At 42.1% G+C, this 243,793-nt stretch overlaps 3 protein-coding genes across 5 annotated transcripts; all 3 read right to left on the bottom strand.

The window, feature by feature from the left end:
• Positions 1-1,722: 1,722 nt before the first annotated feature.
• Positions 1,723-15,615, bottom strand: LOC143751782 (uncharacterized). 2 transcript variants are annotated; one of them, XM_077244497.1, is made up of 5 exons: positions 15,248-15,615; positions 14,929-14,999; positions 14,580-14,739; positions 8,184-8,313; positions 1,723-3,367 (listed from the first exon to the last, which is right to left on the bottom strand). In XM_077244497.1, the coding sequence occupies exons 2-5, from the start codon at positions 14,946-14,948 to the stop codon at positions 3,165-3,167; spliced, it is 513 nt and encodes a 170-aa protein (XP_077100612.1). In that variant the 5' UTR covers positions 14,949-14,999; positions 15,248-15,615; the 3' UTR covers positions 1,723-3,164. The 2 variants fall into 2 exon arrangements, with proteins under 2 accessions (XP_077100612.1, XP_077100613.1); XM_077244498.1 differs by having other exon boundaries at positions 15,370-15,550.
• Positions 15,616-16,207: 592 nt separating this feature from the next.
• Positions 16,208-19,198, bottom strand: timm21 (translocase of inner mitochondrial membrane 21). Its single transcript, XM_077244496.1, has 6 exons — positions 18,623-19,198; positions 18,270-18,332; positions 17,116-17,213; positions 16,946-17,019; positions 16,768-16,873; positions 16,208-16,664 (listed from the first exon to the last, which is right to left on the bottom strand). The coding sequence occupies exons 1-6, from the start codon at positions 18,888-18,890 to the stop codon at positions 16,560-16,562; spliced, it is 714 nt and encodes a 237-aa protein (XP_077100611.1). The 5' UTR covers positions 18,891-19,198; the 3' UTR covers positions 16,208-16,559.
• Positions 19,199-20,561: 1,363 nt separating this feature from the next.
• On the bottom strand, positions 20,562-157,042 carry neto1l (neuropilin (NRP) and tolloid (TLL)-like 1, like). 2 transcript variants are annotated; one of them, XM_077244516.1, is made up of 12 exons: positions 156,261-157,042; positions 155,272-155,325; positions 155,051-155,185; positions 153,867-154,115; positions 63,265-63,306; positions 63,038-63,165; positions 42,558-42,786; positions 30,078-30,191; positions 28,151-28,727; positions 25,413-25,487; positions 22,523-22,554; positions 20,562-21,871 (listed from the first exon to the last, which is right to left on the bottom strand). In XM_077244516.1, the coding sequence occupies exons 1-10, from the start codon at positions 156,286-156,288 to the stop codon at positions 25,427-25,429; spliced, it is 1,617 nt and encodes a 538-aa protein (XP_077100631.1). In that variant the 5' UTR covers positions 156,289-157,042; the 3' UTR covers positions 20,562-21,871; positions 22,523-22,554; positions 25,413-25,426. The 2 variants fall into 2 exon arrangements, with proteins under 2 accessions (XP_077100631.1, XP_077100632.1); XM_077244517.1 differs by lacking the exon at positions 22,523-22,554 and having other exon boundaries at positions 156,261-156,873.
• Between the last annotated feature and the right edge of the window lie 86,751 nt (positions 157,043-243,793).

Raw genomic sequence — 243,793 nt, 5'->3', positions numbered from 1 at the left:
TTCTCAAATAAAATTATGAACATGCTCATTAGGCGTTCTCTCAGAGCAGCTCTGGAAATGTTCATGTATTCATATCCTCAAATTGTTTGTGAGACGCTGAAAACACCATGAACGTCACGAGTACTTGAGTATGTAGTGGACAAAGCGGCGCAGCTCAGCAGAACAAATAGGTTAGGCCTATATATTTACATGCAGTATTTTTGTGCTTAAATATTCACAGACCATGTCGCGATTGGATTTATTGCACAGTTCTACTTTCCATGTATTCATCCATCCATCATTTTGCCTGTTTTACGTGACATCTGCATTAAGTGAATTCCATTTTCATGACTGGATTCCGGGATTCCCTCTGCATCATGTAAGTCATCGGCCTTAAATTATAATCGGGACATACCTTTATCTGCAGGAGGGAAGGTGTCCTATGTATCCTCCTTTTGCAGCCACTTTGCGTCCACATTTTTTGCAAATTGGATATCTACCCTCGAGGGAAACCACGCTTTTTTCTTACAAAGTATTTTCATACTGGCCATAATTCGCTTCATAAGAATTCGAGGGTGCTCCACTGTCAGCTTCAGCTGGGTCTGCGTCACCTTTCTTGCGCGTTTGTTCTCCCGCCCTTCAATCAATGCAGTAGCCTAGTTTCCGGAGTGTGTGATTTTTTTTTTCTCTCCCTTGTATTATTATTTTTTACTCAGTAACGGATATGATTTCAAATGTAGCGAAGTACAATACTTCAAACAAAACGTACTTAAGTAAAAGTAAAAGTACAGATTTTAAAAACTACTTAAAAAAGTAGAAGTACACAAAAAAACTACTCAATTACGTAACGCGAGTAAATGTAATTCGTTACTTTCCACCTCTGCAAACCTGGAAGACCTTCTGAACGTATACAAGCAGGTGCTTTGTTTTTTTTAGAAAGTAAGTAATAGTAGCCTAGGGAGAATAAATTAACTATTAAAAGTTTACGGCCATTGTAAGAATAACATGTAATTATTAAAGTAACTGTAGTCTGATTACAAGTATTTTAAAAAGTAATATAAAATAATTTACAAGTAGGCTACTTCATTTTTAGGTACTGAATCAACCCATTTGACATAAAGGTCAAAGCAATAATTGTCTGGACAGGCCAAATCTACAGCTAACATGTCAAAAAGGTTTAACAAACATTACTTACCTTTTTTTCCTTTCTTTCTTTTTTATTATTTTTTTTTACATACATTGCATTTCCAACATCCTCATTAAGTGTTTGATTCCATGTGATGTGGTGAGAGATCTTTTGTAGTACAAATAGTTCAAAACATTATGCAAAGCAAAGCTGCATTCTTCAGTTATAAGTTCAAGTTGTAGAAAATGCCAGGAGCCGCCCACCTCACTGATTTAACTGAGATTCGATCGTCCCTCACAAAAGAGTAGGAAGCAAGGAACAGAGGGCACTGGCTCTGCAGGGTTACGAATATGGAAATATGGAATACAGAACCAGCTGTTAAAAATAAAAATCTGAATGGCAAGTTATCATAAAGATGCAGAGAACTTCTGTGAGCGAACAGACGAGACTAAAGAATAGTGCACTACTGCCCCCTTGTGGTGTCAGAATGTAGTGGCCAAAGTAAGTTTGTACAGAATTTCTGAAGCTAACGGAGTAATGCCACATATCACTGATGTCACTGATCAAAAACTATGAAACTTGTCCATTGAATTTGTTTTGAGAAATGTTTTCAAACATGACATTTCAGCGATATTTATTTTTTTGAAAGAGATTCAAAGGGTTTTTCCATAAATACAAAAATAGCATATACAGTACTTCAGTTTAAATGAGATAATACATGTTGCAGGATTAGCATTTTAAAATCAAATTATGATTAAATGAAATTACATAGTGAAGGACCGGGCGTTCATGGGAGAAGGGGGACAGAACTATACACACATTCTAAAAGCACACTTAAATCACATCCTTTCATGAGGACTTTTTTTTTTAAATACAAAAAAAAAAAATTATTGAACCCATTATGTGAACCTGATATATTGACAATTGCACAGAGATGACTTCATGCGCTCACCAAAGCACATAAACATTTCCACAAGGAAGTTCTCTTTGAATTCATTGCACAGTTTACATATGCCTTACACTCACACACACATGGAAGGTCTATTTCGGTTAGCAGAAATTGTTAATAAGGGCACCGTGATCTAAAATGCATCAGTGTGTTACATTTAACCTGATAAGCGATACAACACAGAGTAGGACTTCGCACATTTACACGAGTCATAACCATTAGCTACTTTATCCACACCGGCTCTGGTTGATTCAGGAATATTGGACACTTACTAACAGACGGAATTAAGGCAATTACAAAACATTAAAAGTGCTTCAGAGGGCAAATGTTTCTTGTGTTTTTTTCTAAATTGTCATCACATATGAACTGAGGCTAGACCTCTATAATTTAAAGAGATAGACAGAATGAACATTTTTGACTGAACTTTTCTTCTGTGGAACATAAAAGACATTTGTGGACATTTTGAAGAATGTTAATAGTTTCGGTTACCATTGACCTAGAGTCATACAGGTTTGGAATGACATGATGGTGAGCAAATGACAGAATAATATTTTTTTGCGTGAACTACACCTTTAACCTATCCCTTTGGGACTTTAAAAAGAAAGAAAGAAAGAAATGTGTCAACGACATTGTCTAAGCAGAATGTGCTTGGCATCAACCAACCCAATAGCCTATTTACAGTTCCTCAAGCACGCAGCCACACGTGATCACGGCGTTAGTCTTCAACACTGCTGCAAATAAATGACGGTGAAAGTAATCATTTAAAAAATATTGAAATGGCCTTGTTTGCCGTACGGTTGTGCGCTGTGATTTTGCTGGAGGAAATGAGCATAAGGCATGGGTGAACTGAAAGCACCGGTACACCAGCGTGGGCAGAGCAGTGCTCGACTCTGCCAGAAGATGGCATCGGGCCAGTCTCATTCTTTGTACCTCCTATTGTGTGCCTGATACAAATTCTCTCATGTCAGAAGAGAACGAGCAAGATCCACTGCCATTGTGAAATCTTTGTATTGTTTGCTTAAAAGGAAAATAAGTCCAGATGGAAAAACGAGACTTAGAGGGGCTAAAGCGGTTGCTAAGCCCTTGTTGCATTTCTATATTGAGAGAAGTCTAACTTGACATTCCCTCAGGTTGTGATTGGCTGTGGCTGTCTACTTGCTGATTGGCCGCAGAGGTGATGCTGGGCGTGTAAGGGGGTGGAGCATCGCTAATTGCACTGGAATCGCTGGCGTCCGGGATGGCGATGCTCAGGGATGCATCAGTATCGTCGTTTTGAGCGTACTCGCTGTACGGTGGAGGCTTCAGGTCATTTGCTGCACAAAACAAAGACGAGAGAGCACAATGATCATGCAAAAGGTTTAAAATGGCAAAGAAAACAAAGAAAAAACATCAATGATAACAAAAATGTTTTCTCATTGTAAAACAAATCCTGTTATATTTACAGTACAAAAATGGCAGCTGTGGTTGCCAGATATTCACTGTAAAAAATATTATGAGAATGATTCTGGTATTACAGACTCGGTGCCTGTATATTTTAAGTTTATAAACTGGAATATTTCATTAAGTGCTGTAATGTTAATATATACCAATGTACTTGAAGTACCAACATCTGCATATTAGCTTAAAATGTACTGATAACCAGCGTAATAATACAGGTGGTAAAATAGAAAGCCACATGATGAATCAATAAAACATGGGCAATATTTGTACATTAGACATTGCACAGGGTCAGACACAAACGCAAAACCATCAGCAGAGCAAAACGACACTAAATTAATCTAATAAACATGTATTAAATAACAGAACATTTAACACAAAAACACCCTACTGTACATTACTGATAACAAAAAAGAAAAGAAACAAAACTATTGAAATAAATCATATGTGATGTGTCATGTAAGAACTTTTGGGAATGCCATTTTACTGTTTTTCAACCATAAATTATGTGGCAATTATATGGCAAATAACAATTTGTTTCAGCATTTTACAGTAAAATGACAATGTGATAAAGTGTAAATAATAAACTTAACTTTTATTGATCACTAAAAATACAAGTACATTATAAAAAAAATAATAACAGTATTAAGACTACAATTACACTAGTGACTCTCAGCAACTTTCTGCACAACTAAACCTTCCAATGACTCCATGTAATATGCACGCAAAATCATTCTTAAAAAAAAGTTTCATGCTGCAGGCCACTGCAAACCATCAATGCCCTATTTGGTCTTTTAATAGCAAACAAAAGCAAATGTTGCCAAATATTTCCATGGAACAGTTGGCACAAACTACACACACAGCACTTGGAAAAAAGGGGGGGTTTCCATCACCACTTCACTCAAATATCAAGAAACGGTGGAAATGCTGAATGATGTGTCATTGAAGTTTGACAAAAACCACATCCTGCCCTGAAGATATCATTTTTCACTCTTCTGGGTCAAAGGAAACGCGGTATACGTGGTATACGCATGTGTTGCATCTTCAACCTCATGTTTTGTTCATGGGAGTCTTCTAGATACCAGCAGATCTACTTGCTGAAATTCAATGTTTATAAACTCATTAGATATTGTTAGATAATGAGATGGAAATGGAATGATACAGAAGACTGGAGCTGTGAGCCAGAATGATTGCCAGAAGATTTCCTTCCCTGCTGCTGAATGAACAATTGGTCTCAGCACAGAAACTAAACTTGAGTAAACCCTACGCACAAAGCTTTGATTGCCAAATTCATTTTAACCTTTTCCATGTCTTAATGTCAATATCTGGCAGCTGGTGTTCATAAATGTCCTTCTCAGCGACAGCGTGTCAGTTACAAAACCTGCCAATTAAGAAGTATTGGTCTAATTTGGATGGCTGATGTCTGCAGGCCCACTCTCCAACTGTTGCTCCCTCTTGTCATAAAATTTTCCCTGTTAACCATTTACAAAGCATAAAGCAGAGTGGGTGAAAGCACAAGACTTTCCCTGGAGAGATGTAATGTGACTGAAATGCTGTTTCTCATATTAGGGTGAAGAGATGTCAAGTATTTAGCGTTTGTCTAACCCTTGAGGCTTGACAGTCTCCTCAGTCCTCACCATACCATATATGTATTCTCGCTGATTTTCTTGTAAACATATCGACCATTACTGTATTAAGCTTTTCATGCACAGATGTTTTTAGGGATGAACTTATACTGTGACACACAAGAGGCCATCAGTGCAAGAGCTCATAGTTCAACAAACATTTAATCATTTACATTCCAGCTGCACTGCCAGTGATCGCTTGGAAAAGCACTTTCAGAGATGATTTTAAGTGCAGCAGTGTCTACATGAAGGCTGCAACAATAGCGGGATTTGGCGTATACACAGAGAGCCAGAAATAAGGCGAAATCCATCCTCCAAACTCAAATGTGCAACTAGAAAATAATTAGCAGACAAGTCGACATTATTTATGGTTACCTTTTTTGTAACACTCCATTGACCAAAAAAAACCCCATGACTGTATAACAGATTCAAATGGTTTAATGAATGGTTTCATTTAAGTTCCCTTATTACGCTTTTTCGAATATTACCTTTCATGCAGTGTGTATAATATAGCTTTTGTGAATGTAAAATGTCTGCAAAGTGAACAACAAGAGAAAAAAATTATTCTAAACTGCCGAAACAAGTCGTCAACAATTCATCATCTTCTCAACATGTCGACAACAAACCAAACACTTTCTTAAATATACAGTTTGTGGAGTATCTGAGATATATATATATATATATACATACATATACTCTGGGCTCCAGACTAACTTTTCCACTGGTGCTACCAGCTTTCTCAGTTGGTCGCACCAGCATATGATTTGGTTGCATCTTTTTTTTTTTTGCTACATGCCATGGGATTAATCAGTGCATGCTGATGAATATTGGTCCTAATCTGCATACACTAGTTTTGCACTTATGTAAAAAGACTGACAGTGACACAAGACCTCATGTTAGCAAAATGTTTTAATCTTTTAACTATCAAATCAAAAAACTCTCAAGAAACATATATGTTCTTTTCATTTTTATATGCCTTAATTCCTGAATCCTAATTGCGCGTTTCACTATCAGCAGAGGTGGGTAGAGCATCCTAAAACTGTACTCAAGTAAAAGTACAAGTAGCATACTTATAGAAATATTTACTCAAAGTAAAAGTAATAATCTTAATAATTACTTGAGTAAGAGTAATAAATATCCAATTAAAAAACTACTCAAGTAGTTAGTTACTAGTTACTTCTGATCATATAGGCCTAAATTAAAAAATCTAAATAATATCACGTGTTATATAATATATATATATATATATATATATATATATATATATATATATATATATATATATATATATATATATTCATAATTAGGCTACATAGGCTACATCTTTCCAACAAAAATTATTTCTGCCATCTGTAGCCCGAAAACCATTGCCTGTCCTTTGGTTTGTATATTAGTAACTTATACAAGTACATTTGGATTATTAGACAATGTTGAAATAAAGTGACTCTGCAGAGTTTTGCATTCAAATGCATGTAAAGGGAAACATTGACACAGAGAAGAACGAGTTAGGCTAAAACTCTTCGTGCTCATGACCGCTACTGAACATCTGAACACAAACAATGATCAAATGCACATCGACGGATCTTCTTCTGTCTGTTCTCCAAAATGTAATCAAATGTATATTTCTGCAAGGATGTTTAAAACTGTTTAACTGTTTAAGGCATTTTTCAAGTCGAGTTCGCACACTACTGCGCAATACACACACATTACCGCGGGATGGCGGGTGTTCATTTAATAAACTGTGGACAATGGTAGCTTATTTAACGTAGCCTATAAATTAACGTAGGCTATATTTCCAAAAACGGATAATGTCATACTTTGTAGTAGTGCTATCGTGGCGTAATAATCTGTTTGGTTGTAAAATGTATTACCTGAATGAAATTAAATCAAATGTTTCGTCCTGTGGAATCATTCATTCACAGACAGCTTACGAAGATGTTCAACTAATAAAGATCTGCATCGCTGGCAAAAATATGATGCATTTGCAGATTTGCTTTCACTAGACTGTAGGTCTACGGCCACTTCATCCAACGCTCTTGATGTTCTTAAATCTTCCTGTCACGACTCCGAGTCGAGTGTGAATTGAAAGCGCTTCAGAGGATTCAGTGCGTGAGGAAACTGAACAGATCATTCAAACTGATTCGCGAACCGATTTAGACAGATCGGCCAACTTGTTTGATGAAGTCTTTGAACAGAATCAACACAGAAAAGAGTGATTCATTTGTGAATTGAGCATCACTCATGCCCATAAAAAAATTACAGCGCGTTTGGAATAAACAACGGATTTAACAATATGTATTGCATTAAAAATAAAGTAAAGAGAGGAACGTCGCCCAACGTAACGAAGTAAAAGTACAGTTTTTTCATTAGAAATGTACTCAAGTTAAAGTAAAAGTAACAACATTTAAATCTACTCTTAAAAGTACAATTTCTTAACAAAAAAAAAAAAAATACTCAAGTAAACATAACCATTTACCATCAGTATGCAATGCGCGTGAAATGTACGTTCGTTAATAAATAAACTGCAAGTGTCTTGCGGAAGAACACTGTAGCCGGAGCTACTTCTCTCCGTTAATATCTATGGCGAGTCACGCAGGAACTGGGCAACTCCGCAGCCGAGCCGACCCCGGGATAAAATAGTCAGAATATAAACACTTATTATAGGCGTACCGTAGTGATTCAGGATAAGTCAAAAACTTGTAAAAATGAATTTGTGATGTACTCGTTCATTTACGATGGTCGCAGTCTGGAACCCTGTATACACACACATACACTCCACAAACTGTATATTTAAGAAATAAATAATCCAGTTAAATCAAATTCTAATTGATAATTACAAAATAAATTTAACAAATAACAACAAAACTTAAATTGCTTCATTTGATACAGTTTCTGGAATTGTGATTTCAGTCCCTAAAACTGTTGCATGTACTCAAGTGTGTCTCAGAGAAATTCATAAAGGGGGGGGGGAATCTCTTAATTTCTTACATTTTCTTAATAATCTTGCAATAAATGATTTCTGTCCAAGTACAGACTGGGGTGTACTCGTACAGTGAGTCAGTCTTACCTCCAGACACGGCCTCATATGGAGGAGGCATGTCCAGTTGAGACACTGAGGATGAAGGTGGAAGAGAGGCGGAGGGTTCACCGACCGAGCCGTCGTCCTGAACTCCGTACCAACTGGGCCAGATTGATGTCTGTGGAGCAGAGCAGCAGTGCGGGTTAAACACCCACAATCAGATGGGAATCAGACATATAACACACAAAGAAGCATCTTAAAGATGACTTTAAATACATGTGGCAGTGAAACAAGATCCAGTCGATGCTTGGTGTTAAATGGTGGAATTCTGTTAAATGGTGGAATTCTTGCTGTTAAATGGTGGAACAAGCTATGTATGTGCTTATAACCTACAAGACCTTGTGGTCTCAGTTTGGCTGATGAACACAATGATATCCTAGTTTCAGTAAGGATATGAGACACTTCTTTTTTTTACGTCATATGCAGCTTCATTGTTCACAAAACAATTTCTTAAAGAAAAGGTCATCTTTTAGGTAGGATCTTAATGGTCTGGTATTTCCCTTTTTGATTACAGTATTGCTCATTGAAGCGGTTTGTTCAGTATTAAATAAGTTACCATTTAACCATTATGTGATACATGGCGTAACAAATGACCTCATAAGGGCAAACTGCATTTAGAAACTACTGTAAGAAGAACAAAAACAACTACATGTGAATGTGTAAGCAGGCTAAAAGGTGATCATATATCTGAACGGTTTGTTGTCAAATAAGGGCATTTCCTGTGTGGAGAGTTACAGGCAGCTTGGGTTCCTAAAAATAGACCTATATATTGTTCTCTCCAAATCTGAAGAAAGAGAAAACAACTTCTGTTAGATTAAAGAGAAAACAACTGCTGTGAAATTCTAAGATAATCTAGAACCTTTTTTTATAGGCATATATCCTAGAAAAATTCAGCTTGCAATGGTATGATGGGCAAATAAATGTCCATTTTTATCCAAAATATCCAGTCAAATATTAAAATAGCAACCTTATTTGAATGGCAAAGCTCTTGAAACGGTCTTCAATACTTGTGCAAATTGCTTCCAGATGCTTTTCTGAACATAAGACGCTTTCATTTAGAAGCGAAGGGCTTTTTCTGAATTTAAAATGCAGCGTTACAGCTTTAATAAAGTTTAGAGCTACAGAGATCACATTCTACACATCTGACTCTTTTAAAGAAATCTAATTTATAATAGAGGCACAGAAACCAAAACTTGACTGTACGAGTGAATCCGCTTTAGTCAAACTGCCAAAAAAAAAACCACAATAACATTCCTATCAAGTTTTGTCAGCACTGTCACGGCCCTTAGCTCTGGGTCCTGTTCTTGTTCCATGAAGTCTGCTTCTTCTGGCTTTTTCACAGGCACTGGTTAGTTTTGACAAGTGCTGTGCACCAACAAGGGAAACTATTCTTCTGAACAGAAGAGCTCACACAAGACCTGACACTCCTGCCCTCGGTTTGGTTTAACAGATCCACGTTGCAGCTTTGAGTTTAGAGAGTGAAACGTTTTGCAGAGCACCAAGGTCAAAAATTGTGTTGTGAAACAGTAAAAGTGGAAGTTCACCAAATACTTCCCTGCAGATAAATGACGGACAGAACATGCGTCACACTGAAAATGTGCACCACATTTGAATCCGCACTCCAATTCAGTCCGAAAAACAAGCAAACTGAAACCTTTGAGCAGATTCAAATATCCTGTGTTCAGATATATTTAAGATTCCCCTATAGTCTAACATGCCTTTTAGGATCTGTTTGGGTGATCCGATTACAAGTGTACAAATACATGTGTCTAAAGGGTCCAAATTACTCAACCCACATCAAAAAATGTATGACACCTTAACATTCATAGTGTAAAAGCTAATCTGTCCTGATGTATCCCGGACAACAGAGAAGGGCAGCCTATTCTTCTGTCTATCTCCACTATAACAGGGGTGTTTAAACTTTGCTGCTTGTTGTGGCAACATAGAAAATTTGGAAACATGCATATATATATTTATATATGCATGTTGAAAAAAAATAAAAAAAAATAAAATAAAAAAATAAAAACCTAATAAAAAAATTAGTGTGCATTTTTTTTAGATTAATTTCTACATTGAAGAAGAGCAAATATCTAGCAAGTAAAAACTTTTTTGCACCGAGGAAAAAATTCAGGTATGAAGTGTTTAAATATATTCAGTAAAATTACTTAATTTAACAAAAAAATTCTAATAATAATAAAATTATACAAAAAACTAATTTAAAATAAGAAATTAATAATTATTTAAAAAACATTTTGGGTTTCGGTTTTCGGCCAAGTGCATTCAGAATTTTTGGTTTCGGCCCATAAATTTCATTTGGTGCATCCCTAATTCATTTTAATATGCTGATTTGGTGTTTTTGATCACTTTTGATCAATTTAATGCATCTATTTCTAATAAATTAATTAATTTCTTTAAAAACAATTATTATATATATATTAAAGCTGCACGATTCTAGATAAAATGAGAAGCAACATTTTTTGTCTAAAATAGAGATTGCGATTCTCCCACGATTCCGAATAGACAACTAAAAAAAAAAAAGTAATTTACTAGATGTTTTGACAAAATGTTAATTGCTGCAGTCTATTTAAAAATATTTAATTAAATATGAATTAAATAAATACTTTTTAAAAGTTAGTTTGAGTGAATGATTCAATGACATGCTCATGCGCTTATTTCACACAGCCGTTACTTTGAAATCGAAAGCGAGGCTCCGGTGGGAAGAACCGCGGAAGTAAAGATAAACAACAATGCCTTGGACTACCAACCTGAAGCTGCTGCTGCAATTTACTATTTACTATTGGATGTTAATATCCAACATAGTATATGTAGATATAGTTCGTTCCTGCTTATTTTTTTACTTTCTTGAAAAAAAAAAATTATGAATGAATTTCACTGTATATAGTCTAAAGTATGAAAGAAATGCATGTACATGTTTAGAATAACTAATTTCTACATTAAACACAACAATACGCCATTGCATTCGCGACTCTCCTATGATTAAAGGCGACACTTCCGGTTTTCTTCCCACCGGAGCCTCGCTTTCGATTTCAAAATAACTGTAATTTTTTTTACATTTGTCGCCACCTACTGGAGTAATGATGTAATTGATACAATCTTTATTTGAAGTGTCAAGTTACTTTCAAAGTGTGATTTACTCTATTTTGATTGCTACCATAGACATCAAAGTAGGGCTGACACTAACTATTATTTTGGTAATTGAGTAATCGGACGATTATTTCGACAATTAATTGAGTAATCTGATAATTTTTTGTGGTACTAAAAATAGACCTAAGCAAAGACCTACACCTTTAAAATGACTAAAAATACATATATAATAACAATGAGGAAATAATATTTGGTTCAAATAAAGCATCAAAAGCAAGTTATCATATGGTTTTATAAAATAACACTGTTAAAATACATAATGTAAACAATCATCTTAAGTGCATTATGTATTATAACAAATGGTTGTAGAGGGCGCCAACGGCATGGTGTTGTTACACTTGTTAGCAGATTAAATCTTTGTTTAATATTGGCCAAATTATATTTAATTCAAATGTTTTCTTTATCTTTAATATTTGGCCACTTCTTTATGATATCAATGCTACAGCCACTATAATTTCTTGAACAAGAATATGTGGACATAAAACATCCAAACTCAAAGTGAGGGTTTAAACTTTTATTTTGAAATCGCGATGAACAGTTCGCATATTTAGAAACAAATTGCTGTATTCTCCTGTATTTGCGTAGGTTTATAAATAATTTACCTTACAAATCTGATGAAATGGCGCACATTGCATTCCCAGATGAATGTTATAAGCAAACCAAACTCAAATCATACGCAGAGATGGAGTTTGAGACGATAACAGTTCATGTGGAGCTGAATTTACAGTGAAGGAAGCCGCTCTGAGACACACTTGACACACAGCCTACACAATTGTAAATAATTAAAGTGCGTATATATTAAACCCGTAGGGCATACATTTATTCAATTGAATCGCAGTATTTGTGAATTCACAATAGCAATATGCTATAGTATGGTTTTAATTCATCATGCAGCCTACGGTTCATGGATTCTCGTCTGTGGCATGCGCCACTTCCAGTATTTTGCTAGTTACGTGACACAGGTAAATTGCAATCGGGGATATTTTAAAATCGAGAACTCTAATTTAACCGAGGAATCATGGCAGCCCTACATCAGTGTTTATATCCAAACTATAAACTTTTATTCCAGCACTTCTGTGATAATTTGAACTATTGTAAAACAGAAATAATGATACTGTGTGTTTAAAAAGAAGCTGTTTCACATTAACACCTATAGCCTACATGACAACTGCTCTCCCTGGGTCAATGGCAATGCACATTTGAATGTTCGGTGTGATTGAACTTGTGAAAGGTTTAACAGACAGGCAAATCACTGACATTTAGAAATAAGATCGAGTTGATGTTTGAATCGAGATCTTTAAACGATTAATCATGCTGCCTTAATATTTAAATACGGCTGTAGCGATACACTAATCTCACGATACGATACACGATATTCAGCTAACGATACGATATAATTCGATACACTTACATCATTTTCTGAAAGATTTAAAGGGGACAGAGTGATTTTGGTGACATCTTGTGAGTGTTCCATTTACTTGGATTAAATTATTTGAACTGAAAACTAAAAACTTGATTTACACAATATATGTCTCTGACTGGACAAGTTTAAGTTATTCATTCAAGAGCTGTGAGTGATTTTCTCTGCTTTTTGTTGTTTGATTCACATTAATGTCTCAATCGTCAGCAGGTTTATTAGACGCTGCCCCTTTAAGACCGAGTGCAGATCTAATAGGTGACATAATTTTCTCCTAACGATTTAAGTCCATTTAAGACATAAACTGTTTAAGTGAATAAACTGTGTTTCAGTGAATCTCAGAGCTGGTCATTTTTATATTATTATGTATATTTGATAGTTTAGATGCGCACATGAAGCCCAAAGTTAAGTAGCCTATACTTTTCTTGTCTCGTTGCAGTCCATTTCGGAGCGCGCGTAGCCTTGTGAACAACTCTTGCGCAGATGTTTGTGCTTTTAATAGCTCTTTTAATGATTAAACGCGTCCGCAATTTAGCAACAGTAGAGACTGCATTTTACAACAATCAACGATCGTGCTGATTCTGACGGTACGTTTGGGTTTTAGGAAGAAATTACAGCGCATCGCTGTGAAGGAAAGGAATTTGCTCTAGACATAATGCAGTTAGTTTGGTTTCATCTCAAATATCTTCTTTTTATAATCTCTGAAAGCCGAAATCTAAAATAAAATTAGAATATTATCACAGATCTAAAGTGTAACCACGTTTGAATGTTTAGTTCTGTCCTCATTGTCAGTCATTAAGCAGGGCTGTGGTGTTGTGCGCGCTGTGGCTCCGCGTGAGAGATCTCTCTCTTCTGGACTGCGAATAGCAAAATAGCATCACAGACAAATGGTTTAATATTATTAAAAATAGAACTGGCTGGCGAGATAAACATGTTCAAGATTACGTCTTTATATCAATAATAAATAGTAGCCTACGTGTATTTTCTATTTTCTCCAGTAGGCTACCGACAGCAGAACCGAAAACGACCGAGCTTTAAAGCGAATAGGGGTAAACACGGGGGATTTGAATGGGACTTATGTATCGATACTCGCGGCTTAAAAAAATCGATACTTTCTTGGGAAACAAAATATCAATTTATATCGCAGAATCGATAAAATTGCTCAGCCTTATATTTCAATATAGTAATGGAGGTTTTTTCCCTTCAATTCTGATCAAAAGGTGTGGCAGGAGAAGCATTTGATATGCATGTTAATATCAGGTGTAAACAGCAATATGTCACTTTAACATTCAACAGAAAAATTTTCCATCCTGACACGAGTACTTACCAATATTTGATGACAGATTAACGGTTACAAATGAAAAAGTAAAAAAAGGGAAAATAAGACAAGCTAATATTGATTTTGGTGTAATCTACTGTATGTGTAGACTGACTGAACAGTGATGGATTTAAATACATTTTAGTGCTTAATTCCTCTTCCCCTACAAGCGCTTAATCAAAGGGGAAAAGATTTGTCTGCATATCAGTCTCTCTGTAATTTACCTAGTCAAATCTCCTGTGAAATGCCATTTAAGGTCAACAGAAGTTACCATAATATATTGCATTTGAGTCTGTCTTATTGTTTTGCTGAATTTACACTGAATCGAGGAGACCCACACAGTTCTACAACAGGAAGCTAAACTTTGTCATACTCCCAAAAAGCGATTATATCAGCAGCGGCTGACGCACAGCCAACTCGGCCACACCTTTAATAAAAAAGAGGTTCTGAATGAACTGAAGTTTGAAGTTATAGTTTTACTCACATTTTGTCTCTCACAGACCTGGTGCAGGTACGCACGACCTCCCACAATGACGATCTGAGCGTTTCGGGGATTGCTGAGGTACGCAGCGAGCTGTCTTTGCCTTGAGCGATACCAGCAGATGTAGAAGAAGATCTTAATCATAATAAATATTATGACGACTCTAAAACAAGATAAAGAACCAGTTTAAAGTCTCAAAGACATATGCATAATAACTGATAATAACTGTTATTATTACAACACGTAAATAAACCAGAAATAAAATAGAAAATAACATCAAAGATGATGCAATGTTAAAACAAAAAACAGACAATACAACTGTAATCATAGAAACAGTCTTCCTAAAACTTACATGTACCAGTACAGCTCCATGCTTTTCACCAGTTGGTATCAATTACCATAATCAGCTTCCAAGCTGTCAAACTGAAATAAGAACCAATAAGAGTTATTGGCAGAGTCTGCATAGGAAAATGTCATTTCGACATTCCCATCTCATATTTAAAGCAGCTCAGATTCTTAAGGCTTAACGTTAGTTCGCCTATATAACAGTTACATAAACAAACAAATATTACAGAGCACGCGCACCTCTTAAGTGCATTCATTGGGATTAATTACATCCCATTTTAGTTATATGACTTTATTACAACTTTTCATCAAGAAAATTAGCTCACCTTGTAAACGCGTTATAATTAGCGTTATAATCCAGTTTTAGACAGCTAGCGAAGCATCTGCTCCTCATAGGCACAAGAGGAAGTCTCTTTGCTAACGGGCTAATAAAGTTAAATAAATTTACCTTAATAAACACAAACACGGTCACCTAGGTGTATTTTTTTCAAACAGCTCGGGTTCACTAGCAGGCTGTAGGCCGAGTGTGGCGGCTCCTCTCTCTCTGTGTGTGTTCGTAAATGCTAATACTTCAGACACTCAAGGGCTTCCGAGAAATGTTGAGCGCTGTGTTTTTTCCATGAGCAAACGAAGGGGGTTTTGTAGTTCTTTGTGTTGTCTCGCAAGGCGTCAGTACTTCCGTGGATTCAAGGCAGAAGAACGTCAAATTAAAAGTCCCTTAGTTTATTTTACGTTTTTATTATTGTAATTTAATAATTTAAATGTAAATTATTATAATAATAATATTATATTATAATAAATATATATTATATTATTTATCTATAGTATTAAATGTTTTTCTTCAGCTCTGTTTTGTACCGGAAGGTTATATGAACTGTTAAAAAAGGTAGTGTAGGCTTACTAAAGCGCCATCTACCGGAAACAATAAGTTACTGAATGACGTTCATGAATGCAAGACTTCAGATCAATAAGGCATTTTCTCACTGGTCCATCAGAGATCTACTGCAATATAAAAACTGGGCATAATACTGCATGTCAAAAAATTGGACATAAAAAAACAAACACATTTGTGTTTGCATATCACATAAGCATAATTAAGGGATCATTTTGTTTTATATATTTGTTAGTTACATATTTTTGTTTTGTATTTCTTCCTCTGTTCTATAAAACAATGACAATAAAGAACCTTAATACATTCCACAAAATTAAAAAGAAATCTGAATAGAGAAACAGGAAAGATTAATTAATATTTTAAATGCTTCAGGCAAAGGAAGAATAACAGACCATTTGCAATGAACATATCAAATTGCTTTATTAACCTGTTTTCAAGTTACATTAATTAAAAACTGTTTTTCTATGTTAATCGTTTAGCTTTATTTCAAACCACATATTATATAAAACAATCATGCATATCCTTGTACAAAATACATTATGTTTCAGTACAAGCACTGTCCTCTCCTAATAACTAGATCTTCCACTAGTCTAAATTATCTTGTGATGATCAACACAACAAAATTCAAGCATGACAAATCCAAGCTTGATTAATCCAAGTAGCGATGTAAATTCAGGTTCTTCAGTTTCCATTCAGAGCTTTTAAACAGATGTCAACCATTGGAATTCCTAATATGCGTTTAACACTTAAAACTCATTGAATCTGTTGTCTTCAATGACGACTGTCCTCCTGGGATACGTCTCAATCTCTACAAAAATATACCGGAATTCATACTTTCCGGTCTCAGGATTCTGTCAGACAGAAGAAGCAGTTTGTTAGATACAGTATTTGTCAACACTATTTTTGCACGAAACTAAAACAATTGTTTGTTGTTTTCATTGAGATGTATTGTACCTCCTTTGATTCTGAATGAACAGTTCCCCGTAATCCTGGTTCAGATCCCTGAACGTAAAATTTCAGCCGCATGTACTTGATTCCATCCTTCATGTACTCTACATGGCTAAAGAAAAAACTTGAAAGCATATGTGAGGTGTAACAAAAGTTATTTATTTATTTATATTAAACATGTTACCTGACTTGTTGCCTTCTGCCACGCCGACTGGTCTCCCCAAAGCCTTTGATAGGCTCTCCAAAAGCTCCGATTACCTTCACATACAGCAAATACCCAATTTACTCATGCGTTTAACATAGTTGGTTTGTTTATCTTCGTAGCTCATAACAAATTAATCACCATTTGCTGACCTCTGGGTGAGTTCTGCACTTCTCAAAAGCTTTTCCATAAATTTTGCTTGGACTTGAAGAGGAAAACAGCTCTTGAAAGACCACATACAGCAGTCCACCTAATAAGGATGACAATCAGATCATTTACTATACTGCTGAACATATAAACATGCATGGAAATGTCAGAGCAGGGGATCTTTAATTGATCTTTGATAACAATGGCATCATCAACTACATGTTTAAGAGAGCCGGATCATGGGCACACGTCTTTGGATAAGTGTTTATTGTTAACTAAAAATTAAGAAAAAAGGTTTTGGTAATAATAAAGCTAAAATAAAATATAAATATTCAATTAAAAACTTACATTTACAAAACGTAAAACGATATATATATATATATATATATACACACACTGTACACACACTTCTGAAAAAAAAATGCCAAGCCCAAATTGGCTCAACACTCCACTTTTAATTGTCTTCACCACAAATTATTGGTCAGGAAAAATGCCAAATTTAAGCAAATGCACTACTTAAAAAGCCATTATTGTCTCAGTAAAACATCAAAGACAGAATTAAATTGGATAATGATGCTCCAGAGCAGTGTCTTTGAAAATCTGGTGAGAAATATAAGAATAAATGCATCTCTACCCTAGTAGAGCATAGAGGAAGAGGAGTCATTATGTCTGTAGCCTTTTTTAGCTGCTCGTATTGGTGAGCTACTTTACTGTGAAATGTAATTTAATGCTTTGGTGTACATGAGTATATTGCAGAATGGCTTCCCACAAATAAAAAGTTGTTATCTAAAGATAAAATGATCAGATATTATTTCCTGCACAAATTGCTATTCCCTCAGGCTCATGTTTTGGCCTAGTCAGAGTCCAGATTTGAACCCTATAATGAATATTTGGTCTCACATTGAGTGGAACAACATTGACTCTTTTTCCTGTAGAAAAAAAAAAAAAACCTGTCTGCAAGTTAACGGGAAGGCTTTTCTGTTCTAACTACAGATTTTGTACAATTCTTACTAATTTCCTGACCAATAATATAAATATTTTGCCATTTTTGGCTCGGTACATTATTTTTGGCCAGGAGTGAGTGTGTGTGTGTGTGTGTGTGTGTGGTACTATGATTGTGGACCATCAAATTGGGTTAGTATCAAATCAAACATGTCACCTGTTACACCGAGTCCAATGAGCACCACAATCAAATAAGTGAAATCTTTGCCGGCTTGTTTAACTGTCGAGGAAAGACACGTAGAATTAGACATGCGCTTACTAACTAACAATAATAAATCATGACACTAAATTCCTTTAAAAAATCATCATGGTTACATAGTTTCACTTCCTGCCAAAATATTACTTTAGTAGACTTATAGCTGCGATCTCTTTAAAAACTAACTTTGTTTTGAGAATCTTTGCTTTAGCCTACTTTTTCTAGTGACTGGTTGGCAATAGCAATTCCTAACAATTACTATAGTATTTTGACGGAAAGGATGGTTATACGGTAATTCTCTGTAATGCACGTACCTTTCTGTCCAGCTGACGGGGTTGGAGGTGTGTATGGACTTCTGGAAACTGACACCTTTTCAGTGTCCTTCTGTCCATCGTTTCTACTACAAAAACGAACTCCTGTATGAAGCGAGCGAGTGTGGTAAAATGTCCAGTTTAACCCAAAGCCTAGATTCGTTTGTGTCTTTAAAGCTAATATCTGTTGTGGTAGTCTAGCATGCACACGTTTTAATATGTGCTGCACACAGTTTGTCGTCCTTCCGATTCTGAAGAAAGAATACATCATGATTCCTTATAGTATAAATGACCGGTCTAAGCAGTTAATCTAAAAGATACACCGTGCATCACTTTAACATGTTTTAATGATGACTTTCGCACGTCTCCTGATCGTTTATTGAAGTAGAATTATAGTCAAGCATTTTAGTCCTTGGCTTCACGCTTTCTGTCTTCATTTTCAAAATAAAAGTACCAATTCACGTGAAGAGGCGTCTCAGAATTTCATCACTGGACACGTTCACGCCATGTCGTAATTATTAGTAGTCCCAAGGCTTGTTCGACTTGAACCGGCGCTGCACAGACCGATCGGTTGATGACATCAAAGTACCGCGAGAGCTATTCAAAAGCATAAGGAGCCGTCTGCTCTCTAATCGCTCTCGCGGTACTTTGATGTCATCAACCGATCGGTCTGTGCAGCGCCGGTTCAAGTCGAACAAGCCTCCAGACTCTAGAGATGACAACATGACGTTATATTCGGAGCTGTTCACGTGGTGAACAAATAAGAACTATCTTACAAGCGGTACGAGCTCTTTTTACAAGTTGAAATCACGTAATTGCGGTAGGCTAAATACGACATGGCGTGAACCTACCTTTTACCTTAGTAGTAAAACAACGGTAAAACAAACAAACACGAAACGTTTAAAACATTTTTTTAAACATTGCATTTAAAAATTCTAGAAACCACACATACAATTACAATAATGTTACAAAAAAAAAAAAATCAGAAACTTTATAGATAAACCTCGATTCAATTAAAGCAAGTGATAGTAGTTCACCCAAAAATGAAAATTATTTCATCATTCACCCTCAAGTTGTTCTACAATATGAATTTCTTTATTCTGTTGAACATAAAGGATATTCTGTTGAACATAAAGGATATATTTTGAAGAATATTGGTAACCAGACCGTTTCTGGTCCCATTGACTTCCACAGCTTGAAAAAATACCATTTAAGTCAACTGGCACCAGAAACTGTAACATTATTCAAAACATCAAAACAGAAGAAATAAATGAATACAGGTTTGGAACAACTTGAGGCTGAGTAAAGGATGACACAAAGTTCATTTTTAGGTGAACTATCCCTTTAAGGGTGATTGGGACAGTTTTTGAATTTCGACCTTGTGCAAGGTTTGCCATAAATTAAAAACATGAGCCCAACACACAATACATTTCTGTAATACTGAAGATGTTGCCTATCCATTTGAACAGTACACACGTTTATATTATAATGAAAGGATGCGTGACATTTTATGTAAACTGAGCCAAAACCCCCTTTTTTGGTAACATTTGGATGATTGGGACAGGCTGCACATATAACTGATTTAGGCTAGTGTAAGCATATTTATTACACAAGTTTGTTCATACTTTGATATAATTTAATATAAAGAAAGATTTCCTTTTTCTGTTTATCATTACTTAGAGTCCATGTTTATTTCTGTTCAACTTAATTTCTCAATGTTTATAAATTCCCATGTAGGCTTATTGAGGTAAGAAGGCTTGAAGTCCTTTGAAAAGTGTGATCAAGTAAAAAAAATAAAATAAAAAAAAAGACCTTATTATGAAAACAAACAAAAGCTTATGTCATTTTCAGGGTCAACTTCCTGTATGATGTATGCCCCGCCCACCAACATGATGTCACACTAATGAGGGCATCCAATTTTGATTATGTGGTCTCACAGCTAGGCTCATCAAAAAAGTTTTTATTTTCACTCAGAGAAAATAAACTGAATAGATAAACTGTCCCATTTGACCTTATGTCCCAAAACCCCTAAAATCACCATTTGTTAGTATCAGAAACGTCAATATTTCATATCTTTTTTAAAATACAAAAACAAGTCTAGACCAAGGTTTATTCAGGTTTTACAATAGGCCTATAATCTGAACATTTGAAAGTTTCTAAAGTATATTGGAAATCCTGAAATACAACTATGGCAACATTATAAAGTTTGGGAAACATTATTTGTCTTAATGGCAAAACTTTAATAATGATGGACATTTCATTTATTTTGGGGGTAAATTAAAGTGAATAAATTAAATAGTTTATTCATGTTCATATTTGTTTTCTTATTTGTAATCAATGTATATGTCACAACTATTTTACCAGAGTTAACACATGCCTCAAACCTCTTTTATAAAAATCTTTTATAAAATCAACTATAAACAGTTGATTCAGTCATAATAAATTCAGTCATTCATAATAAAGTTCCAATGTTTGTCCAAAAGATCACTTTTGTTTCACTTTATTTAAAACAATCTGTCCAGCATCAATCAAACATACTAAATGCGTCGTGTCAAATTAATAGGTTTCTGTTTCTCAAATCGTAAGTAGAAGGGAAATATTCTGACATTTCTTATCAGTAAGCAACTTGATACCAATTTTTTGAAAATCTTGCTCGGCACACTTAGTATATTTTACTGTATGCATAGACATGACCATAACTGACCTTAATGTTGAACATTAAGAGAACAAGTCTTGTGTTTAAACATCTGAGATTCTAGTCAGATACATCTAACTAGGTAATAGTCACAGTAAAATCACTCCGGACCTGGAGGATTACAAACTACCTGTTTATTAGTTGGTTCAAGTATCTTAATATGGTTTGGCAATATTTTAAAGGTCTTGATCTATGCTTTCTGAAAAGTAAAAAGGTTATGCACCTATACTCAGGACATTACAGTTTGTATTGAAAAATAATCTGAACATTACACTCATCAAATCAGAGGAAACAAAAACATGTCGGATTCATATTCCACTGAATGTAAAATGTACATCAGTTTGTAGATTCTGTTTCAGTCTAGTGTCTGAAAAATTGTTTTTAGTCCCCAAGAGCTTCACAGTATCAGCTTTAGAACACAAGTCGGTGCTAAAATATTCTCCAACATATTCTAAAAAATGACAAAAAAGCAAACTTGTCACTATGTTGCACCCCTTCAAGTTCTTAGAGGCTGCTTCCACAAGTCAGTAAAGAGAAGTAGGATATGATGTAATAGCCTGTAAAGAAATTAACATACTATTAAACTTCAGATCATTAACATTCATGTTTAATAGAATATGTACACCACCGTAGATTGGGGTCGGTAATATTTTTCAGTATTTTTGAAAAAAGTATCTCATGCGCACCAAGGCTGCATTTATTTGATCAAAAATACAATAAAAACAGTAATTACAATTTAAAAGAACACTTTTCAATACTATTTTTTCCTGTGATGGCAGGCTGTATTTTCAGCATCATTACTCCAGTGTTCAGTGTCACATGATCATTCTAATATGTTGATGTGGTGCTCAAAAACAGTTGAAACAGTTGCTTAATATTTTTTGTTGATTTTTTGATTGAAAGAAAGCGCAACCCGCGTTTATTTGAAATAGGAATATTTTGTAACATAAATGTCTTTACTGTCACTTTTGATCAATTCAATGCATCCCAAGTATATAAAATTGTCACAGAAAATCCATCAACTGAAATATGACTTTGTCATGTTGCATTTAAAGTGCATTATAGTGAGGCTGCAAGCCTATTGAATTGTACACAATGTAAAAACACTTTTTATGCCACACATAAAATGCCATTTAAAACAAATAAACACAAAACACGAAAGTATACTGTAACATCAAAACTTATAGAAGTAAAAAGTTGAAACAAACCTTTGTGCCTTCCACTTCAGATGACATATTGTCTACATATAAGAAAGTGGAAATTCATCCATAATGTAAATTCATTCATTCCTCAATAGCATTTTCCTTTATATAGTTTAAATTCTAAAACAAAAATGTAATGACAATGAACAGACAGACGGAAACACTGACAATTCATTTTAAGTAGTGTGATGACTAAAAATCTAGCTTGAAAAATCAGGGACATTTACCACACTGTATTTGTGTGTTTGTGTGTGTGTGTGTGTGTGTGTGTGTGTGTGTGTGTGTGTGTGTGTGTGTGTGTGTGTGTGTGTGTGTGTGTGTGTGTGTGAAAGAGAGAGAGAAAGAAAGAGAAAGAGAATGAGATGATTTGAGGTATTGCATTTGGGGTTTTAATGCTCTTTTCATCTCACATCTGATATTCACTGCAGGTTAATGGATCACATAAACAAAAGTATGAAAAATAAACTTAAAAGATTTATAATTACTAATGTCATTATTTATAATAATTTTATTGTTTATCAAGTTTATTGTTCTTTGAAAGAGCTTGTATTGATAATTCGGCTTCTACAAAAGTTTGAACACAGTTAACATACAAAGTTTGTGTGCTACTAAAATGTAGCAAATGCTAACTTACTGTCATCCTTCATTTGCCCTATAAACATCAGCAACTGAAAGTGTTTACAGTATTTAAAAATGATTTACGTAAATGAAAGATCCCATATTGAATCATACTGTAGATCTTATAAATCTGATGATTTTAGCATGCAGTTAGTAAGTATAACAGTAAACTACGGGGGAGGGGAAGGGTATAGTGTCATTCCATTTGCTTTAATATAATATATTTTGTAATTAAACCTATCAACAATAAATTAGTCGTGGGTTTGATGCTGTACCTAAATGCACAGTCACTCACTTAAAAATGATAAAGGAAATAATCATGCAAATCTTAACATTAAAGTGTCTCTGAAGATTCAGACAATTATGTGGATAGAAAGTGTTTGCTAAAAGTCAATACCCAATGTCTTAAAAGCATTTTAACAAATATAAAGCCGTTTGGTGGCAAAACATGACAATAAAATGCATGCACTACAACAGTCCTGAAAGCACTGATTCACATTTATTTATGTAAATGAACAAACTTTTATGTAATGTTCTGCAATCCTAAATAAGTAACCTTAAAAAAACGGTTATGCGACTAAATTAGGAGCACATGTTAAAGCGATTTCAACACAGTCACTTCCTTTGTTACTGAATCCATGTCCTCCTTTACTTCTGCAGGTTGTTTTGATAAATTTGTCTTTAAAATGTCCATGTTATTATCATGCTGGTGTATATCTCCGGTCCACATTTTCATATTTCATTGAAGCCCGTTCGTACTGATCCAGGATTGCACTATTTTCAAGAAGTCTACACGATGGAGACAATGCATGATGGAAGATGAGAAAAACACAGCATTGCACATTACACAGTACGACACACACAAAATAATTTGCAAAGCACAAACAGCAAAATCACTATTAATATGAAGAAATTTTGCTTTTTGTTGATCATCAAGACTGTCAAAAACTTCATGTATTTAACACATTTAAGTATATCACATTATAAGTAAAATGCATTTATTGGTAAAAGAATGTTTTGAAAGTGTACACAAATGTGTGTTTCTTTAATTTAAAGCTATCATAAATTAAAGACATTTTTTAAATGGATTTCTCCAATTACCCTCATGGTTGTTTCAAACTTCATTTCTTCTGTGTAATACAAAAAGGTGAGTTTTTTTTTTTACTTAAAAAAAATGTATTGGAATAAAGCTGGTTTATTGTTTCCTGATATTTCCCAAAGAAGTGTAATTTTGAGTCTGATTTGATTATAGAACTGCTTGCAAATAGATTCATCCTTTATTTTTTATTTTTTTATCAACCGCTTGCTTACACCAACTAACAGAAATAAATGTTTCAGTACTAAAATTAAATAACTTGAATAATTAAAGCTATATAGAAATATTTAAAAATAATAATAAAAAATAACAAAACCATAACAAAATTATTAATGAACTAAAATTAAAATTAAAACTAAACAATGTAAAATAAAAGCTAATTCAAAATAATATACTATAATAGGTAAAACTTTAAGTCTAATTTGTTAACATTAGTTAATGCAGTAACTAAGAATGAGCAATTTATTTGTACAGCATTAATGTTAGTTAAAAAAATCATGCACAGTTCACAGTGCATTTACCACATGTTTCCCATGTGCAAAGTATGTTTCACATGTGTTTTTGCACGTGCAAAATTCATGTTGTTATTAGTTCATGTTACATAGTATATAAATAATATATAAATTATACTAAATTAATACTGGTAAATTATACATTATTTGCAATTATACATTATATACATTTTTTAAAACTCACCTTTGTGTGTTTCACTATAAAAAAGTAAGTGTGTGTAAATAATGACATGGTTTTTGTTTGTTTTTAATTTCATTTAAAGTTATTTTTTCCTATTTTTGTTCACAAACTGCAATTTCCTTTCAGTGGGGTTGAATAATGGCAAAAAGTGTATGCAAGACAAGCATGGGCGACCCTCAACAAAGTGATGTGCTTCAGCTGACCCATACTTTTTGACACATTGTCAGGAGTACTTGAATTTGCCAAAACAAATAAAAGAAAGAAAACATGACAAGCAACATATAAAAGGACCTCACCAATAAGCAAGATGGTCATATGTCCTATGATGACCATCTTAATGGCAATGATGAAGGGTTTTGACAAAACACAAAAAAATAGTACAAGACCCCCCCCCCCACACACGCAAAAAAAAAAACAGACACTGACTCACAGACACTGACTAGACAAACATTTAAATACATAAAATTGAGTGTGTTTAAAGAGTCTTACCTTCAGATTGTCTGTTACACCCTAGTTGTGTTGTACTCAGATTCATGTTTGTTTAGAGACCCAATGAGGCAGAACCTGGAATATCATTGCTTGATTGTTTAATATCATGGTATTTTTTGCATAAGGAATTATAATGCACATTTCATTTGTTTGGGGTATAGTTCTTAAAACTGTTTCATAAGCCCTGCCATTTTCACTTAGTCAAGAATACACACTGCTGTTTGGGGTCGTAAATATTTTTTTTGGACTGTTTTTGAAAGAAGTCTCTTATGCTCACCAAGGCTGCATTTATTTGATCAAAAATATAGTAAAAACATTATTATTTTGAAATATTATTACAACTTATAATAGTCGTTTTTTCTATTTTAATATATTTTAAAATGCAATTTATTCCTGTGATGGCAAAACTGAATTTTCAGCAACCATAACTCCAGTCTTCAGTGTCACATGCATGCCAGCAGAGTATATATAGGTGCCTAGAAAAAACTTTATCAGCCTAATTTTTCAAAAAGTATGGCAACATGATGCAGTGTCTCATTCCCCTTCTCAGGGAACCATGGTTACAATCGTAACCTGAGACATTCCCTTCCAAAGTGGAACTCTACACATGCACAATGGAGTTCACACTATAGGAACGAAATACCCACTATACCATACTGCCCAAATGCCTGCTCACTGTGCAATTAAATCCTCAGCGAACTAAGCCTTAGCCAAAGATTGCCATTTAGCGCACCTAGTGACCCAACTTACAGCCTGAGGCAATATCCACAGCTCAATATCACCCATATTATATGATCTATGCCGGGGTAGAACTGACTAGGTAGATCACAGCCTCACTGTGTCTGCAACCAAAGAGGAGGGGGAGACTAAAGAACTGCCATCTGGACCCTCAGCCATAGTTCCAGAGGGACCACCTCCTCCCAGAAAAAAATGATTAAGGAGCCTATCCATTCCAAAGGACCAGTAGAGGCCTCAGGAGAGAACACTATTCTCTTAGCTTCCTGCTCTACCCCAGAAACATGGCAATGTTCCTCAGGGAGATTTCTAGTGAAAGAGCATCGGGATGGAGCATCACATCCAGCTCCACCCCCTTACTCTCTATCACCGATCATTACAGATGCGTGACTGCCCAACCTCTTACAGCAATTTACAGTAGCGTCTGGAATACTGTCTGTATTCCAGAGCGGCTCTCTCGCACTGTATGACGTGACAGACAACTAGTTGTCCAGTCTGGTTCCATTCATACAGCGCAGGTTTTCCAGAAATCCTGAAAATTAACTCTGTGTGAACGTAACCATATTAAGGACTCAAATACAGGACAGACAACCGTATTCTTTTGCTGTGTGAACGCAGCACTAGAGAACTAGTTGACTGAAAGTCGTCCGAATATTACCTCTCCAGTGAAGCCAGTGAGAGAGTGGAGCGCATTCCTACAGTTCCATCAAACGACAGAGAGCGGGCTGCAAGCTGCGACAGAGTCTTTCCCAAAACTCCTTGCGAACCGAAAACATGCCAACATAGTCCCCTGCTATGTCCCCACTTATAACCTCCAGGTATAGACTGAAGGGGCATTAAATGAAGGAGTGAGATGCAGAAGTGGAATTCTCCTTACTGCCCTTCCATATATGGGAATGGCTTTGATGGCAAGGCTGGAGCCTTCCATGAGGACGGCGCATCGGGGACAAGATGATTTTGTGCAGGACAAGGACAAGCAACTCCTCAACCTGGGGCATCCCAGCAATCTTTGTTCGTGGAGCCCCTTAACGTTGGCATAATTGTTCATTACGAGCCAAAAACAGCTTCCCCCAAGATCTCGCTACCTCAGTGTGGAGATTGGGGAGGAAATGAAGGCTTACTGGAGCGGGATGCTTATGACCCACAAGGAATCGCTCATCCAGCCTTCTTGGGGCAGATTTCTTTCTCTCCACAGATCAATCTAATTTGAACTTGGCCGTGGAGCATGTCATTATGTCGACCAGCTCCTCGTGTATGGGGATGTGGGCGGAGACAGACTCACTTAAAACATCCACCTCAACTCCCATTACATCTAGTTCCTCAGATCTAAATCAGGCCAATATCATGCTCTCCACCAGATCGGAAGAAGGCGCCGGGTGGGCTTCCGGATCTGGCCTGAGAGCTAAAGAGCTAGGAGACAAAGAAGCTGATGACATTCTTTCTAGGCGCCCTTATAACGTAACCCTGTAATGTCACCTGGCTAAGCTATCCAATCTAAATTGTTGTGTAACACACATGCTTCAGACACCGGCTCACATAGCATCAACTCCATGACACAGATCTTAGAGTTCCACTGCGAAAGGGAAGTTTGTTAAAACAGAAACCCTTTTGATAATTTCACATATATTCTCCCTGAAAACGAACCTAAAAAAGGCTGTTTATTTCTCAGTTCCATCTTAATGTAGCATGTCTTTAGCTGAACATTAACATTTAGAAGTGTCAACCTTTCCCTTACTGCAGGCATTTACTTAATGCATAATGCATCTTATGCATTTCTACTGCTTTCACAAACTCAGCTCTGACTGTGATGCTGTCTCAGTGACAAAAAAGAGAATATCAAATTTAAAAAAAAAGAAGAAAAAGAAAAAGATAAGATAGCTTAAACAAACAAACAATGAAAAGCTGATTAGAGGAGCTAAAGAGGAATTAAAATGAAAGTGGGAGTAAGTCCTTCCAAAAGCATTATGATGAATTTGTATCATCAAAAATCAATGGATACTGACCGCTGCACTGCTTTCTCGTGTCTGGACAGCCTGTGGCTAGTGGTGGGCACTTCCTCCAGGTCATCATCTAGGTCACAGGCATCTGCGGCATCTTGTGAGTAGGTGTGTCTCATTACCAGAATGTTTCTGCGGTTGGTTTGGGGAGGAAGCGGCCGCATGGGTTGTGGTGGGAGGTCCGTCAGGATGGCCGCCGCTGCCTCACGGGCGCTTAGGTTGGTGCGGCTGCCCTTGTTGCTGGACAAATGCGTGGAACCGCAGTGATGTTCGTGGACACAGCGCGAGGAGGCGCTCCGCAGGTTGTGGTAGCTCTCAAAGTCCTCGGCCAGCTCGGCCAGGTCCGCGGATGTGGCCGCCGCGCTGCGGAGAGTGCACAGTTCATAATGGGGTGGCTCCTGGAACACCTCTTGGAACATGGTGGGGTCAAAGTCTTCCCGCCTCAGGATGTACTTTTTCCGTGGCTGCTTGATTTGAACGATCACCGATATGACAAGTAGGATCAGTACGATGCAGCACGTCACGCCAATGATGGTGCCGTTGGTGTTATTGAGGTTGTCCAGGATGTTGGCTTTCCTCTTTTCTGCAAAACACAACAAGAAGCATAATAAATAATTACTGCAGGCATGCAATGTCACCGGGGGTTACCTTCTGCTGAAACAGTTGTATCGAAGAGATTACAAACAGCACACAGAAGTAGTAAATCATTCTAATGGGAAAGCGTTGACATTTATGAAGCACAGTGAGCATATAACATCTGCGCTGGCTTTGGTTCAGAGGAGAGAAGCATTTGCATTCAGATGTGCAGACAAACCACAAACTAAGGCATTATGATATATTTATAATGTCATTGTACCAAAACACTTTTTGTACAATTTTGATATTAATTATTTTTTAATATTTATTGTAGCATTTTTTGTTTACTTTCTATACTTTTTGATTTTACTATTCATCTTGGTCTGGGGAAAATAATAAGCATTGTATTATAAAGTTGATTTAAATGATATGATATTTAATAAATAACATGTTCTTTCCATTAAATTTCCAATTTTTTTTTAAAAAGTTACAATTTTGTAATATTTTATTTTGTATTATTTTGAATTTTTCTTTTTATTACTGTTTAAAACTAATGCTAAATACAATAATTGTGATTAATATGTTGATTTACAATTGAACTTTAGACAGCAAACCGAAACAAGTCTACTTTGGTAAATGTCTTTAGTAAATGTTAAACAAATGTAATTAATAACAATGTTCAATTAATAATAAGATAACAAGGAGAACCCTAAAAAATACACTTTGTGAAGTCTTTAAAAAAAAAAACTTCGGTGGACCCCCAATATGAATATTATTCAACTAACTTGAGAATGTATTACATCAAATAAATACTAAATTTAATTGGTAATAACTGATAATTTGTGTTTGATGTCAAAGATGTTTTAGGCAAAATGTCAAAGTTTTAGGCCTTTTTTAAAACAATTTCTCCATCTGCCCCTAGTATTGTGGAAAACAAGCTGAGCTAAAACAATCCTCTATGGAGGATCCCAGCAGCATTATCAGTCAATTTAGCTTGGAAAGCTTATGTGAAATATAAGCACGTTATAGCTGAACTGCACTTATTCAAATCCAGCCAGAGTCACAGTCATTCACATATACAAATGAATTTCTAGTGGCCTGCTCATTTTCCCCAGAAGCAGCATTACAGTGCAAAATCAATCAATGAATCTGAGTGCCGAATTTTAAAGGCTTTATAACAAGGTCTTTTTTTAACAGTTGTGGATTTGTGAAGATATATTTGACTAGCAATAAAACGGGGACAAATTTTAAGACAATTCTTCTCCTCAAGTATTGATCATCATTTAGAGAAAAATGAGGGCGAGATATGCACTCACAAACCAAGATTTGAGAGGATATTAAAAAAAGTACAATTTACCTTTGCAGTGGTTCTCGTCCCAAGGGTAGACGCAGTTCTGGACTCCGTTGCACACCAGCGTGTTGTTGATACACATGTTACTGTGGCAAAAGAAAGTATCTGCCTCACAGGGAGCTGATGAGAGGGAAAAATGGATAATGCTAATGTCATTTTACACTTCATTTCTTCATTTATAAGACGCTGTCTATAATCTTATCCCCTGAACACAATTAATCTCACAAATCACACTGGATGTCTATCTGACTGTGTCTGTGTATCAATACAGTTCAAATTTAGAAACCCATTACTCAAACCAGCCAAATCAAATTCTGTTGCCTTCTGCTATGCATGAATTTTAATACAGCTCTTCAAATATGCATGGAAACAAGTCCATGTCTGTAGAAGCTCCACAGATATTTTGTAATATTTCTATTAATATTATTCTGGTTTTACCTCAAGAAAGAGTCGATATATGCATATACAGCGAATAAAATTCTATTTAAATTAGGCAGACTATAAAAATTTATTCAATAATTTCACAAGTTTCTACTTGCCAAGATGTGGTGATGATAACTGAAGCAGACACAAACTGCAAGTACTTTAATATTCCCAAAAGCACTAATATCATTCAAGATCAAAGACGATTAATCCAATATTTGTGTGAAAAATCTATTAGGGAGAGTGTTCAAGCAGTCTCCATTTGAGCTGAAAAGAATAATGAATGTCTCAGCTGAAATTATAAAATGATAAATGAGAAAGTACGCATGAAGACAACCTCTCATAACATTTACAACATCACTATTTGAAGGCTCAGTTAAAGCCAAGGTGACTTGCAGAAGAGGCGGGGCTTCAGTCTCAATCACCTTGCGTGCAACACGCCCACCAATGTGTGGCCAGTTCCCACATACCTCACTTGACATTTTGCAGTCTGCAGAGGACATAGATCACCTAGTTCGTGAAAAACCTAAAATAGCAGTTTCAAGGTTGACTGAATGTACCTTGAGGATTTATTAATGACAGTACTCGAGCTGTTCCCAGGTGAGAAATAACAGCGTAAATTAGGATGACTCATCATTCCAGAAGTGCCATCCTCACAGACTCTCGCCTTCGCGTTTTGATACAGTTCCACTTCCACCACAAGATGGCGCTCCTAAATAAGGCACTGAAAGAGACTGGACTTCCTTTTTCGGTTGGGACCCCATTGACTTCCATAGTATAGGAAAAAAACACTATGGAAGTCAATGGGGTCCCATCCACTGTTTGGTAACCGATATTCTTCCAAATATCTTATTTTGTGTTAAGCAGAAAGAAATTAATACAGGTTTGAAACAACTTGAGGGTGAGTAAATGATGACAGAATTTTCATTTTTGGGTGAACTATCCCTTTAAAAGGTGCTTCAACCTCCATAGAAATTATTTTCCAGAGACCTTACAATAAAAGTGAGAACGATTTTATTGAACGATATAAATATATATATATATATATATATATATATATATATATATATATATATATATATATATATATATATATATTGAAGTTCTAAATAAAACAAAGATTATTGAAGTATGTTTTAGAAGAAAAATACTTTTTCCGTATTGCAACTTCAATATGCCATGTTCAGTTCAATGTTACTTGTCGTTTCTTAATTACTTGTGAAATTTTCTACCAATTTCTGAGTGAATCCAACATAATTTATCATTCATCCAGTGTGTTATCAGATTGAAAGGTTCTCAAAAATGTTGAATTAGTCATACATGCAGGAATCTGGTAGTAAAAGAAGTTGAAACCGTCACTCATCTAAAAACATACTTTGCTTCTTTAGTAGAGCAAACACATTATTTAAAGGTATGCTGGGCAAGACTCTTTTCAGTGGATGGTGGATTCCCCCGTTCAGCTGCTGAGGCTAGCAAACCAGAGGGAGAAAGCGAGTGCATAAGTAAGTGCCTGGACAAGTTATGCAGGGGTGTTACCCGGGCAACCGCACGTCCTGTGTTCATTCACTGGATAGGGCTGCACAAAAGACACTGGGCTCCTACACAAATCCACCAATCGCCATTCACCAAGACTGACGCAGATGCACAGCTGCATCTTTCTATCTCAGAAAGAGCACTATGTGTTTTCTGCAGCCTCAAGGGCCTCAGAACCAAAACCACAGACTCATTCCCTAAACCATTCTCCTCCCGCATGCTTCAGGATATCCGCCTCTCTCTTTAAACGCACACTAATGTCCATTAAAGCCCCGCAATCAATCAAGAAGTGTAAGCTGTGTGCGGCTATGCTGCTGTCTGGTACTCTGCACAAAATTGCTCATTTACTATTTTCAGCGCCAGGGGTTTTTCAACCTGTTGATGCCAAGGAAGGACCCGCAAATATTACGATCCCCTTGCAACTTTGCTAAAATATAAAGAAGGCTATATATTTTTCATGTATTAAAAAGGAACTTTTATATTGTGTGACAAAGAAATATTGTGATAGTTAAAAGAAAACATTACAATATATATATATTTGAATGCATGTAAAGATATTTATTGTATTTTATTAAAATAAACATTTTAATAAAATCTAAAAAGTTATTGTTCTTACTGTTAAAAAATAAAGGCTGTAAATAGAATAAAATTATCATATATATATATATATATATATATATATATATATATATATATATATATATATATATATATATACACACACACAAACTTTTATGTTTTTATGATTAATCAATTTGACAGCACTAATTATTCACGCACGCACGCACGCACGGAAGCACGCACGCACGCACGCACACACACAATATATATATATTTATATATAATATATATATATAAAATTTACTACAATATTTGTGGATGGCCAGAACCCCATGCAGCCCAATATGTATACCAATATGTATAATTTTGGCTTGTTTTGGGCTTTACATTCCTCTATGCATTGAATTACAGTGTCACTGAATGCACATCAGTTGACCTCTAAATCGTAGTACATTTTGAGTACAAAAAAACTGAACTATGGTAATAGCAGTACAAAATGAAATACACCAACTACAAAATGAAAAGCAGTATGTATTTTTAGTGCTGGGAAAGTTACACAAATTTCATAATTTTATTCTTTTTAGCATTTGTTTATATACGTATATATTATACTATATCATATATACAATTATACTGCTAAAGAATATATACACTGCTTTTTCTATGCACAATGAGGATGGTTGCATCATTTCCCTTTAATCTTTTACGCATCAGCATCGTCGCTGTGTGCTTAGGCTGGGGTCGTTTTTAGGGACCACTGGGACAAGACAAATGGCGATGGGGCGTCACAGGAACGGTGTTGAGACCATTACAAAGGAAGCCGTTTGATGCCGGCAGTGTGCACTAATGATGAGTGTGCTACCAGCTAAACATTAAACTCACATTTTATCACCCTATATTCACTTTCTCTCTCTCAGCACTTCATCTCATAGCCAGATACTCAATCTTTATCGCTCCTCTTCTGTCCCTCCTTTCCCACAATGCTTCATCTTCTTTTAGAGTACCCATCCTTCAAGTTCCTCCTTTTCTCTCTCTCTCTCCTCCCCCATTACACTTTATAGTTTCTGATGCTGCTAGCGCTGCCACCCAGAGAGATGTGACTAACTGCTCAGGACCACCGATTCACAGACGCACGAGTGGCGGGGGCAGAACCCATGTTTCCTATAAAACGCTCTGTCCCAGCAGGAACAGCTTATCCCTTAAATGAATAATCCTGTTATTCTGTGCATCTGTGGTCTCCCCTGTAGCCGGTGGTTTTATAAAGGCTACTTAGCAGAGGGAACAAGGGAAGTGATCGTTATATTCAGCATGGGAAGGTATCAGGTATGCAACCGATTTTATAGGGCTACAGTGTAATGTAATGTAGTATTCAAATAACAAATAGTTTATGTGCCTCATTTCGAAAGAGAATGTATTACACCTTGTGTCCTTGCTTCATTAGAAAATACTGTCTGTGTGAGTTAAAGGGATAGATACAAACTCTGTCATCATTTACTTACCATCATGTAATTCCAAAACCTGTATGAATTTCTGTCTTCTGTGGAACATAAAACAAGATAATTTGAGAAGTGTTCTTTGTGCTTACAATAGAAGTCAATGGTAACCAAAATGGTTTGGTTTCCAACATTCTTCAAAATATCTTCTTTTGTGTTCTGCTGCAGAAAGACAGTCTTACAGGTTCGGAATAACATGATGGCGAGTAAATGATGAGAGAATTTTTATTTTTAGGTGAACTATCCCTTTCAACTACAATTTTTGTTGATGAACAACATGGCTGTGGGGGTCCACCATCTTCTAACCAGCAAAAAGTATACCAGCACCAGTATAAACACCAGTATAAACCAGTTTGCTGGTATGTTCAGCAAGTTATGAGAGATTTATTGTGTGTTTGTGGCTCAAATCTCTGGCAGGACATGACCAGCTAAATAAATGACCTGTGTTTCTTTAATGGACACATGGATGAGCTGTTTTCATTTCGTTTTCAAGTCCTGCTCGGTTTAGCGTTCTGTCAGGTATGAATGTGCTGGTAAAAATGAGAGTGGGAGAGCATTTTTGCTTTGTTAGTGTTAGATGTCAGTGCTTGTCAAATTTTGTACAAACATGTACACAAGGGTGTAAAACTCATCCTGTGAGGCGAGATGGGTTTCATGAAAATTGTCAAGAAATGTCAAGGTCTTATTTCAACCCAAAACCAAAGGGAATATACAGTATATATATACACAGAATATTAGGGGTTGAACGACTTCAGATTCGACGTCGACTTGTCACTGATGATGTCATTAATGAACAAATAAGCTTAAACCTCGAGCTGGGACTCGAACACTAGTCGCCTTGTGCACAACTATAGCATATGACACAGCGCTGCCCACAAGGCTATTGCTCCTAAAGAACAGCTTATTTTTATTAGTTATTTTGTCTTTGGGTGGTTGTGTAATGATGTGGCTAAAGCAGATGCTGAAGCAGGATCCAAGTGGAGGGGTTTTTAATTAAATACACTCAAACTTCACAAATGCTGAAAAAGACTCGGGCACAGGACAATCAGCGGACAACATTACCACATCAAGAACTCACCAAGACTGAACTAGACACAGGGCTTAAATACAAAGGCAAACAAGACAACAAGGGGGCGTGGTTAATCAGAGACACCTGGGGAGACTAGACATAACCTATACAAAGACTTATATCACAACATTTTGTATTTCTCACAGATTTCTGCTCAACAGATTTTCCTTTCACGATAATATAAAACTCTCCTCATATTAGTTATTATATTACATATAAGTTACAGTTACAGAAAAATAAAATAAAGCATATTTCGTTACCTTTTGGAGCTTGGAAGAGTTCAGTTTGAGAAGATGATTCATACCATCATCACTGTCCTCGTCAGAGCTCATTTCCCAGTACATTCAGCATCTGGTTCATATTTGCCATCTCAAAAGTATTCTCAAAACTATAATTTTCAACATCTCCAAAATCAGTATTTTGATCACTGACAGCTTCTTCACCAGATCCACCATCAAGTGACAGTAACACTTATATTTGATTGCGTTCAGTACTTGCTCTGCAGTAAATCGCTGAACCATTTCAAGTTTTGCTGAATATACTTCCTATTCTTTTATTTTTTATGCCTGCAGTAACTGAGTGAAACGTCACTTCATCATTGTGTATCAGACATTGCCATCTTGTGGAATAAAGGTGAACTGCACTTATTCAGTCATCAAAGATTCAATTATTGTTGTGCAGAAAAAATGTACTTACACTGCTACACACATCGGGTCGTTAGCGACCCTATTCGTTTTTTTGTTTGTTTTTTTTTACAAAAAAAATGAAAGGGAAAACAGGCATTCTTTTAAAATTGAATTTTTTTGTGTTATATTGTTTATAATGAATTGATTGAGGAATACTAATGTTGCGAGACATCAGAAACAGAGAGATCCATGTGCAGTTCTGTAGTGATTTTATTAATAGTGCAAAGCAGATAGAGTTAGGGAACAGCAGGCCAGAATATTGTGTATCATAGAACAGGCAATGGTCGGTGCTGGCAGCGAGCAGGCGAGGACCGGGGGTACAGGCAAAGGGTCGAGACAGGCAGCGGGCAGATCGGTATCAGAAATCCAGGCAAGGTCTAAGTGGGCTGGCGGCAAACTGGAGGAGTCAAAGAACAGAAACAGGGTCAAACCGGAGAGACAGATTATAGGAGATGAGCGCTCAGAAATGATCACAAAGGTAAAGCAAAACTTCGTGAGGAACGAAGTGAGAAAGAGGGCTATAAAGCCCAGAAGATGGGGAACAGCTGGGGACGGTGATTAGCGTAAGACCAGCTGAGGGAGATGAATGTAATGAACGGGATTAATATTCAGATGAGGGTGTCCTCTGGTGACTAGAGAGGGAACTTCCAGAGTTTGGGATTGTGACAGAGCCCCCTCCCTGCGAACGACTCCTGGCGTGAGAGGTTTGGTGCCGTCGAGGTCGTCCACGTGGACGAGGAGTGGGTTTGTTTGGATATGTACGATGGAAGTCGTTGGCGAGACTGGGGTCCAGGATGTCCCTGGCGTTGACCCAGGAACGCTCCTCCGGACCATACCCCTCCCAATCAACCAGATATTGAAGGGTACTGCCCTGGCGGTGGGAGTCTAGTAGTTCGTGACCTCGGAAGACCTCCTCCCCCTCCACGAGGATGGATTGTGGACCAGGCTCCTGTGGTTCCTCCTCCTCGGGACCCTCGGCTGGTTTGAGTAAAGACATATGGAAGGTGGAGGCAATCCGGTAGTGTCTGGGCAGGGCGAGACGAAAAGAAACAGGTGTAATTTGGTGAGTGATTTTAAAGGGCCCCACATACCTGGGACTGAGTTTCTTGCAGGGATGTTTCAGTCTGAGGTCTCGGGTCGATAACCAGACCCACTGACCAGGTTGATAAACAGGACCGGGGCGACGGTGGCGGTCTGCTTGTTTCTTCTGGCGGCGAATGGCCTGTTGGAGGTGTACGTGTGCCTGGTTCCAGGTCTCTTCGCTACATTGTAGCCAATCGTTAACAGCCGGGACATTGGTAGGTTCACCGGACCATGGGAACAAGGGTGGTTGGAAACCCAGGACACACTGGAAAGGAGTCAGCCCAGTCGAATGCTTCTGGAGGGAATTTTGAGCGTACTCGGCCCATAACAAGTAGCGGCTCCAGTCTTCTGGATGTTCGTGACAGTATGTGCAGAGGAACCGGGTGACTTCTTGATTAAGACGATCGGCCTGCCCATTCGACTGGGGGTGGTAACCCGACGTGAGACTGACGTTGACTTGCAATGTCTGAAAGAAAGCCCCCCATACTCGGGAGGTGAAGTGGGGGCCCCCGTCAGAAACGATGTCCTCTGGAAGGCCGTAGAACCGGAACACCAGATTACATAGGAATTCAGCGGTCTGTAGAGCGGTGGGTAATTTGGCCAGGGGTATAAGGCGGCAGGCCTTAGAAAATCGATCTACAACCGTGAGAATGGTGGTATGGCCATCCGAGAGAGGGAGATCGGTGAGGAAATCAATTGCGATATGGGACCATGGCCGCTGAGGAATAGGAAGAGGTTGTAGCAGTCCAGCTGGTGGTTGTCGTGATGACTTCTGGGTGTTACAGACCCGGCAAAGCCGAATGAACTTGACTGTATCCTGGTTTAGTGATGGCCACCAGAAGCGATTCTGCAGCAGCTGGATGGTGGCCGTGATTCCCGGATGACCTGAGCTGGGGTGAGAGTGGACCTGTTCCAGAACCTGGTTCCGTAGCGTTTCCGGCACAAAGAGTTTGTTAGGTGGGCAAGCTGAGGGGATTTCGGATTGGAAGTTAGTTTGCTCAATCTCCGTCTCGATGTCCCACCGGACGGGAGCGATGATGAGGTCAGGAGATAGAATGGATCTAGGATCTTCCGGTGTAGAGTCATGGTCATGTTGTCTGGAAAGGGCATCTGCCTTGACATTCCGGGATCCTGGACGATAGGTGACCGAAAAGTTGAATCGGTTGAAGAATAATGACCACCGTGCCTGTCTGGGGTTAAGTCTCTTGGCGGTGCGCAAGTACTCGAGGTTCTTGTGGTCTGTTAGAACAGTAAAAGGGTGCCGAGCTCCCTCCAGCCAATGCCGCCACTCTACGAAGGCTGCCTTCATAGCGAGAAGTTCCCTGTCTCCCACATCATAGTTTCTCTCCGCGGCATTGAGTTTTCGACAGTAAAAAGCACAAGGGCGAGACTTTGGAGGGGTTCCCTGTCGTTGGGAGAGAATGGCACCGACCCCAGTATTGGAGGCGTCGACCTCGACCATAAAGGGAACTTCGGGGTCCGGATGGGAGAGGATGGGTGCAGAGATGAAACGCTGCTTAAGGAGGTTAAAAGCCTGAGTTGCGGGTTCATTTCAAGTTAGACGGTGTGCCCCTTTTTTAACCAAGGATGTGAGGGGAGCTGCCACGGAGCTGAAATTCCTTATGAAGCGACGATAGAAGTTGGCGAACCCAAGAAAGCGTTGGAGCTCCTTAAGGGTGTTGGGCTGTGGCCATTCCAGGACTGCTCGAACTTTACCATCATCCATGGCGACTCCATCAGAACTGATCACATATCCCAGGAAGGTTGTTGGCGTCTGGTGAAACTCGCACTTCTCCATCTTGGCGTACAACTGGTGCTGGATTAGCCGCTGAAGAACCGCTCGAACATGTCTCACGTGATCCTCTAGGGTGTCAGAGTAAACAAGGATATCGTCAATGTAGACTATTACCGTTCTGTGAAGCATATCTCGGAACACGTCGTTAATGAAGGATTGAAAGATGGATGGGCTGTTTGCTAGGCCGAACGGCATAACCAGGTACTCATAGTGCCCGGTGTTGGTGGAGAAGGCGGTCTTCCACTCGTCCCCCACTCTGATACGGATGAGGTTATACGCGCAGCGTAAGTCAAGCTTGGTGAAGAACCTTGCTGTACGTAGTAGCTCAAGAGCAGCTGGTACCAACGGTAAGGGGTAACGGAACTTGACAGTGATGTCGTTAAGAGCTCGATAATCGATACACGGCCGAAGACCCCCATCTTTCTTCTTTACAAAAAAGAATCCGGCGGATGCTGGAGAGGTGGAAGGTCGGATGAAACCTTTAGCTAGCTCTTCTTCGATATATTTTTCCATGGAGTCGGACTCAGGCTGTGAAAGAGGGAATATTCGGCCCTTGGGGATCGCATAACCAGGTAACAGGTCAATGGCGCAGTCGCTAGCCCGATGAGGAGGGAGTGTGGAAGCTTTGGTTTTACTGAAGGCCTCCAATAGGTCGTGATACTCACGGGGTAGGTCCTCTAGACTGATCCTCTCGGGGCATGCCGACCTAGTAGACTCGGTGCGTGCTGACAGTGCTCGTACAGATAAGGGAGAGACACGGTTGAGACACTTGGTGTGGCAGGTCTCACTCCAGCGTACGATCTGATTGGACCTCCAACTGTTGTGGGGATCATGTTTGCGGAGCCACGGAAGTCCTAAAATGACAGGGACATGAGAACCGTTGAGAACATAAAATTGAATCACCTCGCGATGAAGGATTCCTGTCTGGAGGAGGAGCTCCTGAGTGATGTGGGTCACTTTCCCTGTACCCAGCGGTCGTCTGTCGATGGTTTCGACTTTGAGAGGGGAAACACACTGGATTAAAGATATGTTGTTAGATTGAACAAAGTCCCTGGAGATAAAGTTTCCGGCCGCTCCGGAGTCAACCAAAGCATTAGTGGAGATTTCATGGTCGTGGATTGTGATTACAATGGATACTGACAAGCAAGACTCAGGAATGGATGCATCAGAAAATGAACTCACCGACCTCAGGGCTGTAGTGCGGGGACGTGAAGGACAGGTGATGCGGAGGTGACCAGCCTCGCCGCAATACATACATAACCGCTGTGTCAAGCGCCTCTCGCGTTCCTCAGGTGAAAGGTGATAGGCACCGAGTTGCATAGGTTCGGTGTCATCATGTGGAGCGGGAGTGCTGGGGCGAGGAGAGTTCATGTTACGGGGTTGAGATTTAGCGCGTCGAGTACGTAGGAGGTTATCAATTTGAATGGTAAGGTTAATAAATTCATCCAAGTTCCTCCCCTCATCTCGGCAGGCTAGTTCAGACTGGAGTTCGTAATTTAGACCCCTACGGAAGATCACTTTCAATGTGTCATTCACCCACGTGGTCTGCGCGGATTAATATTCAGGTGAGGGTGTCCTCTGGTGACTAGAGAGGGAACTTCCAGAGTTTGGGATTGTGACAACTAAGAAGGTTGATCATTTAAAAAATGAATGAGGAAGTTCTGGGTCACTTCAGACCTGAGGTATGCATTTAAGGGTTAACAGTTGGAAAAAGAGTGTAAAAGTGGACTTCAAAGATTTCTTATCCTGTTGCGCCTTCTATAAAAGTCGACTAGTCTGTGCAAACTATAGAATGTTCTATTGCCTTTTTGTATGTATACAATTTGACGATTTTTATTGTACAATGAATTTAGCTGGGAAATTCTGTTACACTGCATAAAATACAAAACATACTATTTAACAGTTTGGGGTCAGTAATTTTTTTTATTTTTTTTTATTAATTTTATTTAGAAAGGATGCATTAATCGGCTCAATAGTGACAGTAAAGACATTTATTAAGTTACAAAAGATTTAAAATAAATTATTTTCTGGTAACACTTTACAATAAGGTTAATTAGTTAACATTAGTTTACTATCTTAGTTAACATGAACTAAGAATGTAAAATACTTATACAGCATTTATTAATCTTAATTAATCTTAATTTGTTTTTGTTAACATTAGTTAATGCACTGTGAACTAACATCTACAAACAAAGTACAGCGGTAGTTTTTATTTACGAACTTTAACAAAGATTAACTAATACAGAAACAAATGTTTAGCTCACTGTTAGTTCTTTTTTAAATATTAACCTGCACAACTGTTATCAACGCTGACAGTAATAAGAAACATTTCTTAAGCACCAAATCAGCATACACTATAAAATCTAACATTGTTCTTACTAACCATTTTTTAGTTAACTTTACTTAATCTCCAATAATGTGTTGAAATTACTTAATATGTTTTAGTAATCTGTACTGTTTTCATGCTATGCCTTCATTACTCAGAAAACCCTAGTAAACAGTACTTGACTGGTTTGAGTACCATTTTGCCAAAGCAAAAAAAAAAAAAAAAAAAAAAAAAAAAAAAAACCAGCCGGGGCAAAAGGTTTTTGATGCGGGGCAATTCTTAATAGACTTTTCACTCATTTCTTCCACTTCTGCAGTCATCGTTCTTCTTACTTACATACACTCATTTTACAGTCTTTATAAATGTTATTGTCAATACAACTAAACATTTTAGGAGAACGTCACATAAGTTGACATCATAAATTCATGTTGATTTCTTAAAATTTCTCACCATTATTGTGATTAGTGTTCCCTTTGGTTGGGCACTTGGAACTTAATTTATATTATTGTGATTCTCTTCCAATTGATGCAGTGATGCAACATGAAATCACAGTTATTTGATTTCAAAGGAAGTGAAGTAACAAATATTATATAGATTTATACTTAAATTATTTCCATTTTCTTAATGAATGCATTTATGATGTATAGCATGACTATATTTCATGTTTAATAATGATCTTTTAACATTTTATTGCTAACACTTATGGCATAAACTTTTAATTGGGTTGATATAATTCCTCTATATTTGTGACAATATCTTGCAATTTTGCTTGAGTCACACACAGGGTTCAACATTCAGCATGCAAACCACAACAATGGTAACAAGTTTAAATTTTTTTTTTTTTTAATTTTTGTAATAAACCATTACAATTTTATTTGCTGTCTCTTGTCAGTATAACCCCAATGGTACCCCAATTACCCCAATGGTAAAATAAAGCCAAAGATGGTAAAACAAAGCAATTAATTTATTTATGCCTCTATGCACTCTGGGAGTACACTTCCTCAGATCACAGATAGAATTAAGTTGACAAAACTTAAATAGATTAAGTAAGAAGAACTTTTTATTAATTTAAGTAAATTAAATTAATTAAGAACTAATTAAGTAAACTGAACAAATTAGTTTTTACGGTCATGTTTTAAGGATCATGTGAAGAGTAATGATGATGTAAATTCAGATTTGCCATCACAGGAATAAAATACATTTTAAAATATAATAAAATAGAAAACAGTTGTTTTCAATTGTAATAATATTTAACAATATTACTGTTTTACCGTAGTTTTGTGTAAAAGACTTTCAAAAACATATATTTTTTTCCAGACTCCAAACTTTTGAACAGCAGTGACATTTCTGATTGTTTCTTGTCATTTTGATGTTAAATATGACCCATACATTTCTTCATGAGATTCATTCAGTGTAGGCCTAAATAATAAATACAGTAAACACACACAAGGGTTGGAACGGAGAGCTATAAGTGCAGTGAATGTGTGTGTGTGTGTGTGTGTGTGTGTAAGGCTTACGCTCTTGGAAGGTAGTGAAGAGTATACGGAAGTGGCTCTTTCGGCTGCCCTCGTCGGCCCACATGCGAACCACTCCCAACGCGGTCACCAGCATGACGTCGTTGGCAACCGTGCTGCAAAACTTATTCCTCAAGTCTTCCACCGAGCTGCTGCCGTCGTACACCGCCACGAAATTACGTTTACACTCATTGGAGTTCTGCATCTCGTAGTCTAGGAAACGCAAGTAGATCTAAGAGAGAGGGGAACATAGCAAAAACACAGACTCTTACACCCATTGGAAATCTATTACTTCTAACACACTGGGATTTCCAGACAGGAAATGGACACTTTTGTCGAAATAATCTTTTTATTTTGGCAGTTTCAACACACCCATCTCAGATGTCATATCAATAACATCTAGATCCCCTGTGTTTGCTTTAACAACAGATCTCTGTGGGCAGAAAAGCCTCAGATTGATGATAATTGAGATAGATCAGCAACAAGAACACAGAGGTTACGTTTGAAATTCAACTTGAACAAAAAATTGAGAGGTTTCAAAAAGTTGCAATGATGAGCTCGAAGAACAGCAATAACCTGCACATCTACTCATGCCAGCTCCTGTGGGCTCTCTAAAAACCAGGGAGGTGTTAGAGCAAACCATCTGTTCCCTTTCAGTCGATAACGTCGGACGTAGTCGACGCGACTGAAATGGGATCACGCTAGGGAGCCTATCGTCTTCGAGTATTATTGAACGAGCCAATACACATTGGCGTGCGAGATTTGCATCTCACACTCCGCCCCGCAGCGCGGGTATAAATACGGAAGTGGATGCACGCACCATTTGCCTTTCGCTTCGGAGCCGAGCTTCATGTCTGGATCTGAAGAGTGTTGTTGTACAACGAGCGAGTGTGTCGGCGCTTCTTTGGGAAGTCTCTCCTGGTGTCGGTGGTTACAGCGCGAGTGCAGCGGTGATCGCGAGCTTCAAGCTCTCAACTGCTGTTTTCACAGCAACCAAATTTCTGTTTGTGTTTGTTTGTCTGACGGTCGGTTGAGGGCGAGAAAGTGAGTGCTTCACTGGCACAGGGTGCACCATTCCTGTGTCAGTGTTGCCGCGGTCATTCCCCTGTGTGCTCCGGCACTGGTGAGAGGTTTTCACTTCCTAAAAGAGCAACACGGGTGCGTTTGCGTCTTTTTCAAGATGTCATTCCGCCCGTGCGTTTCTGGGTGCGGTCGTTCCCTGTCTCTCTCTGATGGTCACAATTGTTGTATCACGTGTTTGGGCTTACAGCACGCTGAGGCAGCTTTTGTGGACAGCTCATGTTTTCACTGTGGGAACATGACTGTCGCAGTGTTGAGGGCGAGACTCGCCTTCGTCCGCGGAGAGCGAGTCCCCATTACCATGCCCCACCCCCGGGTGCTGCATGGGATGGGTGACCGGAGGGTAGTGTTGGATGTCCCGCCCGGTAACCATTCCCTGTGGGCTCCTCACCCCTCCCTTCCACTGCTACCATTGGAGCCTCCGGTGTTATCTGCTGGTCCATCTGTAATGGGTGGGCCAGCGGTTCCACTCGGGGCTCCCCTGGGGGACAGGATGTCGATGGCAGCATCGGAGGGTGAGCTGATGTCTGGAGATGACGACTCGGCTGCGTTGTCTCCCTCCGGGAGTTCAATGTTGCCCGAGCCGGATCCAGAATTATCAGCTATGCTGAAACGGGCCGCCGAGGCTGTCGGGCTCGAGTGGAACCCTCCACCGTGTCCTGTTCAGTCTCGGTTGGATGATTGGTATCTCGGGGCGGGCCGTGCTGGTTCTCAGCCCGCCGCCCCAGTGCCCTTCTTTCCCGAAGTGCATGAAGAGCTTACTTGGTCGTGGACGGCACCTTTTACTGCTGAAAACGACTTGAGTAGTTCTTCCTCCCTCACTACCCTTGTCGGAGGAGCGGTGAAGGGTTATGAGGCTGTCCCTCCAGTGGAGCGGTCTGTTGCGACTCTTTTATGTCCAACGGCCGCTGCATCCTGGGTGGGGGATCCTTGTTTCCCCTCGCGGGCCTGTGAGTTCGCGTCAGGATTGGCGGTCAGAGCTTACAGAGCTTGCGGGCAAGCCGCTTCCTCTTTGCATGCCTTGGCGTTGTTGCAGGTCTACCAGGCCAAAGCACTCATGGACATGCACGAGGGTAGTTTGGACCGGGCGCTCGTGAGTGAGCTCCGCACCGCCACTGACCTCGCCCTCCGGGGTACGGGTGTCGCGGCGTGTGCGGTCGGTCTAGCGATGTCCACTTTGGTGGTCCAGGAACGCCATCGTTGGCTCAGCCTGGTTGAGATGGCGGATGCGGACAAGGTTCGGTTCCTGGACTCCCCAATTTCCCAGGTTGGGTTGTTCGGCGACGTGGCGGAGAGCTGCGCCCAACAGTTCTCTGCCACCCAGGTTCGGACGGAGGCTCCCCGACACACCCTATCCCGGCGGCCCGCTGTTGCCTCCACCCTGCCGCCGGAGATAGTCCCTCCGCCCGTTCGTCGCCGAGGGCGCCCCCCTGCCGCTGCCTCCGGTTCCGCGGGGTCTCCGCAACAGCCTTCACCCAGGCCCCAGCGTAGAACCAGCAGCAGGCAGGCCGCCCGGTCTGTCTCAGTCACCGCCCAGCCAGGGGGCGAGTGTCAGAAACGTTCCTGAGACAGGCCACCCAGGGATGGGGGGACTAGCTCTTCAGATGGTTACCGTTCCACCATTGGTTCTCCGGAGTCCAGTGGTACCCCAATTGTCAGAAGAGCGAATTTCTCCGTCCCTGGGGCCCAAGAGGGCGAGGCTGGCGGCTTGCGACCCTGTGGAACAGCCTTGCTCCCCCCAGCCCCCTCTTGTTCGCCAGCCCGCAACACGAGGCGGTCGAGGACCCGGTCATCCGCCTTCTCTTCCGTCCTCTGTTGCCCCGTGGAGACAGGTAAGTGCAGCACGGCTCACTCAGACCCCGCTTCGGGCCGCCCACGGGCCTTCCGAGCCGGGTCCCTGCCCTCCACCGCGCTGCCCCACCCCGGGTATGCCTGTGTTACCCTTGGTCCCCCTGGTTCGGTTCGTCGAGGCCTGGAAAGTGCTCTCCAACCCGTCCGGCTGGCTCCTCCGTACCATCAGGCTCGGCTACACGATTCAGTTCCGCCGGAGTCCGCCCAGGTACAGTGGCATTCGCCACACTTCAGTGTCGAGCGAATCTGCTCCTGTCATGCGCGCGGAGATCGCGGTCCTGCTGGCGAAGGACGCGATAGAGCCGGTGTCGGTAGCCGATATGAAGGCCGGCTTTTACAGCCCGTACTTCATTATACCCAAGAAAGGGGGTGGGTTACGACCAATCCTGGACCTGCGAGTCCTGAATCGGGCCCTTCACAAGCTCCCGTTCAGAATGCTGACGCAGAAACGCATCTTCCAATGTGTCCGTCCCCAGGATTGGTTTGCAGCGATCGACCTGAAGGACGCGTACTTTCATGTCTCCATCCTGCCGCGACACAGGCCATTCCTGCGTTTCGCGTTCGAGGGTCAGGCGTATCAGTACAAAGTCTTACCCTTCGGGCTGGCCCTGTCACCCCGTGTCTTTACGAAAGTTACGGAGGCAGCCCTCGCTCCCATGAGAGAGCAGGGCGTTCGCGTTCTCAACTATCTCGACGACTGGCTGATACTAGCGCAGTCTCGGGAGCTGTTATGCGAACACAGGGATTTGCTGCTCCAGCACATCAGCCAGCTGGGTCTTCAGGTCAACTGGGAGAAGAGCAAACTCGCCCCTGTGCAGAGGATCTCTTTTCTCGGTTTGGAGCTGGACTCGGTCCAACACACGGCGCGCCTCACAGAGGATCGCGCCCGGTCGGTGCTGAACTGCCTGAATTTTATCAAGAGCAGAACAGTGGTTTTTCTGAAACAGTTTCAGAGGCTCCTGGGGCATATGGCAGCCGCAGCCGCAGTTACGCCGCTCGGCCTGCTTCATATGAGACCACTCCAGCACTGGCTTCGCGACCGAGTCCCGAGGTGGGCGTGGCGGAGAGGCACGCTCCCTGTGAGAATCACCGCGGCCTGCCTCCAAACCTTCAGCCCGTGGTCGGACCTTTCGTTTCTCCGGGCCGGTGTGTCCCTAGAACAAGTGTCCAGGCATGCTGTGGTCTTCACAGACGCCTCCAACACTGGCTGGGGGGCCACGTACAACGGGCATGCAGTAGCTGGCACCTGGACGGGGTCCCACCTGCATTGGCACATCAACTGCCTCGAGTTGTTAGCAGTACTCCTTGCTTTGAGACGCCTCAGGACGACGCTGCTCGGCAGGCACGTACTGGTCCGGACGGACAGCACTGCGGCCGTTGCGTACATCAACCACCAAGGTGGTCTACGTTCCCGCCGCATGTCACAACTCGCCCGCCACCTCCTCCTATGGGGTCAGAAGCATCTGAGGTCGCTTCGTGCCGTTCACATCCCTGGCCTGCTCAATCGTGCCGCCGACGAGCTCTCACGACAGATTGTGGCCTCGGGAGAATGGCGGCTCCATCCCCAGGCGGTCCAGCTAATATGGGACCACTTCGGGGCCGCACAGATAGATCTGTTTGCCTCTCCGGACTCGTCCCATTGCCAGTTGTTTTATTCCCTCGAAACGGATGCACTGGCTCACAGCTGGCCCCGGGGCCTCCGCAAGTATGCGTTTCCCCCAGTGAGCCTTATTGCACAACTACTGTGCAAAGTCAGGGAGGAAGAGGAGCAGGTTTTGCTAGTTGCCCCATATTGGCCCAACCGAACCTGGTTCCCCGAACTTTTTCCCCTCTCGACAGCTCCTCCCTGGCCTATTCCTCTGAGAGAGGACCTACTCTCTCAGGGACGGGGCACCATATGGCACCCGCGTCCAGACTATTGGAGACTCCATGTGTGGTCCCTGGACGGGACGCGGAGGTTTTAGGTAGTCTACCACAGGCAGTCGTAGATACCATCACGTCAGCGAGAGCCCCCTCTACGAGGCTTGCTTACTCCCTGAAGTGGAAACTGTTCGTTGAGTGGTGTGCTTCTCAAGGAGAAGACCCCCGAAGGTGTTCGGTCATTTCCGTGCTTTCTTTCCTGCAAGAGGCTTTGGAGCGTCGGCTGTCCCCCTCCACCCTCAAAGTGTATGTCGCCGCTATTGCCGCACATCACGATGCAGTAGACGGGAAATCCCTGGGGAAGCATGACTTGATCGTCAGGTTCCTGAGGGGAGCGAGGAGGTTGAATCCGCCTCGCCCCCCCTCTATACCCTCTTGGGACTTATCTCTGGTGCTAACCGCACTGCAGAGACCGCCCTTCGAGCCTTTGCAGGTAGCAGAGTTAAAAATTCTGTCCCAAAAGACAGTTCTCCTACTTGCTTTGGCCTCCATCAAGAGGGTAGGGGACCTGCACGCATTTTCGGTCAGCGAATCGTGCCTGGAATTCGGGCCGGCTAACTCTCACGTTATCCTGAGACCCCGGCCTGGATATGTGCCCAAGGTTCCTACCACCCCCTTTCGGGACCAGGTGGTGAACCTGCAAGCGCTGCCCCCGGAGGAGGCAGACCCAGCCCTGGCTTTTCTCTGCCCCGTTCGCGCCCTGCGCTTGTACGTGGACAGAACGCAAAGCTTTAGGACCTCAGAGCAGCTCTTCGTCTGTTATGGAGGACAGCGGAAGGGGTAGAGCTGCGGGCTGGGCGACACCTAATACGTTTGCTAGATTCTATAGCCTACGTGTCGAGCCGGTTGCTTCCCGTGTGCTCTCTTCTCATAGAAGCCAGTAACACCGTGAGCCCCGGTTCAGTGTCGGCTTGCTGCGCCATTCCCCTCTTACGGACCGGATACGTGCGCCATTTCGCTCCGGTGGAATTCCCTTGTCCGGAACCTGTTGAGCTCCTCCGTACCCCCCCCAACGTCGGACGTGGCGGAACGTCGGGTGTTAGGCCTACCACTCGTATGCAGTGTGGAACCTGTGTTAGGCTGGGTCCATATGTTGCGGTCCCTACGGCGACCCCATATGTGTATTCTTCCACGATACGGCTCCCCAAGGTGAGCCCGTGTCTTTCCCTTGGCAGAGTCCTGCCGTCACTGTAAATTGGTGTGTCTCCCCCCTCTCTAGGCTGGAGCCACCCCAGTGACATTCCATATGTTATACTGCCCGGCTCTCCGCCCAGTTCATATGTGTATTTCCCCCCCCCTTTCGGGTTGGTTGGGCTCCGCAGCGTCCCTTCCTTCCAATGTTGGGCACGCTTTCCCAGTGTTACCAAGTCTGGCTGAGTGGGTCTTGTGGAACAGCAGCGACTTCCTGGCCTAAGCCCTGTCCTTTTCCGCAAGAACGTCGGGAGGATCAGAAGGCTTTTGTCTAGGCACTGGAAGGTGGCAGCGTTAGTGGCGTGTTCAATGGTTGATCCCATTTCAGTCGCGTCGACTACGTCCGACGTTATCGACTGAAAGGGAACGTCCTGGTTGCGTATGCAACCCACCGTTCCCTGAAGGAGGGAACGGAGGACGTAGTCCCCTTGCCACTACCGCTGGACCACCGCTGACTCCGAGTTACGCTCGGCTCCTCAGCGAAAAGCAAATGGTGCGTGCATCCACTTCCGTATTTATACCCGCGCTGCGGGGCGGAGTGTGAGATGCAAATCTCGCACGCCAATGTGTATTGGCTCGTTCAATAATACTCGAAGACGATAGGCTCCCTAGCGTGATCCCATTTCAGTCGCGTCGACTACGTCCTCCGTTCCCTCCTTCAGGGAACGGTGGGTTGCATACGCAACCAGGACGTTCTCCTCTCACCCAATCTAACCCTAATCAAGCTTACTTCACACCTCTCCTCAACCAGACTCCCATTTATTTTTAAATATATATATAAAAAAAAAAAATCATCATTTACTCACCCTCATGTCTTTCCAAACCCGCATGACTTTCTTTCTTCAGTGGAACATAAAAGGTGAGTTTTTGAAGAATATCCAAAATAGTTTCATAAAAGTGTTTCATATGATTTGTGTCATTTTCCGATGTTATTACTACTAAGTCAGCATGAAATAGAAAATGATCATATCTGTTTTCTAAATGCATATTATTGATCTAATTGTGAATGATTTACCCATGCATATGTTTAACATTTACAAATGTTGTAATTTTTAATCAAAATATCATCCAATCATTTAGTCCACTTAAACCCCGCCCCTTTCTTACAATTGACTGCAAGCTCACATTCAGATGCCTTCATCCAACAACAACCAATGTTGCTGCCTTCAAATTTTAAGTACAATCAACTTGGATGTTCAAGTTATTTCAACTTGAATTACATTAAAGTGACTTAATAAATTGAGTTGAATCTTGTATAACATTGTATGCAAAATTGCATAATTATTTTGATGAGTTAAAGCAATGTAAAAACATATGTTGTCATAACTTATTGATTATATCATTTTTTACAGTGTGGATAGAAACCCAATTTTTTTTCTTTTTTAATAATCTGTTTCACTTGGATGTGTGTTAAAGAAAAGATCAGTCACTACTTCCATTACATCCTGACATTAAGGTATACAATACCTTTGTGTGACCACAGTTCATGATAGTACCCAAGAATCCATCAAGTTGTTGACATTTTGTTGACATTTTTTGTTGACGTAGATCTTGTCAATGAATCAGTTGACTGTTCACAAAACCAGCCTGAATGAATCATTCACAAATCAATTGGATTCTGTTCTCAACTCACTGATTTGGTCACAATGGTTAACAGGTCACTGAAGGAAAAGTCTATCAGTGAAAAATTAAAAATTAAAAATTAAATTTCCAGCTCTCAGGGCTGACCTAATGTCTTCAGAAGATCCAAACGGCTAACATTTAAAATGCTTTTATGATGGTTTTGCATCCTTTTTGTAGCATTAAATCTCTCATTTCCATTCATTGTAATTGCATCAGAAAAAAGAGCACAACATTCTTGAAAATCTCTCTTTGTGTTCCACAGAAAGTCAGTCAAACAGTTTTGGAACAACATGAAGGAGAGTAAATGAGAGAGTTTTAATTTTAGGTATACAGCTCTATTCCAAATACACTGCTAAAATAACCCTCACCATGATAAGTAACATTAGTCTATTTGACATTTGACCGAATCAAACCTTCCAAATATTAGTACAGAATGTTCTCCTTTCAGCAGGTGGAGTTTACAGAATAAAGCGAGGTGATTTTACATTTAATGGGTACTTGGTGTTCCATTACGATAAGTAAATGAAGCACCCCAGTTCAAGCACAGGGTAAAGGTGTACTCATGTGTAACTCAACAGCTCAGTAAATCTTCTCAGTGTTATAGCTTTTAATTCAACACATTTTCCACTTTTATAGGGGGACTATATATCGACGTGTCATGCCAGTGACATTGGTTGGTTTGTCCTTGCCACCCACAATATGCTCACACCAAATATAAGTAATGAACTAGTGACACCGTAGTCTTTCTGGAATGCTGCAAGTGTAAAATCTCTCATCATCACTTATAGCCATACTGTACATAAACCCCACTCACTCACATCTGGACAAATGAAACATAAAGAATGAGGGTTTCCAATATCCTCAGAGAATCACATGAAGACGATAAGAGACTCACTACCATATGTGCCAGCTTGTTAGCACATTTTAGTCACAATTCACTAGGATGAATATCAGCAATGTGTGAGACAGTAATTAGACTGAACTGATTTCAGAAAGTTGCCCAGATCAGTAAATGAAGCATTAGGGAACCTGACTGGTTATTAAAATAGACTCTCCTAATAATCTAACAACCTTAGGGCAGCTGCAAGCAAAATCCAGAAACTGATGCTGAAAGTGCATCCACTGACTACTGAATAGCCAATCACTAACAGTGCCTTATAAACCCTAAGGTAGAGGAATGTATAATGTGATAAAAAGCAAATATTTAATCAAACGATCTGGGCGGTCCTTAGATCAGTCACAGTATTCTCATAATTGCACCTTAATTAGTGGTGCTTGCTTTTAATTTTAATATTTTCAACCCCAAAAGTTTGACACAAAACTTATCCGACATCTGTGCTACTAACTAAATAATATGTGTACTTGTGCTGAACGAGGAAAAGTGTGCTTTTAAGTGATCAGACATATGGTTTCTTTATGACAAAAAAGCAAACAAAATGATAAATTTATGACCAATATATATATATATATATTTATATATATATATAAACACACACACAGTCAAACCAAAATTTATTCAGACACCAGATATAATTTTTGATATTTTTTTACTAGTGGGAGCAAGACAATAGTTCCCTTTCATTCAGTCACTCCGAGTGACGAAATGGGAGTTTCGCTAGAGAGCCCTATCACCTTCGAGTATTAGAAAACGAGCCAATGGTATGAAAATACCATGGGTCTGTGGAATTTGCATCGCGAACTCCACCCCACCACGTGGGTATAAAAGGAGCCGAAGTGTGAATGTGCTTCTCCTTCACCTCCTTCAAGCATCGTGCGCTCTTCAGTCGGTGTTGGTGTAATGCCGCATTTCAGTGGATTCACGATCCTGATGCTGGTCTGTGCAGTGGCTTGCACGCGGCTCGTGTTTCTCCCCTGGGCGCTTCAGCACTGCTGAAAGAGTTTTTCCTTTTCTAAAAGAGCTGCACAGTCACGTCTTTTTAAAGATGTTTCGCCCGTGTGTTTCTGGATGTGGGCATATGGCCCATCTGCCTGATGGTCACGAGCATGGAGGAGTCAGGTTCTCATTGCGGGAACATGGCCTTCGCAGTGTTACGGTTGAGACCCAATGCCCCCAGTGGAGGTAGAGTCCCCTCTGCCACACCCCAATCTATCTCCTCTCTATCTCCTCCTCGAGAGGGGATACTTTAGCTGGTGGCCAGGGCAATCTGAAGGTTACGGTGTGGACAATCAACGAGTTTTCCTCGGGCCACACACCCCTGCACATCGCAAGCCATGGAGCTTACAGGTGAAGCTGGCTCTTCTCGGGGACCCAGTGTTTCATTCGGGGCTCTGGCGGATGATGCTACGTCGCTCACAGCATCACAAGGTGGGCTCGATTCTTCTGGAGAAGAGGATTCGGCTGTGTTGCCTCCCTCGGGAGTGTGTTGCTTTTATTCTCCTTCCCCGATGCTGGCCTTTCAGTCAGCGGCACCCTAAAACTGTTAAAGAAAGAACTGACTCCTCTTCCTCCGAGCCCCAAGAGGCCGTGGATGGCAGTGGGCGATGCTATGCCTCGCCACTCTCATACCCCTCTGTCACCAGACCCCTGTCAGAGCAGGCCGCCGAGGAATGCTCGTCCTTCCCTGGCCTCCTCTGTCAGGATGCAGAAATTGACCATGCCCCCACACCGGGACGCTACGCCTCCCATGCCTGGGCCGGTCATTCAGCATCGCTGCCCCATCGTGGGTAAGCCGCTAGTTCCAATGACCCCGCTGGTTCAGTTTTTGGGAGCCTGGCTAGAGCTTCCCAATCTGTCCCGCTGGCTCGCGTGAGCGATCATGCTCGGCTATGTGAACCAGTTCGCATGGTCTCTATACCATGGTGGGTGGCAATCCCCCTGTCATGCGTGCGGAGGCAAGTATGCGTTTCCCCCAGTAAGCCTTCTTGCACAGGTCCTGTGCAAGATCAGGGAGCACGAGGAGCAGGTCCTCTTGGTTGCGCCTCATTGGCCCACCCGGACTTGGTTCTCCAAACTAGTGCTCCTCGCGACAGCCCCTCCCTGGCAAATTGCTCTGAGGAAGGACCTCCTTTCTCAGAGATGGGGCAATTGCAATTCCAATCTCTGGAACCTGCACGTGTGGGTCCTGGAAGGGACACGGAAGGTTTGAGTACCCTACATCCTCAGGTGGTCGCTACCATCACTTCAGCTAGAGCCTTGTCCATGAGACAAGCCTATGCTCTGAAGTAGAACCTCTTCATCACCTGGTGTTCTTCTCGCCAAGAAGATCCCAGAAAATGCCCTATCAGGTCTGTGCTCTCCTTCCTCCAAGAAGGGTTGGAACGAAGGCTGTCTCCTTCCACCCTGGAGGTTCATGTGGCTGCGATCTCTGCGCACCATGACCTTGTGGAGTCTAAGATGGTAGGACAGCATGATCTGGTCATCAAGTTCCTTAGGGGAGCCAGGAGGTTAAATCCTCTCCGCCCCTCTCATATGCCCTCTTGGGACCTCGCAGTGGTTTTATCTGCACTGCAGATAAAGCGCATTGCGCGTTGCTAACAGACATCTGTAGAGCTGCAGGCTGGGCGACATCTAACACTTTCGGGAGATTCTACAATGTCCGTGTAGAGCCAGTGTCCTCTTGTGTACTTGCTTCCAGTAGCCAGTAAGTAGGACCTGCTCAGTGTCATCGGTTGCAGTGCCATTCCACTCCACGGACTGGATACATGCGCTATTTCACACAGATGAGTTTTTCTTAGACCCTGAGTTTCTCCTGCACTGTTGATGCCGTCACCAGAGTACATGCCCGGTTGGTCAGCCCTCGTGATTGGCTAGGTGCCTCCATGTGCATTGTTCCCTAGTTGGGCAACCCCCACATGTGTATTTCCACGGTAAGTCTCCTCCGAGCACGTGTCTTCCCCTCGGCAAATTCCACAGACCCATTGTATTTTCATACCACTGGCTCGTTTTCTAATACTCAGTCACTGACGTAGCGTCTCCATTCCCTCCTCAGGGAACGAGGGTTACATACGGAACCGAGACGTTCATTTATGTAAGTGAGGATAGCAAAATAAAATAAACTGTGACATATTATACCCAAAAATTATTTGTTAAAAATTATTATTATAAGATTTAGGACAAAAAATTATTCAGACTTTGACCTGACCATGTTTTGCTTAAGTGTTTTTTCTTTAATTGCTAATGCAACCTTTTTACACCACATACTGAACAAAATTAAGCATTGCTTGGTAATTGGTTGACCTAAATTGATATTATCTAATTGTGTACTTAAATTTAACAGCTGACAGCTATTCGATCTAATTCATTTGTGAGACAGTCTAAGCGTACATTTACACGACAACGATATGGAGAAGATTTTCCTTTGAGTTTTCCACGTACAGACGACCCCATTGTTAAAATGATCCCCATTCACACGGATCCACTAAAATGACTAAAAACGCTGTATTCTGCTGCCAGGCCATTAGATGCCGATGAAACACAATAGACTGAACACGTAATACACATGTGCATGACGTCATCGTCTTCAGAGATTTGCGTTCCCCTTCGAGGGAACTCGCACTGCGTCGTCGTCGTGACGACACTATGGGGAACGCCCTTAGCGTAAGGCATCTGAAGTATGAATGAAATCTGTCCAATCCTGATTGGTGCTGCGTCATGACGTAGTAGATGATGGCACAACCGGAAGATACAAAGGGATGCCGGCACACACACACATTAGCTTTTTGCTCTTCAGCAAGCGCTCTGTGTCAAACTGTCTGTCCTATTTGGTGTTGTTTGTCCCATAAGAATTGTCCTAAATAAGCTGCATTGCAAAATAGAATCTATAGTGGCTCGGATCTCGCGTTTGCTGAGGCAGCGCGTTGATAACGGGTCTACTCTGCAATAAAGATTCTGTGACTAGGATCTCGCGTTGTCGAGGCAGCGCGTAGATTAGAGGTCTGCATTACAATACAGAATCTAGTGGCTCGGATCTCGCGCTTGCCGAGGCAGCACGTAGATTACGGGTCTGCTTTGCAATAAAGATTCTGTGTGTGTGCGAGGCACGAACAGTCAGCTCCTGAGGGTGCTGGCTGTGTTCATTGAGAAACATCTCGACGCGCACAGCCGTGCGTTTTCGGGTGTTTCAGCCTCGCGCTCGCTGATTTTCTTCTCGAGAGATGAAAACCAAATATATTGTGAACGACTCGAATCTCGCGTTTGCCGAGGCAGCGCGTAGAGTACGGGTCTGCAATGAAAGGGACACACGCGATCTGTGAAATAATACTGTTTGGGTGCGAGGCATTCACAGTCAGCTCCTGAGGGTGCTGGCAGCTGTTCATTGAGAAATATCTCGACGCGTATATCCGTGCGCTGTCGGATATTTCAGCCTCGCACCTGTTGACTTTCTTCTTGAGGGATGAAAGCCAAATATATAGAGATTAGAGACCGTATAACACAAACAGTATTGTCTGGTATTATGGCTGCATTTAATTTTAAGAAATTAAAATGATAGAATATTATCTGATAATATTATAAATGAATATTATATTAAGTTAGATATTTTAATTCAGCCTACCATTCAGACCGTATTTCACTTATACAGTGTTTATGACTGCATTTAATTCTGAGGAATTAAAATGATGAGCAGCGAACGCACGCTGCTCTGTCTGCCGCCCCAAGGGCTTGCGGCCAGGCAGTGCTCGTGTTTGCCCATCGGGAACGGTTTTCGATTATTCCCTGCCGGTCCTCCGCTTCAGGGTTTCGAGAGCGAAAACGAAAGAGACTCCCCTCAGGGAAGCCCTCAGGAAGTCGATGTCTGTATCCCGCCGTTAAGTGCGCTTTGGGACACATCGGTTTCCAGCGAACGCACGCTGCTCTGTCTGCCCCACAGGCTTGCGGCCAGGCAGCAATCGCGTCTGCCCATCGAGAATCGTTTTCGGTCGAACCCTGCCGGAGATCCGCTTCAGGGGGTCGAGAACGAATCCCGATTGATACCCGAAGCCAGGCTCGAGCAGCCGGACCGCTGAGAGCTGTCCCCCCCGGGGCAGAGCGATCGAGGTCGCTTCCCCCCCGGAGCTCTCGGGAAATCAGTGCTGTGTTCCCGCCGGCCAGTGTGCTTCGGGCCACGCTGATTTCCCGCATACGCACGCCGCTCCAGCCGCCTCTAGTAAGACCTGCGGCTGGGCAGCGAACGCGTCCGCCCACCCAAAATCGTTGTCGACCGCTCCCTGCCGGCCAGTCGCTTCAGGGGGTCGGGAACGAGTCTTGGGTAACACCCGAGGCCAGCCTCGAGAGGCTGGTTCCCTTAGTAGATTATCTCACCGCATGGTCATGCCTTCCGAATATATCTGCGTGGGCCCTGCGTACTGTAGAGCTGGGTTACAGGCTGCAGTTTAGCTCCCCTCCCCCAAAGTTCAACGGGGTGGTCTGGACTGTGGTCGGCCCAGAGCAGGTTCGGGTATGGAACAGGAAGTTCAATCCCTGTTGGTCAAGGAGGCCATAGAATGTGTTCCTCTGCCAGACAGGGAGTCCGGGTTCTACATCCGGTACTTCATAGTTCCCAAGAAGGATGGGGGGTTGTGTCCAATAATAGACACAATAATAGACCCTTTCGGGGGCGAAGCGTTCCAATATCGGGTTCTTCCGTTCGGCCTAGCTCTCTCCCCTCGCACTTTTACAAAATGCATGGATGCAGCTCTAGCACCCCTGAGGCTTGAGGGCGTCAGGGTGCTCAATTACATTGACGACTGACACACCAGATCATTCTGTGGTCCCAGAGGAAACTGTCGTCTCTCAGAGCGATGTATGTCCCCGGGATCCAAAATCAGGGAGCAGACGTCCTGTCGAGGCAGGGGCTGAGGCCCGGGGAGTGGCGACTCCACCCCTAGGTGGTGGAGGCCATGTGCGTGAGATTCGGCCCAGTGGAAGTGGATCTGTTCGCGTCTCAAGAGACGTCCCACTGTCCACTGTGGTTCTCTCTCAGGTATCCAGCTCCGCTGGGGCTGGACGCTATGACACAGACATGGCTGAGGCTGTGTCTGTACGCATTTCCCCCGATCGCTCTGCTCCCGGGAGTCTTGGAGCGGGTCCGCCGGGAAGGGATCAGCCTACTTTTAGTAGCACCCCGCTGGCCGACCCGGATATGGTTCTCTGACATTGTAGCACTGCTAGACGGCCTCCCGTGGCAGGTCCCTCTGAGGAGGGATCTGCTGTCTCAGGCAGGGGGCACAATATTTCACCCCCGGCCAGAGCTGTGGAACCTCTGGGTCTGGCCCCTGAGGGCGATCGGTACCTAGAGGCTGGCCTGTCAGCACATGTTGTCGAGACCCTACTCAGCTCCAGGGCTCCTTCCACCAGGAGACTGTACAGCCTAAAGTGGAATGTGTTTTCCACTTGGTGTAGAGAGCATGAGGTGGACCCAGTTAACTGCCCAGTGGCTTCAGTGCTGGAGTTCCTCCAAGATTGTTTCTCCGCCGGTCTTACCCCGTCCACACTTAAGGTGTATGTGGCTGCCATCGCGGCTTTCCACTCGCCTATAGGTGCTGGGCCTTTGGGAAAGCACCATATGGTTGTACGTTTCCTCCGTGGGGCTTGGAGGATGAGGCCTGCGGCTCACTCCGGAGTCCCAACTTGGGACCTGGTGGTGGTTCTTGAAGGGTTGGCTGAGGCCCCCTTTGAACCACTGGAGTCGGCTGAGGCAAAGAACCTGACCTTCAAGGTGGCCTTTCTCCTTGCCATCACCTCTCTGAGGAGAGTGGGGGATCTCCAGGCCTTGGCTATAACGCCAACTTGCCTGGAGTTTGCCCCTGGCGGTGTTAAGGCCATCTTACATCCTAGGCCGGGCTATGTGCCCAAGGTGCCGTCTAGTGCGGCACGGTCAGTGGTTCTTCAGGCCTTCCATCCTCCACCTCATGGGACGGCGGAAGAGGGGAGACTTCACCTGCTCTGCCCAGTCAGAGCCCTAAGAGTTTATTTGGAGAAGTCTTCTCAGTGGAGGAAGTCAGACCAGTTGTTGGTGTGCTTTGGTTCACCCAAGAAAGGGCTGCCTGCATCTAAACAGACAATAAGTAATTATATTGTCCAGGCTATAGCCACGGCTTATCAGGTGCGGATTTTGCCTTCACATATGGCCGTTAGGGCGCATTCCACCAGGAGCATGGCCTCCTCGGTGGCCCTCCTTTCTGGCATCTCACTTTAGGAGATCTGCGAGGCGGCCGGGTGGGCCACCCCGCACACCTTCATACGTTTTTACAGTCTGCAACTCCCCTTGACGCCAGGCGCCAGAGTGCTCGCATCCTAAGTGTGCATGGTCTCCCAGCTTCACACCAGGGCGGGCGTGATTACGGTGTGGCATAGTGGGTATTACGTTCCCCATAGTGTCGTCACAACGAAGACGCAGTGCGAGTTCCCTCGAAGGGGAACGTCTCGGGTTACGACTGTAACCCTTGTTCCCCGAGAAGGGAACGAGACACTGCGTCTCGTCGCCACACCTATCACGGGCAGAGCGCTTGCTTCATCGCAAAGGAGCTAATGTGTGTGTGTGCCGGCGTCCCTTTGTATCTTCCGGTTGTGCCGTCATCTACTACGTCATGACGCAGCACCAATCAGGATTGGACAGATTTTATTCATACTTCAGATGCGTTACGCTAAGGGCGTTCCCCATAGTGTCGTCACGACGACGACGCAGTGTCTCGTTCCCTTCTCGGGGAACAAGGGTTACAGTCGTAACCCGAGACGTTTTTAAAGTTTACATGGAGACCATTTTCAAAAACTTGTACTTTGAAACCCGTTTTTTTAAATTTTGCGTTTTCAGGCACACAAAACGCCATTGTAAATGGCGGTTTTCGTCATGTAAACAAATGACCAAAACGCATAAAAAGTTGTATGTTTTTAGTTGAAAATGGTGTCGTGTAAACAGCCCCTAACGGCCAAAACTATATGGCCAAAACCAGTGAAATATCAACTGGTTTGATAACTGAGTTCTTGTCATATTTTATTACCATTTTCTAAACTATAGTGAATAAACTGTGACAATATGAGAAATATTGAAGGAGTTTGAATACATTGTGGTTTGATTGTATATATATACAAATATATATATATATATATATATTTTTTTTTAAATCATAATTTCTATACTATATATACTGGGAATGGTGTCTGGCCAGCTTCAACATTGTATTGTGACTATTGCATGAGAACACAACTCACATTTCTTGAGAAAACGCAAAGCTGTAGCCTTTGAAAAGTAAATCCATACAAATTATCTGTGATTCAGTAAAAAAAGACTATATGAATTAAAACGTCCTGCACTCCCTCCATCTGAAACAAGCTCCCTCCAGACTCAGAAGCAGGCTTGAATGCTTGAGTACAGTCTAATTACCTAGTAGAATAATTGTATCTCAATAACTCAGCTTTATTCTCCTACCGCTCCTCTGTAAAAAAATTAGCCAGGGCTGCCTGACATCGAGACACCAAACTCTAGCCAGTTGGGGACTGCCTTCTCTTCAGGGCATGTGGATGTGTTTGAGGTGCTGTTCACATCCCCCTCTATGCTGACTTATTAGTTTGCATCTGCTGACGTTCCCACCGGAGTGGAGAGGCCAATCAGAGGACCGGCTGCAGCCCAGAAATGCATTTGTGGATGAATTGCTGCGAACACATGATGATGTAAGTAATACACCCCACTCCCTTTTCTTTTCCTATCAGTCAGTAAATTAAATAAGAAACCAAAAGATGAGATGTACAGTACATGTTTGGGAGGTTTTACAGTTGTGGACTTAATTGAATAAGATATATAAAAAGCCTGCGAGAGATGTGGGGAGGACGGGCATTTGAGGAACAGTATCTGGTGTCTTGAGGAAGACACAACGCTTTCCCTGCCATCTGTGCTCCAAACAATCATTCCTGAGAGATTTCAGAGCCAGACAAACATGACACTGATTCAGAGTTGCTACAGAAAATGATTCCAATGAAATGGACAATATTACACTTGAATGGAGATGACGTGAATTTCTATGCACATTACGAGAAACGTTAGGAACAGGAGGACAAAAGTCATTTTAAGGCAAGTTCGTTCTTAGGTAAAAGGCATACAATAAGAAGTTTTGCTGAAATATTATAAGCATTTGAAAAATGCAGACCCCTTGACTGCGTGTCAAGGTCAATTAGTCTCTAAAAATATCAGATCATTTGAACTTTGTATGACAGGGTAAGGTTAGGTAAGGTTGTGAAATGTCATGTGAAATGTCAATGTCAATAACTTTCATGAATTAATCATCAATACAATACATTAAAAATACATTTTACCTTAAAATATTTGCAAAAATACATAAAGTATTTATATATTATACAAACATACACTACCATTTAACATTTCGGGGTTGGTAAGATTTTTAATGTTTTGAAAAGACACCTTCTACACACACACACACACACACACACACCAAAACTGCATTTATTTGATCACATTGTTTTTATTTAAAATAACTGTTTACTATTTTATTATATTATAAAATCTCATTAATTCCTTTGATTAAAATGGGAAAGCTGTATTTTCAGCATCATTACTCCAGTCTTCAGTGTCACATGTTCCTTCAGAAATCAGTCTAATATGCTTATTTGCTGCTCAAGAAACATTTCTCATTATTATCATCAATGTAGAAAACAGTTTTGCTGCTTAAAATTTTTCAGAATTTTTTCCCCCATGAATTTTTGATGAGTACAAAAAAAATTAAAATACATAATTTAAAAAAACTAACATTATAAATGTTTTTACAGTCATCTTTGATAAATTGAATACATACCTGCTTCTGTCAATAAAAATATTGATTTCATAAACAAACAAACAAACACAAACAAACAAACAAACTTACTGAAACCAAACTCTTTGAAAGATAGTGTACATACAACTATTTTATTCAAATTCATATCTAGATTCGGACTCAAATAAAAAAGGTGACTTTTTTAACTAAAAGGGGGTAATTCTATTCCATTCCTTGAGCGTCATGATTACTTCCAATCATTTTTCTGTGAGTGGTCCATATCCTCTCCTGTATACTACCTCTGCTCACAGTCTGCTGAATAAATACTGGTTTATCAACACTCTCTGAAGTAACTGGAGGAAAAAAATCTTCATAATAAGCATTGTGTACAGATTCAAACAAATGCAATCATGAGTCATAGCGCTGAAATTGTTAGTCTCCCATGAGCAGTGCTGGTGGATGATAAAAATGCTTGAATATCTGTGTGAAACGGACAAGGGCATATGCTTTTGATTTGTGCCTCTGGAAGGACATCAGATCAACAGAAATCAATTTCTGAAACAATAAATCATATTAAACACAAATATTATCACCGAGTCATGGCAAAATACACATTTTTGCTCTCCAGTCAACACTGTATATCTAAAGATATACAGGAAATGGAGACAATTTATTGTGTTTAGTCATATCACATGCTACTGATCGGTTCCACAGGTAACTTGACCACTTTTTCAAACCCATCTGTTCCAGCTGAAGTGTGTTTAGTTTTATTGATGATAAAATACTTTCTCCTTTTCCAGAGTAATATGCAGGGCATATACATGCTGTACATTTTTAAAATAAATATATTTAAATAATAAATTAATATTTTTATTCAGCAAGGACATGTTAAATTGATCAAAGGTGACAAAAATATTAAGCAGAACACACCACACAACTGCTTATAATAATAAGAACACTGATAATAATTCAAAATGCTTATTGCGCAGTAAATTAAAATGATTTCTGAAGGATCATGTGACACTGAAGACTAGAGTAATGGCTGTTGAAAAATATAAATATTAAAAAATGTAGAAAACAGTTATTTTAAATTTTAATAATATTCACAGTATTGCTACTTTTACTGTATTTTTGATCACATAAATGCAGCATTGGTGAGCATAAGAGACCTCTAAACCCCAAACTTTTGACTGGTTAACTGGGACAACGGTCAATTGTGCAGTTTGGAATATTATAAAAGAATATGAGACTGCAAAATTATCAGAATTCATTAATAATAAATTATCCTAATGAGGATGCATTTAATTTTTTTTTCATGTGGATCAGAAAACAACACAATAAAAGGCGAAAAAAGAGCAGTCCATTCTTTTTCACTATTACTGTAACATTAAAATGGAAAAAGACAGGCTAAACTAAAGCATTAATGAGTATTTTGATTTTGACTTAAAAATAATGGTTCCAAAATGGTTTTCACAGTCATGCCATTCAGTGAACAGTTCTACAAATAAATAACCATCTTTTTTATTGTGAAGAACATTTTAAAAATCTAAAGACCCCTTTTCCATTATAAAGAACGTTTTGTGCATTCTATAAGGTTCATAAGGTTCTATGGATGCCACTAAAGACATTGTATTTTTAAGAGCATAGTCAGACAAGGGCAGCTGTAAACTGCTCCACTGGCAACAGTGCCCCAATTATACAACCAAATCTGATCCTAAATAAACTGGACTACCTGACGTTTTCCACAAGAACACTTTTCCTTTGATTCTCATCTGCCATAAAAAACAAAACACCGACAGCCCTGCGAGTGCTCATTCTGCTGTATGTCATACGCCTAAGAACTACCACATTTTTATCCTCAACAGAATTCCACCTAACCGCATACAAATCCCCCCCGAGATGTTTTCACAATGGCCGCGCATAATACAAACGACTGCAAAACAGGAATCCAAATGCTGAAGTGCTAGGCGGTTACTGCACAGCTTGAGGCAGATACAAGCTGTCATATGTCAGAAATGTGGCAGGCTAGGTAACATAACGACAACAGGGAAACAACTGGAGAGTTATTAGACGAGAGCAGGGGAAGTTGGGACAGGGTCTGACTACGGGGGACTGACCTTGGAACGAGGAGGGGCACGGATGTACCACTTGCAGTCCACTGCCTCTGTCTGCAAGGCTTTGCCATCTTTGGTGATCTGCTGCGATTCAATGATGCCTTCAGGTCCTCCCATCTCAAACTCACAAACTGTAGTGGAGGAGACATAAGAAGACAGATTACGGAAAATGAAAAGCCATTAGATATATTCATATGTAGGGTGCTTATAAATGAATGAATAATACCCACAGGGAAGAGGTTTGGGGACTCCTACGTCTTTAAAGTCAGGATCTGAAAAAAAAGAAGCAAGAAAATATGATATAAAATATAATTCAGATGACTAATAACCATAAATATTGTGCTGTGTTATATCAACTGAACCATTTAATGTACAATAAATGTGTACGTTGAAATTGATCAACAAGATATGTGAACTGTTTAATAGTTTTTGAAATCTCACAGTTGACGTTTCAAAAATTATGCAAAGTTGCAGTTAGAAAAGGAAGGCAAGTGGAATGAACAGGAAGCATTCAATAAACAGAGATTAGACCTCTCATTTAGCAATATCTTATATCCAATATCCAGTATATTTTCACTGCTCTAAAGAGGCTTGTGAAAAAAAACTAGACATGTTTGGCAAGCTGTCTGTAATGGAGGGGCTTTGAAACCACCTATAGAGAAAACGGTGCGGGCAAGTGTTTGTTTGTTTGTAATCACGATTATTGGTTCTACCAAAGCTAATGAACATGCTACTTCTATGAAACTCCTTTTTATCAGTATTCAATATCCATGTAATACATTTAACAACTTCTTTTTTCATTTTATGGTGGTCCACAAACTAACAGGTTCATTATCGACGCCAACTGAGCTGGAGTGTGAAGTCTTGCAATGTGCTGCAGGAAACAGTCCTAAAACCCATAAACCAACATTCAGTCAGTGGGTTTCTTTTTCTTTTTCAATTGGCATTTATATGCTTTTGAAAACTTAATGTCCCCAACACTTGGGTGAGAGTGTGTCTGAATATGTGTCTGGGTTCCCATGTGATCAATAATGGTCTCGAGACCAAGACCGGTCTCGAATACAACAACACTAACTCACACTCTTGCAAACTATTCTAACTCAAACTTTCCAATTTGTAGATTTTAAATAAAGATTGAAAGAGTTGTTGGAACCTTAATCATGGTGATGTTTAAGACATGCATCTGTGGTATGGTTTGAGCATCGCCTAACTTATAGCTTTTGCATGTGGTGACTGTATCCACTTCAAAATTCATTTTATTTGTGAATATGATCTTGATTAACAAAACGTGAAAGAATCTTAACTGGAAAATCCTATTGAGTTTTTCTCAATAGAAATGAAAGCTTTAGCGTAAGTTCTGCCAGGAAGACTCAATCGTCACGTCACCGATTATTACTTTCTCATTATCCAATCGCCATCTAAATACTTGTAGTACATAAGATCGAAACGTACACATGTCTGACACCTTCATTCACCTCCATCCTCCCCACCACCACCACCAAGATGGTTCCTTCCCCTCCATTCCCCCCACCACCACCAGGATGTACCTATTATCCCTGCACCGTTTAAAAAAAAAACCTTCAGTCTAAACACATAATAATGGAAAGCCATAATTTAAATTGTATTGATCCAACCTGTTGTTCTTAAATAGCCTTAAGTTAAACGTTAAAGAACAATTTAGACTTTAACCTGCTGTGGATGATCATTATGTAACCGTACATTCAGTGAAATCTCCTCAGTTCCCAGTGGACTCAATTCTTCTCTTAGTTGAAATTCTTTGTTTTCAAATGCACTTTAATTTAAAAAAGTACATAGCCTATTCAAGTCTCCAGAGAACCACATTTATTGCAAATATCACTCTCAGTCTAACAATAGTGGTTAAGAGAAGAATGTCTAATGTGCAAGACTTTATACTATATTCAACAATATAGTCTCATATAGCCAAAAAAAAAAAAAAAAAAAAAGTGGTCTTCACTGCAACTTATGCTGATCAAGAACCGCCCACTTAAACCATCCAATTGACATGTAAAACAACCAATCACTGTTAGTTTTGTTTTTAAGTGCATTTAAGGGTAGAATTTCTTTTCATAGGGTGTCAATAATCAATAATAGGCTGGAGCTAAATAAAAATAATTAAAACGTGACAAAGTAACCTTCATGCACATTGTAGAAACAATGTAAAGACAAAGGGAAATGTTTAGATTCCAAAGTAAAAAGTACTGATTATTTTACTGACATAACTCTGAAAGCAATGCAAAATATACTAGGCCTGGTAATACAGCTTTTCTGGTTAGATCTGATTTAATTTAGATTCAGATTCCAGTCTTATTCAAACTGTTTCAGACTCATACAAACCGATAACTCAAAAAAAATGTATTCACTAAAAAGATTGCATTTTTTGTGCAATAAGAATCAGATGTTCTGTGGGTTGCTTTTTATCAAAATGAATAGCTACAATCTCATGCTTCAATACAGCCCTACTCTTTATCCTAACATAAAGGAGCATAGTCTATCAGAAGCGGCATTTTGCTATGCAGAACTAATAGGTGGGCAGTTTAATTACTCTCACCCCTCTGTGATTAGATCGACTTATATTTAGTATGGGTGATATTTCGCTCTGTGATCCCACCGTTCACTCTGATATTCATACATGGACAGAGACGATGGCATTTACAGAAGCGAATCTCATTGAAGATAACTTCTCTTATAAAAGACACATATGTACACATATACACATACAAACGCACAGAAAAGTCTGCTCCCATTAAGAGAGGATTGGATTGTACCTCAGTTATCTTTATATGAGAGACTGATTGATTTGTGGATTGATCTGGTGAAAAATCCTGATTTATTTCTCTCATTCTCATTTCACCCTCCTGTGAGCATTTATGTGGGTCACTGTGTGTGATCGCAGAGGACACCCATCACTATTATGACATATTCACTTCTATTTTGGAACACGGACATGTGGTTCCTGGCAATATGAGACTGTAGGATATGCAGCAAGACATTTAAGCTACACTTTCGTTTTTTATTACAAGTCCACTTATAATGTGAGTCAAGGTTTCTTAAAGCAAAAACAGTTCTTTACTTGCATTACCACCTTGACCTCTGTTGTGATTGGCTAATCTTTGCGTGCCAGAGTTGCCCACATTGTCTTTATTCATTTGGGGTCAATGGGGTCAAGGTAGTTAGCGTGCAAATTTATCGTGAAGGTTCTTTGCAACCCATCTTTTTTTAACATTTCACACTTTACACATGCTGCTCAACATCGACACTGAGGATTCAGATCAGGCCTTGAGGAGAAAAGAAATGATAAGAAAGATTACATTACAAAAATAGGGTATTGGAAGAAAGAGCGAGTGTGTGTGAGAGAGAATCGCCATATCAAAAGAGATTCATTGGCAGAAATAAGATAAATTGGCAGATTAATGAACAGAACAGTGTGGAAACGAACTGGGTTCTGCCACTTACATTCAAAACTTGACTTCTTGCTCTCAATCAGTGTACAGTATATACTGTACATATTCACACAGTAGAATATTGCTTTATGGTGCAAAATACACTGCCTTAAAGGGATATTTTTTTGATTGCAGTGTGACCCTAATATTGCTTCTTTATACAGTACTTATTCAAAATAAAATTAACAATTTGAAGCCACTGTTGGTTAATTTAGATTTGATGGATGAACTCTGGCCTTCTTTGTAGTCGCTTATTAAATAGCATTTCTGTAATTAAGATAAGACTTTCTGTTATCTCATTTTATGATCATAGAGTATACCTTAGTCACTGTGACTATGGTTACAGGTGTTATTTACATCTTTAGCAAAAACTGAAAAAGAGATTGTCTACTCATTCATATAAACAGTATTCAATCCACTCCTGTAAACAATGTTAATTTTTGCACAGGTTTTTAGTCATTGTTTAGTTTGTCTTCCTATATCCACATTTTGTCATGTCATATTCATTCCATTTAATTTTACTCTAAAATGGCATATTTAAATTAATATTTAGCATATCAACATTTAACAAAAACTAAATGTGTTTTACACATGAGTGAATCAAATCTAGAGATTTGAAAGTCATCTTTTTGCTCAAGTGTTGATGGACTCTGTGTTTTAATCATCGTTCTGAATCCGATCTGGATGTAATCTTCGACAAAATTATTTTTTTCTCAAAATGTGTTTTTTTTTAATGAAACGTACCCACATTCAAGTGTTTATAAAAAAGAACACATTAAGCTAGAAAAAAAAATATTTGTCTAAAAGCAGAGGCTCTGTTCTTTCTTTTGATATATTGCATGTTTAGATATTCATAAAAAAATAAATAAAAAAAAAGGGGGCCATGAAATTGTTTTGAAAATGGTCAAAAATGCTGGCGGTGACTGGCAACGTTTAAAAAAACAAACAAAAACTGCTGGAGTTAGATTATTATTATTTTTTAAATGCAAGCGAAGGTCTCGAGGCTAGAATTAGGTATATACTTGATAAAGTTGCCTTTAACTACTACAGTATGTACTTTGAGTTTATTTAAGTTAATCATTTGATACAATACACTTACTGTGTAGATATATGTTTTTACATTATATTGTTTAAAAACCTGCATGTAATTACAGCTGTAATTAAAATCTATAATTACATCCATAATTACACTATTGACCCATTCCCTTTCCCGTAATCCACACGTAAACCTAATCACAACACCAAACCTGTCCACCGTATCCCATCTCAATAGCAGCAAAAGTGTTCTGCAATACATGAACACAATAAGAACATTGTACTAACAATTAAAAAAAAACATTTTTTAAGTACATAGAAGGTAAAGACACCTAATAACCACATATTTATTCTCCAGTAGTGATTATATTTTTTCATTAGACTTAATGGATTTGTTTCCCGTTTTGATTGACATTTGAAGAAATCTTATTTTTGTCAAATTATGTATTACCTGCAACATATAAAAAGCTATAGTGTGCGCTCCCACAAGCCTTAGACCATTCAAAATAAACAAGTTGGACTTATGCTACAGTAGAAGGCCAGTGTCTTCAAACTTAAACTAGCCACTCTTTCTAAGCATTCCTAGACAAATCCTCTGAAACACTTTACCTGCAACAGCGATCAGTTAGAACAACACTGCGGAAATACACCATATCCTTGTTTTGTTGTAGAAACGGACTGTTACTATCCTGCTCACAGTTTAATCAAAGGTAGCTGCCACCCTTTATTTCGGTTTCCACAGAAGATGTGGATCCTTTCTTTTAGCGAGGGAGGAAAAGAAAGGCTGCTTGAGTGTAGGGGTGTTATCTGATTGTACTTGTCTGTCATCCTCCTTATTCTTTATCTGATAATCTCGTGAAAGACACTGTTTACCCACCCACAGCGTAAGCGGCATGAGCCGAAGGGAAAGATGCTCTTCCCTGTGGATAGGCTGATGTAAAGTTGAAAACACCCTTCTGTCCGTTCAATTCCCTTTGCCAGAGATCTGACGCCTATGTGAGGGTAAACCAGGGTCAATGGACTGTCAATCAACATGAGAGAGAATGTGGCTGCTTCCAAACAGCCAAGATTTATAAACACTGTAGTAGATCAGTTAGAATATTACCACTTCAAGAATCAATAAGGCATAAGCAATAAAGTAAATGCGTGTGCGTGTGTGTGTGTGTGTGTGTGTGTGTGTGTGTGTGTGTGTGTGTGTGTGTGGGTAGGACCATCGCAGAAGCAACAACTTCTGTATTTGTGGGGGTAGATATGGATGGAAAATTCAGAGTGGCAGGAAGTTAATGAAACAATGACCTTCAGGTCAAGAAAGCTGGTTGCTGGACTGATTTATGATTTGGATGTGGCATCACTTAACACACAAGGTCCTGCAGACCCCATGGGATCAGTAGTCAGCCATAGTCACGTGTAATATGCAGGATCCCTCTAAAGGTTATCTAAAGGCATCTATCATCAAGAAGAGTGAAGGAAAAGACACTCATATCTCTAAATGTGAGATAGGAGACATGAAATTACAATCAATATGTAAAAAGGATATAGGCTTTCTTTTGTGTGGTAATTCAACGTTACCACTTCAACATCTGCATAGCAGGTAAGAGGTGCCTGATTGTTTTGTTATCTCAGATACAGCCTTTAAAAAATGAAAAGACTTGGGTAACAAAAACATAAAACAAAAACATCGCCATTTATAGATTTATTATTAAATATTAATTCACAGCAAATCAATTGTCTCAAACTAACTATAATAAAATATATTGAATGGCTATGAAATGAAAAAACAACAAAAAAACAGGATTTTTTTTTTTTTTTACTTTCAGGTTGGCATCTATACACGTGTGTATGTATGTGTGTGTGTGTGTGTGTGTGTGTGTGTGTGTGTGTGTGTTGTTCAGGTATTCCGCTCACGCCCCTGCCCCTTTTGTCTCAAAATGTATTGTGCCCTTTTCTGATAATTGTAAATAACAATTATTATTATTATAAATATTATAATAAATGAAACACACACACACCCTTGCCACTAACAATAATAATACAAAAAAATATTATATTTAAAAAAAAAATGGCGAAGAAGTGGTAGGCAGAGTTTCCTTTGCAGCGCCTCATACGCATTTAACGGTTCTGGTACGCACTACGGAGCAGTACGCGCGAGTCTCTTCAAACGAGCAGCAGGTAACGTTTAAGCTAATACGGAAAATTACATTTATCCTACCATCACCATGCTACTCTAAAAGTTGCTGCAGGATGTGAGTTATTCTTAACTACAATAAAAGTATAAATCGATTTCAGACGCATTCTGAGTGACAATGTCATTCGTTTTTATCCAAGGAATAAAAGTGCAAGGGGAAATAGGCTACGTCTAACAGTTAGTTTAATTAAATCTTAAGTCCATGTCCAACTCTAAATTGTGAGGAACTTATATCTTTGATTTCATAGTAATGCTTTACAATAAGGTTCATTTGTTCATTACTCATGTATGAACTAACATGAACTAACCATGAGCAACACATTTGTTACTGTAGGCTATATCTTAGTTAATACTACAACTGTTAATTGTTTATTCATGTTATGTCAAAGTCAGTACATTAACTAATGATAACAAATACTTTTGATTTTAATGTTTTAGTAAATCCTGAATGCTGTAGAAGTGCAGTTCATTAGCTAATGTTAACTAATGAAACCTTATTGTAAAGTGTTACTGATTCATGATAGCTAACACTGTCTTTCATACATATAATACATACATTAAATTTAGAACATCAACAAAACAAAAAAATAATTTTCCATAATTACCTTCTTGATTCTCACTGTTTTGTATGGTAAAGTAATTAATATTTAGTAATATTATCATAATTACCCTATTTTCATTTGATGTGTTATGTATTCTAATAATTGTATCAACATATTTTCTTAGCATGCCACGGAAAGAAAGAATAAAAACAAAAAAAATCAAGAAGTAATCATTTTTTATATTTAGTGCCCTTTTTGGTCCCTCCGCCCCTGCCCCTGAGGAGGTCTGTGCACGCCACTGTTCCAAGCTGGCAACATGACAATTGGGGTGTATTTCCCGTACAATGACGTAGCTCGCTGCTTAACTATTACGATGCATCATTTGAAAAAATCAACTGTTTCCCGAAGCAGTATTGTCATAAAACTATGATTCTAACCACAGGTCAAGGGCTGTCATTCCAACCACACAAGTTTCGTTGGAACTATTTGTTTCAGGAAACACCAACTCATTGAACTACGCTGAAAACGATGGACCTTGCAACCATAGTTGACTAACAATGCTTTTGGGAAACGCACCCCAGAATGTTAAGACTGGTCGGCAAGATTTTTTTATATATATTTTTTTATATTTAAGTCTCTTATGTTCACCAAGGCTGCATTTATTTGATCAACAATACAGGAAAATTAGTCATAATGTTACAAATTATGTTGTTACAAATATGTTTGCTATAAATTATATATATTAAAATGTAATTTATTCCTGTCATTCTGTGCTCAAAAAACATTTCTTATTATTATCAATTTTGAAAACAGTTGTGCTGCTACATATATTTGTGGAAAACAAAAGTATTTGTTTAAAAACAAAATGTTTTCAGGATTCTTTCGTGAATAGAAAGTTCAATATAAAACATGTATTTGAAATAAAAATATTTTGTAACATTACAAATGTCTGTACTGATGAATTTGATTCATTCTGGCTGAATAAGTGTATTGATGTCTGAATATAGAGTACTAATTTCTTTATATACACCGAGCACAGTGCAGTATATGACTCCAAACACATTTCACTGTGCAGAGGCTAAACAAAAATGTGCCTCTACACTTGTCATTGTAATGACAGTTAGCAGACTCAATCTGCCCTACACTGTGTCACTCAACAAGTGGCAGATACATTGAACTGATTCACCATTACCTGTAATTAAGATTCCTATATAAATACACTGTGAATCATATTTAGGTATATGCCATATTTTTAAGGTATATGTTGCATCAGATGCTCAATTTCCTCTACAGAGAAGGACACCTAACTAGGTTTATAACTGCATTAATTTATGATCAATGATTTTGGATCATGCTCCGCTTATCAGCGATCTCTGCGATATAAATATTTTTGGAAATAAACAAAACATCACAGGTTACGACTGTAACCCTGGTTCCATGAGAAAGGGAATGAGACACTGCATCTAGTATTGACGATATTGGGAAAGGCATCTTCATGACCTGTGTCTTAGGCATATCTAAAAAGCCAATTAACACTGGTAGACGCCAATCCATGAGTTACACGTCATAAAATCTTTTTTCTGAAGAAGACACTCAGGCAGGCCCAAGGTATGGCAATGAGATGCAGTGTCTTGTTCCTCTTCTCAGGGAACCAGGGTTACACTCGTAACCTGAGATGTTCCCTTTCAAAGTGGAACTTCAACACTGTGTCTGGTATTGACACTATGGGGAACCAATACCCACTACGCTGATCATCCCTATAAAAGCACCCCACCAAAGGGGAGCTCAAGACCCAACAACAGTTGGGGAGGAAATGGAGGCGAGCAAGAGCAGGACATAATGCAGTTTGCCCAATAACTCTCATCACCCAGGCTCTAAACCCCAAGGAAGCCGAGGGGAGCATTGGCCCTACTTAAAGACCCCAATGTAATTGGGGGATAGCAGCTCACACCCTGCACTCTACCTAAGGCCCACTAGTGCTTTGTCATTTTTTAGCACTAGAGCATAATATGCAACAGATGTGAACTTTCTGTACTTATTAGTATTGTCAAAAAGGGCTACAGTAGAGCACCCATCCAAAGGGGAGCATATTGTCCTTCAAAACCCAACAGTAGTTGGGGAGGGAGGTAAACGAAGTAAAGAGAATCTATACTGCAATACATATATCCGCTCAACCCTAAGGGGGTAACTGTGGCGAGCAGGACGGGGCTGAGGGCCGCGAGAGAGCGTGATCCATAGCGCGACGCACCGGTCTTGTATCTCTCACGGAGGAGTGGAAGCATAAAAGGAGGAGCGACGACAGTGGAGATCGAGAGAGGCCAGGCCTTGACTTGTGTTTGTTTTGTTAAATGAGACAGCAGTCGTCCGTGAGGGGCTGCTGTCTTTTACTTTTATATTGTAGTTGTTTTATTTTGATATTAAAATTTGTTGAATGTTCACCGGTTCCCCGCCTCTTTCTTCCCGTAACTTCTAACCTCGTTACACTGGTGCCGAAACCTGAGAAGTAGGAGGAACGCGCTGTCAAATAGCCCTCGCCGCTGTGGGGAATCCGCGGTGTCATCGAGCATGGTGAGCAGGTTCCATCGGCATGGACGGTCGAGGCGGTGCGCTGCAGTGAGTTGCCGGGGGGACGGACGAGCTCCCTTGAGAGCCTATGCGCTCTGTGGAAGCGCTAGATTCGTATCTTTCCAGCAAGAATCAAGCAATTACAGCGCCTCTTAGTGTGAATGCATCGCTATGAGTGCCTTCAACGCCCTCGTGAATTGAACGTGCTCCATGCAAACACTAGATTATTATCCTTCTAGAGAGAATCAAGCAATAACAGAGCCTCTTACTGCGAATTTATAGCCATGAGTGCCTTCAACTCCCTCGGGAGCCAAACATGCTCCATGCAAACTCTAGATTTTTCTCCCTCAGGAGAGGAGCAGAGTTCTTACCACAAAAATGTAATGAGCTCATCCAGCTCCCACGAGAGACGAATGCTCCAACATACACTTATCTTACATGCACTTACAAACAAGCGACTCTTGAAGATAAAAAGTTGATGCTGTGTAACTCAGGTGCTTTACTCACGGGTGCTCCGTATGTGACATCATGGACTGCCGTCTACCATTAATTATAGGTTTTTGTTTACATGTGCCTCAGACACCGGTCACGCTGATGAGATTCCAAATGCCTGTGTGTGTGTGTGTGTGTGTGTGTGTGTGTGTGTTTGTGTGTGTGTGTGTGTCCATAGCCACAATACCAGATGCAGTTTCGAAGTTCCGCTACAAAAGGGAACTATCCAACATCAGAGCTAAAAAGATATAGTTATCAGTGTTCAGGTGCTTTAGAAGGATTTATGATACCAAATGCATCAGATAATGGAATGATAGGAATGGCTGAAATGAAAAACAAGTAGGCTACTTGAATTTACTTTATAAAACATAAAAGCAGAGGAAAAATATCCCAAAATGCTACACTTGAACTTCTACCCATGAGCACACACACTCACACACATTGTTCTGATTTACTAGGGAATTCTCACACCCAACATAAATCCTGCAGATTTTTTTTTCACAGTTATAAAGCACTGTGCGAGGACAATATGGAAGCTGTAAATCCTCCAACACTGAAACCATGACCTCTGTAAACAACGTCCTCAGTATCCTAAGCAGGCATAATCTGGCTAAGAGGAAGCACTATTATATAGCATTTCTCACCATGTCTGTCATCAATGGGAGTGTGTGTGTGTGTGTGTGCGTGTATATACTGTGTGTGTATACATACTTCCAGATTCCCCCAGAATACTTCCAGATTCCCCCAGTGCTTGTGTGTAGCCTCGGTTTGTAAACCCTGGCTTAGACTATAATCTTTTGAAGATTACAGTATTTACCAATAACAACCTAGAGGAGATTTATATTTCTTCAGCCTTGAAAATTGTGCCTGCCAAGATATCCGTAAACTGTGTGAGGAAGTCTCTTAAGAAAACACATGTGTAATGCTCAGACAACATAATGTCAAGACATGTGCATTGCTAACTTGTGTTTGACTTCAATTCCTTCGAAAAAATAATTCTAGAGTGCATCAGCGCAGCATCCTGCTGTCTTTAAAGAAACAGCCGTTGGATAATTGGCAGACATTCAAACACCATCTCATACCCAAAATGACACGTGAAAGAGTTTATTGATTGCTTTTAATTTCAGTGTTGCTTGATGGCAAATGCTGCAACCTGCCACATAAATGCAAGCATGCACACATAAACACTTGCGTCTCTCTTTCTCTCTCACAAATGCACACACACACACACACACACACACACACACACACACACACACACACACACACACACACACACACACACACACACACACACACACACATTTGGAGTAGCATGCTGGCATATTATGCGCTTTCTTCCTGCAGTGTGTAGCATGTATACTGGGCATAGTATGGACATTTTCAGCATAGAATGCCCTGGCAATCTACAACAATTGCCAAAATATGCATTGTACAACAGAGTACAATGCATGCAAGAACACATTCCGCAATGAAATTGCCTTTCATTTCCATTTCCCAGTGTGGGGAGCAGGACGAGGCCGAGGGCCGTGAGAGAATGGTGCGAGGCCGGTGGCGTGATTAATGATAAGCGACACCGGCACGACGCACCGGTTTTATGATTATTAAACTTTGAGAACGTTCGCCGGTTCCCGTCTCCTCCTTCCCATAACAACTAACTTTTCTACACCCAGTTTTAACATCATTTTTTGATCCATTATTTGATCGGACTGCCAAAAGTAAATACTTTTTTTTTCAATTACTTTAAAGGTACAAAATACAATGATTTTTCACCAGCAGGGGTCGCTAACCTCTTACAATAACAAAGGCGTATACTGATGACGTATATTCCACATTAAGCTGAATTATGGATCTTGTCGTCAAGCTGATGGATCTTTTATGGATAAGTGAATACATTAATGTTTTAACACGACTGTGGTATGAAGCAGGGCGCGATTGCTAGACGTATAAGTTACCAGCACCACACACAACGCGAGTCCCGCGGATATAAAAGAATAAGGACATTTCTTCTACCGAACTACACACATGTCCTGAATTAATACTCACAGAGGTCAGTTTATTAGACGAATTAAACTTGAGGTAACGCAGCGCTGTTTCACTTGTTCTAACAGTTACACTATCACACTAAACAGCATTTGAGTGTGTTGAATGTTTTAAGTTAGGTTGTGTGTTGGCTGTATAAGACAAAGTACATTAAGCTAGATCAACATTAGAATAACATACAGATCATATTCTAACATTTCTTCATGTTGAACTAAATAACATTGATTATCATTGATAACATTTGTTTTATGTACATTTGCTCACCTGTCTAAAAGTACATGCAACACTCGCGTCTCTGTCAAGTCGAAGGAGCTCTCGGCATCTCGAAAGATGTTGATCTTCGTTTTAGTCCTCTTTTTGTCTCAAAGTCTGCTTGCCATGGTCCAAAATGTTTGAACAAAACAACAACAGCGTGAGCGTCCTGCTAGGCATAACGGGCCAGTTGTCAACGTCTGTCGCCATGGTTACTATAGCAGTACGAGGTCAAACCTGGCGGAAACCGAGGGTAACACGGATATGACATCATTGACTGGCGACTCCTCACCCCTGCTCACACGTCCTGTTTTCTTGGTTAAAATCGCAATTTTCTCACGATTTACAAATTGTTTGAAACGTTTGGGATATTGTAAGTAATCAACTAAACAAAATATATAACATTGGCCTAGTGGTTTTTGGATATTTTACTGCAAATTTCCTACATATTGTACCTTTAAGTTAAAATAAAATAAAAAGTAATAATGTATATAACATTTAATTAAGATGATGGTATGATAACTCATGTACAATGATCATGAGGTCATGTGACAACAAAGGAATAGTTGCCTAATGTTACATTTACTATTTTTAAAGAACATGTGTTGTATTCCATTCCAAACATAGACAAAAATGTACATAATTTAATGCATACTGCAATGTTTATTTTGTATTTTGATTACTATATTCCATTATTTATGCCTATAAACAAAATATGCTATATGCAGTACACTACCATTCAAATGTTTTTTTAAATTATTACTCCTACACTGCAAGAAGGCATTACATTTCATAATATTTCTATTTCAAATAAATGCTCTTCTTATCAACTTTCTATTAATCATAGAATCCTGAAAATAGTGTATCATTGTACATAAGAAATGTTTTTTAACAGTATATTAGTAATCAGTATATTAGAAGGTTTTCTGAAGGATCATGTGACACTGCCTCTGAAATTCATATTTACCATCACAGTAATAAATTACATTTTAAAATATATATATATTTAAAAATAGTTATTTTAAATTGTAATAATATTTGACATTAATACTGTTTTAACAAAAAAACTAGCCTTGATGAGCATAAGATACTTTTTTCAAAAACATTACAAATCTTACCAACTCCAAACTTTAAACGATAATGTGTATAAATAGTATGCAATAATAAACATTCCATTTAGTAGCAAATGGGTAATTTTACATTTTTAATTACATTTTATCCTATAAACGTGATCAAGGAGCAGTTTGATCAAATAATGAGGAGATGTCAAAGGTCAGGTTGTGTTCACATTCTACCTTGTGTACTGTCTTAATACTGCAGATTTTAGCTTTACATATAGCAAAATTTGCATACTGTGCAAAGTATTATTAATGCATGCAGAAAAAAGGTTAGTATGATTTAGTATCATACAGTATATGAAGCACATTGGGAAAAATAATCAACTTTGCTAGAGAGAGAGAAAGAGAGAGATAGAGAGAGAAAGTGTATTGGTGCAAAACAGTTCTAAACAGTCATTAGTGACGATATTTACTTCAGGGTTCATCATAATGTAAAAGCTGTGCCAAAAAGCTGTGCTAAAATCCAAGCTCTACCAGACTGTGTCTTTGGCAAAGAGTTGCAGTTTGGATTGTGTGATATATTTCCTACTCGTCTTCTACCAAAGTCAATCATGCTTTCAACTAGAGTAAGATCACATGTTTAAACTAAAGGGGACCTATATGCGCTTTTTCAAAGTCTTGATTTTGTTTTTGGGGTCTACAAGGTTCTACTATAGGTCTACTTTATGTCTAATGGTTCAAAACACATTACTTTTCACATATTTTACATCATTGCAGCACTTCTCTTCCCAGTATTTCGGTAAAGCTCTGTTTAGTTCCGTTCTCTATGAAGCCCCTCCTTCTGAGAAGCATGCTCTGATTGGTCCGCTCGACAAGTGTGTTGTGATTGGTCAACCACTTCTAGCGTGACTCAGAAATGTCATACCCCTTACCATAACCTCCAGTTTCAACACACTAACACAACTCAAACAGCATGCTCAAACAGCAACATTACTCTAAATAAAGAGTAATGTAAAAAAGTAGTTGTGTCCAATCGATTAATCGCAATTAATCACATCTAACATAAATGTTTTTGTTTACATAATATATATGTGTGTGTGTATATATATATATATATATATATATATATATATAGTATATTTATATATATTATGTGTGTGTGTGTCTGTGTATATTTACATATACATACATATACATTTATACAGTATGTATAAATATACGTGTGTGTATATACAGAATCATACAGACATACATGTATATAAAAATATATAAATATAATAATATATACACACATATATATTATGTAAACAAAAACTTTTTATTTTAGATGCGTTAAAACGAATTGACAGCGCTAAAAGAAAATCATAATAGGACACCTTTAAGACAGCAACATCCAAATCCACATAGGTACTAAATTACACCAAAACCGCATTGCTACATTTACAAGAACCATAACAAGTGTCTTTCACTGCATTAAAACCGCATGCAGCAGAAGCTGGAACGTTCTCGGCTCATTTTATTCCACATCTCACTGGGGCTCAGCTTTATTGCTTTCGACAGTGACTCCTCATCAGAAGAGAAAAGGTGTCCTCCCTGTCATTGATCAAGCTGTTAATTTAGCAGGAAAGTGCTGGAAGGGCCACAGTTTGGCATTCCTATTTCCTGGAGTATAGCGGAGGACACATATTGTGTCTTATACCGATCGATGCCGTCCACCTTTCACACTGCTCGGAGTGAAACTCTGACGAGGCAGTTGTATACATGCTGACATTTAGTTTAAATAAATGCTTTCCAATAGCTGCTATAACCACTGCTCACATTGTATTCTATTCATGTAATAAATCAGCATGATACAGTAGAGCTCTTTCATTCTAGTAATGGTAGAGGTCTGGGACAGAGCCGAATCTCAAATTTGATTTCGAAAAGAGGTAATTAGAGCATCAGATTGTAATTTTTTTAGACTTTGTACTCCACAGAGGATTTTCATTTTCACTGATTCGCTCACTTCAAATATGGCAACATGCTGCTGATGCATTCATCTAGATATTTGCATTCTATTGATACAGAGCTCATCTGACTTCAACAACAAACAAATGAACACACTTCAAATACAGAACAGAGAGGCTTAACACCTCTAATCCTTAAAAAAGAATCCCAAATCCTTTGTTTGAAAAGTGGAAACCAACTATAAAGATTCAGCTTCACAGGAGGTGCTGATGTCTTTTAGTAAGAGTTTGTTGATATTAAAGTACCAGAATCCCTTACCACCGTAACTTCTGTGCTAATGTCCGACTCTCTTTTGCAGATTGATGTTTGGAATTTAAAACGGACTTGATTAATTGAGTGTTTGTGCAAGAGGTTTTAATCTGCTCTGGAAGACTGCCGCGGCTTGGCTCTGGTAAACAGAAGGCTTTCTCTCAGGGTGTGTGTTTGTCTTCAGAGAGGACACCGCATGACCGTCAACTAGTCCAATGGAAAGAATGAGCGTCACGGGCGGGTGACGTCATGACCAGGAAGGGATAAAGGCTCACCCGGTGAAACGCGGCATTAGCTTCTGTGTCTCAGCAAGCGATCTGTGTCATTTTGTCTCTGTCTATTTACTGTTGTCTGTTGCGGAAAAGGATGGAAACTAAACAAGTGTACAAACAGTGTGTTTCTCCCTGCCCGCGTTATTTAACGGGTGGGGACACACACGAGCTTTGTGTCGTTTGTTTGGGAGTGGAGCATGCGGTCTCAGCCTTCGAGGGGGCTGAGTGCCAGCATTGTGAGATGTTACCGCTTCGCATGCTCCGCTCTCGCCTGTCACTCTTTGATAAAGTGAGTGGGCAGGCTCGCGATCCACAGGGATCAGGACCCGCGTCTGCTGAGGCGGCGCGGAGAATGCATTCCTGGGGATCGCAAAAGGATCTTTCGGAGGGGTTGGAGACGGGTCCGAGGGCTCTTTCTCCTTCCTTACCCGAGAGATCCAGTGCTCTCTCCCCGGTGTCGGAAGCACGCTCTGCGGTTTCTTTCGCCCGGGGAGAGAGCCCTCCACTACTTTGTTGCTCTTCCTCCGAGGAGGTTGATGTGATGAGTGTGGAGAGTGTAAGCACACACATGGGGGAAAGGGATTCACAATTTATTTCCCCAGCATATGATGAGCTGGTGGATGTTATGTCGCGGGCTGTAGAGAAGTTAAATATTGAATGGCCATCTGAGAATAAGGGCGCTCGTCCTAAAAGCAAATTAGATGAGCGCTTTTTATCTTCAACCACATTATCTCCACCACGAGGGCTTCCATTTTTTCCCGATTTACACAATGAGATTTCTAAATCGTGGAATAAACCATACTCATCACGTCTTTTCAGCCCTCATGTTAACACTTATTCGAGAATAAGAGGGCTGAAAGAGTATGGTTATGAGGCGATGCCCCAGGCGGAAGAGAATTTAGCCAGTTATCTTTCCCCTGGTCCCGCATCGTCTCTGAAAGCCTCGGCTTTGCCCACTAGACCGCTTAAAGCCACTTCGGTGTTAGTGGGCAAAGCTTATACGGCAGCAGGTCAAGCTGGAGCATGTCTGCATACTATGGCAGTGCTCCAGGCTTATCAAGCTGACCTGCTGGGGGATCTGGATAGTAGTGAGGGAGTCAGTCATGACGAGATTCGTGAACTTCGTCGGGCTACCGATCTTTCTCTCAGGGCTACTAAGGAGACCGCCAGAGCAATTGGGCGGTCTATGGCAGCCTTGGTAGCTACTGAGAGACATTTATGGTTGAATCTGTCTGAAATCAAAGAAAAAGATCGAGCTTTTTTATTAGATGCTCCGCTTGAACCTTCTGGTCTCTTCGGCGACGCAGTCCACGCGGTCGTCGAGAGATTTCAGGAGTCAAAAAAACAAGCGGACGTTTTTAAAAAGTTTATCCCTCGCCGGGTCCAGCCCCCTGGGGCTGCTGGGCGTGAGCAGCCCCAGCCGTCAAGCTCATCATATCGTGTGCATCAGAAAGAGAGTGTTGCATCTCGTGCACCTCCACGTAGAGACTGGAGACAGACGCAACCCTCTCAACCGAAGTCTTCTAAGTCGAAGCCGGATCTGAGGACCGTTCTTCAGGCGAAGAAGACTTCGGTTCAAAAAAAAAAAAGGTCCTGATGTTCACGCATCAGGCCTGTGAGGACAGCCCCGACCGAAGTGGAGCGGTGTACACCTCATTTTACGGTGCCCGTTCCATTTCGGGGTCCTCACGAGACCGTTCTGCCAACCCTGCCACCCTCGGTGCTTCAGGGCGCAGCGGTCTCCAGCGAGTCGCTGATGCTATGCTGCGGCACAGCATCGGTTTCGCGCCCTCTGAGGGGGGCCTTAGAGCGGCCAGTTCAGGTAGTTCCTGCCATTATGTTTCAGGCTCCGGAATTGGCTGTCTCGATAACACCAGAGACCAGCCTCGAGAGGCTGGTTCCCTTAGTAAATTTTCTGGCAGCGTGGAAGCTTCTGCCGAATATTTCTCATTGGGTCCTGCAGATTGTAGAGAAAGGATACAGAATCCAGTTTGGTTCTCGTCCTCCTCGTTACAACGGGGTGCTGCCCACAGTGGTGCATCCCGAGCAGGCTCTGGTAATGGAGCAAGAGGTAAAGGCCCTGTTAGCAAAGGAAGCTATAGAACAGGTGTACTCACCCGACAGAGAGTCGGGTTTTTACAGCCGTTATTTCATTGTTCCAAAAAAGGATGGGGGGTTGCGTCCCATTTTAGATCTTCGTCTGTTGAATCGTTCAGTACAGAAACTCAAGTTCAAGATGCTGACACTCAAACAGATCGCGACTCAAATCAGATCCGAGGACTGGTTTGTCACGATAGATCTGAAGGACGCCTACTTCCATATCTCCATCCTCCCTCAGCACAGGAAGTTCCTAAGGTTTTCTTTCGGGGGCAAAGAATACCAATATCGGGTTCTTCCTTTCGGTCTAGCTTTATCACCCCGCACGTTCACGAAATGCGTGGATGCAGCTCTAGCCCCTCTCAGGCTTCAGGGCATACGTATTCTGAACTACATCGACGACTGGCTGGTTCTGGCGGAATCAGAGCAGTCGGCGGTTCGGCACCGAGGTGTCGTTCTCGCTCATATGCAGATGTTGGGGTTGAGGCTCAACGCCAAGAAGAGTGTTCTTTCTCCAGTACAGAGAACCACTTTCCTTGGTGTGGTATGGGATTCAGTGACGATGCGGGCCACTCTATCGCCCGTTCGTGTAGCTGCTATCCTGACAGCCACCAAAGAGCTAAAGCTAGGCCAGTCACGCACTGTGAAACAGTTCGAGAGACTGTTGGGTCTCTTGGCGGCAGCGTCCAACGTGATTCCTTTTGGCCTGCTGTACATGAGACCTTTACAGTGGTGGCTAAGGACCAGAGGGTTCTCCCCGAGGGGAAACCCACTTCGTATGATCAAGGTCACGCGGCGGTGCCTTCGTGCCTTAATTATATGGAGGAAACATTGGTTCTTAACCCAGGGTCCGGTATTGGGAGCTCTTTGCCATCGTGTTACGATCTCGACAGATGCTTCCCTCACCGGCTGGGGAGCGGTAATGGAAGGCCGCTCGGTTCAGGGTCTGTGGAAAAGTCATCATCTTTCGTGGCACATCAATTGCCTGGAGATGATGGCTGTCTTCAATGCGTTGAGACAGTTTCTCCCAGACCTGAGGGGCCATCATGTGCTTGTACGAACAGACAACACATCAGTGGTCTCTTATCTGAACCGTCAGGGGGGTCTGCGGTCGCGTCCGCTCTGCAAACTGGCGCACCAGATCCTCCTGTGGTCTCTGGGGAAGGTACTCTCCCTGAGGGCAGTGTATATTCCTGGGGACCAGAATGTGGGGGCAGACATCCTGTCGAGGCAGGAGCTGAGGCCAGGGGACTGGAGACTCCACCCCGAGGCGGTGGAGAAAATTTGGGAGTTTTACGGCCAAGCAGAGGTGGATCTGTTTGCATCTCAGCACACGACGCACTGTCCACTTTGGTTCTCCCTTACTCACCCAGCCCCCCTGGGGCTGGATGCTATGGTGCAGACGTGGCCGAGGCTACGTCTGTACGCATTTCCCCCTGTTGCTCTGCTCCCAGGAGTTCTGGAACGAGTCCGCCAGTACGGAATAAGCCTACTGCTTGTAGCACCACGCTGGCCGAGTCGGATCTGGTTTGCGGACCTGATCCATCTCTTAGACGGTCCTCCCTTGGAGATCCCGATCAGGAGAGACCTTCTGTCTCAGGCCGGGGGCACAATATTTCACCCTCGGCCAGAGATTTGGAACCTGTGGGTTTGGCCTCTGAGGGGGCCCAACTCATAGAGAGTGGTCTCTCAGCTGAGGCTGCTGAGACCATCCTAAGCTCCAGAGCTCCAGCTACTAGGAAACTATATGCGCTGAAATGGAAAGTTTTTTCTGTATGGTGTCACCGACATCAGTGGGATCCGGTTAACTGTTCTGTGAACACAGTACTCGAGTTCTTGCAGGAGCGCTTTACGTCAGGTTTATGTCCTTCCACACTTAAGGTTTACGTGGCGGCCATTGCGGCTTACCACGCCCTGGTTGGGGGTACATCGTTGGGTCGAGACCCCCTGATTACACGTTTCCTTCGTGGCACACTGAGGCTGAGGCCTGCAACTCGCACTAGGGTGCCAGCTTGGGATTTGGCATTAGTACTAGAAGGCCTGTCTAGGGCTCCATTCGAGCCCTTAGATTCGGTTTCAGAGAAATTTCTTACCCTTAAGACTATCTTTCTGCTAGCTATTTCGTCCCTTAAGAGAGTTGGAGACCTTCAGGCCCTTTCGGTTTCCCCCACTTGCCTTGAGTTTGCACCAGGGATGGTCAAGGCATTCTTATATCCAAAACAGGGATACGTCCCTAAGGTGCCGACCTTGATTCCGAGGCCTATCGTGCTGCAGGCTTTCTGTCCTCCTCCTTTTACATCTGCGGACCAGGAAAGGCTGAACCTCTTGTGTCCAGTGCGAGCACTGGATACTTATGTTCATCGGACATCTTCTATGAGGAAGTCCGACCAGTTATTTATTTGCTTTGGATCACCTAAGAAGGGTCTTCCTGCTTCTAAACAGACGGTTAGCAAGTGGATAGTCGAGGCTATTTCACTTGCATACGAGTACTCTGACCATCCGTGTCCCTTGGTGGTCAGAGCTCACTCAACGAGGGGTATGGCGGCCTCTAAAGCCTTGTTATTTGGGGTTTCCCTCCAAGACGTTTGTGATGCGGCAGGCTGGTCCTCACCGCTCACATTCGTCAGGTTTTACAGTTTGGACCTGGATGCTGCCCCAGGTTCTCAGGTGCTTAGTGCTTAGTTCCAACAGACTGACACTCAGGTACTTGGAATTCTGGCGTCTTGGGTATTCTCGTTCCCAAAGCGTCAAGTGACGCATCGCGAGTTCCCTCGAAAGGGAACGTCTCAGGTTACTACTGTAACCATAGTTCCCTGAGAAAGGGAACGAGACGATGCGTCACCCTGCCATACTTCCTGCTTCCCTGTGATCGGCTTGCTTCGACTTTTTGAAGCTAATGCCGCGTTTCACCGGGTGAGCCTTTATCCCTTCCTGGTCATGACGTCACCCGCCCGTGACGCTCATTCTTTCCATTGGACTAGTTGACATTGATGCTCAGACGCATGCACGCTGGGGGCGTTCCCAAAGCGTCAAGTGACGCATCGTCTCGTTCCCTTTCTCAGGGAACTATGGTTACAGTAGTAACCTGAGACGATCACCAAAGAGGGACAAGCTCTCACAGCACAGAGATTGTTTTGTCAGATTTATGTGTTATGTATAAAAATCTATACTATCAGCTGAGAATCTGTATTAGGGTGACAGAATTAAATGGCATTTAAACATATAGATTTAAACTAAATATTATCAATACAAATATAAAACACCACAATGTAGATCATAAATAACTAAAACGTAAAAAAAAGTAAAGTAAAAAAAAAGAAAAAAAAGATGAACAGCAGAAATCGATGATTTATCATATAGTTTTTTAGAATATTTATGTGTGTGTGTGTGTGTGTGTGGTCTTGGTAAACCCTAAATTATTTATTATTAAATTAGGGGGACAAATTTCTCCAAAAAGATCCTTGGTCCTAGAGTGATGTTTTTTGAAAATGTAAAAATGTTTTCTGTGATGGGTAAGTTTAGGGGTAGGGTTAGTGTAAGGGGATATAATATACAGTCTGTACAGTATAAAAATCATTATGTCTATGGATAGTCCCCATAAAACATGAAAACGTGTGTGTGTGTGAATATTTTTTTTCTCTTGTTAAAGGCATACATTTAATTTCTTTCTAATGTTATATTATATACATTTTTACATTACAGTTAAGTTATCACACCATGGAAATGGCTCAACAAGATAGGGTAGAAAAATATATATTTTAAAAAACAAGCCATTTGTCTTCTTTTAAGAACATTAGAGATATTCATCTAAAACAAGGAAAAAGGTACTGATTAATGATTATTTACAGTGACCAGCATCACAAGCTGGTGAGCAGCACTGCTGGTGGATTCAGTGGGGAGAAATTACGCTATTCATGGTTATGAATCATTGGGAAAACAGTGAAAAGAGCTCTTTGCCACTCAAACTTCCTTTATTTAAATGCCATGAAGTGGCATTATTGAAATCAGCTTCAGCTTCGGCTCCAACGAATTAGAGAAACCAGCTTTCTGTTGTCTTTCTATAGTGGCCAAAAATGCATCAATTAAGTGCATCATTCCCTCTTCCTCCCTGCCCACTCTCCAACTCTAATTAAAACATTTAATCTTACCAATTTAGCGAGTCAATGCATCAGAATTGAGTTCGCAGAATGTTGTGAGTAAATGTGCAGCTAACAGTTCCAGATAAGATCAATTCATGCAATAAATTACTGAATTGCTATCTTTAATTTGTTCATGGTGTGCTAGACATGCAGATACTTATTTCACTGGATGCATTAACCTATAAAAATAGGTCTGCCTCAATTAAACAAATATCACCATCCCAGAATGATAAAGACACACTCTTGATGTCAACCGCTGGCAATTTTGAAACTATATAAAAGCAGTAAGTTTAAGGCATCTTTTTAGACACTGTCACTGTGGTAAAACACAAACAGTCCAATAATGCTTCACTAACCCTACTGTCAAAATAAATAAAGTGCTTCACTAAAAACTATTTATAGAAGCAGGCTTATGTTTTCAATCTATCTGCTTTAAAACACAATTACACGCTACTCTCACCCATCTCTGAACAGAATTTCAGCTTATGTTTTTCTTTTCAAACTATTTGATGAAGCTCAATAAATGGTGTAATGGACCGTGACCAGGTGGTGTCATGCTGCTCATCATTAAATAATGGAATATCACAGCGCTTTAATAAAACCTCTCATGAACCTCATCATAAATTGTCATTGCAAAATAGTCCTGGATACGAACACAAACACATGCATTAAAAATAAATGTGTTTTTTTACTCACCCTCATTTCATTCCAAACGCATATGACTTTCTATCTTCCGTGCAACACAAAAGAAGACATTTTCCAAGAATGCAGAAAAATGTTGCCCTTTTCTCTGCAATTGCAATGAAGGGACTGAAGATTTTCAGCTCCATAAAGGATGCAAAAGCACCATAAAAATATATATAAAAATGGACTGTATGATTCTTGGTGGCATATTCCAAGTCTTCTGAAGCCATACGATAGCTTTGCAATTGCTAAATGCTAAGTTTTAAAAAAAAAGTTTTGCATCTAATATTTATATTTTAATTTATTTCAGTTTAATTTCATTTCAATTATCAAAACAATCATATTTAAATAGTTTTTTTCATCAAGTTTTTTAAGGAATCTTTATATAGCCTACATTTTTGATGGTTTCTAATTCAAAGCAATCATATGCCTTTAAAGAATGCGCACAAGTTGTACTGTTTTTAATGACTCTTTTGTGTTCTTTTGATGCTTTAATGTTTTGAGGTGTGTGTGTGTGGGGGGGGGGGGGGGGGTGGATCCTAATCCTTGAATCTCACTTAATGCTGAACTTAACAGGCACTGCTAAAAAGTCAATATATCATTCAGACAAAAGAGTATGATCCCTGGGCAGTAACTTACTGAATAGGAACGTGATGAAAAAGATAATTCACTATTTAGAGAGAGAAGAGGAGCTCACAGTTTCTCACAGTTTTTCTAGACAGTGTTGATCAAAAGTTCAATGCACAGGCCTGGTGCAGGTCTTCACTTCTGAAAAGTTTGATTCTGATCAAAAGAGCGGCTTTCACACATTCCCACATGTGGACTGCAGACAGATTTATCAATAAACTTTGACGTCCAGAGCTGGATTCATGGCTCAGCACGGAGGAGCCAGTGCACAGAGCATAAGTCAATCGCAATCTGGGTACACTACGAAAAACTCTGCCCACTGTTTTATTAATTTGATGTATTTTATTTAGGGAAGACGTTTCTGTTTCAAGAAGTTTGGACTCTGATTTGTTTTTTCTGTTTGGTCTGATGGTAAAGCTGCATTAACCTGGACAGTTTGGCATACTTATACCACTTAGTTTTGACTATAATCATTAGATCTGGTCTAACTTACACCTGGCTAGTACTGGGTTGGATCCCCTTTTGCCTTCAGAGCTGCCTTAATTCTTTGTGGCATAGATTCAACAAGGTGCTGTAAGCATTCCTTAGAGATTTTGGTCCATATTGATATGACAGCATCACGCAATTGCTCCAGATTTGTCGGCTGCACATCATTGTCATATTCAAGAAACCGGTTTGAGATGATTTTAGTTTGCTATCCTGCTGGAAGTAGCCAGAAGATTGACACACAGTGGTTAGAAAGGGATGGACATGGTCAGCAACAACAATACTAGGCTGTGGTGTTTAAACGATGCTCACTTGGTACTAAAGTGCCCAAAGTGTGCCAAGAAAATATCCTACACCATTACACTACCAGCACCAACCTGAACCGTTGATACAAGACAGGATGGATCCATGCTTTCATGCTGTTTACGCCAAATTCTGACCCTAGCAACTGAATGTTGCAGCAGAAATCGAGACTCATCAGACTAGGCAATGTTTTACCAATCTTAATTGTCCAATTTTGTTGAGCCTGTGTGAATTGTAGGCTCAGTTTCCTGATCTTAGCTGACAGGAGCGACACCCGGTGTGTTCTGCTGCTGTAGCTCATCTCTGCTTCAAGATTCAACGTGTTGTGAGTTCAGAGATGCTCCTCTGCAGACTTCGGTTGTAATGAGTGGTTATTCGAATTTTAGCTTAAACCAGTCTGGCCATTCTCCTCTGACCTCTGGTATCAACAAGGCATTTTTTTTTTGCACACAGAACTGCCGCTCACTGGATATTTTCTCTTTTTCTAACCATTTTCTGTAAACCCTAGAGATGGTTGTATGTGAAAATCCCAGTAGATCAGCAGTTTCTGAAATACTCAGACCAGTCCGTCTGGCACCAACAACCATGTCACGTTCGAAGTCACTTAAAACACCTTTCTTACCCGTTCTGATGCTCAGTTTGAACTTTAGCAAATTGTCTTGACCATGTCTACATGCCTAATTGCATTGAGTTTCTGCGATGTGATTGGCTGATTAGGCGTTTTAACAAGCAATCGAACAGGAGTACATAATACATGGTGAGTATGTTATATATATTATAACTTTTCTGTGATTTAATAAATATATACATATATATATATATATATATATATATATATATATATATACTATATATATTAAATCACAGAAAAGTTATAGTATATTATAAAAAATTATAATAAAATATAGTAATAACTGACAGCAAGAACACATAAGAACATAAAAACATAAAAATGTTCTCTTTAAAATGTGAATTTCGACATGGTAAAATTTTTGCTGCATGAGAAATGGTTTAGTAGAACAAAATGTAGTCTGAACAGAAGGAAAACACCACATGAAATCACATCCATGTATGTTTTGAAATATGTTTTGAAATTTTTTGTTGCTAACCTGTATATGTAGCCTATAATGGCTGCAGCAGTGGCTGAATTCAATCATTTACGCTCACCTGTGGAATTTACTACGCACTGAACAAGCAAACAGTTTCAGGCATGTGACTGTGTAAATAAAGTAATCCCTCAGATGTTCGTGTTGCTGATGCGCCTTATGAGTTTAGCACTGCTGGGGAGATGACGATGAACACTGTTATGCTGATGCTTCAGCCATCACTATAGCAACCTATGTAGATATTGTACACCGGATATCGACAACACTGCTTAAACAAGCAAATCTGATTACAGCACTTACAAAATGACAGTCGGTAATAAAGTTGTGAAAAATAAATTGGATTTATGTGCAGTGTGAACAAAGCCAAGGAGAGTGAGGTGGTGAAATCAACACGATATCCGTCTTACTCACGTCACATTTCTCAGAGCAATCTCCTCTTATAATCTTATCATTAAAGAAGGGAGAACAATGGCTCATTTTGAGAGCCTGACACATTAGAAGCAGAAGCGAAGGAAATAATTTCAATAGATTTCCTCAGGGAATGCGTAAATAATAGCTGTTAGTGTCATCCTATACACGCTTATGCTCATTTTTTTTGAGTACCATTAAAATTGTGAAACGTGACAAAAAAGATTTACATTTCTGTAGTTTTCAGGACGTTTTATTGTATCTGCAGCTTTACTGCAGAGTGAAATGAGATAATAGTCCAATCAGATATTCAAACGTTTTAATGACTTTTTAAAATTTTTAATTCATTAAATTATAAGTAACGCAAGTTATGTAATTAGATTACTTGTTTTAAGTAACTAGTTGTCACATGAATTCACCAAATGAAGTGAAGTTTTTTTATCGGTTTCACAGCTAATTGTACTTGAAAGGAGGGTTTGTGTTGAGTTGTGTTGCACAATAGCCAGTTAAAAAGCGTTTAAAATCCTGAATCACAACCATTCTGCAAATAACATAAATCCAATACCCCCTTAGGAGATAATTCCATCTTTTAGTGTTATAAAAGACTCCCATTTAAACCCTATAGAGCTTAAGAATCAAGCACAGGATTTTATTAGAAAAGAAAAGACCCCTATAATCTCAAACCGACAAGAGCACTTGAACTTGGAAAGCACAAATATCTTTTAAAGCAAAGAACTTTGCCCTTTTTTAAAATCGTATAGTTGAGAGTGAAATGCAATCAGTGAGGCGAGAGGGGGAGTTGGATTGGGACAAGGGGGAGTCCCAGTGGAGCACCAAAGCCCCCATATGTCAAGATCAGTGCCGTGTGGAAATGAGGAGGTTCCCCTCTGTGTTCAGGTTATTTAGTCCAAAGAAAAGTCATGTTCCAGTTCCATTTCATGTTTCCGGATTGAAGTCATCATTTGGAAAAACCTGGAAGTGGACCTTTAAATTAACCGACTCAAAGCTGCTCTTCCTTTTTCAGACGGAAAGATGTATAAAAGCGATGGAAATGCAGTCTGGCTTGCACAAACATTTGGCACATGTAAAAAAGCAATCAAGCAGCCCTCCACAAAGCCACACAGCTACCATCCAAAGTTCAAACTGTTCCTGAAGCAGATGCTCTTGTAAGAAAAAGACCAAATCAGGAAGCATCAGAGAGTCAAAGACAACAGTAAGCCGTGCGCTGATTCTCTTCCCTGGAGCAGAGGTGCTGCAGCTCTGACTGTATTGTGATAAAGGCCAGGCGGGCATTTGTGCTATGCTCATAATTGATTGGTGGTCTGATTGAATGCAGAGTAAGAGGCTTGAGTGGGCAGTCATCCATTATAGGCGACCTTGGGGAGCAGGGTGTTGCAATCACATCACTTCCTCCCCTGTTCTGTCCCCCTCTCCCTCTCTTCCTTTCCCTTATCATTCACTCACATGTGAGCCAAGTGAGTCTTAAAGTCCTTATAAAATCTAAATTTACCCCCATTTACTTTTTTAGCAAAAAAAAAAATTGTTTGTTGTGATAATATTTAGTCAAAATCTGAAAAGTTACTTCCGGAGAATAATACAGAGATAAAAAAATCATAATTAAGATGGCAGATATGAGGGTGTTCAGATACAACACTCTATTAATGATATATGGTCAAGTGGTAAAGGCTTTGAACTTTGATTAGTTGGGAAATTAATCTTTTACAGATGAAACAGGACTGTAAGTAAAGTCTCTTTGGCTCATGAGTAAAAAGTCATTCGGTGGCTCTTACGCAGAGTACACACTGCACGATTTTAGCCCCAACTTTCACTCGCCGTTTTGTGGAAATCACATACAAATGTCCAAAATCGGAGGCAAATGGTATTCGTTCACATGAGTGACGATCACATAGTGTATGATCAAAGACACAATCTGAGAGAAGGGCCTATTTGTCGCAGATGCCCGTGAAATATTTAGCATGCTAAATATCTGGACATGGAAATATCATGCAGTGTGAAATGTGTTTTGACTGGAAAGAGCTCAAGATACAGGGTAAGGGAACGTTTAGGGGGAGGATTTATTTACCTGCAACAGAACATCGATCAGCAAGCATGGCTTCTGCAAGCCACCATTATCTCCTTCATATTCTTGACGTACAGACAACTTGGATCACAAGCTTCTAACAAGCAGAAATCTGGTCTTGCGCAAAAACTCCTGTCTCACACGTTATTTCCTGTATCACTTCTCATGTGTGTTTGGTGTGAAACATAGTTTGTAGACCAGAAAGAGCTGTTGGCGATTCTTCTTATTGAAATGTTGTGTAATGTGCCCTGTCGCTGATCTGATGTGTAACCACTGTCACATCTGAAATACATGATAAAAATCACATTTTGACCAAAATAAAAAGCAAAATAAACAAAAACACAATCATTTACATTGGCCTTTCTAATTCAAAACTGTTGTTTAAAAAAAATATATAAAACAATTAGGGACAGATTTAATTTTACTTTAATAAACAAAATACCACATGCTCTATTTTCCATAAATTATACAATTTTAATAACTTACATAAATTTAAATATATATAATTTTTTTTTCTTTTTACATTAGAAATTAGAAAAGCCTTGGCTGGCCCATTTCCATCATAACTAAATACAAACTTCTTTTGAAAAAAATAAAAAAATATATAAAAAAATGAGTTTATAAAAGTTTGAATGAAAAAAGAGTAAGGGATAAGGAAATCCAGTTATTATCGCTAAATATATTATACAAAATATTTTAAAAAATATAAAAAAATATAATACATCTTTGTTATCGTCGGTGGTCATTATTATAGAGGAATGACTGACCTCAGAATGTTGCGGCTGACCAAACAGAATTAAGCATTTCCGATAACCAAATTAATCTAAAATATGCTTATCTATATTCTCAGAAAAAAGTTCAAGGCAGAAATGCTCCTAGATTTTCACACATTTAATACTTTTAATATTTGCTTAGGAAGTAAAACATCAGTGTTAATCAAGCACACATTAGGGAAAAGTAATTGAAGAAATAACAGAAAAGTCTAAAACGATTACAATCTTAAATCTATAATCTTATATTTTCTTTAAAATCATCTTGGCATGCATTATAATCTTACATCTATAATCATATATTTTCCTTAAAATCATCTTGGCATGCATATATATATATATATATATATATATATATATATATATATATATATTCAATTATATGATATGTTTATATGCTGTAGAACAGTGCTACACACCTCTTAGCATGCATTTATTGATCCACATGCTAGATTAAGTCCAGCTATATAGAAGACCTTCAAGGCACAGTAAAGTGCGTGATCGCAACCATTCCTTTGGCTGCAACACAAATCCCAAATCACAAAGCCTAAATCCAGATCACAATGGATGTTGGCTGGAGAGATTAAAGTAATCGAGGAAATTCCTTTGCAATTATCTTTGCAGTGCAGCTACATCTTAACACTGATTAAAAAATCAAAACCCATTTTGGTATAAAGAAAATGTATTCAATTTACAGTGCTGGACATAGCAGTCTAGCAGGGTTTTCATTCGTTAACATTTAATAGAACCACTCTCTGAAGAAATCTTATAATTAATGCATGTTTTACAACATAAGATGCTTTATATATTAAAGAAACATGATACTTTCAGCTAATGGCTTAGGGGAATTAATATAACTGTAACTTATGACTTAGTGTCATTGAGTACATATTTGAAAATAACAAAAGTACAATAAAAATGTTTGATCACTTAACATAAATAATTATGTATTCTTGTTTGATTTGTCTGAATACTTTATTCTGATTGGCTGTAAAGTGTGCGTTCAAAACGTGTGATGCACATAGTCAGTTTAATGACCGCTCTATAATAATTTGCTGCCTTCATTGAATCTCCCATACACTCACTCACTCAAACACAAACACACACACACACACGCACGCACGCACGCACAAACACACACACACACACACACACACACACACACACACACACACACACACACACACACACACACACACACACGCACACGCACAAACACTAACACACACACACACAGAGAAATGGGAGATCCCGCTGCGTACACACTTATCAACACTACGCCACGACATTCATTAATAAATTAGCTTCATTATAATTTATTAATAAATCACTTAATTATATTACTCTGCAACGAGGGGGTAACATTGCTGTTTTTGAAGTAATTAAACTCACATATTCAATGTTATTAGAGCGAGACGCTGCACAGACGAAAGAAATTTACATGCACATCTCTCTCTCTCTCTTGATAATTCATTCAAATAAATTCAAATAAATCTTTGTTTCTGATTTAAATCAAGCAGAGTGATAGGGCTGCACGATTAATTGCTGGCAAAGGCTGCAATTATTTTATGCGCAGCTTGTCAGAGCAGTGCGGCTTATCGGTAGTAAACGCTGCTCCATCTGAACACCAGAGGGCGCACTAACGCAGACACACCAAATACGCCCGCTGCAGAAATACAATAACGCACATCATTCCAGGAAATTCCTATGGCTGTAGCTAAATAAACAGAAGATTGAAACGCTTTGTTTGATTAAACATGACTTATAAACACACAACTGCCTTAATCTGTGTAAGAAGCCACCTCATCTCACATAAGGATGCTCAACTGTCGTTATGAAGTGAGTTTGGAGTAAAAGCATGTTATTAAATGTTGTCTTTAGTTAGACAAGAGGCTCATAAATGCTTCTCATGTTTGGAAAGATGTTTGACGCGTGTTGCTTTTTCAAATGCACGTTATAAGCGACTCAAACTCACAGTGCTTTCAGATGGAGCAGCGTTTACAGAGCCGTACATCAATGACAAGCTGCACATAAAAAATTATCGCAGAATTTGCGATTTCATAATCGCGATAGGCCAAAACGGTTTACTGTAAGTGCGATTTCATGTAAATTGCCATTAATCGTGCAGCCCTACAGAGTGCTAGATCTAATGAGCCTTAACTGACGAATATTACTGTAATTTTAACCCTTCCAGTCACATTTTGTACGGCAAACATCAATGACAGCTTTAACTTGTCAGTGTTATCAAGTAACCATGGTACCGTATAAGCGGGATAATACACGTCTAGGTGTGCATCACACAATTTTAATGCAGATCGTGGAGGCACTTTGCGTCGCGGATTATCCCTTACAAATTACATTTCAGCAGACATTATCCAATGTTTAGAAACATTTAATGTATTTAACTAGTTAAATCCAGTGCATAATGACATTGAGTTGACCTCAGCTGTGGAGCGGGCACGGGACATAACCATACGGGTTCGCGATGGGCACATGTATGTGATATAGTCACTCTGCAGGGTTTGTCCTGTCACTACTGCTGCTTCATTACCGAGTGCCAGTAGGGAGGATGCCACAGATCATGGCCTCCCCCTCTGGTTCATTTACATGCCAGCATGCTCTTTTAACTGGAGTCCAATCTGCCTCAGATTGCAGCCAACTAGGGAGCACCTTGTTTATCAGCAGGGGAGCATATGTTCCCCCGTCCCTCATTCCGAGGTGCCACTTGAGAGTGTCTGGGAGGGCGGTATGTGTGTATGTGGTCGTACGATGGTGGTGTGGGTTGGTTGTGTGAAGTGTTGGAGAACTTGCTTTAAAAATGGTAGTTTGCCAAGAGCCGAGCTACTGAACTACAGCCGAGTTACTCTTGTGGGGAAAGTATTTTTATTAGTAATTTGTAGTTTAGAAAAAGAACATGAAGCTGAAGTAACTATATGCACCATTTACAAGTTGGGGTGACACTAAAGATGGAAGTAATGGCTGCTGAAAATTCAGCTTTCCCATCAGAGGAATACATAACTAATTAAAATATACTAAGCATATTAATATCATACATTTTAAACAAATCATTTCACAAAACAGTAAAATCTGATTGATTTACTGAAAGTTATAAAACGTCTTGATTCTCTAAAATGAATCACTTTTAATGCTAAAAAATAGCTTGTTATTGGAAAAAGCAAAATGCTAGCCAACTCTCAAATACTTAAAGGGTTAGTTCACCCAAAAATTTAAATTCTGTCATCATTTACTCACACTTTTCTTGTTCCAAAGCCTGGTTACCTGGACTTTCAATGGAGGGACAGACACCTCTGGTTTAAATAAAAATATCTTGAAGATCAACCAAAGTCTTATAGGTTTGGAACGACATGAGGGCAAGTAAACGATGACAGAATTTTCACTTTTGGGTGAACTAACTCTTTAAGTTGATATAAACTTTTAGTTAGTTAGTATATGTGTGTGTGTGTGTGTGTGTGTGTGTGTGTGTGTGTGTGTGTGTGTGTGTGTGTGTGTGTGTGTGTGTGTGTGTGTGTGTGTGTGGATGGCTGGTGTTAAAATATAAAGATATAAAGATATAACAGAAGTGTCTGCTATAGTGTTTTGTCTATAAGTGCTGAGTTAAAAGTGAATAGTGAGAGTTTGCATGTTGGAGTGTATGGCTCTCTCTGAATGACTAAAGGCGCACATTAATGAATTTACAAACTCTGGCTTATGTTAGTTTAATGCACTCGTGCATTGTCAAACTGATTTACAGTGCTTGAGTGCTGAAAAAAGAAGAGTTGTTCTTCAGTGAATGGATGACACATCACTGAGTCATACACACACTGCATTTCCATCACAACACAAACAACAAGCACCCTGTGACAGAAAAAAAAAGCCATATTTTATATATTCTGAGCAAATCTGATCCATCAATCGTGCTAAATCTGATATGCGCAGTGGGGATACTCTGAAAGCTTTGTGACATTTACAGTGTGAATGAGATCAGCCTTCTCTTAAAACCTCAATATCTGCTTCATAGTTTGCTGCATGTAAATGGAAATTGCAACTCCAAATGTTCAAGTCAAATGTTTTTCTGTTAGACCATCTAGACCTCAAGGGCAGGACAGGTGAATCAGTTCTTTCAATTCTGCCAAAAAACACATGCAAGCCCTGTGTAATTCAAGTAACTAACAAACAGCTGGTGTTACCTGGCAACTTATCCTTTGGAAAAAAAAAACAAGGAGTCAAAAAAAAGAAAGAAAATGATCAGGTGCAAAGAGGATGAGCAGAAAAAAGATTAAAGGCTTGTTGGGGTGCTATCTACTGTAAAATCTCGCCTAGGGCACCAACAGAGCCTGGGTGGGCCCTGGCTAATGTCGATAATTAAAAAAAAAGAGAGCCAAAAATCAGCTGATATATCAGCCATGGCAACTACTAGACAGCAGAAACAGACTGATATTTAAGTCATTCCATAATAATCCTACACTACAGTGAGCAAATCAGTCATTCGCAAGCTAATCATTTAGACCGGTTTTTTGAACTGGATTTACTGATTCATTGCAAAGATCTGACTCAAAAGAAAGAACTGTACAAAATCAGATATTGATTGATTGTCTCTCATGACTTAATTTTAGGTCTGTTCCTCACACAAAGCTATCATGTGACTTCATTTTGGCATCCTTTTTTCAAAGTTTGGAAAAGAGCGACCAGTATAATGCTCAAAATTTCACCTTTTGTGATATACAGTCTTGTATGGAATCTTGTTTATGCCACAGAATAAAAAAAGGTAATTGCAACGTTTAATCTTACAATTCTGAAAGCCTTTTTTTCTTTTCTTAAAATTGCGTGATTATATCACGTGATTATATTCAGACTTTATATTTTGCAATTGCGAGGTTATATCTAGCTGTTTTGGACATTATTTCTCAGAATTGTGAGAAATAAACTTCCAATTGCGAGAAAAAAAAAGTCAGAATTGTGAGATAAAAAGTCACAATTACATTTTTTACATCTTTTATTTCATGGCAGAAACAAGCTTCCATGGGTTTGGAATGACACGAGGATGAGGAAATGACAAAGATTTTAGGTGAAGTGAAGTCTCCCTTTTAATGTTTATACAAAATGCTTAACATTTGTGTGCATTCAATACATTACTGGGACATTTTCTTAAAGCTGCTGACTTTTGTTAATAACCTCAGAGTCCTCGCACACAGCAGGTGTGTGTGTGTGTGTGTGTGTGTGTGTGTGTGTGTGTGTGTGTGTGTGTGTGTGTGTGTGTGTGTGTGTGTGTGTGTGTGTGTGTGTGTGTGTGTGTGTGTGTGTGTGTAGTTTACGCCAACCACGTGCACACACACAGGCAGGTAGAGTTGGATATTATCTTCGAGCCTGTCAGCTCTCCTGGCTTTGAAAAACAGTCTGTTGGAACAATTCCTAGAAAAGTCCCCCAGCTTTTGAAGTTAAGTACTGCTACACCCCATTTTGCAGCAGACAGACATGATGATGCTATTAGTACACATTCTGTAAATACCTGTCAGTTTCCTGTGTGTATCCTGACAGCCAGCTCCGCCTCTTTGAGCCCAGTGTTTATGTTTGTGAGCGCGACACTATTCCCAACACTAAACAAATGGGCTACCTCCACAAACTGCATACATTTTCCACTGGAGGCACCTGACATACAAAACTATTACTATATCATTCACATTACAAAATAATACTGCATAACAATTCACTTAAATTCTAGTCACCGTTAATTTGCTGTAATTACATTGAAGAGAGCATGACATGAGAAATTAAATATGCCTTGATGTTTTTACATATAAGACGTCTTTGTTCTATTAACACATTTTTCAAGTTTCATCTCTTAAAATATCCTCATTATAAACAAAGTATTTATTTAACATTTTGATATTGTGGGATTTCAGCCACTTGGGAACATTTAATTCTCTATTTAACAATATTATTACAACATTGTTTTCCTGTCTCTCTCTGTAAAGCTGTAAAGTTCTGTAAATCTGCTTTCACGGTCCATACTCATATTGAAAATCAAGATCTAGAGAGCTTTTGCCCTCCTGCTCCGCGGGACGTTTCTGTCCTCCCTGAGCTCGCCTTAGGACACCTGCGTTACCATTTGACAGGTGTACCACCCCAGTCAAACTGCCCACCTGGCACTGTTCCTGGGGCAGGTCGCGTGGAGGACCGGGTGACCGGCCCACTCGCACTTGACTCCAGAAGCGAGAGCCCGCCAGGTAAGGGAGGGAACGATAAGAGTAGTGGTATTTCCCCAGCAGTGGGTGTTTTATTCTACACCCATCATGTCTCTTCACAGTGCCACACTAAAGTCATGCTCAACAGCTTCTTCTTTCCCTGCTGATTCTGCCAAGCTCGTTCCCTTGGCTGTGATTTCGCTAGATAGCAGGTAAGGACGGTGGGAATCTTGTTCATCCATTCATGTGCGTCCCTAATAAGATGACAAGGTATTTGGCTACCTTAACAATACAAGTGAACCTCAAGGAACATGTCGTAACCCCTTTAATCCACTGATCTAAAAAATGTGACAGAAGCAGGGATGAGGTTATTAAATTAAACATGTCACAACTTAATTTCAGCCCTTCAGCAGGAATGGCTGCATTATGCCAAAAAATAGCAACTCAATGTGTGATTGATATTGATGTTCAAATGGGGTCTTCACCGCCCTGGCCGCCCGAGGGGTCTTCACCGCCCTGGCCGTCCGAGGGGTCTTCACCGCCCTGGCCGCCCGAGGGGTCGTTTGCTTCGCCCTGGCCGCTGGCTAAACCATCAGCCCCTGTTTCTGTTCCCTTCCATGGACCTGGCCCCCCATCCCTCCCCCTGATCCTCCACTGTTCCACCTCCCTCCTGGACTCTTGTTTTGTTTGTTTTTTGTGGGTCTTGGAGCGTCTGGTAGCCGCTCCGTAGAGGGGGGGTTATGTCACAGTGTCTGGTTTGTGTTCCCTAGGTGTCCACTAGAGGTCTCTTCCCCATACTGTCACCATTCACTCTGGAACTGCATCCCCCACAATCCTTGTCTGTACCAATCACGGTTCATTGCACTCAGCTGTTCCCCGTCATCATTGTTCCCAGCTGTTCCCTGTTATTCATTGTTAGTTCTTTGTTTTGTACCCTGTCTGTGTCAGTGTTTGTCATGGAGTCCTTGTTTGATGTCCGCGCACTTCCATGTTTCCATGCCTGTACTGTTTCGTGTTTTCTGGACTGCCTTTGTTGGATTTTGACCTTTTGCCTGACTTGGATTATGATTACGGATTACCCCAATAAATTGCTATTGGATCTTACATTTCCTGTGTGTGTGTCCGTGACAAGTATAGTAAACAAATGTTGAGTAAAACAAACAAAAACATAATGTTTTGACCCAGCAATAGGTTGCCAAAGTGACTCAAATTGGGTTGTTTTTAACCCAGGATTGTTTTTTTGAGTGTATTAAGCAAGATAAAAAGGAAAGACATTAGATTGCAGTTAGATTAAGTGAATATAGCCTAATAGAAACTAATTAAATGACCTTATTCCGCTGAAATACAGCAAAATTCTCTACTTTAGCCACTTCCAAGGCAGCATGCAGACATAGGCAAGGTGGCTTGCGTGCCTATTGGCTGACCTGCGGAACAGCAGCAGCCTATCAAGAGAGGCCGTGCGTGACGCCATATCCAATGGGGGCGCTTCGCGGCACTACGTCACGTCCCGCCGAACTAGAGTGAGCGCCGTTGAGAACAAGCCTTCTGTGGTACGAGCCTTGAACCTGAAGTCGCTGGCCTCCACCTCGCCGCCTTCAGTCCCCATACCTGCTACACTTTCCGGCGTCTATATCCTTTTACTCTGCTGAGAGTGTGTGTTCGCTGTTGCAACTCACATTCTCCCTCTCTAAAAGAGCTCGAGTCTTTTTCAAGATGCCTAACAATTCCTGTGGCTCGTGCCGAGCCACACTCAGCGACGGGGACCGCCATGTCATCTTCGTTTCCTGCCTGGGTGAGGATCACGCGGCTCTTGCACTCGCTGACGACGGATGCCCTCATTGCGAGCTGATGCCCATGGTGACTCTGAGGACTCGCCTGGCATCTTTCTCAGAGCCTGCACTTCTGCCCGCTGTAGTGCCACGCCGCAAGAAGCACCGTGCTCAGCGCGCTCCCGAGCCTTCTCCTGCCCGCCAAAGCTCGCCGGCATTGCTCGAGTCGCTCACCGACGGACAACAGCCGCCATCCGCCGCTTCCGCCATTGAGGTCGACGAGACAGCCGAGGCCTGCTGCTCTATCCTGGCATCGGACAGTGAGGACTGGGCGAGCTCTGTGGACCTCCCCCCTCTGCCCGTGAGCCTTCAGGGAAAAGGGCTGGCATCGAGTCAGAGCTGATGCGTCTGCTCTCACAGGCCGTCGACAACCTCGGCCTCGAGTGGGAGGCGCCCGCGCAGCCTGCGCACAACTGGCTGGATGGATGCTTCCTGCAAAAGGACCGCGCCCCGTCACAGTCTAGGCCCGCGCCTTTTTTTCCTGAGCTTCACGAAGAAGTCGCAAAGTCCTGGAACGCCCCCTTCTCGGCCAGATTACGTACCTCTGTCTCTGCAGCATTCTCCGTGGTGGACGGTGCTAAAGATAGAGGATACCTTTCTCTTCCTCCAGTGGAAGCAGCTGTAGCAGCCCATCTTTGCCCGCCCTCTGCTGGACGGCGCACTCAGACGGTGCTACCCTCTAAAGCCTGCCGTGCGACTTCCGCCATGCACAGTCGCGCTTACAGTCGCGACGTTGTCGGAGATGACGGACTCGGAGCGCTCTGTGTTCCTCGACTCGCCCATCTCCCCAGCTGGCCTCTTCGGATCTGCCGTCAAGGATTTCGCAGACAGATTCGTCGAGGTTCAGAAGACATAACAGGCAATGAAGCACTTCTTGCCGAAGCGCTCTAGTTCCGCAGCAGGTCGCTCAAAACAGCCGTCTGCTCGGAGCTTCCAGCCGCAGCCTCCGCCCACCAACACACATTCAGTCAGCTCAGGCCAACGGTGTTCCCAGTGAGGTGAGTGTGCCCGCTGTCCCGCGCCCACATTCCCTCACAGACATGTTAAACCCCGCTCGCTCACTCCCCACAAACGGTCATAGAGAAGTCGAGCGCGGCCAGGCTGCCCGCTGTGATCAGCGCGCCCCCCGCCTCGAACACTGCAAACACAGTGTTTACGTTTCAGAACACCGGAGCTCTTCGGTCGCCACTACGTTGCGGCCAGAGCTCAGATCTCATTCTACCTCTAGCTATTCATGCAAATGCGTGGGCAAAGCTTCCCAGGGTGTCAGAATGGGTGCTGAACACTATAAAAAGAGGCTATTCGCTGCAGTTCGCTCGACGTCCCCGCCGTTACATGGCGCGTTTGAAAACAAACTAACTAAAAACGAGGTAGCTCACCTACTTTGAGCCGAAATAGCGAAACTACTGAGCAAAGGGGCCATAGAACCTTTATCTCAGACTCAGAGCGAGAGGTGTATACAGCAAATATTTTCTGGTATCGAAAAAAACGGGGGTCTCAGACCCATTCTAGATCTGCGGCAACTGAGCAGAGTGCTTGTGAAGTGCCAGTTCAGAATGCTTACAACCAGGAAAATGCTCGCGCAAGTTCGCCAGGAGGACTGGTTTATGTCAATAGATCTGAAAGACCCTTAATTCCAAATACAAATAGCGTCACGTCACAGGCGTTTCTTGAGTTTCGCTTTCGGGGGCCAGGCATATCAATACACAGTCCTGCCGTTCGGGCTGTCCCTGGCACACCGTAGATTTACGATGTGCATGGATGCGACTCTCGCACCCCTGAGATTTCGGGGCATGCGAGTTTTGAACTACTTGGACGATTGGCTGATTTTAGCTCGATCACGCTCAGAGCTCATAGAACACAGGACCATATTACTCGAGCATCTCGAGAACCTGGGTCTAACAGTCAATTGGGCGAAAAGTTCGCTGTCTCCCAGTCAGAAAATTTCTTTTCTGGGCACAGTACTGGACTCGCTGTCTTTGACAGCGCGCCTATCGCCGGAGTGCGGACTGAACGATCAGCGTGCCGTGAAATCCTTCCGCTGCAGCACTATAGTCCCGCTCAAAAGGTTTCAGAAAATGCTGGGCCTTATGGCCTCAGCATCTTCGGTACTCCAGCTGGGTCTGCTCCATATGCGCCCACTGCAGTCATGGCTGAAAGCGCGAGTTCCACCTCGGGAATGGGCCTCCGGCCTGTTTCGCCTCGAGGTCGATCTGAAATGTGTCTCAGCTCTGGAACCTTGGAAGGCGATGGACTGGTATCAGTCAGGCGTGAGTCTGGGGACTTCCTCGAGTGTGAAGGCGGTGTCCACGGACGCCTCCACCTCGGGATGGGGAGCGCTGCTCGAGGGCAGACCGTTCTTTGGCCATTGGCCAGAACGGAAAAAGCTTCTGAACATAAACTGTCTGGAAATGATGGCAGTCGACAACGCGCTGAGGCGTTTTTGTCCCAGAATAAAAGGTCACCACGTTCTGGTCCGATTTTCAACTTTCGTTGAAAGCAGCACATGTGCCTGGTCACCTGAATCTGGGATCAGACAGACTGTCCAGAAACAATGTTCCAGCAGGAGAATGGTCGCTGCACCCGCTGACGATCAGACTGCTGTGGGAGACATTCGGCAGAGCACAGGTGGACCTGTTCGCGTCCCAAGAAAATGCTCACTGTCCGAAGTTTTTCTCCAAAAGCAGGGATGTGCTGGGCCACGTCTGGCCCCGCTGCCCTCTCTATGCCTTTCCCCCTGTCTCGCTCCTGCCTCAGGTGTTGGAACGAATCAGGGAAAACGGATGCTCAGTGCTGCTTGTGGCTCCGCTCTGGACGAACCAGGCTTGGTTCCCAGTCCTGATGGAGCTGACCAGCACTGCTCCGTGGCCAATACCGATGAGGAAAGACCTCCTCTCTCAGGCCAAGGGCTCGATCTGGCATCATCGCCCAGAGCTATGGTCCCTGCATGCATGGGCCATCAACGGGTACCCGCTAGCCTCCCGGAGGGAGTGTTAAATACCATCACACAGGCTAGAGCCCCGTCTACTAGACGGCTCTATTCCTAAAAAAATGGTCTGTGTTCTCTGACTGGTGTCAAGCTCAGGGCTTTTCAATCCCTCAACACACCGTTCAGGGCCCAGGTGATTTCCCTGTCCGCCTTTCCGGTTCTTGATAAGGAGGAGGATACGAGTCTCCTATGCCCTGTCAGGGCACTGAGAACTTATGTGTCCCGCTCGTCTGCTTTCAGACAGAGTGAGCAGCTCTTTGTTTTGTTTGGCGGGCGTTCTAAGGGACTAGCCGCGTCAAAACAGAGCCTATCCAGATGGATAGTCGAGGCCTAGCGCTGGCTTACACTTCTAAGGGCCTGCAGTGTCCTTTGGGTGTCAGAGCGCACTCCACGCTCATTACCTTGCAGGATATCTGTACGGCGGCAGGCTGGGCCTCGCCGTCTATATTTATAAGGTTTTATAACCTAGAGGTTCCCGCCTTACAGGCTAAGCTTCTGTCGGTCTAGTAATCAGCTCTGTCTGCCCTGTTTCTCCGGCTCAGAAGGCTGAATTTTGCTTGTGCATCGTTCACTGATCGATAGAACAGCTCCATGGGTGTTGAAAGACCCGTACTGCTACCCAGTTCAGGCTGAACGCTGTTCGCCCTGACTGCGTGGTACACTGTTAACATGATTAGCTCCTGTAGGATGCTATTTATGGGGAATGATGCTTACAGCCTCTCTTCTCCGACTCTCTGTGAGTCTATGGTGATTATGCACTATATGAGCCCCGGGTTACTGCCCTTGGGACTTTGGTGTCGAATCCCAGTAAGCACGGCGTTTTACACTACGCGTTTTACACTACGCAAGTGTCTTGCTCAGGGACACATTGGTGTCTCACAGTGGATTCAAACCCGGGTCTCTCACACCAAAGGCATGTGTCTTATCCACTTCGCCATCACCATCGCCATCGGATATTATGCAGTACGAGAGAAACTCTCATAAGAGAACGTACTTGGTTACTAACGTAACCTCGGTTCGGATATTATGCAGCATATTATGCAGTACGAGAGAAAGTCTCGTAAGGGAACTCGGATATTATGCAGTACGAGAGAAACTCTCGTAAGAGAACGTACTCGGTTACTAACGTAACCTCGGTTCTCTCTAGAGAAGGAACGAGTACTGCGTATCTTGCCGTGCTTACCACATACTCTGGTTCGCCGGGCGGGACTTGACGTAGTGGCGCGAGGCGCCCCCATTGAATATAGTGTCACGCAGGTTCTCTCTCGATAGGCTGCTGCTGTTGCCGCAGGTCAGCCAATAGGCACGCAAGCCGCCTTGCCTATGCCTGCATGCTGCCGCAACGCTATTTTTGGCTTCAATATCTTGTGGAAAAGAGGTTTTCCCCATAGCGTAAGATATTACGCAGTTCTCGTTCCCTCTCTAGAGAGAACCGAGGTTACGTTAGTAACCGAGTACGTTTTACATGCTCTTTCTCAACAATCCCTTATGAAGACAGTCCAAATATGTCTCCACCAGAACTTTATATTCAGAGTGGTACGTTTTACACTGATTGGTCCACATCAATAAACATCAAGTTAAAATCTCATCAGTTGTTCTGGATTTTGCGTTTTATCTACCCTCCATTGGAGCGGCTGATAAGATTAGGTAAAACCATCCGAGCAGCTTCATTTCAGGATTTAACAAGGTGTCCTCTGTGTAAATGATCCCTCAGCTCATTTCAGACACCACTTAACATTCCCTCAATACCAGCATGGCAGTTCCCACCAATTTTACCCCTTTTCCAGTTATCGATTCCGCTACATTTGTTCATGTATCACCTTAGCTTTAACCAGTGTGACCCAGGTACCGGTCTCACATTCTGGGTCTGCCCGACCGGCTGCCTGTGTGATAATTGCTAAGGAGAGTGAGACTGAGAATCCGTGGGTGAAGTGAGACATGTCATGAAGACAGAAAGAAGGGAACGAAATGAGAAGTAGAGAGACAGAGAGGTGATAAACAAGGACATGGACAGATTCAGCTACAACACAAAAAGCCATGCAGAGAGAAAAGATGAGTGGAGAAACACGAAATCTACCGAGGAACGACAAATAGAGGGTGCTGGGATCAATACCAGTGCCTCTAATGAAGAGAGTGACAGGATGAGAGAGAATGAGCTGTATGCTAGCAGCGTGCTACAATGTACGCAATGATATAATTCATATATAATTATATAATATTTAACCATACAGAAAACTGCACTTCAACAAAACAAAACAAACAAACACACTGAATATATATGCAATAAAATAATGTATTACGGTATTTATTTTATGTATATGCCAAAAGCCTATTTTCACCCCTATATGGAGTGTATTTGTGAACTTATTTAGTTAAGTGCAAGCAAAATCAAGCTTTGTAATGTCTAATTTGTTAATTATTCTCCACCACAGGGGTTTGCAATAAAAGAATGAGATGTTTTATAATATATTCATTAAAAGAGTTAAATTAGGTCACTAAATACTAAGCACTGATAAAACAACTGCTAATTAAATGTTTTGTTATAATTTGGTCATAAAAAGAGATTTCTAGATCCAAAATTAAAAGCTTTCCCTCTTTTAATGACATCAATGTTGTCATTTTAAGAAATTTTGAACAATAATTCATCTTCATGCAATAAAGACAAACTAATTAATAATTCTTAATAAGTAATAATTAGTAATTCTGTTGTCCTCAGTTCTATATGCTTGTCACATTGTATTGCACACATTGTTAGTTCTCAACCTTAGATTGTGCACCTTCTTCCTTTGTTGAGATGTAAACACCTCAGTGTCAACACTTAAAAATGTACCTTTGTATTTGCACACATGCACCATACAACCACATGATAAGCTGGCAGCCACTATATAGGCATATAGTCTGTATACAGTATGCGGTTCGAAGTTACAGCTTATCATCATAGCAGCAGTGTGTGTGTGTGTGTGTGTGTGTGTGTACCCGGTATTCCCTTTGTTATGTTATGTCCCCACAAGGATAATAGTACCAGTACATTTGTATTTATTTATTTTTGGTCCCCATGAGGAAAACAGCTTATAAATCATACAAAGTGATGTTCTTTGAAAATATAAAAATGCAGAAAGTTTTCTGTGATGGTAGGGTTTATTGTTAGGGGATTGAATATACAGTTTGTACAGCATAAAAATCATGTCTATGGAATGTCCCCACAAAAGATGAAAACCCAATCTGTGTGTATGTTCTTGTATATTTGTTTTATGAGGACACAAATGTGTATATGACATGGGTATTACAACATAACAGTTTACAATAAAGTTCCATTTACAACAATCATTTATACAATTTAGTTAATTAAAGTTTAATTTTAGTTAATTTGAACATTTAATAATATATTAATAAAATCAAAAGTTGTATGTGTTAATATTATTAAATGGACCTGAGCTAACATAAAAAAATGAACTGTTGTATTTTTATTAACTAATATTAAATAAATAGCCTACTATAATAAATGTATTTCTCATTGTTAGTTAATGTTAGTTCATGCATTCTCTAACATTAACTATTGGCCATTTTTTGTTGTGTTATAATAATAATAATAATAATAATAATAATAAATGTAGATTACAAATGTAAATTATAACACCATAATTTAAATATATAACTTATAAAATATTAATAATGATACAATATATTAATTGAATGTATAATTTCATTATTTTAATAATAATAATATCATAAATACTAATAAATGTGACATAATCATGTATATTATACAACAAATTCATACTTGGATGTATCATTTAATGTAATTTGTAAAATTATTATTATTTATATCATTATGATTATTATATCCTATTGGCTCACTTCTGCCCACTGCATTGCACTGTGCTGGGTGCATCCTGCTTTTTAACTCATTCTGTTTAAGAGTGACGATGCAGACACGTTCTGCATACATCATTAACCTTTCAAGCACAATACTCACCAACTCTAAAGTTGGAGTCCAATTACATCAATTCTGGCTATCCCACGAATATCTGTGATGTGTGCCCGGACCAACTGACAGCACACTGACTGGCCTTTGATGTGCACAATAACTAGCCCAGACCGTTTGAGTATTCAGGGTGACTTTGATATGCTCCATTAGTGTCAGTCTCCACTCATGCTACCTCAAAGGGAAACACGGTATTGTTTGCACACTAAATTAAGCCAGCACTGTTCAGATCAGAGGGACTGTGTCAAGTCATGCTAGTCATACAACACGACCCCCGCCTACTTCTGTGACTCTAACTGGCTTTGGCAAACAGAGGAAAGAGGAGAGAACTATGCTGCCCTGCAAAGGCAAAATACAGTAAATGGAATTGAGGAAAATTTCTGCAAAGACCTGTCTGTCATCGTCTGCACTACACTTCCCAGAATCCCTCGTGTCTCCACACCTGAACTCACTCCCTTAATTACCCAACTGTTCATCGTCTTCATCATCAGTGTCACCTGTTTTCACCTCGGTGTGTTTGATTTGTATCTATATTTAGTTTGGTTCTGTTCAGTCAGTCCTTGTCGGTTCTTGTTAATGTTACAGTGTTTTATGTGCGAGTTAACCTTCTGCCCGTCATCCCGTCTGCCTGTTTGTACCTGTTTGGAAGTATATATTAGTAAAGGTTTGAATTGGAGCCTTTTGACTCTGCCTCTTCTTCAACCCGCACCACAACCGTGACAGAAGAACCGACCGCCCCAAAATGGCCGATGGGGTGAAATTAAGGGGGATTTCACACTGGGCTTGTTTGCTCTGGTCCGAGCCCGGGCGCGATTGTTCCCGGCGCCCCCCGCACAGTTGGTCTGGTTTCAGACTCAACTTGATTTTATCGAACTCTGGTGCGTTTGTGTGCATCTTATGTCATCGCAAACGTGCACGGCGCATGACAGAAAATACTACGCGGTCATAATATTGTGTTATTTATTAATTTGGTGCTATTATGCATAGCTGAGTAAACAACACAGGTTTGCTGTGTGTGTGTGTGTGTGTTTGTGTGTGTCATGCATAAGGTGTCTTTCCGCTGCTTGCAAAAGGAGACAGTGGATTTCCATTAATTTGTTGCGCTGATTGCACGCACTACGCGCGAATACACTGCAGGATCACTCTTGCTCGTATCCAAGGTAAATCATCAACACTATCATCCCTTACATGTGTTTTATTTAACTAAATACATCATAATCGGCTAAAACGCATGCGCAGTATACTTTTGTTCCTGAACAAGTGCGCACCCGGGTCCGTGTTGCTTCAACATACATGCGAACCGCAGCATGGTTTGGGAGCAACCGAACTCCGAACTCCAGGTAGTCTCGTGTTCGGTACCCCAGTGCGCACCCGGGTCCACATGACAGCGTTCACATTAGCGATTTTTCATGTGAACCGTGCCCTGTTCAGAACTAAACTGCCAGTGTGAAAGTACCCTAATTGTCCTGGCTCAGGAGAGTCAAAGCCTTTTGTCTTTCGCCCTGGGCTTTTGCAGCATTGCGGTCACCAGCGACTTAAATGACGAGACCCTGTGCACCTTGTTCCGGATCGGGGCTACGTTCAACCAGCAGATTGACCTCCCAGACACCACCAGACAAGACTGGAGGGCGACCGTCATCTGGTGTCTGGAGAGTGTTGAGCCTCGATCCGCGACACAGCCAGCCCAAGGGGCCCCTCGCGTAACAGCTGTCCAGCCAGAGTCTTCACCGCTGGTTCCGTCCAGCCCAGAGCCGTCACCGCTGGTCCCGTCCAGCCCAGAGCCTTCATTGCTGGTCCCGTCCAGCCCAGAGCCTTCACCGCTGGTCCCGTCCAGCCCAGAGCCTTCACCACTGGTTCCGTCCAGCCCAGACCCCTCACCAATGGTCCCGTCCAGCCCAGAGCCTTCACCGCTCCACGTCATGCCCGCCGAGCCAGTGTTCTTGTTCTCACTGTTCTTGTCTCGTCTGCCCAGCCAGAGACTTTTCACGTCTGATCTGCCCAGCCAGAGACTGTTCACGTCACGTCTGCCCAGCCAGAGACTGTTCACGTCTCGTCTGCCCAGCCAGAGACTGTTCACGTCTCATCTGCCCAGCCAGAGACTGTTCACGTCTCGTTTGCCCAGCCAGAGACTGTTCACGTCACGTCTGCCCAGCCAGAGACTGTTCTCGTCACGTCTGCCCAGTTTGAGACTGAATTCCCTCCCAGCCTCCCTCTCCCACCTCCTCTCATCTGCCACCACTCTGATCTTCCGCCTCTGCCTGTCAGCCAATCAGCTCCTCATCTTATCTCCTTCCGCAAGGTGGAGTCGCAGTGGGTCTGCCAGCCTGCAGCTCCAGTTTGGTTGGTGGATCCCCGGTCTCCACCTCCACCCTCCGTGACCAGAACTCCGCCTCAGCTCGTCTGCACTACACTAACCAGAATCCCTCGTGTCTCCACACCAGAACTCACTCCCTTAATTACCCACCTGTTCATCGTCTTCATCATCTGTGTCACCTGTTTTCACCTCGTTATGTTTGATTTGAATCTGTATCTAGTTTGGTTCTATTCAGTCAGTCCTTGATGGTTCTTGCTAATGTTAAAGTGTTTTATGTGCGAGTTAACCTTCTGCCCGTCAACCCGTCTGCCTGTTTGTACCTGTTTGGAAGTAAAGGTTTGAATTGGAGCCTTTTGACTCTGCCTCTTCTTCAACCCGCACCACAACCGTGACATTCCATTGATAAAAAGGAATGAGTGAGTGAATAGATTAATATTTGTCACAAAACCAAGGGATGACCCAGCAACATATAAAGCACAACTTATTCAGACTTTTGTTCTATCTAAATGAAAAAAAGTATTTATAATCAACCTAAGGAGCAAAAGTTAATGGAAAATGTGATGCATCAATTGAGCTACATTAAAGCTTCTCTGGGAAGGAGCGATAACAACATCCCTTTCAAATCATTTTTAATTTTCTAATATTGGCTTTCTTTCTGAGAGGCACGTGCTACTAAGGAAGCAGTAATCAGTGGGATTCAAATATATACGGAAAGAGATCAAAAAGAGTTTCTCATGCCTGTAATGAAATCATAAAGAAGCTGAAGAATGGCTAATAAGTATAGCTTAGAAACTCACCCAGGCATGTGCCAGGACAATCAATAGACCCCTGTCTTCAAAGATTGAAAATAGGTAATGATTCTGCAGTTGGGTTAAATTTTTGGGTCAAACCGCCTATTCTGAGTTCCTTAAGCAAAACTTCAGTATAAAGCACGTAAATCCTTTGGATTGTCCTTAAATGTCATAAAAATCATAATTACAAGAAATGTTTAGTGGAGGTTATTGCTGCCACAGGGTGGTCAAGCAGTTATTAAAGAGAATTAATGACTATGAATGGCTACATAACATGTAAAGACATGAAAAGCTTGTTTACGCCACAGAATAAAAATTAAAAAAGGTAATTGCGAGTTTTTTTTCTCACAATTTGGACTTTTTTCAGTCTTTTTTCCCCCTTAGAATTGGACTTCATCACAGTTCTGTGAAAAGATCTCATTGATATAATCTCGCAATTGCGTGTTATAAAGTCAGAATTGCAAGTTTATTTCTCGCAATTGCGAGTTTATATCTCACAATTCTGGCTTTATAACACGCAATAGTAACTTTAAATTCATGCAATTCTGAGATGTAAACTCGCAATTGTGAGATAAAAAGTCGCAATAATCTTATAAAATGTTTTATTCTGTGGCGGAAAAAAGCTTCCGTACTTATGCTCTCAATTATGTTCAACAGCAGTGCAAAATATGAAAAGACAATGCAGATAAGCAGAGCGCATGTGGTGAAAGACAAAACTTGTAGTCCATTATAACATCTACAAAGACAGCATCCATGCTTTCAATATGGAACTAGGCAAGGCTAGACAGACTTTCTGCTCGAATATTATAAACAGCAACTTAAACAACACACGCACTCTTTTTGCCACTGTAGAGAGACTGACAAACCCACCAAGCCACATTCCCAGAGAAATTATCTCAGACAGCAAATGCAGTGAGTTTTCTTCCTTCTCTGAGAAAATCAATAATATCAGAAAGGTGATCAACACATCCTTGAATTGCGCTTGGGTCAGACAGATCAGACCACATCCTCAGAAAGTAGTTACTATGTCTGATTTCGAAGAAATTGATGGCAACATTTTGGAAGAAACCACACAGCACCTTAAAACATCAACCTGCGCCCTTGATGCAGTTCCCACATCTTTCTTCAAAAGCGTGTTAAACTGCTTAGAAGCAGATCTCCTAGAAGTGGTAAATGCCTCACTTCTCTCTGGGATTTTTCCAAACTCCTTGAAAACTGCAGTTGTCAAGCCCCTCCTGAAAAAGAGCAATCTGGATAAGCCCATATTAGGCAAATATAGACCGATCTTAAATCTTCATGTCATAGGCAAGATCATTGAAAAAGTTGTCTTCAATCAGCTGAACAAATTCTTAAGCTCGAATGGATACTTTGACAATTTTCAAACTGGTTTCCGACCGCATCACAGCACAGAGACAGCGCTCATAAAGATAGTAAACAATATTCGCTTAAACAGGCAAATTATCAGTGCTGGTACTACTCGACTTCAGTGCCGCATTTGACACAGTCCATCACAACATACGTCTTGAGAGGCTGGAAAACTGGGCCAGGGTTTCTGGGATAGTCCTAAAATGGTCCAGGTCACACTTAGAAGGGAGAGGTTATTATGTGAGTATAGAAGACCATAAGTCTGAATGTACATTCATGACATGCAGAGTACCTCAAGGCTCAATTCTTGCGCCACTCCTATTCAACCTTTATACACTTCCACTGAGCCAAATAATGAAAAAGAACCAAATTGCTTACCACAGCTATGCAGGTTACACACAGCTCTACTTAGCCCTACCGCCTAACGATTACAGCCCCATTTACTCCCTGTGCCAATGCATTGATGAAGTAAACAGTTGGATGTGCCAAAACTTTCTTCAGTTAAACAAAGACAAAACTGAAGTCATTGCGTTTGGAAACAAAGATGAAGTTCTCAAGGTAAACGCATACCTTCACTCTAGGGGTCAAACAACTAAAAATTAAGTCAGGAATCTAGGTGTGACTCTAGAGTCAGATCTTAGTTTCACATGTCATGTCAAATGAATAACTAAATCAGGATACATAAAAATTAGATGCTTTGTTTCCAGTCAAGACTTAAGGAAACTTCTGCATGCTTTCATCACTAGGTCGATTATTGTAATGGACTTCTCACTGGCCTTCCCAAAAAGACCATAAGACAGTTGCAGCTCATATAGAACTCTGCTGCCAAATATTAACATATCACACCAGTCCTCAATCTTTACACTGGCTCCCAGTTACATTTAGGATTGATTTTAAAGTATTATTACTGGTATATAGATCATTCAATGGCCCAGGACCTCAATACATTGCAGATATGCTCCCTGAATATAAACCCAACAGATCACTCAGATCATTAGGATCAAATCAGCTAGAAATACTAAGGGTTCACTCTAAGCATGGCGAGTCCGCTTTTAGCTACTATGCCAGCCGTAGCTGGAGCCAGCTTCCAGAAGAGATCAGATGTGCTCCTACAGTAGTCACATTCAAATCCAAACTCAAAACACATCTGTTTGGCTGTGCATTTACTGAATGAGCACTGTGCCACTGTTCGTCCGAATGTTTGTACTGTATTTTATTTTTTACTCTAAACTGTTTTAATGATTCTTATTTCTTTTGATTATTTTAATTTATTCAGTGTAAAGCACTTTGAATTACCATTGTGTATGAAATGTGCTATATAAATAAACTTTCAGAAATCATTCTAATATGCAGATTCATATTATTATCAACAGTTGTGATGCTTAATATTTTTGTGGAAACCTTGATACATTCATTTGTCTTAACAGTCACTTCTGATCAATTTAATGCATCCTTGTTGAATGGAAGTATTAATTTCCTTAAAAAAATCTTTTAAACAGTAGTGTAGTTAATCCAAAAGATTCACAGACTTTCTTCTGCAACTGTATACTCACAATGCACTGTTGGTCCTACACCATATAAAACAACCCAAACAAGAACCAATAGTGTTTATAAATAAATTCATATGGGCTCATACATGATAATGTTTCCAGAATAAACCCTGCTGCAGTGAGACTGACAGGGAGTTCCAGTTCTTTATGGTTTACAATCTTTAATTTGATCAGCACATCCGTGGGAGACATTCAGATGAATTTAGCATTTATATATTAGCCATTCAGTCGTTGGCTTGAGCGGTTGTTTTTCAGCATATTTAACTCCTTGAGATGACAAAGATGCTTAAGAGAAGAACAAAGCCATCAGTAACAAACAATCTTTATTCTATCATACATTATCTTTTTAAAGCTTCACATAAAATCAGCCTTTAACTGCAATTAACAGATTTTTTTAAAGTAAATAAGCATATAGCACCATCCATCGGAGAGCCAGCCATGTTAGAACACAGTGTTCACTTATATAGAAAGATTGCAAATGTATCATAATTAGTACTAATGGTCACCTAGTGGTTCTATTTTCAGCCACATCATAAATGATAGCCACATAATACCGCTTATATTTCTAATTCAATTAGCCTCCAAGCAGGTGGGCCATTTTACAAAGTAAATGTGTAAAGCTCAGCTTTTTTTTTTAATTACAGGAGAAAAATGAATGAACAAAACAGTAAGCTGAACGCTGAAAGAACAGAGGGATTAAAATATTTTATTTTTAAATAGAGAGGGTCATAGTGTTCGGTGTGATTTCATTTGGATTCATACCATAGATATTTATACTTAAAAGTGCACACATTTTTGCATGTTTGGATAGACACTGAAATGCATAATATTAGCCTATTGACAGCATTAACATGGAACAACTTTTACGCATTAACAACTTTAGAGATGTTCAAAACAGATTGGACAAAACTTTCTGAACTAAAGTCTCTAAATAATCTGATATTTTTAAGTCAGTACTTTTTAGTGAGTCAAAAGTATACAGCACAATTTTTGAACAAATGACTCATATCTGTGTAGTGAATGCAAACCACAAATGCCACTAGTGGAATCTGATTCCTCATAGAATGATTCTGAGTCAGTTCTTTACTTTTTGGAGAATCAAGAATCTGAATCTGAGACTTAAATTAGTGTAGTTACTAACATGGTTGTTCATATATGATGATGTGTACCTAAAATATACATGCATTTTATCAATAGTATTTTATACTAATACTAATAAATGATAAATTTCTTACCCTGAATTACTATGTTAAGCCCTTTATAAGTGTTTTTTTATTTTAGACTGAGCAGGATGCTTTTCATGTGAAATTGTGTACTCACGACACTCCGTGCGTATCTCATCATATCCGTAAATAGAGAAAAGTTGCTCTGGCTACTTTGACGCATGTGGGAGTGGGGCCTGAAAATGCAAGCTTTTGAAATCAGGTTTCAAAGTGAAAGTGAAAATGCAAATTTGTGAAAACGGTGACGTCATGTAAGACATAGGGCCCTATCTTGCACCCGGCGCAAATGACTTTGTACACTGACGTATGTATCATTCCTATTTTGCACCCGCGCAAAGCGGACTTTTCCCTCCACAGACACACGTCGGTGCGCGTACATTCAGATGCTATTTTAAGCGCGCATGCTTGGCCATAATACAGAGTGTGAACAACGCGCATACACTGTAGATGATTCTCTCATCTACACAGATGCATTTAACTTTTTGCAAATGATACATTATTATAAGGAAAAATATTAAAACACAAGGGAAATCATTGTTGAGTCCATGACGATGGGGAAAATAGGCATAAAGCTTACACATTTACCCAAATTATTATATGCATGTTTAACCGAAGCTAATTTGGGTGGGTCTGTCCCATCCCCAATGTCACTTCTCTTTCTTTTACGGCCCTGACGAGAACATCGATCTCCTCGGCTGTGAACCGATTCTGAAGCGCGCCTGGTAAATGAGCCGTTATAATAGTATTGCACCATTGAAAAGCGCACCTCGTTCATCATGCTCTTAAAGGGAATGTGATATAAAGCTTTTATTGGTTTGTTTCCGATTACGCCCAAACCACACCTATGAATAATGAAGCTACTTCAGACCAACCTCTTTTAGATTTGCGCCAGGCGCAAGGGGCATTTATCCCGCCGGGAAAATAGCAACAGCGCCGGGATCCGCCCACAAAGTTACTTGCGTTTTGCGCTTTGACACTTGCGTTTCAGATCGTTAAAATAGGGCCCATAATCTTTTGTAAGAATATTTATTATGTATTTATTTTTGAAACAATCTAATCATTTGCCAATGGAATTTCCATTTTTTCTAAATAATTTCCCCTTAAATATACTAAAAGAATCATTGATTGAATACTCAATGAACCTCAAAGAATCTATAGACATCTCAAGTCTAAGCAATCTTGGTATTACTAAATTGAACTATTAGAAATGATTTTTATTATTATTATTGAAATAAATCTGAAAAAAAATCAAATAAATAAACTAATAAATTAGATGAGAAACTCAATAGAAAATATGAAATGTGGCCTTGGCAACTGCAGTAACTGAAATTAAACAAGTTTAAGTACCAAAATGACAAAAACTAAAAAGTAAAGCTCAGTAGAAATATTAAAAAAGCACATAACAAAATTGAAAACTGAAAGTATAAAAATAGAAGCTAGTTCAAAATATTAATGAATACTACAATAGTAAATAAATAATGCAAAAATATCTAGTATAGTTTACTATACACTATACAATACAAACTAATACAAGCTTCTTTACTATATACAAGCTAAGGGTATGTTTTAGAAGTCGTCCATATGTTGACATCGGTGTACGTGTGCTAAAGCCACACTTCACATATGTATGCCTATGAATAATAATGAAATCACATTATAGAATTACTCATTGTGGGTTGAAGAGCTCAATCCAATCACATTCTCCCCTTCAGTGTGTAATCAATCAAAGGGGCGTGGGCTCAAGAAAGATTGATGCACAAAGCAATCAACATCCGCCGAGAGAGCAAACGACATCGCTTATACGCCGTAATGATGTCAGCTGGGAAATCTATGCTGGTAGTAAAGGATCTTTTACCTGCACAAAACCGAGAAGACTTCATTACCATTAAATTAGCCATTCTGCTTTGTATATCAATACATTTATGGTTCATGACGCACAAATCAGCTTCTCCAAATGCTACAAAAATACAATGGCATAAAGAGCCCACATGCTCATGCAAACTCCAAAAAAACATGCCTCATAATAATACATATCGAACCAGCAGTCATTTTATGCATGCTGGGAGGTTCAGTTGGAACAGCAGGTCTATTCCTCAGTTCAGTTGTACGCTAGAGGCTGTGTATCTAAGGGCTAGCTGCGGGTTTACCAAGCCTGAACTTAAATCCACTGCACAGTCCTCTCTCTCTTTCTCAGTTGACAGGGTAGGAGCTTGCTCAGTGTTTCTGGCTGTACCCCCAGTCAAACTGTTCATGTGAACAATTCAATCCTGCTCCCTAGAGCAAGTCCACAACCAGATTGATGTTGACTGAATTTTGAAACAGCCTTACATGTCTTGTAAAATAAGAATCTGAAGAAAGCCCCCAATGTGTTACCTTGTTTTCTAAAGTATACAAACTACCATCAGTGTGATACCTACAAGAAACTAAAGGATCTGTTTTCAATATATATACAGGTCCTTCTCAAAAAATTAGCATATTGTGATAAAGTTACACCAACTGAAATATTTCAGGTCTTTTATTGTTTTAATACTGATGATTTTGGCATACAGCTCATGAAAACCCAAAAATCCTATCTCAAAAAATTAGCATATCATGAAAAGGATCTCTAAACGACCTATTAACCTAATCATCTGAATCAACAAATTAACTCTAAACACCTGCAAAAGATTCCTGAGGCTTTTAAAAACTCCCAGCCTGTTTCATTACTCAAAACCGCAATCATGGGTAAGACTGCCGACCTGACTGCTGTCCAGAAGGCCATCATTGACACCCTCAAGCAAGAGGGTAAGACTAGGGCTGGGTACCGAGTTCGGTTCTTTTTAGGTACTGACCGAATTGCCTCGATACTACCGAGTATCGAAACATGTCTTGTTTTTCGGTACCAAGTTTCGGTACCTAAGTGGTTAATCTCGTCAACGTTAGTGAAACAATAAACATGCAGCATGATTGGCAGTGGCGGAAAAAAACTAGTTTACGCGGCTGCCCAGAGACGAGCCTCGTCGCATGTGAGGCTGTAGTGTGTGTTTGTGTGTGTGTGTGTGTATAAGCGTCCCAACCCAGATAGATAGAAAATATGTGGAAATGATCAAAAGTGTACTTATGTACCCGACTCGATGCCATAAGCACACGATGCAATATTTTCGACAAGATAGATGCTGTCAAGACCAGCAACACAGGTAAATCTGATAAGGCACTTAGCGCACAGAATACACTTGAGAGTAGAACGTTTATCCGCCTTCGACTACAAGAACTGGAGCGCGTCAAATAACCAAAACTCAGCGTATAGGATACTTGCCTCACAGCCATGAGAAATAGTTATATATATGTTCAAAATATATCTACTTTTAAACGAAATAATTAGAAATAAATATTTGATTACCTAATCCATATAGGTGCGCGCGTTCACTACTGCAGGGATGACGAGTCAGCATCGCAAATTCGCAATAATCATCTTTGCAGCCAACACGTTTAGTAAACACTTGTTCATTTATAAACAATTAAAATATCTCCTTGCTATCGTTTCCCGACACATCCATAATCATTAGGCTACTTTTGCCAGTGCTTTGCGGCAAGCTTCATGTGTGCTGAGCGCGAGGCATATATCCCGCACCCCAGTAGCCTATATTTAATTCAATTCACATTTATTTGTATAGCATTTTTCACAATACATATCGTTTCAAAGGAGCTTTAAAGAAAATGCATGTGTCTAAATTACAATTTAGAGTGATCTGTTATCAGGGGTGACAGTTTGTAATGCATTTCAATTAATTTTCATTCCGTTTCATTGTTAAATAATGCATTAAGTTAAGGCAGAAACAATGAGCTCATTGAAGTAAAGAATACATGTTGTTAAATGATTAGGAAAAATGGAAAACTTTAGCATTGGTGCTTTTTTACAGACTCAAAATATGTGTAAAAAAGTCAACAAACTGAAAAAATTAAAGTTTTTTTTTTTAGGTAATGTTTTGTATTGTATTGATAAAATTGGTATCGAAAAAAGTATGGTTCAGGAACCGGTATCGAAGTCAAGGTATCGGTATCGGTATCGAAAATTTTGTTACGATACCCAGCCCTAGGTAAGACACAGAAAGAAATTTCGAACAAATAGGCTGTTCCCAGAGTGCTGTATCAATGCACCTCAGTGGGAAGTCTGTGGGAAGGAAAAAGTGTGGCAAAAAACGCTGCACAACGAGAAGAGGTGACCGGACCCTGAGGAAGATTGTGGAGAAGGACCGATTCCAGACCTTGGGGGACCTGCAGAAGCAGTGGACTGAGTCTGGAGTAGAAACATCCAGAGCCACCGTGCACAGGCGTGTGCAGGAAATGGGCTACAGGTGCCGCATTCCCCAGGTCAAGCCACTTTTGAACCAGAAAGAGCGGCAGAAGCGCCTGACCTGGGCTACAGAGAAGCAGCACTGGACTGTTGCTCAGTGGTCCAAAGTACTTTTTTTTGGATGAAAGCAAATTTTGCATGTCATTCGGAAATTAAGGTGCCAGAGTCTGGAGGAAGACTGGGGAGAAGGAAATGCCAAAATGCCTGAAGTCCAGTGTCAAGTACCCACAGTCAGTGATGGTCTGTGGTGCCATGTCAGCTGCTGGTGTTGGTCCACTGTGTTTTATCAAGGGCAGGGTCAATGCAGCTAGCTATCAGGAGATTTTGGAGCACTTCATGCTTCCATCTGCTGAAAAGCTTTATGGAGATGAAGATTTCATTTTTCAGCACGACCTGGCACCTGCTTACAGTGCCAAAACCACTGGTAAATGGTTTACTGACCATGGTATTACTGTGCTCAATTGGCCTGCCAACTCTCCTGACCTGAGCCCCATAGAGAATCTGTGGGATATTGTGAAGAGAAAGTTGAGAGAGGCAAGACCCAACACTCTGGATGAGCTTAAGGCCGCTATAGAAGCATCCCGGGCCTCCATAACACCTCAGCAGTGCCACAGGCTGATTGCCTCCATGCCACGCCGCATTGAAGCAGTCATTTCTGCAAAAGGATTCCCGACCAAGTATTGAGTGCACAACTGAACATAATTATTTGAAGGTTGACTTTTTCTGTATTAAAAACACTTCTTTTATTGGTCGGATGAAATATGCTAATTTTTTGAGATTTTTGGGTTTTCATGAGCTGTATGCCAAAATCATCAGTATTAAAACAATAAAAGACCTGAAATATTTCAGTTGGTGTGCAATGCATCTAAAATATATGAAAGTTTAATTTTATCATTACATTTTGGAAAATAATGAACTTTATCACAATATGCTAATTTTTTTAGAAGGACCTGTATACAGCATGAAACTGACCCTATTTACTCTCTTAATGCACGTTCCTGGTCTTATTGTGAATGATTCATCAGAATTAATTGTTTTACAAAATTATTGTTTGGGTTTCAAAAGTACTGAATTGCTCTACCTTTTGAAACAAATATTCTTTTTGGCTGATGTCACTTGTGTGGGCTGTTAGCCAAATAGCTACTTTGACATTGTTTTAACAAACTCATTTACTTTTACATTGTTTTAGCAAACTCATTGGCTATGTTCACATGTACACCTTTTGTTTAAATCGGAATGAATTCCTTCCAATTGATGAATCTGAATGTAGTGTTTACACGAATGCTACATAAAGTGATCGGGTTGATGTGCGCGGTTATGTCACAAGCTTCTAATCAGAATAGATTTTTTGACATGTAGAGGTGGGGATCAAGAGGGCAAATGCTAAGTATGCACAGAAAATACAGGGTAACCACCAATGACCCCCAAAGCATGTGGAAAGGCATCAAGAGCATCACAAGATGCTGTTTGCCCTCAGGAACCATCTATTCCCGATGCCCTGAATACATTTATGCCCGCTTTGAGACATCCAATCCCTCTCCCTTCTCCAGACTCACACTCCATCCAGGTGAGCTGCCTTTCAGTGTGTCTGCTGAGGAGGTTAGGAGAACATTGCTGAGAATTAACACACGCAAAGCAGCTGGACCGGATAATATCCCGGGGAGGGCTCTGAAAGACTGTGAACTGGCTGGGGTGCTGACTGACATCTTTAATACCTCACTCTCCCAGGCTGTGGTGCCAGTGTCTCAAGACATCCACTATCATCCTTGTTCCCAAAAGCTCGGCAGTGACATGCATGAATGACTACCGTCCAGTGGCTCTCACTCCGATAATTCTGAAATGCTTTGAAAGGCTGGTTATGGCCCGCATGAAGGACACCATTGACATTAATGTGGACCCCCATCAGTATGCTTACAGGGAGAACCGGTCTGCATCGGATGCAGTTTCATCGATCATCCACTCTGCTCTCACTCATCTGGAGAGCAGGGACTCTTATGCCAGGCTGCTCTTTCTGGACTTCAGTTCGGCCTTTAATACAATTGTTTCGCTAAACTGCTGCTACTTGGATTGAAACCATCACTTTGTAACTGGGTCCTAGTCTTTTTAACGAAAAAGCCACAGACTATGGACTACAGTCCATGGCATTTCATTTCGTCTATCATCCTTAACACTGGCTCCCCACAGGGATGTGTCCTGAGCCCCCTGCTGTATACGCTATTAACATATGACTGCTCGGCTAAATATCCGGGCAGTCATATTGTGAAGTTTGCTGATGAAACGGCTGTGATGGGATTCATATCCCACAATGATGAGTCCTTTTACAGACATGAGGTGGAAGAACTTGAGGACTGGTGCAGAGCAAATAACCTCTGCAGTAATGTGGTGAAGATGTAGGAAATGGTCGTGGACTTCAGGAGGAGAGGTTACACCCCCTCTCCCCTCTTCAATGGAGGAGCAGTTGTGGAAATTGTCTCCAGTTTCAAGTATCTTGGGATACACATTTCCAATGATTTAGCATGGGATATCAACACAGCCAGCATTATAAAAAAGGCCCAACAACTCCTTTATTTTCTTAGGAGGTTGAAGCAGGCTGGTCTCAGCACTCCGGTTCTGTTAGCTTTTTACCGGAGTGTGGTGGAGAGTACACTACCCTTTTCCATCACTGCTTGGTAGGGAAACTGTTCTGATGCAGATAAGAAGAAATTGCAGAGGGTAGTTAAATCTGCCCAAAAAATAACTTCTAGCAGCCTCCCCTCTGTTGAGGACATTTACACCAGCAGGTGCAGAAGCAGAGCATCCTGTAATATGAAGGATCCCACCGAACTCTTCGATCCCCTCCCCTCAGGCAGGAGGCTAAGAAGCGTTAAAAGACTCAAATGCAGCTTCTTTCCAGAGGCTGTGAGACTCATGAATTCCCTGCCTTAGTGACTGATCTCTTTTTATTATTCATACCTCTTACTCATTGTGCCTTGTCATAATGTTGCTCTGGTTTATATGTGAATTTGAGGCACTGCTTTTAAAAACTTGCTGCTTAGCTATTTATTATATAGGTTTTTATTTCACAGATAAGTTATTTTTAAATGTAGGCTGTTAAACTATTTTTTTTAACTTATTTTTTGTATGTATATATATTATTATTTATCTATTATTATTATTATTACGCTGCTAGTCCTGAGTACCGTGCCGTGCTGCTTATATTTATCAAACAGCAAAAACGCCACTTCCTGCGCCCAAAATAAAGTGTCTGTGTGTATGAGGTGGGAGCTGATGGGACATAGTGCTGCTCCACTTCACAGACAATTGTGGTAGGACAATTTTAGAATAACACGATTAATTTATGACATTTATTTAACCACAACCGCAGCTCGTTCTGGGCATCATACGTAATTACGCCATTTCTACGTCATTGCACATGCGCAGTCCTTTCCAGCTTTGGTTTTCAATCCGATCAAGTGTTTACATGTCCTCTTGTTCGGATTAGAAAAGGAATAGACCATCCCTTTCAATCCAAATTTTATACAGATCGAGCTCAATTGGCTTGATTAAGGTGTTTACATGAAGGCTTTTCAGTCCGATTGAGTCAATCCAATTACCAATGGATTATTTGGTTGCATGTAAAAGTAGCCATTCAGTCTGGCTATAATTATAATGATTTAAAGCTGAATGAGAATCAAATATGCTATTATTTACAATGTTACAAAAATACATACTGAAGGATCATGTGACACTGAAGACTGGAGTAATGACTTCTGAAAATTGCAACCTATGCTCATTTTAAAAAAGTACCTGTGCATACAACTCTGCAAAATTATGTAACGTATCATCCTGCACATTTCATAACACTTTCAAACCGAAATTTGAAAACCGAAAATGCAGTGAATGCCACTGAAAGAGTTCAGTTTTATCTGAAACAGAATGAAGTGAATCTGGCAACAATTTATTACGTTAGTTGATATCGCAGCAGTTCTGAATTAAAATGTCCGATGAGAGGCTAAACATACCCAAATGTGGAATAAAAACAAATTTTCTGAAGCAACCATGCTATTTTAGCTAGCTTCTAATGATGTTTTATTAACAAAGTTCGGGAGGAGCACGGTCAGATAATTAAACCTAATTAAACACACGTGGAGCACATTCAGATAATCAAACCTAATTAGACACGAGTGGTGCTTAATCAACGAGGTAAGCGCTGTGTATATATACAGCAAACTTACCTCCGTTCATTGACAGTTTAACAGCATCCCTCCACCACCCCATCTCCTCACTTATAGTCCTAATACTCTTACAACAACGGGGGGAGTACTCTGGGTTCGGGCAAAATTCCGAGCTCGGAGCCCTCCCCCCGGACAGCACGCCAAATACGCATAATCTTTACTCTGTTTAATTGATGTAAGTGTGAACTCGTGAAAAAGTCTTTCAGCTCTTTTATCGTGACTCGTATGTCACAGCACATGTGTCATGTACCCAAGCGCTCCAAATCACAAGCTACCGAGCAAGTTTACTATGTCAGAAGGCCACATATATGGAGCTTGTTATGTGATGTAGACATAAAAATGGATACGTTTGGAAATTAAGCACTATGGTAAAAGTTTTCCCTTTCAAGGTGAACTTGAGTTGCGTCGAGATGTCGCAATGGGAACCCTCTGCGTGACTGCGTCATGAAGCACTTGTAAAATCAGTCCAATGGTGTATAGGCTGGTGACGTCATGGCAGGAAGCTATAAAGTGCACCCACACCAAACATTGTCAGCTTCTGTGTCTTCAGCAAGCGCTCTGTGTGAATCTGCCTCTGTCCATTTATTGTTGTTTGTCCACAAGCATATTATATATCTAGACAGGAATATAATGGCGAGCAAACAGCATTTTGGATTGTGTGTTCCTACCTGCCCTCGCTTCATTACGAGTGGGGATACACACAATATATGTTTTGTTTTTTGGGAGTAGAGCATGCTCGGTCAGCTCTAGTAGAATGGGGCTGACAGGGTTCATTCATAAATTCCCGACATGTTACATATGCACAGTCGAGATTTTTCAGGAACCCATCAATTCTGGATAAAATAAACCAATGGATTGCATTTCTTTTCTCATCGAAACATTTACTAGAATTTTTGACAACGTGGAAGCTACTGCCAAATATTTCTCGTTGGGTCCTGCAGACCATAGAAAAAGGTTATCATCAGGTCTCGCCCACCCAGGTTTATGGGGGTCCTATCCACCATGGTGGGCCCCGAGCAGGTTCTGGTAATGGAAGAAGTGAAAACCCTGTTGGAAAAAGGGGCCATAGAACATGTACCTCCCTCCAGCAGGAACACCGGGTTTTACAGTCGATATTTCATTGTTCCAAAGAAGGATGGGGGGTTGCATCCCATTTTGGATCTGAGAGTTCTGAACGAGTCAGTCATTCAGCTAAAATCATTCAATTAAAATGTTAACACTGAGACAAATCGTGCCACAGATCAGATCCAAGGACTGGTTTGTCACGATAGTTCTCAAGGACAAATACTTCCACATTTCCATCCTTCCATTTCACAGGAAGTTCCTGAGGTTTGCTTTCGGAGGCAAAGCATATCAATATCGAGTTCTTCCGTTCGGCCTAGCACTATCACCCCGCACTTTCACGATCAGTCGCATCAGTTGAGGGTTCGGCATAAAGATGTTCTCGCCCACAGGACAGAGTCAGGGTTACGGCTAAACGCCAAAAAGAGTGTGCTTTCTCCACTTCAAAGGACCACTTTTTTAGGCGTGGTTTGGGACTCAATGTCGATGCAGGTATACCTCTCACCTGCACGCAGGGAACTTCGGTTACAGTCGTAACCAAGGCGTTATGAGACCATAACATGGCAAATATTAATTAATTTGGTTTATTAATATTAGTGTTTATTAGGGGTGGAACGGTACATGTATTCGTATTGAACCGAATCGGTGTGGGCGTCACGGTTCGGTGCACGAATTTACACGTAGAATACACGGTATAAAAATAAATAAAACTGTAAATAGCGATAAAATTCGGTCAATTCGCGTTTGGTCTGAACGCAGCATAATGAACAGACTGCGATGTCAATATTGCAATGCTGAGCTGTGTGTGTACTCCTGCGAGAGAGGGAGAGGCGCGGGCGCGATCGAACTGTGTGTGTGTGTGCGTGTGTGTGTGTGTGTGTGAGAGAGAGAGAGAGGCGCGGGCGCGATCGAACTGTGTGTGTGTGTGTGTGTGTGTGTGTGTGTGTGTGAGAGAGAGAGAGAGAGAGAGAGAGAGAGAGAGAGAGAGAGAGAGAGAGAGAGAGGCGCAGGCGCGATAGAACAGTGGAAACAAAAATATACTCCGTAAACATATAATTCAAACTGCAAAGTGTTTACATATATTTTTGTACACTCGCAATAAAACACAACATTGTGCTTTTGTCACACTCTCTTGTCAAACTGTAACCTACAACTGTCAGCCAACCAAAACCGCACGCACGGACACACACAAACACACACACACACACACACACACACACACACACACACACACACACACACACACACACACACACACACACACACACACACACACACACACACACACACACAGTTTTAATTTTTAATTACACATTCTACATTTATTAAAAAAAGAAAATCAAATGTGGTTTTTAATGGTAGCCTAGTATTATTTTATACGGAAATCAATTATTTATAATTCAGATGAGAATAAAGTTAGGGTTAATTAAAATTAAGAAAAACAAATATATTGATCTGAAATATGGCAAATTAATTTAAAATTCATTCAAACATACCAATCATATCGCAAGGTCTTTGTCTTTTTATTAATTTAATTAATAAACTAATTAAATTATAAAAAACTATTGTCAGTGCACTACAAATAAGCTGGTTCTATGCCTTTATTAATAAAACTTATTTAAAAAATACAAGGCTTACATTTTTGTTTTGCTTTTCACTCCATTGTACCAAAATCGCACCGAACCGTGATGTCTGAACCGAGGTATGAACCGAACGTGACTTCTGTGTACCGTTCCACCCCTAGTGTTTATTAATGTGTTTATTATTATTGTCTTTTAATCTGCTTTTATGTGGAAAGGAATAAAAATTGTTGCTGTTTTACAGCTGGAAACTGCATTGATTTGAGTTTTGCAAAAAATGTAAGTATAGATGTACATTATTTTTAATGAGCCTGTGTTGGAAAATTCAGCTGTCATCACAGTAAGGGCACACTGGCCCATTTTAAAGTCAGAGTTGAAAACAGATAGTTGTCCTTTTACAAATGGTGCAGGCTCTCATGCCATGCCCCATGAATATTCAGAGGGAAAAGGGCCTTAGGGAAGCATACTAGCACGGAACTGTTATCAGACACTTCTCTCCTCTACAGAGCCCCCCCCCCCCCCCCCCCCCCCACACACACACACACCCATCTCCCCATTTTTCTCTCCGAACAGCTCTGCATTTTCAGAGACTGGATATAATAAAAGAGGAGAGGAGGATTTTCATTCGACTGGTCTGATTAATTGAGCTTGGCAAACAGAAAATAAAAAGTCAGTGGAGCCATATTGTTCAGTGGCTTGTTTAGTGTTTGTGTGCCAGAGACGATGAGCTCACATGATCTGCAGCCACGATGTTCCGCTCTAGGAAGTTAATATTCCCACTGGGAAAGCTTTGTATAATAGACTTTCTGGACTTGCACGCTTAACCGTCAGCGGCCAAGGAGAAATCGGTAAATGGCCGCATAACTAACAATTTGTGCTTGCGTAAACAAATGGTGCTAGCCTTAATCAAATACACAAACTTCCACACAAAATGGTGAAAATGTCACAATCTGAAACCCCTCCAAGAACAAAGGGTGCTGTAAGATCAATTAATAAAGTAAGCAGCAGTAGAAAGTGCTGCAGTGGATTCAATACTTGTTGGCGCACCTTGCGTAGCACATAGAGTATCAAAATATGTCAACCTTTAGCTAGAAGCCTTAGAGCCCGGTAAAATGCTAAAAGCTGACTGTTCCTCATAGCTGAAGGGGAGAGCAGGTCGCGTGGGATAATATTTAGCGGGGCCCTGACCTCACCGAGCCGAGTGCCATCATGCCTATGAATGAGATGCGGACGAGTCCAGACATTCATGGGGAATTTGGCCTTATGAATGCTGAAAAGAGAGCTTTGATAAAAAAAACAACGAATGGCATATTCAACCCTTTGACACTGCGCTATAAAAATCTGACAGAAAGCGCTAAACTGCCTTAAACAAAAATCTGATATTTTGATCTTGAAGCTCGATGGAGATATCTAACACATTTCTATAGCTGGATGAAGATATATATTAGTGTATACAGTTGGAGGACCAATAACACTGCTTTTTGTCCTAACTATTAATACATAAAAAACATTAAAAATGCAATTTAAGAGACTTAGATATTTGTTAATGTTTTTGAAAGAAATATATTCCTCTTACAAAGGCTACATTTTTTTTAATCAAAAATACAGTAAAAACTGTAGTATTGTTAAATATTATTACAATTTAAAATAAAGTTTCTATTTTAATACTGTATATATTTTAAAATGTAATTTATTCATGTGATGGTTAAGCTGATTTTTTAGCAGCCATTACTCAAGTCACATGCTCCTTTAGAAATCATTCTAATATACTGATTTGGTGCCCAAGAAACATTTCTCAAAATGTTTTGCTGCTAAATATTTTTGAGGAAACTGTGATATTTCAGGGGTTTATGATGCATAGAAATTTAAAAAGAACAACATTTATTTGAAGTAGAAATATTGTTTCCTGAGAAACGCCCCAAAATCAATCAATAAATTATTTTGCCTATCACTTGGCCATTTTGCAATCAAGTATCCATGGTATCAAGTATCTGTCAAGTAAGTTTCAAACAAAAAAACAATTGAAACCAATTACCAACCAATTTACCGTTCCAGGGAGTTTAATTGACAGGCGATCTGACCAATCATAATCCGCCATCAGCCATTTTTGTCCGACAAAGCAGTCTGGAGAGATAGTAGATTAACGTTGGAGGATTTGAACTTGAAAAACGATGTGTAATGATGTCTTTCCACAGTTGAAACAACATTGCCTATGATGTTCATTCATGTTTATTTGATGCTATAAATTAACTAGAAGGAAGAGATGATCGGTTCACGAGCAGCTTTAACTGAGGGGCTAAAGCGATCTGTCATGAGAAATTAGAGCCACAAAATAGTATTCATTGTTTAAATTTCCTTTATAAATGGCCAAATTTGAAAGTTGAGATTTGTTTCATATCAAAAGTAACCTGCTCTGTCCTGTCTTTCAGCACGTTGTCAGTGTCCTCTTTGCTCGCGATGTATTTTTCACTGTGTGAGAACATGATGTGGCGTGAGAGTGGCATGGTTTGTCGGACATAGCAACAATAACTAAAGGGGGGGGGGGGGGGTCTTTGCGAACGGTCAATTGAAAGCTCTTTGAACTTGTTTTCACCATGCACTGACAAAGCCATGATGGCAGAATAAGAATTATATGCAGCAATTTTAGAGATTTTGATCGAACTACGTACAGGGCCAGAGGCAACACTGTAAATCTCACATAAATCCTTCACCTTGTAACATGTTAGAGCATTCCTACAGCATGTTCTGGGATATCCCATTAACCTCCTGTACTCACGGCCCCGCAGTATGAGTTCCTCTTTACGGTTAAATGGGTGTAAGGATTAGCGAGGGAATAATAATGAAGCACACTGTAGGCAAGCCATTATGAATGGACGGGAAAAGAGATGAATGTTGTATGTGGTTAAATTGAGCATGGGCTTTCCAGCTGTTGGGCCTGACACCAAAAAAAGACAGAACAAGAGAAGGAGAGACAGTATAAGGAGCAAACAGCTGAATAAAAAGAGAGGAAAGAAAAATTTACTCATCATTTCTGCAGCTTTGGATTTGGCAAAATCCTTGCTAAGTAACAGTACACTGAAAAAACTAAACATTCTGTCAGGACGTGTGTGTGTGTTTGTCTGCGTGTATGTGTGTGTGTGTGTGTGTGCAGCAAATTAGCTCAAAATGGAAATATGTATAATTAATTAGTATAACTTGTTAATGTTATACTATGATTATAAATATAAGTATAACTTGTTATAATTATTTACAAATATTTGGATCAGTTATTAACGGAATTAATATTACAATCAATGAACCTGTTCATCCAGTGAACACTCAGTATTAATCGTCTATCAACTGTCAGAAAATATACTGAAGGAGCATCTGTCACGTTTCAATGTGTTTGAGTTCTGTTTTGTGATCTAGGTTTCTATGGAGCTAGAAATGTGTCTTTATTAAATGCGAGAAAATAAATGATCTGAGAGAAAAAAAAAAGTTTGAGAGAAAAAGTTATCACACTGATAGCAAAAAAGCATTTCATGAGAGAAAAAAGAATATTTGAGAGTAAAGGTTTTCATACCAATAGCAAAAAATAATATTTGAGACTAAAAAAAGTTTTGATAGAAAGTATTTTCTCATAGAACATAAAAAAATATATTTATTTTTTATTTTTTATTATTTCTGAGAAAAAAAATCTCTCTCAAAATACTTTGAAAAAAAATCTCAAATATATATTTTTTGCTATCAGTGTGAAAACATTTTCTCTAAAAAAAAAGTGTTTCTCTCAAAACGCTTTTCTTTGCTCTCGATGCAATTTTTTGCTCTCGTGTCAGGATTTTGCTTTAGCTGTGAAAATTGTGTCATGGGCGGGGCCATGTTCTTTTTTTCCTATTGGAAAGTTCCTATTGGCCAGTCGGATGAGCATCGTCTTGTCTTGGGAGTCGAACTGAATCATTTCACCATTTTTCGTGTTCGGTTCACCTAGATAGATGCCGTCTCTGCCTTAGTTGAACACGGACACTCCAATGTTTGGGTAAGATGATGACACACATACAAATCGATGGGTAGCTTGCTGAGCAAGTTCAGTATCACTGAAGATTAAACATTAAAAAATAGCACTCATGCAAGTTTACCTAGCAAGCTAATAATATAATACACATTCATTCATGAATATGAGTGCTATTTTTAATGTTTAATCTTCAGTGATGCTGAACTTGCTCAGCCAGCTAACATCCAGTTGTGTTTGTCAGCATCTTACCCAAACATTGGAGTGTCCGTGCTCAACTTAGAGCTTAGATCGGGCCCAAAAAATCATGCCCGACCCTACCCTAGCCCATGCACGTTGTGTCCGAGCCCGGCCCGACACATTAACTATAATTATGAGCCCGAGCCCCATTTAAACCCGACCATTTTAATACGTGGGTCGTTACAACTGACGTTCTCAACTACTTTCTATGTTACTTTCTCCTCCTCCTCCTCTTTTCTGGTTTGGCATGATTGAAAGTGCGCTCCCTTAAAAATTCCTAAAGCTGACATCAGTTCATCGCGATCTCACACATCTCTGTTATTATCAATGAAGCTGACTGCACAATTAATCTTTCATAATATATACACTTTGTTTGTTATAATTAGAGGATTCGCCAGCATACAGAATTCAGCACTGAACAAAAAGTCCGTTTTGAGCAGTGAGGGGAGCCTATCTTAAATGCTTCTGATTGGCCATTGCGTTCAAGAAATCAGCACATATGTCTGTGATTGGCTACATCGCTCAACGCTGCAAACATGTTATAAAACGAAACTCTGGCCTGTAAATCCTTAGTATTTTGTATTTTGTTTTAATTGTTCTTGTTGCTTTTCTGCAACAGATGAATAAAAATGTATTCGTTTTTATGTTTTATTCATAGATATTTCTAGTTTGCGGGAGTCCCACGAATCGATTTATTTTCCCGGACCCCACACATACAGAGTGACTGCATTAAAGCCCGCGCTCGGCCATCAAATCTAGTCCCGTGCCGCACTCTCGCCGCTTTGGGAGTGCACATCTCTAGATCAAAGGCCCGGCCTGGCCCGAGGAGGTTAGCCTTCAACTAAGGCAGAGGAGGCATCTATCTAGGTGAACCGAACGCGAACGATGGTGTAATGATTCAGTTCGACTCCCAAGACAAGACGATGCTCACCCGACTGGCCAATAGGAACTTTCCAATAGGAAAAAAAGAACATGGCCCCGCCCATGACACAATTTTCACAGCTAAAGCAAAATCCTGACACGAGAGCAAAAATTGCATCGAGAGCAAAGAAAAGCGTTTTGAGAGAAACACTTTTTTTTAGAGAAAATGTTTTCACACTGATAGCAAAAAATATATATTTGAGATTTTTTTTCAAAATATTTTGAGAGATTTTTTTTCTCAGAAATAATTTTAAAAATTTCAAATTTATATTTTTTTTATGTTCTATGAGAAAAAACTTTATCTCAAACCTTTTTTTAGTCTCAAATATTATTTTTTGATATTGGTATGAAAACCTTTACTCTCAAATATTCTTTTTTCTCTCATGAAATGCTTTTTTGCTATCAGTATGATTACTTTTTCTCTCAAACTTTTTTTTCTTCTCTCAGATCATTTATTTTCTCACATGTAATAAAGACACATTTCTAGCTCCATAGGTTTCCCCTGTCTTTGTGATTTTGGTTTAGTCCTGTTATTAGTTCAGTTTTGAGATCTTGTTTCCCCCCGTCTTTGTGATTTTGGTTCAGTCCAGTTAGTTTTCCCGCTCCTCGTTTGTGTTCAGTTTCTTCACCTGTGTTCAGTTAATTATCCCATTAGTCCCAGTTCTTTTAAGCCCTGTGTTTTCCCTCAGTGTTTGTTGGTTGTCGTCCTTGTATGGTTGTGTCTCTGAATTCCTGGAGTTTGTTATTTTGTTCCTTTATGTTCCTGAAGTTTATATTGTAAATAAATTAATTACTTTGAAGTTCCTGCATCCTCGTCTTCAGCTACCTGCGCACAACCTGACAGCATCCACATGCTGTCACAGATAAAAAGTCTTGATGGTTCAATGGTGGCGAAGTTGCGATCAGGTTCTTCTGGATTGAGTGAAGAATTATGAACCTCAGTGATACTATAGAGATTGCTAATGTGACGTCATCGTGACGTATTACCAGTGGTGAACGCAAAGCATTTTGGGAATCCGCGGCACAAACAGAAGGCGCCAGACTTGATTGCATGGAGGGAAGAACGCAGTGTTCAAGATGCCGTCTACCTGCTGTGTTATAAACTGCAATAGTCCTTCTTGCACAGTTTTGAAAACGAACATTACAGGTTGTTTTAAGGACATGTTTGTGTATGCTCGTAGACACTCACTCTGAAGCGGTCAGAGGCGATTCTAAAAGATTCAAAAAGTCGAGACAAGACCCATCGTCAAAATTCTATACCCACCACTCAAACTTAGTTCATCCAAAACAAACTAGAAAATAGACTCAAAGTGCTAAATACCTGAATTATCCTTTAAGAATGGATCAATATATTTGTTTTCCTTAATTTTAATGAACCCTAACTTTATTCTCATCTGAATGGTAAATAATTGATTTTCGTATAAAATTATACTACCATTAAAAACACATTTGATTTTTTTTAATCAATGTAGAATATGTAACTGCTCTGAAGAAAAGAAATGAAAAGCAATGCGATATGATTAATGTCCAAAAGATGTAACCCACAGACTGTTTTGAAATGGGGTTGGATGTTGCTTTTAAAACTGTGTGTGTTTGGTTGGGTGACAGTTGTATGTTACAGCTTGACAAGAGTTTAGAGTGTGACAAAAGCACAATGTTGTGTTTTATTGCGAGTGTAAGTTACACAAATATAAGTAAACACTTTGCAGTTTGAATGATAACCTCTATGAACAAAATGAGGGAGTATGTTTTATGTTTCCACTGTTCGATTGCGCCTCTCTCTCTCTCTCTCTCTCTCTCTCTCTCTCTCTCTCTCTCTCTCACACACACACACAGTTCGATCGCGCCCGCGCCTCTCTCTCTCGCGGGCGCACAAACACACGCACACACTCCAGCATTGCAATCTTGACATGAATTGCGATTGCATGCAGATAGATGAAAGAGAGCGAGGAGTGTGGTGCTTAAAACTTTAGCATACTTTTGAACGGACGACAGTTTTCTGGTATGGTCCGACAATGTTTTCTTTAGCCCGCTGCATTTTGTAGGATTATATTCTGTTTTTCACGCTATTTTTATTTATTTTTTCATGCCAGAACACTAGCCTGCTATGCCAGCCCATGTAAACCGATGTAAACGGGCCAAACATACCCATAATTCTTTGCGTTCTGATGACGTTGCCGCCCAGTTGGTCACATGTCTTAGCGATCTCTATTCTGCTGCCTTGCACCTGCTATTAGAGATTTCACAACTTCCAACCTATAAAGCCGTGATTACGAGCTTCTCGCATGTAAGTGCTTTGTTATCGGAAAGAACAGGAATCTTGGAGGACACAAGGTTTATTCTTGTCGATTTATTGGGAAAATCTAATTAAAACCAAAATGATATTTAGCATCCCATTCATTGACAAACACTTTCCCTGTGCTATCTAGATAGTCAGCTTGCTGATTATTCCAGAATTTGGGTCAAAAACAGGCTATTTTCACTAGCCTATAGATAATACATACAACATGCTTTAACATACAATATGCTTCAAATGTAAATATGCATATTTTAACAATAAGACCAGGCGATGTAGCTGGTTTGGAAAAAACTAATAAAGAATATCAGCCACAGCCAATATAACCAACTGCAGAACCAGCAGATTGAGGAGAACAGAGCCAGGCCAGCAGTCTCACACCAGTTGGGGGGAGCTTTTAGCATCATTAAGGGTACGTTTAGTCGTTGGGTGGGGTTTGCATTCGTTAAGGTTGAGCTTATAGTTAAGAGTAGGGTTAGTGGTTGGGACGAGTTACTTGATCGTCAGCACTACCTAACTTCATGTCTGATGCTGTTGGCCTGGTGCTGTTTTCCTTAACCTGCTGTGGCATGTGATTCAGCAGTCATTCACCCCTCCACTATGTTTAAAGTTTATAGCTGTATAGTCATTTGTGAGACAACGCTTCCCCGCCATTGACAGAAATTTCCAGCTTTCCGTGTTTTCACTGTTACAAGGTATAGGGCCCTATTACACATCTTCTGAAAGAGTACTAAATCTCCTAAATGAAACACAGGCGAAGAAGAAGCAGAAACAAGCGATATCATATGTAAGCATATGCATGTGAATTAATGCAATCATCATCATTAAACAGCATATAAATCAAAACTGCCTAATGTTACTGAATGAAATGTCAACCCAGGACGAGATATAGGACTGTGCAAGCTTTGAGGATGTTGATGGACTCGATCTGCCCCATCTATGTTTTAATCATTGATCTGAATCCCATCCAGACGTAATCTTTGACAAAAATGTGATTTTCACAGCTTTTTGCTAAAAATGTTGCTTTTTTTATGAAACTTACCCACAATCAAGTGTTGATACGCATGAAGCTAGAATAAAATGTTTTTTTTTTTTTTTTTTTTTTTGTTAAAAAGCAGAGGGTCTATTCTTTCTTTTGATATATGTGACCCTGGATCACAAAACCAGTCTTAAGTAGCACGGGTATATTTGTGGGAATAGCCAACAATACATTGTATGGGTCAAAATGATCAATTTTTCTTTTATGCCCAAAATCATTAGGATATTAAGTAAAGATCATGTTCCATGAAGATATTTAGTAAATTTCCTACTGTAAATGTATACAAAAATTATTTTTATGAGTGAATGCAGCACAATCGCGAACATAAATGGACAACTTTAGTTTCAAACTTTTCAAAAACGTTGGTGGGGACAGAGTTAACATAACAATCATACAATTTTATGTGGAGGTGATGTACATCTATGGGAAGATAATTAAACGAGAATCATTTTGATATGAAGCACTATTACATTTTCTAATAGTTCCATCATAAGGCATGCATTAAACAGTATACAATACAAAATACAATATACAAAAAAGTAATAATGCACACAATGTACTGGGGATATGCATGTTTATTCATAGAAAGGGTTGTCTATGAATTAATGGAGAGAAGTCAGTTTTATGGACATTATGTGTCTTTTTCAATAGGAATGAGGTGAAAGTGAACAATTTCTTGGGTTGTAAAACCAGTTTTATCTCGATTATTTGTCTGTGGGATTATTAATTAAATTTAACAAATAACAAATGTTTATTTTAACTTTATTATATATATATATATATATATATATATATATATATATATATATATATATATGCAACTGTACTCCTAAAGGTTGAGAAAACATACTCGGTTACATACGTAACATCGGTTCTCTCTAGAAGAGGGAACGAGTATTGCGTAAGCTGCTTACACTACAGGTAAAGTCATCTTTTCTCAAATATATTGAAGCCAAAAATTACACTTAATTTTCCATTTATTGTCAACGCAGTGCAGCATCCAGCAGACCTAAAGCAGGCTATCTTGCGCGCTCGAGCGGCGTTGCCCGTCTATATAAGTATTCACCATACAGTGCAGCTAAACCAGGAGAGCTAAGGTCGCGTGAGAGTAGACTGCGCATGATAAATCTGGGCAGGACATACACACCGCTCATACTGACAGAAGTCTAGCCTGCAGGGCGGGAACTTCCAGGTTATAAAACCTAACAAATGTGGACGGGGAGGCCCAGCCTGCCGCCTCACAAATGTCTTGAATGGAAATCCCGCTGGACCAAGCCCACGACGAGGCCACGCCTCTGGCAGAATGAGCCCTGACGCCCAACGGGCATTGCAGACCTTTAGACACATAAGCGGATGCAATAGCATCCACTATCCATCTGTACAGGCTCTTTTTCGAGGCGGCGAGACCTTTGGTGCGCCCACAAAACGAAAAAAAGAGCTGCTCCGAGCGCCTGAAAGGGGCGGAGCGCGTAATGTAAGCCCTTAAAGCCCTGACAGGGCAGAGGAGATTAACATTGCTCTCACTATCGGATGCTGGCAGAGCTGATAGAGAAATGACCTGCGCTCTGAAGGGAGTGCCTATCACCTCAGGGACGTAGCCATGCCTTAGTTTAAGGATGTCTTTAAAGTCATTTGGTCCAAACTCAAGACACGCAGCGCTAACAGACAGCGCATGTAAAGCCCCCACACGTTTAACTGATGACAGAGCTGTCAGAAAAACCTTTTCTTTTTCAGCGAGAGGTACTTTAGGTCCACGGAGTCTATCGGTTCAGAGGGGAAAGCTTTCAGGGCCTCTAGGACCAAGGAAAGATCCCACATGGGATCTTCTATATGGGATCTTCTCTTCTATCCCATCTCTAGACAGTTTATGTGAAGGCATTTCTCTCGGTCTGACCACAGGCCAAAGACCGGTCTGCCCTCGAAGAGAGCGCCCCAACCTAGGTTGGAGGCGTCCGTCGAGATGTCTTTTCAATATGAGACGGCTCCCATCGTCACACCTCGCTGGTACCAGTCGACCGCTAACCAGGACTGCAGAGCTGAAATGCAGCTCTGAGTCACTCTGATTCGTCTGCAGCCGAGAGCCCAAGCTCGGTGAGGCACTCGAGCATTCAACCAGCGTTGTAGCGGGCGAATGCACAGTAGGCCCAGCTGAAGCACTGCTGCAGCTGAGGCCGTACAGCGCAGGATTCTTGAAACGTTTTCAGAGAAGAAAACGGGCCATCATAGCCGCAGAGTCAAGTTCTATCCCTAGAAAGGAAACTGACTAACTGGGCAGTAATGAGCTCTAGGGTCAAGTTGACCGTGAGACCCAGGCATTCCAGATGACTGAGGAGCACTGTTTTGTGAGATAACAGTTCTATCTCTGACTGTGCCAGAATCAGCCAATCGTCCAAATAGTTCAGAATCCGCATGCCTAATTTCTCAAGGGAGCGAGAGCCGCGTCCATGCACTTCGTAATGTACAGGGTGCTAAAGACGGGCCGAACGGGAGGACGGTTTATTGATATACCTAGCCGTCGAAGGCGAATCTCAAGAATGGCCTGTGACGGGATATTATCTGAATCTTAAAGTAAGCATCTTTCAGATCGAGAGATATAAAACAGTCCCTCTGGCCAATTTGCACGAGGATTTGTCTGGTCGTGAGCATTTTGAACGGTCTTTTCATGAGAGCTTTGTTCAAATATCTCAGATCTAAGATAGGTCTTAGAGCTCCGTCCTTCTTGGGTATGAGAAAATAGCGGCTGTAAAACCCTTACTCGCTCAAAGAAGGAGGTACTGGTTCTATAGCCCCTTTGCACAGCAGTTTGGCCATTCCTGCGCGGAGTAGATGCGCTACTTCCACTTTCACTTTCGTCTCGGTCCGTGCTCGAAAGCGAGGGGGATGGCGAGCGAACTGTAGTGAATAGCCCTGTCTTATTGTGCTTAGCACCCACTCTGATATCCCTGGAATCGCTTCCCATGTTTTTACATGTATAGCTAGGGGCAGAATGGCCTCCGAGTTCCGATCGGCGCACTTCATGGGCTCGGGAAACTGAACCGGAGGTCTGGGCGCGGGCACGTGCCCTCTGCGCTCGAATACGGCGGCTCGCTGACAGCGGTAGCTGGCTGTTTCATATGTGACGTCCCGATTGCTTTGAATGGGGAACGTTTTATGATATGCGAGCGGCGCCCGGGGCAAAATGTTTTTATAGAAAGCATGAGCGCTCATGAGCGGGCACGTAACTTACATTCATATGTGACGTCCTGATTGCTTTGAATGGGGAACGTTTTGTGATCACTTTGTTATGCGCGAGCGGCGCCTGGGGCGAGGTGTTTGTTAGTAAGCGTGAGCGCTCGTGAGCGGGCACATAACTTACATTCATAACCTGACCGATATGAGGCTGCTTTGGCCGTTCAACAGAGCGGGCAGATAGTAGGCGTGGGCACGTAGTTGTGGGCACGTTTCCTACATCTAACACTCGAGCGGCATTCACCAGCTTTAGGAGAGTGGGCTCTGTGAGAGCGAGAGACACGGGTATAGTTCTTGTGTGTAGGAGTGAACACTGAGATGTGGGCACCTTTTCTACACTTATGAGACCATCGGCCTGAGCCGGATAAACCAGATATTATACCCTTCTTTGTAATGCGCGAGCAGCGCAGGATGTTTATTAGTAAGCGTGAGCGCTCGTAAGCGGGCACATAACTTACATTCATAGCCATGGGCAGAATAGCCTCCGGGTTCCGATCGCCACACTTCGTGGGCTCATAAAACTGAACCAGAGGTATGGGCGCGGCGCGCACGCCCTCGGTGCTTGAATACGGCGGCTCGCTGACAGCTATGGCTGGCTGTTTCACATGTGATGTCCCAGTTGCTTTGAACAGGGAACGTTTTGAGATAACTTTGTGAAGCGTGAGCATCTTCCTCTTCTGAGAAAACAGACCAAAATGATTAATGATGTCATCCTGCACTTGTGTACTTGTAAAATCTTAGTCCAATCAAATGCTGCTAATATCACATTCTTATTTTATTTTTGTATAATTTATTTATTATTAAAGGGTAACTAAACCATAAAAAAAACTTTTTTTAGTTAATGATCTGTAGGACTGGGGCTTTATTAGTGCCATACATTGAATCGAGTAAATTATTTGACATTTGGGCATAAAGTGTTTTAATTCTACAATATATGGTGTAAAATCGTCTCAGTGCTGCCCTCTTCAGGTTGAAAGATGGTTACTGCAGTTTAATTTTTCTATTGGAAGTTGTGGTGGCGTGTGACGCAAGCAGGCACCAGCTCACCACACCCTTGGTATAGGCTCTTTTTTTTTGGATCACGTCTCTAAACTTACACAAAACTCAGCGAATACTAGTCACACAGGCATAAGCAATATATCTATAAACATTTAAGTCTCTGCTATTAAATTAATCAAACTCATCCCCGCCCTCGGTTCTCTGCTGGGCTTTTCTTATTTTATATAATAAGTTTTATATTATATATTTATATATTAAGTTATTATGCCAACTTTTCAAGCATTTTTCAAATATTGCCAGTGGGTGGAGTCATCTGAGCAGGGGTCGAGTTACCTTTTAAGTCTGCATGAAATGGAAGTTGCGATGGTCTTTTCCCCTATTGTGATGTATATTTGAGTAAACCAGCTTTTTGTATGAGAAAGAAAATGTAGGACAGGTCTTGTTTTTGTCCACTGGGAATTGATTGGATGGTGGGATGGTTGTAGTTTGCTATTGCTGTGATCTCATGTGAGTGACTGGTTTTCCCGTCTTCACGCCAGTAAACACATCATCAGAGAAGAGTTGTCATTGCAACAGGGAGGGTTATTTTATATACACACACAGATGTGGGCACTCATTTATAACAAAACAGCAATATTCCATAAAAATGAAATGTCATGGTGACTATATAAATGAGGATGACTTTCAAAGGAAGAAGCCTTTAAAATGCCCCATCTCAACTTCCTGTATGAAATATGTCAACATTGAAAAGAAAACAGTTTTTTCTTGTTTATCTTGGGTGCTATTCAAAATCCTCATTCTGTCTTGTCATGAAAAATCCAAATATGCCACACAGTCGAATGTGGAGATGCCTGGAACAGATCTAATTTGCTAAAGTAATGCTATCAGACTGAGCTCTTTGGCACAAGCGCACATGGACAAGGTGGAAAAGAACGCGGGGCTCCTGCTCTTGTTGTTTATCTCCTCCAGAATTATTTGGCTGTTTGCATCGTTTCAGTTATGGGGAGCCAGGTGCATTCTAGTCTGGTTAATGAAGCACTGAATTGGCTTTAAAGAGCACTACGTTTTTTTTGCAATTTAGAAAATGCTTGTCTTCATAAATTGTGTCATGAATAACCGTAATTTTGTCAGGTTTTATGTTCAATGTGGTTTTTGAACATAACATAATATAGGCTAATGTGGAAATAATGTGGTTGTGCTCTGTAGTAGAGCTCAATGGACTGTGTTACATTACACACTAGCTGCAGTACAGAGGTCGCTCCAGAAGCACTGGCCCCGTTTACAAGCACAGAATGTGCACAGGCTTATCGAACTCTACCTTTCACTCAAGGGAGATCTACTGTGTTTATCGCAGCCACCAACCAAAACTTAAAGAATCCAATAGTACAACGTTATTCAGCCGCCAACATTTTTATCTCCCTTTGCTGACCTCTCTCTCTCTTGCACTCCCTCTCTCTCTCTCTCTCTCTCTCTCTCTCTCTCTCTCTCTCTCTCTCTCTCCCAAAGCCAGTTACCCCCCCCCCCCCCCCCCCAAATCAATATGTGGACTAACAGTGCTTGCAGTCAGATGGTGAGAGAGTGAGTGACAGGAGGAGCGAGAGAGAGAGAGAGAGAGAGAATCACCTCGTTTTATTGGCTATTTAAAGACCCCATGAATTTACTTGACGAATGCAGTTTTCCTTACAACTAAAATAATTTTTGGTGTACACCTCTTAATCACTAAGTTATTAAATATATTTCAGTCATGACAACTCTCAGGGCCTTACCATACACCTGGCGCAATGCGGCGCCAGGAGCGGCGCAAATGTTTTTTGCTAGTTTCAGCCCAACGCAATTATGCGTTGTTTTAATAGCATATGCATTTGTGTCCAGCTGTTTGCCCTTGGGCGTGCTGTTCTGACTGTTCAGGCACATTGTTGGAGCTTTGCTATTTTGAGGCAACTGAAATAGACTGCGCCATTGACCAACCAATTTTTTTTATTATTTAAAGGGCACATTAGTAATATCCGCCTATAGGTGGGTGCACAAAGCGCGTACACTCTGCTTATTACACACACGCGCAGCAGCACACAAACATGCCAAATATTAAAAATAAAAGGATTAGAATGTAAAAGATTAATATTGTGTACATAAAGATATGGTGAAATCCGGCTTGTCTTGTAGATGGTCTGCTTGTGCACAAGTAGATCCGTTTCCTCTACGGAGAAGCATTCAGTCTTTCCGCTTGCAAATTCCGCAATGTAAATAGCAATCCGCCATGGCGCGAGCTGGCTTTTAAAGGAAATGGGAGATGAGACCCTGATTTATTGCACGTTATGCCCAAAACACACTCATTACTCATTAAGAGAATAGGGACAACCCTTTTAGACCATGTGCCGGGCGCGCCGACCATTTTTCCCGTCATTAAACTAGCAAAAGTGGATTCGGACACGCCCTAAGTGCACTTGTGCCCTGCGCTTTAGACCATGCACTTAGATCGTTAAAATAGGGCCCTCAGTCAAGTCAAGTCAAGTCAGAGTGTTTGGCATGGTAATAGATATGACAATGTTAATATGTTTGGTCTTAGCAGAATAGATCTGCAACACTGCTTTTGTACAGGGCTTGCTACAGCAAATACGTACACGACACACTGCTGTGAGAAAGTAAGAAAATATAGTGTACATTTATTACCCATTAAAGATTTATACAGGTGGAGTTGGGGAAGATGGAGGGTTTCTGAAAGTCTGCTGCAACTGCGACAGCAAGTGCTGACCAAGTATTTAAAGGTTGAACAGCGAGCTCATTGGCTACTGATAAGGCAGGAACCAATCGGCTGTCCCCTAAAGAGGATTATGTGATTGAAAGACGATTGAGTTAAGCCTGCGCCATATAGAGTTCCATGACAGAACTTTATATTTTTTGAAGTTAAAGAAGTAATTTTAAGTTATATATATTATTACATTTTTGGGGAGTCTCGCCACAGGATTTTTTGACCTAAACTAACCTCACCTTGCCATACAAAGGTCAAATTTTGTGATACATATGCAATATTTATTGAAACTTAATCACCCTTACACAAAGTCATGAGGGTCTGATTTGTTTAAAAAAAAAAAAAGAAGCAGTGAAACATTTTTGATAAAATATTTTTTTTATATAAAATAAAATATCATGCTAAATGCACTTGTCTTTTAAATAACTAGTGATATTAGTGATATTGATATTAGAACACCCTGACATTTATGACTATATGGCCACCCAAAATATTAAAATCAATTTTAATTGTGAACTTAAAAACATACTCATCATATAAAAGCAGTATCCAAGTACTTTATAATAAATGTACAGATACTATAATGCACACATGAGCAGGCCAAGATCATCAAAGCACAGCCAAAAGTGCTTTTTGTTGTACAGGGTGATGTTTTAAAAGATACATGATTTCACAATATTCTCATTCAGATTCCTTACTGTGTTTGCACTGCTCAAATGAAATTTATGCTGTGCTGACTTTAGGTTCTTTCACAGCGGAAACCCATGTTTTTTACTCCTTATACTCAACCACCCAGAGCAGAATCCATTTTATGAAGATAGCAGCATTACATGTGCCTTTTTCTGATTTTTCCTCGTTGTAACATCTGAAGTGAAACACAAAGCATGCAATTTTCAACCCCAAGCTTCCAAGACATCCTAATGGGTAATAAATGCTGCCATATTAAAGTGCACGATTCACATGGTCTACGCATTGAGCGAAAACCATTTGACTCCTGTTCATTTTCTCCAATTCTGGGTCATTATTGACAATTTACATTAAATTGTCCTTTGACTCTAGCAAAAGAGGCATGCAATAAAAGTTGTGCAATCAAAATTAGAACTGATACTTTGTTTACCTTCCTCCAGCTACTACCAGTAATGCAACATCTACATTAATTTGTTACTCTGCCTTCATTTGTTAAGTTTCTCGGCTAATTACCATTACTTACACTCAACTTTTTAATAGAGGGGAGGATGTGAACCATCCTGATATATATATAAATAAATAATGACTTATTATTGTGCCTCGAGATGGAATTTTGCTATGTCAAGGACTTCAGTAAATCTATTCAAGCTTCCAGAGCCTGAAATGTCGATTGTACAGAAGATTTCTCCATCCCTAAACTTTACCGGGCCTGAGAAAATAAAGTAGATGGTGAAATGTGGCCACCTGAATGTCCACAAAGTTCATTCCCTGAGTTCAATTTTCAATTTTTCGGTTTGAATCCATCACGCCTCAATAATATAGCGGGGTCCTTGTGCACAGAGGAGTCATATATCCAGCTCCCTTTTCTAATCTCAGATGTCGTTAGAATGATTTAAATTCGATACAATTCCAAGGCCACAAATTAGAAGATTAAATATCTCCACTACATCATTGCCTTATCAGAATTATTGGATTTGGGATTAGTTATTTCTGGTTTTGCTACATCCTCTACGTGTGCAAATAGAGTTGAATATTATTTGTTATTACCAAGAAGTATGCAGTTATTAGTGCAGTGAATGCAAATCATGTTTGAGTGAGTATACAACAACATGCACAGCATAGCAAATGCAACCATATGAGCGATTCAAATACTGACAGACAGAAAGACACTTATACTAAAGAAGTGGTATATTTTTATTTGATTCTTGTTAAAAGTTCAATGTAATATGTCAACAAATTGAAATATTTAAACCAACAGCGTGACTGCGAGTGTGATATTGCTTTTATACACAGTTCAATAAACAAATTAATATTGAGTAACTTACTTTATTTTAGGGACATGATACCAGTCTATTTTTGCTCTGTCAACGAAAACAATTCCAAATGATCACATTGTAGCATCTCAGAGCAACGGACAACAGTATTGTTTTTATTTTTGAATGAATCTGTGTTTTGAACCATTTGGTTGAGTGAATTAATCTGACTCACAAAAAAATACTCATGCTTTCTTTATTCTTGAATGAATCTAATGATTTGGTTGTGGTGGTAAAACAGCATTCAGCAATGCTGAGAGAGAGAATCCAAACGCAGTATATTAACAAATATAATCCAAGATTATAATCCAAGATCATAGTCCATACCAGGCAGAGGGTCAAGCACATAATCAGAGCAAACACAGATACAATCAACTGAGGCAGACGGGAACAAGAAATCCAATACTCAGGAGAATATAAAGAAACCAGGAACTGCTCAAAATACTGACAGAGAGCAAGACTTCATACTGAAAAAAGGCACAAGACATTTAAATAGACAGGGTAATAATCAAATGAAACAAGACACAGCTGAAACAAATAAACTAATAATGAGCAGAGGGTTCTGGGAAATGAAGTCCGGGAGTAACAGAGTCTATGGAAGCAATGAATGACTAGGCTGCCATCAGATGGTACATTATGGCACCTGCAGCTGACGGATGTAACAGAATCAGTGGTTTGAACAAATCATTTGAATCAATGATTACATGATTATTTTATAAAGACAGTCACCACCTACTGGTTTATCAGTATCAATATAACCTGTAGAAAAAGTAGCTGACCACCACCACCACTATACACTGTTGAATAGCCTACACACTACTAAATGTATATTGCAACATGCTATCTTTTGTGAAAAGAAAACAAATAAATATGGATAAAAAACTGTCATGCATTTATTCTGGCAGCTATATATCTGTTCTATATAGCTATATACTGTAGCATGTGCAGTGACGTTTGTGAGACCCGTTAATTACTGGTCTTGTATTTGGCCATATATCTGTCAACAGTTGTGCTTTGGAAGTTAAAATGAGCTGTTTATGACTCCAGGGCTCATGCAACGCCTCAGTGCAGTGAAAATCAAGCCACACCAGCAGCAGGGCAATCGGGTCTTATTAGAGCAGAGGCAATAATGATGACCGGGATCTGCAATCATAATTTGTGTCAAATCCTGGATTTTATCCACTGATAATGGTGAATATCTACAGAAGGCCAAATCCCCATCCAATCTCCTGGAAAAGGGTTGTTTAGTAAACAATGTTTACATTCATTTTGAACAAAGCCCTAAACCAAAACAGCTGTCTGGTGTCGCACCCCTTTCCATTCCAAACCAAAGGTTTTGTGCAGGTATTATAAACCAACTTGTTCCTCCTAAACCCTTCATAAAACCCAATAAATGACCCATTTAAAGGGATAGTTCAACCAAAATTTCTGTCATTTACCCATCTTCTTGCTGTTTCAAATATGGACACAAATGCTAATTTCATTCATGTTTTAACAGAAATTTGTAACTGATTAGTTGACTAGTCCAAGAAATCCCGAAAGGATATATATATACAGTTTTCATTTATCGTCGTCAATGAACCTTTATCACGTGACGAAAGATCGCACTGGTTAGACAGAGGCGACGTCACTTCCTCAAGCCCCACTCGCGGCATTATTTAGAAGATGCAGCTGCGTGAGTTGCTGTTTCACACATACTCCGTGTGTAGTGTGTATGCGGTGCGTGTGGTGTGTAGGCTATGCAGGAGCACCACGAGCTATTTTGCTTTCGCATATGCTGTGTTTGCACTGCGCAATTGATCTACGGCTATACCACAATCACAACATTTATTCTCTATTTTTTATTTCAAATCAATATTTTTATTATGAGCGACCTTTATAAAATAATACAAAAAAGGTTCAGCATTGTGATTCTATTTGTAGGTCTACACAGTAGTTATAGGTCTACACTCTTTCACAGATGTATTCACATTTAAACTCAATACACATAAAAAACGTTTATATTAAAGGTACAATATGTAAGAATTTTGCAGTAAAATATCCAAAAACCACTAGGCCAATGTTATATATTTTGTTTAGTTGATTACTTAAAATATCCCAAATATTTCCAACTATTTGTAAATCGTGAGAAAATTGCGATTTTAACCAAGGAAACGGGACGTGTGAGCAGGGGTGAGGAGTCGCCAGGCAATGACGTCATATCATATTGACCTCGCATTACCATAGTTACCATTGGCGACAGGCGTGGACAACTGGGTTATGCCCGTTATGCCTAGCAGGATGCTCACACTGTTGTTGTTTTGTTCAAACATTATGGGTCATGGCACGCAGACTTTGACACAAAAAAAGGACTTAAACGAAGATCAGCATCTTTCGCGATGCCGAGAGCTCCACGTCCGCGACTAACTTCGACTTGACAGAGAAGCGAGTGTTGCATGTACTTTATTAGACAGGTGAGCAAATGTACATAAAACTGATACAAGGTTATTTAGTTCAACATGATGAAATGTTAGAATATGATCTGTATGTTATTCTAATGTTGATCTAGCTTAGTTAGTCTAATACAGCCAACAAACAACCTAACTAACAACATTCAACACACTCAAATGCAGTTTAGTGTGATAGTGTAACTGTTAGAACAAGTGAAACAGCGCTGCGTTACCTCAAGTTTAATTTGTCTAATAAACTGACCTGTGTGAGTATTAATTCAGCACTTGTGTGTAGTTCGGTAGAATGAAATGTACTTATTCCTTTATATCCGCGGGACTCGCTTTGTGTGTGGAGCTGGTATACGTCTAGCAATCGCGCCCTGCTTCATACCAGTCATGTTAAAAACATCAATGTATTCACTCATCTATAAAAGATCCATCAGCTTGACGACAAGACCCATAATTCATCTTAATGTGAAATATACGTCATCAATATACGCCTTTGTTATTGTAAGAGGTTAGTGACCCCTAGTGGCGAAAAAATCCTGCATATTGTACCTTTAAGTTATATTAAGTTGATCAAGCAAGTGGCAAAACATTTAAAAATGTAGGCCTACTTATGTTCAAATCGTAAACATTTTAAATTAAAACATACAATTGAGAAAAACAGCGCTCTCATACCTTTTCTTTTGCATGTAAATCTTTTTTACAAGAAATATTGTGGGTCACAAATAACTTGTTTTTCCACCTCCACGAAGAGACAAGTAGCCTACTACATCCATTATGCCGCGTTGTACTGTGTAGTTTTCCTTGCTTTGATTACCCCGGGCTTAATGTTAAAAAGAAAATGACTGTGAAAAATAGTAGTATTATTTAATTAAATGCATTTATGGTGAGATAACTGGAGATTATGGTGACATTTTCATGTCAATCCTTATTCATTCTGACCACGAACCATCCGCTGTCACTTTAATTCAGCGAGTGCAGCACAGCAGAAATAGAGTCGGTGCGGAAACGATCTCTGCACTGCTGTTTACACACACCGCAACTGGAACGCATTGCCGGACCGCAACAACGTGCAATGTGAAAGCTCGAACCTGTTAACATGGGTACGGAAAAAAATGAAATGGTCTTCAGAACACGAAATCCAGGGTATCCTTACACATACCTAAACATACCCATCTCCGCACCCTGATCCCTAAACCCACCGCTAATCCTACCCATCTCCACCCCTTAGATCTGGATCCAACTCCCCCCCCCTGGATCTACTTTTATGACTTCAACTTATTTTATTTCAGTTAGGCTATTTGCTGAGGTAACATTTCTCATTTTCATTTAAGATTACATTTTTCATCCAATACCCTGTATTTATATTCTATTTTATTTCGCTATTTCGATTAACAAAATTATTTTAATAGTCTTAGTTAACAATAGCAACAATGGTATGACTTTTTCTTCCTCAGACCCCACTGACTTTCATCATATTGCATACAAAAAAATATATAAAATTTCGTGTTTCTCAAAATCTAGAGAAGCACACATGTTTGGATGACAATGAGAGTGAGTAAATGAGAGAATTTTCATTTTATGGTGAACTATGCCTTTATTATCCATCGTTTTACCTGGCTGGTCACCTTATTATGTGACAGCAAAAAACATACAACACAAAACATCAGAAGGCACATAGCTATATTTCTTAATTGGTCCTGACTGTGTTTCGACATTTGGATCTAAGGGACCGCTCTCAGCTCCTGCATTCAACTTCCACTTTCGCTGCATTCGACAAAGCAATTGAAAATGAAAAAAGGAGAAGGCCACATGAGGCTTTCCCAAACAAGGTTATTAAATGGCCACTGGATCAAAAAAGCGGTCCCTGAAATGCTTTTTAGTCAATCTTGCTTTTCTTATTACTGCTGCGTCTGTTTACAGCAGGGATGAAGGCTTCAAACAGCCAGTGGCCTGAGGAAAGACACATGAGGGAAGCAGCTTTCCCTGTTGTTTAACACAGCCAGATCTTGTCTGGTAACACAGCTTTATCTCTTAGAAAAGAGGAGGGGTAATAAGGTCAGTCAAGCCCAGGAGACAAGGAAAGTGAGACTCAGGAGAATGAGCGTGTGAGTTTTCTAGATAGTGAAAAGAAGAGACGGAGAGAAGGACAGATGGACAAAGGGAAGGTAAGAGACCAATGACAACAACCACAAAGTGTCCTGCATTTACTGCTTAATCCAGTTAGGTGTATAGTAGGGTTATGAGAGGAAGTGACATCACAATGCGCAGTCGGTCTACAGACAGTAAGATCTGACAACTGGAATGAACTCATACACTGTCTGCATAATAATTGCCTCTGAATGCTGTGAGTGACTGCACACAACCATTTTTATTTTCACACGATATCAGGAAGTAATTACACACAGTGAGCACATCATTCTACTATTTAAATCACTACTTTGGAAATCATCCAGCAATGGATTATGCCATGCATCTGCAATTTCAGATGAAACTAAGCTTGAGTGAAAACACCTTTAATTACTTTATAACCAAATTGGGAAACTCAAGCATTAAAGCCATGTGATGTTCGAATTAGAGGCTGACATTTTTTCGGGAATCCCACGGGTCACAGGATTCCCGTGGGATTCCTGCAGGATGGGAGTCATCTTTGCTATTAATCACGGGATTTGGACGGTACAGGATAAATGGTTAACGGTAGCAGACGGGAGCGGGAATCAACCAATAGCAAAGACGACAAAAAAAGAAAAAAGTAAATGCTCCATTTTGTAGTTTCCTTTTAATACGCCTACAGTGTAACGCAATTATAAAATAACTACACAACCCAGCCGTCCTAGAAGCCATCAGTGCTTTTTGTCATGGCTTACCGCCGGAATTCAAAGAGCAGTGATGGAGGGAGCTAACAGCCGCGGAGAAGTCGATGTGGCAAAAAATGATTTACAGCGCAAAGTCAAATGTAATGGAACTCATTATGCAAGAGCATAATTGATGAAAATCGTTAACATGTAATTTAAAAAAACTATAAATGTAAACTATAAATGTATTCTTTACTCAACAAGAAATGAGTAAAATGCAGCTGTATGTGCTGTTTGGGTTTATTAAATTATTGTAGACATGGTGTGAACTATGTACTGTTTTTCTTTTATTTGCTGTCTTCCATTTTCTGGAGAAAATCTAGAAAAAGGGGCTCAGCAGCTGGTCTAAAACAGGATGGAGGGTAGATTAAATGAAATTCTATGTATTAACTAAACACTAATTGAAGAAAAAAATATATGGGAGCGGTACAGGAGCGGGAGTCAGTTTAAACAGGAGCAGGATGGGAGTGGGAGTCAGTTTATCAGGAGCGGGATGGGATGGGATTATTTTTTAAACTTTGGTCTGGGAGTGGGACGGGACAAGATTTCTTTCTATGGGAGTGGGACGGGACAGGAGTGAAAATCCACTCCCGTGTAATTAGGGCTCCAACTAACGATTATTTTGATAATCGATTAATCGGACGATTATTTTTTCGATTAATCGGATAGAAATTAAATTAGATTTTTTTGTTTATTATAACTAAATAAAACCGTAAATCAGGGTATTTATGTGTAAAAGTGTACTTTAAAAAGTGCAAAAGCCACACATTGAGTTTTACTAATATCAATATTTGCATTGTTTTTAATGATAATTGCTGATGGCAAGTTGACAAACATGATTATTGTTAAAAAAATGATATCCAACATATTATGTTTTAACACAATTTTTGTTAAAACAAATTTACACAGACATGTTGTTCAGATGTGAATATCTGAACTAAAAACAAACTAAAAACATCTAAAATATATAATTCATTTAATTTTTATTTAAAATTAATTATATATAAGGAATATAAGGATAAAGAATATAATATATATTATATATATAATATATAAAAGAATATAATATAAGGATAAATTGATTAAATAAATATAGAAAGACTGAAAACAATTGTGTGAATGTAGAGCCGCAGTAGATCGCGTTTGAAAAACAATTAAAACTTAGTAGACAAATGTTATAAAAAGAGAACGGAATGGAGGTAACGTTACCCAGCAAGCTAACAGGCTTGAGTAAAGGACAGGAGAAATTATGCATTAGTGCACAAGCATTCGCTGAAAACCACTGAGTACAGTGACTAAAAAACAACAATATTTTACTGCTGCTGTTATTAACTGCCTTTGTATTTAATGCTTCACTTTGTAAACACCGTTTTAATTTAACCTATTTCTGCGGTAGCGCTATTTTAATCCATCACTTACGTTGCGAGCGAACTGATTGCACAACCTGATGCTCGAGACAAAATACAGACATCCCGGAAGTCCCGGGAGTCTCCCGCATATTGATTGCGGCTCCCTGATGCCCGCGAATTAGTTCAAACTCCCGAAATCTAGAGCGCGCAAGCAAGAGCGCGCATGCGAGACAGAGGACAGAACAGAAGAGACTGCTCCAAACCGTGTAGCGCGCGCGCTCGGCAGAGCGCCTGAGGGAGAGAGACCTTGCGTGTGTGTGCGTACCAGTAAACGCTCCCCGTGACGTAAGCAGACCAACTAATCGATAATGACATTCGTTGACAACGATTTTCATAATCGATTATAATCGATTTTATCGATTAGTTGTTGCAGCCCTACGTGTAATCCTCTAGTTCGAATATCTTAACCTACAACAGGATGCTTGTTGCCAAGGTTCAAGATTTACATCAGTCTACAGCCTTCCCACACCTACTAACCAATAATTTTTTCTTATTATTTTAGAGTGACAATTTGGAATTAATTGCTTTCAATCTGAGTAAAACCAGATGAAAAACCTTTAAACCTTTATAAACCTAATAAAACCTTTAATTAGGTATGGAAATCGTGTGGATTTTAGGTTCGCAATTCTTTTAATTTAATTGGTGAATTCTTATTAATTGGAAACATTAATCATATGCTATGTCTACATTAATCCAAATAGATTTGAAAGCAGAGTTTTTGTTTTAAAACACTATTTCCGCCCACACTTGCGTTTTCAAGCGTTTTCCAAAAGTTTGTCATGCACTGAAACGTCGGAAAACCCTCATAAAAGCTCACTGAGATGAAATAGACAGAACAAAACATAATCAAGTTACTGTATCAAGCAATTCTTCTGGCAGGATCATTTTATTTAGCAAAATATCTTGCCATTCACTGATGCGTCCGGGTGCACTCACTCACTCACCATTACTGTATATGTTTGGTCTAAAATGCAACTGCTCTTATGTTTTGCCGCAGGACAGCAAATGTGAGTGAATTTTCTGTCCTCTTTACAGGACTGTGATATGATAACATGTGCAAAGTAAAATATTTTAGCAACTGTGTGAAAGTGAATAGCACATAACAGGTACAATACCGGTATTAACATGAATAACTGGTTTAATATGTGTCACATGACTGAACTCGTTGTTTTCAAATACCTCCGTTTTCACAATCCACACTAAAACACGAAAACTGCGTTTTCAAATGTATCCACTTTGGAGAGTGTTTTCAAAAAGCTTTGTTTTCGTTGCTAAAAACGCTGTCTCGGTGTGGACGGAAGGCCAAAATAGAGAGACAAAGATGCGTTTTCAAACTAAAACATATTAGTCTGGACAAAGCCCTAGACTGGTTATTAACGAGTAATAACATTAACGATTCTTTTAATAAGCCTTAAAGGGATAGTACACCCAAAAATGAAAATTAGCCCATGATTTACTCACCCTGAAGCCATCCCAGGTGCTGTATGACTTTGGAAGTTCATTAAAGCGCATCTATTCATGATTAAAGTCCTTGGAATGGCTCTGCGGGTGTTAATAAAGTTCTTCTTACAAAACAAACAAAACAAACTAAAAAATATATATTCTTATTTAGGGAAACTCTTAACCTTTGGTCAGCTGTGCGCGGCTCATGACTGTGTTCATGAGACCGTATTAGTGCAGCAGTTCACTCCAGCTCTCCCAAGAAAAGCACACAAGCACACCATTTACAGAATGAATAATCAAAACAGTGCACAAAACTCTGGTTAGATGACTGTTGAAATGACAGTTGACTTATGTGACTGCAAGAATTCGCTTTGCTGTTGCGACAACTGTAACAAAACAGTGAACTTTACATCAAAGAAGAAAGCATGTGCATAATGTTTTTAGGAGCCATGTTTCTTGACATGTTTTATTACTCTTTATTTCTCGAAATGGTGTGCTTGTGTGTCAGTCTGTGATATTTTGCAACTTTTCTTTAAAGCTTGAATCTGGTTCCTATTCACTGCCATTATGTGGACGAGCACGAGCAGGATTTTTTTATTTTATTTCTCCTTTTGTGGTCTGAAAAATAAAGAAAAATATGGAAATAAAACAACACCAGGGTAAGTAAATATGATGACTGAATTTTCATATATCCCCTTTAAGAACAACATAGTTCTCGGTTAATGGAGTCAAAAGGAATGTTTTGCTGTTCAGTAAGTGAGTCAGATCAGTCAGAATACATCGATCAACCTTTTATTTTTTTGATTCACTAAAAAAAGTGTCACTCTCTTTAGAATCATAATGTTTGTTTTGGATACATTTTATGGAACCGATTCGCTATGCTGTATTTTTTTTTATTCAAAAGAACCAGCTCATAAAATCATTAGCTCATGACTTCACTGGTCGCACTAAAGGTTCTGCACTGAATAATATATGATACAAGGAACAGTGTTTAGTCTTGTTTAGTACAGTGTTTTTGTCTGCATGAATACAGGTTTTCCGGTAATTTTTAAAGTCCCCATGAACCGGGAGCTGCAACCGACTTTACTTAAGTATTGTGACGTATTTCCAAGTGAAACAGAACATTGAATAGAGGGCGGGATTTTACTTTAGCGCACCTACTCTCCATTTCTCGCTCATAGCAAACTAATGGTTGGAGGGGAGTGGTTAAGCGTTTTCAACCCAAGCCATCAAACTGACATAACCAGAGAAGGAACGCCATTCTAGAGCGGAATAATATTTTCATATTTTGATCAAAGATTAGCACAACAAACATTTTTTTTCTGTGTATTAACTTGCACGGATTAATTGTTCACCACATGACTAGTAATGTTCTCAAACAAATTAAAGAGGGTCAATTTTGATTTCATGACAACTTTAAACAATGATTCTCAGTTTCCAAACCCTATCCTCCAGGCTTCGAATCACTCTTTAAAACTGATTTCATTTCAAGTTGATCACATAGCTCTACTACAGTAAGGAGTAAAGCCTGGAGATCAGATCTGTAAGTCAGCTGCACTTTAACTGATTTGATATGATTCAAGCAAGTGCAGTCTTAATGAGGTCTGATGCAGATAATTTCAGATGTTTTGCTGCCAGAGCCCCAGCGTGACGAAAATACACTAGATTAAGTTTCCCCTCTTTCACACTGCAGATTGGCACATCTTTGATTGAGTGACCGTTTTGTGATAAGAAGAATTAATTTTGAGCTAAATACAGTAATGATTTTTTCTATAGCGATAAAATGTGAAAAACACCCAGGAAGATGAATACATGTGATTTCTACCCTTCCTCATTCCCTGCTTTTCATTCATCTGTGTACCTTCTGCATTAGCATGTGTTACCATTGGCTGCAGCAGAGCAGATGCGCTCTCCACTTTTTGGGGGGAACATCAAGGGAAGTGAATTCAGGGACTTTTATCTCCTTAATTATGCAAATTATATGCCACTGATATTCCTTATCAAGACTAGAGGAAGCTATGTTTCTTCCCTGGCAAGTTGCGAAGCGAGAGTCTGAATCCATTCATGCTGAACAGTTTTTCCAAACTTGGTGAATGAATTTCCTCTTGACTCACAATAGGATGGAAAAATTCTCAGCTCAAAACTCATTTCTCAGATACGACTCTAAATCAGTGCTGCCTTCAATTGTGTGCTACTTTCTCTTGTACAGCTGTGTAATTCATCAGCAAGGCCCTTAAAGCTCAACCGCTCTGTGAAATTCTTCGGCATTTACAACTTTAGTAGCAGCTTTATTTAAATATTGCTTTTAGCATTCTCCACACAATATCTATCACTGTTCAATTTGCACACCATTTACGCAAACATCTCTTGCTTGAACTCAGGTACAGTATTACATGCAGTTCAGACTACCCCAACAATTTTGCAATGTGCTACATATTTTCAAAGGATTCCTTTGAAGGGACGTGAAATCAATTATATGCGGAATGATGTAGTTGTTACCACTTAGCATCTTATTGGCAATCTTGAGCATCTGAAGAAGGTCCTGGGAAGGATTGTCAGCATTCATTGTGGTACTAAGAGCTGATCAAGGTAAACAATTTAAAATGGTTTTAGATTAATTAAAACATACGGGCTGTTCTTTATTGCAATAGAATGACTAATAAGCTCAACTGCAGATTAGGATCATTGACAGAACCAACATGGAACCACAATAATTGCTATATGAATCAGCGGCTTGGATTTTGAAGAGTATAGTTACTGATTGCATCAGGAATTCATGTCGACATGCAGAGGATAACAATAACCCGAGGGTACTGAGGTCACTTAAAACCGGTTCCAGAACTCTTAAAGACCATCAAAGAAAGCCAAAAGCTCACTGATGTAATAAGTCTTTCATAATAGTAAACATTACTGACACTGCATTAAGGTGCAGAAAACAGTACAAAGGCCTACCTGCAGTGAAATTGTAGCTTGCAGAAAATCCCATGGCTTCCAATTCACCATCCGCAACAAATTTGATCCATAGGTAGCGGCTGCTCGATCTGATGTATGGAGGGTTCTGCTGCCCACAGTAGCGTCCAATTATTGGAGAAAAGCCAAAGGGCCCGTCCCGGACTTCAATATGGTCAAATTTACATTCCCATGAAGGCTCTATTGAATACTTTTCATCAAAGAAAAGATCAATGCATTGTCTCGGGGGAGCTGCAAAGAGTGAAAAGAAATCATGAAGAATGGCAGCTGTAATTTATGATGGATGATGTCATGTGTAAAACATACTGTCATGGCAATACATAACTATTTCATGTTTTGGCAAATTGGTGGTTAATTCGTATGAATTTTGTATGATCTCATTCATACTTTTTTTGTACACTCTCCTTATGCCCCTCTGATGGTTAGGCTATGGTTTAGGGGTGGACCTTCATGCTTGCATTATTTCTAAAAACTGTTCACTAATTCAAAAGAAATAGCAACCTCGTTGAATAATTACATTTTCTTATGAGATTGGGTTGGGTATGTCTGCCATTATTAGTATACAAAGGACGTTTCTGAGATCAAAGGTACATGGACTGCAACCACAGGCATTTATTGCTACTGGTAGAAAAAGCACAGTAACATCACACTTAATCAAAAGAAATTAGCACTAAAGATTGAAGACCATAACAGTTTAACAGTGGTATTTACTAATAAGATCTCATAACATTTGTAATTTTATTATGACAGTAAAAGATTATCACGTATATACCATCAGATTGCAAGACAATTGCTACTAGCTTCTAGTTCAATTTGATTATTAGCTCGCAGCAGCACTGCAGCATACAGTCCAACAGATGTGGCTGAAAGACAATCCTTTTTTTTTTTACTGAAATCTAATTGTGATAATCAAATTCACTTTCAGATATTGAGAGATTGTTGATCTATAGATCCTTCTGTTATAAATGCAAATGAAACACTAATGTTCTGTTTATTAGTATCATGGTGCTGCATGGGATTAACAATCAACTGATTGCTCCTGCATCCTTCACTGTGAGTGCAACTGCGCTACTGAACAGTTTAAAACAACCCCCTCCATCCAAGTGTCACATGAAAGATTTGCTTGTGAGCTGCATTTACTATTTGAACAAAGTTTTTTTTTATACCTTCAATGATGTAGATGCATTCTCGCTCTGGGGGATATTTGTTTGGGTAATTGGGTGAAGTGAAGAGGCCTCCCTCTGGTTCTTTCACCCAGGTTCCACACTGCCCTGCTGGCTGCACTCCTGAATTGTTTTTTACTGAGAGAAAGCAGTCAAATGTCAGAGATTGCCAGGAAACATGGAGATAGAAAGTGGGTGGGTATCCTGTGACAAAACATCATTACCTGCTTCCTTCTTTGTTGCCCCAGACAACCCAAGCATGAGAAGACCTGCAACAACTGCGACAAAAGATTTAAGATCAAAACAGCATAGAATCACATGGACTCATTATGAACATACGGCTGGACTGAAGGATGTTGCTTCTACTGCACTAAATCACAAAAAATAAATACTTCAAGACACCGCAATCAAGGAATTTGGTCTATGCCTTGACACAGTTACACTTATATCTATAGTGTTTAACACAATACAAAATAAACGCAAAATAAATGAATGTATTTATTTAGGTCTTTATTTTCCATTCATTTTCCAGACTAATTAACTTGCTATGGATGTACTGTAAATTTGAAAAAAAAAAAAATAAAAAAAAAAATAATAATATATATATATATATATATATATATTATTTTTTTTTAATTCAGCTTAAGCTAATTGTTTTGGAATATGTTAGCTGTTTAGTTGACTATCTACTGATTAAAGGTACACCTTAACATAGTATGTCCAGCGAGTAGCCACTTTGTGTGTTTTTTTCTAGATGTTCTTCCAACTTCACTATAGCTAACAACTAGCTTAGACCATTAATGAACATCTTGGGCAAGCTAGAAGATAAGAACCAAGCAAAAACCAGCCTAACAACTTTAAGCTGGTTTGAACAGATGGTATGTTGCTGGTCCAAAATGGTTTACCAGCTTAGGGACCAGCAAATCACCAGCAACCGCTAATGATCATCGTAGACCAGAAACCAACAACCAGCTTGAGCTGGATTTCCCAGCAGGGAACAAAATGTAACTGGGAAAATATGATAGGCTAATGGCATGATACATATGCAGTTGCATCGCTTAATTGAACTCTAAACACATTAAATGATTTTAATCAGTTTACAATCACACACAAACTTCCTAAAGAAATAAAGGGCACACCGGTAAATTCAGATAGATCTCATGCGTAAATTGAAAGAGAGGGAAGAGTGAAGTTAACTGGCAGCTAGACTCACCGTGAAGGAACCTGTTCCCATGTACCATGTCTATTCCTTTCACAAAGGGCTTTCTCAACTAATTCCATTTAGATCGGATACTTTCAGAAGAAAAGATGGATATTTCCAAAAAAAAACTAAAAAAAAATCACAGCATATATGTCAAAATCCCTGAATTAATTTTACTATATTAATCAATGCCAATGGAGATTCCAGCAGGGATCCACAACTATGCATTAGTAGTTTCGTATAAAACCAGAAAAAGATGTAAACATTTCCATCCAAACGTTTCCAAACCCATCTGGTGCTTTTGATAGATTAATAGGTCCGTCATTAGCTTTTCCTGATCGCTCCACCTTTCCAGAGTCACCACGAACAGATTCATAAAATGCTGGAAAATCTTCCTTCCATCTCTAAGGAACATTTATCAGAGTATCCATTCCAATTCATTTTTCCATTGTTCAGCAAAGCCAACTTCAACAAGCAAACTCGCAGCGACAAGAAACGTGTTTAGAGCCTCATTCCAGTGTTTCCTCGGCAGTAGCTTAAATGCAGTAGCCTACAGAATCCCGTTCCAGCTTCCCTTCACATCAAAGAGTTAATTCGTATCATCACTCCTCTCCGGCCATTCATTATTTTCAGTTCTTCAGCAGAGTTATGTCAACATGATGCGGCAGCACACGGAACTGTTCGTCACAGGCTATCCACTAAAGATAATGTAGATGATTCTCTTAAAGAAGCACCGCAAAGCCTGTCAGACTACTGCGGGATCCAATGAATCCAACACCTCACACAGCAGCACTAGAGCAATATTTAGAGGGATAGGCAAAAAACAAACCTGTATAAGGAAAAGAGACAAGCAAAGAAAAGGACATCTAGCCAGAACTACTCAGCATCTCCAGTATTAACTGCACCTGCAGTGCTGGATTGGCGAAGAGCATCTGCAGCCTGCGGACAATTGGAGTGAAGTAGCGAAGCATGCAGACACTATAAATTCATTCGAGGGTTTAAACGTGGCTCGTGTGAGCCACACAATTTCTTCCAGGAAAAAATCACTGTGTTTATCAGGCTTTAAAAATGTTAACTTCATTCATCAATTAACTTGACGCGATGTAAATATAGGGGAATCACTCGCGCTGCTTTCTCTCCAAATAGGCTAAGTGAGCAGTGTTAAGCTATTATTTTTTACATGAGTTTGTTATTCACGTGACAATGGTTCGTGGAGTAATAGCCTATTGTGTGTGGAATAATGAATGATAAATGATCTTTGAAAAGAATAATAGCCTACATTACACATATTTACTGCTGATAAAAGACTCCTTAAAATATACTATCTATCTATCTATCTATCTATCTATCTATCTATCTATCTATCTATCTATCTATCTATCTTAATTTAGTCTTATAACCCAACATTTAAAAAAAAGCATATAAATCAATCTATTTTCCAATAGGTAAGAAAAATCTATTCTTTGAAAACAAGTTTTGGTGTAATTTGTATTTCAATTTAACTACAATAGAAAACTGTCAGATATAGATATATATTATTCTTCATAAATTATAATGCAATTGCTACCTTACTTATAAAATGAATTTGCAATTAAATTAAAGTTAATGAATGACAGAAAAAACTGCTCACTATACTGTACATGAGTTTTGCAAGAAAAGAAAAATCTTATTTCATTAATAGATTAGCATATGTAAATCCCATTATTTTTGCTGCTCCTATTATAAAGAAAGCTTTATGCAATAAATGCCAAACTAATTTTTGTTGCCTAAAATAGTTGCCTGCATGGTCTTCACAATATTTTGGCAACCTCTCTCCATTTCATACCAGAAAGTACTGGAAAGTGCCACTACACACAGAGTTCCCTTTCGAACGGTCACTTCGTATTGCGTAGCTATACGCAGTGGGGAAAACTCCTTTTCCTCGATTTACTGAAGCCTATTTGTAAAACGCATTTGCAGCTGCACAGCTAGCACATTGAGCATCTGTCACGCTCATAGGCTGTGCTGCAGCAACTGCACATCCAATGGCGCGGGTGACTCTGACGCTCAACCAAAGAGCTAGCCCAACGTCAGAGCCCGCCGAGGGGGCGTGGCACAGCCTAAATAGACCCCCGAAACCGCCATTATAGCAGATTTTTACTCCTTCAGTGACAGTACACGTGTCCCTGAGCTTCTACTGATTATTCGCCGTCGAACAAGCCTTTCAGCCTGAGTGTGCTGCTCTTCAGCAGACTTCGCCTGCACGTCGATTGTCTCCCGACGCCGTCTCACCTGTGGCTATCCGGCGACAGCCTTTATCCTTTACAAGCATTGTGATTATTTTCAGATGCCTCGTTCATCCTGCGCCACGTGCGGAGGCCTTCTGCACGAGGCAGACCAACACCCTAGCTGCATTTCCTGCCTGGGGATCGACCACGCTGAAAATGCACTCTCTGCCGGCGGATGTGTGGCCTGCGAAAGCATGCCTATCTCCGTGCTGCACAATTGGCTAGCTCTCTCCCGAGACGGCGATGCCGCTTCATCTACGCTTTCTGTTCCAAGGAAGAAGAAGCGTCGCAGCCAACGGCAACCGGAGGGTTTGGAAGTTAGTGAATGCACACCGGCCGCGTCCCCGCGTGCTTCACTTTCTCCTGCTCACTCGCCATCACCGGTCCTGTTCGTAGGAGACCAGAGCCCCCCCTCCCACGTGGCAGGCCTCGTCTCCTTCGGCGGATCTCTCGAACGCGACGACAGCCTTTCCATCGCCGCTTCTGAGGATGAGTGGCCGGGCTCTCTCGACCCCGTCACCGCTTCTCAGTCTGTGGCCAGTGGTTCAGCGACCAGGACTAACTCCGACGCCGAAATGCTTCGGATCCTGACGAAGGCCGTCGCGGACCTCGAGCTAGAGTGGGCCACGCCCGAGGAGCCGCCTCGTAGTCGGCTGGATGGCTGGTTCCTGTTGGGGCGCCAGCAGGCCCCTCGTCACAAACCAGCGCCATTTTTCCCCGAAGTCCACGAGGAGCTTAACAAGGCCTGGCGCGCTCCTTACTCTGCACGTGTGGGATCTGCAGTTTCCGCGACGCTCTCCTCCGTGGATGGCGCAGCGGAAAAGGGTTATGAGTCTTTGCCGCCCCTCGAAGAGGCCGTGGCCGCTCATCTTTGCCCGCGCACTGCAGCTAGCTGGCGAGCTAGAGCCGCGCATCCATACAAACCGTGCCGAAACACTTCAGCCCTCGCTGGACGCGCGTATGCCGCCTCCAGTCAGGCTGCTTCGGCCCTGCACACGATGGCCGTGTTGCAGGTCTACCAGGCCAAACTCCTCCGGTCCATGGACGAGGCTGGCCCAGACCCGGAGGTCTTTCGAGACCTGAGAAGTGCTACAGACCTAGCGCTGCGTGCTACTAAGGCTACAGCACAGGCCATCGGAAGGAACATGGCGAGTTTGGTCGTGCTCGAGCGCCATCTTTGGCTCAACCTCACCAAGATCAAGGAGGCTGACAGGACTAGATTTCTCGACGCCCCGGTTTCCAGCTCCGGTCTCTTCGGCTCGGCGGTGAAAGGAGAGGTACACAGAGGCACAGAAATCTTCCTAGGCTATGCGACACTTCTTGCCGAAACGCTCGAGCTCTTCGTCCAGCAAGCCCAAACCACCGCCTTCGCCTCATCCAGCCAAACCGGTGAAGCAGGCCTCTCAGCCCCGCCCTGCGGCCGCTGATAGCCACCGCCAGTCAAGGCCCGCGAAGCGCTACCCGCTCCCCCGGCGTCAAGGCCCGCGACCCAGCGTCGTGATTGACCAGGTACCACCGAAATCGTCCTAGCAACAAGCAGGAAGAGAGAGGGCTCGTGTCTCGCACTAGCCGGACCACCCTCGAAAAAGCCAGCAAAACTTCCCACAGCTCCCTGTTCAGTTCAGGCGGCTTGGGATCTTATTATTGTAAACAGGCCCGCAGCAGTGAGCGCGTCTTTGCAAACAAACGCCGTTTTCACGGCGACCCATTCACAGCACAAAAAGAGCATGTTTCACAATCACAACACACGGGTTCACGGTCCCCCTTCTCTAGGTGGCCCCCTCCCTGTTGTAACACTGACTTTCCCCCGGGCAAAAGCCTGTATAGTCAGTCAAACACTCAGTGCGTGCACAAATCACATTATAAGGGTATCAGGTCCCCCTATGTTAGGCGGCCCGTCCCATTCAGTGTGTCAAGCCCTAGCCACACGGGCCATAGCTTGGCAAGCTGTCCCCGGTGTGTCGAGTTGCGTCATAAACACTATAAAGCGAGGCTACTCGCTCCAATTCGCTCGCAGACCCCCCAAATTCCAGGCGGTAGTCGAGACGTCGGTGAGAAGCAGCGTGGGTCACGTGCTTCGCACCGAAGTTCAGAATTTATTAGCAAAAGGAGCGATAGAATCAGTCCCTCCCGCGCTAATGTATTCGGGGTTCTACAGCCGCTATTTTCTAGTCCCAAAGAAGGACGGCGGACTCAGACCCATACTAGATCTGAGACATTTGAACAAGGCTCTCATGAGACGGCCTTTCAAAATGTTAACACTCAAACAAATTCTCGCGCAAGTTCGCCCGGGCCATTGGTTTGTTACAATGGATCTGAAAGATGCATATTTTCATATTCAGATCGACCCTCGTTACAGGCCATTCTTGAGATTCGCCTTCGAGGGGAGGGCATATCAATACACCGTCCTGTCGTACGGTCTGTCCCTGGCACCCCGCTCATTCACGATATGTATGGATGCAGCGCTCTCCCCACTGAAAAGTCAGGGAGTGCGCGTGCTGAATTATCTCGCCGACTGGCTGGTGCTGGCACAGTCGAGAGACGAACTGATAGTTCACAGGGATTTGATACTCCGCCATCTAAAATGCCTGGGGCTCACAATCAATGTTACCAACAGCAAACTGACCCCCAGCCAGACTGTAGTCTTTCTGGGCACGGTTTTAGACTTTGTGACAATGAAAGCGCGGCTCACTCAAGAGCGCGCGCTCGCTGTACAGACACTGGCAGCTGCGTTCAGGGCGCGCGAGCGCGCGCCTCTGAAGAAATTTCAGAGACTACTCGGTCTAATGGCAGCTGCATCATCAGTACTCCGCTTGGGATTACTGCGCATGCGCCCGCTGCAGCACTGGCTGAAACGCTGTGTGCCAACCCATGCTTGGCAGTCAGGCAGCCTGCGCATTCTGGTGAATCACGGCTGTTTAAGAACACTGATTCCCTGGCGGGCTCAGGACTGGTACCACAATGGGGTGACCATGGGGGTAGTTTCCAGAAGGAAGGTGGTTTTTACAGACGCGTCCAACCTGGGTTGGGGAGCGCTGCACGAGGGCAAGCCTGCCTCCGGCCTCTGGTCGAGCACGGAGCAGAGCTTACATATCAACTGTCTGGAAATGAAAGCAGTTGGTTTGGCCCTGCAAGCTTTTGTGTCAAACCTCAGGGGTCACCACGTCCTGGTCCGTACAGACAGCATGTCGGTGGTGGCCAACATGAATCGCCAGGGCGGCATCAGGTCAGGCAAACTGTATGCTATGGCGAGGGACCTCCTCCTGTGGGCACAGGCCAATCTGAGCTCGCTGAGAGCAGCGCACATCCCGGGCGTCCAAAATGTGGGCGCGGATATGCTCTCACGGGGCAAAACTCCCCTAGGCGAGTGGTCCCTGAACCCTCAGACGGTCAGTCTGATATGGGAGATGTTCAGCGAGGCCGAAGTCGACCTTTTCGCCTCGAGAGCCAACACCCACTGCAGGGTGTTCTTCTCGAAAAACAGGGACGCGCCGGCTCATCCCTGGCCCAGTTGCCCCCTTTATGCTTTTCCCCCCGTCTCGATGATTCCACAAGTCATCGAACGGGTCAGGGAGAGCGGATGCTCAGTCCTTCTGGTGGCTCCTCTCTGGAAATCCAGACCATGGTTTCCGGAACTGGTTCAGTTGTCAGACACGATCCCCTGGCCTGTTCCTATGAGGAAGGATCTCCTCACACAGGCCAAAGGAACGATATGGCATCCCTGACCCGATTTATGGGCCCTCCATGTGTGGCTCCTAAACGGGTACCCGGGGACCTCCCTGACAGGGTCTTAAACACTATCTCTGAAGCAAGGGCCCCGTCTACTTGGCGCCTTTATGCTTTAAAATGGTCGGGTTTTTCCAGCTGGTGCTCGAAAAATCGTATTGACCCAGAGTCATGTGAGGTTTCTGTGGTGCTCTCTTTCCTGCAGGAGCTACTGGACGCGGGCCGCACCCCGTCCACGCTCAAAGTGTATGTGGTAGCCATCGCAGCGCATCATGCTTTGGTGGCTGGCCGATCACTAGGAAGGAATGACCTGGCGGTAAAGTTTCTGAAAGGTGCTAGGAGGATTAACCCCTCCAGGCCCCCTTCGGTGCCGATTTGGGACCTCTCCACGGTCCTTAGGGCCCTGAAGGGACCGCCTTTTGAGCCGCTCCAGTCGGTTGATCTAAAACCACTCTCGCTAAAGACTGCTCTCCTGTTGGCATTGGCATCTATCAAGCGAGTGGGAGATCTGCAGGCCCTCTCTGTGAGTCCTGCATGTTTGGAGTTTGGATCGGGTGACTCCAGATTCATTCTCAAACCCAGGCATGGTTACGTACCCAAGGTGCTCTCAACGCCGTTTAGAGCACAAGTTATTACGTTTTTAGCCCTTCCCCCTTCTGCCGAGGATGGGGAGGTTAATCTTCTCTGCCCTGTTAGGGCGCTGAGAATTTATCTGGAGCGTTCTGCGTCCTTTAGACCAGTGTTTCCCAAACTTTTTTCAGTCGAGGCACCCTTTGAAAATTAAAAAAAAATTGTGGCACCCTACACTAGTGTTGTCACGATACTACTTTGATACTATACCTTGAAATGTATTGATTTTCAATACCACAGGGAATAACTGCCGTATATAGGCCTACTGTCATATAGATATTTTTTAATATTATCAATTTTTTTGTCCATCCATTTAAAGTCTAGGAAATCATTAATTTCTTCTGCAGAGATGACTTTACATGATGACATATTTAATTAAGGCTTTTATTCATAATTCAGCAAAACATTGCTCAATTACCATTGCAAATCTCACCTAAATGTTTGCTCACTCAGTGTAGGCCTATTTGTGTTTTTATATTGGGATAATTTAGTTATAATTGCACAAGATAGCTTGTTTTTAATATATTTTATAATGTAATAATTTCACAGTTAATCTCCAAATTAATGTATAAACAACATAAAGACAGTATATTTTAAATAATGGTTTGATGGCATCTTTTTTATGAATGAAGCCCAGTATCACTGATACCAATACTGCTACTGATGTCAGGAAATACACAGAAATTGAATAAAGTTATCAAACACTTTACAGTCTTCACTGCATAAATAATAAATTAAATATAGATGAATCCTTATTAAAGCTACAAGCGTTCTTTAGTCAAGAGCAGTGAGTAATTTTCTCTGTTACCTGTTCTTTGATTCTGTTGTCACTGCTGCACTTGTTTATCTCACACGCGTCCCATCTTCTCACAACTCTAATTTAAGATTTTAACTAATTTAAGACTGCTCTCATGAGGATACTCAACAAAACGGACATTTTGTCATAACTGTGTGTTATTATTCGTTCAAGCACGAAAGAGAAGTCGATTCTGGCACGCGATGCGCGTCGTCCTGTGTCAGCAGGACATTCACAGACAGCGCGTTCTCTTTTGTCTTTTCGCGGTTGCATGGTTTAAAAGCATTTGCATGAATAAGAACGTGATTATATAATGTAAGGCTAGCCAAAGGATGACAGAAAAAACGGATGCTGCGTTAATTGTGTTTAAATCTTTTTTAACGCGTAAAACTGAAAAACATTAATCGCACGCGTTACCGTTGACAGCAGCACGGACATAACCGATGTGTTTGTGAATATGCGGCAAGACGGACGTTGTGACAATGTTTCGTGTGTATTTGACCGTAAGTGCAACAAGCCATGAAAAAGAGGCAGCTTTATGTGTGGACGCTGGGAATGAAGCACGAGAATGAAATCATGAGGAACCCCCGCAATTCAACGAACGCGGAAAACTTATGAGTTGCATTTTTTATTATAAATTTGTGTGCATTCTTTGTTGTTATTAGACGCTTCCGACGATGCGAGATTGATGATACATTTATTATTTTTTTTTTACACATTTTAGCAATTTAAAAATGTTTAATGGAGTTTTTACACGGCACCCCTGCTCTCGCCAGAAGGCACCCCGTTTGGGAAACGCTGCTTTAGACAGTCAGAACAGCTGTTTGTCTGCTTTGGTGGCAGATCTAAGGGTGATCCAGTCACTAAGCAAAGACTGTCTAGATGGATAGGTGATGCCATTTCTTTGGCCTACACCTCAGTGGGTCAGGTTTGCCCCATAGGTGTCAAGGCCCATTCGACCAGAGGCATGGCCTCGTCGTGGGCTTGGTCATCTGGGTTTCCCATTCAAGAAATTTGTGATGCGGCCGGCTGGTCCTCGCCTTCCACATTTATGAAGTTCTATAATATTGAGGTACCTTCCCTCCAGGCGAAGGTGCTTTCGGTATGATTTAGGCCTGACGGTGTCTGGTCTTGTCTACAAAGATTACTGTGCATAATCACATACATATTATTAAACCCGCTTCGGCCGGTTATAAAGTTATACTAATAATCCCGACGGTGTCTGGTTTTGTTAGTATATTCTGTTAGTTGTTACTGACTTATATATATTATTCAGACCCGACAGTGGCTGGTCTGTTATATATTTTCATATATTCATATATTATTGGGTTCTGGCTTGTTCTGTTAACTCAGGGGTCCTGAGTTTGCAGTGCAACCAGTTACTTGGGTGCGGCGTTTTGCATGGCGTCCCCACTGCGTATAGCTACGCAATACGAAGTGCCCGTTCGAAAGGGAACTACTCGGTTACTATCATAACCTCAGTTCCCTGAGAGAGGGAAGGAGTATTGCGTAGCCGGCCGCACTGTGGTAACTGGTGAAGTTGTCGCTTCAGTCGTATAAACCTGCTATAATGGCGGTTTCGGGGGTCTATTTAGGCTGTGCCACGCCCCCTCGGCGGGCTCTGACGTTGGGCTAGCTCTTTGGTCGAGCGTCAGAGTCGCCCGCGCCATTGGATGTGCAGTTGCTGCAGCACAGCCTATGAGCGTGACAGACGCTCAATGTGCTAGCTGTGCAGCTGCAAATGCGTTTTACAAATAGGCTTCAGTAAATCGGGGAAAAGGAGTTTTCCCCACTGCGTATAGCTACGCAATACTCGTTCCCTCTCTCAGGGAACTGAGGTTACGATAGTAACCGAGTAGGTTTTTCATTGCCGTGTTTGATTCAATTTGTCTTCAAAGTTACAAGCATCTGAAGTAGTTTTTATCCTGTAAATATGCCTTTACCTGATGCAATAATCTCATCAACCACGTGTTTAGAACATCAGTCTACCTTAACCCTCTGCTGCTGTTCGGTAATTTTTTACTGGAAAAGTTTTGGTTTTTTCGATATTTTTACTTTATCGGAATGGTACAAAACATGGTAAAAAAACATGTCACACTTGTATTGGTGGTAAAAAATGACTGCATTGGAAATGAATGGGAGACGAATTTCAGCAAGTTGAAAACTTTGGTACTGAGCCAAAATAAAATATTACTGAAAGCTAATTTCTTGAGATATCAACCTCAAATTTGGAGCTCAATTTGTTTAGATGTATTCTTTTGATTTTCTCGCAGTTTTAGAGTAAATCATGTTTTGGAAAATATATATTTCATACAAAATTTAAAAAGTGAATTTTTGTAATTTTTTCATAGTAATAAACTTAAACTTCTATGACTGTTTTTTAAGTTTCACTTTTTTAAAACTTTTTTTCACTTATATAATCTGCTAAGTGTCTTCCTTAAAAAGAGACCAAACTCTTAAGTGCTCCAAAGCATTCGAGATTTACGCCAGTTTAAGTCTAATTTCATTTTGTAGGCCTATGCTCAAAAAGTGGTTAACAGGGTAATAAATGGATTATAACTATTCAATAAATATAATTTAGTAAAATTACCTAAAAAAATAAATGAAAAACAAAATACAAAAACATTATAGTACATTCATTTAATTAAAAAAAAAAAAAAACAGCCATTTTTGACTGCCACACGAGCAGGACCAGAGGGTTGAGCATGCTAATGTGAATGAACTGCAGACAGCTAATCTTTATAAAACATAAAAGTCAGCACTAAATCAAAGGTTTTTGTGTATACACAGACAGCCACAGGTCCAAATTGAGTTATTAGAAGAAATTGCCCCTTTTCAATGATCAAAAAAAGTTTAAGAACTCAGAAATAGCTTGCACAGTTTTTCAAGATTTGGATTTAGGCACATATTATGTGCTCGAAAGTGTGCCTTTGACCCAAATAGGCTGTCTGATAACTAAGAGTGTATTGATGTTGACAGTAAAAAAGCAGTCTGCCCTGCCCTAACAGTCCCCTCACTCAGTAGCGGCTGCATTAACAGAGCTAATGATGGGCCCCTCCATTAAAACACAGCTCTGAGAAGCAAACTCTGACACGGAATGTATTAATCTTCAGAGTAATATGCTCAATGTAATATTGAAGCTCAGAAAAAAAGGAAAAAGGGTTGACATTTAATGTGTGGTTTTCCTGAAGAGATATTTAAAGCTTAGTTTCGTTATTAAAAACATATTCTTATGTTTTTAATGTCAAAAGTTAGCAATCAATTTTAAAGTCACCATGAAATCAAAATGTACTTTTTTTTCTTCAATGGAATATTATAGAATTTATTATAAATGAATGATCTATGAAATTTTTTTTTATCCATGTACCTCTCCCATTCACCACCTTCTTCGTCTGTGTCTTCACTACACTTCCCAGCATCCCCTGTCCAGTGCTTGAAGTGGGGGGAAAAAGGTGCCGGTACTCTCTTGCACTGGCAAATCATAACATTTTTCTACTGTGAAAAACAAAACTGTGTGTGTGTGTGTGTGTGTGTGTGTGTGTGTCTATGTGTGTGTGTGCGTGTGTGTGTGCGTGGGCGTGTGTGTGTGTGTGTGTGTGTGCCTGTGTGTGTGTGTGTGTGTGTGTGTGTGTGTGTGTGTGTGTGTGTGTGTGTGTGTGTGTATGTGTGTGTGTGTGTGTGTGTGTGTGTGTGTGTGTGTGTGTGTGTGAGAGAGAGAGAAAACGGAACTACTCCAAGTCTGCAAGTCCAAAAATACATTTATGGTGAGATACTATACATTTTATTTAATTAAATGCATTTATGGTAAGATTATTATATTTTCATGTCAATCTGTGTTCATTTTGACCACGAACCTTGCGCTGTAACTTTAATTCAGCACATGCAGCACAGCAGAAATAGACTCGGTGTGGAAACGATCTCTGCACTGCTGTATAGGCTACACACCGCTCCTGGAACGGATCGCCGGAGCGCATCCGTGTGCAGTGTGAACACTCTAACCTGTTAATATGGGTGTGCAAAAAATATGCACCACATACGCACTGCAAAAGGAGTATATGTGAAACGGGCTTGACCCTGACGCTTTTTCTGTCAGTGGTAGAGTACCGGCTACATGCGAGAAGTAGCGGTACGCAAGAAAAAGTGCAGGTACGCTTAAGAGTAAAATGTAGAAGTGCCGGTACTGCAGACCGGGGAGTACCGCCCCACTTCGAGCACTGCCCCTGTCATCATCACCTGCACCTGCGCCTCATCACCCTCATCATCATCATCACCGTCACCTGTTGTCCTTGTCATTATCTGTGTATTTAAGTTCCCCTCTCACGCTTGTCTTTGCTGGTTATTGTTTGTGCACTAGCACACTGTACTGTTGTTTTGGGATTGTTTCTATTTTGAATTAAAACATTTGCTATATTGTATCTTCGCCTTCCGTCATCCTCTTCATTCACCCAAGGACCTTACAGAATAACCAGCCCAAAAAAGGAGTCAGCATGGGTATTCTCCTCACCCCGGTTAACCCAGCTCACTCTCTACTCTCCATTGTCCAAAATGGTCTGTCCATAGAGGATTACGTCGCCGAATTCCTGGAACTCGCTGCTGAGGTAAGCTGGTCAGATGACGTCTTTAAATCTGTCTTTTCGTTGGGCTTGGACAGTCATCTGCACCAGCAAGCCCCAGCAGCGGGTTTTCCAGGAAACTTCGCCTGTTACCTCGATCACGTGTTGAGTGGGTCAGACTACACCGTTGGTGAGGCTGAGGATGACATCACCACTCAATCACACACACCACCCATCTTCACCACGCCACCCGCCTTCATCCGGAATTCAGTCGCCGTTCCGCCAGAGCCCTCATCGCTGGTGCCGTCCAGTTCAGAGTCTTCACCGCTGGTCCTCGTCCAGAATCCGATGGAGTGGGATTTAATAGACTTTTGCACTGAGCCCTCACCGCTGGTTCTGTCCAGCACAGAGCCCTCACCGCTGGTGCCGTCCAGTCCAGAGTCTTCACCGCTGGTCCTCTTCCAGAATCCGATGGAGTTGGATTTAATAGACTTTTTCACAGACCCTTCACCGCTGGTCCCGTCCAGCACAGAGCCTTCACCGCTGGTCCCGTCCAGCACAGAGCCTTCGCAGCTGGCCCCGTCCAGCACAGAGCATTCGCCGCTGGCCCCGTCGAGCACAGAGCCTTCGCCGCTGGCCCCGTCCAGCACAGAGCCTTCGCAGCTGGTCCCGTCCAGCACAGAGCCTTCGCCGCTGGTCCCGTCCAGCACAGAGCCTTCGCCGCTGGCTCCGTCCAGCACAGAGCCTTCGCCGCTGGTCCCGTCCAGCACAGAGCCTTCGCCGCTGGTCCCGTCCAGCACAGAGCCTTCGCCGCTGGTCCCGTCCAGCACAGAGCCTTCGCCACTGACTCCGTGCAGCCCAGAGCCCCTTTCACCGCTGGTTCTGTCCAGCCCCCTTCACCGCTGGTTCCGTCCAGCCTAGAGCCCCCTTCACCGCTGGTTCCGTCCAGCCCAGAGCCCCCTTCACCGCTGGTTCCGTCCAGCCCGGAGCCCCCTTCACCGCTGGTTCCGTCCAGCCCAGAGACCCCTTCACCGCTGGTTCCGTCCAGCACTGAGACCCCTTCACCGCTGGTTCCGTCCAGCCCAGAGACCCCTTCACCGCTGGTTCCGTCCAGCCCAGAGACCCCTTCACCGCTGGTTCCGTCCAGCCCAGAGACTTTTTCACCGCTGGCGCCGACCAGTCCAGAGTCGTCTTCACCGCTGAGTCCGTTCTGTTCAGAGACTGTCCCTCACCCCAAGTATTTTGCCCTTGCCGTGGGCGCCCAAGAGCCCAAGGTCACCCGGAGGGTCCTCACCGCCACGGCCATCCGAATGGTCCTCACCGCCGTGGTCGCCCCTAGGGCCTGCTCCGCCCTGGCAGTCTGCTCGTCCTGCTCCGCCCTGGCAGTCTGCTCGTCCTGCTCCGCCCTGGCCGCCCGAGGGGTGGTCTCCTATTCCGCCATGGCCCCCTGACCAGTCTGCTCCGCCATGGCCGCCTGGACCATCCTGGAGTCCGTCCTGCTGCACCCGGTCCTCCTTCCTGTCACGGACTCTAGGATGCCCACCCCCCATCCCGTGTTCAGTCTTGTACGGCGCGGGTCGCGCCTAGCGGGAGGGGGGAGTTATGTCACATTCTTCACCTTCTTCGTCTGTGTCTTCACTGCACTTCCCAGCATCCCCTGTTATCATCACCTGCACCTGCGCCTCATCACCCTCATCATCATCATCATCACTGTCACTTGTTGTCCTTGTGATTATCTCTGTATTTAAGTTCCCCTCTCACGCTTGTCTTTCCTGGTTACAGTTTGTGCACTAGCACACTGTACTGTTGTTTTGGGATTGTTTCTATTTTTAATTAAAATATTTGCTATATTGTATCTTCGCCTTCCGTCATCCTCTTCATTCACCCAAGGACCTTACAGTACCCTTGTAAGCTTTAATCAAAATAATTTCCACTTTCTCTTGTAAGAACATCTCTTCTTTGATCTGATTACATTTACTGGGTGGGACAACCTGTCACTCTGATGACATTACAGCAATAGCAAACCACAATGATCAATCCAATCAATTCCCAATGGAAAAAATCAAGTCCCTCCCTACATATTTTTCTTGTTTAAGATACACAGATATACATCACTCGGATATACGTCACAATAGGGAAGAAAAGACTATTGCAACTTCTGTTTTATGCTAACTTTAATACCATACCAATACCATAAGTTGCAATCACAAGCAGATTAAAGCTGGTGATTACTAAGGAGCACTGGTAGCTCCTGCAGATTAGTATTGTTGGAAAATCCCAGCAGTTATGAATGCTCGAAAAGGTCTGTCTCACGGCAATGGCAGTATCAAATTTAAAAGTGGCTTCAGGACTTGATTTATTTCCTTAGACAGATAGCAAAAGAAAAAACAAACAGATCCTTTTCATCACTATCAGCCAATAGTACCCGATAGGAAAGCACAGGAGAGGCCAGATTGTTTTTGTCGAGTGTTAGTGCTTCTCGAAATTGCAATTTCCTCAGGAAAAACTCTGCAAGAAGCTGTCTGAATATCTTGCACAGGACCTTATTTATGAAAAGATACTCATGTGATTTATGCAGAAGTCTATTATCATTATCATTCATCACTGTCCATAAAAACACCAATCAAAGGATTTAAGGCCAGTTCACACCAAGGGCGATAACTAGATAACTATAAAGATGTTCTTAAAAATCGTTCTAAATTTAAAAGAATAAAGAGTCCATACCACAACTATAACGATAACACCACAGAAACAATATCCTTGAATCCCTTTCAGAACGATTATTTATCAGGCTTGAGAACTAATTAAACAATGGCAGCCAATCAGAATCCATCCTACTTTAAAGAACTCGAGCATTTAAGTGACAGACGACAAAACTTTATAGTCATCTTTCTTGTGAACACATCTTTACTCATCAAAGATTAAAAAAGCCTTTAAAAAGTGTGGTTAATGAATAAGCATTCAACACTGTGTGTAGCAACCAGGGTGAAGTTTTTTCGTCTATAATAGCTTCAACAAGGCACTGTCAGAGGGATTTGAATATAAATGTATACACACTAATCCTATTAGAGATCTTTTTGTTATACCGTATTTCAAAAGCTGCAAGACTCTGCAAAACCAGTTAAATATTTTTGTGACCAAATCACTCAAAATTCAGCTCACCGATTGGTTATTTTAGGGATGACTAATGACAAAATGGCAATTATGTAAATAAGGGCTTATCTTGCTTACTGTATGCAACACCACAACTGCAGAGTTCAGTTGCTTCAGCTCATGTGCAAAATAGTATATGAGGAAATATGTAACCTATGGAAGCAGTTTGTTCTTCTTTCCCTAACCTAATAATGAAATGTGTGAATCTCTATCATTTGAATTGAGATAGTTACGGTTCTGCTGTTTGTAATTAAAAAGCTCGGGGGAGATGGGACACCAGTCATATACACATAAACACTACATTCATGAGTAAATGAGAAACAAAAATGATTGTGAAAATAGCCTCCACTGAATTTACTTAACTTTTTCTGATAAAGTGATGTATATGAACATTTAACAATATTAAAAACAATTAGGGGGTGGGGCATTCTCATTCTAGAGAGCCTTTGATTGGACAAAATAATGGAGTGCAGGATGAGTCATCAAAACTTTTCCCATGTTTTCCCGACTTTACCTTTTAAATGCATTAATCTGCTTAAATAATACTTTTGTCAACTTTTAAAAGTATAGATGGCCTCAAAGCTAATTATTTTCCAATATCAACTTGTGAAGTATAGATAAGCATTTATTCTTGTCAATAAGATTAGATTTACTTATATGTTAAACAAAACAGCATGTCTTCAAGTGATCTGGCTTGACTGAGAGATCGAAAAGTTTTTCTTTTTAGATATATTGTAAAGCACTGGATCAGACACCTTGTCTTATCCTCACTCCTCAATGCCTGCCAGTTTCACATTGCATTTTAAGAAAAGATTGAGGTTACAGGAAGGTGAGTAATGAGAGACTGTCAGTCTTCCATGTAGTGCTTAACTTATCAGAGTGACACACATTATTCACTAAGGCTTGTGTGTAAAGCTCTTTTACCACATTTTCCCCCACTATAGAGGAAAATATTGTTTATGAGATTAAGGCATTCTTGAATAAAGAATGCCTTTGTGTAAAACATTATTGTGTCAGGATCACAACATAAACTTTATGTTCTAGTATATCTTATGAATACAAGAAATACTGTATGTAAGAGCACTATGAAGTGACTCCAATGATCGATAATGTAAACAAAGTAGCGCCATACATCAGATAACACCAAAGTCTTTGCACTTGATCACTTGTCTACTTACATGATGTTCCTGTATTTTAGCCAAAGTGTTCAAGTGTGTGGAACTTTTGATTATCCGATGGGACACACTTATATAGTGTTGTAAAAACGCAAGTATTTACAGAACTTTATTTTGATTTTCAATTCTTTCCATTAAAATCAATAAAATAAACTTCTAAATGTTTGTTCAGTAGTCCCTATGTAACAGGTGACACAATTTTGTAACTGTGGTGCTTATAATTAAGTGATAAAAAGCAGTCGTAAATGTTGTACAAAATACAAGCGGTATTCGAGGGTTTAGTGTGTGTTAAAGGGATATTTCACCCAAAAATGAAAACTCTGTCATAATTTACTCAACCTCAAGTTGTACCAAACCTGTATGAATTTCTTTCTTCTGCTGAACACAAAAGACAGTATTTTAAAGAATGTCGGTAATCAAACATTTGATGGGCCCCATTGTTTTACATAATATGAAAAAAAAATTTGAAGTCAGTGGGCCAACTGTTTGACAACATTCTTCAAAATATCTTCTCTTGTGTTTAGCAGAAGAAATTAATTCAGGTTTGGTACATCTTGAGGGTAAGTAAATGATGACAGAATTTAAATTTATGGGTAAACGTCTCAGGTTACCACTGTAACCTATGTTCCCTGAGAACAGGGAACGAGACAATACGTCAACGACATTATGGGGAACGCCTCAGGCGTGACAGGTGTCTGAAATCACTATCAAATCACGTCAATCATATTAACCGGCGACAGCCCGTGAATCATTAGTGTGAATGATTAAAGTGCGACCTGGAAGTATATAAGGACGCCTTGCAAACATGACAAATCACCTTATCGTCTGAAGGGACTGTACGGTAGGCAAGCCCCGAGGCATGGCAGGGAGACGTATTGTCTCATTCCCTGTTCTCAGGGAACATAGGTTACAGTCGTAACCTGAGACGTTCCCTTTCGAAGGGAACTCAACAATACGTCACCGACGTTATGGGGAACGATATACCAACGCTGCCATGCTAAGGGGAGTGCATGCCAAGTGGCAGTGACAACGGTCAGAACCAGCAACTTCAAATGGAACGCTAGAACCACTCACCCTCAGGTCACACTTGGCTGTCAGTGACAGCATTCCCTACGGTCATAGCACAAGCTACAGCCTCACAGAAAAAACCTTCATAAACATGGTCAAATGAAAGGCCTACCTGGGCCGGCTCCGGGCCTGGAACCACAGCTTCCAATTAGAAGGGGTCCCTTCTAGGGAATGTGGCTAGGGAACCCGAAGGAACCCCAGCCAGTCACTATTCAGGGGAACGTACTCACCCCGAAATGCCACCAGGACGGCCTGACCTGGCGTCAGTACATAGACACTTAGTCTGGCCACATCCTGTCTGTCCGAAGACAGAGCCTCTGGACAATTGCCTTAAGTAAGGCATCCAACCCGAGGGACTGCGAAGCTGGCAGTGAACCACTCGGCCCGGATCTCAGAGACGGGATATCCCGGAGAGTATGACTCAGCATAGTGCTTTCCAACCCTTGCTAGCGAGGGGAGTTTCTCTACTCGATCCACGGATCTACCCAGTGTCTGTGTTTCAAAACACTGAGGAGGCCTGTGAAGGCCTAAGGGCTGATCTAACTGGGAGGCCTCACGAGAGGCCTACGACCGTCTGACCAGACTCAGGAGGCTGCATGCTCATAGTGACCCCCGGTGAGGGGAGCACAAGGTCCGCCTGGTAGGCAAACCAGACTGTAGGCAGGAAAGGTTCCGGGAGGGAGCCAGTAGCAGAGAATAAACACTTTAGCGAGCCAGGGCGCAAGCTCGCCTTCAGCAGCTGCCTCCTAAGCCCAGCTAAGATTGATAGCAAGAGGCCACTAGCTTCATAAACCCAGCACCACGGGGAACATTCACAGGGAGGCCTGGAGAGGCATACTACCTGATAACCACAGTATGTGGGGAGCTCACCTTCAGGGAGGCCCGGTGAGGCCTACTACCTGATAACCACAGTATGTGGGGAGCTCACCTTCAGGGAGGCCTGGTGAGGCCTACTACCTGGTAACCACAATCTGTGGGAACTCACCTTCAGAGAGGCCTGGTGAGGCCTACTACCTGACCGTTCTCATTCAAGGAGGCCTGGAGGAGCCTACTACCTGATAACCACAGCATGTGGAAACTCACCTTCCGGGAGGCCTGGTGAGGCCTACTACCTGACATCCAATTATTTGGGAATTCGCCTTCAGGGAGGCCTGAGTGGCCTACTACCTGATAACCACTGGTAGCTTTGAGCCCTGAGTCCGGGTGATAGTATAAGGTGGCCTGCTAAGGCCAGCCAGCTGGGGACTCGCCTATCAGGGAGGCCTGGTCGGGCCTACTTGCTAATAGCAAGTCATATTCTGCCATAAAGTACACTGTTGGGAACCATACTACACAAGCATAATTTACTAATGGGCTTCCAGTAGCGCTATAAGGTATGTCCACAATGTTGGGACTCACCTCCGAGGAGGCCTGTTTAAGGCCTACTACCCATCAGTGAGTCAACTGCCCGAACCACCAAGGCCAACCACGTAAAGTGAGCTGGCCTACAGTGCCCTCTAGGGGGCTGTCCAATCAAGGAGGCCTGCTGAGGACTACTACCTAATGACGCAGACTGCGTTGGCAGAAAAGCTGTTTAGACAGTGCCTACAGCATCCTGGTGCCTAATCAAATTGCCCATGGCAGTGTACTCCGCAAGAAAGCTAGCACCCTTAAAACAAGGGGAGTACAACATACGCCACTCTGCTTCAACGGAGGCCCCAGTTAGTCAGGGGCCTACCATCTAAGCATGGGCGTCAGCTCAGAGCAATGCTCTGGCTTCAGGGGAGCGTACTTCAACCAAAGAAGAAGTGAAGCTTACTTCATACTCGACCCGAGCCATAGTGGTGCGAGGTAGGATAAAACAGAACTGGGAGTGAAGTGCTCAGACCTACCCTGTATCACAGGGGAATACTCACACCTCAGCCTGAGGTTACCAGGGGGCGGGCCTGCCAGCGGCTCTAGGGGTGACAGAAATGTATCTGTGCCCAACCTAGGGGAGTGGGGCTTGAATGAAAGCCAAACCACCTACAACCCAGCGCTCGGGCAGTAGCTCAGCGAGGTGAATGAAGCCTAAACTGGCGGCCTAAATCCGTAGGCCAGTTCTGCACGGCAGGGTCAGGCAGGAAACCCAGTCTTCTTCGTTAAGCGAAAGACGGCCTAACCCTGCTCAGTAAAGACATATATACCACGGAGGCCTATTTGAGGCCTACCATGTCCTTATAAACCATCCTCTGCACCACGCTGCATTACTCTAGTCACCCCAGAATGCAGAGAAGGGGGCGGGCCTTGGCCAAACGACTCCCATGGGAGGAGGCTGTTTATACAGGGATGCTAGAAACCTACATTCACAAAGTGAAGGGTCAGGGGAAGAAATGCTAAATTTTTAACAGAGCGCCTCTATTATCCCTGGCACAGCCTAGGCCAGCTACAGAGGCGGCCCTGGTGAGGGCCAGCCTGCAAGCATAGATCTATCTGAGGGCTCAGAGGAGCCACAGCCTTACTAAAGAATATAGTCTGTATTATTCCATATAAAGGGCTGCACAATCGCTCAGGCTAATGAAAACCCAAACAGAGCTCAAGGGGCGACATACTCAGGAAGAAGTCAAACGGACCCGTGGGCCGGACATAAGATCTATCTGAAGCTCTAGCGTCAGTCAACACTCTAAGTAAAACAATTTTAAGAGAGAGACCAACAACTCTACCCTGAGGTGGCTAGCAGCCCGAAGGCTAACACAGTTACCGTTCTGGCCACCTAACGGGGAACTTCAGGGCCCTGATAATCCAATAAAGTTCTCTTACCTTATTACCTTGACATGACCCCATGACTCTATACAGGGAACGAGGTCTGTAAAGAGAAATATGTTATTTTTTAATCACAAAAAATACTCTTTGAAAAGACCAGCAGCTCACCTGCGGCGTGCAAAGTGAAGACTCGACAGATAGTTCTTTACAAACCTGGGATCCGCCACTTTACATGCCTGAAAGGAGCGTTTCCACTAACCAAGCCTACGTGGGCCATCAGAACATAGTTCTCATCATAGGCCCATCCCCAGGCCTGATGTAATGAACACCTGGGGGTCAGAAGAGAGAGGGCAGATTTCGTGACCCTCCGGGGAGGTTATCCATTACCGACGCTGTGTGCGTTTGCGCTGGATAACCTCCCTCAAATCTCTTCTGTTGCGGGAGTCAAGCCTCCTCTGCGACCTGCTCCTCAAGGGAGGGGGCGCACGAGAGGCGACACTGGCTCGCTGGCCCTGCCTACGGTCCTCAGACCGTGAGGGGCCAGGCTCTCCCGCCTGCCCGGGTGCGGACGCAGATCTCAGCGGTATACAGGACTTAAATGCTGCTGAGCGCGCCTTCGCCTCCCTAAACTTCCTCACCACCGCCTCTACGGAGGTGCCAAAGAGTTTGGAAGGCGAAACTGGCGAATTGAGGAGAAAGGCTTTTTCTTTCTCCCCGATGCCAGCTAGATTTAGCCACAGATGCCTCTCCGTGGCCACCATCGCCGCCATCGAACGACCGATCGCGGCAGCGGTTTGCTTGGTAGCCCGGAGAGCCAAATCTGTGGTACGGCGCAGCTCAGCCACCGCCTCAGGGGACATCCCTGCCCCCTGGTCGAGATCCCCCAGCAGGTCGGCCTGGTATGCCTGCAACACCGCCATGGTGTGCAGTGCAGCACCGGCCTGACCTGCTGCCGTGTATGCTCTACCATTCAAACGAGCCGTTGTTTTCAGCGGTTTGGATGGCAGGGTTGGAGCTTTCAGTGTCGCTGCCCGCCCAGACACGAGATAGTTCGCGAACGTCTCGTCAATGGGCGTCATCGACACGTACCCATGCTCTCCGATCCCCTCAACATCAGCGAAACTGGCCCGCTGATGTTGGTGAATACGGGCAGAGTATGGGTTCTTCCATGCCTTCTCGATCTCCATGTGAAGATCAGGAAGGAATGGAAGGCTCACCTGAGCTGGTGGTGTATGGCCGGGGAGAAACCGATCATCGAGCCTCCTCTAGCGCGCTGCCAAGGCAACTGCAGCCTACCAGCAGCGCGCTCCATAACATCCACCAGCTCTGCATACACGGGGCAGGATGGCTGAGGGGGTTCAGGATCTTCCTGATCATAAACCTGCGCGTCCTGAAGAGCAGAAACTGCAGGAACAGTCGGTGAGTAATCTTCCCCATCGACCTGCAGTTCGCCCTCGTCAGCCGTCGAATCATCTGAGAGGTTTACAGCCCTCTTGAGGCGATCGAAGAGCTCCATCTGGGAACCCCATGATGCAAGTCGCCGCTCGGCCTCGGAACGAGCGGGACCTGCACCATGAGGACCAGACGCTGAGCCCCCTTCACTCGAGAAGAGGGCCAGACGAGAGCGGAGCATTTTAAGACAAAAATGCTCGCAGTTTGCACAGAGGGCTCCCTCGAGAACCTCCCGTGCATGCTCTTCTCCCAGGCAAAAAACGCACAGCTCGTGTGTGTCAGCCGGTGTCAGGAACCTCGGACACGGGTCGGCACACTTACGAAAACAATCTGTCTTTCCTGTGCGTTTCATTCTCTTACCTTTTGCTCGTAACTTTGAGTAGCGTTTCACACAAACAGTCCCTGAAGACGATGAGATGATTTGTCATGTTTGCAAGGCGCCCTTATATACTTCCAGGTCGCACTTTAATCGAAAGGGAAATCTCTCTTTAATGGCACTGAGGTTTGGCCTTTAAGAACTAGGGCAGTCTTGCGCACTTACTTCCTGTTGTGTGCAAACACTATCAAGTGGCCAAGACCGCAAGTGTGAGTATTTGGAATTTTTATTTTATTTTTAAAGTCGAGATGAAATGGAAGTTGTGAAGGTTTTTTCTTCCCTGTTCTGATGTATATCTAGGTGGGATTTAAGTTTGTCCAATGGGAATTGATTGGATTGTTGTCATTTGTTATTGCTCCAATGTCATGTGAGTGAGAGGTTGTCCCACCTTCGTGCCGATAAACATGTCACCAGAGAAGAGAAGAGAAGAGTTGTCACCTATTAAGAAGAACATATTTGAGTTTGCTGTTTTATTTTTATACAAACACAACTTAGTTATCAGTTGTAGTGAAAATAACTTCAGAGAACGGTAATATTAATGTAATATTATGATAAATGCATCATAAATAGACATACATGCAAGAAATTGACTTTTTGTTTAAATGGACAATTTTTTCTTAGCGGAAGCTTTCAAATAATACACATCATTTTTTCTTAGCAGAAGCTTTAAAATAGTTATAAAATGATTTTGATTCAAATCAATATTTCATGTCTGTCACGGAGGCTGTATTGAATGAATGAATGAATGAGGCATTTATATAGTGCTTTCATATATACTACTGTACACCCAAAGCGCTTTACAATCATATCAGAGAACCTCTCCTCAACCGTACAACGGTTTACCGTCAATTTTCATATTGAAGCGCACGGCAAAATAGTAGAGAAACAAAATAGTCTTCTTTATAATCCTACAACAGAAACATCTAGGTTACGTATGGTAACCCTTGTTCCCCGAGGAGGGAACGGAGACGTAAGTCTATACTGACGAATGGGGATCGCTTGCGAGAGCCTATCTACTTTGAGTGAAACTAAACGAGCCAATGCACATTGGCATGCGATAATTTCACCAGCTGCTGTGCATCGCGGTGCGAGCATATAATTAGCATGCTTGTTTTTCCGCTGAGGAGCCGGACCTGGAACTCGGCCGTACAGGGAAGCTCAGCAACTGTGGTGAGGGGACTTACGTCTCTGTTCCTTCCTCAGGGAACGAAGGTTACTATATGTAACCGAGACGTTCCCCTTTGTCAGTCACTACGAGTAAGTCTAGACTGACGAATGGGGATATCTACCAAAACGCCACTGCTGCTGGCCCTTCCAGCGGAGAAGGTCAGTCACTGCGGAGACACCTGCGGGTCGCCGCAGAGACCGCTAAATATGGATATCCTTATATCCTTCCTCAGAAGCATGGGCCAAGGAGGTGCTGTCACGAGGAGCATGAGTTCTGGGAACCAGGTCCGGTTGGGCCAATACGGCGCAACTAACAAGACCTGCTCCTCATCCTCCCTGACTTTGCACAGTGTCCGTGCGAGATGGGTCACTGGGGGAAACGCATACTTGTGCACCAGCGCATCGGTGCCAAAGGTCCCCTCGGTCAGGGAATAAAACAACTGGCAATGGGTTGAGTCCAGAGAGGCAAACAGATCACCACCTGGGGATAGAGACGCCACTCTCCCAGAGGCGTAGGCTGTCGTGAGAGCTCGTCGGCTGCGCGATTGAGCACGCCGGGGACATACATGGCATAAAGTACCCTCAGATGCTTCTGACTCCATAGGAGGAGATGGCGGGCGAGTTGCGACATGCGGCGGGATTCTAGACCACCTTGACAGTTGATGTACGCAGCGGTCACAGTGTTGTCCATACGGACCAGTACGTGCTTGCCATGTAGCGGCTCTCTGAGGCCCTCTGCATGCCTGTTGTACACGACCCCCCAGCCGGTAGCAGAGGCATCCGTGAAGACCACATCATCCCTTTCACACTTGTTCTAGGGGAACACCTGCCAGTAGAAACGAAGGGTTCAACCACTGGCTGAAGGTTTGGAGGCAGTGCGAGGTGACGGGCATCCGGTACGTGCTGCTCTGCGACGCCCATCTCGTGACTCAGCTGTGGCACCGGGTGAACTGAATCGCATAGCCGAGTCTGATGGTATGGATGAGCCACTGAGACGAGCTGGGAAGTGCTAGCCAGGCTACCAGACACCGTGCAAGCGGGACCAACGGGACCACAGACGTACCCAGGGTGGGACAGCGAGGTGGAATACTGGGTCTCGGCTCGGGAGGCACTGAGGCAGACCAAAGCGGAGTCTGAGTGTGTGGTGCCACACTTATCTGGTTCCAGGGTGGGGGAGAGGGTGCGTGGGAAGGCTTGGTGGCGTCCCCGAGCCACACACTGCTGCCCACTGGCGATGGAAGAGGAGGAAAGGAGTGGCAAGGCATGGGAGCATCGCTCACTGGAATCCGCACACTCTTGTGACCCAGAGATGGAAGAAATTGCTCTTTTATTGAAAATGTGGGAACAGATCCAAAATGTAACAAAACATTCTCCACCTAGTCCTCCTCCGGGGGAGGGAGAGGTGTGGACACTATCTGCCGGAGAGCAACTTTCTCCATCGCTGGGTCGCCTGTCTCAGGGCCGCTTGAACCTTACGCTTGTCGCTGAATGTATATATATATACATTGATTTAGCTGGGGCCTGGATGGGCTGGGCACTCCTCTTGCAGCCGGCCACCTGCTGCCGGAGAGCAATTTCCTCCATCGCTGGATCGCCTGTCTCAGGGCCGCTTGCCCTTACGCTTGCCGCCTGATTTAGCAGGGTCCTGGACAGGCTCTTGCGGCCGGCCACCTGCTGCCTGGGTGGAGGCTGGTGCTTAGGATGAGCAGGGGTGGAGGCGGCCTCAGGGGGGCTCCCTCGGCGACGAGCAGGCGGAGGCGTGCCGATGACTGGGTGGAGGCAGCAGCTCGTCGTCTTTTTCCACAGCATCACCGAAGAGGCTTGGCAGTGTTCAGCCACAAGTGTCGCTCCTGGACCACTAACGTGGACATCGCCTGACCCAGGCAGCGTGCAGTGACTTTCGTCGCCCAGAGGGCGAGGTCCATCGCTGTACGCAGTTCCTGCATAACTCCAGTGTCTACCCTCGTGCAATTCCTTGAGCACCTTGGCCTGGTAAACCTACAGGAGCACCATAGCATGCAGGGCGGAGGCAGCTTCTCCACAGGCTGAGTAAGCCTTGTCCGTGAGAACCTTACATGGCCGGGTGGGAGGCGCGGATTTCCCCGCCAGGAGTTAGTTAGTTATATATATATATATATATATATATATATATATATACACTCACCTAAAGGATTATTAGGAACACCATACTAATACTGTGTTCAGAACTGTGTTCATTGGTTTTCTGCGCATGCGCGTGCGGTCTGTGTTTGTGTTTGGAGCTCCGTCGAATTGATTCATTAATCCCTGATTTTCTTCTTTACCACTCATTTATAAACAAGCACTTTCTATTTTTATATCATGTGAACTTATCCTCAACACTATTCCTTATAAAAAACAATCGGATTGCTTTGATATTGCTACTTAGATCCAACTTTCCGAATCTCGGCTACTAGCCTTTAGCCCGCTAGCATTTCACGCGTGGCCTCGCGCCTATCGACCCTCTCATTTTACACCCGTTTCACTGAAAGGATACGGGTTATATCCATCATTTCAGTCCTAAATTAGTAGTGATATTGGTACTATCACTACTAATTTACTGTTCATCTGTTATAATGGCGAACATATCGGATTTGTGTCTAACGTTACCTCTGAGTGCAGGTGAGGACACATTCGAGCTGTTTTCGGTACGATTGGAGCTGGAGTCGGTGGAGAAGCAGATCCGTGTTCTGCTGGTGAAGCAAGCCGAGCTGCGAGATCGGCGATCAGCGCTTGAAACATCACGCGCCGATGCTCACAAGTCAGTGGTTTGTAACTTTTTGACTCCGACTTCGTCTACTCCGTGCGTTTCTCTGCCCAGGAGGACGCGATCATCTCTGCCTTCACTCACTCCGGCACCGAGGCAACACCATGGACCCTGGGTGATCCCACAGCGGAAGACACGAGCCAGGACCAGACCAAGGACCTCCCCGCCTCTCCCGGTCTTCGAGATCTCCACCCGGAACCGCTTCTCCCCTCTTCGCGAGTCAGAACGTGACGCCGCCGTGATCATCGGCACCTCCATGGTCCGTCATGTCCGTGCTACCTCAGGTAAGCGTAAGGTGCGCACTCACTGCTTTCCTGGTGCTCGTGTTCTTGATGTCGCTGCACAGATTCCTGAGATCCTGAACGGTGACGAGCGCGTCGGAGCTGTGGTGCTACATGCGGGAACGAACGACATCAGGCTGCGGCAGACGGAGGTTGTGAAGAAGGACTACAGAAGCCTGATCGAGACGGTTCGCAGCACATCGCCTGAAGCAACGATCATCGTGTCTGGACCGCTTCCCACATACCGACTAGGACAAGAAAGGTTCAGTAGATTATTTGCTCTAAATGAATGGTTAATGTCATGGTGTAATGAACAGAAACTGCTCTTTGTAAATAATTGGAATCTGTTCTGGGAGCGACCTAGGCTCTACCGTGCTGATGGCCTGCACCCCAGCAGAATCGGAGCGGCTGTTCTGTCGGACAACATCTCCAAGACTTTACACACCATATGACTAGTAAGTCAAAGTCCAAATCACAGTCTTTGCTGTCCCAACTTAATTGATATAAGTAGTGTTGAACATTATATAGAAACTGTGTCTATTCCTCGCTTAGTGAGGCCAAACAATAAATCTAGTGTAGGATCTAGCAAAAATCTTATTGTAATTAAACCTGAAAATCTAAATATCAGTGAACAAAAACAATTTCTAAAGCTAGGTCTTCTAAACATTAGATCGCTCACACCTAAGGCGGTCATTGCAAATGAAATGGTCACAGATAATAGTTTCGATGTACTTTGCCTTACTGAAACCTGGCTTAAACCAAATGATTATTTCGGTCTAAATGAGTCTACTCCACCAGGATACTGTTATAAGCATGAGCCCCGTCTGATCGGTCGTGCCGGCGGTGTTGCAACAATCTATAGAGATATTCTTAATGTTACTCAGAAAACAGGTCACAGGTTTAATTCGTTTGAAGTACTTGTGCTAAATGTTACGCTCTTAGATGTAAGAAACAAATCCATATTATCTCTAGCCTTGGCTACCCTATATAGACCTCCAGGGCCCTATGCTGACTTCCTAAAAGAGTTTGCATACTTTCTCTCAGATCTATTGGTCAATGTCGATAAAGCAATAATTGTTGGAGACTTTAACATACACGTAGATAATACAAATGATGCGTTAGGGGCTGCGTTTACAGATTTATTAAACTCCTTTGGGGTCACGCAAAACGTCAGTGGTCCCACTCATCGTCTAATCATACACTAGATTTAATTATATCATATGGAACCAATCCAACTGATATAAATATTATACCGCAAAGTGACGATCTCACTGATCATTACATGGTATCTTGCGTAATACGTACTGCTGAAATTTGTCATGTTGCGCCACGTTATCGACCAGGCAGAACAATCCTTCCAACCACTATAGATAGATTCTCAAATAGCTTACCTGATCTATCTCAGCTGCTCAGTGCACCCAAACAAACAGATGAACTAGAGGAAATGACTAGCAGTTTGAGGACCATGTTCTCTAGTACACTAGATATTGTTGCACCCATTAGATTAAAAAAGGTTAGAGAGAAAACTAAAGCACCATGGTACAACAGTGCTACGCATGCAATCAAGAGAGAAACTCGTAACTTAGAGCGTAAATGGAAACAAACTAATTTAGAGGTCTTTAGAATCGTGTGGAAAGACAGTATGTCACGTTATAAAAAGGCTCTAAAAGCAGCCAGGGCTGAGCATCTCCGCAAACTAATAGAAAATAACCAAAATAATCCAAGGTTTTTATTCAACACCGTGGCTAGACTAACAAATAAACAAACATCACCAGAGCAAAATATTCCGTTACAATATAGTAGTAATGATTTTATGAATTACTTCAATGAGAAAATAGAAAGCATCCGAAACACAATTGTAAATATACAATCCTCTATGATGTCTTATGATTCAGCCTCAATTATGGCCCATCTAGAACAACTACACCGCTTTACAAATATAGGACAGGAAGAGCTAAATAAACTTATCATTGCATCTAAACCAACAACATGTTTATTAGATCCAATACCCACTAAACTACTGAAAGAAGTGTTACCTGTAGTGGAAGAGCCTCTTCTTAATATTATTAACTCATCTTTATTTTTAGGTCATGTTCCAAAAATATTCAAGCTGGCAGTAATAAAACCTCTCATTAAGAAACCGCAATTAGATCCAAATAACTTAGCAAATTACAGACCCATCTCAAATCTTACATTTATGTCTAAAATACTAGAAAAAGTTGTGTCCGCTCAATTGTGTTCTTTCTTGCAAGAAAATGATATCTATGAAAAATTCCAGTCGGGATTCAGACCGCATCATAGCACAGAAACTGCGCTAGTTAAAATTACAAATGATTTACTTTTAACTTCTGACCAAGGATGTATCTCAATACTAGTTCTACTCGATCTTAGCGCTGCGTTCGACACTATAGATCATAAAATACTCTTGGATCGACTACAAAACTACACTGGTGTTCAGGGACAGGCATTAAGCTGGTTTAGATCGTACTTATCAGACCGTTACGATTTTGTCTGTTTAAATCAGGAAAAATCAAAGATAACTTCACTAGACTATGGAGTGCCGCAAGGATCGGTGTTAGGCCCTCTGTTATTCTCAATATACATGCTGCCACTTGGTAATATTATAAGAAAACATGGAATTAATTTCCACTGTTATGCTGATGACACTCAATTATATATCTCATCACGACCAGATGAAAACACTAACTTATCTAAATTGACAGAGTGTCTAAATGATATAAAATGCTGGATGACGTGTAATTTCCTGCTATTAAATTCAGATAAAACGGAGGTACTACTTATTGGTCCAAAAAACTACCCACAAAATCACAACTTTAATTTAGAAGGATGTCCTGTTACTTTATCCACTACAGTAAAAGACCTGGGTGTTATACTAGACCGCAACTTGACTTTCGAAAATCATATTTCATATATTACAAGAACGTCTCGGTTACGTATGTAACCCTAGTTCCCTGATAGGGAACGAGACGCTGCGTCAAACGCTGTGGGAACGCCCCTGCGTTGTGCGTCATGAAGCACGTATGGAATCAGCCCAATGGAGAGATGAAACGTCATAGGCGGGTGACGTCATCGACCAGGAAACTATAAAGCACCCCAAAAACACAAGCGCATTAGCTTCTGATAGGCTTGAAGGAAGCGCTAACGGGAGTGCCGGGAGTATGGCGGAGCGACGCAGCGTCTCGTTCCCTATCAGGGAACTAGGGTTACATACGTAACCGAGACGTTCCCTTTCAAGGGAACTTCGAGCTGCGTCAAACGCTGCGGGAACGCGAATACCCACGTCGCCATAGGACCAAATGACCGTCATGTGAGACTAGCGCACAGAGGACGAGAGCACCTGTGCCCCAGGGGTAGAGCTTAAGTCTAGGTCATAGAACTTAATAAAAGTATGCGGTGAAGACCATCCAGCCGCATCACAAACATCACTCAGGGAAACCCCCGACAAAAGAGCTTTAGAAGCAGCCATACTCCTGGTAGAGTGAGCTCGGACAACCAAAGGTGAAGGCTGGCCAGCCGACTCATAAGCAAGTGAGATAGCCTCAACCACCCACTTGCTCATTCTCTGTTTAGACGCCGGACACCCTTTCCTGGGTGGCCCGAAACATACAAAAAGTTGTTCCGATTTCCTCCACAGGGCAGCTCTGTGGACATAAGCGTCTAATGCCCTAACAGGGCAGAGTGAATTAAGTTTCTCCTGGTCCGATGACATAAATGGAGGAGGACAGAAAGCCTGCAGAACCGTAGGTCTAACAATATTAGTAGGAACCTTAGGAACGTAACCTGGTCTAGGATGCAGAAAAGCTTTAACCATGCCAGGTGCAAATTCCAGGCACGAGGGTGAAACCGACAGAGCCTGCAAATCTCCGATTCTTTTTAGTGAAGAGATAGCAAGCAAAAAGATAGTCTTAAAAGTGAGAAACTTCTCGGGAACTTCTTCGATAGGTTCAAAAGGAGCTAGGGAAAGACCTTCTAATACAATGGCCAGATCCCAAGTCGGCACCCTCGTACGAACTGCTGGCCTCAGCCTCAAAGTGCCACGGAGGAAACGAGTTATAAGCGGGTGTCTCCCAAGAGAAACTCCACTGAAAGGGACGTGGTAAGCAGCTAGTGCCGCCACATACACCTTTAGTGTGGAGGGGGATAACCCTGTGGAGAAGCGCTCCTGCAGGAATTCCAGCACTGCACCCACTGGGCAGTTAACTGGGTCCTGCAGGTGTTCTCCACACCAAGAAGTGAAAAGTTTCCACTTCAAGGCATAAAGCTTCCTCGTGGATGGAGCTCTGGAGTTAAGAATGGTCTCAACAACCTCGGTTGAGAGACCGGAGTCTATGAGCTGGGCCCCCTCAGAGGCCAAGCCCACAGTTTCCACAATTCTGGGCGGGGGTGAAGTATCGTGCCCCCCGCCTGGGAGAGTAGATCCCTCCTGACCGGGAGCTCCAAAGGAGAACCGTCCAGGAGAGAAATCAGGTCCGCAAACCATACTCGGGCCGGCCAGAACGGGGCTACTAGTAGTAGACTGACCCCGTCCCGGCGGACCCTCTCCAGAACTCCTGGTAACAGAGCAATCGGGGGAAAGGCGTACAGACGTGACCTCGGCCACGGCTGCACCATAGCATCCAACCCCAGGGGGGCTGGAAGAGTGATGGAGAACCACCGATGACAATGAGTGGTCTCCTTGGAAGCGAATAGGTCCACCTCGGCGCGACCGAAACTCAACCAAAGGAGCTCCACCACCTCGGGGTGGAGTCTCCATTCCCCTGGCCTCGGCCCCTGCCTCGACAGGGAGTCTGCTACCACATTCAAATACCCAGGGAGATACATTGCTCTCAGAGATAGTAGCTTCCCTTGGGACCACAGGAGGATCTGACGGGCCAACTTGTAAAGCCGGCGAGACCGCAGGCCCCCCTGATGATTTATATAAGAGACCACCGACGTGTTGTCTGATTGAACTAACACATGATGGCCTCTCAGGTCTGTTAGGAAGTGTTTCAGAGCCTGAAACACAGCCAACATCTCTAGACAATTTATGTGCCACGAAAGATGATGATCCTGCCACAGACCTTGGGCTGGGCGACCACTCATGACCGCCCCCCACCCTGTGAGGGAAGCATCCGTCGTTAGCGTTATGCGACGACAAAGAGCCCCCAGCACAGGACCTTTGGATAGGAACCAAGTTTCTCTCCACATGACCAGAGCACGAAGGCAGCGCCGCGTGACTTTGAACGTGCGGAGCGGATTTCCCCTCGGGGAGAATCCCTTGGTCCTGAGCCACCACTGTAGCGGTCTCATGTACAACAGGCCGCAAGGTATAACGTTGGACGCTGCTGCCATCAGACCCAACAGTCTCTGAAACTGCTTGACAGTGAGTAGCTGGCCTAGCTTCACTTGTTTCACAGCTGAGAGAATCGAAGCGATGCGGGTCGGAGAGAGTCGCGCCCGCATCGATACCGAATCCCAAACGACACCCAGAAAAGTGGTCTTCTGGGAAGGAGATAATACACTTTTCTTTGCGTTCAGCCTCAACCCCAACTTTCTGATATGAGCGAGGACGACATCTCGATGCCGAACCGCCATCTGCTCGGTCTGAGCTAAAATCAACCAATCGTCGATGTAATTGAGAATACGAATGCCCTGAAGCCTCAGAGGCACTAGTGCTGCATCCATGCATTTCGTGAAAGTGCGGGGAGATAAAGCTAGGCCAAACGGAAGAACCTTGTACTGGTACGCCTCGCCCCCGAAGGCGAACCTCAGGAACTTCCTGTGTTGTGGAAGGATGGACACATGGAAGTATGCGTCCTTCAGATCTATCGTGACAAACCAGTCCTCGGACCTGATTTGAGACACGATCTGCTTGATAGTGAGCATCTTGAATTTTAGCTTCCCTACCGAGCGATTCAATATGCGCAGGTCTAAAATTGGACGCAACCCCCCATCCTTCTTTGGAACGATGAAATATCGGCTGTAATAACCTGACTCCAAACTGGGAGGAGGAACCCGTTCTATAGCCTCTTTTTGAAGGAGCGTTTTCACCTCTTGTTCCAATACCAGAGCCTGCTCGGGGCCCACCACTGTGTGCAGAACCCCTCTGAATTTTGGTGGACGACACCTGAACTGGATAGCATAACCCTTTTCTACTGTCTGCAGGACCCAATGAGATATTTTTGGAAGGCTTTTCCACTCTGCCAGAAATTCTACTAAGGGTACCAGCCTCTCGAGACTGGCCTCTGGTGTAACTTGAGCAGCAGACGCAGCGCCCTGTAACGGCGCACCGGCAGGGAACAACTGGTCTGACCGCTCTGAGACCCTCCTCAGAGGGAGCGAGCGTCCCTCGGGAAAGCGCTCGCTGGGATCGTCTGTGCCCCGGCATAAAGGCGGGGTTGGCAGAACGAGCCCCTGAGGGCACCGAGGAGGAATGGGCACCGTAAAAAGAGGTGAACACCTTTCCGCCTCGGTGGGGACCACCCTCAGCATCCTGAACGGCTTGGCGTCAGGACTTCTTCTTAGCCGAAGCCTTCTTAGCCAATATAACTGTCCTCAGATCAGTTCTACTGGGAGAAGGCTTCGGCTGAGAGTGTCGCGGCTGAGCCCACTGTCCAGCAGGGGGAGCACGAGACGCGACACTCTGCCTCTGCTGCGCTCTATGTGATGAGCTCGAAGACGGCCGGGGCTGCTCCCGCCCAGCAGCCCCAGGGACATGAACTTTAAGGGGAAGAAACTTTTTAAAAGCTGCAGTTTGTTTCTTTTCTTCTTGGAATTTATCGATAACTGAATTCACAGCATCACCAAACAACCCCATGGGAGAAAGAGGAGCATCTAAAAGAAAAGCTTTTTCTCTCTCTTTAATATTAGTCTGATTTAACCACAAATGTCTTTCTGCGGCCACCAGAGCTGCCATAGAACGACCCATTAATTTGGCCGATTCTCTGGTGGCACGCAGGGATAAATCAGCAGCCTGACGCAGTTCACGAACTACGTCAGTACTGACCTCCTCACTCTCACTCATGTCCCTTAGCAGATCAGCCTGGTATGCCTGCAAGATTGACATAGTATGCAGACATGACGCAGCCTGACCTGCTGCCGAATATGCTTTACCCACTAAAGCCGAAGTGTTTCTTAAAGGCTTGGTGGGTAATGCCGGTGCCTTAAAAGATGATGCTGCTTCGGGGGAGAGATGGCTCGCAAGCGTCTCTTCCACACGAGGCAAAGCACCATAACCATGAGCCTTGGCTCCCATAATATTAGCGTATGTTGAAGTCTGGGGACTAAACACTCTATATGACACCGGTTTTCTCCATGATTTCGACACCTCGGTGTGGAGATCATGGAAAAACGGCAGGCACCGGCGTGGAGGCTGCACACGTGACGGCAAAAATCTCTCATCCAACTTTGATTTAGAAACAGACTCCTGTCTAGTCACTGGCCATTCAATATTAAGTTTTTCAACAGCTCTTGTTAACACCTCCATAAGCTCATCACTCTTAGGAGTGTGGGGTGGCGAATCCTCCACATCTCCCTCAACACTAACAACATCAAGTTCCTCAGAACTGGATAGCTGCAGCATTGGTGCCTCAGCCCGAGCGGAAGAAACCGCAGCGCGTGCTTCCGAACCCGGGACTGAGGCACTGGATCTCACAGGTGAAGGGAGAGATAAGGCAGAGCCCGTCTCAAACCCCGCTGTGAGATCCATCTGCGATCCCCACGATAAGCGCCGCCGCTCTGCCTCGGCAGAAGCGGGACCCGAACCGCGGGGAGCGCGCACCGAACCGCTCTCCTCAAAGAGCGACCGGCGGGAGCGGAGCGTCCTTAACGGCAAACGCTCGCAATGCTCACAGTCTGCTCCCTCGAGAGCAAACTGGGCATGCTGAACTCCCAAACAAACAACACAAAGATCATGTGTATCCCCGCTCGTTAAATAACGCGAGCAGGGAGGAACACACTTTCTAAACTGCTGTTCGTCCGCCATAATCTCTCAATATATATATATATAGGGATAAATTGTTTGTGTGGTGCAGGGTATGTAAGACAGACAATATCACACAGGGACAGATTCACATGTAGCGCGACTGAAAGCACAGAAGCTAATGCGCTTGTGTTTTTGGGGTGCTTTATAGTTTCCTGGTCGATGACGTCACCCGCCTATGACGTTTCATCTCTCCATTGGGCTGATTCCATACGTGCTTCATGACGCACAACGCAGGGGCGTTCCCACAGCGTTTGACGCAGCTCGAAGTTCCCTTGAAAGGGAACAGCCTTTTTCCACCTTAGAAACATTGCTAAGCTACGTAACATGCTATCTGTTTCTGATGCAAAGTTAGTTCATGCATTCATGACCTCGAGACTAGATTACTGTAATGCTTTATTAGCTGGTTGTCCTGCATCCTCAATAAACAAGCTACAGTTAGTCCAAAATGCAGCCGCTAGAGTTCTTACTAGATCAAGAAAATATGATCATATAACACCTATTTTATCATCTCTACACTGGTTACCTATTAAGTTACGTATCAATTACAAAGTATTCCTACTGACCTATAAAGCCCTAAATGGTTTAGCTCCTGTGTATTTAACAGACATTCTATCGCCATACAATCCATCGCGCTCTTTAAGATCACTAAATTCGAGGCTTCTGGTCATTCCTAGGATATCTAAGTCCACTAAAGGAGGGAGGGCGTTCTCACATTTAGCTCCTAAACTCTGGATTAGCCTTCCTGATATTGTTCGAGACTCAGACTCGCTGTCCCAGTTTAAAACTAGATTAAATCTCTTAGATCTCTTTAACCAAGCATTCACTTAATGCTTAACCTTTAATACTACTGCTGAATCAGTTCGAATGCATTAACATTATGAACATCAGCTATGCTAATTATTTCCCATCTGCCTTTCTGCTGTTATCTCGGGACGCTAGTCCCGAGGTAAATAGCGTTCGTCAGCTCCAGTTTGTATCCAGCCTCTCACGGAGACTTCAGATGCCCCAACGCCTGTGAAGAGACGACTCGACGCCTGTGAAGAGACGACTCAAAGCCGGCGATATGTTATGCCATAAATTACTACTTGATTAACTAACTGTATTTTTCTATGTACATTTCCGAAATGCACTTTCTGTAAAGCTGCTTTGAGACAATGTGTATTGTGAAAAGCGCTATACAAATAAATTTGATTTGAATTGAATTGAATTGAACTGCCTTAATTCTACGTGGCATTGATTCAACAAGGTGCTGAAAGCATTCTTTAGAAATGTTGGCCCATATTGATAGGATAGCATCTTGTAGTTGATGGAGATTTGTGGGATGCACATCCAGGGCACGAAGCTCCCGTTCCACCACATCCCAAAGATGCTATATTGGGTTGAGATTTGGTGACTGTGGGGGCCATTTTAGGACAGTGAACTCATTGTCATGTTCAAGAAACCAATTTGAAATGATTCGAGCTTTGTGACATGGTGCATTATCCTGCTGGAAGTTGCCATCAGAGGATGGGTACATGGTGGCCATAAAGGGATGGACATGATCAGAAACAATGCTCAGGTAGGCCGTGGCATTTAAACAATGCCCAATTGGCACTAAGGGGCCTAAAGTGTGCCAAGAAAACATCCCCCACACCATTACACCACCACCACCAGCCTGCACAGTGGTAACAAGGCATGATGGATCCATGTTCTTATTCTGTTTATGCCAAATTCTGACTCTACCATCTGAATGTCTCAACAGAAATCGAGACTCATCAGACCAGGCAACATTTTTCCAGTCTTCACCTGTCGAATTTTGGTGAGCTCTTGCAAATTGTAGCCTCTTTTTCCTATTTGTAGTGGAGATAAGTGGTTCCCGGTGGGGTCTTCTGCTGTTGTAGCCCATCCACCTCAAGGTTGTGCGTGTTGTGGCCTCACAAATGCTTTGCTGCATACCTCGGTTGTAACGAGTGGTTATTTCAGTCAAAATTGCTCTTCTATCAGCTTGAATCAGTCGGCCCATTCTCCTCTGACCTCTAGCATCAACAAAGCATTTTCGCCCACAGGACTGCCGCATACTGGATGTTTTTCCCTTTTCACACCATTCATTGTAAACCCTAGAAATGGTTGTGCGTGAAAATCCCAGTAACTGAGCAGATTGTGAAATACTCAGACCGGCCCGTCTGGCACCAACAACCATGCCACACTCAAAATTGCTTAAATCACCTTTCTTTCCCATTCTGACATTCAGTTTGGAGTTCAGGAGATTGTCCTGACCAGGACCACACCCCTAAATGCATTAAAGCAACTGCCATGTGATTGGTTGATTAGATAATTGCATTATTGAGAAATTGAAGAGGTGTTCCTAATAATCCTTTAGGTGAGTGTATATATATATATATATATATATATATATATATATATATAATGACCATCCAACTAAAGTCGCCAGTTGTAAATTCAAGCAACGCGCTTCAAATATGTGTTCTAAAAAATACCCTATGCCAAAAGTAAAGAATAGATTCATTAGTGATTAAAACAAATTGAAAAAGTAATAAATTGAAATGATTCCATTAAGAACAGTTATATAAAAATAGAGGTTAAATGAAGTAGGCCACAAGGTTGTCATTCAACAATGGATCTCTTTCATGAGCAAATATTTGCAGAGACTTACTGCTTTATTAGCTCACAGACTTGGACAAGTTTTGATCCTAAGGCATGCAGAGGCAATTTTAGTACATGCCAGTAAGTCCCGATGGCCCTGAAGGATATTCAGTGATACCAGCATCATTTTTGTTGATATATTAAAAAAAATTGCCCTCAGGATTTTTCCCTTGACGTCTTAGATTTTTTTAAACTAGAGAAAACTATATTTTCTTTGTGTCATTCAGCATTTATCGTTTGGAGGGTTTTCTGACAGTCTAGAGGAAAATGCATATGACTCATCTTCAGCTTTGTAAATGAAAACAACGATATTTTGATAATAAAGATCACAAAGGAATTATATTTAATTGCCTCTGGGTGTCTAGCTTCACCTCATATACTTTTTCCTTTTCTTATCTAATGAGGACTATTTCTTCCTTTCTATCTATATCCTTGATGTTAGCCATTTCGATATCTGTTATATTAGTTGGTGCAGACAAAACTGCATTGTGAGGCCCCTGGGCACACAACTTTTGGGGCCCAAACCTCTGTCCCTGAATAATGTGTACAAAACTACGACCACAACAAAAACATTGGAAGAATTTAGAAGAATGGAAGAATGAGTTAATATTAGTAATACAACAGTAATATGTGCACATTTTGAGAAGTATGATGTTCTAAATATATTGAAAACTATCATACTAGCGACTTAATATGACAGACTGGGGCTGACTGACAGGACTCTTATTATTCAACACTTTCGCATACACCACAAACGACTACATTAATGCAAAAAGCATCAGTGGTACTGTATATTTCTAATTGTCAAGTGCTATTGCTAATGCCTTTTTGCTGGGTTTGCATGTTTCTAAAATAATGATGTTGTTGGTTAGATATTTTATTGTCTTTAATTAATGTTATAACTGCTTACTTATACTTGACTGTAAGGCTGAACGAGTGACATTTAAATGAATTAACACTAGTTTTCAAAAAAGTCCAGCTTGTCCTGGACGTTGGCTTTTTGTGTGCTCTCTTCAATCTGGTCCTCATTCATTTTGACCCTGTAGTTTGGCTCTGCAATTCATCACTTGACCTCATTAACATGATGGTAGGGGAGGCAGAGCAGACTGGCGAGTGTCGCTCCTCGGGCCCCATCACCTCCATAGGGGAAAGGGACAGCCACTTCCCCTCTTAACCACAGGAAGCTGGAGCTTCTGGCTCTTCTTGAAACGGAGAGGAAAAAAGATTGAACAGCCATTGCACATTCCTCGTTGCCCCATCCATCTTGCTTATAAGGTATATTTAGAGGAAAATATACTCCACTATCTCAGTGTGAAACCCTTCCACACCTGACCCTGCTCTCCTATAGCTTTCCTGAAGTTATCTGCAGATGGCACTTTACTGGATGAGGTGTAACTTATATGATTCATCTGAAGCACACACTCAAGATACAGATTTTTCATGACAGGACAGTGGCTCTCCAGGGGCCTCATGTATCAATCTTGCGCACCCACAAAAACTTTGCTTCCGCCAGCTTTCACGCTCACGGTCGGATGTACTAACAGTGAAATTAACGTGAGAATGTGCGTTCCTCCACGCCAATTTCATGTCTGGCGTACGTACATTTCTCATAGTTTTTGTCCGTTGGCGACTTTTACAGGCAATGAAGTTAAGTTGCAAACATTACACAGCGAATTGTTCTACAAGTCTATCGCACTACCACCTGTGGGAAGCATTGCTATTAATTTGCAATTTATAAAATAATTTACATATATTGTCACACAAGCCTTATGGGAATATTCTATCAATTTTGCAATCAAGTAAGAACATATAAAAGCATATGCAAATTGATACAACCCTTAGTCTATGGCAATGGCAGCTTTGGCCTTATTAGAGGACATTGCTAATGGCAGAATCCGAAGAGAAGAGTTTTTAGGGACCACAATGATTTTCTGGCCCAGGATGATGACTGGCTTATCAGCCGTTTCAGATTTCCAAGGGCTATCCTCTTGGAGCTCTGTGCGGAGTTGGGTCCGCATCTAAAGAGAGAGACAGCGAGGAGCCACGCAATACCCGTTCCCTTGCAGGTGCTGACAACACTTGGTTTCCTGGCAACTGGTTCTTTCCAAAGGGAACTGACAGACCGCTCAGGAATAAGCCAGTCGTCTTTGAGCCCCGCAATGCCAGCGGTATGGCTTGGGATCATCCGCATAAGGATCCCATATGATGCAGTTGACCAGCTAAACATTAAAACGCAATTGCAGCGATAGCCGGTTTTCCTAATGTAATCGGGCGATCGACTGCACACACATTGCTATAAAGGCGCCATCTGAAGAATAATTTGCACATGTGAATCTGAAACATTTCCATTCAATAAATGTGCATAATATTGGTTACCTTCTTGGCAGTCCTGTAGTAAATCCGAGTCTCCCACAGCAGAAGATAATACTCCAGAGAGTAAAGTGTCACCCATAATTGAGGCAACTCTCTGCTCAAAGTTCATCGACCCCTTTACCACTGCCTGTTCTGCCCACACTTTGTCAGTGCGCACCAGTTCTCCGTTTAATGTCCAGCTTTATATCAGACCATTTCTTTTAAAGGTCATTTACAGTGCGACTTTCAGATCCCACCGCATTGACGGCATCAGCCAAACTCTCCCACTCATATTTTTTCCTTTTGTTATTAATTCCGGAGGACAAAGTTCCAAATATTTTTTTTTCACGTTTCTACCTCCGATAGTAGCACCTCCGATTCACTTTCTGCAAATTTTTGTTTCTTGCCGCTTGCTTTAGCCATTTCTTACACCAAAGTGGACTCATTACCATATTTAAATGTATTTAATTAAGGGAGGAGAATGGGTGGGGCATTGTGCTCGTGCATGTGCGCAGATTTTTAGGTTAATTGGGATGTACAAAGAGAATATGCGTGGGATCCTTCGTACGCAGAGATTCATACATCTGTTTTTTGTGTGCGTACGCACATTTACAGCTTTGTCCGTACGCAATGTTTTAGTATGAATTCAATGCAAGTCTTTGTACATGAGGCCCCAGGACTGGAGTTGCCCATCTCTGAAAACAGGAACTAATCACAGGAAGTCAGAGCAGGACCAATAGAAGAGTCGTAAGACACAAAACAGGGAACAGGGAACACGAAACAGGAATCGTAACACTTGTATTGCATCACTTTGAAAAAAAACCTTAGGAACATTTATTTTTAAGAGTGATGTATTTAATTCATTTTGCAATTCATATTGGACAAAATGCACACACCAAATCTACCAAATGCACTCACACACACACACACACACACACACACACACACACATATATATATATATATATATATATATTTTTTTTTTTTTATTAAAATATAAATTAAGTAATGTATTTTAATATATATTTATGTATACAGTACATTAAATGTATTAAAAAACTTGAAATAACCACCATCCAATCCAGTTGAACCATGACAGGAAACGTATGCTCTATTTGCACAATTAAAGGGTAAGTTCACCCCCCAAAAAAAATTCTGTCAATAATTACAAACAATCATGTCTTTCCAAACCCCGTAAGACCTTCGTTAATCTTGGGAAAACAAATTAAGATATTTTTTATGTAATCTGAGAGCTTTCTGAACCAGCCATAGGCAGCAATGTCATTGCAACTTTCAAGGCCCAGAAAGATAGTAAAAACATTGTTAAAATAGTCCATGTGACTACAGTGGTTCAACCTTAATGTTATAAAGCGACTAAAATACTTTTTGTATCCCCAGAAGTGCTGCACTGTGTTTATACGTGATAAGCAAACTGACACAGACGAGAAGAAATTGTTGAATAAAGTCGTTCTTTATTTTTGTTTTTTTGCGCACAAACGTATTTTCGCCGCTTCATAACATTAAACTTGAACCACATTACTACCTTTCCGGGCCTTGACAGTTGCAATAACGTTGCTGGTTTAGAAACCTCTCGGATTTTATAAAAAGTATCTTAATTTGTGTTCCGAAGTTGAACAAAGGTCTTACGGGGTTGGAAGGACATGAAGATGAGTAATTACTGAGGGAAATATTTGGGTGAACTAACCCTTAAAAAGTCAAAGCACACACCATCTAGATCTCAGAAATATAATTTGCTAATTAAAACAAATGAGTGACTGAACTCTAGTTCTGTTAATAAAACTTACATTAGAACTGCATGACATATGGATACATGCATTTGTAATGAGCACAGTGCACATACGGCAATATGTGGCAGCTCAATAATTTATCCCAAAATGGCCTTCACCAACCTTCCAGATCTCATATACTGTTAATGTAGTAATATAATCTCAGATACTGTTTTTTCCCCATTGAACACATTTTCACCTTTCATAACAATGTATTTTTTGTGTGAATTAAACAACAGTATAGTAATTGCCTGGAAACTGACAGTTTTGCAAATACAATTAGTTAAGGCTTTCAGATTTTAATGCATTCTGAAAATATTGAAGTGCAGAGTAATATAAGGAAATGGAATTTGAAAGACAGTTCAAAATAATGGGCATTTTTCATGAAACACAAGCAGAACACAAAATTATGTGTAAATCCATTCATATGTAAATTGTCACATTAAATTAAATGGGGCAATTTATGAACAAATTGTTTTACTTACAATTTACTCAGAAAGTCATTCTGCTTGTATTTCATGAATAAGACCCAAATCTTCAACAAGTACGCATGACATGAAATAATGCTGATCAATTTAACTTAGCAGTGGAATGCCTCATAAAAAGCATAATAGTATGAAGTAGGGATGTACGGAGAGGAGCTGCAGAACCCCAACTTCATGATGAAAGTCAGAAATGATTGATTATGGTTGTGAAAAAGATAGTCAAGGTGTTTAGTGAAACTAAAAGAATCTTCCCTGGCAGAGGACCTGTCAGACCAGATGGTGGAGGTTCATACATACTGTCCTCCAGCTAAACTCAGTGTGTGTGTGTGTGTGTGTGTGTCTGCGTGTACATGGGGAGAAATTGTGAAGAAGGAAACTAAATTGGATCACTCTGTATGTAAAACATTCGAATTTTACGACTCGAAAGAACATTTTAAACCTAGAATGCATAGCAAAGTTTTACCTTTATAGAGTACAAATGTACTTGCACAATTAAAATTGCATGTATTTCATTTTTAAACTACTTGTTTTGTAAAAAAAAATTAAATAAACACTTCAAGTTATGTTTGTACCTATCCTCAGATTGCTCCAGGTTGATCCTAATATACTAGATATTACATTGAATAAACACATCTATGTAATGTTATAATAAATAGTATTACAATTTAAAATAATTTAAACTTAAATCAGTTTTTTAATTGAGTTATATAATGTTAATATACTACTTTAACAACTAAAATCTGCCCTTTTACCTTAAAATACAGATAACCACCACAATAATGCAGATGGCATAATAAAAAGCCACACGATGAATCAAGCGGCCTTGTTCATAAAACATGTTCAATACGTGTAATAGACTGTGGACATGGTCATAAACACAAAACTAATGCAATAAACATTAACTAAATAATACAAAATGGAACATGAAACACACTAATGTACATTACTGATAAAAACAAATATTTATAAAAATGTAATCATATGTGATGTGTAACGCAGGGAGTTAACTAAAAGTGTAACTTTTACTGTGACCTTAAACTTGATAGTATTTTACAGCGAAATTATCTATAATGTGCTGTTAAACCATTTAAAGTTTTTATATAGTGAGGTAAATTACAGTTAACAGTATTTTATAGTATTCTTCTGAAAAAATGATTTAAAAAATTATTAGATAGATAGATAGATGGATAGATAGATAGAGGAGCGATAGAGCAGGACGATAGTCTCACTAAATCTTTCTCATCACCTACCTCAAAGTCACTCGTCCATCCTTTTGTTTAGCAGCCCAGAGTCTTAAATGTTAAGTTATGTTAAGCTAACATCTCCAACAGCTCACTCAGTCAGACACTCTGCAGCCCATTACGAGACCCTATCGGCCTTATATAATGATCAGTGGATACTAACAAAGTACTTAAGCACTCTAGAAATACATCAATGTAAAATGCTTAAGAGAAAACAAATTCATTCAACAACTGATAAGAAGAAAAGTGCATGCAATTGTTATCAGCTTCAGCTAATGGTCTGATAAAGTCAAGAGACTGGTGTGTGTTTATTTAAAGAGAAAAGTCCCATTATATATGATGAAAATGCAGGAGAGATGGTGGAAATATAGAGTACTGGGCGTATCCATTGTGTTGTGAGGGACCAGGTGGTTTTGTTGACAACTGGGTAATGACTTCTCAGAGTCAGGAAATTACCACGGATACCAAAAACACTGCATATAGCACCAGCCGAACTCACTGGGGAATAGGAAGGCATGATTAGCATGCTGTCTTCAGAGTGCTTGGTTTGTAATTAGAATCTTTATCTGTAAACAAACAACCTGTTAATGTCTTTTCCTCCTTGAACTCCATGCTTTCTGCGCTAGAGGAAAAACATACTCATATGTCATGTTCAATCCTTGGCTCCATATTGACCAAGTTCACCTTCAGGATATCCATGTAAAGAGAGGATCCTTTTCCTATTTAGAAAGTGCTTGAACACTTAATCAATAACCAACCCGATCTCAAAGGAAAACCTAACTATTTTACGAGGTGGCTATTTCATATTCATTCATACACTGTGAATTGTACAAAATGTAAAATTTTTATATAAAAGAAGCATTAAGGGCCACCCCTAAACATAACAATCACTGGGGCGTAACCAGATCGTACGGAAACATACAAACAAGATTGTAAAAATTCATATGAATTGGCCACCCATTCACCAAAACGTAAAATAGTTACAAATTTCCATTAGATTGTGTTGCAATAACGAATTATTCTGGCATTTTTTATTATTATTATTTATTTTTTAAGGTGCACCGGTGACAGTCCTGGAGTCCTGCCTAGCTTGGTGTGCTTGATGAGATAAAGCAGGAGGGAGCGGTGGAGACATAGGGACTGAGGACCAAGGAGGAGCAGAAGGGAGTGAGGATGAAGGGACGAGGCGAAGCAAGAGGAGTGCAGTTCTGTGGTGAATGAAGGTGGACGAGCGACCAAGGAGGACGGAGGGGGGACGAGGGAGCCTGGTGGAACTGGTGAACTGATGGGCCATGAAGGAGGTAGAAGCCAATCGTGAGCTAGTGGATTGATGGGCCGATGTGGAGTCCTGGACGTGGTGGAACTGGAGGGGTGGGAAAGGGTGGTTAGGTGGGAATTCAGGCTCGGGAAACGACTCAAGCGTGGCGAAAGCCATTTTGGCCGGAGATGTAGGCTCAGGCATGGCGACGGCCATCTTGGCCGGAGACAAAAGCTCAGGCGTGACAGGTATGACGTGAAGAAGCTCAGGCTTGACTGGCATGATGTGAAGAAGCTCATGCTTGACTGGCATGACGTGATGAAGCTTAGGCTTGACTGGTCTCGGGATGGTCTCGGTGGGACGAGACTCTGGAAGGGTGGTTTCAGCAGGACAAGACTCTAGACTCTGGACGAAGATAGGAGGTGTGGCGATTAAGATGGCTGGTGACGGTGGTTGAGCGGTGATGTCAGAATCGCTCAAGCACAGCACATGATCCAGGTATTGTTCGAATGTGCCTGGGCTTCGCTGCTGCTTGAGCTTGCTGGTGAAGATGATCATCCAGTCTGTACCAGAATACATCTGCCCAGTCCAAGAGGTGAGAAATTTCGAGGAACTTCGACATATTTCTCAATCCGTTGGCCATCCTGGAAATAGGTAACAAGCCTATCTGAAGGATACAGCAGGATATGGTGAATGCCCAGAAGGTGAGATCTGTGGCTCTGTGACAGTCCCTCCCCTTGATCTAGGTGCTTCAGGAATTTAGCCTGGTAAGCCCGCAACACTGCCATAGTGTGCCCACTAGACCTCCATAGACCTTGCCCACCAGTATAGATGCCATCTGACATGGTTTAGAGGGCAAGACTGGAGTCTTGAGAGCACATGCTGTACCAGGGGAAAGACGGCTTGTGAGCACCTTTTCAACCCAGGGCTTCTTATATTCATGCTCATGCAGTCCCTCCACATTTGAATAATTAAAAGCAGTCGAGGTTACTAAACGAGCCGAATACAGTTTCATCCCATGATCACGACACCACTCAGCATGGAGATCGAGGAGAAACAGAAAGTTCATGAGGGGGAGTGTCGAAGACCTGCCAGGAAACACTAGCAGGTCATCACAACAACCCACTTGTACAAAACGCAGCGGTTAGGATGATCAAGTCTGCCAAAAAATATGACTGTTACGCCGCTTTTAATCTCATTGAATTGAAAGCTTTAGCATAAGTCCTGCCAGGAAGACTTAATTACTACATCACTTATTACCTTCTCATCTATCCAATCATGTTCTTATACTCGCTGTATAAAAGATCGGTACTTACACGTTTGATTTTGCAGATGCTGACGCGACAACTACCTCCACCCTCCCCACCACCACCAGGATGGTCCTGTCCATACCTCCCGGGGGGTTCGATTGAGCCCCTGCCTTCGTCTTCAGGCAGGAAATGCAGATCCGCTACCCTCGGATTATGAACTACGGACGGGTCTACGCCAAAGAACTTTATAAATAATTGCTTGCTGGGCTGTCAATAAATTAATGCTTTGTTACATAATTATATCTTAAGTCTTTCTGGTAGAAATGGCTGCCTGTACGGTATAGAATTATGTACAAGATTCTCAAACTTGTTTTTAAGGCTCTTCACAATCAGGCACCTTTGTACATGTCCAATATGTTGTCAACATATCCTCAACATATACCCCAGATCCTCGAGATCAGAGAATTAGCATATTCTATGTGTCAGCAGGAGAAAAAATAAACATAATGGCGATATAGCTTTCACATTCAAAATCCACTTGGCTCAAAAAGTTGTTAAATGCTAAGTGAGAACGCTCATGAAGGGGTTTCGAGTGCGCCTTTGTCTGTTTTATGTGGTTCTATGAATTTCTATCTCTATGTATTGATTGTTGTTCTTTGAAACACTTGAAACACAGCCGTGCGTTTTCGGGTGTTTCAGCCTCGTGCCCGTTGATTTTCTTCTCGAGAGATGAAAACCAAATATATTGTGAACGACTCGAATCTCGCATTTTCAAATTTATTTAAAAATAAATAAATACTTTTTGCAGAAGTTACATTCAAAATCCACTTGGCTCAAAAATGTGCCATTTTGAGTTTACATGACACTACTGACTTTCTTCCTGCCACTGTAATTCAGCCAATGCTTTTAGTAGGAGGCGTTACTATGGGTGGGTAGACTGTGTCCTTCACTAAAGATGAGGAAAAAGTTTTTCTGTCAAGATACACGCCTTAACCCTTGGTTCAATTTTAGACACATTCACATTCCATCAGTTTCCCTCAGGCATCTGTGCCTTATCAATGAATGTCAGAGGCTTTGTCGGTTGGCGTACTAATGTGCATTAACCATGGTGACATTGCCTTCAAGAAGACTGCTGCTTTGTCTCCGTCTTTTGCTCTCCCAGAGCTACCATATATTTCTGCACATTAAAACACAAGTCATCCTTTCATTTGTCTCTGGTTTAGAGGCATCCATCAGCACAGATATGAAGCAGGCTTCTGGGTCTTTTTCTGAGCCGCACTATAAAGATTGATACCTCAAAATAGTCACAAAATGGCAGTGCTTATTCAAGTTGGCACTGATTGAACTACATTCAAGTCTCACTCAAAGAATTCACAGAATATGAAAGTTTAAAAAAAATGACATGACAATCCACTATCTGGCCACTAAAAAAAAGAAACACTTAACACTGGCAGAATTCGGTAACACTTTACAATAAAATCTTTAACATTAGTAAATGCATTGACTAACACGAACCAACAATGAGCAATAGGCTTATTATTTTTTTTTTTTACAGTATTTATAATGTTAATGTTACTTACTAAGATGTTACCAAAGAAACTTTAGGCTGTCAAACCCTGTGCAACATGTTACAAATTGTACTTATATTCATTTTCTAAATTTAATTATTTAAATATTACATTTCAGAGTTCTTATTTCAAATAAATAACATGCATTACTGTTCTATTTATTTTATTTTATTCATTCTATTTATTGAATTTTTAACTAAAAAATACCTTTTTTAAAAGCTGTTGCTTGTTACTAACTTTCAAAAAGATAATTAATAGAAAACAACATATAAATAATATATATGTAATGTGTTGTGTTGTCGCAATCCAAGATGCTTGATGCAGATACGAGCAATAGAAGCCCAAGGTTGAGCTGCTGGTATGTGGGTTCAGGCTGAGGCGGCGTCATTGGCCTTGAGAACTGAGGTAAAGCTGGGTAATTCATAACACCGTAACAAGCTGGGGATCGGGAAGCCCGAGACGGAGACAGAGAGTTGCACAGGAGCTGGACAGCACCAGTGGAGACGGCGAATCTAGGGGACTGGATGGAACCAGGAATTCAGGCGGGAACATTGGAGGAGGAAGATCTCCGGAGACAGGACCAGAGTATCCACAGTCCAGTATCCGGGACTGGAAGTCCATGTTTCTTCTTTTTACTTGTTTTGAGGTAGGGCTGGGCGATATGGCAAAAAAAAATCATCACAATAATTTTTTTATATTAGTCGATATCGATAATTATCACGATACAAGTCAAATCTTTATTTCTTTCATATTTAAAGGCAAATTTTTGCTCGTAAGTGAAAGTTGTAGAAACCAGAGCATTAATTGTGGTTTTAAACTACTCTTTATTGTCAGAACATATCATGACAAACACTTGCCAAACAAGTGAACATTTCACAAATCTGAGGTAGAACATTCAAACATTTGTCATTTTTCCTTAAAATAAATATCTGAATAGAAAAATATATTTCTTAGTTTCTGCATGTGCTAATGGGGGATATTGTTTAGTGTAAAGTGACTTTGATGGCATGTAGCCTATCTTCAGCACAGTTTGCAGTGCAGGTTGCAATATTAATATTACATGTTTTGTCTCAAACGCATATTTGACAGTGAGTTGACAGTAAATCTGCATCGTAACTCAAGCTAATACTACTATGTTAAATGTATGTTAATTAAAAAAAATATTCTGACTGTTTGAGTTTTATTAAAATTAACCATTGGTCATCCAGTATCATGCATTTAGATCATAACCACAGATAAAACCTTTATATTTATTAGTCATTTTATACATTGTCTACATTAATAATATAATACAATTCAATATGTATATCCCACATTTCATGGTGCAGTCAATATTACTAGGCTAACGTTACAGTAAATCCATGGTAAATGGATTCGGTTTCAATTCAGATTCTGACTGTATCGTTGTGCACAGTGTTTCTCCTGTTTGTCAGCGCTCTTTCATCTGCCTTTAAAGTGATTTAAATCACTGAGACATTTGTGTTCTTCGCTGAATTCAAGCGCTTCTCACTGGATCTTGCGAGCAAAACGATCAGAGTGAACGCGTCTGCTCTAGTGAGCTTGCGCTGCCGTTTGGACTTTGAGCCGAGCGGATAAATGCTCTGTGTGGCGCGCGGTTCAAATGAATTTCATTCTGCTTTTGGCACATAAACATTATCGAACATTTATCGAAATCTTGATATCGTTTTATCGAGAAAAATTATATCGCGATAATTATCGTTATCGTTTTATCGCCCAGCCCTATTTTGAGGGATGTTATCCTGTAACATGTTGTGTTGTCGCAACCCAAGATGCTTGACGCACATACAACATTTAAGGAGTCTTTAATTAACCAGTAGAATACACAGGGTAAATACACACTAAATTACGATGATAACCGACAAAGGACATAACCAAACAAGGAGTATAAATAAACAGAGTGCTAGACGAGACACAGCAGTAACTATAGAAACAAATAAAGGAAGTCTCAGGAAGGTCACAAAGAAAAAGTTGCAGAAAAGTTCTATATACTGGGTCTATACTATGCACACTGCGTCAAAAGGGGTGTATACGGGAGAATTCAGACAATGAATACGCCCGCTAAATGTGCTGTTTGGCAGGGATCTTTGGAACTTTGTTACGCGTACCTATAAATGCCCGTAAAGGCCCGAAAACAGGAACTTGTCTGACCACATGCTGTTAGTTGATGGCTTGGCTTTGTAAATGCTAATTTGTGTTGGGACTGACAGCTCAAGATTGCCCCTATTCCCCTGTACCCCTCATTAGTATTCAGGAAAGGTAGGCTGATAAGTGCTTTACATTGTGTCAATCTACAACAAAGACTGTAGACCCTGAAAAGCAGTTTGTATCTGGGTGTCCTCTGCTCTTCAAGATGGCTTGCAAAAGATCGCTGGAGTTTTAGGGAGAGCAGACAAGAGGTTGGATAAGATGGAGGCTGACATCAATGAGCTCAAAGAGGCAAAAGAGGAGCCTGCTTCAAAGAAATTAAAGAGAGCTGGAAATAATTCTGTTGCGGTGAGTTATTTTCTGACCGTCACAAACATTTGGCGGTGTCCGCTTAACTTTGTGTGTTTTATTTATTAATGTATTTGAATTGAGCCCTCATACTATGTTGGATGTTCACAGGAAGCTGTACGGAGATTGCACAATGGGGAAAACAACATACACAAATATGACCCACAGACAAGGTATATCTTTAAAACTATTGTTTCATAACAGTCCTTTCTTCTAAATTATATTTTTAATCAACCTCCTTTAATTACTGCTCCACAGTCTATCCTCCCCCCACAACCTCGAGGTCACAACCTATCTTTATAATGGCGTCTCCATGGCTGTACTGGACGTAGATCCTGCTGTTTTTAAAGGTAATTCACAAGAGAATGTCCCAAGGCTACAACTATTTATCTGTATAGATTAGTTAGTTATAAATAAACACATTCCTCCCCCTCACTATCTACCTCTCTCTAGCATCCTGAAGACGTATTTTGAAACTGTTAGAAGGGGTTTCAGGATGGCCCAAGATGAGAACAAAGACAAGATGGAGGACAGCAGGATCATTGTGCGCATGAGACAAATATAAGAAGAGTAAGTGTAAATAAATATAAATCTCAGTAAAAGACTCAGCCTGGGAGAGGTTCCCATCCCAACCAATTTGATATTTTCAGTGGTTTAATTACTTTTTTCCCTCCTATTTTGCAGCTGCTGAGCAGCAGGACTGGCGTTCTCCAGACAGAGGAAGAGGCAGCTATCTGGAAGACTACAACAGTTGACCACATGTCTGAAGAGGAGGATGCTATCTTGGATGGAAAGTCGGTGAGGGTTGTTCAGGCTCCAACCCGCAGTACAGTTTTGTCTTCGCTGTGTGGGGTGCTACAAAAAAGACTGGAAGCAGACCAGAAGTACTTGGGAACTTATCATGCACGAGTTGGTGCAGATCGAGTCGCGGTGGAGACCACAGAAGCTGGCCTGTGAATTATTTTAGTATTACGCATAAAAATATTATTCTATAGTATAATTTGAATATTCTGTTGTTTTTTTATATATAGTATTATTTATATTATAAAGTATTATTTATGGATTGTATTATATATAATTCTATATAGTTTTCTATATATATACTGCATTTATATATTCTATACAATTCCATATTGTTATCTACTTATAAATTGTATTATTTATATATTTTACTATTTATATATTCTAAAGTATTTATATTATATTGTTTTCTATATATTATAAACAGGCCTTATATATTATATGGGGTTATATATTGTATGACTAATAGTAAAGTGTATTCTGTGCTAATGTATTTTTATTTATAGAATTTTGACTGTGTGTATATATATATATGTCATGTGCCCAGTGTCATTTACAAATAATAAAAATAACAAACTCAACTTTGTCTATCTGATTGTCTTGACATTATAACCATGAACACCAATGATAATAAATATTAATAATGAGTAATAATAAACCCAAATGAGGCCATAAACTGGACCAATAGTGTGGGGGTTTAGAGGAGGGACAAAGCATTGAGCAGCCAATCCTATGTAAGACCTCTGACCAATTGAAGGAGGCCACTGCCTTGTGTCCCAAAGGTGTGAAATGCTAATGTTCCCTTGCATTGACCCCGACCGGGGGATTATTCACCATGGTAACTGATGGCCCTTAGTGGCTCCCTGCTGTGTCCCAAACTTGGTACATATCCAGGAGTATTCGGGATTGTGTGACGGGACAGCAAACTCCCGTACACACACGTTTATTTGTGGAGTACACAGGAGTACTCAGGAGTTTTACATGCCCGATTACAGCTCTTTTCACGCAGTGGCAAGTGTAACGGGTACCGTGGCGTCGGCACCCGTGAGGGACAGATTATTCTCCTGTAACACAGGAGAGAAACGATGAGACAGTGTGTCACGTTCAAGCTCTCTGGATTAATTTATTCACAATATGTTCATTAAACAAATCTCTGTTTCTCAGAGTCACATTATGCTTCACATATCCCATTTTCAATGTCTTCTTAACATTATAATGACTTTCAATGTTCATGTCAATTCACAATCTGCAATAAAATAAACTTCTCCATTTCACATTCATGTTCACTGACTCCGTGTTTTTATATATCACACTATTCATCAAAAAAGAAATACAAAAACCATAGTAATATACCTCAATTACTTCTCTTAAATGATTTATCATTTCTATTCACAATATTTTACCAGTATCACATTAATACGATGCTGCAAATCACTCTCAGAATTATTAATATACTTCAAATATAACTTTAAACCTTATTTAACACATTAACCATTATCAATCGATCTTCAAAACACATATATAGTACGTTAAACAATACCTATTAACCATTAAATCTTATAAAATACCTTCATGTGCATTTGTATAAGGAAAAATGTATATTTTTAACTTACGCGCTCACAAACGTTACATGTGCGTTTTCAGTAGGCCGCTAATCAGTCAAGCTTTTCTCTCTCGCTTAAATCAAACTCAAAAACAACCTCTGACAAACATCACTTCTCTAAAACAATTCACTTATATTCTAAACACATTTCAGCATGGTTAAATTCAACTTTAAAGTGTTTTTACACATTTACCCACCTGTAACACAGGAGAGAAACGCTGAGACAGTATGTCACGTTCAAGCTCTCTGGAGTAATGAAAAACTCACGACTCGCACAGCTTAACACCCATGGCTCGACGCTGCCCCTAACGGTCAATAGAGTAGCATTGCACACTTCTCGCTTTTTCTTTTAAAAGGAATCACATTAGAATAAAACCCTTCTGAATGTTTCTTTTTCCAAAATAACACAATAACATATTCAAAATGAAACCAATCATTTTCAAAGTACAATTACAATACTTTTGTAATTGTCACACAAGCTATGATGACTTTCACCTTGATATTTTAGCGCGGATGTATACCTAGCCGAATTGCACTGTAGGGGGCGAGAACGAGTCTTCGAACCTGTGTGTGTGTGTATGCCTACTGTGAAATTACCACATCCAACGTGACGTGCTAACATGGAGGCAGCTATGAAGCCGCCGGGTTTGCTTCAGGGAAAATTTATTTTTCAGAAGCTTCCCAATGGAAACCCCAACAAGACTAAGGTTGTTTGCACCTTGTGCAATGCGGGAATTAGTTTACTGTAGGAATTCTTCCAGTCTCAAGTACCACCTAAACGCAAAGCATCCCTTAGCTAATGCGGTAGATGCCGGCCAAGCACTGATGTAGCGCAGGGGAAGAGCCGTTGTCAAACTACTATGCTTGAGTGCAACCGAGGCACTGACTGGGGACCATTGGACATCTGTCAACAACGATAACTACCTCTGCGTTACTGTACACCTCATCGATGCCAGTTGGGAACTTCACTCCTTTAGGTAGGCTACGTTATGTAATTTTAAATTACATAATTTAATTTAATCACTTAGCCTATTAATTACCACGACACCACGAATTACCACCACATTATGTTTGCTTCTTGATGATTGCTAGTTGTTTACTAGTAGAGAACTTATTCTGATCTACTTTGTCTGTCCGTTAGGTGTGAAGAAAACAGAGACGCGTCACTTGGCAGAAGCGTGTGCCAGGGTAGCACACATATTATTATATACATTATTTGGGTAGCACACATATTCTGAATGCTTTCGGAAGAATTCAAATGAGCCATTTCACTCTAGATTAATCTAGATTAATTCCAAGATTACAGGGAGATTAATCTAGATTAAAAAAAAAAATCTATGCCCATCACTAATATATATATATATATATATATATATATATATATATATATATATATATATATATATATATATATATATAACACAATATAATACATAAAAAACGTCTCAGGTTACGACTGTAACCTATGTTCCCTGAGAACAGGGAACGAGACAATACGTCAACGATGTTATGGGGAACGCCTCAGGCGTGACAGGTGTCTGAAATCACTATCAAATCACGTCAATCATATTGACCGGCGACAGCCCGTGAATCATTAGCGTGAATGATTAACGTGCGACCTGGAAGTATAAAGGGGCGCCTTGCACAGACAAATCAAATCACAAATCACCTTATCGTCTGAAGGGACTGTACGGTAGGCAAGCCCCGAGGCATGGCAGGGAGACGTATTGTCTCGTTCCCTGTTCTCAGGGAACATAGGTTACAGTCGTAACCTGAGACGTTCCCTTTCGAAGGGAACTCAACAATACGTCAACGACGTTATGGGGAACGATATACCAACTCCGCCATGCTAAGGGGAGTGCATGCCAAGTGGCAGTGACAACTGTCAGAACCAGCAACTTCAAATGAAACGCTAGAACCACTCACCCTCAGGTCACACTGGGCTGTCAGTGACAGCATTCCCTACGGTCATAGCCCAAGCTAAAGCCTCACAGAAAAACCTTCATAAATATGGTTAAATAAAAGGTCTACCTGGGCCGGCTCCGGGCCTTGGACCACAGCTTCCAATTAGAAGCTGGCACAGTATGTGGGGTGCTCACCTTCGGGGAGGTCCAGAGAGGCCTACTACCTGAAAACCACTACTACCTGATAACCACAGTACGTGGGAACTCACCTTCAGGGAGGCCCGGTGAGGCCTGCTACCTTACAACCACAGTATGTGGGGAGCTCACCTTCAGGGAGGCCTGGAGAGGCCTACTACCTGGTAACCACAAACTGTGGGAACTCACCTTCAGGGAGGCCTGGTGAGGCCTACTACCTGCCGTTCTCATTCAAGGAGGCCTGGAGGAGCCTACTACCTGATAATCACAGTATGTGGGAACTCACCTTCAGGGAGGCCTGGTGAGGCCTACTACCTTTGACAGCCAAAATATTTGGGAGCCCACATCCTAGGGAGGCCCAGAGCGGCCTACTACCTGACAGCCACAATATTTGGAAGCTCACATTCAGGGAGGCCCAGAGAGGCCTACTACCTGATAGCCAACATAAGTGGGAATTTGCCTTCAGGGCGGCCGGGTGAGGCCTACTACCTGATAACCATCTTAAGTGGGAATTCACCTTCAGGGAGGCCTGAGTGGCCTACTACCTGATAACCACTGGTAGCTTTGAGCCCTGAGTCCGGGTGATAGTATAAGGTGGCCTGCTAAGGCCAGCCAGCTGGGGACTCGCCTATCAGGGAGGCCTGGTCGGGCCTACTAGCTAATAGCAAGTCATATTCTGCCATAAAGTGCACTGTTGGGAACCATACTACACAAGCATAATTTACTAATGGGCTTCCAGTAGCGCTATAAGGTATGTCCCACAATGTTGGGACTCAGCTCCGAGGAGGCCTGTTTAAGGCCTACTACCCATCAGTGAGTCAACTGCCCGAACCACCAAGGCCAACCACGTAAAGTGAGCTGGCCTACAGTGCCCTCTAGGGGGCTGTCCAATCAAGGAGGCCTGCTGAGGACTACTACCTAATGGCCTTCGTTGGCAGAAAAACTGTTTACACAGCGCCTACAGCATCCTGGTGCCTAATCACATTGCCCATGGCAGTGTACTCCGCAAGAAAGCTAGCACCCTTAAAACAAGGGGAGTACAACATACGCCACTCTGCCTCAACGGAGGCCCCAGTTAGGGGCCTACCATCTATGCATGGGCGTCAGCTCAGGGCAATGCTCTAATTCAGGGGAGCGTACTTCGACCAAAGAAGAAGTGAAGCTTACTTCATACTCGACCCGAGCCATAGTGGTGCGAGGTAGGATAAAACAGAACTGGGAGTGAAGTGCTCAGACCTACCTGTATCGCAGGGGAATACTCACACCTCACCCTGAGGTTACCAGGGTGCGGGCCTGCCAGCGGCTCTAGGGGTGACAGAAATGTATCTGTGCCCAACCTAGGGGAGTGGGGCTTGAATGAAAGCCAACCACCTACAATCTAGCGCTCGAGCAGTAGCTCAGCGAGGTGAGTGAAGCCTAAACTGGCGGCCTAAATCCGTAGGCCAGTTCTGCACGGCAGGGTCGGGCAGGTAACCCAGTCTTCTTCGTGAAGCGAAAGATGGCCTAACCCTGCTCAGTAAAGACATATATACCACGGAGGCCTATTTGAGGCCTACCATGTCCTTATAAACCATCCTCTGCACCACGCTGAATTACTCTAGTCACCCCAGAATGCAGAGAAGGGGGCGGGCCTTGGCCAAACGACTCCCATGGGAGGAGGCTGTTTATACAGGGATGCTGGAAACCTACATTCACAAAGTGAAGGGTCAGAGGAAGAAATGCTAAAATTTTTAGCAGAGCGCCTCTATTATCCCTGGCACAGCCTAGGCCAGCTACAGAGGCGGCCCTGGTGAGGGCCAGCCTGCAAGCATAGATCTATCTGAGGGCTTGGAGGAGCCACAGCCTTACTAAAGAATATAGTCTGTATTATTCCATACAAAGGGCTGCAGAATCGCTCAGCCTAATGAAAACCCAAACAGAGCTCAAGGGGCGACATACTCAGGAAGAAGTCAAACGGACCCGTGGGCCGGACATAAGATCTATCTGAAGCTCTAGCGTCAGTCAACACTCTAAGTAAAACAATTTTAAGAGAGAGACCAACCACTCTACCCTGAGGTGGCTAGGAGCCCGAAGGCTAACACAGTTACCGTTCTGGCCACCTAACGGGGAACTTCAGGGCCCTGATAATCCAATAAAGTTCTCTTACCTTATTACCTTGACATGACCCCATGACTCTATACAGGGAACGAGGTCTGTAAAGAGAAATATGTTATTTTTTTTTAATCACAAAAAATACTCTTTGAAAAGACCAGCAGCTCACCTGCGGCGTGCAAAGTGAAGACTCGCCAGATAGTTCTTTACAAACCTGGGATCCGCCACTTTACATGCCTGAAAGGGGCGTTTCCACTAACCAAGCCTAGGTGGGCCATCAGAACATAGTTCTCATCATAGGCCCATCCCCAGGCCTGATGTTATGAACGCCTGGGGGTCAGAAGAGAGAGGGCAGATTTCGTGACCCTCCGGGGAGGTTGTCCATTACCGACGCTGTGTGCGTTTGCGCTGGATAACCTCCCTCAAATCTCTTCTGTTGCGGGAGTCACGCCTTCTCTGCGACCTGCTCCTCAAGGGAGGGGGCGCACGAGAGGCGACACTGGCTCGCTGGCCCTGCCTACGGTCCTCAGACCGTGAAGGGCCAGGCCCTCCCGCTTGCCGGGGTACGGACGCGGATCTCAGCAGTATACAAGTTTTAAATGCTGCTGAGCGCGCCTTCGCCTCCCTGAACTTCCCCACCACCGCCTCTACGGAGGTGCCGAAGAGTTCGGAAGGCGAAACCGGCGAATCGAGGAGAAAGGCTTTTTCTTTCTCCCCGATGTCGGCTAGATTTAACCACAGATGCCTCTCCGTGGCCACCATCGCCATCGACCGTCCGATCGCGGCATCGGTTTGCTTGGTAGCCCGGAGAGCCAGATCTGTGGTGCGGCGCAGCTCAGCCACCGCCTCAGGGGACATCCCTGCCCCCTGGTCGAGATCCCCCAGCAGGTCGGCCTGGTACGCCTGTAATACTGCCATGGTGTACAGTGCAGCACCGGCCTGACCTGCTGCCGTGTATGCTCTGCCATTCAAACGAGCCGTTGTTTTCAGCGGTTTGGATGGCAGGGTTGGAGCTTTTAGTGTCGCTGCCCGCCCAGACACGAGATAGTTCGCGAACGTCTCGTCAATGGGCGGCATTGACACGTACCCATACTCTCCGATCCCCTCCACATCAGCGAAACTGGCCCGCTGATGTAGGTGAATACGGGCAGAGTATGGGCTCTTCCATGCCCTCTTGATCTCCGTATGGAGATCAGGAAGAAATGGAAGTCTCACCTGAGCTGGTGGTGTATGGCCGGGGAGAAACCGATCGTCGAGCCTACCGCGAGCGATCTCTCCTCTAGCGTGCTGCCAAGGCAGCTGCAGCCTGTTGGCAGCGCGCTCCATCACATCCACCAGCTCTGCATACACGGGGCAGGAAGGCTGAGGAGGTTCAGGATCTACCTGATCATAAACCTCCTCAGCCATCTCCTGCGCGTCCTGAAGAGCATCAACTGCAGGTACAATCGGTGAGTAACCTTCCCCATCGACCTGCAGTTCGCCCTCGTCAGCCGTCGAATCATCTGAGAGGTTAACAGCCCTCTCGAGACGATCGACAAGCTCCATCTGGGAGCCCCATGATGTAAGTCGCCGATCGGCCTAAGCATGAGCGGGACCCGCACCACGAGGTCCAGACGCCGGACCCCCTTCACTCGAGAAGAGGGCCAGACGAGAGCGGAGCGTTTTAAGGGAAAAACGCTCGCAGTTCGCACAGAGGGTTCCCACGAGAACCTCCCGTGCGTGCTCTTCACCCAAGCAAAAAACGCACAGCTCGTGTGTGTCGGCCGGTGTCAGAAACCTCGGACACGGGTCGGCACACTTACGAAAACAATCTGCCTTAGCTGTGCGTTTCATCTTTCTCTTACCTCGTAACTTGAATAGCGTTTTCAAACAAACAGTCCCTGAAGACGATGAGATGATTTGTCATGTGTGCAAGGCGCCCCTTTATACTTCCAGGTCACACGTTAATCATTCACGCTAATGATTCACGGGCTGTCGCCGGTCAATATGATTGACGTGATTTGATAGTGATTTCAGACACCTGTCACGCCTGAGGCGTTCCCCATAACGCGTTGACGTATTGTTGAGTTCCCTTCGAAAGGGAACCTTGAATTCCTAACACCGTGTCCTGACTACACGCGACGCCGTGATAAAACGTATCTTTTCCATGTTAATCAGAGTTTTTGTCCTAACCAGCTGTGACGGTGACACACAACGATTCTATTTTAGAAATGTTTCTATTTTTCTGCGACATCGCACTGGAACAACAAACACAAAGTGTGGCAATGCTAATCTCAGGTACTGTTTATGTGCTTTATTTAAAGGGATAGTTCACCCAAAAATTAAAATTCTGTCAGTATTTACTTACCCTCATGTTGTTCCAACCCCGTAAGACCTTCGTTCATCTTCGGAACACGAATTAAAATATTTTTGATTAAATCTGAGAGCTGATCACTCCTCCTTAAGGCTTCTTAAGGGATTGAATCTTGCCAGCCCCGAAAAGTTATTAAAGACATCGTTAAAATAGTCCAAATGACTACAGTGGCTCAATCCTAAGTTTATCACACAACGAGAATACTTTTTGTGCGCAAAAAACAACAAAAATAACGACTTTATTTCAACTATTCATTTCCTTCTCTGTGCGCCTCGAGTCAGTTCACTAGTGTAATAGCGTAAGTGCTTCTGTGTTGTACATATAAGTTGTACGCAATCACACTACGTTAACTGACCAGAGGCCCACAGAGAAGGAAATGAATAGTTGAAATAAAGTTGTTATTTTTGTTTGTTTTTTTAATGTTAAAAGTGTGTAATGTGAATTTGAATATCATTTAGTGCTCCCAGCTTTGTAGCCGTGAAAGCAACAATGTATAATTCTCCTCAGATATTGAAATTAAAAAAATGGAAACAAGAACGTTCAAACTGTGAACAAAACAAGTGTATTCTTTAACAAAGATTGTTTTAGAAACTCAGTATGCATTTTTAATAATGTTCAAATGGTGTAATATTTGTGAATTTGATTATGTACGCGAGTGCCGTCAAGATAACTCTCTGGTGCTGTGCACTTGCCATGAGAGCCCGCCCACACGCTGTTCTGATTGACTGTGGGTTTTGGGTTTTGGGTTTCACTTCTTGTGTGGACAGGCAAATCGCTTGTCGCTGGAATCTTATCATTGCGTCTGGTTAGACACGGTGTAAACAAAGACCTTCCACTCTGAAGGAGAGTCTCAGTCAGCTGACTGTAAGTAACATAAAAGTAACTTACTTTTCATTTAGTTATTATAAAAATATTATAAATAACAATTAAAAAATATATATCATTCAACACTTACTCTCAATATGTTTTATGCCTGAATGTTATATTTCCTGAATGTTATATGCTTTTGACCTGGTCGACTCTTCTCTTTGTTCTATGTGTATCACTGCACACGAGCACTTCTCCTGAATAGCAACTTGAGATAAGTGCAAGGCCAGCAGAGTCCTTGACTGTGTCTGAGGCACTATCAGCTCTGCTATATCGTTCACCTGGAGAGGAGAACAGCTCGATGGGAGACTGCCTGCTGTAGGATGGATGACCAGACCCTTCTGCATCTTTTTTACCTGCAAGAGCAAGGTGGAATATTTCCTGAAAGAACACAACTGAGGCAAAGAAACCAGGCAATGTCACCTAGAGATAATTTGAAATGTATAGTACAATGCACTTTTCAGCCAAGCTCTTCTTATCATCAGCACTTTATCAAAAGGGCTTTGTAAAAAGCTTCATTAGAGTTAGCATTTGCACTCTTAAAAATAATATAACAGCTCCTGTGAACTGGAACTACAATTACAGTGCCAGACATCTCTCTCTCTCTCTCTCTCTCTCTCTCTCTCTCTCTCTCTCTCTCTCTCTCTCTCTCTCTCTCTTACTCAAAAGAAAAGATCAGCAGCCATATGAATTTTGTGGAGTATGATTCTGCTTAATTAATGACTCATTCCTTCACAGTAGGTCCATACATGCTGGGATAGTTCTCCTTTTCACAGTCCACAGTTGTTCTTAATTCGAGCATGCTTTTTATGCTGGTTTCACGTAAAAACTTGTATGACCCACAATGTAATAAGGGACTATCTATCTGAAAAAGGGGGGAATCTATGCAGTGCTGTTACAGTTATTTAACATAAAATTATTTATTTACCTACAAAGTACACATTTAATTCCCTTGAGCGTTTTAGCAGTATTCTGGTAAACATCCCATATGCAATTGGATCTTACAGTAAGCTTGTAATTGCATCAGCATTTAATGGCTGTGCTACATTTAAGGGGAGTGGGATCTTAATGGTATTTAGAGGACAGGTCCTTAAAGGTTTGTGGTTAAATTTCAGTGCCCTGTTCAATTAGTTCTGATCTTATATGCTTTTGTAGGCTGGCAAGTGGATAGCATTTTCCAACCACACTTCCAAAAGTGTTCCAGTGTTAGTTTCAGTCCTCAAATTTTCAGCGTTCTTAGAACTTTGATATAGCAGTCCAACAGCATTGAGACTTTTCACTGTTTGTACCACTTCGTTGTCCAGGTTTTCAAGGTCCAGAAAGATTAGCATATTTGACCAGTGGCGTAGCATCTGGGTATGCAGCAATAATGTGACTTGAACCAAGGGGGCCCATTAATTTTTTTTTGCATATGGGCTCAGGCTGACTTACTACACCACTGTATTTTGACCAATATGCATCCCTACTAAATATATTAGGTGAAAAAAAGTATTGAAAAGAGTGGTCACAGAATTCATAAAACTGTATGTGCCAGAATGACCTACTTCCAGCTAGATTCTAAAGTGAGGCCACATTAGAGGATTTGCTAGTAGGTCAACATAATGAATGTAGTACATCTGGATTAGAATAATATATATAACATATATTTTTTAATGCTCACAAAGTAATTATTCAAAAGAAGTACTACTCAGAGATTATGCAAATTTCGCATGCAAACTCTATGAGCGAGTTATTGAATCTTCACTCAACCAATTTGTTCAAAAATGCTGAATAATTCAGGAACAAAAAAGTTTCTTTATGAGTGAGCCAATAAATCAACTGATTCATTCCAAAACACTGAATTCAGGAATGACAAAATTTGAATTATTCATTCAATCAAATCGTTCAAAAGCTCATTCAGTAATCTATTTAGTAACGCTTCTAATGTGTGATAAAATTCAGAAATGGCCAGTTGATTCTGCTGTTTTTTTTATTTTATTTTTTATTTTGGGGGATGATTTCATTGGCGAGGCAAAAAATAAAGTCAAGATATTCAGATCAACAGCACGGTTAAAAATGTGACATCACTTTTATACAATAGTTAAATAAATAAAGTAGTTAATATTGAGGAACCCTGCTGAAAAATCCAGCATAAACCAGCATGAATTCCAGGCACTGGTTAGAGCTGGTATAGTGCTGATCTTGCTGGAAACCAGGAAACCAGCAACCAATACTGGTCCCAACATGCAAAACATAAGGACATATGCTAGTGAACAGAAATGCTGGATTTTCCAGCACAGAACTTTTTAACACACAATATTGGTATTTCCGGTTCATCTACAATAAGAATATAAATTCAGAACTTGTGACCTAAAACTGATTATGCTATAATTAAAAATTAGCATACATTCTTCTTGATTATAAATTGATATGTGATGCTCAACAAGGCAAACATACTACAATAAAACTTGACTAATTAGATCATGCCAGACCTTTAGTTAGTAGCTGACACAGCTGTAGAGTGGAGGGTGAAGGGCTAAGCTGAAAGAGTGCTCTCATGGCCACATCATTAGAATTCGATGGGCTTAATTAGCAAGTCTATGCATATTAAAGAGCACAATGTAACAGACCAAACAATCTTGAAGCACAGCATATAACTGGTGTTCCCAAATCAACCAGCAAGGGTTTAACTAAGATTTCAGACATTACTGACAAGATGTTTGAATATGATTACACAAAATCAAGTGTAGTGTTAGTTCCCTTTCAGTCGATAACTGAATGGGGATCGTGCTAGAGAGCCTATCATCTTCGATTACTATTGAACGAGCCAATGGAATTTGGCGTGCGTGATTTGCATCACACACTCCGCCCCCGCGGCGCTGGTATAAATACGGAAGTGGATGCACGCACTAGTTGCCTTTCGCTTCGGAGCCGTTCGTCTTTGATGTCTCTGAAGAGTGCTGTTGTATTCAACGAGCGAGTGTGTCGGTGTTCTTGAGGGAAGACCTCTCCAGTGTTGGTGTTCTACAGCGTGGTTCAGCGGTGATCGCGAGCTTCTCAGCTCTCAACTGCTGTTTTAACAGCATCAAATTTCTATTGTTTGTTTGTGTTGACGGTTGGTTAGAGGGCGAGAAGTGAGTGCTTCACTGTTGGTTGAAAGACTATTCAGTGTTTGCCGCGGTCATTCCCTGTGTGCTCCGGCACTGGTGACGGTCCCATTTCCTAAAAGAGCAACACGGGTGTGAGTGCGTCTTTTTCAAGATGCCATTCCATCCATGCGTTTCTGGGTGCGGTCTGGCGCTATCCCCCTCTGACGGTCACGAAAGTTGTGTCGCATGTTTGGGCTTACAGCATGCCGAGGCAGGCTTTTGTGGATGAGTCATGTTCTCACTGCGGGAACATGGCCATCTCGGTGTTGAGATCTAGACTCGCCTTAGTCAAAAGCGTTGGTGCAGTCCCCACCTCTGGGCTCCGCCCTTGTTCTTCCTCTCGGTTACCTTCACAGAGAAAGACTGGGGTGCCGTCCAAGCTGGGTGATCTGAGGATCACAGTGAGGGGTAATCCGCCCGGCCAGGCCCCGTGGATCCCTCACTCCTCTTTCGCACCGCAACCAGTGGAGCTCCCCATTGATCCCGCTGGTCCCTCTGTAATGGACAGACCAGCCGGGGGCCCCTCCAGGGGATACCATGTCAATCGCAGCATCGGAGGGGGAGCTGAACTCTGGAGATGACGACTCGGCTGCACTGCCTCCCTCTGGGAGACCAGTGTTGCCCGAGCCAGATCCAGAAATGTCAGATATGCTGAAAAAGGCCGCCGAGGCGGTAGGGCTCGTGTGGAACCCTCCACCGTGTCCCGAGCCGTCTCGGTTGGATGATTGGTTTATCGGGGCGAGCCGTACTGGTTCTCAGTCCGCCGCCCCGGTTCCTTTCTTTCCTGAAGTGCATGAGGAGCTTACGAGGGCATGGATGGCACCTTTCTCTGCCAGAAACCGCCTGAGTGGCTCCTCCCCCCTCACTACCCTTGATGGGGGAGCGGTGAAGGGTTACGAGGCTATCCCTCCAGTGGAGCTGGCTGTTGCGATGCAGTTATGCCCAACGGCGGCCGCTTCCTGGAGAGGAGATCCACGTCACCCCTCTAAAGCCTGTAAGTTCTCGTCCGCTCTTACGGGCAAGGCTTACAAAGCTTGTGGGTAAGCCGCTTCCTCTCTGCATGCCATGGCGTTGCTCTAGGTCCACCAGGCCCAGGCACTCATCAACATGCACGAGGGTAGTCCGGACCTTGAGCTCATGGGTGAGCTCCGCACTGCAACTGACCTCGACCTCCGGGCGACGAAGGTTACAGCTCGCGCGGTCGGTTCGGCGATGTCCACACTTGTGGTCCAGGAGCGCCATCTCTGGCTCAACCTGGACGATATGAGATAAGCGGACAAGGTTCGGTTCCTGGATTCTCCCATTTCCCAGGTTGGGTTATTCGGTGATGCTGTGCAGAACTTTGCCCAACAGTTCTCTACAGCCCAGAAACAGACGGAGGCCATCCGGCACATCCTGCCTCGGAGGGACGCTGCTGCCTTCACCCGCCCGCCGAGGTCAGATCCTCCGCCTGTTCGTCGCCGAGGGCGTCCGCCCGCAGCCGCCTCAGCTCCTGCCAGACCACCGCAGCAGCCTTCACCCAGGTTCCGGCGTGGAGCCAGCCGCGGAAGGGGCGCCCAGCCTGCTCCAGGCGCTGCCAAGCCAGGTGGTAAGCATCAGCACAAAAGAAAACGTTGGAGTGGAGTGGTTGCCGATCCACTCCCTCTGGCTGGTTGGAGGGCCGGCTGGAGTTTTTTGTTATGTGTGTGTTTGTTCTGTTGCTGGCCCCTATAAAAACGGGGTCAGCGGTACCCACATATTCAGAAAAAGAGCAAATTTTCTATTCCTGGGTCCCAAGTGGACCAGTCTGGCGGGTGTGACCCTGTAATAGCCTTACATCCCCCAGCTTCCCTTGGTCGCCAGCAGGCAGCTTGGGACGTTCGAGGACCCGGTCATCCGCCTTCTCACGTCCCCCTGCCGTTAGTGGAGACAGGTAAGTGTTGCACTGCACACTAACACCACTATCTCTACTTTGCTGCCCCACCTCAGGCTCGGCTACCCCGCTCAAGTCAGTGATAATCATCACATTAGGTGTTGAGCAGACTTGCTCCTGAAAATTCAGTGATATTCATCACACCGAGTGTTGAGCAGTGCTCCTGACTTGTGCGTGCTTATCTTATCCTGCTGGCGAAGGATTTGATATAGCCGCTCCTCCAGCCGGTACGAAGGCCAGTTGTAAACTCGTTCTTCGTGCTACTAGGTGGTGGGTTGTGACCATCTTGGCCCAAGATTGGTCTGCAGCTCCGACCTGAAAGACATGTGCTTCAGATCTCTACCTTCCGCACCCCAGGCCATCCTGTGTGTTGTGTGTAAGGGTGGAGTATCAGTACAGTGTCCTTCCCCTCGAGTGCTCCAGAGCCCGTTGGGTCTTCAGGTCAACTGGAAGAGAGTAATCTCGCCCACGGGCTGAGTATCTCTTTTTCAGTTTTGGAGATGGACTCGGTCTAACACGTCTCTCCAATGAGAATGTGTTCAGCTGGTGTTGAAGTGAGAAAGGGTCCCACTGAAAGAACTTTCAGGGGCTCCTGGGGTATATGGTAGTTGCAGCCTTTGGCTTCCTCCGTATGTGACCGCCTCAGCGCTAGCTTCATGATCGAGTCCCGAGGTGACCGTGGCAGAGCAGCTCACCCTGTGTGACTATAGTTCATCCCGGTCTGCTGCCAAACCCTCTTCAACAGAGGGGCCATGTACAAAGGGCGTGTTTTAACGGGGGCCTGGGCGACCCTCGACTACACGGGCATTCGTGCCTCGAGTTGTTAGACATTGGGACCGTTGCACACACAACTCACAACTCACCCGTCACAACTCACCCGTGACCTCCTCCTTGGAGTCAGAAGCTTCTGAGGACGCTTTGTTCCACTCTTCCCGCTTTACTCAATCGTGCCGCCATCGAGCCTCACGACAGTTATAGCCAGGGCAAGTGGAGACTCCATCCCCTGGGTCCAGCTGGGTCATGACCATTCCGGGGCCGCTCAGTTGCCCCTCCGGTTTCGTCTTCCTGGCAGTGTTTGTATAAACCGAGCGGACTACCCTTGGACAAACACTGGCTCTCAGCTGCCCCAGGGTCCCGCAGAAATGCGTTTAACCCCAGTGAGCCTTCTAAATGCGACTGCGACTCATGGTCGCCTTGCGCCTGCTCAAGTCAGTGAAATCATCACACTTCATGTTGAGCAGAAATGCTTCTGAAACTCAGTGAAGTTCATCGCACTCAAGTGTTGAGCAGCAATGCTCCTGTAGCTCAGTGAGTTCATCACACTCAGGTGTTGAGCAGAAATGCTCCTGTAGCTCAGTGAATTCATCACACGCAGTGCTGAGCAGAAATGCTCCTGTTGCTCAGTGAAATTCTTTGCGCTCAAGTGTTGAGCAGAAATGCTCCTGAAGCTCAGTGAGTTTATCACACTCAGGTGTTGAGCAGGAATGCTCCTGAAGCTCAGTGAACTTAGATGCGCTTGCACCTACGTGCCAAGTCAGGAGAGGAACAGGTCTTCATAGTTACCCCTTATTGGCCCAACTAGACCTGGTTCCCATCGACAGCCTTCCTGACTTCCTCTGAAAACTCTTTCAGGGACGGGGCACGATGGCACCCGTGTTCTTCCCCCGGAGATTCCGGGCGGTCTTACATCTGAACGCGGAGGTTCAGGTGGCTATCACAGGGACAAGTTACCATCACTTCTGCGAGCACCCCCTAGAAATGGGTAGCGTGCTTACGCCATAAGGTGGCAGCGTTAGTGTCGTTTTCAAAGGTTATCCCCATTCAGTCGACCGTCGACTACGTCTGATGTTATCGACTGAAAGGGAACGTCCTGGTTGCGTATGCAACCCACCTTTCCCTGAAGGAGGGAACGGAGGACGTAGTCCCCTTGCCAATACCGCTGGACCACCACTGACCCCGGGTTACTCTCGGCTCCTCAGCGAAAAGCAACTAGTGCGTGCATCCACTTCCGTATTTATACCCGCGCCGCGGGGGCGGAGTGAGTGATGCAAATCACGCACGCCAAATTCCATTGGCTCGTTCAATAGTAATCGAAGATGATCGATTAGCTCTAGCGCAATCCCCATTCTGTCGACCGTCGACTACGTCCTCCGTTCCCTCCTTCAGGGAACGGTGGGTTGCATACGCAACCAGGACGTTCTGGCAGGTCACGTCAGTCATGCTTGCATCAGTTGACTCTCAGCTGATCCACGTCTACCTATAGGAATATGACGCCTATCACAGCATTCATACATTTAAGGTCCATTTAGTATTATCAGCAGCTTCATCACGATGCTCAGATAATTACTCACCTCCATCCCCAGCTCCTCGTCTCGTCCACATTCAGGACTCTGCATTCTGATATTCCTCTTCAAATCAGCCATTTATCTTGATTTATGTTGTCACATTAAATTATTGTCATTAAAACCATGAATTATATCTGCAATACATATGTTAGTTCTATTCTGTTTACCCTAAGGGGGTTATTGCTGCTCTCCCTGCTCTTATCCAAGCTAGGCTGCATGGATGGGCAGGGAGCTCTTGACCAGAAGAGAATCATACTGCCAATCCAAACTGTACGCTAATTGTTAATCATCTTTGATGATAGTGGTCCTGACAAAAATACGTTTAAGTGAATATATACTTCATAGATTGGTGTTTGCCTCTATTTTGATGTTCCAGTCATGTAGAAATACATTATATCAAAGAAACTTAGTCCATACTGTGAGTTTGGGGTGGAACTAAAAATTACAGCATGTCTTCAGGGGCGGGACCATCTGTTTGATTGACCAATAGCAAACGGAGGAGTGTTTGGAAACACCAGAATTATTTTCTGTCTGGTGATTCTCATGATGTAGAAAAAATATAGATACACTGCAATATTCCAATTGTGAGATTGTGCACAGAAGACATTTGGCAGAGGAGAACCGTTCGTGTGCATTGAAGAGTGGCAGATATCTGCTGTGGCAATGGCATTTTTATTTGTTGCTTTAAACTTTTAGATGCCTTTCCATGTTATCAGTCTTTCTCTGAGCAAGGATTCTGCCTCGTGTCAGACATCCAGACTGAAGGAAATTGGAGGCCAGAGACATCGGGGGAGACTCCTGAACCCATCTCAGCCTTCTTGAAATTCACTGCAGAACAGCACATTTCAACGTAAACTCAGACGGCTGAACTGTGTCTGAATCTCATGACAAGGACAAAAAGACATTTGTCACAAACATAATTTAGCAGGAGATATGTTCTTGTAAAATGTGTTTGGATGCTTGAAGTGGAAAGTACTTCAGTATATTGTATAATGTATTGTAAATAATGTCATGTGTAAATCTATCTATATATCTATCTGTCTCTGTGTCTCTGTGTCTCTCTCTGTCTCTCTCTCTCTCTCTCTCTCTCTCTCTCTCTCTCTCACTTCCGGTGTGTCTGGGTGCGAGTTGACCGAGTGTGAGCGTGGCTGGGGAGCTTGTGAGTGAAGTTGTCATTTTCTATTTTTTCCCTTGCTGGTTTTTCTGGTCTTTTCTATTGATTAATTTGTTGGGCCGCTTGCTATCCACTTAGTTGGGAAGCATGTCGGCCCCACGCGTGCAGGTTTTGAGTTCACTCACGCGGCGTAATGCGGTTAAAGTAGCCACCGCGGTGAGTGTGGAGGAATGTTGCCTTGCCATTGGTGAGGTTGTAGGGCATGGGAGCGTGTTATCCGCCTCCAGAATGAATAGTGCTGTTGTGGTGTTTCTCAATAGCGTAGATAAAGTCAATGAAGTAGTCGAACACGGAATAGTCATTGGTGGTGATTTTGTCTCTGTTCTTCCCCTTTCATTGCCCGCCAAGAGAGTCACTTTGTCGAATGTTCCACCGTTCGTAAGCGATGAAATTTTGACACAGTCTTTATCTCGTTATGGAAAATTGGTATCTCCGATCAAGAAGATCCCAATTAATAGCGGGTTCACCGTTGTTGAAACACATTGTTTCGTTCAGGCGTTTCGTTTATATGATTATTCAGGACGATGTAGAGTTAGACATGACACTCAATTTTCGAATTGACAACTTTGATTATGTTATTTTTGTCACCACCGCGAAATCAAAGTGTTTTGGTTGCGGTAAATCTGGACATTTAGTTCGTAATTGTCCTGACAAGGTTGCAGAAAAGGAAGTAAACGCAGTGAATGGGAGTAGTGAAGGCGATGGTGGCGCGGATGGTGTTGCTGACACTGATTTAGTTGGGGGGGTGGCGGCTGCGGGTGTTCCCGGTGAGAGTGTTGTTGCGTCGACTTCACTGCGCTGTGAGCACTCGGTGTCGGACACGGTGCCTACTAAAATACTTTTAGAGGCTAGTGTTGAAGATTTACCGAGTGTAGCACCGGTTTCTGAAGATCAACATGTTGAGCAAATAGAAAGTGAGAGTAATGCAGTGATTTTGCAAGACGAATGTGTAAAGGATGGTGTGGAGAAAGAACATTTTTTTAAAATACCTTCCAATAAAAGGAAGATAATTGATAAAATGGTTGATGCCAAAATAAGTAAAACGAGTGAAATGCAAGAAAGCATGGATCAAGATACAGAAAGTGATGGTGGGTCTTCTGACTCCAGTGTGACACTTTCTCAGGGGGAGTTTAGTGGTCGGGATTATGAACTTGAGGATATTAAGTTATTCCTCAGATCAACAAAAAATAAAAGAGGAGTGCGCGTGAAGGAATATTTTCCTGATGTTAAACAGTTCGCTGAAAAGGCAAAAAGCTTAATGGCAGAGAGTTGCTTTACTAATAAAGAAGTCTATAGACTTAAGAAAATTGTGAGGAGTCTCAATACTGCTTTAATCAACGATGTCAGTTAATTTAAAAAAAAGAATGGCTGATGTTCTGTGGCGTTTTGGGTGGTTTTTCTTTTCCTTATTATTATTTATGAGTGAAGTTCATGTAGCTACTTTGAATGTTAATGGGGCAAGAGCTTCTGGAAAAAGAGCTACAATATATGAAGTAATGAAGCAAAAAAATATTGATGTTGTTTTATTACAAGAAACTCATAGCGACTTAAAAAATGCTGCTGACTGGGCAAGGGAGTTTGATGGCATCCCTGTGTTAAGCCATAACACTTCAATAAGTGGGGGAGTAGCCATTTTATTTGCAAAGAATTTTAGTCCCATATCTTATGATGTTGATGAGATAATAAAAGGTAGGCTTTTAAAAGTGAGAGCTGTTGTTGAAAGCTATGTGTTTATTTTTATTTGTGTATATGTTCCAACTGCTCCTGTTGAAAGAATGTCTTTTTTAGACATACTATGTGCAACTCTACATAACTGTTGTTCTGAAGACTTCTTGTTCCTTGGTGGTGATTTCAATTGTACTGAACATAATCTAGATCGGAATCACATTGAGCCTCATTTGGCTTCGCGTAAACGTTTAATTCAAATTATTAAAAAGTATGATTTATGTGATATTTGGAGATCTTTAAATGGTAATGAGAGACAGTACACTTGGGTTCACACACGTGATAAGGTTATGTCTTTAGCTAGGCTGGACAGATTTTACAGTTTTAATCACCATCTTAGTATTTTAAATAAATGTTATATAACACCAGTAAGTTTTTCGGATCACAGTATGGTGCACTGTAAGCTTATTTTGAGCTCAATTAAACCAAAAAGCGCATACTGGCATTTTAATACTAATTTGTTAAGTGATAATTTTTTTAAGGAGTCATTTAAGTACTTCTGGGATGTTCACAGAACAAAGAGGTCTTCTTTTTATTCATTGCAACAGTGGTGGGATGTTGGTAAGATCCAAATAAGGCAGTTTACCCAACAGTATACTCACAACGTTACTAAGGAGTTGACTCGTTCTTTAGAGCTTTTAGAGGGAGAGATAATTGAATCTCAAAATCTGGCACAATCTACTGGCAAGACACATTATTTAGAAGCCTGTTCAAGGAAGAAAGCTCAGTTAGCTGATCTACTGGGGCATAAAGTACAGGGGGCGCTGGTCCGCTCACGTTTCCAAAGCATTGATCAGATGGATGCACCATCCCAATACTTTTTCAATCTGGAAAAAAAGAATGGTCAGAAACGGTTTATTCATGGTTTGCGCTCCGAAGATGGAGTGTTATTGACAGATCCGGCCGGTATTCGGGGAAGAGCAGTTGATTTTTATAAAAATTTGTATAGGAGCGAGCTTAAGTCAGAGTGTGGTGTTGATAACGTTTTCCTTGACAGCTTACCAAAGCTGTCAGAGGAAGCCAATGATGAGCTTGAAGGGGTGCTGACCCTGGATGAGCTCTATAAGGCCCTGCAAGCCATGAAGTCTGGGAGTGCCCCAGGAATGGATGGCATCCCAGTTGACTTCTACAAGGCTTTTTGGTTGGAAATGGGTGTAGATCTGCTGGAGGTACTGAAGGACAGCTTGTTGAAGGGCGGGTTGACATTGAGTTGCCGAAGAGCAGTGATAACTCTAATTCCAAAAAAGGGGGACCTTACAGATATCAAGAACTGGCGCCCTGTCTCGCTTCTCTCCAGTGATTATAAAATACTTTCTAAGACATTGAGTAACAGATTGACTGGAGTGTTGGGTCAGGTTATCCATCCGGATCAGACGTACTGTGTCCCTAGTAGATCAATATTTGATAATATTTCTTTAATTCTAGATATTTTTCATGTCTCTAAGTTGTTACATTTGGACTCTGGCTTGCTATCTTTGGATCAGGAGAAGGCTTTTGACCGAGTGGAGCACTCGTATTTGTGGAGTACTTTAACAGCTTTTGGTTTTAGCAAAAATTTTATAGACATGATTAGAGTACTCTATTGTGACGTTGAGAGTACGCTGAAAATAAATGGTGGCTTATGTGCTCCCTTTCAGGTTCTCAGGGGTATCAGACAAGGTTGCTCCTTGTCTGGAATGTTGTATTCTTTGGCGATTGAGCCTTTGCTTCAGCAGATAAGAACCCATTTAAGTGGTTTGTTTTTAACAGTTTGTAATAAAAAGATTTGTTTGTCAGCCTATGCCGATGATATTGTGGTGATGATTAACAGACAAAGTGATGTGCAAATTTTATTTAATTTAATTGAAGAATTTAGACTGTTGTCATCTGCAAAGGTTAATTGGAGAAAAAGTAATGCTTTATTATTAGGACAATGGTAAACCTTGCCTTCCTGATTGGATGGTTTGGGGAAATGGAGGTATAAAATATCTAGGAGTTTATCTAGGGGATGACAGTGTGTTACAAAAAAATTGGGAGGGGTTGGTGGAAAAAATTAAAGGGCGCTTGGAAAAGTGGAAATGGTTATTACCGAATTTGTCCTATAGGGGGCGAACTCTCATTGTCAACAATTTAGTGGCATCTTCACTTTGGCATAAGTTGGCATGTGTAGACCCTTCACCACAGTTTTTAACGGAAGTTCAAGCTGCTCTGGTGAACTTTTTTTGGGATAAACTACACTGGGTCCCTCAGAGTGTTTTATACCTCCCCAAAGATGAAGGTGGGCAAGGTTTGATTCACTTACAAAGTAGAATGGCTGCTTTTCGGTTACAGTTTTTAAAAAGGTTACTTGATGGTTCTAAAGATTTCAGTTGGCGTGCTATGAGTTGTACCATTTTGCACACTATAGGGGGGTTCGGTCTGGACAAATCCCTCTTTTTAATGGATCCAACTAAACTGGATCTATCGGAACTGTCTGCCTTCTATCGAAATCTTTTCAAGGTGTGGAGTTTTTTTCGTGTTTATAAGACTGAGAACTCATTTTCTCTCCACTGGCTGTTGCAGGAGCCATTGATACTTGGGGCCCGTTTGGACGTTGCCATTCACTGCTATTTGCCGGGGTTTAGCAACATTTTCCTGCAATCCAAGGTCTTTACGCTGGGACATTTGTTGACATTAACCGGGCCTCAATTTGAGAATGTGGACGCCGTATCCGAACATTTAGGAATCAGATCTGTTCGTTTATTAACTCGTTTTCTGGTCAAACTTAAAGCCTGTTCCCCTTCAGGGACTACCGCTGCGTGTAATCGCAGTGGGAACGCCCCCCAGCGTAGCGCGTCTGAAGCATGAATGAAATCAGTCAATGGAGCGTCACAGCGGGTGACGTCACCGACCAGGAAGCTATAAATATCCCCTGAATACACAAGCCACCAGCTTCTGTTACTTCAGCAGCGCTCTGTGTGTGTCTGATATCTTTCGATTGTGTTTGTCTGATTTTGTCAGGAGTTTTCACTATATATATATATATATATAAAAAAACCAAAATGAGCGAGCAGTATAGAAAGTGTGTTCCCCCCTGTACACGTTACATCACGGGTAGGGATTCTCACGAGTTATGTGTAGCTTGTTTGGGAGTTCAGCATGCCCAGTCGGCTCTCGAGGGAGTCGATTGTGAGCATTGCGAGCGTTTTCCTTTGAGAACTCTGCGCTCGCGGCGATCGCTCTTTGAGGAGAGTGGTTTGTTGCGAGCTCCCCAGGGCTCGGGTCCCGCTTCTGTTGAGGCAGAGCGGCGGCACTTGACTTGGGGTTCGCAGATGGATCTCACCGGCGACGCTGAGACGGGCCCCGCCCTATCTCAGCTTTCTCCGGCGGGATCCAGTGCCTCTCACCCGGCTCTGGAAGCACGCGCTACGGCGGTTACTTCTGCCCGGGTGGAGGCACGCGATGATGTGGAACTTAGATTATCCAGTTCTGAGGATCTGGATGTCGAAAGTTTGGCATCAGAGGAAACTAGCTCACTTCATTATACTGCTGAAGAAGGTTTAATGGATGTGTTATCTCGGGCTGTTGAAAAACTCAGTATTGAATGGCCAACTGATAAACAAGAATCTAGAAATAAAAGCAAACTAGATGATAGATTTCTCTCTGCACGTCCTCAGCCTTCTCGCCGGTGCTTACCGTTCTTCCCAGACCTTCATGCTGAGGTTTCAAAGACCTGGGTTAGACCGGTTTCGAGCAGAATATATACCAATCAATCCAATGCTTATGGTAATATTTTTGGTGCAAAGTCTGCTGGATATGTGACGATGCCGAAGGCGGAGGAGACGCTCGCGAGCTATCTCTCTCCTGCCTCGGCATCTTCGCTTAAAGCACCGGCTCTTCCTTCTAGACCACTGAAAAATACTTCTGTGCTGGTGGGGAAGGCTTACTCGGCGGCTGGGCAGGCGGCTGCATGTTTGCATACAATGGCCATTATGCAGGCTTATCAGGCTGACCTGCTCAAAGATGTGTGTGAGGGGGGAGAAATGTCGGCAGATATGATCAATGAGCTCAGGCAGACTGCTGATCTCACTCTCCGGGCCACCAGGGAAACAGCTAAATCTGTTGGCCGGTCTATGGCAGCCATGGTGGCCACAGAAAGGCATTTATGGTTGAGTCAAACCTCTATGAAAGAAAAAGATAAATCTCTCCTATTAAATACTCCTGTTTCGCCTGCGAGCCTCTTCGGTGACGCTCTTCACTCTGTCACTGAGAGGTTCCAGAAAGAGAAAAAACAGGCGGCTGCTTTTCATAAGTTTATCCCGCTCAAAGTGCGCGTCACTGGGGCTGCTGAGCGAGGGCAGTCCCAGCCGTCGAGTTCGTCTTCTAAAAGAGCACAGCAGAAGCGGAGTGTCGCGTCTCGTCCCCCCCCGCAGACAAACTGGAGGGACGAGGCGGGGCGCTCTCCGGCGCGGCCTTCTCGGGGCAGGACTGATCTGAGGTCAGTCATTGTCGCCAGGAAGGCCGCATTGAAAAAGTCCTGACGGGCTGAACGTCAGGACTCTGAGGGTGGTCCCCATCGGGAAAGACTTGAGTTCGCCGCTCAAAAACACGGCGCCCTGTCTTTCTCGATGCCCTCAGGGGTCTGTTCTACTAACCCTGCCTATACAGGGCGTAGAGAGACTCGGCGAGCGATTTCCCGAGGGACGCTCGCCCCCTCCGAGGAGGGTTGTGGAGTGCTCAGACCAGCTGTTTCCTGCCAGTATGTTACAGGGCGCTGTGTCTGTCACTCGGGATGTTCATCCAGAGGCCAGCCTCGAGAGGCTGGTTCCCTTAGTAGAGTTCCTGGCGGAATGGGAAATGCTTCCCAATGTTTCTCAGTGGGTCCTGAATATTATAAAGAACGGGTACGCTATTCAGTTCAGAACGCGTCCACCTCGGTTCAGAGGGGTTCTGCCCACGGTGGTGGGCCCCGAGCAGGCTCTGGTATTAGAACAGGAGGTAGAAACTCTGCTGCACAAAGGGGCTATAGAACGGGTTCCTCCGCCCAGCAGGGAGTTAGGATACTACAGCCGGTACTTCATCGTTCCGAAAAAAGATGGAGGGCTGCGTCCCATTCTAGATCTGCGTCTCTTAAATCGCACTGTAGGGAAGCTCAAATTCAAGATGCTCACTCTCAAACAGATCGTGTCACAAATCAGATCCGAGGACTGGTTTGTCACGATAGACCTAAAGGACGCCTACTTCCATGTATCCATCCTCCCTCAACACAGGAAGTTCCTGAGGTTCGCTTTCGGGGCCGAAGCGTACCAATATCGGGTTCTTCCGTTTGGCCTAGCACTGTCACCCCGCACGTTCACAAAGTGTATGGATGCAGCTATAGCCCCGCTGAGGCTGCAGGGCATTCGTATTCTGAACTATATAGACGATTGGTTAATTCTAGCTCAATCAGAACAGCAGGCGGTTCGGCACCGAGATGTCGTTCTTGCTCACATCAAGAGGTTGGGGTTGAGGCTCAACGCCAAGAAGAGTGTTCTTTCTCCATTACAGAGAACCACTTTTCTCGGTGTAGTGTGGGATTCGACGACGATGCAGGCACAGTTGTCACCTGCTCGTGTTGCTTCGATTCTCGCCGCAGTAGATCAGGTCAAGCTAGGCCAGTCGTCCACTGTAAAACAGTTCCAGAGACTGTTAGGTCTCATGGCAGCTGCGTCCAACGTGATACCTTTTGGCCTCCTGCACATGAGACCGTTACAGTGGTGGCTCAGAACCAGGGGATTCTCCCCGAGGGGAAATCCGTTTCGCATGATCATGAGTTCGCGACGATGTCTTCGCGCCCTGGTTATGTGGAAAGATCCTCGGTTTCTGTCCCAAGGCCCGGTGTTGGGAGCTCCTTGTCGTCGCGTTATGCTAACGACAGATGCCTCTCTCACGGGGTGGGGGGCGATCATGAGTGGTCGCCCAGCTCGGGGTCTGTGGGGGGACCATCACCGTCTATGGCACATAAATTGTCTAGAGATGTTGGCAGTGTTTCAGGCTCTGAAACACTTCCTCCCAGACCTAAAGGGGCCACCATGTTCTTGTTCGAACAGACAACACATCGGTGGTCTCTTATATCAACCATCAGGGGGGTCTGCGTTCTCGCCCACTTTACAAACTGGCACGTCAGATTCTCCTATGGTCCCAGAGGAGAATTCTTTCTTTGAGAGCTATTTATCTCCCAGAGTACTTAAATCAGGGGGCAGACATCCTGTCGAGGCAGGGGCCGAGGCCCGGGGAATGGAGTCTTCACCCCGAGGTGGTGGAGCTCCTATGGGAACATTTCGGTCGTGCCGAGGTAGATCTATTTGCTTCCAGAGAGACATCACATTGTCCACTGTGGTTCTCTCTCAGCCTGCCAGCCCCACTGGGGTTGGACGCGATGGTACATCCGTGGCCGAGGTCACGTCTGTACGCTTTTCCCCCGATCGCTCTGCTCCCGGGAGTTCTGGAGAGGGTTCGCCGGGACGGGCTCAGTCTTCTGCTAATAGCCCCGTTCTGGCCGGCCCGAGTATGGTTTGCGGACCTAGTGTCTCTCCTCGACGACTCTCCCCTAGAGATACCGATCAGGAGAGATCTACTCTCTCAGGCGAGTGGGTCGATCTTTCACCCCCGCCCAGAACTATGGAGGCTGTGGGCTTGGCCTCTGAGGGGGCCCAGCTCATAGATTCTGGTCTCTCGACTGAGGTCGTTGAGACCATCCTCCAATCCAGAGCTCCCGCCACAAGGAAGTTATATGCCGCCAGGTGGAAACTTTTCACCTCTTGGTGTGGAGAGCGCCAGCAGGACCCAGTTAACTGCCCGGTTGGTACAGTGCTGGATTTCCTGCAGGACCGGCTCTCCACAGGGTTATCTCACTCCACACTGAAGGTGTATGTGGCGGCCTTAGCTGCTTACCACGACCCTTCGAGTGGAGGTTCTCTCGGGAGACACCCACTTGTATCTCGCTTCCTTCGTGGCGCCTTGAGGCTGAGGCCTGCAGTCCGCACGAGGGTACCAGCTTGGGATCTGGCCATCGTCTTGGAAGGTCTCTCCCTAGCTCCTTTCGAGCCCATCGAGGAAGTTTCGGAAAAGTTCCTTACACTAAAGACTATCCTTCTTCTTGCTATCTCGTCTCTAAAAAGAATTGGAGATATTCAAGCACTTTCGGTGGCTCCCTCGTGCCTGGAATTTGCTCCTGGTATGGTAAAAGCTTTTCTCTGTCCGAGACCAGGGTATGTTCCTAAGGTACCAACCACTTCGGTTAGACCTATAGTTCTGCAGGCTTTCTGTCCTCCGCCTTTTTTGACGTCAGACCAGGAGAAACTTAATTTGCTGTGTCCTGTTAGGGCTTTAGATGCGTATGTCCACAGAGCTGCCCTGTGGAGGAAATCAGAACAATTGTTTGTCTGTTTTGGGTCACCTAAGAAGGGGTGTCCAGCATCTAAGCAAAGGATGAGCAAGTGGGTGGTCGAGGCCATCTCGCTTGCTTACGGTTCGGCCCATCAGCCTTCACCTTTGGCTGTAAGGGCTCATTCCACCCGGAGTATGGCTGCTTCTACAGCTCTTCTTTCAGGAGCTTCTCTTCAGGACGTTTGTGATGCGGCAGGCTGGTCCTCACCACACACTTTCGTCAGATTTTATTCCCTTGACCTTAGCTCCACTCCCGGGGCTCAGGTTCTCTCGTCGGCTTGTGTCTCCTTATGACACACGACGGGGATTTGGTCGTATGGGGATGTGGGTATTGCGTTCCCACTGCGATTACACGCAGCGGTAGTCCCTGAAGGGGAACGTCCCGGGTTACGTATGTAACCCTAGTTCCCCGAAGGGACGGACGCTGCGTATCCTGCCATACTCTCGGCATCCCCTTGGATCGCTTGCTTCAGTAACATTAGAAGCTGGTGGCTTGTGTATTCAGGGGATATTTATAGCTTCCTGGTCGGTGACGTCACCCGCTGTGACGCTCCATTGACTGATTTCATTCATGCTTCAGACGCGCTACGCTGGGGGGCGTTCCCACTGCGATTACACGCAGCGTCCGCCCCTTCGGGGAACTAGGGTTACATACGTAACCCGGGACGTTTTACAGGTGAAGAGGAACATTTGTTAAGAGACTTTTTTAAAGGAGTTTGTACTCCTGATGTTGATGATCCTTTTCCATGTTTGATTATTCAACCCAATCTTGAAGAGGGTACAGGTTTTTTTCTGCGATCAGGTGAATCTTTGTATTTAGATTTCTTGTCTAGTGAAGGAAAAAAACTGTATAGAGCCTGTGTGTTGGTTTTTAATAAGAAAATGTTAGAAAAGAGAATTAATACACCATGGTGTTCTGTTTTTAAATTGAGAAATGATGTAAAACCTGAATGGAGATCATTGTATAAGCCACCATTGTCTAAAAGGTTTGGTGATATACAATGGAGAATTCTGCATGGTGCCATTGCTGTCAATTCTTTTATTTCGAAGTTGAATCCTGAAGTTAATCCTGCTTGCCCTTTTTGTCCTCAAAAGGAAACTGTTTTTCATGCTTTTATGCATTGTTTTATATTAGAACCTTTGTTTATGAGATTAAGAGAATTGTTTTGTAGGTTTGATGAAACTTTTTGTATTGAGACAATACTTCATTTTGGGTGTTAAGTACTTTCAGAAAAATCGTTTCACCTGGCAATTGTTGAATTTCATCTTAGGGCAAGCAAAAATGGCTATTTATATTAGCAGGAAAAACAGAGTGGAACAAGAGGGTAGCAATGATGTAAACGTGTGTTTTTTAACTTTGGTCAAATCTAGAGTTTTGATTGATTTTAAGTTTTATAAAACTATGAGTGATCTTTCAACTTTTGAATTGATATGGTGCAGTCATGGTGCTGTATGTACAGTTTGTGAAGGTGATTTGTTTTTTTCTTTCTGAAGTTTTCTTTCTGATGGTTTTAATATTGTGAAGAGATATTGTTAACATTTATTGTGAAGAGATACTGTTATAAATTGTAATTAAAGTTTTTTTTCAAAATCAAGTCTCTCTCTCTCTCTCTCTCTCTCTCTCTCTCTCTCTCTCTCTCTCTCTCTCTCTCTCTCTCTCTCTCTCTCTCTCTCTCAGTTTGAGTTTTGAACCATCAAAGTGAGGCCAAAGTAAGTCAGGGAGATCAGCAGGAAAAAAAGGGGGGAAAAATAAAGAAAACAGCTGTTGCAACAGTGTTCAACTGCGTGAATAGCTGTTGGCGCTCTGCCTTTATAAAGCAGAGCCGAACACCAATTTAACTGAATCTTCTTTAGGCCATTGTCATGTCACCATCTGACAAAGCCTGACACAGAAGTCATAGACGTTCCTCACCATAGAAAATACATCTTCAGTGGATGGCATCACAAGCTGCTATTGTGAACGCACCACTCCGCTGCCATGTTCCAGCGTAGCTGAACATGTGATGCACCATCAAAGGAGGTCACTGTAGTCACTGCTTATATATTGTTCATCCAAAGCATCACTGAAATATTTACATTTTGTATTTAGGGTATTTAAATTAAAAGCTATGTTATGGTATATTATTCTCTCTTACTGTTAGCAAGGAGTGACCAAAAAAGTTTGCATTTGCAACAAAACCCCTGCATTATACCAATCAATGTCCTCACAAAGACAGACTTACAAATGTGTATAAAAATGTTGTTGCAATAGCCATTTATTTTAATGAGATCCATGAGTTATCTTATTTGACAGTTCTGTATATCTTATCTTCAAACCAACCATTTAATAAACATAAGGAACCATCAAAGAAAGACCAGCACAAAACGTTAACACATGACAAAGAACAGAAGACGACTGAGGGTTTAAATACACAAAGGTACAGGGGGTTTAAATATACACAGGAATCGTGACAATATATTTTGCAATAGCTGATTTTTAATGAGAATTTTCAGTTCTGTAAATCTCAAATTTAAGTATGCCAAGTTGATCTCTAGACCTCTATATTTAAGTGTCATTGAAAAGGACAGCAGATATGTTTTATGCATAGGGTATATGTATCCCCCAGCAATCACACCCTATAGAGACTCTGCAAGAGTTTACAAAGCTCTTCTTCACACAGACTCCACACAGGGATTTCAGCGAGATGGACTGGGCACTGGTTTGACTAATAATTAGACAACGTCAGTATTCATTCCAAGTTGACAGATAGATTGCAGCTGTCCCTCTAGTGATGATATCAAAGCCCTGCTCACATTGTATATATGTGTTTTTCTTTTAATAAGTCAGGGGATAGATAGCCATCATTTATCAAAATTGATTATGCAACCGTGTTGTTTTGTTGGACTATAATACACATTTCCTTTAAATTTAATATAAATTGTTCAATTAAATACATTTCTCTTCCTCAGAGGTGTCAAGTCCAGGTTCAGAAAGTAAAATTCCTCCTCAGTATTTTGTTCCAATCACCTGGATTTGCTAATTAGCACAGTTTTTCAGTCAGGAGATAGAACTAATTAGTGAAATCAGCTGGCTGAGTTAATTGGTGAAATAAAAATATGGCATGACTTTTACTTTCTGACCCCTTGAATTGACACCTCTGCTCTTCCTGTAATTCCAATTCATAATCCTGACAGTTCAGCTTAAATTCACGCTCATGAATTACAAGTAAACCCATTCTAAATTCCAAAATGTGTGTTTACATGGCAGCAGGTTATTACTGAGGTTTCTTCAGACCAAAGGCTGAACAGAACTGTGGGCAGTGGCTAAGATGAAGGATTGCTGAGATGAGTCATCTGAGCCAGAGTTGAATCTGCTTATTAGGATGGCACACAGCAAAACCCTGAGGCTCTATACTCACTGCCAGACTGGCCTTTTATGCAGGAGCCTAAATGTTCTTAGCTAAATACATAGCCTTTATACCTGGTATCTAATGAGGGACAAACTCACTTCAGTAGCTCTCTTACAGAGTTCTCAAAAAGGAGGTCCTCTTAACCCGTCTGCTGTTTTGTATACCTAGGGCAATCTGACCTTTAAAGGGAAATGAACACTGGTTTACAAGTGTGTGAGTGCCAAAGGGATAAAAACACGCATATAATAGCTCTGATCCAATTCAAGCTGTCTATGAGGGCAGAATCTAACTCAGGCTCTAAATCTGTTGCTTATAAGGTTCCATGCCAATTACGATTATGCTAAAGTTCTTTCCTACTCAAAACCAACGTGACAATAAAAGCACATTATCATATGATCTTAAAGGAGGAATCATTTTCTTTGAAGAACAATTATCTAGTTAAGTCTAGTTCACTATATGTCGCAGGCTAATAGATAGTTTACATGCAACAAGCAATCTACAAGCAATCTCACCTACCACATGCCACAAGCAGATTTGCCTCTGCTGATTCGGCAGCCAATGAGATTGCTTTGAAATAGTCATTTAAAAAGCATTTATAGAGTGTTTGCTGTAGGCTAGTCCTGCAGGGCACAGAGTTCCTCTGAAACCCTTCACCTTCCCCAGATCTACCTGCCTAGATCTGGTACAGGATTTATTTCTATTTAAGCAGCAGCGACATATCTTACATTCTCTAGTGTGTCTGCAAGTCCATACTTGCCAAACTTGCCAAAATTACTTTGAGAGTTACATGATTAAAATAAAATTTATTGTCCACACTACATTAACCTTTCACACAGGCCCAGAAGAGATGTTCTTCTATAAATATAACATAAACTAAACAGATTGTCTGACCCACAGTCTTTGCTTAAGATTCAAGTTAGGTGATATTTTTATACACCTAAAGCCTTTCACACTAACAGTAATTTAATCGGTCGAGGTCATCAATAGCTTTTTTTTAAATATGATCACAAATGAGATGGATGCACTGGTAAAAATGTGTCACAATCACTAGACGAAACAAAGATGCAAGTAACTCGTTTTATTATAAGGTCAGAAGATACACAGTTCAGGAACACGGGTGGGCTTGTGGCGCAGGGACTCGATGATCAGCGTGCTGGTGCAGAGTGGTGGTGAATAATCCAGTGCAGGTGAACATCCAGACGAGACGAAAACCACGAAGACACCGAACAGGAACTCGAACCAGGACAGGACTGCAGACAGGCACACGATACACAAACACGGAGGACACCAAACCAACGATCTGACAAAGAGGGGGGAGTGTGATGAGTTTATATAGGTGAATGAATTGGCAGCAGCTGGTGCAGGGAATGAGATCAGCTGGCATGCTGATCATGGTGGAACGAGCGGTAACGCCCACTCACACACGCTCACACACACACAACAACAAATACACGAGACACGAAGAAAATAGTGAATTCATGAATCGTGACAGTACCCCTCCTCCTATGAACGTCTCCTGACGTCCCCAGACTCCCTTACCTGTCGATTGTAATCATCAATAAGGGAGTGATCCAGGATGTCTCTAGCAGGCACCCAACTTCTCTCCTCTGGACCGTAACCTTCCCAGTCTACCAAGTACTGGACTCCGCGTCCCCTCCGCCTTGAGTCCAGAATACGATTCACCGAATATGTGGGTTCCCCTTCTACGAGTCGCGGCGGTGGGGGAACCGGGGCTAGCGGGTTAATGCGAGAATGAAATACGGGTTTGATTTTGGATACATGAAAAACGGGATGGATTCTCCTGTACACTGGAGGAAGGTTAAGGCGGACTAATGATTTTGGTGATAGTGAACGGGCCAATGAATTTGGGAGCAAGCTTATTAGAAACGGAGCGGAGAGGAATGTTCTTAGTAGAAAGCCACACTTTGGAAACGACGACGTATACGGGAGGTCTAGACCGGTGGCGATCGGCCTTGGCCTTGGTGCGCGCTCCCACTTGGAGTAGAGTCTCACGGGCTTTAGTCCAAGTGCGACGACACCTCTGGACGAAAGCGTGGGCGGAGGAGACCGTGACTTCGGATTCTAGATTAGGACAAATTGGTGGCTGGTAACCTAGACTACACTTAAACGGAGATAGGCCCTTGGATGACACTGGTAATGAATTGTGGGCGTACTCCACCATTGACAGTTGTTGGCTCCATGAGGAAGGATTCTTGGAGACCAGACATCGCAACGTTCTCTCCAAATCCTGGTTGGCTCTCTCGGTTTGACCATTGTTCTGGGGATGAAACCCTGAGAACAGACTCACAGTCGAACCCAGTAATCTACAAAACTCTTGCCAAAATTTGGACACAAATTGGGGTCCTCTGTCGGAAACCACGTCTGTCGGGAGGCCATGTAACTGAAAGACGTGGTTAACGACTGTTAACGGTGACTCCTTGGCTGAGGGTAATTTGGGCAAGGGAAAGAAGTGGGCCACCTTCGAGAACCGGTCCACCACGGTCAAAACTACCGTGTTACCCTGAGGGGGTGGGAGGGCGGTGACAAAATCTAGAGCGATATGGGACCAGGGTCTCGAAGGGACCGGCAGCAGTTGAAGGAGCCCATCTGGGGGTCGACTGGAAGTCATACCAGTGGCACAAACTGAGCAAGCCAAAACAAAACTGTGAACGTCGCGAGCCATGCGTGGCCACCAAAATCGTTGCCTGACTAAAGATGTAGTGCGACTAACTCCTGGATGACAAGCCACGTTGGAACAATGCCCCCACTGAATGACGTCGGACCGTAATTTCTCTGGCACAAATAAACGGTTCTGTGGACAACCGACCGGAGGCGTTACCCCTTGTAAGGCCGTCTTGACCTTTGATTCGACCTCCCATGTGAGTGTAGAGATAATTAAGGTCTCTGGAAAAATGCACTCGGGAGTAGACGGGCGATCGGAACGGTCAAAAATGAGCGATAAAGAATCGGGTTTGATGTTCTTAGAACCCGGGCGGTACGAGAGAGTAAAGTCAAAACGTCCGAAAAAAGTGCCCACCAAGCCTGCCTAGAGTTTAATCTTTTAGCGGTTCTAATGTATTCCAGATTCTTATGGTCGGTCCAGACAATAAAAGGTAGCCCGACCCTTCTAACTAGTGGCGCCATTCTTCCAAAGCTAACTTGACTGCCAAAAACTCTCTATTACCAATATCATAATTACGCATGGATGCACTCTGTCGTCTGTAGGAGAACGTTGGGATAACACTGCACCTACCCCCACCTCTGACGCATCGACCTCCACCACGAACTGACGTGATGGATCAGGGGTAACCAGGATGGGGGCTGAAACAAAGCGGCCTTTCAGTTTGGCAAATGCAGCTTCAGCTGCGTCTGACCACCTGAACGCAGTTCTGGGGGAGGTCAAGGCGGTCAGAGGTGAGGCTAGTTGGCTGAAATTGCGAATGAAACGCCGGTAAAAATTGGCGAACCCCAGAAACCTCTGTAGGGCCTTACGGGAATCTGGACTTGGCCAATCCACCACAGCCTTAACCTTCTCAGGATCCATACGCATTCCCTCAGCCGACACAATGTACCCTAAGAAAGGAACAGACTGTGCATGAAAAGCGCATTTCTCCGCCTTGATAAAAAGCCCATTCTCCAGCAACCTCTGAAGCACTCGTCAGACGTGCTGCACGTGTTCCTGGAGAGAAGAAGAAAAGATCAATATGTCATCCAGGTAGACATATATGAACTGGTCGACCATATCTCGCAGCACGCCATTGACGAGTGCCTGGAAGACTGCTGGGGAGTTGGACAACCCGAAAGGCATGACCAAGTATTCAAAGTGCCCCCTGGGGGTATTAAAAGCAGTTTTCCATTCACCCCCCTTCCTGATGCGGACCAAATGATAAGCATTACGTAAATCCAACTTTGTGAAGATCGACGCTCCCTGCAACCTCTCGAAGGCTGAAGACATCAGCGGCAAAGGATAAGTATTCTTGACCGTGATGCTGTTCAGCCCCCGGTAGTCAATACAAGGTCGCCGGGATCCGTCCTTCTTCCCCACAAAAAAGAACCCCGCCCCCGCTGGAGAAGAGGAAGGACGGATGAACCTCGATGCCAGAGAATCAGAAATATATTTCTCCATAGCCTCTCTTTCTGGAACAGAAAGTGAATATAACTTGCCCTTAGGCGAAGACGTACCTGGGAGTAACTCTATAGCACAGTCATAGGGGCGATGCGGAGGGAGAGAAGCAGCACGAGACTTACTGAACACCTCCTTCAGGTCTAGATACTCCGTGGGCACGTTTGACAAATCCACTGCTTCCTCCTGAAACGTAGAAACAGAAACAGACGGACAAGCAGACACAAGACAGGACTCATGACAGTGGTGAATGAAATAGTGGGAAGTTCTTGGCCGTTGAGAGCATGAACTGCGATGGTACGGGTGAGAGGCAGAAGGGGAACCTGAATCTTGTGTGGAAATGTGTAGTCCATGAAATTACCTTCCGCCCCAGAGTCCAGTAGTGCTTGACAGTCGTGAATGTGGGCTGACAACCTGAGTCTTACCGGGAGGAGTGTAGATGTTGATGAGGTCTTCTCAGCGGAGATCCCACCCGACAGTAGCCTCAGATTTACTGCCGGGCTTGCCCTTTTACCGGGCAGTTGAAAGCAAAATGTCCCGCTGTGCCTCAGTAAAGGCAAAGGCCCTGGGATCTCCGCCTCTCCTTCTCCTCCCGGGAAAGCCGAGCTCGCCCGACCTGCATGGGCTCGTGATCGTAAACTGGGCTGACCGTTTAATAAATTTCTCTCTGGACGCGATCAGCCAGCCCATGCAGGAACATATCCCACTGCGCCTCCTTGTTCCACTGACACTCAGCTGCCAGAGCCGAAACTCAATCGAGGGAATCCGATACAGATCTTTCGTCTTGCTTAAGGTCCGCGAGAATCCGTGCCGCTTCTCTTCCCGCGACCGCGCGGTCAAAAACTCTCCTCACTTCGGCGGCGAGTGTCTGGAACGAGGAACAGCATGGATCTTGGTTCTACCACACCGCCGTCCCCCATAGAGCTGCCCTCCCAGTCAGTAGCGTGAGCACAAACGCGACCTTGCTTCGTTCCTCCGCAAAGGTCCTGGGCTGCAGAGAAAAGTGCATTGAACAGCGTGTTAAGAAAGCTCTGCAAAAGTTAAGCTCACAGTTGTATGACTCGGGCACAGGAAGGCGGGGCTCTGACTAGGGGACATTCTCTGGTGTTACGGGGGGAGCGGGCGGTTGGGGTGGCGCAGTGGGAACTTGCATAAGTTGGAATCGCTGGGTGAGCTCGGACACCTGCGCCACAAGAGCTTGAATAGCCCGACCCGACTCATTCATACTCCTCTCCTGGGAATCCATCCGTGAAATGCTGGATCTGATGAATTCGTCCAAAGAAAAGGAGGTTCCGCTTGCTGCTTCCATTCTTGGTCAGATCGTTCTGTCACAATCACTAGACGGAAGCAAAGATGCAAGTAACTCGTTTTATTATAAGGTCAGAAGATACACAGTCCAGGAACACGGGTGGGCTTGTGGCGCAGGGACTCGATGATCAGCGTGCTGGTGCAGAGTGGTGGTGAAGAATCCAGTGCAGGTGAACATCCAGACGAGACGAAAACCACGAAGACACCGAACAGGAACTCGAATCAGGACAGGACTGCAGACAGGCACACGATACACAAACACGGAGGACACCAAACCAACGATCTGACAAAGAGGGGAGAGTGTGATGAGTTTATATAGGGAATGAATTGGCAGCAGCTGGTGCAGGGAATGAGATCAGCTGGCATGCGGATCAGAGTGGAACGAGCAGTAACGCCCACTCACACACGCTCACACACACACAACAACAAATACATCAGACACGAAGAAAACAGTGAATTCATGAATCGTGACAAAATGTCAAGAAATCAGTTTTCCGGTGGCCAATTGCTTGTCATGCAGATTTGACTGTGATGCTAATATTGACATCTTACAATTATTACATGTCATTATATTACAAGAAATTGGAGAAAAAAGATGCCTTAATAAGGAAATCTTAAATAAAATTGATTTGATTGATTAGCACCTTTATTAGTACAAACAGAGTGGTCTTACTCTATCCATTGATATATGGGCTCCTTCATCTGTGTGTCATCCATTACCATTTTCATTAATAGGACAAATAACAGGTATAATCACCCAGGAAATACCTCCTCCTGATGAATGGTCTTTGGCTTGAACCTGAATTAGGCATCATTTGGCTGTACATGGACTGAGCAACGGAGTAGCTGAAAGGCAATCAATGAGGTGGAGGTTCTATATTTACTAGCAATACCCTTCCTGAAATCACTGGATGACACAAATTGATGCCCTTGAGTTATTATGCCTTCTGGCGAACATAATTGCCAATAAAGCATGATGTGAAATCTGAAAATCTGGGATGAAGTTCAGACAAGATTGATTTTTTAAATAAAAAAAATGCATTCTGTATAGTGTCTTGTAAGAGATGAATCAGAAATGATCTTGTTGTTGAAAAGTATATCTATCTATCTATCTATCTATCTATCTATGGAGATAAGTACATGGTAAGTACATTTAAAGAGGTGGTAAAACACGATTTTACTTTTCTAACTTTAGCTAGTGTGTGATGTTGCTGTTTGAGCATAAACAACATCTGCAAAGTTACAGCGCTCAAAATTCAAAGCAAAGGGAGATATTTGCTTTTAAAAAATCAATTTCTAAGGACTACAGCAAACAGCCGGTTTTGGACTACACGACATTGCTCCGGGTTTGCTGACGTCAGCAAATCCCATTATTTACATAAACCCCTCCTCTGAGAATACTTAATAAGCAGGGCGAGGCCATTTTATATTGCTGTTTTGGAGATGAGTTGTCGCAATGCCGTCGAAACACTGCTGTTATTTTCATCCTGGTTGCTGGTCCACTTTGTTCAGCCTTCCTAGGGACGAGGGAGATAGGGATCAATGGTTAAAATTTATTTTTAACTCGGTCCCTCATAATTATGACCCAAATCTCACTCTATGTGCTGAACATTTTACGGAGGAAAGCTTCCATAATCTTCGCGAGCTCAATGAAGGATTCGCACATCAGCTTGTTCTGAAAGATGGAGCAGTTCCAACTTTAGAAACAGAAGCTTTTGTTTACGGGCCACAACCTGTAAGTATGATTTATTTTTCGTCGATGTGTTTTCCTGTAATAGTTCGTATTGTTAATGGTACGTTGTAGCAAGGAAGTAAACAAATGACAACGCTGTTTGGCTCTGCTGGTTTGTAAAATGCTCATTCATAATTTACTTAATGTTATCCGACAAACACCTAATTTTACAAACCTTTTTTTAATCTCAACAGCAAACTTAGAATTAGTGTAAATTATTCTTTGATTAGAGCTTTTATGTTTATCTACATGCTTGTTTATCTACAGGCATGCTAAA

Source organism: Siphateles boraxobius, unplaced genomic scaffold (genome assembly GCF_051911475.1).
Source record: "Siphateles boraxobius isolate OS27281-9 unplaced genomic scaffold, OSU_SipBor_1 26, whole genome shotgun sequence".
Classification (NCBI taxonomy): domain Eukaryota; kingdom Metazoa; phylum Chordata; class Actinopteri; order Cypriniformes; family Leuciscidae; genus Siphateles; species Siphateles boraxobius.
This window is presented reverse-complemented; position numbering and strand designations above follow the sequence as displayed.

Coding starts and splice junctions, on each gene's coding strand:
- LOC143751782 (XM_077244497.1), bottom strand. CDS start 14,948: ATGGAGCTGTACTGGTACAT. Junction 14,740..14,928: donor ATGGAGCTGTACTGGTACAT/GTAAGTTTTAGG, acceptor ATCTTGTTTTAG/AGTCGTCATAATATTTATTA. Junction 3,368..8,183: donor ATATGAGGCCGTGTCTGGAG/GTAAGACTGACT, acceptor TGTTTTGTGCAG/CAAATGACCTGAAGCCTCCA.
- timm21 (XM_077244496.1), bottom strand. CDS start 18,890: ATGATGTATTCTTTCTTCAGAATCGGAAGGACGACAAACTGTGTGCAG. Junction 16,874..16,945: donor GGCAGAAGGCAACAAGTCAG/GTAACATGTTTA, acceptor TTTTTTCTTTAG/CCATGTAGAGTACATGAAGG. Junction 16,665..16,767: donor TTCATTCAGAATCAAAGGAG/GTACAATACATC, acceptor TCTGTCTGACAG/AATCCTGAGACCGGAAAGTA.
- neto1l (XM_077244516.1), bottom strand. CDS start 156,288: ATGGTACATGGGAACAGGTTCCTTCACG. Junction 63,166..63,264: donor AGTCCCCAAACCTCTTCCCT/GTGGGTATTATT, acceptor CCTCCACTACAG/TTTGTGAGTTTGAGATGGGA. Junction 30,192..42,557: donor CTTCACTACCTTCCAAGAGC/GTAAGCCTTACA, acceptor CCCTCTCATCAG/CTCCCTGTGAGGCAGATACT.